This window comes from Panthera leo, chromosome D3 (genome assembly GCF_018350215.1).
Source record: "Panthera leo isolate Ple1 chromosome D3, P.leo_Ple1_pat1.1, whole genome shotgun sequence".
NCBI classification, from domain to species: domain Eukaryota; kingdom Metazoa; phylum Chordata; class Mammalia; order Carnivora; family Felidae; genus Panthera; species Panthera leo.
The window spans coordinates 80,754,035-80,990,876 of NC_056690.1; the positions used below are offsets into that span (position 1 = coordinate 80,754,035).

General features: G+C 46.5%; 1 protein-coding gene, 2 long non-coding RNA genes and 1 pseudogene across 4 annotated transcripts; 1 reads left to right on the plus strand and 3 right to left on the minus strand.

Moving 5' to 3' along the window:
* Window positions 1-9,327: 9,327 nt before the first annotated feature.
* On the minus strand, window positions 9,328-38,208 carry LOC122204068. The gene is made up of 3 exons (XR_006195465.1): window positions 38,093-38,208; window positions 37,821-37,991; window positions 9,328-10,374 (listed from the first exon to the last, which is right to left on the minus strand). It is a non-coding gene; the product is annotated as an uncharacterized LOC122204068 (long non-coding RNA).
* Window positions 38,209-55,756: 17,548 nt separating this feature from the next.
* BCL2 (BCL2 apoptosis regulator) lies at window positions 55,757-232,957 on the minus strand. 2 transcript variants are annotated; one of them, XM_042910670.1, is made up of 3 exons: window positions 232,133-232,957; window positions 231,049-231,906; window positions 55,757-58,816 (listed from the first exon to the last, which is right to left on the minus strand). In XM_042910670.1, the coding sequence occupies exons 2-3, from the start codon at window positions 231,622-231,624 to the stop codon at window positions 58,682-58,684; spliced, it is 711 nt and encodes a 236-aa protein (XP_042766604.1). In that variant the 5' UTR covers window positions 231,625-231,906; window positions 232,133-232,957; the 3' UTR covers window positions 55,757-58,681. The 2 variants fall into 2 exon arrangements, with proteins under 2 accessions (XP_042766604.1, XP_042766605.1); XM_042910671.1 differs by having other exon boundaries at window positions 231,049-232,957.
* LOC122203674 lies at window positions 82,072-85,314 on the plus strand. Its single transcript, XR_006195290.1, has 2 exons — window positions 82,072-82,571; window positions 82,825-85,314. It is a non-coding gene; the product is annotated as an uncharacterized LOC122203674 (long non-coding RNA).
* Window positions 149,653-151,179, minus strand: LOC122203673 (annotated as a pseudogene).
* Window positions 232,958-236,842: the final 3,885 nt, after the last annotated feature.

The window sequence follows — 236,842 nt, forward strand, 5'->3', positions numbered from 1 at the left end:
TTATTTATACAACTAGAGACTATTTATGTCACTATTATCGATTGAATGTTCAGCCCATTTTCTTATCAGCTGAGCATCTCCCCAAAATGAAAAGCAGCAATAAGAAGCTGTGGGGACTGAAATATCCATCAAGTTTGACAGAACTAGGTCTGCATTTAGGAAAAGATGCTAGAAGTCTGGGGATTTCTCCCCAAACAGGAACCATCTCCCCTGTATAGTTGATCATCAAAAGCTCTGATCAGATTCAAAATCATAAGACACACTCACTCAGACTGATGCAGACAAATTACGTCTCTTCCTGAAAATGGTTCTGTAAGTCCAAAATTTCAACAAGGATTCTAGCCATTTCAGAGTGCATTGAAAAAAATCTCCTTTTCCTCTCCCTCCCTCCAGTTCTTCTTAATACAAAGAGAACAGCTCGGTGCAAGCCCACAGACTATTCTGGATCTAGAAGTTACCTTGTTTCTCAGCAGGCAGGAGTGAAGTCTGTTGAACTGATTTTTTTCTTTCTTTCTTTCTCTTTCTTTCTTTCTTTCTTTCTTTCTTTCTTTCTTTCATGTTTATTTATTTTGGAGAGCGCACATGAGTGGGGAAGGGGCAGAAAGAGGGGGGGGGACAATATCTGAAGCAGGCTCTGCGCTGACAACAAGAGTGCCCGACGCGGTACTCAAGCCCACGAACTGTGAGATTGTGACCTGCACCGAAATCAAGAGTTGACGCTTAACCGACTGAACCACCCAGGTGCCCCTGAATTGATTTCCAAAACAGAAGCAGCATCCAGCTCTGGGTCTCCCGGTTGGGCTTGCCCCGGCAGCGCGTGCAGGATTCCCATCATGTGGATGATGGGAGCCTGGGCGAGGTGGCCAGTGACCCTCTAGACCAAGGACAGAGGCCACATTTGCAACCCCACTGCCTCCTATCCTGAGCAATCTGTCTCACTTTGGAACCTCGGCTTGAAAACTCATACCCTGTGAAGACTGGCTTTTTCGGTTTGCAAGGTGCTGCTTTTGCTTGATTTGGTTTTGGTCTTGGTAAGAGAAATTCCAGATTCTGTGAAAGATAACCAGTATGAGTTCACAGGCTTTTCAAACACCCACTTCACAGGAAAGGAGAAGCCTCGTGACTTAGGGCTGAATTTTTTAAAAGTTGTGCAGGAAGATTGCTTTGTAAGATACACTGGGCTTTCATCGCAGAGAGGCAATTAGAAAATATAGATTTGTTCATGTGTGGTTTAATTTTATGTTTTAAGAAGAAGTTGGCCACAGAGTGAACAAACTTAGCATTGGGACAGCCGAATGTTACCTGCCTTCTGCTACAATGCAGAAAGTACAGCCTCCATCACTCGGACAGACGTCTAGCCCAAAATGTCTCACCTGAATCTAGTCACCAGGGAAGAGCCAGACAAATCTAGGATGTGGGAGATTCTACAAGACAATTGGTGTGAATGAAAAAGAAATCAAGTAATGGGTGCCTGGGTGGCTGAGTCAGTTAAATGGCTGACTCTTGATTTCGGCTCAGGTCATGGTTTCACGGTCATGAGTTCGAAGCCCACGTTGGGCTCTGTGCTCACAGTGTGGAGCCTGCTTCGGATCCTCTGTCTCCCTCTCTCTGTCCCTCCCCTGCTCACTCTTGCTCTCTCTCAATAATTAATAAACGTTAAAATTTTTTTTTTAATCAAGTAATGTAAAACAGACAAACAAGACAAAACCAAAAGCCAGAGGGACTATTCTAAGTTAAAATTTCTTGAGGCTGCAAGAGACATAACAACCAAAGGCAGTGATGAACCACAGCTATAGGATGAAATTTTTTTAAGTGATAAAAAATAAATTTTATAAGACTCTTGTGGTATTTGAATACGGACTGTACGCCAGATGTTACTAAATTAATGTTAGCTTTCCTCCGTGTGATAATTCTGTTGTGGTATTGGCGGATGTCCCTTGTGGTAGATGGTTGCCGAAGTATTTAGGGGTGAGTGTCACGGTGTCTGAAACTTTCAGATGGTTCTGAAAAAGCATACATATATAAAAGAAAAATAATATGCTGTCTAGTGAAGAGGTAAGACAGGCTGTAGTTTTCTTGAAGCATAGAGTATATTGTGAGGCACTCACCTGAGCTGGTTTTCACCTTTGTTCCTGGCAGCAGATATAAAGAATATTTGATGGTTCGATTCATACCTGGGAGCAAATTCAATGTTGCAGCTCTGAGGAACCAGATAAGCAACTTCAGGTGCCAGAAGTGAATTTGTCTCCCTTGGAAATGGGACTCTAACAGTGGCATTATGGACAAATCTATGTGGGGGGTCTTTTAATTTCTCGTTCTGAACTCGGTCCTGTTTCAGAGGACTAGAGGAAGACAGGTTAAGGCTTGTCAAAGTCAAGACCATGGCCTCTGGCTGCTGTGACCATTTCCATTTGAAAACTCTGAAACATCCTCTTACTGTTTTGAGGAGGGATTGGGAGCAGGAGGAAACAACTTATTTTTAGAGTGGCTTTCCATTTCTCACAGGTACCAGACAAGCTTTGGATGTCAGAGCCCAGACAGCTACTGTTCCTGCCCCTTCAGCACAGGCCACCGCGGGGGTGCTGAGCAACGCAGAGGAGAAGGGGCCGGGAATGAGACCCAGTGAGATGTTGCATTGTCGGTGGACCAGACAGGAACAGATCCGGACCACCACCAGGTCTGGGAGAAAAGCACTGGGTTTTAGAAGGCAATCTTGCAAACGTTAATATAAACCCTCTTGCAGTTTATAACACTGGACGATCACGAACAACCTGATTGGCTACATAAGCATTGGTCCAGCGGAGGACATGCACGTGACTTTGTTTAAAACAACTTAGTGGAGCCATTCTCTAAAAATAATAATAATTTGGTTGAAAATGAATAATCTATGGGGCGCCTGGGGGGGCTCAGTTGGTTGAGCATCTGACTTCGGCTCAGGTCATGATCTCCCCGTTCTTGAGTTCGAGCCCCACATCAGGCTCTGTGCCGACAACTCAGAGCCTGGAGCTGCTTTGGATTCTGTGTCTCCCTCTCTCTCTGTCTCTCTCTCAAAAATAAATAAATATTAAAAAAAAAGAAAAAAGAAAATGAATAATCTCTAATCACTGTTGGTTTTGTGTTTTTTTTCTTTTGTCTTACAAATGTTGGCACATTTTGTGCACAAAAGGGCATTTTTACAAACTTTTATTTCTTTAAGCAATTTGGCCCATCTTTCCAGGATTTCTCCAGTCATTTTCCTCCTTTCTCCCCTCTCCTTTATTGTAATTTATTTTCAACCAGTTATTCTGGCTCTGTGTTGGTTTGTCAGGGCCAAGTTGGAAGCAACCAAAATGTCCAACAATAGGAGTTCAGTTGGAAACATCTCAAAATCTAACAAGAGTGGATTGCTTAAATAAATTACAAAAGGTGTTTCATCTTATGCACAAAAACTTTTCAAATGTGAACGGGTAACTTGTAATATTCAATTTTTCCCGATTCCAAAATTTCACGAACACATTCCTGGATAAGCGAAACAGGTTGGGGGGGAGGGGGAAGCATTTAAACACTGAAATGTTCCGGGTAATTTTGGTTTCTATTTTACCATATTTGGCTTAAAATTATTGTTATTTTTATAAAATCAGCTGGGGTTCGTTACATTAAAAGAGGTCCAGTCAAGCAAAGAGAAGGTAATAATGATGGCAGTATTTCTAGCCATCCAGTGGCTGCTGCTACTGGTGGGTTTCCACCAGGATGATTTTTCTGCTGAGCAGGGTCACTCTGATTTCTTCTCGTTCCTTCTCATGGAGGAGCTGCGGGCAGAGCATCCAGGCAGAAAGGTCCTGCACAAGATAGACGACAGGCTGTACTGACACATCTGGGTGTCTTTGGCTCAGAAACGAGAGGTGATGTCCTAAAGGCAGCAAAGGAGACTGTGGGGAAAAAAGCTGAGATCTGGGTTCTGAGTCTTGGGGTACAATGAGGGGTAGGGAACCAGAAGAGGGAATTTAGATCCACGTTTTGGGGAGGTGGGGGGGTGCGGGGCAGATGTGGCTCAAAAGAAGGAAGAAATTATATTAGTACTTGCATGGGAAGGACACTAATCCTTGGGTTTTCAAACTTATTTCGATTTTTGTTTTTAAAAATCTCAGGAGTAAGCAGAATTAATGAAACAGGTAAGAGCCCATTCTTCTGGTTGGCAGGCCCTGAAGGATCTTGGGGACATGCATGGCCCCTGCCTATTGTGGGAACTACGGGCTTCGTTCTTTCGTTTACTAAACTGTGAAACTGAGGTGTACAGTTGGATTTAATTTTACCTAAAAGAAATAAAAGGATTTACCTGTGTCAGATCATCTCTCAGGCATTATTTAACAAAAATGTTCTATAATGTAATGGACCCTCACGTCTCTTTCTTCAGAATCCTGAGCCTAGCGGTCTCTCATCTGACTTGACTCTCATCTCCCCATCATCCAAGCCAGCCCCTCCTCTTCCCTGAAGGGACTCATTCAATGGCATCATCACCTGCTTCAAATTCAAAGTGTTGACTTTTTCTGCCCTTTGTCCTCTGGCCCCAGGCTCCCTCACTGACGCTGTCCCGGCTCCAAATTCTCTTTCATTACACCTGAGCTTTCCAAGGGCTGAGGTGATGTTTTCTGATTCCAAACAGTATTGGGCACAAAGTAAGTGATTTATGTGTTAAATTGGCTTGGAAACAAGACTACCGGGGAGGAAGAGCAAATGGATAGGAAAGGAAGGCAAGAAAGCAGGACAGAGAAAGAGATCTGTGTGGGAGTTTGACACCTTGAGGAGCTAGTTCATGTTCATCCTCACTTTGACTTTTCTTTACCCTTATTCTCAGCAGGCAGTCAGCATGGCAGGTAAGAAAGTAGGAACTCCTTCAAGACAGCCACTTCCTGGCTACTGCTCTTCTTGAGGGCTTAGTCATAGTATCTGTGTGGAAAAGAAGAGAGAGAGCCTTGGACTGGGAAGGGCAGAGGTTGTTGGCTGCCCCAGTTGTGGTATATCAGGACTTTTTTCACTCCGATGATAGACTCCAATTTAAATAGGCTGACAGTTGAGGAGAACTTAATGGCTCATGAAATTGTGGATCTAGCTTTAGGCATGGCTGAACTCTGTTGCTCAGAAGGACTTGATGTCTTTGGGGCTCTCTCATGGCTCGGCTGCTTACTGGGCTGGCTTCATTCTCGGTCAGATTCTTTCTCTGTAGGATAACCCACTAAGTAGAGTCTACAGTGCACCAAGCTGAAGCTCAGCAGACAGAATTCCCATAGAGGAATCCCAGGGGCTGACTTTCATTGCTTAGGATTGGCTTAAATCTTGGGTCAGGAGCTAGTCAATCACTTATTAACTCCATCTATTCCAGGGGTGGGGTGGGATGGGGTGGGAGGAGTGGTTTCCCAAAGAGAAATTAAAGTGCAGTGGCTAGAAGAAAGGGAAACATATCAAGCAGGTGAAAACATCAGATAGCCACCGCCATATTCCACAGAAGCTAACAATACCCAGGGAGCTGATAAAGCATCAGAGGGGAACAGCATCAGGGGATAGACTATGGAAGTTCAGAGACCCCCAGCCTATTCATAGATCTCTGTGTTCCATCTGGCATAGGACCCAGACCAACTGGATACCCATATGGAAAAAAATGAACCCCAACCTCTATTATCACTCCAACTCACCTTTACGGGATTGTTCAGTCTTGATTCTTAAGGATATCATTTCCCTCTTTTTTTTTTTTTTTAATTTTTTTTTTACGTTTATTTATTTTTGAGACAGAGAGAGACAGAGCATGAACAGGGGAGGGGCAGAGAGAGAGGGAGACACAGAATCAGAAGCAGGCTCCAGGCTCTGAGCCGTCAGCCCAGAGCCCGACGTGGGGCTCGAACTCACAGACCGTGAGATCGTGACCTGAGCTGAAGTCAGACGCTTAACCGACTGAGCCACCCAGGCGCCCCTCATTTCCCTCTTAATGGACAAGAGAGTAAAGGTCCCTCTTCCCACCCTGCCCTCCCCTCCTCCCATCATTTTCAACCTCCTAAGAAAAGATTCTCTTGCAACCACAGGGAGGGGGGAAATCTCAGGAAAGACTTAGAATTATCTTTTTACCAGCATGGAGGTATAATGCCTTAAAGGCAAATTGAATTTTAGTTCAAGAAAATAAAACGGGGGCTCCTGGGTGGCTCAGTCGGTTAAGCATCCAACTTCGGCTCAGGTCATGATCTCACAGTTGGTGGGTTCCAGCCCCATGTCGGGCTCTGTGCTGACAGCTCAGAGCCTGGATCCTGCTTCGGACTCTGTGTCTCCTCCTCTCTCTGCCCCTCCCATGTTCATGCTCTATCTGTCTCTGTCTCTGTCCCTCAATAATAAATAAACGTTTTAAAAAAAGAAAAAAAGAAATGTGTCCTTCATTTTATTTGTGGAGGAAAATTCATGCCTGCCATGTTGCTTATTTATGGTGTCTGAAAATATTTTTCCCCAAAGAACTCTAATTCAATAAGCATGTGCTTTATTTTCTCAAAACCAAGCATTCTCTCTTAGTCTATTTTTTACAGTTTATTTATTTATTTTTTGAGAGAGAGAGAGAGAGAGAGACAGCATCAGCTGGGGAGGGCAGAGAGAGGAGACAGAGAATCCCAAATGGGCCCTGCACGATCAGCACAGAGCCCGACATGAGGCTCCATCTCACGAACCGTGAGATTATGACCTGAACAGAGATCGAGTCGGACGCTTAATCACTTAACCAACTGAGCCACCCAGGCGCCCATTTCTTAGTGCCTCTAAAGTAAAGCCCAAGGGTGAGGAAATCTTGAAAGGCCCACTCTCTAGGTGAGCGTGTTGCTCAAAAATCACAGGTCAACAACTCTAGAAACAGACCTACCCCGTATATGGTCGGTAGATCTTTAACCAAGGTGCCAAGTCAGTCCAATGGTGAAAGGTCTTTTTAACAAATGTTGCTGAAAAGCAGACATCATCTGGAAAAATGTGAACCCCAACCTCCACCTCGCTCCACAAATATAAATTAATCTGTGCTGAATTACAGACCTGAACATAAAATCCAGACTATGAGCTAATGGAAGAAAATATAGAACTCCATCTTTATGATCTTGTGGTGGGCAAAGATTTCTCAGATAGAACCCAGAAACCATTAATCATCAAAGAACAAAGGCAATAACTTAGACATTATCAAGAGTAGGAATTTCTGCTCATCAAAAGACATTGCTAAGAAACTGAACGTAGGAGCCTGCACAGGCTGGGGGAAATATATGCAGCACAAAAATCTGACAAAGGACTTGAACCCGGAATATATAAAGAACTCAAAGAATTTACAAATGAACAGTAAAGGGATGAACAACCCAGTTTTAAAATGTGCAAGACTCGGAGCGCCTGGGTGGCTCAGCTGGTTAAGCATCCGACCTCTGCTCAGGTCACAATCTCACAGTTTGTGAGTTTAAGCCCCACATCAGGCTCACTGCTGCTAGCATTGAGCGGGCTTCGGTTCTTCTGTCTCTCTCTCTCTCTGCCCCTCCCCTGCTCTTGTTCTCTCTCTCACTCTCTCTCTCTTTCTCTTGCTCTCAAAAATAAATAAACATTAAAAAATAAATACCGGCGCCTGGGTGGCTCAGTCAATTAAGCGTCCAACTTCGGCTCAGGTCATGATCTCGCAGTTCGTGGGTTCGAGCCCTGCATTGGGCTCTGCGCGGACAGCTCAGAGCCTGGAGCCTGCTTCGGATTCTGTGTGTGTGTGTCTCTCTCTCTGCCCCTCACCCACTCGTGCTCTTTCTCTCAAAAATAAACATTAAAAAAATTTTTTGAAAATAAACAAATAAAGTGTGCAAGACTTGAATAGACATGTCACAAATGAAGATACGCTAATGACCACGAAGGCAAAATTCAACAAGGGCAAGAAGGCACACTTCCTTCTGTCTTTTGAAAGCCTTCCCCATGTGGCTTGCTGGTTGGATTTGCTGGTGGGACACAGAAGTCAGAGGGGTTGGTCTTTGAATCCTCGTTACATCTGGGACAGAAGAAGGGTGAAATCGGTCATTCGTTGGGCACATATTCTTCTGTTCCATGGCTATCTTCAGATGGGCTGAACATCTTTAGATGTGGGTATCCCCCACACCTGTCCCTGTCCTCCAAGTCTGTCAGGGTATACAGAAAGGGAGACAATGCAGTCACTGGCTTCCCTCCTGGTCTGACGCAGGGTCCTCCCTGGTCCCACACCTCAACCACTCCACATGTTTGGTAGCTACCTAATACATATGTGTCCCCAAGTTCCTACAGACCAAAGACAGCTGTCTCCTCAGCAAGGAACGTTTGGGGATTAGCACAGGCTAAGCCCCGCAGGCACTTATCCGAGGGCTAAGAGCTCACCGCCATTTCCATTTCTGCCCTCCCTTCCTCTTCAGCCAAGGAGTCCGAACCTGTGTTAAGTGGACTCTCAGGGAATGTGGTATAAACAGCAATAAACACGATCCCTCCTGGGCCTTCCTCAAGGAGCTTGCTGTCTACCGTGGGACAGAGAGCAAGATGACAACACAACCATTTAGCAAAGGCAGCGTATATGGGGGCGGATGTCACTGGGTGGCCGATACTCTGGCCTGGTCTTCAAGGAGAGATGGACAATGAGAGGGAGAGAGGAAATCCATCTGGCTGGTAGCAGAACTCATGTGCGGGCTGAGACGCAAAGGAGGGGGGAGGGTGGGAGGGCGAGAGAGACAAAGAGAGAGAATGCACAAAGCAGGGTGGGGTGAGAAAGGCACCGAGTGAGTGACAGAGGCATCTGGACAGGCGGGGCGCTAGCAAAACTAATCAAACCCTGGCCTGAGACCCAGGAGAATGACTATGGCACGGTGAGTGCCAGGGCCTTGCCAAAAATGTCTACCTCACCCCGAACACCGGGTCCCTGCAGGTCAAGTGTGAGTGGTAACACAAGATGACTGTTTACAGTTGTTAGGGGTGTGGGTTTTGTTCAGATGATCTTACTCATCTCAATTGCTGGCACACAGATAGCTTTCATTAAGATATTATAGCTTTATTGATGCTCTTCCCCAACTAATTTTGTTTTTCCTCTTTTAGAGATAGCACCTCCTTCCTTCCTTCCTTCCGTCCTTCCTTCCTTCTTCTTCCTTCCTTCCTTTTCTTCCTTCCTTCCTTCCCTCCTCCCTCCCTCCTTCCCTTCTTTTTTCTTTTCTTTTCTCTCTCTCCCTTTTCTTCCTTCCTTCCTTCCTCCCTCCCTCCTTTTTCTTTCCTTCCTTCCTTCCTTCCTTCCTTCCTTCCTTCCTTCCTTCCTTCCTTCCTTCTTTCTTTCTTTTTCTTTCTTTCATATTCCCCTGTTTTTGGAGTGTTTTCATGAAGGTCAGTTCACTGGAGCCTCACAGCATCTCTTTCTTAAAGAGGGAGCCTGCGGTTCCGGGAGGCCGGGTGAGCCGCCCACAGGTCACGCGATTAGGAAAGGCAGAGATTAGGACCCGGACCTTCTGTTCTCTACACTGAGATTAAGACCTCAATCTGCTCAGGCCTTGGACCTGGGTCATGGTCTTCTGTTTTCCTTTGATGTGAACTTGCTGATAATTTCTCCATGCTGAATTGTGTTCCGCAGCCAACACCGAGGGTGCTAGTGCTCTGTCGTAAAGCCGTAACAGCTCTATTTGATAAGACCGCCCGTAATTTATTGCTGCTTTAACCTCTCGGTTGCTCGGGCAACCGGTATCCTGCATTCAGACTTGGACTATTTTAGTTAAGTCTAAAAATTTATGACCTTACAACTGCTCAGCCCATCGCTTTGCTCATGTCCTGCCCCTATGAGTCACGCTGACCCCCTAAGAATTGCCTAGAACTCTAAATCAACTAAGGGCTGTGGCGTGGGTGCATGTGAAGAGCTGGGACCAAGGCAGCCTGACTCATGCACCTGGAGCGGCCTGCCACCTCCTTGCCGAGCTCGTGGGCCAGGACAGAGGCTCATTCCGCACTGATCTTTCAAGGGCCTGCCCTTTACAGCAGGATCACAGTTTACTGCAGATTAGGCAAACTCATTTCACAATAGCTAGGCTGGCACACGGTTAATTCTGTAACAGAAAAAGGAGGCCAATGCCATGGGTGAAGAAACACGCACGCAAACAAACCCACTGCGTAAAGTCATCCTGGGAGTTGGTTTTGGCTTCGTCCTCTCCCTCACTGCGGGTGGGACACACCATGTCCTTTGGCTTTTTCGTCTTCTTTATTTAACTGTCCCTTCTCTCCCAACACCCCTTGGCTGGACAACTGTGCTAACTTCTGATCTTCCAGCCTCGGCCCCATCCTGGCACACCATTCACGGAACCGACCTTTATTCGCGATCTGCTCTGTCCTCCCCGCCGGGGACACTGCATAGGTCACAGGCCCCTAGAAGAGAGATACAAATGAGCAAATAATGGCAATGCATTTATTAGACCAGAAGCTCCAAGGACAGGGACCATGTGGGTCGTATTTTTTGTGCCTAGAATTTGTTGAATGCAGAAATGAACAATTTTTGAGAGTTACAAAGTAAACACATGTTCAAAGAGCTATGAAAATCTTCCGAAGACAAGAACTGACTGAGTTGGCAGAGGAAAGGCTGGGCCAAGTAGAGGACAGGGGACACTGCAAGGAAGTGACACTGAGCAGGCTGGTCACAACTTCTGCCTCCTCCAAAGGCCTTCCTGGCCATTCCAGTCCTTGGGGACTCTTCTCTTCAGAACTGGGCACTTTACAATATTTTGGCACTTCATATTCCTAATGGCATTGTTTTCTTTTTCACACGACATGTCATGTGTCCCTAATTAGACTACAGTCTCTTTGAGGGACTACAATTTATTTCCTATATGCATCGACCACATATTCCTAACTTCTTAATAGGATGTATTCTACATTGGGAATGACTTTCTGTACAATTTATTGACTCATAAGACAAAAGGAATGCTTCCCTTTAAATATCAGTTTCTCTGGGACCTGTAATTGTCAATTTATAAACCTTTAATTACCTGTTAGAGTCTGGGATGGGATCAGAAAGAAATTTAAAGGGTCAAGTATCATTACCAATTGTGGATCAATTAGAAATGCAAATAAACTATCTTTGGGTAAGTCAAAGGAACACCATTACTTGATTTACTCAACACTTTGATTTCAAAAATATGCTGCCCCCATTAAAAAACAATTTTAGATAGGTTTTAATATGCATGAATACATTATTTGTCAGTTTTTTAGCAAGCAATATATCACTGAGATCTCATGAATATAAATATAGCAACTGACCCCAGGTAGCTGGCATAGAAACCACTTTTGAGAATTTAACTCTCAGAGGACTTTGTTCTTAGCATTTGTGGGTGCCCACATTTTTTTTTAACAGTTCCAAAATAATTTACTTTTGTTTGATTCTCAATGTAATTATTAAAAGACTCGGGTGATTTCAATATGTGGTATTTAAAATCCAACTTAAAGGGAATTAAAAAATTAGAACTCATAAGATTTAAATCTTAAACCTTAGTTATCATGTGTCTGTTTATAAAAGAAGAGATTCCCCCCCCCCCCCCCCTTTCTTTAGTCATCTCAACTTAAGTAGACTATTGCACAAATGCAACAGTGGCATCCTGTGGCTTGGCCTGTGAATGACAAGTGCATATCACAGTTGTGGCCTTGGCGGGGGAGGGGGGGGGTGGTTTGTATTTATGGCTACACAGAAGTACAGAATCAGTACAAAGAACATGACAATGCCAGCAGAAAAAACAACCATTCATTATTTTTAAAGACCTAAAATCATTATAAATGAATCTTCATGGTCTTTTATCTTTATTTCATGAGGATGAAGTATATATATAATTTAAAACTGAACTGAAAATAAAGCTACAGAAATTTGCTTATTGGGTTTTTTTAAAGCTTATTTTGGAGGAGAGATTTCTCTCTGTAATTTATATATAGGGAGTATGCCATTATTTCTCTCATGATGCTATCACAACATCCTATAATGGACAGATGAAATGGTGAGTTTGTCTTTCTCAGATTTTAGAAAAGGAAAAGAAAAGAGGGAGCACACGTGACAAATTATAATTCCTACGTTAAGTGTGGGAAATGGAGTAGAAGAATCCAGACCAACCATTAACAACTGCCAACTTTTACCCCCCAGAAACAAAATGCAAGTAAATCTTTGGTGTTCTTTGATTGACACACTCAGTGGCTTTTCTCTCTAACCCCAAATGACATCACTGTCATAGCTTACTGTAGAAGCTTCTAGCTTCTCACCTTTTTTGTTTTTTTTTGCATTTTTAACGTCTTCATCAATAATAAATAATGTTGCTTTTATTTAAGATTTTATGTAAATAGGATTATGGTGTTCATATTCTACAAGTTTTGCTCTCAAGATGCAATCGAACTCTCATAAATGCTCTCGAGTGAAAAAATTTATAGAATATGAATACCATAATGCTATGTATGTAATTTTTTAAATAAGAAAAAATATGTAATTAAGGCATTTGGGTTTACACTTTGGAAAATTACCTGTTCTCATTTTTCTCCCACTTCCCTATTGGGGTGTTTCCATTCTCTTATTTATTTAGGTGTTTTCTCCATTAGATATAAATTCTATGGTAAAATAAACATATTTATTGATTCTTGTTATGGATCCTGCAAATGTCTTCTCCAAGTTTTTTTTTTAAGTATTATTATATCTAATTTTGATTATGGTATATTTCGTTCTAAAGATGTTTTCAGGTCCAAAGGGGGGGCTCTATGTCAGTTCTTGCTCTTAGCTGCAAGCAATAGAATCCGGTCCGACTGGTTTAAGCAGAAAAGAAATTTACGAGACAGTAAGAAGCTCACACAACGTTTGGGGGTGATGGGAAAAGATCCCTCAGCCTCAATGAAAGAACACCCCCAGAACAAACTAGCTCTTTCAGGAAACCGCCACCTTTCCAGCACCGCCTCTGCCCCTCCACGCCTCCAGGGAGCCAGCCTGCTTCCTCACTTCCGCCCGAGGCCTCCGGTGGCGTCTGATTGGCCGGCCTGAGTCACATGCTCCACTCTGGCCGGGAAGCAGTCTGGGGAAATACTGCTTACCTTGAGAAAGGAGGTCTGCGGGTGTAGGAACTAGCGTAGGGTGCCCCGGATAGCCAGAAGGTCCGGGCGGATTCACGGCTAGCATTTTCACTCTAGGTTGTAAAGATGTTCTCCTGCACATTCCAGTAGTTTCTGTGTTGCAGGTTTTCGTGTAGAGATCTTTAATTCCACCCCACCCCTCAATCTGTTTTTGCATAATTGGCATAGGAATCTAAAGCGCCAATGCTTCCATTCTTTTCTCACTCATCCCTACTTTAACCTCTATCCTGTTCCACTTTCCTGCGTGCACACGGATTTGCGGTGGGCTCTCTATTCTGTTCCGGCACCTGTCCTCCTGCCCAGACCACTGTATTTTAACTTCAGCAACTTGAATGCCTTGATATCTGCAGGGCGACTCCTCGGCTCTCATTGTTCTTTTTCAAAACGATTTTTTTTTTTCATAATTTCAATTTTCATATGAATTTTATAATCGATTTCGAAACTCAAATTCTGCAGGGTTTTGTTTGGAATGTAGTTAAATTTAGGGCTAATTAGGCATAACTGACATTTTAGTGCTTTTTACCCATTACTCAGATCTTCTTTTATATCCTTAATAAAATTTTGTAATTTTTTCCCCATTCTTCGACATTTTACATGATGTGTATTCCTTAGGTACTTTTTTTTTTTCTTTTCTTTAAATTTTTTTTTTTAACGTTTATTTATTATTGAGAGACAGACACAGGATGTGAGCAGGGGAGGGGTAGAGAGAGGGAGACACAGAATCCGAAGCAGGCTTTCAGGCTCCGAGCTGTCAGCACAGAGCCCGACGCGGGCTCGCACCCACGAACCGTGAGATCATGACCTGAGCCGAAGTGGGTCGCCCAACCGACGGAGCCACCCAGGCACCCCAGGTACTTTTTTTTAAAATTTTTTATTTATTTGAGAGAGAGAGAGAGCGAGAGAGAGAGAGAGAGCAGGGGAGGGGCAGAAAGGGAAGGAGACATAGAATTCCAAGCAGCTCCAGGCTCTGAGCTGTCAGCACAGAGCCCTACTCAGGGCTGCAACCCACTAACTGGGAGATCATGACCAGAGAGATCATGACCTGAGCCAAAGTCAGATGCTTCATCAACCAAGCCACCCAAGCGCCTCTGTATTCCTTAGGTTCTTTACAGTTTTTGCTGCTATTGTGAATTGACAGATTTCTTTCAATTTTATTTTTTTTTAATTTGTTGCTGAAATATAAGCAAAGAAACACCGAATTTTATATTGCTCTTGTAACCAGCAACCTTACTGAATTCTTTTCATCGCTTCCAATAGTTTATCTGTTGATGTCTATGCATTTTCTACGCCTAAAAGTAGCTTTTCATTTCCTTTCCACACTGCACACATTCTTTTCCTCCCTCTCTCCCTTCCATCCTTCCTTCCTTCTTAATGCATTAGCTAGTCTTCCTGTATAATGTTGAGTTGTGGCAGCGATAATTGCCCTTCTTGCCTTGTTCTTGCTTTTAATGGGAAGATTCCAGAAGTATGTGATGTAACTGCTCTAGGTTTTTGGTAAAAACCCTTTATCAGAGTAAGGAAGTTCCCTTCTATTTCTAGTTTTTCCTAAGAGTTTTTCTTTTAGATAAGAGTGTGTATTAAATTTATAGAACCAGATATGTTATATTATTTATTTTTAATCCGAAACACATGGTGAACTTTCACTGATGGATTTTTCTGATGTTCTCACAATCCTGGGATAAACCAAAACTAGTAATGATCATGTAAAAAATACACTGGTTGGATTTAATTTGCTAATATTTATTTAAGTCTTTTAGTCTACATTTATAAGTGATATTACTCTACATTTTTTTCCCCCTGTACAGGCATACCTCAGAGCTACTGCGGATGTGGTCCCAGACCACCACAATAAAGCATGTATCACAATAAAGTGAGTCAAGTGAATTTTTTAGTTTCCCAGCACATGTAAGTTATGTTTACACTATACTGTAGCCTGTTAAGTGTGAAATAGCATGTCTAAAAAAAAAAAAGTCATACCTTTATTAAAAAACACTTTATCGCTAAAATATGCTAACCACCACCTGAGCCTTCAGCGAGTTATAATCACTGATCACAGATCATTATTGTAACAAATACAATAAGGAGAATGTTTGAAATACCAAGAAAATTGCCAAAATGCGACACAGAGACAGGAAGTGAGCAAATGCTGTTGAAAAAAATATCGCCAATAGACTTGCTCAACCCAGGCTTGCCATAAACCTTCAATCTGTAAAACAAAACAAAACAAAAACAAACAAACAAAACAAATGCAATATCTATGAAGTGCAATAAAATGAGGTATGCCTGCACTTGTACTATCCTGGTTTCATTTTGGTGTCAAACCCATACTAGCTTTATAAATTAAGTAGCCTGCTACCCTTTTCTATTTTCTGTAATAGCTTCTGTAAGATGGAGATTACCTTCTCCTTGAAGGTGTGGTAAAATTCACTAATAAAGTCGTCTAAGACTAGTTAGTGTCTTTTCTGGGAGGTGGTTGGGAGGTATGAACATTTGACTGTCAAATCACTTTTTTTTAATGCTAAACTAGTTTCATTCGGTTTTCCTATTTCTTCAGTTTCAGAAAGATACTTTTTCTAGAAAATCAGCAATTTCATCTGTATTTCCAAATTTATTGACATAAAATTGTACAACAGATTCCCTTATGATTTTTTTTTTTCATTTCTGTTGATCTGGGATATGTTTTTTTTTTTTTCCTATTCCTAATGTAATCCATTCATTCTGATTGCTGCATAATATTCTATTGTATAGACATCCACAATTTATTTATTCAAGTATCAGTTGATGGATATTTGGGTTGTTTCCATTCTTCACCATTATGAATAATGCTACTATGAATGTAAGCGGACAAGTTTTTGTAGACATGTTTTCATTTTGGGTGGCATATACCGAGGGGTGTAAATTCCATTTAAAGTTGAAAATCAAGGAAAGTGTTACATACTAGCAGCATGCAGGGAAATACTGGTAAAGATGTCTGTCTGCTTTTCTGCCACTGATCATAAGAATAAAGTTGGTTGAGGGGCACCTGGGTGGCTCAGTAAGTTAAGCATCCGACTTTTGGTTTCCACTCAGGTCATAATCTCACAGTCGTGGGATTAAACCCCACGTTGGGTTCTGTGCTGGCAGCTCAGAGTCTGCTTGGGATTCTCTTTCTCGCTCACTCCCTAACCCTCCCCCTCTCAAAATAAACAAATAAACTTTAAAAAGAAAAAAGAATAAGGTTGGTTGAGTAACCAACTTCTGCTCCACACTTCCCCTGCCTTCTGCCAGCATTTCAGTCAGTTGAGATTCTTGTCTTGCCCAGGTGACCATGACCTACAGTCTTGAGGAATGTGAATCCTTGGTGATTCCGCCCATATGGAGTTGATGTAGTCCTTTGTTAACCTTGACCACAGGGCAGGCAGTACGAACAGACACCCTAAGGAGTATGCCCCCAGCTTCCATGAACACTGTTCTTTGTGCAGTAGCTCTCCTTGGCTGCCCTGGATAGGCAGCACCAGCCCTCCAGTGATCACCACGACCTCTCTTTTTCTCTCATGCTTTCATGGCTTCAGGACATTGAAATGCCAGGTAGCAGTCTTAGCTCCAATTCAGGGGAACTGGTGACAGATCCCCTGGTGGAAGATCAAGAGACTCTCCGGCTGTGTGGATTGTGACCTGTGTGTGCTATGGTGCTGGGGTAAAAACCAGACACGCGGAGCACAGCCGCAGCTCTTTCTAGCATCCGCTGGTCTTCTAACAGTTCCATTCCTATTTTTCTGAGGTATATACCCAAAAGGATCGGAAACAGATGTCACATACACACACGCGTATACACATGTTTGCAGCAGCCAAAAGGTGGGAACAACCCCAAGGTCCACCAGTGGGCGAAAGGATAAACAAATGTGGTACGTGCCTAGAGTGGCATACCGGTCAGCCTATGGAAAGGAAGGAAGCATCGATACGCGTTACAGTGTGGATGAACCTCAAAACTGCAATGCTAAGTGAAAGCAGCCACCACACAAATCATCACTTATTAGATGATTTCATTGATGTGACATATCCAGAAGAGGTTAAGTCCACAGAAGCAGGCAGCAGAGGGTGGTTGCCAGGGGCTGGGGAGAGGAAGGATTGAGGAACAACCACTTACTGGGAAAGAGGTTTCTTTGGGAGGTAACGAAAATGTTTTGCAGACGGAGATGGTGGCTGCACAACATTGTGAATATACTAAATGCCACTGAACTATTCGTTTTAAAAAGGTTAATTTTATGTTGTGTGAATTTCACGTCAGTAAAAACAAACAAACAAACAAAGCCCTCTATGGTCGTATAATCATTGCTCACTTAGATTATTCCCAAGCTATATTTCCTCTCACGGATGATCATTTCTTTGCCACCCCCAGCCCCCCAACTCTATCTTTTATGGATACTCCTTTGAATAAATGTAGGTTTGGAGCTGCTAAGAATTTCAGGATAAATGTTTCAGATCAGATACAAAGATATTTGGAAACAGAAACAAAAGGAAACAGATTGAGTTAGCATTCCTCTTTGATGTTACCTATGTCATAGATACACCTTTGAGACAGCTGTGTTTTTATCGATTTTACAGAAAATAAGTTTGGTTCGTCATAAAATCATTATTTCTCATATGCTTGGAGCCCTAAGAGACACGTGTCACTATGCAGAATCCCTTGATGTAATAATTGATTTAAAGGAAAAATAACAACCTAAATTTTAGATGGTTACACTTGGTCCATTTGGAGAGATTCAGCTCTGTTGGTGGGAGCCACGCCCCCCTCCCCAGGAAAGCTAGGCGCCCTCTTCATAGCGAGCCCCCCTTAAGGATCATAACACAGACCAATGAGATAGAGGCAAACCCAGATATACCTCAATTTGTCACAAGCTTTGTTCTGCTTCTCCATGTTTGGGGTCTGACACATGGTTTGGCCCAACACATTCTTCCCAGTATTTACATCCCAAGGGGAGTTTTAAGGGACACTTAATCCTCATGTTTCTGCTTCATTTTCCCTTAACTCATCAAAACAAGGTTATGAAAGATTGCTTTGATCTCTAACAGGACTTGTTCATGAGAGACATGGGGCCATTACTTTCCAAACAGAAAGCTGCACTCTGCCAAGGGTTCGGGGAGTTAACAGCATGACGTTTGAGCTTCATTTGGGGCACCTGACCTATGAGAGCCAACTGGGTCCTACACTTGGCTCAGGGAGGCCTTCTGCCCTCCAGCCTAAGAAAGCCCATTAATTAACTGTCAGACCAGCTGTGTAACAAGTGAACTTTGAGTGGCTGTGCCGTTTTCTTGGTTCCAGGCCAGAAACAATAGGTATAAAACTTACACCATTAGTGAGACATTTCACAGAGAAATGGGCATTTGCATAATGAAAGGCTGCCTTCCAAATAAAATGTGCATTGCAGGACGTGTGTTTTTTAAAAATTAAAATGTAAATAAATCTGCTCACAGCAGCCTTTTTTGGGTTTTTACAAATACCATCTATTCTTGATGAATTACTATGAGGCTCAAATCAGATTCACTGTCCTATTGCTCTAGGAGTTCAATGCCCAAAGTATAAGGATGGGAAGGAAGAATATTATAAAAATGTGACAAAAATTCCTGCTTAAATAAACTTGAGCTTAGGGGTGCCTGGGTGGCTCAGGCGGTTAGGTGTCTGGCTCTTGATATCAGCTCCAGTAGTAATCTCATGGTTCATGGGATTGAACCCTGTGTTGGGCTCTGTGCTGGCAGCATGGAACCTCCTTGGGATTCTCTCTCTTCCCCTCTCTCTCTCTCTCTCTCTGCCCTCCCTCCCCAATAAATAAATAAATAAATAAACATTAAAAAAATAAACTTGAACCTATCTTCTAAGTGAGATAATATTATAAAAGGCACTAGACTGGGGCATAATTAAAGTTCTTTAATTTGTCAGGAACAGAAACCAAGTCATGCCAGTATGAACAAAAAGGAAACCTGTGGGGCGCCTGGGTGGCTCAGTCGGTTAAGCCGCCAACTTTGGCCCAGGTCATGATCTCGCCGTCCGTGAGTTTGAGCCCCGCGTCGGGCTCTGTGCTAAGAGCCTGGAGCCTGTTTCAGATTCTGTGTCTCCCTCTCTCTGACCCTCCCCCGTTCATGCTTTGTCTCTCTCTGTCTCAAAAATAAATAAACGCTAAAAAAAAAAAAAAAAAAAAAAAAAAAAAAAAAAAAAAAAAAAAAAAAAAAAGAAACCTGTTGTAAAGATATGGGGGTGTCTTGCAGCAATGAAGAATGAGCTACACCTGATCCTTAGGAAGAACAAGAGTCAGCACGAGAGCAGGTCAGGGCCCCAGGGGCTACGGTTCCTAGCTTTTCTCATTTTCAGATTGAACATAGAATTAAAAACAGAAACCATGTAGAGGATTAGACACGAGACAAGATTCTGTGAAATGTCAAAAGGACAGGCTAGGAAATAGGAAATAAACATTAAAAAAAAAAAAAAAGAAAAGGACAGGCTAGGTAACCCCCGCTATCGTTCCCCCAAGTGAGGTAGTTAAAATATTTAATGCCCAGAAAAACTCTCAGTATCCAAGCCGAAAGTGGCCTCTGATGTCACCACCTCTTTAACTTCAACACTTGGGCATTTAGCATCTGTTTGAAAATTTCCCATGATGGGGCATTTACTCATTTACTACTTACGAGGACAACCTATTCCATCATTGGACCATATTAAACACAAAAGGTGTTATACTGAAGTGAAATTTGACCACTAGCCTTTGGTTCACTATCTAGACTTTGAGCACACAGAACAATTCTTAAACAACGTACACATGATAATCCTTTATATGTGAAGACAAATCCATATTCTTGTCCTCCTAGGGTTTTCTCCTATTCTAACTAAGCATGTTTAATGGCTTCAAACAGTTTTCATATAATGGATTTTTTTCATCTTGCCCAATCTCTTCTACACTTAATTTAGCCTCAAAAAAAAAAAGTCTTTAGTCTCAAGTGGCCCTCTTAAAATGTAGTATCTAGGATGGAATGTATACTCCGACATGGTCTGGAGAGTAAACTTCCAGACCAAAATTCTATTAATTCTAAAATTAATAGAAGTAAGCTTCTATCAATGTGGCTTTGGATTGCATTCGCATGATCTTGACTCAGATTGTGCTTGTGGGTCATGCATATACCGTTGCTAAATCAGCTCCCCCTCGTTATACTTTTGTGCAATTAATTCTTTAAACATAAGTGTAGATGGTCCAGGATTCAAGTAAAAAAGGAACACTGAGGAATCACCGTTCAGATTATTTTTAACTTTGACCTTGCCTTCCCTTATATTAACTGTCTTCCCAGCACCAACTGATAGGCATAGATTTTACCTCTTATTCCAAGTCATGGATTAAAAAAAAAAAATGTTGAACTGACTTGAACCAGGGACAAGTACAGAGCCTTTTGATCTGGACTAGAAATGTCTCCACCAATTAACACTGAACAGTATTCTTTGAGTACTGGCCAAACACAGGGTTTTTCTGTCTGATGAAGGAACCGTTTCTCTAAATACTAAGATCTACTTTGGGGCCCCTGGGTGGCTCAGTCAGTTAAGCGTCTGACTTCGGCTCAGGTCATGGTCTCACGGTTGGTGGGTTTGAGCCCCACATGGGGCTCTGTGCTGACAGCTCAGAGCCTGGAGCCTGCTTTGCATTCTGTGTCTCCCTCTCTCTCTCTCTTCCTCTCCCTCTGCCCCTCCCCCACTCATGCTCTGTCTCTCTCTCTCTCTCTCTCTCTCTCTCTCTCTCTCTCAACAATAAAAATTAAAAAGTGTTTAAGATCTACTTTAAAAAAACCCAAATTCTCAGAGTATTATTGTGCCCAGTGAATTGTTAAGAATGTGGAATACTCTGTTATGTGTGTTCTTGTATAAGGATATCATCTTGTGGAATCCCATAAAACACTCTTTGGGAAACACTGTTGACCTAATTCTATTATCCTGCACTGTGCAAGTTGCCAACAAGTTCCACTGAGATTTAAATGAGCAGCTTAATCAAGTGCTCTGCTATAATCAATGTATACTCTGGTCTACAGCAAGCTTTGGTTCTTCCAATCTATTAGCTCTATCAAAGGAGGCAATAAGGAGAGAGAGTTAAGAACTGAGCCAAAGGGTTGAAGAATACTAAAGGTATATGTTGGCTGGGAGATTTCACACACATGAGATCCTGGGTCTTAAAGTGGTCAAAACATTCCGTTAAAGAATGAGAAACAGGGGCGCCTGGGTGGCTCAGTCAGTTAAGTGTCCGACTTCAGCTCAGGTCACGATCTCGTGGTCCGTGAGTTCGAGCCCCGCGTCGGGGTCTGTGCTGACTGCTCAGAGCCTGGAGCCCGTTTCAGATTCTGTGTCTCCCTCTCTCTCTGACCCTCCCCCGTTCATGCTCTGTCTCTCTCTGTCTCAAAAATAAATAAATGTTTAAAAAAAAAAAAAAAAAGAATGAGAAACAAAGGCTGAATCAAAGGTTGAACCAATTTGCCAACTTAGATCCAGAAAAAGAACCCAAGCATAGAGGTCAGGACAGTGTGGTAAAGTCATGAGCAGGTGGCATGTCGCAGACTATGAGTCTGGAGTTCTCTCCTGTCCAACAAGAGAGTGGACACAGAATTGAATACAAGAGAGGCTAATGTCTAGGAGGGGACAAGAGGCCCAAACGGGTTTCATCTCCATATTTACTGAGCTCACAAGATATTACCCACGTGGTGAACGTGAAGAAAACAAGATCTTACACACGTGAACGTGGGGAAAACAATGAGATAGTAATCATTAACTTGTGTGTGCAAGAAGCAAAGGATCTGAGGGGCAAGTGGAGTTTGTGATAGTATATTGGTCAGATGGAAAGTAATTTGTAACTCGTGATCCCATTACAGCATCTCACTACCTAACTTCAGATGCATTTCCCCCATGGTGGCAGTTTTCCGCCCTAAGCGTGTTTCTAACCCGTTTATGTAAGTAGAACTTATTTCCCCACAGGGGCAGCTGGGTTTTAAGCCAAAGTCCTGTGGCATCTGGCTCTACCCTTGAGGGCCAAGATCCTACCTGAGTGGACACTGAACATGTGCCTGATAGAGAGTTAAGAAGCTTCTTTCTCTCTGCCACCTGCTACTATTATGCTGTCTGCCCCAGCAGGGTCTAGCTGTCCTCTTCTAAGTTAAGGATGACAACATAAACTCGTTTCGTTGTGTGTACCTTTATTCTTTTGGGGCTTTAGTCTTCCTGACATTCTTCCTCTTCCTCCCTTCCTTTTCTAGTCATTTTTCATTCTTTCTCCCATTTTGCATCTTTACTACATTTCTATATTTAGTCTTTTACAAGTTCTATACACTCATTAGCACTACATTTGTTCTTGGACCATTTCTACTTAAGCAGCAATATCCTATAGCTGGATTTCTTTGTATAGTGAATGTATTCCTGAAAAAAAAACAAAAACAAAAAGGAATTTCAGAAAGCTAAATGATATTTTTAACACTCTGGGGAGTTTGAAATTTACAGATACTTCCCATGGATACCTTTTCTATAAAACTGCAGAATGCTTTTGTAAGCCAGATGACCTCTAATTTGCCAATTTTGTTAAGTTTGTAAATTTAGTTTTCTTAAGTCATGGTTAATCTAAATCAACAAAAACTGCATTTTAAAGTTTATCAAGTAGCAGAGTATCTGGTCAGTTGACCAGAATTAATTGCTGTGATTTCATGACTGTGTTCAGTATGATTTAAGTTCCACACTTAGTAAATTAAATGAGATCATTTTATAACTACTCACAGTATTGACTCAGTATGTGATATGCCTGATGGATAATGAATCTATGTTAGCCCAAATGGTACCTTCTCTTGCCCTTCACATTGCTTCTTCATTCAGCAAACTTCATTGATTGTCTAGAATATTCAGGAAACTTGGGAACACAAATGCCTCTGGTTTAATTCACATCGGACAATGTGAATTAGAGTAATTCACTGCCAGGCATCCAATCTTAAATATCTGCAAATATGTTAATTACTAATTAGATGGGGGTTGACACAATCCAAGAAGAAAAAGAAAGCAGACCTATAAGCAGTCTAGAATCAAGCTGGAAAAAAGTACAAATAGGAACTTCACAGATGTTGGCCCTTCCACATGGAAGGGCCAAGAATCAGTGGTGAGTCCACGGGAAAGTGACAAACTTAATTCCAATTCTGGCCATGCCTCAGTAGCCAGAAGGAGAAGAAATAACAACCTATTACAACCTGCTCCCTATGTGCCAGCCACGATTTTAAGCACTTGGCAAGTATTGTTTCATTCAGTCCTTACAACACCCTCGGAGGTAGATTCTACCATAGTTTGTCTTATAAATGAGACACCGGAGGTACAGAGAGGTCAAGTATCTTGCCCAAAGTTGTAGAGCATGCAAACGGCAGGGCTGGGGGCCATCCAGGCAGTTGGACCCTGGAGCTCATGCCTTGGTCGTTACGGGGCTCAAGTGAGGTAGGCGTTGAAGTGCCTTGGCTCTGTGAGGGTACGTACACGAGCGAGGATATTATTATCGTGCCGTGTGTAGCCTACAGAGGGCTCTCACCCACACACAAGCTCTTGATTTACCCAGTCATAACTTAATCATATGATTTACACCATCCTCTACAGTTGGAACAAGGATACAGCAACCTAGTTCTGGTGTAGTACACAACAGGGAGATTTAAAAAATCCAAATAATATGTGGAGAAATTAGATTTTTCCCTGGGACATGAGGTGATACAACACCTCGGGTCGGAGAGACTTTAAAGGTTCCCCATCCAGAATTCTCCCCCCACTCAACTATCTCCCACACCCCCATAAATCTGAGTGCCCTGGCTGTCTGGATAATGAATTCGAGATGGATACTGATGGATTCGTGCACACGAGACAAGACCTGTAAAATGATTCATTCACCCAGACAACCCTTCACAGCTGATGATAGCAAAGCTTGGGGCATCTTTCCCAAGCACAGATCTAAGCACGGGTCTCTACTGCTGAAAACTCATTAATGGCTCTCCTTTACCACTGGCTAAATTCTCCATGCTGGGCTCAAGGCCCTCAGAGAATTGGCCCCTTCCCACGGCTACCCCGGCAGGGCCTGCATCCTGAGCATTCTAGCGGGCTCCGGGTACCCCTTGCCTCGTCCTCCTTAGCTGCCCCGGCTCCTCCTTGCCAGGCCCAGCTCAGATCTGCCACCCAGGAAGCTCCGCTCCCAGATGGAGCCCTGGCTGGGAGAGTGACAGGGCAGGCCTCTGCCCTGGGGGCAGCAGGTGGAGAAGCCCCCTCCCTCCCCCCCCCCTCCTCCTCCTCCGTCCTCTTCCCCCCTTGTTACCTTTGGGCTCTGTGGAGCTGTAGTCACACAGCAGAGCTGTCTCCAAACCTAACTGAGAAGGGAAGGACACCCCATATCCTGCTGGGTAGGGAGCTCACTGGTAATACAGCAAACCCAATTCCTTGCTGGAACGGAGCAGGGGAGGCCTCCGACCCAACATGCCTGACTCCTTCGTGTCATGGCCACATACACCGAGAGCCCATGGACCATTCTTGAGAACCCAGGGAGATGATGGCGAGGTCAAGAACACAGGAGATGGGCAGGTGGGGGTTCTCCTGGAGCTCATTCTTAGTTCGTGCTATTCCCCTTCACTCACCCTCATTCAACAAGTCATGTCCTGGGCCTTATGTCCCAGAGCTTCAGGCTGGGCGTGAAAGCAAAGACAGGCCCTCTCCTCCAGGACCATTGGGCCCTGGGGACCCAGAGCTACGGGGCTAATCGCTGGAGAGCAAGACACAGGGAGGCACAGAGGGCACTGTGGCCCCGCCACCCAGGAAGTGCTGGAACCAAGGCCTAGGGCAGGTGTGATGTCCTCACGCTGGCCTGGGGTCCATGGGAGACGCGTGGAGGGCAGAGGGCCACTCCCGGTCAGTCAGTGGTGAGGGTGGTTTCTCACTACAGCCTAGGGCTTTGCTGTCTTCCTTTTCCTGGGCCATTTCTTCTTCCCCTATCTCTTCTCCATCTCTTCTGTTCACTCCACTTGTCATTGGGGTCCACCACAGAATCCTTCTCCTCCAGGAAGCATTTCTTCCTCCAGTTTTCAGTGGCCTCCCCCTTTCCTGAATGCCAACAGCCACAAGTACGTGTGGCAGAAAATTAAGTGCTTGAAGAAACTGCTAGGTTTGACTTTTTTTTGTTTGTTTGTTTTAGATCGGAAGCTACTTGGGCGTAAGGGTTACATCTCATACTTCGTTTTATCCCCCACGGTGCATAGCACATTGCCACCCAGCATGTATTTATGGCTGCCAGAAATGCTGCAAAAGGGAGTCTCTCCCTTTCTGCCTCTGGACCTCTTCCTCCCTCCCTCCCTCCCAGATCTCAGTGGGAAAGAGCACAGAGACTGACATGACCCACACCGAGTCCCCTTTCTTGGCTCGCCCAGGAAAGCCTCTCGGGGGAAGCGTTCTGCAGATGGAAGGCAAAATCAGGCTGTGGACTTTTGGAGGAGGCAAAATTATAATTGGCATTTTTCTGCGGAGTGAGAACTCTGTAATTTAGGATTTTGCCTAATTGCTGTTTAGAGTTCCCAGGGACTGTTTCTCTTCAGGCAGTCATGTGTTTGTTGGAGAGGTGTGCTATTAATGGCTCCGGATCTCCATCCAACTGTGGCTCAAAGGTAAGATGACTCAGACGGGGAGCAGGTCAGTCCTGAGTTCTGCCTTTTCTCTAGAATCCTGATTTGTTGAGCCAGTGGAGGAGACGGAGCGGGGCTGGCGCCATCGAGGAGTTACAAGCACAGATTTGCAGGTGGCGTCTTTGGTCTGTGGCTGCTCCGATTCCAGCTCAGAGCAGCCGGTAGCCAGAGACGAGGGGACACCAGAGGCGGGCAGGGCACATCCACGTTCTCCCTGCAGCTGGGCTCTCCTGGTGTGTGTCCGTGTGTGTGCGTGTGCGCGGGTGAGGCTGCAGCCTGTCTGTTTCTAATCCCCACTGTGGACATTTTGGGAAGCTACCTACTTCCTTTGAACAATCCCTTTCGAGTGTTCCTCGGCGGGAGCAAGAATCAGCAGCAGCTTCCTCGGGTACCTGAGGAGGGATCAGGTGCTATACACCCCCTTTCTCCCTGTGACCCCCATATAGATTCAGACCCAACCGAACCAAGCCCACGCCGTCTCCGTCCGTCTGAGTTTGGGGTACCACCAGCAATCTTTTTTAAAAATAAGGCACACTGAAAGAACAGAAGTTATCTCCTATTTATCAATCATGGGCAAACACCTTGGCAAATGTAAGCTAGCTGCGCTTTCTATTCAACTTTTACAACTGGCAACTCCTTGTGGTTAGAGGTTAAGGCCACAGACGTTAAAGCCACAGGGAACAGGGCCTCCACGTGGGGCAGGGCCAAGCTGAGAACATCATGTTATCCAACTGTCCTATCTCCTGGGCCATCCTTTCACAGTTGGCCAAACCTTTCAACCAGGTGAAGCCTAGCTGAAGTGAACATTCCGGAAGTTTTGAAAGGGACAAAAGCACTGACGCCTCGCCATAGCATAGCAGAGGGTTACATATAGAACGGACACACCGTGGGTGTGGGTGTGGGTGTCGGGAGGCGGGCACTGTGGGCAGGAATGGAGCGCAGCCAGCAAGAGCCGGCTCAACATTGCAAAATAATGGTAACAGTTACTATGTCCTATTTGCCTTCTAGGAGCCAGATGCTGTGCACACATTGTCTTCGTTTAATCTTTAAAGGGGCGCCTGAGTGGCTCAGTTGGTTGAGTGTCCGACTCAGGCTCAGCACATGATCTCGTGGCTCGTGGGTTCGAGCCCCACATCAGGCTCTGCACTGACAGCTCAGAGCCGGGAGCCTACTTTGGATTCTGCGTCTCCCTCTCTCTCTGTCTCTCCTCCACTCCAGCACTATCTTGCTCTCTCAAATATAAATAAACATTAAAAAAAAATTTTTTAGCGGTGCCTGGGTGGCTCAGTTAAGCATCCGACTTTGGCTCAGGTCATGATCTCACAGTTTGTGGGTTCGAGCCCCAGGTCGGGCTCTGTGCTGACAGCTTAGAGCCTGCAGCCTGCTTCAGATTCTCTCTCTCTTTCTCTGCCCCTCCCCTGCTCGCTCGCTCTCTCTCAAAACTAATAAACATTAAAAAAAAATTTAAGAGGGTCCTGGGTGGCTCAGTCAGTTGAGCGTCCGACTTCAGCTCGGGTCATGATCTTGAGGTTCATGGGTTCAGGCCCTGCGTCGGGCTTTGTGCTGAATGCTTGCTTAGAGCCTGGAGCCTGCTTCGGATTCTGTGTCTCCCCGTCTCCTTCCCCCTTCCCGGCTCATGCTCTGTCTAGTTCTGTCTCTCAAAAATAAATAAATGTAAAAAAAATTAGAAAAAACAATTTTTTTAAAGGACTGTATAGGAGCGCCTGGGCAGCTCAGTCTGTTAAGCATACGACTCGTGGTTTCGGCTCAGGTTATGATCTCAGGGTCCTGAGATCAAGCCCTGCATCGGACTTTGTGTATGGAGCCTGCTTGAGATTTTTCTCTCTCCCTCTGCCCCTCCCCTGCTCTCTCTCTCTCTCAAAAATAAACATTTTTTTTTTTAAAGGACTGTATAAAAGTGTTACCATCCACTCTTATGGATAAGGAAACAGACTCAGGTAACATATTAGTTTGCTCAGGCTGCCTTAAAAAAGAACCACACACTGTGTGGCTCACCCAACGATTTCTTCTCTCACAGTCCTCGGGCCTGGAAGTATGAGTTCAAGGGGAAGTGGCACCATGCTCCGAGATTCTGGATAGAAGCCTGCCTTCCTCTTCCTAGCTGCTGGCGGTAGCTGTGGATCCGTGGGCTTCCTGGTTTTGCAGCCGCCGTTATTTTAGCCTCTACCTGTGTCCTCCTGTGGCCTTCTGCTGCGTGTCCTGTCTGTACCTTCTCCTCTACTTGTCAGAACGCCGGTCATATAACTGTCTCCCTCTCTCTCTGCCCCTCCCCCACTTGTTCTCTCTCTCTCTCTCTCTCTCTCTCTCTCTCTCTCTCTCTCTCAAAAAAGAAATAAACATTAAAAAAAAAATTAAAAAAAAAAAAAGAACCCCAGTCATATTGGATTAAGGACCGACCCTACTCCCGGAAGACCTTATCCCAACTAATTATACCTGAATGACTATTTCCAAATAAGAAACATTCTGAGGCACTGGGGGCGAGATTTTCGACACCTTTTTTGCAGAACACAATCCGATCTACGACACGAAGTATCTTTCCTGAGGGAACACTGCTAGCAAGTGCACAGAAAATCTGAACCTAGCACTGACTCCCACTTTTTCTTTCCCATACACTAATTTGGGCAATTGCATTAATTGACGCGTGTGAGATGCTCAAGTTTGTATTTTTTTTTTTTAATGTTTATTTGAGACAGAGAGAGACAGCACTGGTGGGGGAGGGGCAGGGAGGAGCAGAGAGAGAGAGGAAGACCTAGAATCCCAAGCAGGCTCCAGGCACAGAGCCCGACCCGGGGCCCCAACTCACAAACTACAAGATCATGACCTGAGCCGAAGTTGGACACTGGACCAACTGAGCCACCCGGGCTCCCCTAGCTTTGTATTTTCTTATCCACAACCTGCTGGTCCCTGCAATGGGAAGGCAAGAAGGAAGACGGGGGGGTAGGACCGAGGGGCTGAGTCAGACTCGGGGACTGTGTCTGGATCAGAGGCTCAGTCAGGAAAACAAAAACTGTAGCTAAGTATTTCAAACGGAGAAGAATACAGGAATGTGGTTTTCAAAGTGTCAGAAGGACTAAGGGAAGAGAGAGAGAGACACGATTAACAGGAACAAAAAAAGAGAGACTATGGTGGGAAGTCGCATGGGCAATATGGCAGCCTCGGTCTTTGAAGAAACGTCCCTTATCTAACTTTATAAATGTATGGCTAAGGGAAAGGGAAAGAAAGGGAAACTGTTAAAGCCTTGAAAGGATGCATCCTTCTGACCTTCCAGCTTGTGTGGTCCTCGGCTCTATCCACTGCCACCAGAGCTACATAATCTCTCAAAACCCAAGGTCTAGAACGCTGTGGAGAGCTCATGCCTGTGAGGTGAAAGACGGTCAGATTGGAGATACCTACCCGAAGCCAAGACCTCTGATGAGTGCCACTCTTGAACTAGAAAGAAACCGCCAGACAGAAGAACAACAAGAATACTGGCTTGTCTAAATCTTGGCTCCGGATGAAGCGAGAAACCAGAAGTCTCCCATGAAGTCTCCCCAAGAAAATCTCCCGAGAAAGCTCCTAACCACAAGCCTACACTCCCGTGTGGTCTGTGGCCACAGTTCATAGTTTTCAGGGGCCCCCAAAATACTAAGCCCCAACTTTTGTTTAAGAGGATTCCAGGCCAGTAGCAGCCTGGGTGGCAGGCAGAAGCAAACACGAAACCTCTCTTGAAGGAACACACTTCAAATCCAGATCTACCACAGGTACAGTTCCAAGGAACAGGAGCCCACCACACAGATCGGCAAACATTGAGGAAACTAGTCACCATACTTGAGAGGCAACAGAAACAGTGGCCACAGCAGGAGTCGCGAGATGGGGACCGGTGTTGGAATAATTAGAGACGAGTGATGAAATTGGTGTGCTTCATGTTCACATAAATAAATGGGCATTAAAATAGAATGATGAAACAGAAGGCCGTCAACAGTGACTCGGCCTTGTCTAGGAGGTTTCCATCGCAGTGGGAAAGTGGAAGTTGCCTGCAGACAAGGCCCTTGGTGTTCAGAGGAGCCCGAGTTTCTCCAGAGGGTTAAGGTGAGGACCAGCTGCTCAGTGCGGTGTGAGTGGGTGTGCTTTTGAGGGCTCAGGCAAGTACTTCCCCTTTAGACGTCTCCAATCGGACATGATTAGAGAGATGCTGAAAAAAGAGAATATTTTGGGGGGCCAGGGAGATGTTTTACGTAAAGAGAGAGAGGAAGGGAAGACATAATATATCAATATGCGGGCACCATAGGTGGGCAATATGGTGGACGCCCCTGAGAAAGGAGAGCCCAATCTTTACTCCCTTTCAGTGCCTGGTTTGTGGGGTACCCGATGAGGCTCGATCTTGGACCCTGGGGCTTCCAAACTCCCCCTACCAATCAAGAATAAGGTCAACTTTTCAGCCAGTCGGTTAAGCACCCAACTCTTGATTTAGGCTAGGTCACGATCTCACGGTTTGGGTTCAAGCCCCTTGTTGGGCTCTGCACTGACAGGGAGAAGCCTCCTTGGGATTTTCTCTCCCTCTTTCTCTGCCCCTCCCCTGCTCCTTCTCTGTCCCTCTCCCTCTCTCAAAATAAATAAACAGTAAAAAAAAAAAAAAAAAAAAAAAATTAAGAAATGTGTTATTTTTTCCTGAGTTTGTGGAATGAGATTCATATATATCACACAATCTCTGTACCTCCAGGGAATTTAAAGAAAGCTTTTCCCCATTTATGTGGGGGTCGGGGGCGGCCTGAGGGACGATCCAGGATGTCCTGGCCTGTCCAGGATGTCAATGCAGAAATAGAGTGTGCTAGCCTCGCAGGAGGGAAATTCTAGGTCTCCTATGAGTTGGCTACAAGAGGGGCAAGGCTTTCCTTTGTTGCTGGTATTTAGGGTATTGTAAAGCTGGTGGGAGGACAAGGAACGGGAAGGAAATTCATAAGATGATAAGATCAAAATACCAATTCATGTGCAAATCATGGGCTATCAGGTACTTCTAAGCACTCCCCCTAGGAGTAACTGTTCCACCAGAGGATCCAGGGACACTCTGAGTATTCCATTTCATGTTTACAAACAGAAGTACAAATCAAGTAGCCTGGTTTCATTTCTTCAATGTTCAATTAATTTAAGATGCTTGGGATATGTGATCCAATGTCAATGGCTTTGACTACCATTGTTAAGGAATCACTGACATAGGTAATTTCATCCCAGAGCAATCCTGTTTGGGCAGGATCTGTGGTTATAGCTATTGATTTTTGGTGCTGCCTCTTCCTGGTTGAGAGGGCTCTTTAGGTTATACTTGGTAGCAGGAAATCCTTACCCAGAAGAAAATAGGTTAGTTGCTTGGGAAAAGAAAGCTCCAGAAAATAAAAACTTTTGAGGTTTTTTTTGTTTGTTTCTTTGCATTTTTTAAAAGCATTCCTAAGCAAGATTTTCACTTCTTCTATGATAAGCTTGTTCTTCTTGATGGAAAGAATACTCAGAGTAAAACAAAAAAAAGAAAGAAGGAAAACAGAAAAAAAAATTTTTTGTAAACAGTAATTTACTTTTATTTTTATTTTTTCAAGTTTATTTATTTATTTTTGAGACAGAGGGGGAGAGAGAGAGGGAGCATGAGCATAGGAGGGGCAGAGAGAGAGGGACAGAGAGAATCCCAAGCAGGCTCTATGCTATCAGTGGGAAGCCCGACACAGGGCTCGATCTCACGAACCCAGGAGATCATGACCTGAGCCGAAATCAAGAGTCGAATGTTTAACCGACCCGGGTGCCCCAACAGTAAGTTAAAAGGGAGTCTTTGGGGGCACCTGGCTGGCTTAGTCCGTGGAGCATGCAACTCTTGATCTCGGGGTCATGAGTTTGAGCCCCACATTGGGCATCAAGCCTACTTTAAAAAAAATAAACAAATAGGAGTATTTTGTCCATATTCTCACTTCCAATGGTTGAAGAGTGGAAAAGTTGGCACATAGGCTTCAAATTTCATGCGGCTTCTTTAACCAGTTGTCCTCTTTTGAACAGACAACTGAGGCACACTAGCAGCTCTCTGCTTATCTTCGATGCCAGTGAGTTATACTAAGAACCTACTTGAGGCATTTCAGCGATGTCTCATGGAGCCTGAACTGACCCAACAGAAATAAATGTTTAACAGTATTTTCCCACAAGGGGCACTGATGTACTTAAAACAAGGCATCCTGGGCAGGCAGCATGAAGTCAGAAGGAGAGGCTGCCTCCAGCCCGCAGATGCCATTAATAAACCTCCAGGAGCCTCACAGCTACAGCGTGGGGACTCCCATCTCCCACCTGGACTAAGAAAATGATCTCTTGGAAATGAACGAGGAGCACAATTTTAAATTTAACTACTGGGTCGCCCACGTCCAATGCACTTTCTGTCACGATACTAGTTCAAGGGGACATCCTGAGTTGAAGATCTGGCTCTGTTGGCGGAGGCCTTTAGCCTAATCAAGAAATTTATGGGCAGACAGATCTGCTAGGGAGCCAGACATCTTCTCTAAATCGAGACATCACAAGTCATTTAGCAGCTGATCTACGGTGTCCCTGAGCTTCCTCGAGGTCAATTAGAGGAACTTATCCATTTAGTTCAGCTTTATGACTTTAACAAATGACTTGCTGGGTTTCTTTCTTCCTTTCCTTCCTTTCCTTCCTTCCTTCTTGCCTACCAGAACTAATAAAAACTTCATGGAAATTTAGAGACACCTCCTCGGGAGCATTTGATTCCCTGCCTACCTGTTCTAGTCCGTATTGGGAAATTCCAAATGCCCAGCTTTGAAAAACAGGATAGAAACCAGTGAAGGAACTAGGTATGCTGATATCCAGCCTACACGGAGGCAGGAGACCTTGGAAAGTAGGAAGAGGAACATCACAGAATGTTTGGTGCCTGCCACTCCACACGGAGCCAGCCATCATGGATGCGATAACTCTCTGGCTTCTGCCTCTGAAAACATTCAGTGAGAGCTGGTGACTTGGTTGGTATTTCAGACAAAGAAATGAGGGCATGGACTGAAAACAGACAGGGCTTTAAGGCTCTAAGAATGGCAGCTTTATGTCAAAATTCCAACAAAAACAGTGTTCGCCCCCCCCCCCCCAGCTTTTTAAGGCAACAGGAGAGTCTAGATCCAAAGTTCTGTATAACCCCTCTCAACTTAAACTCTAGCAACAACAAACAGTGCTTTGGCACAGTTTACGTTATTCTTGGCAAGGCTCAGATCTCAGGTGACATTAAAGGTGACTATATAGATATATATACAATGAAGTCAGCTTATAATTAATTTCTGTTAGATTTACTAATTTAACCGCATAGGAGTTAAAAGCTTCTACAAGACAGAGAATACCATAAGCAAGTAGATAATGACATATGACACAATGAGATGCAAAGCGCTGATTTCCTTAATATACAAAGAGCTCTTAAAATGGAATAAAAAGATAAGTTAACCCAATAACGGGCTTTTGCGTATGTCACAAATATTTTAATCTGGCATGACATTTACCCCTTGATTATATTATTTTGCAATTTTCACAGGCTTGTATTTTACGTGGTTCCATCTGTATGCCTTTCTACCGCTTTTATGCTTTGAAAGGCATGTCTCATTCTGAAAATCATCCATTTGATTTTGGACTTGGGAGGGCACCAATTTCTGATCCATCTGTAGAATTTTTGGTGATGGTTAACAATAAAAATAGACTCACATTTTCCAAAATAACTAGCCATTTTTTCCAGCTTTCATTTATTGAGTGGTCCTGTCTTTCCCCATTGATGTGTAACCTTTATCATATATTAAATGCTTCTGTGAGCTAAAAATAAAAAGTAATTTTGGTTGAGTGCCGTGAATTAATCGGAGGCGTTTACAGAGGTGGTGTTTGCACACGCGGCTGTCCTTCCTTTTCCCTCTGCCCTACCCCCTTCCTCCCCAGAGACTGAAAATAGAGGGAAGGAAGCCAGGGAAACATTAAACACGATCTGCTGCTCTGGATAATGTCTGTGAAGAAAACAAGCTGGCTGAGGTTTTATGATTTACGCTGCTTCGAGAACCCTGCGAAAGGGACAACAGCCGCCATGCGCTGGGGCGACGGTCCATTCCGGGGACTGTTCCGGCACTCCCCCGGAAGCCATCACTCCCTCCTCGTGACCACCCGCGAAGTGGGTGCTGTTATCATCACCCCAATTTTAGAGATGAGGAACCAAGCCCAGAGATGTCATGACACTTTCCCCAAAATCATTTGGCAGCACAACGGCCTGAAATATGGCCAAGCCAGCCAATCAACAATGGTGATGGAGCGTGCCCTTCTTCAGAACGCTTCCTCTCCGCAAAGACAAGTGTCAACAAATGCGCGGAGGAAGGTCCCTGAAGGTGGGAACTGGGGGAGCAAGTGCTCTCACGTGGGACACGAAGTGACAAAGCCAGGTGGACTCCAAATTCTGAGAAAAGTAGTCCGCCGCTCATTTCTAGGTACTCATTGAACTCCCGGTTGCTTCAGAGCAACGCTCTCCTTTCCAGGAAAGCGAAGAAGGCAGCTTTTCATGTATTTAACTGGCTTAGGAGGGCAGGGCAGAAACCTCTCCACCACAAGATCCCATCGTAGTGTGCAGAATTCTGGACCTGAGTCTTTGGAGATTAGCGGCCTCTGGGTGTTTTCACCACTGACGGCCCACTGTTGAGCCAGCAGACTTTGACTGAGCGACTTAATGGGCCAGTAGGTGACAGGCACAGGGGCACACCATAAAGTGGTGCTGTGGCCCCCAGGCCAAGGCAGTGCAATGTGGCATGGGAGGCTTCTGCCTTGGGTCTCCTCTGAAATGGGGCTCTGTTTGCATGAAGTCAGACACTAGACTCGAGTCAGACATCGGGAGCGGGGGATTCCTGGGCCTGCCTTGTATCTTGCCATCTTCATTACCATACCCTGGTCGGTGCTCCTATCTGGAAACGCCGACATGGTTCTACATTTCTCTGAAGGCTATCACCAGCCTGAAGTGTACAGGAATGTTTTCTACAGCGTGAACATTGCCAGACAGATACAATGTGTTTTTTTTTTTTAAATTTTTTAAATGTTTTATTTGTTTTTGAGACGGAGAGAGATGGAGCATGAGCAGGGGAGGGGCAGGGAGAGAGGGAGACACAGAATCCGAAGCAGGCTCCAGGCTCCGAGCTGTCGGCACAGAGCCCGACGCGGGGCTGGAACTCACGAACCGCGAGATCGTGACCTGAGCCGAAGTCGGACGCTTAACCCACTGAGCCACCCAGGCGCCCCTTCGATGTTTTACTATCAAACGCAAGAAATATTGCTGGTCGATTTGGTTTTGCTTTTTGGTGGTGGGTGTGTATGTGATTTTCGTTGTTATTGTTGTTTCCCGTCTTAGTAGCAAGGAACTGGCTTGGTTGATCCAGACTTGACTAGCCAGCTGGCCCCACATCAGAAAGACTCAGTCTCTCCTTCTCATGCCGTGCAATCACTTCCAACTCCCTGATGGGGAATGGGCCGCTTCATCTTTTTGTCAGTTCAAACCACATCCTGCCCATTTCCACCTTCCAGAAGACACTCGTGACATTGGTTTTAAGATGCGGCAGGCTTCTTGGTGAAGAGATAGCAGAGGCCTTTTCACAGAAGTGAAAATAATTCATCCGGCGGTTAACATGTCAAGTCTGGGCACTGAGTTCACCCACCCCCCACCTCCAGCTTGATCCGAATCCCCGATTTGGAGGGCGAAGTGCCATTCAGCCTCCTCTCACTATCTTGACTTTTAGAGCTTTCCAGATAAAACGGAGCGTGAGGCTGGCGACAGGTGCCACCGTGAGAGGCCGACACGCCGTCTGGACGCGGGCCTGAATCAAGCTGATGGCAAAGGTGTAGGCTGTAGTAGTTGGAAGGAACCTTACTGAGCTTTAAATCGCTTTGCAGAGGAGGGAACATCCTCGTTTTTATCACTGAGGAAACGGAGTCCCAGGACAGTCAGTGTTTTGACCGAGGAGACAGAGCCTGTTAGAGACGGAACTTGGACTGGTACCCTGGGTCTTGGAGCCCCCGGCTCGAGCTCATTCTAAACAGACCAGCTGTACCCATACCTGTAACTTAAGGATCACGGACATCAGTGGAATTGGTGAATTCGACCTGCTGAACGGGTTGGGTCCTGGTGGCAGAGGGACACAGCCACAGCTGGAAACTGTTCGTTAAGAGCGAGGACAGGGCCAGCACCAGGCTCCGGCCACGAGGCAAGCAGGGATACCAAATGCAATAAATGTTTTCAAAGAATGTGTCACTTGAAGAAAAGAAAAAGGAAGAGGGGGAGGAGCAGGGGCATTGTGGCTAAAGTAATCATTATTAGAGAATCAGAACTCTTTGGAATTTTTAAAGTGATGGTTGGAATCATTTTAATTTTTAAGCGCATGATGGCAGGCACCACAGTCTTTCCATTGGTCCCAGGGAGTGGGGGAAGTGACGGATGAGAGAGCCGCGGCCTCAAGCAGGGCTGCAGAAGGAGCCAGACCTGGGCCGCCGGCGTCCAGGATTCAGGACCAGCCTGAGGGACGCGTGATCCGAGGGTGCACTCCACGGCCCCACGACGTCCCGTGGGTGCATGGGACCTGTCTCGGTGCCTCTTCCGGGAGGGCTTGGACAAGCTAAGGCGGCCCCGACTGCACGAAACAGCACTTTTCAAAGACATCTCCCCCAGAGGCCTCTGACCTTGGACAATTTTATCGCCAGGTTCAGGGCACCCCTTATCTTTCAAGAGTACGAGGCAGCTTGTAAATGGTTGACTTATTAACTCAGCTTTGGTTCTTGGTGGGAAGCCGAGGCCTGAACGACACTCTAATGCTGGGGCGGGCGCCCGAGGGGCAGCTGTTGGCGCCTCTCAGCTCCACGCCGTGGCCTCCCTGGGGGCAGCGGGGCCCGTGGCCGGGATGGGGAAGGGGAAAGTGGAGGCGGCTGTGGCTGTAATGCGTGCCTTTTGAGCAAACAGCCAACACCTGGAAGGATCCGTCCCAGCCTGTCCCGGCTCAGAGCGTGAGGTGAACGCAGCCCCGAGGTGGGGCGCTTTCCCCTGGTGGCGGTTTAACTGACAGTCCAGGCGACGAGCGGGCTGGGCCGGCTCAGCTTGCATCACCAACCACTGTGCCAACTGAGGAAGGAGATGAGCCTTTTCCTACCCCTATGGTCAAAAACGAATTTCCTTTAGGGCTGTCCCCTCCACCATCTCCTGTACATGCCCTATTTTTAGTTCTCAAGTTGGTCTCGTGTGTGTGTGTGTGTGTGTGTGTGTGCATGCGCACGTGTGTGTGGGGTGGTGTGCGATTTTCCTTGTATGCATTCAAGCCTCAGCCTCGTGCCTGGCCCCTGGCCTCTGGCTTCCTCTCGTGGCTCAAGACGTGCCGTGGCTGCGGTTCACCGCTGGTCAGGGTCGGGCACCCATGGGTCCCCAGGACACAGGTCCCGTTTGGGAAGACTCCACCCACGTGGCTAACTATGAATTCAGTGCTGGGCATGCTCAGGGCATTCACGAAGCCTTTCTGCTCACTCAAGGAGTATTCTGACAGCTGTGTCCCCAGGCTTATACCCACCAGCTCGCCAATAAAGTCCTCACCCTGCCACCAAGCCGTCCCCACAGAAGGACGAGGAGCCTTCCCCTCGGAGGCACTGCACCTGCATCCTCGCCCCACACCACCTGCACACCCCCTCCTGTGCATTGGGTTCATCCCCACCTTGGTCCTCTGTCTGGCCAGGAAGTAGAGGACTTCACGGAAGCAGTGAAGATAGAAAAGGAGTGTTTGTGGGGCACCTGGGTGGCTCCGTCGGTTAAGCCCCCCGACTCTTGATTTCCGCTCAGGTCATGATCTGACCTTTCCTGAGTTCGAGCCCGCATTGGGCCCTGCGCTGAGATCGGGGAGCCTGCTTGGGATTCTCTCTCTCTCCCTCTCTCTCTCTCTGCCCCTTCCTTGCTTGTGCTCGTTCTTTCTCTTTCTCAAAACAAGTAAATGAACATTCTTTAAAAAAAATAAAAAGAAAACACGTGTTTGTACCTGATCACAAGCCGATTCGGGCCCGCAGTCCCGGCGCCATGGGCGCCTCTGGTTGCTTCAGACTCACGGAGACACTCTACGTCCCAAGGCTGCGGCAGGACCATCCAGGGCAGGTTCAATTCCACGGAAGGACCAGCCAAAGCTGGCTGCCCATTGTTAGGACCTAAGACTCTAGGAAGAAGGAAAAGAATAAGAGGGGAGAACGAACGCCAGAACGACGGAGGAAGGGAAAGCGGCTGAGGGCGGACGGAGCGAGCAGAGACGGGACGTACCCACGGTTCGCACCGGTGCCACCCCTGGTCCTGGGCTCGCTCTACCTAAGTCTGTGGCCCCGAGGGCAAAACGGCCCCAAGCCTGAGACCAGGAAAGCTAAGGCCAGGCCAGCCGGGTGCAGCCCTGGGGAGTGTGCACAGGGGAACTGCCCTCTTCCCGCAAGCCGGCGCCAGAGAACACGCGGCAGCGCCCCCTGCCGGCCTGGAGGGGAACGACCGGCTCCGAGGCCCCGCTTCCCCGGGGAAGGCTCGCTTGGCCTCCCCTCTGAGACCCTGACCCCAGCGCGCAACCGGGCGGTCCGGGGCCTGAGTCCGCGGTCAGGTCGCTTCTGCTCTCGCAGACATCAGGGGAGGAGGCTCGATGAAGCCCCAGGGCCCTAATGGAACGGGCTTTGAGGAGCCTGAGGCCACGTTCAAGGATGTTGAGGTTCCCACTGGAATAAAGGCTGCGAGGACCACACCGTGCTTTGCAGCCAGTCCCGGTGCGGTATATGCGTGTGCGAGCTCGAGATCGCCCTCCCACTGCTCGCAGATCCACCCAAATCCCCTCTGGTTCCTGTTCTGGGCTGGGCGTGGAGCCCCCTTGGCGCACAGGCTTGCCGTGCTGATGTTTTACCGTTGCTGAGCTTAAACAGATGTGGTCAAGGACGGCGGACCCCCAGTCTGACCTCCCTGGCTCTGTTTTGCATATGTAATCCCCAGCCCCCCGCAATCGATCATTCTCGTCTGGCCATCTCTCCCCCTCCTGTGTGACCACCAGTTGCTCACCAATAATTTGAAACTGTTGTCTGTGACAGAGACAGTGAGTGTCAGCAGTTTATCCGCTGTGCCTGATTCCAAGAATTAAAGGGGGGCGGGGGGAAGATCCAGAGAGAGAGTGTTGATGACGGTAGAGTTCACTGGTAACGTATAAAAGGATTCCTGGAAACTATTCTTCACCCTGGGACTGGTCAAGAACACACTCTTGTTTATTGTTCTCCGTTCCCTTTGTCTTCATGGTGCCTCTTTCTGTTTAGTGTGGGTCCTGGCTCCTCTTTGGCCATCATGCCTCCTCTGCTTTTTCACTTCTCATCACTGCTCCTGATGTTCTCAGGACGTGACAGGTGCTTTCTCACCTGTGCCCACCTGGGAAGCCACGGCTTCTTGTCCCCACACTGTGGGCAAAGGAGATGAACATCTGCTGTGTAAAAAGATCCTCCTAGGGTATGGCAGTGGGGGCAAGGAGTCACCTCATTTCAAATTAGCTCAGCTGTAATGAAGAGGCGCTGACAGATAGATAAGGAAACTCCTACTTTTTTTTTGTTTGGCCTTCCAGTTTATACTGCGCAGGGTTGTCTGCACCTAGGATAAAGGTTGGAAGATGGTGTCACAGACTGAAATGGGGACTTGGTGTGTGCATGTGTGTGCATGTGTGCATGTATGTGTGTATGTGTGTATGCAGGGGTGTGCATGCACGTACGTGCACGTGTAAGTATGTGGGTGTGTGCGCACGCATACGCATGTGTGTACGTAGGCATGTGCATGCATGTGTATATGGACGTGTATGTGTGTATGTAGGTGTGAGCGTGCATGCATGTATATATGCGTGTGTATGTGTGTGCGTGCATGTGTATATGCACGTGTAGGTGTGCATGTAGGTGTGTGCATGCATGGGTATATGCATGTGTATGTGTGTAGGTTTGTGCGTGTGTGCATGTGTATATGCATGTGTAGGTGTGTATGTAGGTGTGAGCGTGCATGCATGTATATATGCATGTGTATGTGTGTGCATGCATGTGTATATGCATGTGTAGGTGTGTGCATGCATGCATGTGTATATGCACGTGTATGTGTGTACGTAGGTGTGTGCATGGATGGGTATATGCATGTATATGTGTGTAGGTTTGTGCGTGTGTGCATGTGTATATGCACGTGTATGTGTGTATGTAGGTGTGAGCGTGCATGCATGTATATATGCGTGTGTATGTGCGTGCGTGCATGTGTATATGCATGTGTAGGTGTGTATGTAGGTGTGAGCGTGCATGCATGTATATATGCGTGTGTATGTGCGTGCGTGCATGTGTATATGCATGTGTAGGTGTGTATGTAGGTGTGAGCGTGCATGCATGTATATATGCGTGTGTATGTGCGTGCATGCATGTGTATATGCATGTGTAGGTGTGTATGTAGGTGTGAGCGTGCATGCATGTATATATGTGTGTGTATGTGTGTGCGTGCATGTGTATATGCACGTGTAGGTGTGTATGTAGGTGTGTGCATCCATGCGGGTATGCACATGCGTGTAGGTGTATGCATGCATGTGTATATGCATGTGTGTGTGTGTATGTAGATGTGTGCATGCGTGCATGTGTGCATGGGGGTACATGGGTGCAGGCGTGTGTGGATACTTTAGGAAGAAGGTGAAGGGAGCAGTTGAAAATTGCTGGAGAGGGCTGGAGCAAATCATTCCAAAAAGACCTTGGTTAGTGATCAGGAGGAGAGAGGAAGGAAGAAAGGACACGATTCTGTTGAGCAAGAGTGGAAACCTGAGGATAAGAAACCAGAAAACCTTTTTGCTTTGACTAAAACCTGGTTCAGGAAGGCTCCTTTGGATCCTTGGGATCCCAACCGTGTGGGTCAGAAGAATCAGCTACCTCTCTGAGTGGGGGTCGACCTAAGCCCACATCAGTAGGAACACGGCATCAGCTCAGGGAGACCCCTGGCCAGGGAAACACAGAGTCTTTCCACTTCCCTCAGGGCAGGGCTGGCGGTCAGGAGGCCTAGGGGAACCCAGAAATGAAAATCTTCCATTGGGATATTCCTCTTTGATATCAGCTGGGAAGCATTTTCTAAGTGGATCAACACAGTACACAGACAGAAGCCAAGGCCTTGGTCTGCTGCGCGAAGCACCAGTGCCCTGCAACAGACACCACAGGTCTCCAGTCAGATGGTCCCTCTGCTGCAGTGTGGGGCGAAGCAGGTCCTGGAGACCAGGGCTGGGCTTCAAGGGGCAAGGGCTCCCGGGAGTCACTGGAGCCTTTAGCTGGGAAGGAGCTGGCAAGATGAGGGAATCACACCCTGCTTTCGAGCACCCTGTTTGATGGTGAGACTCCATTTCTGCAAAGTGCCTCCTGGAACCACTGTTCCAAAGCACATCCTTTGGGAAACGCTGCAGTGGCCAGCCATGGGAAATGTGGATGATATGCTAACTTGGAACGTGGGTGCAGAGCTGAGGCTCTTGTTTCACTGACCTATTCAGTTTACTTGTTTGCTTTGCTTTCCTAATCTTGCTCTGTCCTCTTCTGGAAGCCACAGGGAGATCTCTTCCTCGGGGTCTGCTGCTAAAGGGAGCCTCGGGACAATGCATTTCCTCTCCCTGAGTTTGGCCTGCAGGCAGAAGTGGGCTCCTCTCGACAGTGACCCTTCTCTAGCCTTCCCAAGGACAGGGATGACCTTGCTTGGCAATCCTGTGCCCAGCCTGGGAGGCACTCTCCCCAGCCCTCAATGACACCGGGGGAAAGCCATGCTCTGTCAGAATAACATTCTTCCCCAGGGAAAGACAACCGACAGGACTTTGGAACAGCCTGGGGGTTATGGCCAGATCATAGGAAAACTAATAATATGACTTATTTGCTATAGAAGATCATTCAGAACAGGAGGGATCTTGGACTCCATCCAGGTGGTATTAGTTACAAAGGAGGCAAAAGAATCACCTGAGAAGTTCTCCCTGGTGAGGCAGTTGGGAGCCTTCAGGGACTCTGGATGGTGAAATGGGGAGTATTTAGGGAGGAGGACGTGTCTGTTGGCATAGTTACCGGTGGACAGCGCCCTGAGGCATGTCCTCAATGGGGATGGAAGGATAAGCTCCAGGGACGTTGCAGCAGCTTGGGAGTCTAGAGACCAGAGCCTCTAACCCCAGGCCAGCCATCGATGGGCTAGCTGACCCCGGGGCAAAACACTTTGTGTGGTTTCCTCCTTTGGAAAGGAAAAAAAAAGAGAGAGAGAGAGAGAGAGAGATAAAATCTGATCTACCTCTCAGAGGTTTAGGGTGGTTTCTGTTTTGCTTTTTGTGAAGAGTAACGAATAAAAATGATACCAAACCCCTCTGAAAATAAATACAGGCTCTATGCATTTCTAGCAATAACAGCAAGTATTCTCATTGGGACGTGGCTCAATTTACCACGATAAAATCACTGCTAAATTTCTAAGAAGTTACTCCTTTGTGCACATACTTTCTCCATAGAAAATGGTCTTCTGTTAGCGAAAGTTAAAGGACACTCTAAGTCATTCACGTGGGGGTTTATGTATTTCTCTCCCCAGGTGAATAGCGCTCTCTCTCTCTCTCTCTCTCTCTCCAGGTTTCCATTTTGGTCATATTTCAGAAATGGCTGAACTTCAGACTCTGAACTCTCACTCACTGAGAGCAGGTTTAGAAAAAAAATAATGAGATTAGCAGATAAGTAAACAAACATTTTAATTGAGACTCAAGCCGTAGAAGTACTTTGGGCAGTATCGAATTACATGTTTCCATATTCTTTGTTGGTCTGCGTGAAACCCAAACCCAGAAGGTTATATTAAACATAATCGCCTAGCTCCACGGGGCCCTGGAAAGAGTTTTTAATGTGGCAATTTAAAGGCCAGTGATGGTCCGAAACACAATGACGCGAACGGAGTATGTCCCTTGCCTTTCTTTCAGAGAGTAAATCAGGTCTGGGGGAGGGTAGGAAAGTACCACATTTCAGATTCCCTCCGCACCCCCCACACCAAAAAAGTGGCAATACCTTGATGGACCTCATGGATCCCTTAGGAAAGGTAGAATTGGAGTCCAACATAGAATGAGGTCTTAATGAAGGTTTTATGTTGTGAGAACCCAGACTCTGGCCCTCAGGAGTGCTTCTAAGTTGAAAACTTCACTGCATTTGATTTATTTTTGTGTGTGTGTATTTAATACATTTTTCATCGACTCCCATCTTAAAAGCCTTCTGATTGATTGGCGGCAGGAAGCCAGCCCTCCTATCTAACTAGACTAAGTTCTCGCTTTCTGTCCAAAAACCCAAGACATTCAGGAAGGCCAAATGGATCACAGAAGACGTTGCCCTGTTCTTTCTCGTCAGATGTCGTGCTTGTCTCGTGACTTTGCATCCGAAAGTGCTCAGCCCATCCTCTCCTCTCTCCTTTGGATTCTAAGTGGTCTTCCTGATCACAGAGCGGGTGTGCGGTTTACTAGGCCCTACAGCTTTCCCTTCCTCACCAAGCTGCAAGTGTCTGAGAGCAAACCTGTAGCAGAGGAGTGGCTCTCCCCAGTAGCAGCAGGCTAGTTGTAAACCCAAGGCCCCCTCAGGCCAAGAGCATCAGCCTCTGTCAATTTTCCTTATAGCTGCCCTGTCTGATACATAGCCACTTACCACATGTGACTATTTCAATTTAAATTAAATAGAATTAGCATACGGAACATTTCCCTCATCCTGGAAAGTTCTGTTGAACTGTGCTGTCTCAGAGATTACCCAGCCGAGGCGTTCATTTTTGTTGAATTTTAAGGAAATAAGACCCATGAAGGTCAATGGTTTTTCCAAGGATCTCCAGGGATTTATGAAAACATATTTCTTCACTGTTTGGGAATCCTGTGTGATGTCCTTTATTTTAAACTGTACGTTTGAAAGAACTTTTCTGTACTAAATGTATATTTGAGTTTTGCAAGTGAAATAATCTAATAGAACAATGGTCTCGAAGTAAGTATAAGAACAATGATTCTTGGAGCACCCGGGGGGCTCAGTCGGTTGAGCGTCTGACTCTTGATTTTGGCTCAGGTCACAGTCCCAGGGTTGTGGAATGGAGCCCTGCATTGGGCTTTGCTGAGCGTGGATCCTGCTTACTTCTCTCTCTCTCTCTCTCTCTCTCTCTTTCTCCCCATCCTCTGCCCTTCTCCCCCATTCGCATGCACACTCTCTCTGAAAAAAAAAAGAAAAATAAGAACACTGATTCTTTTGGGCGATGCTTGGCATTGTATAGTCAACTATGTTTAAATTATTTTCCTATTTTTAGTGACCTGTGAATTTCAGAAAAAAAAGGAAGACTGGAATAATTTTTGGAGAAACATTGCTCATTTATTCCTCGTCCTAGATTGTGCTAGTAATATTGTTATGCTCCTAAAGGCCCTTGAGAAACTGGAATCAGTTACACGAGAAGGCCAACAGGTTAGCTGTGCCCTGGAGACACAGGACCTATCACCTATCATTATAACACCCAGTCAGTCAATATCATTGGTCACACTCAGGCTGGGAGAACAGTCGTACAGGCTTACCGTACGTGTGTCCACGTAGACAATTAGCCACTGAGAGCCAACACAGATAATAAATGTCTCCCTCACTCAACCGTGTCCAAGATTTATGCAAGATCTCACTGGGGGCCAGAATTCGTGGTGGGTGGGAGGGCTTGGGCCTTGCTCAGTTGCAGAAAACAAATACAGAGGGCCATAGAGCATTAAAAATGGGGAGGGGAATTCAGGACTCAGGGACCCTTCTTTTGAAAAAGTTCATCCGAAAGAGAGGACCAGAAACTTCCTGTGAGAGCCACCTTTCCTACGAGGCTTCCCTGTATACAATTTGCCCAAGTGGAGATCAAAGGGAATTCTGTGTAATTGTTTCAAGTTATTAATTAAGTGAAATGGATCTGCAATTATTCTAACGGTTAAAGGAACCATGGTATAGAGAGAAGATAAAAGAAAGAATCTGGGCTCACCATGGTCTTTATTAATTTCCTCTTTATAATGAATACCTCTCCTTTCGTTCTTCCAAGTCCTTGTCCATCCACGTGCAATAAAGAAATACAAAAGAAAGCAGCAGAGCATCCCCTCTTGGCACAGTGGCAGGAAGACCACATGAGAAATGGAGTATCCATCAAATACTCCAGGTCTGGCAAATAAGGGCCAGAGCCCAGAAGGTCGGAGAATTAGCACGCCCAATAGTGGTATTCTGGTCTCTTTTGTAATTTTGCCCTGTTGGCTGAGCCAGGGCTTCCTGAGTTTTCTTATAGTCAAGAGGGAGGGTTAAGGTGGAGCAGGTCAGACCTTTGTGGCCGTACCAAGAGTATCTTCCTCCTCCCATTTGGATTCAACCGGGAGATGTGCTGTGACAGTTCCCAGAGTCCTCTGGTCCACAGCACCCTGACTATCCAGGGGCGGGTGTGTTTGCATTCCTTGGAAATAATTATCGGTTAAGCCAGACATTCGTCCTAACCCTTGACCTATCATAAAGAGGAAATGAAGAGAGGAACTGTAGGGAAGGCATCATCCTTGTGTTATCCCTATGGGCTTTGAAGACAGAGCGAGGGAAGAATTTTAAGGGGGTTAGAGTGGGAGTGAGGTGTGCATGGAAGGATGCACAGGAAGGAAGCAAGATGAACTAACACCAGAGGAAACTTCTGGACTGTGGCTGTGGAAGCCAAGGCTGAGCTTTAAAGAGGGGCACCTCTGGCCACCAGACCTTGTCCCCACAGATGGTGGTCTTCCTGAACACTGGAGCTTCTGGGCCAAGATGTGTGGATGGCCAGAGGCTGACTGTGCTGGCTGGCGGTGATGGGAACCAACATGCCTGGGGGTGTGCAGGGCTGAAGGTTATAGTTTGCACATGTGACAATGTACTGAGTTTGGCCTCAAGGGCATTGTTGGTGAACTCAGAAAGGGAAGTCTGATGGGAGTTGGAAAACTCAAACCTCAGCTCCACTACTATGAGCTATGAGGCCTTGCTTGGGAAGATAAATTAACCTATCTGAACCTCAGCTTTTTTATCAATTGTGACAAGATGAATAATGGGCTCCCCCCCAAAGATGTGCCTGTCCCAGTCTCTGGAACCTGTGACTTTGTCACCTTACACAGTACAGCAGACTTTGCAGATGTAATTCAGTTAATGATCTTGAGATGGAGAGACTATCCTGGATGTCTGGGTAGGCTCAGTGCCACATAAGCTTCTATGAGAGAGACACAGGAGGATCAGAATGAGAGAGAGAGAGAGAGAGAGAGATGCTGACAGAAGCTGGGGTTGGAGTGATGTGAGGGAAGGGCCATGAGCCCAGGGATGCTGGTGCCTCTAAAAGCTGGAAAAGGCAAGGATACAGAGTCTCCCCAGAACCTCCAGAAGGAGCATGGCTCTTGAGGACACCTTGATTTTGCTAAGTGGGACCTAGAAAATTCAACAATAATGGTACCCACCGTGTAGGGCAGCTGGGATAGATTAAATAAGGCAGCGTAGCTAAAGCACTTCACAAAGTATCAGCCCAGTAACCGCTGGGTAGCTTTTCCATGAGTTTTCAAAAACTGCATTATCACAGCCAGGAATGGATCCCGAGTGTGACTTAAGGCCATCTACTACACTGACCTAAAGATGAGTTGGGGCAGTTGGATGTGGGTACATCTCTCCCAAAGAAACTATGGCAGAGCACTTAAGCATTGCTGAACCCAAGATGATACTTCCAAGTCCTTTATCTCAGAAAGATCTGGGGCCCCAAGGGTAAGGTGTCGCACAGACATTGAACTGAACTCCCGCATGCCAGCCCGGCACAGCCATGTCCTCCGTGGTGTTGGCAGGACTGCGAGTGTAGTTGAGGCACTCTTGGATAATGTGGCATTGGGAACTGGAAAATGTCACCAATCTGTGTGGCTGTGAAGTGGGTGAAGACATTAGAGGCTGTCATTAACAAATGGCTGGGCAGCTGCCAGGGTGGTGTATAACTCTGGTGACCTCATCTGATAATTTCCTGATCACGCGTGTTGATCCCCTCATCGATTCCTGCATCTTCACTGGCTTCATTTTTCATCAAGAGACTGAATACGCAAATGGACAATGGCCAGACCATATACAAACATCAAACTTTGACCCATAATCTATAGCAACCAGGCCAGGAAACCAACCCATTATGTACAGGAACCAGGTCAGGAAGTTGGCCCGTTCTCTACAAATCACACTGTAGGAAGTCAGACTTCTGTCTCTAGTAACAATCCAGGAGGCCAAACAATGACCCCTGAAACAATTGGCCCCAGATGGCCAGGACCTGATTAATAATTGTCAGCTTCCTTGATCTTTGTCCCCACCTCCAACTTAGGACCAGCCAGAGAAAGTCATATATGGTCCCCAACTAATCACATAGGATTAGTTGGCCCTCCTATGGCTTCCCCATGCCAACCGCCTCCAATCGGGGCATACCCAAAGCCTTACATTTTTCCACTGTAAAGCCTTCCTTCCTTCTGCCTGCCTTTGAGTCTCTTCCAAATGCAAGTGATGGTGGCTGACTTCCTTGCTATAGATAACAGGCTCTGAATAAATAGCCTTTGCCTGTCCTCATTTGGTTGGTCTTTACTTCCACACATCACACAACTGGCAAGTATGGATGTTGGGGTGAGAACATGCTCCGTGCTCCTGGACAAGAGCAAACTAGTCACATGTGATTGGTTCAGAGTGACAACAACTGTGGCCTCATGAGGCCCAGGACCCTTCTTGGTTTCTGTCTTTGTGGAGCATACGTGGCTTCCCCAGAGGTAGGAGATGAGTGTGATGAAATAGTGACTAAGTTCTGTTTGAACTTGAATTAGTGATGGTACCATTGGGCGGAACACGAAGGAAGTAATTAGTGAAGGCAAGTGGGAAAAGTCTAAAATTAGAATTTTGTTTTTAAGTAACACTTGGGAGAGAACAGTTTAGGAATGAAGACAACGTGTTCCCCTAGTCCCTTGCACACAGATCTCATTTTAAGGAAACAATAAGAAGGTAAGTTTTAAGTGGTGTCATAGGGAATGTTAGAAGCTAATGTTACTCATCTAAAAGCTATCAGGGCAAGGAAATATCCAGGTGGTTACGGGATAGAGATATTGCAGGAACTCTCTCTAGACATCTCAAATTTTTGGTCTTTGAAAATAAGGTCCACGTGCAATGTTCTCTGCAGTGTCATTGTCACGATCGTTACTAAGTTTATCGCTAGGCATTATCAAGATGGATTCTCATGATGTGTACCTGGCTCCAAGGACCACAGTTGATTATTATCCTGGGCGTAATTTATCATCCTCTCTCTTTCTCTTTCTGTGTGTGTGTGTGTGTGTGTGTGTGTGTCTGTGTGTAAAGAAAAATGAAAAGTCAGGGTTTGGTAATGATTAAGAAAATTGTTGACATTGTGGTTAATTACAAGAATTTGCTTCTTGACTCAGGTTCTTTTTAAAAATTTTTTTAATGTTTATTTATTTTGAGAGAGAGAGAGAGAACGCACAGGGGAGGGGCAGAGAAAGAGACACAGAATCCCAAGCAGGCTCTGTGCTCAGCATGGGGCTCAGCATGGGGCTCAAACTCACTGACCATGAGATCATGACCTGAGCCAAAGTCGGATGCCCAACTGACTGAGCCACCCAGGCGCCCTGATTCGGTTTCTTAATGTAAATGGTTATTCTGTCTTGTAGATATTGTGGTGTATTGTTTTCTGTGGCGGCACAGCTTTTAATGGCTTGGAAAAATAAATAGTTATTTTCCATTTCACGTGCCATCACTACCCCTGCACACCTCCGCTATTTTGATCTCCTTCCTGCCACTGTCCCAGGAGGCTGGCAGGATGCAGTGGACCAAACGGTACATCCTGTTGAATGGAGGAGAGACCTCAGACTCAAAGAGGCAGAATACTTTACCCAAGCTTACGCTTTTAGTAAGCCAGAATTTGGGCGTAGATCTTCTGACACCAAGTATTTGATGCCTGCCAATAGGGCTCGCGATACTTCCATTGAACACAGTGCAATCTAGTTTCTCTTTCACTGGCAGCAAATGTTTCCAAAGCAAGAACGCTTCTAGTTAAGTCTAGAAAGAAAGAGGGGAGTTGAAGAGAAAGATGCTTTCCGGCCTTAGCAACTGAATTAGCAGCAACTGGGGGGAGGCCTTGGGGCCAGGCAGAGGAAGGCGTTTCATAGACAGTGTCGTGTGTGAGCTGTAAAAAGCTGTACGTAAGTCCAGAGACTGGCGGCCCAGCATGGTATCCTCCAGTCACATGTGGCTCTTGGCACCTGAAATGCGGCTGGTTCAAATGGAGAGGTGCTCCAACTGTCCGTTCCATGCCCATTTCAAAGACTTCACTTAAAAAAGAACGGAAGTGACCTCAATAGTTTTTGTATGGATTCCATGTTGACACGATTATTGGATTAAGTTGAATATATTATTAAAATTCATTTCATGTATTATTTTAATTTTCAATGTGTGACTACTAGAAATGAAAAATCACATCTGTGGCTCACATTGTATTCCTATTGGACAGCGCTGGTCCAGAAGTTTCCCCTTTGGGTAAGACAGTCACTTGGTAGGTGAGGGTAAGTGGGGTAAGGAGTACAGCTGTGAGTAAAATAGGACAGAGTCTCTTGCAGCAAAGGGCCAGAGGACAGCTGGTTCATCGTGCCCTTGGGAACAGGGCCCTTCTTATGCAAGACATTAAAGAAGTGGCAAGAGTTCCATGTGACAATTTCAAAGGAAACATTTTCATTTCGGCAACCTAGTTTTTTTCCTAAACTCCACCCAAGGCAAAATGGATTATTGCTTCCTGGAAATGGAACCAGGGGACTTGAAAGTGTTTCATATTGAAAACAGAAAAGCCCAAGAAGAAGAAAAATAATTACATTTCTAAAAGCTTTTAGAACAAATGCTGGCTTGTGAGAAATAATTTTCCTATAAATATTTTAGTCCTCCTTTTCTTTCTTTGGTTCCCCAGCTGAGGATTTCCACATGGATATAGGAGGTGATGTTCCCCTTGGGAGAGAAGATCAAAGCCAGTCTGGGTCTACTTTCCATGGAGTTTGACGTAGTCTTTGCAGCTAGCTTCTGCTCCTGCCTGCCTGCCTGAGATGAAATGGGCCCCAAACTTTGGAAAAACAGAGAAAGAATGCAGAGAAAAATCCATAGCTACATAAGCATCGAAGCCAGCTGTTTCAGAGAAAGATCCAAGGCTTGGATCTCCTAGAAAGAAAGACATGCTTATTGTCTGTCTATGGGAACCTGCCCCTAAACAGCCCGTTTTGAAAGACAACATTTAGTAATGTAAATAGCAAGTGACTCCTGACTGATGCTAAAGATGTGTCCAGAAAACAATGAGTCTATGAAATGGGACTTAATAGATATTTTTAAAAAGAAAAAGAACAAAAACAAATAGGCAGGACACTGGAATGAGAGTTCCTGAGGCTGACGACTGGGTCTTAATCATTCCTAAACTCCCGAGCCCAGTCCTGCACCTGTGCTTGGAGAGGAGTTTCCACAAGTGTTTGTTGGATGACTGGATCCATTCATCAACCCATCCAAAGAGCACTGAGTGGGAATGATGTGTCCAAGGTGCTTAACCTGGAAAACTGGGAAATGATAATACCACTGACAGAAAAGAGGAAGCTAGGGAAAGACCTAACCTTGGGAACAGATTATAAATTAGATTTGGTTGATGTGCCAGTGGATAACAGGTAGCGGAAAAGAGAGACTCAAGGTTACCTTTGATGACCAGCAGCATTGAGTTAGCTTTTAGCTAGGAACCATGATCATATTTGGTGTAATCCTATGAAAGAGCTATTGATACATGGGGTGTGTCCATCCAGGAAAATATAAATATATAAATTATATATACATACATACACACACACATATGTGTGTGTGTGTATATGTGTGTGTTTATATATATATGTATATATGTGTGTGTATATATATATATATATATATATATATATATATATTTGTTGTCTTTGCATTTAGGGGTCTGATCTGCAGCATGGGTAGACTTGTTCTGTGTTACTGCTGGGAGACAATTCACCATGGGTTTCTCATGTTTCTGCTCATGTTGCAAGCAAGGCCCTGACTGCTCTTTGTTCCAGACTTTCCAAGGCTGTTTGTATAGCAAAGACAGACATGGTGCCTTCTTCCAGAACAAAGGGCAGACATGCTTACTGCTCATTAGAAATGATTCGAGTTGCCTAAATTCCTAAACTCAGAGTTCCTCTCTTGTATCACAACCCACTGTGTGTGCAGATGTCTTCTGGTCCTTTTCACATACTCTCATGGGAATTGGTGCTTAGGGACCAGGCTCAAAAATGTTCATACTCTGGCTCCTGCAAGTGCTCTGAGTAATAATCTGTCCTTTGTCTCTGACCCAGGGATCTCATGTTTTCGACCAGCATCCATTAAATGGGGGCAAACGGACTTGTTAGCTTTCAAGTAGGGAAAATATCTCAGGCTCTTCAGAGCTTTGACCCTCCCTCTCAGAGATTCTTACTCTGGGTCCATGGAGGAACTATAGGAGACCCTGAAAGGAGGCTGTAATTAAAGTCAACACAGAGAGTTCTTCTCTAGGGAGTAAGAAAAGAGAGAAGAAAAGAACAGGGCCTGATTGCCCTGGGGCTTGCCTTTCATTAACGATGTGGGCTCAGATATTTCAGCAGCATAAATTAAGAATGGTACAGGAGCAGACAACCAAGACTACACAGACAGAGAATGAAGTAGAAGGTGGGCAGTGAGGCTGCAGGGTTTTCTTTAATGCAAAACAAACAAACAAACAATAATTTTTGCATAAATATGCAACGAAAAGAAAATATTTAAAATTGATTCGCCTCTCATACTTTTCTATAACAAAAGGAAGCCAGTGCATTTAAATGAGTTTTTGTGACCTTAAGGCTTTATTGTTATTATTTTTTGTTCCTGGAATGAGCAATTATTGCAATTATTATTACCCATTTACCTACTTGCTTGGTGCTGACAGAAAGATTTATTTCAGCACAAAAGCCCTGCTGGGTCCTGGAGGGAGGGAGTATATCTTCTGCTCTTCCCCACCACCCCCCCTTCTCTTCCGCTATGGAGCTCTCAACAGAGCCCAGAGGATGTGCTGAGAGGCGCTGGTGTGCCACTGAAAGAAGTTTGAAAGACAAATTCCACCCTGACACATGTTTGACATTTAATTTTTCCAATTTAAATGTAAACAGTTGCAGAGGATTTAATTTCCAATGCGTTCTTAATAGTATGGGAAAGAAAATTGTCCCCAAACTGTCGATGGCAGAACATTTTTGTATGATGTAATTTATAGCCCCTTGCATGAAGTAATTATGATTCCTGATAAAATGCTTGAGCAATTTCCAGATAGACTTTAATGGGATGAAGAAGTCTTGAGAAGTTAGGCTTCCTCACTCAGCTATCTTAAAATGCGTCAATCAGAATTTGGCCATTCTTTGGTGATGGCACCGTTTCTTTCTTGTTTACAGGTCTCTTCCAAGAGAGAATCCCTGATTTAAAGCCAGTTTGAAATAGAATTTTGACACATATTTTTAACAAGCCTGTCTGAAAAGTTAACAATTGACATTTAAAAAGAGAAGCACTTGGGTGGCTCAGTCGGTTAAGCATCCCTTCAGCTCAGGTCATGATCTCACAGTTCATGAGTTTGAGCCCCGCATCAGGCTCTGTGCTGACAGCTCAGAGTCTGGAGCCTGCTTTGGATTCTGTGTCTCCTTCTCTCTCTCTGCCCCTCCCCTGCTCACACTCTGTCTCTCTCTCTCTCTCTCTCTCTCAAAAAAAAAAAAAAAATTAGAAAAAATTTAAATAGATTTGTTATTTATAGACTTGGAATCTAAATACCATAATGATTTGATACCATAATGATTTGTAGCATCATCTACATGAAAAAAAAAAGACAAGTTATTTTTTTGACACGTGGAAATTTTACATTGTTCCTTTTCTCTCCAAAATTCATCTTTCTACCCTCCGTTTTATCCTGATGCGATACTTCGTAAAACTGAAAGTTTAAAATTAATTAAATTTCTACCGCCAAAGTAAGTCTATGAATTTTTGTGACACAAGGCTTTACATTTTTGTTCCTGGCTCGAGTAATTATTACAACTGTTATTATTATTACCCAATTGTTAAAGATGTACAAATAGGTAATAAATTTTTATAATTATTAAATATAAAAAATGAATTTTATTGGCAACGCACCTCTTACTGAGATGAATGGGGCTGGATTGTTCTCTTCCACTCTTCCCCTGCCAAGAAGGACATGTATTCAGAAACAGAAATTACCTATTACTAGAGAGAGCTAGATTCACCATCAAGTCTATTCTTGCTTTTTGTTTTTATGGACGTCAGCTCTGAGCAGTGTTGTTCGCCTAACAACACGATCTGTGTGGTGTCTAAGCGGGGTGTTTCTCGATCAGATGGAGGCCCCCCAAAGTGGGGCGACGATGGTTGGGTAGAAGCCGGTGGCATGGGAGGTGAAAGAATTCACCCGAGGCAGAACCGAGGAGATAGAAGTTTCGTGAATACGCTGCAAGGGAGCAGTGGGCAGGACAGCAGAGGAGAGGCGGTCTGCAAGGATGCAGCGGGTGGGGCTGTTTTTGAAGGGGGAAGATGAGGAGGTATGTCCACCTACGGACTCTTCCCTTTTTTGGTTAACCGTGTCCCGTTGTAAGCAGCCCATCGGTCAGTTAGGGCCGATGCATATTTTGAGGTGAGTCACCTGATGGAGGGGGCTGTCTGTATTCAGCCAGGTGGGTGCTGTGGGTCCTTCTGCCTTTCATTGCTCAAGCCCGTCTGCCTAAAATAGGCCTCTACAATTTGTATATTGAACAACCTTGTCGTCAGTAGGATACTGGCCTTATTTTTCTGGGGTTGTCCTTATGAATTGGTACAAAACCGTTCCCACTCCACTTGGTTTTCTCCGGTGGGATGCATATTTCACAGTTGTCCAAACTCTGTCCTGTGAGTACAGGCATGAAACAGAGGGATTCTTCGGGTAAGGATAAGGGACTTGTATTACCACTTAACCCAATTCAGCTTTACACTCCACTCTCCCCCACCCCCGCACTGTATTGTGCCTAATATTTAGAAATAGATGTCCCTACCAACCCGAAGTTCTCATGAAGAATCCTGGGGGTTAAAAGTGCAAGTTAGTTGTTTAGCCATTAGACATATCCAGGCTTGAAATATCTACCATTAATGATAAATGTCTAAAAGAGAGCTGGACTTTGAGGGGTTGTGATGTCTCTAGAAGCTACGCCCGCCGCAGAACTTAAAACTGTTTCTCTTTTATTGCAGAACGTCCTTCATGGAGGCATCACCTTGACCCACTAAAGGTTCCCACTTGTTTCCATCCCATCCCCCTACAGTCCTGGCCATTCTGAAAACCTCCTGAACCTGTCTCGGGAAGGTTTTGCTCCTCTGAAAATTCTTCCTCCCTCCCATCCTCGCAACAAATGTCCTTTGTCCTGTAATAATTAAAAAAAAAAAAAATCCCTGAAAGATCCAAATTGAATAACAATACAGATCTGATTGGAACCTTCATAAGCCTGACAATGTAGAATTGTATTTCTTAAAAAGTGTGTAACCACATTTGTCTGAGCTGCAAAAGACACCACAGAATAAGATCAGAATAGAATTTCAACTGACTCCCTAATTTCCTTAGAATGGCTTATATTTCAAGCCCTTCCTGTTTTTTTTTCTGATAGAGTAGGTGTACATTACTAACTATAAGTGATAAGAAAGTATAAAAACAGCCACTGCCCTAAAAGTACAATTGAAATTAGCATTGAAGTTCACATTTATAAATTAGTCATTTTAGCATACGTTTCATTATAACATAAACTACTTATTTACATTTTATCCTGATTATTTTAACTCCTCTTGATTTACAATCACTTCCTAATTTCCCATATTGGGCCAGGACTAGGTCCTTAGATGATAAACAATAAACGTTTACTAACGAAATAAAAGTCACATCTAAATGGAAGGTCAGATCTGAATATGCAGGGAGAAGTCAGCTGAGGCAGAGAATGTTGGGGTGTTTTTTTGTTTTTTGCAAGGCACTTCCTTAATTTGCAATGTGACTTTACTTCAAATCTTAAACTTACAAGACTTTTCAGCCACTGCAACACCTGAGACGAACCGTGTGCTGTGCAGCACGTCAGTTGTCATTTGAGCCTTCAGAGTGCTCGTGCAGCGAGAGCTCAGGAGGACCCAGGTGGTTCCTGGGTGCTTTTCACCTTGTGTGGGTTTTTTTAATGTTTTTATTTATTTTTGAGAGAGAGAGAGAGAGAGAGAGAGAGACAGAGTGCGAGCGAAGGAAGTGCAGAGAGAGAGGGGGACACAGAATCTGAAGGCTCCAGGCTCTGAGCTGTCAACACAGAGCCCGATGCTGGGCTCAAACTTGCGAACCATGAGATCATGACCTAAGCTGAAGTCGGATGCTCAATGAACTGAGCCACCCAGGTGCCCCCTGTGGTGTTTGTTGTTGTTGTTTTTTTTTAATTTTTAGAGAAAGAGAGAGCACAGTCGGGGAGAGGAGCAGAGGGGCAGAGGAAGGGGGAGAGAGAGAGAATCTTCAGCAGGCTCCATGCTCTGCATGGAGTGCAAGGTAGGGCTTGATCCCCGACCCTAGGATCATGACCTGAGCCGAAATCAAGAGTCGGATGCTCAACAAACTAAGCCACGCAGGCACGCCTGTCCTTGTGTTTTTTTTTTTTTTTTTTTTTTTTTTTTTTTTTTAGAGCCCTGGATCCCAATTCGGAAAATGTATGTGCTCTCTTTAACCCTGACCTTGGCCAACATATAAACCGGTAATTCAGGTGTGTATCCCTTCTCAACACAAGATAGGTGGGAACGGTTCTCTGTTGTCTGATCGCGAAATAATGGAGGCATTGAAGGAAAGAAGAAAAAATGACAAGTTGAGGCTTTTATATACGTCCATTGCTTCTAACATGTTTTTAAGAACAAGAAAAATGCAACAACTACTCTTAGAGCAAGTGAAGCCACGATACTATACGGTTTTGGGGGCAGGTGGCCAGGCACATTTACCATTAAAACCAGATACCAAAACCCCACAGCAAAAGAAAACCAGCCAGAAGTTAGCCCCCATGACCTTTTTTTTTTTATATATATATATATACATCTTTAGAATACTCTTCAAATCCTCTTTGAACAATAACAACAACAACAACAACAACAACAACAAAAGACAGTCTTATATTAAAAATGTCCATGTTCTTCACTGTTAACTTCGAAAGCAGCTTGAAGGATTTCGCTATTTGGAGCATACTGCAAATTGACTCCACGAAAATGATCTTGGTAGGATAGCAGCACAGGATTTGATATTCCATACTCATCGCTTTTGACAATGTAAACCTTTCCGAAAATAGTATTTCGCTTAAAAATTAGACTCATTCAAAGGTCTGATCATCCGGTTCCCTGAGGCCTGCCAGGGAGGTCTGGCTTCATACCATGGGTTTCCTGCTTTCTCAGGGTGGCACACAGGCATCACTGCATTTCAGGAAGAATCTGAAGGACAGCCATGGGACGGGCCCTGTGGAAGGAGGGCAGGAGCGCTCTGGATGGATCTGTGTCAAAACAGACCACGTAGAGCAACCCTCTAAAGATCAAACCATCGTGGCCAGAATGTAATCCCCTGGTCATTTCCCATCTGGATTTTCAACTGAATGAATCTCATGGGGTTAACCAAACATGGATGTCGTCCTAACTAATATGAGTTAGATTCTGATTTGCCCAGGGACTAAGAAACCTTCAAGGAACAAGGTCAAAGGGACAAGAGATACGTCCTTCACAATAAACAATTCTGTTGACGTGGAAACACACATAACTAGGTTGAAGCAATCTCCCTCAGTGGCCAGCACGCTCCAGGGGGTTTTCACGTCGCTGAGACCCAGGGATTCTCTCTCCTTATCAGAAATGCTTTTAAAGAATTGAGACAAAAACCCCAAATGGAAAGATGGTAATTTTTGCTAACAAATAGTGTAGAGGCCGTAACTAAATACAATTTTTAAAAAATGCTGAGATGCATGTATTTCTTTAAAGCAGCTTTCAAAACATCAACCACAGCATTAAACATTGAACATAGTACATTCCGAAGTTAATACAGATAAATGGTATATAATGCAATAATGCCACATTTACTCCATAAATGTCTCAAAGCCGATTCTAAACTGGAAAAAAATATTTTCTAGTTTATTAGCTGGAGATTTCACTTCTTTACTACGTCTCTAGAGTTTTCACCACTGACTTTTTTTTTTTTTTCCTTTTTTTCTTTTTTAATGCCCCAGGAGGTGCAGATAAATTCCCACATGCCACACCTGGAACTTTTTTTTTTTTTTCTCCCTCTGTCAGGTTTCCAAAAAAACTCCAAACTACAATGACAAGATAATGTTTTACATCGTAATCCCATAGACATAGGTCAGTTAATCCATGACACCTCGTTTCAACGCTTTCTTTAGGATTTACGACCTTCCCCAAAGTCATTTAAAGCCTGGCTTTCAACTGCGCAGCCAGCACGCATGCCCGGCGGCCACTCCGCACACGCGCTGCACCTGTCTCCTTCCCCCGGTTTCCTTTTGGTGGCGGCATGGCCACCTCCCTCTGCCGGGAAAGGCGCAGTGCCTCTGTTTCCTCCCCTCCACGGTGATCAACGTCTTAAGAGCCTCGGCTTCCAGGTTGCACGCTCCACGAGGGAAAGGGGCCCGACTGGAGGGCCCAGGGCCGCAGGCCCAGGCCGACGACTGTTCTTTCTTGACAGTGGGATTCTGAGCTCTGTCAGCTTCCAGACATTCGGAGACCACACTGCTCTGTTTAAAACCCTTGGAGCCGGCCAGCGAGTGCCCAGGCTCAGTTCCAGGACGGGGCCTCCGAGCTGGGGCAAGGCAGGGCTTCAGACTGTGGCCTCTTAGGGAAACGCAGGCACTTGTGGCGGCCTGATGCTTCTGGATAAGTCACCGAAACGTTCACTTCCTCGCATTCGGGAGGATTCGGTTTCATACACAGACAGAGCCAGTATTGGGGGGCGGGGGGGGGGGGGAGAGTGTATCCAAAAATGTATGAATACGCACATCAGGGCTTAAGGTACTGGATGCTATTGGATAAATTGCTAAAATGCTTCTCGGCACAATTGGTAGCTTAAAAAAATACTTTCCTATGGTTTAACGGCATTTTCCCCATCACTGTCCTTCGCTGTGGAAATCTTGGTGGGTACCAAGTCCATCTGAAGTTCCCCAGTGTTTTCTCCCCACTGGGTCTGTACCATGTGAACCATATGCAAAGTGTGTTGTTCTTCGGGCCAGGAAGAATGGACTTCGCCGAGCGCCTTCCCTCTCTTAATATCGCAGCCCCCAGGGCAAAGAAATGCAAGGAAAATGAACACCTTCTTCCTAACTTCCAACAGCCGGCTTCTGGAACAGTCAAGTCCTTTGTCAGTTTGTTTGCTCTTCAGATGGTGAGTCAGTCCAGCCAACAACATGGAAAACAAATCCGTGTTTATAGGCACAGGAGAGCCAGGTGGAGCTGCCCAGGTGGGGCTTGGCAATTGGCGGTAGGGCTTCCAAAGACAGGAGGTTCAATGGGACTGTCTTAAATAAATAAATCTTTTTTTTTTTTTCTTGAGAATGTAAAAAATAAATGGTATTTCCCTTTGGCAGTAAATAGCTGATTCGACGCTGAGCCCGAAAGCTGTTTTTGTTTTGTTTTAGGTTTTGTTTTTAAGAGACCACGGCTTCGTTTCATGGTACATCACTGGCGATGCATACACTTCTACTGCTTTAGTGAACCTTTTGCATATTCGTTTGTGGCAGGCCTTCTGACTTCACTTGTGGCCCAGATAGGCACCCAGGGTGATGCAAGCCCCCACCAGGGCCAGACTGAGCAGGGCCTTCAGGGACAGCCAGGAGAAATCAAACAGAGGCTGCATGCTGGGGCCGTACAGTTCCACGAAGGCATCCTGCGGGGAAGAGAAGGGGAGACAAAAGAAACAGAATTAGAGAGAGAGAGAGAGCACAGGGTGCCAGCCTACAGGGAGAGTGGCATCCAGCCAGAGGACCGGGGCACCTTCAGAAGGGCGTAGGGAAAAGTAAAACGCTCTTTCGGAGCGGTGATTCAGACCCGCTCTTTTTACTTTCATTCGAGATGTTGTCGTGGAGATCCTGTTGACGGGCCAGGTACCACAGAGACACAGCAGTGAGTGATGTAGACTGAAGGTTCCTACTTCACCGAGCTTTTATCTAGTCGCGGGCCACAGACAGTAAACAAAATAAATGCATCCTAGAGTGTATTCGAGATTCCTAAGTGCTAAGGAGAAAAATAAAATGGCAAAGGCTGTTAGCAAATATCGGAGGCTTTGCAATTTTAGCTAGCATGGCCAATCCTAAAAATAACGAGAAACACTGAGTATGAGTCTGTTCCTTTCTTGAATGCTTGCTGTATGCTAGGCACTTGTAATAAATGTCTCAAATGCATCATTTGATTTATCCTTCATACCAATATTATGGAGTCCTTTTACTTCTGTTCTGAAGAGGGGGGAAAAACTGGGGGAGGAGGGAGGAAACACAGAGGCTAAGGGGTTTGTCTAATCAATGGCAGCGACTGGATTCCAACCCAGAGGCGCACTGGTGCTCTTTGGTCTGCTGATGTCCTCTTACGGCTCACAGCCATCCGGACAGCATCTGTCCGGATGCTGGTGCGGTGGACACACACAGGGTGGCCTCCCTTGGTGGCATGCCTAGGCTCCAAAGTAACAGAGTTCTCCCTGGGTAAAAAAATTGTCACGGGGTTTCTTCCGGGAGAGGCCGGGCTGGATGACCACCACCCTGCGTTTAACTCGAGTTGTGCACGTTGCAAAGCGCGTGGTCACTTCTGGTCAGTTCGTTACGCGTCACCGCAGACCCAGGTCCCTGAGAAAAGAAGACGACTCGTATCTTCCCTTCCTATTGCTGCATCTAAGTCGGGTCTGCAGTACGTCATAACGACATTCTCTGGATTGTTTCACACTGGATCAACCGCTCGATGCTCATTTCTCAGGTTTGTCGGGGGACATTCGTTGGACCCAATAAGTATCTGGACAACTCTCTTAATATATCTGAATGTATAAAACGGTAAGAGAAATTCTTTTTGCTTGGTGTGATTTATTCAGACATGAAGAGAACAAGACATAGTTCCACATTACTCCCAATAACGTGGCATCACAGCACACGATCTCATCACGTGAGACGGTAACATGCGAACGCTTCTGGCTTTGCCGGGTGGAGGTGCCTGTGACAATGTTCAGTGTTTCTATCTGTGAAGGGCAAGTACTGCACGGAGGAACCAGGTACCAGCTTTGTCTCTCCAGTGCCGTTCATGGTTTTGATACACGTAGGTGTTTATGAGTATTTGTTCAACTAGCACTTAAAGTTTTCTGAATTCAATCACTGGTTCGAGTTTGGTCTCTGGCCCAATGCTTCACCAGATGCTTACCCTGCCTACTTGAAATTACTCCCTCTGTTCGTAACAACCTTTGGGAATCTTAGGAGTAGTCCTGAAGGTGAGAGTTTAAGGCATCATTGGGGGGAAATTCCCATGTTATTAAATATAGATTTCCATGGTTATTCTTCATGACTGTATAGTATTCCTTTGCATATATGCTGTACTTGATTTAACCGGTTATCTATTTGAAACTTTTGCGGTCGTAAACGATATTATGATACATTTTTGTACATAAATTCCTGTCTACTTGTTCAGTTGCTTTTGGGGGACAGATTCCTAGAAGTGAACCCAGTTGATCCGTCATCAAAATCGCCCCCACAGGCACAAAGGTTTTGTGATGAGGCACTCCCACTCCCTCCCTGGTTGCCCTGTGATCGGCAACACCATTCACGGAAGTCAGAGAAGGGTTTAGGGCAGTGGTTCTCAAGTGGGTAATCTTGCTCCCCAGGGGACATTAGGCAATGTATGGAGACATTTTTGGTAGGGGTGCTCCTGGCACCTAGTGGGGAGAAGCCAGGGACACTGCGCCATTTTATAACGCACAGGACAGTCCCCACCATAAAGAATCATCCGCCCATTCTTCACGTGGGTGAAGGGTTAGGAGAAACTCTGATCACGGACCACAGAAAACCTAATGGTCCATTTAGCGTGTCAACAGCTTGGGTCAGATTAACACAAGATGAGTTAGTTAGCCTTAGACAAGTGACTGGTCCCCAGCAAGTGGGTGCACTGTACTTTCAGGTGCACTAGATCAACTGCTACCAGGAGAGGGCGCAAGGGTTTTCTTCTTTTCTGCTCTATTGTTGGCATTTTCTAAATTGGAGCCTTAGAAAAGCAAGGCAAGAGACATAAATGAAATACGTGTTTAGTGTTCTTAGCACAAAGCTGAAGTAACGATCACGAATGCTTGTTAAGGAACATACCTTCCCTGTATATAATCAGGGATAAATGGGGCAGGAAGGGGTCAGGACAGATTTATGAGCAGGAGAAACTCTGCTTCTTGTAAAGTGCATCCCAGGATCCCACAGACACAGCTGCAAACACCTAACAGCCCACCCTTCCATGCTGCTCTCGCTGAGGGATGGGCAGGCTGGAACCTCCCAGATGATGCCTGGCAGCCTTCAGGGCCCGGCCCTGGGCTGTGTACAATGTGGCTTGACATCGAGAGGGTCCATGGTTGGGTCCAGCCTTCCTCTAGTTACCAATGGGGTTTTCCTTGGCAGAGTATGAAACGGACTAAGCCCCTTGCTCTCTGACCTTTCTGGCGGCAGAGCCATCCCGAGAATGTGGGGGAAGCGGAGACAAACTGGGGCTGGCATCTTCTCCCTGTTTGCCTGGTGCACGCTACTGATACCAGGGAGCAGAAGAAATGCCCCTCCAAATATCCCTACCTCTCTGGGGCTGAACGATTCCCTCTCCCGACCACCATCCCCTCGTGTAAATAACCGTGCTTCTAATGGACCTAAGGGGCCATTTCTGATGTGCATTATAAAGAAATGCATAATTTCTAGAGTGGGATGAGCCACAGTAGCATCTCTTGACCCAAAGAATAAACACTGAGTCGCTGACTCAGCCCCAGGTGACTGGGAATGGCTCTCAACTTAGGGGAGAAGGTCTGGGTGAAATCCCGGTTTTGACATTTTATTGCTTATGACCTTGAACAAATTATCCAGCCCCGGGCCTCATTTATTTCACCCATAAAGTTGGTTGTTGTGAAGATTAACACAGGCGACTCAAAGCCACTTGCAAACATGGCCTCGAATGTGAACAAGTGGCCGTATTAACTTGTTTGCTAGTCTGCCCTCTTGCAAACCTGCTCTGCCCTTCAGAGTGTCTACTGAGCCCACCATTTCACAGGAGCAATCTACTAGCTCCCTCCAAGGAGTCAGCTTTTGGTTCCGGAGATGCTTGGTCATCTCTATAGAAGTAAGGAGTTAAAATGTACAAATAGGCACATGACGTGTTCCGGTCAAAGATGGGAGGTGATAATACGCTGGCCCTCTATACTTCCTCAGAAATTATTAGGTCAGGGTGTGGGGCTGGGGGGCATCATTTGACCCCCACGACTGGATCCGGCCCCCAAGGTTTGCCCACCTCTGATTGCAAAGGGCAAAGCAGACCCATGCTTTCAGGACTGAAGGTCCCACAAGCTACTTTTATAGAAAGTCTTCTTGCTTTTTCAAACATCCTGATTAGGGCGATTTCCGAAGTCTGTTTGAACAGTCTGTCATTATTTGTTTAAGGTTGAAAGCTGTTTTAAATAAACACATGCTCATTTTATGTATTAAAAGCAACAAAGAGGGAAAAAGAAAACCTGAGGCATCGTCACGTGATGTGGACAAAGTCTCCGTCTGTGCACTTAGGGGTCACCACAACAACTGTTGCTCAGGTCTGGACTGGGGCGGGGGCACCGCCAGATTTCAGAGATGTGTGTGGCAGGTTCCGAGGTGAGTAGCCTTTCTCCTTCAGTTGACCCTCCCCTCAGAGAGGACACGAGCAGGGTCCCAGCTCTGGGTGCTCTTTTGTAGACCGCTTCTCCACCAGCTTCAAATTCAGAGGCCACAGATGGTCTGAGTCTGAGCTCCACCCAGAGCTGGCCCACCAGGGCGGAAGGCCAGACTTCCGACCCCAGACCCTTGCTGCACAGTTGGAAGTAAGCCAGGAGGGTGTGGGCAGGAGCAGATCATACTCAAGACTCCAAGCAAGGGGACCGCAAAAGTGTCCTCAGCCCTCCTGCATTTTGACTGGCCGTGGGGTCATGGGACCTCTCCCACCTGATTCTTTATCTCTCTCCATCTCTCTGTCTCTCCGTCTCTCTCACACCCACCCTTCCCTTGAGGCAACTCTCCAAATTTTCCTTGTCCCTCCAGTACCCTTCAAGAAGTTTCATTTAAATCTGATTCCAAATAAAATGATATTAAGATACAGAGGAGTCAGATTGGCAAAAACCGAAAAAAACACAGTTCTACTGAAGAGGGTGGGGTGGGGGCTGGGGGTGGGAGCCCCGGATAGTCTTACATGATTGATGGACCCCCCAGGTAAAGATAATTGTATTTGTGGTTGGCAATGAATATCAGAAGTTTTAAAAATACGATCCTTTTGTTATGAATCCCACCCCTAGCTATTCATCTTAAAAAAACAATAAAATGCACAGGTTGGTTATGACAGGTAAAACGTAAAAAGAACTGAAATGTCTGAAAATATGATTGGTTAGGTAAACTTATGGCACATCCATACAATGGAATAATGTTCAGCCATTAAAAATTGAACTCTGTATTTACTGGCAAGGAAAGATGTTCCCAACATAGTTTGGAGTGAAACAAGTAACAGCTAAACCAACGTCTGCAAGTTCGGGCCTGACTCGTGGTGGTTTGCAGATCTCCTTAAACACTGGAAAAATTTTTTTTTTTAAGATTTTATTTTTAAGTAATCTCCACATGCAGCGTGGGGCTCGAACTCATGACCCCGAGATCAAAAGTCACGTGCTCTGCTGACTGAGCCAGCCAGGTGCCTCAGGGAAAATTTAATATGGCCTGGTTGGATATGAACAAATTAGAAATTCAGCTACATCCCACAGTCTTTGAGCTGACTGTGGATATAGACATTCTATGGTCATGGGCGATCCTAAGGGGGAAAGTCGTCCTGCCCTCAACAAGCTTCCAATCCAGTGAGGGATGATGTCTCTATGTGCACATCTGAAGTCAATGAAACCAAAGCATGCTGCCATTTTGTATCCTGCACAGAGCAGACGGTCCTGTCAGCAGTAAGAGGAAAGTAAAAAGGAAATCAGATAGTGCCGACAGGAAATCGAACACTGCTATAGAATGTCTTTGATAGTTTCTATTTTTCATGGCTTTATAATGTTGTCTCCAGGGGACACCCTTCTTCATGACAGCCCGCAAGTTAGGGAAGGAAAAGGAAAAGAAAAAGGTGAACCCTAGTAATGGCAAAACCTTGAGTTGAAAGGAACCTCCAAGGAAGTTCAGATCTGCACTGGTATAACAATGCCAAGTAAAGACATCAGCCCTTTTGTTTGTAGATGAGGCAAATGAAACCTAGACAGATACAGTAGATTACTTACCGTATGCACTGGTAAGCAGATACGAGGCGGTGGAGGAGGGTAGAAGCTGGGTTTATTATCTCCTGCGCTTAACGGGTCAGAACATTGGCCAGCAGTGGGTTCATCTGCCTCCCGGAGCGCCTCTTCCCTGCCTCCTTCAACATGCTTCCTCCCATCCCCGACCTTCCTCTGTGTCCAACCCTGACTCCATTCCACAGCAGCCTCACCCCTTCCAAGTGTTCCTGAAGTAAGTTACCCAACAATGCAGACCACTGCTGCTCTAAATTCACGGTCTTCAGACTCGGTGAGTTTTTTTTTTTTTTTTTTAATTTTTAAAAATATTGATTTACTTTTGAGAGAAAGACAGAACGTGATATGGGGAGGGGCAGAGAGAGAGGGAGATACAGAATCCGAAGCAAGCTCCAGGCTCTGAGCTATCAGCACAGAGCCTGACTCAGGGCTCAAACTCACAAACCATGAGATCAAGAACTGAGCTGAAGTCGGCCTCTTAACCGACTGAGCCACTCAGGTGCTCCCAGACTCAGTGAGTTCTTGAAACCACTCAGCCCTCCTTTACCCTGGGTCAGATCTTTTCTCTGTTCCTTTCCATGACCATTCTGAATAGCTACCACTTTTCTTAAGTGTTCTTACCTCTTAGCAACTGATGTTCACCTCTTCTTCTCCTAGAAAATTGGGGCCGCTGGGCAAGAATTACCAAGGCTTCCTGTCCTGGCCCACCCACTGATTACAACCCTATCTGTCCTTCCCTGTGCTTTCCCACGCTGCACCCTGATTCCAATGTTTCCCATGGTTTTTGGAACCTTTCTCCATCTACTGTCCACGCTCTCAACTACAATTTCACCCCCATCATTACTTCTGTCTCTTTTTCCTTGGCATATAAACATTCAGATCTCCTCAAAATGCCCAGGCTGACGCTGTTCTACTTTAACCATAATCTTCTCTCTCCTGGCCTTCCTGGATAAGCAACTAAACCCACCCTCATTTGCTGCCTTCTTGCCCACATTTTTAATCCACTCAGCCTGGCTGCTTCCCTCATTGTGCCTCTGAAAACACCCTCCAGAGTCCATCAATACCCTCCCTGTGGCTAAATCCACTGGATGATTCTCAGGTTGCATCTACTGAGTACTTTCACACTCTGGACACAGAGACCACTGAAAATCTTTGCATCCTGGAGAATTTCCTCTCTGCCATGATTCTTCATGGGCACCTCCTCCTCTGCCTACCCTGATAGGTACTCAGTGCTCCCTGGGCTTCGGTCTGGACTATCTTCTCTCTTTGACTAATCTCCTTCACTCTCACGGTCTTTTTTTTTTTTTTTTTTTTTTCAAGTTTATTTATTTATTTTGAGAGAGAGAGAGAGCACGAGTCGGGGAGGGAGAGAGAGAGACAGACAGAGAGAGAGACAGACAGACAGACAGAATCCCAAGAAGACTCTGTGCCATCAGTGCAGAACCCACAAACGGTGAGATCATGACCTGAGCTGAGATCAGGAGTCTGACACTTAACCAACTGAGCCACACAGGCGTCCCCACTGTCATGCTCTTAAATACCATCCCTCTGATGCTGTCTCAGAAATCTTTATACCCAGACCCACCTACTCCTCGGCCTAGCAGATTCCTATTCCAGTGGCGTTCTGTGATGCCCCACTAGAAGTAACAATGCAACCTAGCCTGTCCCCAACTGGAATTATCACAGCCCCCTCAAGCAAGCCTGTCTCTTTTCCTGCCTTCTGCATGCCTGTGCTTCAAGTAAACCTACCCTCTCAGTGTCCCCTAGAGGTTTTCCTCCTTCTCACCCCCTCACCAATTCATTGGTGAAGCCCACAGTCTGAGGCTGGGTTCCCCAAGAAGCAGACTTCCCAAGAAGTCTTCCTCAAGAAGAAGATTTGAGTGTTGGCAGTTTATCTGGGAGATGATCCCAGAAAACTAGAAGGGGAGTGGGAAAGCAGCCATGAAATTACCTTATCAAGCAGGTAACTGCTATTGGCCCTGGAAGCTTAATCCTGCCGGGAAAACTGGGGGCAGAACATATCCCACTAATGGGCGAGGGAGCTGGGGTATTTGTACGCCGTCTCCTTCCATTCACTGGCTGAGGATTGCTCTAATGAAGAAGTCAATACCCCAGCACTTTAGGCCAGTTGTGTACACAGACAGGTGGGTTCTAGAAGCCAGAGAAAGCCCTCGCAGGAAGAGCTGTACATGCCGTATCTCATCGCTGGAGGCCAAGCTAGGAGCCCCAAACTAGTGGTAAGGTCCAGGGGATCAGACAGGGCCAGTATACGTACCACCAATTTGACCACCTACACACTTCTCTATCCTCATTACTTTCTCTCCCCAGGATTACCGTTATCATTTCCCATCTGGTCTCTCGGCCGCCAGCCTTGTGCTCTGCTCTTCTGTCTCCTCTCTGTTTTGCCCCCAGAATGATCTATTCAGAATCAAACCTGTCACATTCATGCTTAGGTCTAAAATCCTTACCATGCACCTGAGGCTCTCGATATTCTGACCCCAGCCTAGCTCTCCTGCTCCACTTCTGCCTTGTAAACTACCTTTGGTTCATTCAAGGATTCAGTGCAATCATTTCCTCTAATCCCCTAGGTTGAGCTAAATAATCCTCAACTATTCCTGGTTCACTGGATAACCTGAGGACAATCTATTTACATGTCTGTCTTCCCCCATTCAACCATTAGCACCTGGAGGTGCAGGGACCACATCTTCTTTATCTTTGGATCCCTGGAGCCTCTGTCTGTCATCTATTAAGCGCTCAGCAAATGTTTCTGGAACTGAAGTAATGGGTTTCTTTCACTGTAGAGCAGGTTTTCCAAACGTATCTTAATAGATGATATTTTTAAAAGGGCGGTGTTCAAAGAACTAACAAATGGCAGGCTGAAACAAAATCCAGTGCTTTCCCCCGCCCCCCCAGGCCCCACAACAGTATCTGGCATCATCCTGTGAGGGGTGATGTTCAACCAGACCCTAAGTCAGCATTGGATCTGACTGGTCCGCGTCTGTTCCATATCGGTCGTTAAATATTTCGAATAACATCTCTAGCTGTGTGCCTTGAGTCTCCAAGACAGGGATAAGGTGTGCAGCATTCTCCAAACTCATTTGACCATTGATTCCTCTGTCAGGGAGATTCCTGCTGTGTTACGAAGGCACGCTTTGGAAATGCTGCCTGGAGGTAAAGAAGCAATAATCCTGGACGCTGGCAAGAGAGGCAGGTTGGGGCCTGTTGTACAGGATTGAGGGGGGATGCTCAAAGGTCCCGAGCTGTTGGTGGACATCTAGGAGAACATGAAACCCCCCGTGGTAACAAGCTTGCATTCCACTAAGTGGTATGAGCTCATTCCCGATTCCCGATTCCCGATTCAGTCCGCAGAGCCATCGCGAGGCGAGAGTGAAGATGGTGGGACAAAGAGAAAGAAGGAAGCGAGGGGGGGCGGGGAGCACAGCAGACACGAGAGCTCTCCCTGAAGCCAAGGAGGCGGTCATTCTCTGGACTCCAACTTTGGCTGAGATCAAAAGGGGAAGCAAGCTGTCCCGGGGTTCTGTGAGTGGTGGCCCGCAGAGCACACGCGAGGAAGTGAGGACTTTTTCTACCTGAATAAAGCAGCTGGTGAGGAAGTGACTCCATTTCCCCCTTATCATGGGCTCGGCAGGATTTCCTCTGCAGCCACTTTGTGCTGAATGAGTCTTGAGGGTTCCGTCTCCAGATCAGAGCTGCTTTGGCAGTGGCCGGCTTCGGTCCCCTATAGCTCTTCCTCCCTCACCCGCCTTGACTCCCAAAATATTCATTCCGGGTTTGGGGGAAAAGGAAAGGGAACAAAACACCCAACCACCATGGAGCACAGAGCTGAAGGACACACAGCTGTCTGCTTGAGAAACTCAAGCACGACTCATGCAGTGACTCCGTCTCCCAGGCTTGCAGCCCCCCAAAGCCATCTGCAGTGAGTGGGGCTTGATCTTGGAGAGACCCTGTGTCAGGGAAGAGGGGCCGGCTGAATCCCAGGCCAACGACATAAAAATGAAACCTAATCTAAGTGTCATGTGGACGTAACTAGAAACCTGCTAGAGAAATGGCAGGAGATGAAAAACCCAAACAAAACAAAAAACAAAACTTGCCCGCCTCCCCAAGTTGGTCTAGGGCAGTTTTGGTGTATTTTGTGATGCAAATTGAGCTGAGGATGCAAATCAGGCAGGGGCCCTCAGGAACTAGGGAGGGCAGAAAATGAGAAGCCCAAAAGGTTCCTTGTTTCCTGAGCAGGGCACAGAATGAAAATAATTTGCAAAGGAGTCTGACGTGCTGGGGATCCTGTAGCCACGGAGCCAGGTTCCGGGATGCCTGGTATGTCCACCTGCTGGAGGAGACGGGAGCTCGCCGTTCGTCGGATCGCCCAGGTTCCGCTCGCCTACCTGCCATCCGGGCTGGGGTAGGAGATGCTATCAGGAGTGAGGCACACAGACAAACCCCGGGGTACCAGCTATGCAAATACTGCAGGGAGAGGGTACCCAGCCACCTGTGGGCTTAGGTCCCTCCTACCAGGAGGTGCAAACAGCTCAGGACTTCAGAAGACTGTAGGTGGAGACGGGCAAGGCAATGCCTCTAGAGCGAAATGCGCTAAATATATGTTAATAATCCTGCCGGTTGGTTCATTGTGTTTGCATAGTACACCAAAAGGGGGGAGATTAAAGGCCATGTCTACACTAGAACTGGAAATCTCATCTTCAGGCTGCTTATTCATTCACAAAGCAAACATTTTTGTAAGGTGCTGAGGGGTCTAGAAGCCAAATAAGACACAGGCCCTGCCCTGTAAGTCTCACTCGATCTTCTGTGTGTGTGTGTGTGTGTGTGTGTGTGTGTGTGTATACATACATATATTCTCCTGCATTAACAGTAGCCTTAATGGGCACGAGCGTTTTCTCGATACATCCAAAGCACTTTGTGTGTGTGTAGACGCATTTATCCTGAAGTGCTCCGGGGAAGAGAGAAGAGACACTTTGCTGTTGTCCTCACTGTTAGCCGAGCCCGCCTAGTCCCCAAGAAGGGTGCCTTCTGCAGGACCCTACCGGAGCAGAGGCCATAGTAATCTGCCTTGCAGCATTTTGGCTTTAAAAGAAAGTTCTTCATTTTTCTTCCTTACCTTCCTCATTCCACTGCCCTCTTTGGCTAGAAGTCTCTGAGCGCCCTGCATTTTCTGGCGCCCGGCCCCTTTTTTGCTTTGGGCCTATACTATTTTCACTGCGGGGGGAAAATATCACTTTACCATATTGTGTGGGGTATGAAAGTACGCCAAGCAAAAAAAAAGTATGATTATTACAACTCAACAGCAAAGAGACAAATAGCCCATTTAGAAAACCAGCAAAGACGTGAATAGACATTTCACTAAAGAAGATCTACAGATGGCCGACAGACTCCAGAAAAGGTGTTCAATATCCTGAATCATCAGGGAAATGCAAATCAAAACCACAAATGAGATATCACTTCACACCCATTAGCATGGCTATGATGTAAAAAATGGACAGTAACAAGTGTTGGTGAGGAGGAAGAGAAACTGGGGCCTCACCCATTGCTGAAACAGAAAGTGGTGTAGCCACTGGGAGAAACAGCGGTGGTTCCTCCCGAAGTTGAACAGTTACCGTGGGATCCGGCAATCCCACTCCTAGACGTATACCCAAGGTAATTAAAAGTACACGTTCACGCAAAAACTCGTACCTAAATACTTGCATCAGCATTAGGCAGGATAGCTCAAGTGAAAACAACCCAAGTGTCTACCAACTGATGAACACATAAACCAAAGGTGGAACATCGTCCAAAAGAATATTATTCAGCCACAAAGAGGAACGTATCATTGATTCAGCTACAACATGGATGAACCTTGAAAACATTACGCTCTGCGAAAGAAGCCAGGCATAAATCGGGGCGCCTGGGTGGGTCAGCTGGTTAAGCGTCTGACTTCAGCTCAGGTCATGATCTCGCAGTTTGTGAGTTTGAGCCCTGCGTCGGGCTCGGTGCTGACAGCTCGGAGCCTGGAGCCTGCTTTGAATTCTGTGTCTCCCTCTCTCTCTCTGCCTCTCCCCGGTTCGTGCCCTGTCTCTCTGTCTCTCTCTCAAAAATAAATAAACGTTAAAAGAAAGTTTGAAAGAAGCCAGGCATAAATGGTCAGGTGCCGTAGGGTGCCGTTTATATGAAATGTCCACAGTAGGCAAATCCATGGGGACAGAAGCAGATTCGTGGTTGCCAGGGGCTGGGGATAGAGGAGAATGAAGAACAGCTGTTGAGGGGTATAGGCCTTTTTGTTTTTTTTCCTGGAGCGATAAAAATCTCTGGAGTGGCATAACGGTGATAGTTGTACAACTTTGTGAATATACCAGGAACCAACAGGTGAATCACTTTAAGTTGAATTCTATGAAATGTCGATTATATATATAAAAAAACCTTAATTACATTTCCCACACTACACAAGGAAGGGGACTGGACTATTTTTATGCCACATGGAATCCAACAGAAACACTCACTGTTCGGTAACCCTGGCTTCACAGGTGTGTGGGAGGTGGGGCTCCTTTGGTTAAAAACTCTGCACAATTGTTATCCTCCTTTTTATGAATTTTTATACACGTGGGAGGTAGTGAGGCGGTGAAAACTGTTCTGGATGAGATGTCGGGATGGTTGGTGCTGATCTGGGTGAGCGACTCCGGGCCCTAGGTTTCCCTTATCTGGAAATTTCCTGGTAGGCCATCTGCAGTCTATCCCCCTGGGCTTCCACAGCTAATGATCTCCTCCGTCTTTCCTCCTGCATCTCCTCGGATGTGACTTGGGATGTCCTGACACATGTCAGAAGCTGTTACCCCAACTACCATAAGCCCCTGGCCTGGTTCCTTTCAGTGTGGACGGTCTGTGCCACACTCTGGCCTCCACAGCCCTCCTTTTTCCCAAATCCACCTGTGGCCTTGGAGCCTCCTGCTGTCGGCTCCCTCCTCTTTCCCTGCCTTCCTTTCTCCAGCACGGTAGGTAGCTGCTGTGGGTCTGATGGCCTGTGTGCTTCCTATCTCTGTTCCCCACAGCCAACATCCAGGTATTTGTCCCACAGAACTCTCTGCCTCTCACGCCATTTTTATTTTTATTTTTATTTGAGAGAGAGAGAGAGAGAGAGAGAGAGAGAGCAAGGGCAGGGAGAGGGGCAGAGGGAGAGAGAGAATCCCAAGCAGGGACTACGCTCAGCAAGGAGCCCGGCGCAGGGCTCGATCCCACGACCCCGGCATCATGACCTGAGCCGAAACCAAGAGTCGGACGCCTAATCAACCGAGCCACCCCGGCGCCACTCTCTCAGGCCAATTTTAATTAGAACTGGCCGTGTCAGAGTGGGGAGTGGTTGGGAAGCTTTGCTTCTCCTCCGTGTAAGACTCTCCGTTGCCTGACGTGGGCTGGGGATTCCTTGGGCAGACTAGCATTTGGAATATATCCACCAACTGTTCCCCCTTAGGTTCTGGAGCCACCGGGCAGGGGCTCCCTTCCCTGCTCCCTCACCAGAGTCTGGACCTGCCGTGGCGAACGAATGAAAAGAGCCCCGGGATGAGGGTCACCTTCATGACCTTCATCACCGCGCACTTGGTGGCAGGTGAGTGTGTGCTCCCTGTAGGTCACGTCTGGGCCAAGCATGTAGCCCCTGCCACGTGGCCCGTGGACGCGAGGCATGGCCAAGGTGCCGACCCTTCTCCCTGCCCCTGCAAGAGTTAATTCATGAAAATATGTCAAAAAGGGGAACCGAAAGCAGATGCTTGTTGAGTTCTGCAGCTCGGCCTAATTGCTCTCATCAAGACACTGCTGCTGGGGGGGCAGGGGGTCCATTTATGAAACGCGGAGGGCCGGAGTTGAGGGCCGAATGTCTGATGCTCACTTGTTTAAATCAGCAAGTGTTGACTGAGGTTGGTGGTGGTGGGGAGTACAAAGAACCCGCATTTCCTGATAGGAACTTGCTGAAAGTAGCCTTGGACCTGAGGGGCACGTCGGAGTGAAAAGAGCAAAGCAGAATGAGTTCGCGGGAGCTCCGCGGGGCACCGCCAGCCTCCAGTCGGGCCCGGTCTGGCTTCAGGACTGGCTAAGAAGTCAGCAGCGGGCATCTTTTCTGGAAGCCCCATGCTGCACGGGCTCCAGGGTCCTCGTCTCGCTGACAGGCTCAGACATGTGTCTAGGACCAGACCTGCCCCTGACGGTGCGGGTCCTATGTTCTCAGTCTGTAGCGAGTACAAGGACCGAAGTTGTGGCCCGGGGGAGCTTGGTCACTTCCCATCACATGCTTGGACACCGTTTTGGCTGGCAGCGAGGAGCCCGGGGGACCTGCTCGCAGAAGGCGCCCAAGTATTTGCTGGCTGGACCCAGGATGGGAGCTGAGCCAAACCCCTGGGCCTTACGCCCACCGACCGTTCCTCGGGCAAGGGGTCGGGCCGGGACTTCACCGGCCGAGCTGGCAGGTCAGCGGTCAGCGCCTGTGTCGCCGTGCACGGCCTTGCCGGCTCCTGTCATCGCCAACACCCTGGAGCAGGTCGGCTCGAGTGGGATTTCATGGTGCAAATATGCACCGAGCACCTGTTCTAATGCCCGGCACTGCTCTCAGTGCACAGGGGGAAGGCGAGCGGCCACGGTGAAGGTCTGTACGACCACGAGCTCCTTTAAACCCAATACAGCACCTTGCCCAAATCAAACACCCAACAAACACTCTTCCAGTGGGACGACTCAGAGAGACAGCACCGTCTCACTGGAAATACTGTTGCCCGCTAAGGACAGAAGGAGAAACTCAGATTCGGGCTGCTGGAGCCTTCAGGGGGGACTGTGGGTCTAGCAAAGTTTTATTTCCACTGAGGGAAGAAGCCCTTGGCCAAGTGCATGAATCTTGGATCCCCATGCAACATGCTTCTCATAACAAAATTAGTGCAAACTTTGGATGGCTCTCGCTAGCCCTGTCTGGGTCTGCTTTCACGAGTGTGGCCCTGGGTCCTCTGGCTTTGATCTCTCTTTTGGACATATCTGCATCAATCAATCCAACCTCAGTCACAGCCCTGATGGAGTGTTTATTTAGCGTCTACTTCTGGGATGAGGAGAGAGAACTAACCGTTGTGCCAAACCCCATGGGGTGGCTCTTACAAATGACATTATACAGAGCAGACTGGGGCCAGAGAGGTCACACCGCTTGCTCAAGGTCACACAGCGCACTGTGGCAAAGGTGCACTTCGAATCGAGGCCTCTGCAACTCCCAGGCATGTGCTTTCTCAACCACGCTCTGCCTCTCCCCCGAGAGACGGACAAGAAGGAGATCGAGGCCTGGGGGACACGAGGGGTAAGTAGGAGAGGTTAGAAAACAAGTCCTGAGGAGTCACGGGGAAGGCTCGATGAGTGCATCGGGGGGCCTTGAAGATGGGCCGGAGGGGACAGGAGCTGAACCCGGAATCCGCATAAAGGAAGAGAAGGAGGATGGCATCTTGGGACACGGAATCAAGGTGGGAGCTGGTGGCCCTACTGTGGCAGGTCCTAAGTGGGCCTGGCGGTGCGGCCAGGGGCAGGTCAGAGCGAGCAGGGCCGCAGCAACAGAAAAGAAGCCCCGGGATGAGGGAGAAAGCACACGCGTCTCCAGGACGGACCCCTGAACACCTGCCCCGGGCGCTCTGCGGAGCCAGATCCCGCGGGAACGCAGGTGACGCTCTGTGACTCCCCAGTCTGTGGTTTGGCCCTGGTGGCCTGCTGCTGCCCACGCCACCTCGAGAGCATTTAAAAATGCTGTGAAGACAGAGGCAGGCATCCCGAAGGAGAAATTCCTTCCACGGTATTCAGGAAAGGCCCTCCTATTCACGAGGCTGCTTCACAAGGGAATTCTGGAATGCGAAGGAGGCAAAATTTCCTGGAGACGCAAAAGCAAATCCAACTTGAAGCCTATTTAGGATATTAAAATAGGTGGCCCGAGAGCCTCCACAGTGGTGGCTGGATTTCAGTCCTTCCCAGGGTCCTGTTCAGCGGTTCCCACCAAAGCAACTGTGTCCCCGGCAGGCAGGCGAGCAGAGCGAGGGGTGAGGGAGGCGCGTGGGGGCCCCCGGGGCCACACCGACCTGACCCCGCTCAGCAGGCTGCCATCCGGCCAAGCCAACAGGCATCACCTACAAGTCTCATGACTGTAACAGTTTGCTCTGCTGACTTCCATTTGGAAGTTTTTCATAATTTAACAAAGCCAGAGGCCTTTAAATTCCTAGCAACCTGCCCACAGAGCATTTTGCAACAACGCATCTGCTTGATGGGTGTTTAATCCTTTAATGTTTGCTTCGGTTTGTATCTGGAAGGCTAGTTTGTGGGGCAAGTTTGGGATTATTGCTGCAGTCGGGCCAAGCAAGCCAGAAACATGTTCTTTAAATTTTTTTTTTCATGCTTATTCATTTTTGAGAGACAGGGAGAGACAGAGCATGAGCCAGGGAGGGGCAGAGAGCAAGGGAGACACAGAATCCGAAGCAGGCTCCAGGCTCCGAGCTGTCAGCACAGAGCCCAAGCGGGGCTCGAACTCACGAACTGCGAGATCATGACCCGAGGTGAAGTCGGATGCTTAACCGACTGCGCCATCCAGGCGCCCCCAAAAACACTTTCTTTAAAATGTCAGGAGTTGTAGGAGAGGACGTGTGTTCAATGCCTCCATTTCTCCAAATTAAGGACAGACCAGCAGAGGCCAAATCCCCGGGTCTGTCACTTTTGTACCCTGGGCTCTGAGCTCAGCTCCATCCCTGGCACAGGACCCTTTCCATCCTGCTGGGAGGTTTACTCGGCAGTGAGGTGCAGAGAAGACTGGCCCGAGCCAGTCCCCTGGCACCTCACAAGCCAGCTCCAGACTCAGACAGACTCCAACACTGACTGCTTCTCTCACACCCCAGACCCCTCTTCTTCTCCAATGTCTGTGTTCTGCTTCGCTTTCCCCACTCCCTCCTTGTCTTCCTAAAGTTCACTCCTAGGCTCTGACTTTTTTGTTGTTGTTGTTCTGGGTCTCCCCCTGTCTGTCCCCTTCCAGGACAGGCCTGCTCTGTGTTTTTTGGAAGGTGGTAATCCCCACCTGCTCGGATGGGAAGAAGACTTCACGCTGGCCTCTGCATTCACGGGAAGGGCTTGGCCTTGGCTGCGCGGGGCCCTTCCAGCCCACATCCTGGTGGCTGAAGGGACCCTGGTCATGGACGCTATGGGAGAATCTGGGCCGGACTGAACCCTGCAGATGGTACAAGGTCATGCAGGTGTCCTCGCTGCCCCCTGACCATGGCAGTCTGACTGGACACCACGCCCGTGGCCCCGGCTGGAGTCTGAGCCAGGTGCTTGAACCACAAGCTCAGTTAACCCTTGCGAGGTTAAATACTGGCTTGGTAGTGACGGGACGACCGGAGGGGGACATGCGGCGGATTAAAGAGCAGAACAAAAATGTCCAAATGTCATGTTTTTGTTTTTTTTTTTTCCCTGTGAGTTTCCACCTCTGCCAAATTCTTGAAATTCTTAAGTCTTACAACTTTGTATGCTTTTCATTTCCGTTTAAACTTGAAACATCATTTAAATGCCTTTTGAGGTAATCCTCACCTACTAAAACAACCTGAAAAACTGAAAAAAAAAATGAGGGTTATTTCACACACACTCACACCTGGAGGGTTTTGAGAGATGTCTGACTCTGGGCATAAGTTTATGGTGGATGGGTTATAGATTCAAACCGGTAAGTTTTACTAACTTAGTACATCACTTGGAGAAGATAGTTGTATTAAGGATGATTTTTTTCATGTTTTATTTATTTATTTTGAGAGAGACAGAGCACAAGCAGGGGAGGGGCAGACAGAGAGGAAGAGAGAGAATCCCAAGCAGGCTCTGCACGGTCAGCATAGAGCCGGACGCAGGGCTAGAATCCACGAACCGTGAGATCACGACCTGAGCTGAAATCAAGAGTCAGACGCTTAACCCACTGAGCCACCCAGACGCCCCACATCTATAAGACCTTTGATAAGAAAGTACGAATTCCTAGGTTTAATGTTTGACAATGAAAGACACTCTTTCAAAGGCAAAAAAGCCCAAGCAGAGCCATGTGCTGGCTCAGAAGCTCATCACGCTATCCTTGGTCACATCACAATCCATGCAGTGGGCAAGCTGTGGCCTCTGGGTGTCCCAGGCTCTCTCTTTTCTGTCAACGGAGTCATCCTTCCAGGTTTCAAGAGTCTCATTAGTGACAGGAAGAGGAAGCTCCCCCCACAAGTCCTCTGAAGGCTTTCTCGGGATCTAAGTTTACATAACTTGTAGATTCCGGGATTCTTTTGTGTTTGTGCGTCCAAAGCAGAGAGGATGGAAAGGGTGATGTAATGGGGAGACTGGGAGACACACAGGCTACTAGGGCTTTCTGATTCTCATTGAGAGTCTCAGAGTTGCCATTCTATCTGTTTCAGGTGCAAATGGCGGCATGAAGCCGAGAGCTAGCTGGCTTCACAAGAAGAACCCTGGAAGTAACTGTCCTAATAGAGAGAGAAGTTAGGAAGCTGCTTGATATTCTAGACAGCAGAAGAAACAACTGCCCAGGGGCGCCTGGGTGGCTCAGTCAGTTAAGCGTCGGACTTTGGCTCAGGTCATGATCTCGGGGCTCATGGGTTCGAGCCCTGCCTCGGGCTCTGTGCTGGCAGCTCAGAGCCTGGAGCCCGCCTCGGAGTCTGTCTTTGTCTCTCTCTGCCCCTCCCCGGCTTGCACACTGTCTCTCTCTCTCTCTCTCAAAGATAAATAAACATTAGAAGAAGGAGAAGGAGGAGGAAGAGAAGAAACAACTTCCCAAACCATCAAGGCCCCAGAAAACGAGAATCCCAGGTATGGTTCCTGAAGTCTCAACTACCTATTCCTGCTTAGGAATCCACACAACAGCTACGTAGGACTACGTTCCAAATGGAATGAAAGCCGTATTTCAGTAACGCAGAGATGGTTTTATGAAAAATTAACGGACACCTTCCCTGGATGTGTCCCACTTATCACTCATAAATAATATTCATTAGTGGTAAGTTAACACATCAGCCAAAGGAACTTTATGGTTTTAAGTCCTATTCCTCAGATAAAAGACCCATGTTACTCCAGATAACCATGTAATTCCTTTTCAGCCCCTCCAGCGTTTCTTGGCTCTCCCAGAGCACCCCCTTTGAACTGGAACTTTCCATTTTTAAATCTTTTCCCCAATGCCCCTCCAGGCCCCCACCGCTTTGTTAATTACACAGAAAATCCATTCAGTCATTTTTGGGTTATCAGACTGTGGAAAATTTGTTTTTCAAGCTTCAGAAGACCGTTGAAGTGCCTTTTTTTTTTTTTTTCATTTCAGATAACCCCAAACTGGTTTGGATCCATGACATCAACCTTGGCATGTACAAAGAATGAGGAATGAGGACTTTGCCTTGTTTGGAACCAAAAGAGAGGGATATCCACTCTCGCTCTTTCTCTCTTATCCTTTTTTATTAAGACAGTATTTTCTCCTTTTAGTTGGATGATGTATACTTTGAACATTCCAGGAAAAAAGTGTCAGTGATATGCAAGTCATAATAAACGAAAATCAAAAGAAATGCAATTACAAGGGACAAGGAACTCCATCATTTTTAGTATGAAATGCCCTCAAGAAAATCTCATTTTAAAAATTACCAGCACCATACAAATGAGAAGAGAATATATGAAAAGACTTGTTATTTTAAAAATTAATTTAATCCTTAATCTCTCTGGCTCTTGGACTTCTATCCTTCTTTGCAAAGGCCAAAAATTATCCAGTGCTGGCTAAGGAGTAAACCTCACACTAATTCAATATAAGAGTAGGAAGTGACAGAGGGTCCTCCTGGTCTCTGGTTTGCCGGCTGGAACATAGCAGAACACCAAAAGGGTTATTAAATAAAAAGTGAACGTATAGTGAAAATGAAACAAAAGCATTCTCTTTCCCATCACAACAAAGGTACTTATTGTGAATGAAAACAAATATTCACCCGGAGTACTCTAGTTGAGAAAGTGCTTCCATACCTACCAACTAGTGAGCCTCTCAACAAACCACTGGTAAGTCGTGACTGTTGTCACCCCCATCTTACAGACGATCAAAAATATGTAACTTTCCCAAGGATACATGGTGGTTAAGCGAGAGTGGAACCAGGACTCCAACCCATAATTCTACCCTCAAATACCTGGCTCTTCTACTCTATCACACGGTCTCCCTAAAAAGAGTCACGGGCTTGCACAGAGTCATGATGTTGTGAGCTTGGATACAACAGGGGCTCCCTTCCTTATAACATCTCTGTCACTTTGAAGAATTTTAAATTATGGGGGAAAAAAACCAAGGTAATTTCTATCGAAAGTGTCGGTTGATAATAGAGGGCTTTGACTTCTTTCTGCCGAATTTGCTATTCTAGCCCGGTGAGATTTAATTCTGCCACTCTCAACCCATATGAACAAAAACTGGAACCAGTCCTGTATTCAGAGAGACAGTCGATGTAATAATGCAAGAACACAGCCTTCCCTTAAAAGCCTTTTCTTGATGGAATCTCCAATATTCCTTTCCACTGTCCCTACAGTGGCCTGGCAGAGGCATTAGCAGTGAGGAAAAGAGATGCCAGGAATAACCCTTTCTCTAGTTTCTGTGTGGAATCAAGCACAACGCTTAACTAGATGGCTCTCTCCAGAAAGGGTTCTCTCGACACAAGGTTTTTAGATTCAGGGAGGGAAGTTGCCTTTGTCCACCTAGGATTTTTCCCCACTTTGCTGGAGTCAGCCCCAAAATGAAACAAAACAAAAGCAGAGATCTGGTAGAAAGATTGCTATGGTGTCTCCCCTCTTGCTTCAGAGACACCACTTCAAGAGTGGGTTCCACAGAACGCACCTGCTCTCACCTTCTAGCAACAGTGGTGGGTGCAGTAGGGCCTGAAGAAAAACAGAAAACTCACTTTTTTTGTCCATGGGGCATTGTAATGATTTTTCTCCTCTTATTGCTATGTATATCTACTCTTTCTTCCCCCTTCCCTTATCCCTCTTACTTTGCCATCACCCTTTCTCTTTGCATTTGTCTTTGCTCCTATCTTCCCTCGAGTTACGTCCTCCCCAGGCTGTGACACTGTCGTTATAAAGGCTGCTCTGTACCCAAAAGCCTGGAGCCGAATCTACAACCAGATTCTGCTCGGCCTTTGGTGAGCTGTTTCAGTGATAAACCAACAGTCTCCGTGTCGGGATCAAGAAGTAAATTTACATAGGGATTCCTAACGAAATGCCAAAGCTTAGCTAAGTCATTGTGCGGAGCTCTGGCAGTAACAGTTCTAGGAATGTCGGACTGCAACGCCAAGTCTGATGCTTACGAAGGAGTTATCCCAGTTGGGAGAGTGGGGATTGACTCTCCACCCTCCCCTGGGGGACTCCTGTCATATTCTCCTAGTTTGACGGGCAACATTCTTCAAAGAGTACCAAGCCGTGTCTCTACCGAGAAGGCCAATGCGCCTCTTTTTGTCCTGACTATGCTGAGCTTTCATTTTAGCGTCAAAAAAATTACTCGGTAAGTCATCTTGGTTTCCCCTTCTGTAATGCAGTAAGGGGCATTCCCTACGTCTCTTTCATCTCTCCAACGGCTCACAGGGAATTTTCCCCTTCTTGTGCCTTTTCTATAAATTGGCCTGATAGAGTGATCAAGTCAATCTATCTAGATTTCCCCCCGAAATTCCCTTCCCCACGCCGACTGTGTGCTGTGACCCCCAGCTGCTTTTCCCCACGGCCTATCTAACTCCTACCGGTGCACCGGTGGGTCCACCCCCTGACGGACTGACCATCTATCCCACATTACTTACCGGGCACAGTTACGAGGCTAGCCTGACCTAAACTCTGGGGTGAACTCAAGAGAAAGTCACAAACGTTCTTCTCCCTCTAGCAGGAGACAAGTCTGTGAGAAGCCAGGAGGGAGAAAGACAACAAAGAACGAGTAAGTGTCACAGATACGCGGGCCGGGGGGTGGGGGGGAGTGCAGAGCAGGAGGGGATAAAGCAGGCCAGTTCATCCCAGCAAGGTGGCCACGGCGGTGAGGGGCCCGGGGTGCAGGTGACGGCACGAGCTGGGGGCGGAGGGGGAAATGTGTACCCAGGCCTGACTGCGCAGGCTGAAAAAGACAATCTCATGGAAAAGATCATTGAAATGAAAGTCGGAGCTTATTAAATTTCTGTAGGCCCAACCCCATTTCTCATCATTCCCAGTCATGTGGATACATGCTAATTTCCTTGGCAGCCTTAGATAAAGCTCTTAATGTGATTTGAGTCCCTTAGAGATTAGCACTATTATAAATATAAATGTTCAAACATAAGCAAGTTGAAACCAAATGCCCCCCAAACACTGGCTTTCTGTTAGGTGAAGGTTTTCAGTGGTGCACTGAGCCCTTGGAGAAATGAGCTGGGAAACAGAGTTAAATGGGCCCGTTGGCTAATGCTCAAGGCCAGGCTCCTTCACGGGACAGAGGAAACCTGGTAGCTGTTCTCTCCGTATATAATCTACGGCAGCTGGCAGAACAGCTTTGGACGCCATTCGGAAAAATACGAATTCAGAGCCGCAAGCAGGGGCTTGGGTAGGAGATACCGAGACCCTGGTCGAAACAGACAGTCTGGACTCAACGGCCAACCTGCAAAACATCTCTCGTGTGTTCCAACTGCCGTGTAGAGCTGACAAGAGACTCGCTAACGAATGGTTATAAATAGACATCAAGGAGTTTGTTTATCTCACTAAGAGAAAACAACGTTCGAGTTCTTTAGAAACACGCATCTGACACCAAACTGATGTGACTGTTGGGGGACCAGAAACGGAGCACACCATACTGAGCCTGGCGTTTTGATGTGGTCATTATTCGCTAAACAGAGCCACCACTTGGAAACAACACTCTGTGTGCCTGACTCGGGGTACTTGAAATTTTAAAAACAATCTCTTTCAAGAGATTCTAAAATTAAAGATTTTTTTTCATTAGTTGGTAGAAACCTTCCCCCCTCCCCCCCCCAATTCATCCACACGCCTGAGATTTTGCTGTGAAGTGCGGTCAGAGAGGGATGATGACAATGAAATCTAGTCCTTAATTTTCTAGCGCACGTGCACAGCCAACCAATCTATGTACAGAGCGCTACTCCTAAATATTCTTACTGCCAAATCATAAAAGGAGAAGTATTCCCGGGAGGCAAAAATGTAATAAATCATGTGCCTGTTCTCAGCACCTTCCTTCCTTTTTTTTTTTTTTTCTTTTTTGGTAAATATTTATTTATTTTTGACGGAGAGAGAAAGAGAGAGAGAGGAGGATCCAGAGAGCTCAATGTGGGGCTCAAACCCACAAACCTTGAGATCATGACCTGAGCCGAAGTCAGACGCTTAACCGACTGAGCCACTCGTGCGTCCCAGCACCTTCCTTTCTTACTGGAAGACGTAATTACTTGGTTTGGGTGAAATTACAGAGTACCCATTATGGCTGTATGGTGGATTGGTCGGGTGATGATGCCTCACTGTGTCTTCAATTTGGGTACTTTCCATCTGTTTCACAACGGCTCTTTCAGCAGACAATGTAAGAGGCTCGTGGACCCATACAGCTTCAGCCCTCTCACCTAAGAAACTACCTCGCTTGGCCTCTGATCCTGGGCCTCCTCCTTCCACCCCTCCAGGATGAAGGTCGATGCAAAGGAGGGCACACAAGTGTTAGAATAAGGCAGATCTGGCCTTGAACCGGGACTCTGCACATGACTCGCTGTGTCAATGCGTTGGATGTGTTAACTGTCCTTTCTTTCCCAGGAATGCTTAAATCTAACTCGGGTGACATGAGTTCTTCAACCTCTCTGAGCCTCAATTTCTTAATTCATAAGATGTGGAAAATAAGACTCTGGTGCTGGAGTCATCACCAGGAGAAGTGACTTCTGTGAAGAGCTCAGCACAGGGACTGGCACTCAGTAATTGTGAGTCCCTTCTGGCCCTCTCTTGTCTTTCCATTGAACTGTCGGAGCTCTCAGTGTCCCTTTCCTGGGGACTTTTGTTTATAAGGAAGTGGTAGGAAATACACATATGAAAACAGCAGTGTGCAATGTCGGAAGCCGGTAAAGTTCTGTTTGCAGGGCTTGTGGTTTTGATTTTAGGACCTTATTTCCTAATATCATTAGGCAAGGTCATTCTTTTTTTTTTTAATTTTTTTTTTTTTCAACGTTTTTTTTTTTTATTTATTTTTGGGACAGAGAGAGACAGAGCATGAACGGGGGAGGGGCAGAGAGAGAGGGAGACACAGAATCGGAAACAGGCTCCAGGCTCTGAGCCATCAGCCCAGAGCCTGACGCGGGGCTCGAACTCACAGACCGCGAGATCGTGACCTGGCTGAAGTCGGACGCTTAACCGACTGCGCCACCCAGGCGCCCCTAGGCAAGGTCATTCTTAAACAACAACCACGAAGATTCAAACTAGACTTGATACCTTTGGGCTGTCAGCTACAAGCCCAGGAGAAGAGATCTGGAGTCAGGGAAGCTAGTTTCTCCAGATCTCAGTGCACAAAGGCCAGCCTGGTCCTCATCAGGCAACAGAAAGGACATGTAACTGTACCAAGCCATGAGGTCCCCACCTGGGATGCTCCATACAGACCTGGATAGTTCAAAAAGCCAATGGCAGGTCCAGAGGAAGACAGACAGCATAGTCAAGAGGTGAGGAACCTTCCATAAGACGATGATGTTTACAAATCAGCTGTGGCCCTGGAAAGGGGAAGCCTGAATGTGGAATCTGGGGATGTTCGTGAACTCTCAGTGGTACAGAAAAGAAGAAACTCATTTATTTATCACATCCCTGAACCTTCCAACTGTGGGCCATTCCTGTTGACCTGGAGTAGGTAGCTTAGCAACGAAGAAAATGCAGTGCTATTCCACACAGAGGGATGGACTAATGGAACTGGCTGCCCCCAAGCAGTAGAGACTTCATACTCTTCTTCGATTTTAGCTACAACTTTGCTAAGGGGCCTTTACGCTGATGGCTTCCCAATGAGCCGTGGAACCCTAACCCGGAACCAAACGTATCCACGTATATTTCGGGTACCTCCAACCCAATGCACTCGTTAAGGGAACTCATCAAGCCTTCCTAAAATCGGCCTCTAACCCTCTGGTCAGCCCTCGGTAGCCTGCAACTTAGTGGGAGACCCTGAAGTCATTCCCAACGTCTCCATCCTCCCTCCCCACCCACACATGTCACTGTCTTCTCTGTTGACGCCTCCTCTCTCCAGCCCTCCGATGCCAGATCCCCTTACCCCACTGCACGGCTCCCAACCTGCCTACACCCCCCTGCTCCCTGCGGCACCCGCCTCAGCACTGCTGCTGGGGGCTCCTTCTAAACCACAAAGGATCATGTCCCTCTTTCTCATCCAAAGGCCCTGAGCGACCCTCCATTATCTGCAGGGTCAACCGGCCCTGACGCATGCCTCCAGCCACACCCAGCCCATGCCTCGTACTCCACGGGACTCCAGCTGAGCCTGGCCCACACCACATCCTCGTGCCTCTCCACACTCTGCTCTACTGCACCTCCTCTGTGAAACTCTTCTTGACCAAGCCCGTCCCCTCCCCACCACCCCCGTCTCTGCTCCCCACCAAGCTCACTGCCATGTGTCCATGTCCCTCCCCTCTCGGGCAGCAATGACCTTCTTCATCTCTGTCCTCTTGAGGTCTAACGATGCCTGACAGCTGGCAGAAGCTGTGTGTATGGGGAGCGAATAAATGAATGAACAGCACAATCCATAAAGACTCAAGGAAGTGCTCAAGGGAAGATGCGGTACGAGGTTCTTAGGCCTGGATGGCACTGGGATGGCAACACGGTGCGTGGCAGAGTCTAAAACGTCGAGTTGGGTTTCCAAGTCTACTGCTTCGTAGCGTTAAGCCCTGGACCAAGATGTCTAACGCCTCTGGGTCTCAGTTATTCACCTATAAAGATGAGGGGGTGATAGCATTGGCTGCGAGGGCCTGGGCAAAGGCGGGTCTGCCGGGAGACAGCAGGCAGGCGGCAGATGGTAGGGTCCTCCCCATCAATCCACGGAATGGAGCACAGACTCTGGGAACAGCGCTGGACCGGGGCCTGGGGGAAACATCGGGGGCAGAGCACGGCTCCTGCCTCAGGGGACGGACAGTCAGCTTGACGAGGCAAAATAGCCTCGTCTGAAAGGCTGAGAAACCACACAGCAAGTCAGTAACACTAGATGAGTCACCAGCCTGAACATGATCCGTGGCCAGGTTGGCGTGGGATGTGCTGTGCGCTGGGTGGGGAGCGCTCTCCAGGGGTTGAGGGTGCAGAGACAGGCTGACGGAAGAGGAGGGTCGCAGGGCATCAAGGTGTCGGCACGGAAGCCAAGGGGTGCTCTGGAGTCTAGGTGAGGCCATGGTTCCCACCTTGGGTTCCTCGCCTTAGGCTCTGTTGGCTGCTCTCTGCTGCCCCCTGTTGGTGCGTAGAGGGAAGAGCTGGACGGTGGCTGCGAGGAGAGGGATGGACCAGCAAGTAAGGTGGTGGGAGGAAGAAATACAGCCAGTGGGGCAGGGAGTGGAGGTGGGCAAGAGAGGGGGCCTGTCAGGGTCACCTTCAGCCCTCGCCCCCTTTCTTTCCCTGGAGCGCCGGTCACACCCTCTCTCTTCCGCACCCTCCCCTCATTTTCTCCTTGCCGGTCAGAGGCTCACCCTCTGTCTCCCGGTGTAGACCACAGGTGTGACCAAGGGAAGGAGCACTTAGCATTCTTGGGACTTCTGTTCTCACTGTGTGTCTTGCCTGAGGGCATTTCTCGAGGCCAGAAATTGTTTCATCCCTGAACACCCAGTTAATATGCATGAAGTTTGTGGAGAAGCAAAACGAAAGGAAAGAAAGAAAGAAAGAAAGAAAGAAAGAAAGAAAGAAAGGGAGGGAGGGAGGGAAGGAGGGAGGGAGGGAGGAAGGAAGGAAGGAAGGAAGGAAGGAAGGAAGGAAGGAAGGAAGGAAGAAAAAGGAAATAAAGGGCTGAGGGGCTGGAAGACAGAGACAGGGAGTGAAGTGAAGGAAGCTATAGTTAACACGAAGCCTCACCCAACAGCCATGAGGCAGATTGTCCCTTGAGCGGGGAAAATTGCAAATAACTTTTCCCATTCGCCCCAGCCCAGTGTTTTCAACTTAGAAAACACAACTAGCTTTAGGACTTAGATCAGTTGACACTTGGGGCCAGGTACTTCTCTCTTGGGGGAGGGCATCGTAGGATATGTAGTAACCTCTGTGGCCTCTACCCACTAAATTCAAATAAAAACCCCGGCCTGGCAGAAACAACCCATAACGTCTCCAGACCTTGCCAACAGTCCCCTGTTGACGACCCCAGCCTTAGAGAATCGGCAGGACCCTCCTCCCCCAATGCCCAGAGCTGTACTTCCTTCCCCTCCTCCTCCCCTGAGCACCACAAGAATGCCACATATGTCCACCTGCCCGTCCACTTGACATTCACAGAAACAGAAACAGAGGCTTCCTTCGGAGGCCCACGTCCTGACCCGAGGGCCCCTCTCTTGCTCTGCTCAGCGACTGCAAACCAGTGGATTTCATAACCTCAAAGCAGCTCTGCGCCCAGAGTCCTGACTTCCCGGACAACCAGAGACTCAGGTAAAAGTGTCTGCCCAGAGGCAGCTCTGGGGTGGTGGTGTTAACCTTGGAGACTTCGCTCTCCAGCTTCTCCTCCGTCTCCTCTCCTCTGAGCTGGCTGCTCAGTAAGAAAAAGCCGCAGCGGCTACTTCTGCGAACATGAACCTGGGGCCACCCTCCTTCAAATTCAGACAGCAAGTCCCGGAGTTAAGAAAGAAAGCCTTGGCACAAATAAGCAATTAAGTTAATTGTGGGTCTGATATATGTATGCATATGTATATGCACATATACATATTTTTTTTTCCCCTCAGAATTAAGTACCCAAATGGTATTAGGCTTCCAGGCTGAGCCTCCGTCCAGAAAAGCCAGAATGCAAGAAGCGTAAGGAACAGGTTCCAAGTCCCTCTATTTTTGTACGTGAGGAACCGGAGTCCCAAAGAAGCGAAATGCCAGCCAGCACAGAAGCCAGGACCAGACACAAAACAAAGTTCCCAACACTCCCCTCCATGCAGCCGGGCAGGAGGCACAGGGCACCTCAGAGGAGGGTGTCCTCAGAGTGGGTGTCACCAGGCATGTCTGCACCTCAAGAGATGGCTTATTTCGTGGAAACCTTTCGCCCGGGGCTCGTTTAGAAGGGACTGAAGAGCGTCCCTTAGAGGGCACCCGTGCCTGGCTCTGTGACGTTGTTTTCAATGAAAATTCGAATTAGCTGTTTTCAGCTCTAACCTTAAACTCCAGCTGGTTTTATCTTCTCTCGCCCATTATATTGTAACCCCGTGCACGGTGTAAAGGTCACACCTGTGTTTATACACCATATGGCATCAAAATACCGTGAAGAGAACACGATGTGGTCTCTATCAGAAGATCAGAAAAGAAGAGGAGAGGCAGGCTTTGCTCCTAACTCAGAGCCACCGAGTCCTTCTAGAACACTGAAACGGGGCCGTGTCCACCCCGGTTACCAGCACTTGACCTGCTGAGTGCGCACAGTTGATTGACAGAGAAACAAACAGGCACCTGTCCGGTTTCAGGGGGACTGGGGAGTTTCCAACGTGGATACGAGAAAACTTTTACACTGTACCCAAACATTCTTTTCTTTTATTTCTAACGCCAAAATTAGAAAGAAAACAAATACATAGAGGGCTCAGCGTAGCAGGAAAAAGAAACCCAAAAGTCAAGACATTTCATAAGAACAGCCCCGACTGGGTCTCCACTCACCTGGCCTAGAATGATCTAGAGTTCCTTAGAGGAGGGAACAGGCTGTGTGTTCCAGGGGCCTGGGAGGCTGGCTGTGCTCAGAGTTCCCAGGTAGGAGGTGCCCTCAGTTTCCCACGCTGGAGGAGTAGAGCGTGAGGATGTTGGGGGAGAGAGGAAGTCAGAGAGAGAGCTGCTGGAGGAGTATTCTTCTTGTCGAACCTAGCGGTGCCTTGAGGTACAATTAATAAGTAACTGCCAAGAACCACTCTACGCGGGGAAGGGCTCTAGCCCACCGCCTCCGTCTGCCGGTGCAGAAATAACCTGATACTGTTTACCTGGCCACCCAGTGACCTGACCCTAGCAGGGGCTTTGCTAATTAGCATAGTCCCTCAAAGCCCAGCTTTGGGACTGGCTGGCACATGCTTCCCACATTCCAAGCATGAGTCTGTGGTGGGCCCTCCGCCCCCAGGCAGCCTGCCAGCCAGTCCCAGGAGCAGCAAGATGGCCTTTCCTCCAGGGGCTCCTTCCACCCGCTGGCCCCACGCTGGCCCTGTCCACCTGCGGGCACATCGGACACAAGCCTGTCCCAGCACCAGAATCCAAGGCCTACATCTGTCTTTAACCACGCATCTTCTGAAGCTGGGTGGGGAAAAAAAGCATTTTGCTCTAAAATAAGCCGGCACTGCACTGACTCGAAAACAGGTCAGTGAGCTTCCATTGAAGCCGGGCTGTAACTGGAACTGATCACAGTTCGTTAATACAAAATGCCAATAGATATTTAGACAGCTGCCTGCCTGCCCACCACGCGGGCAGGGGTGAGTCACTAGTTCATGTGAGATTCATCGGTTTCTAAGCGATACTGGATAAGTTAATGATTTTAAATCATGTGAATGTGGATTTATGCTCAGTTTATCTACTTTAAAAACAAAGTCTCTACATGGGTCTCTTTCCTCCCAAGCAGTACACATCAACTTTTCATCCCCTGGCCATGTCCGGAGCCAGCCCCTTGCTCTCCGGAGAGCTGGGATCATGCTTAAGTGAACCAGAGGTCGGGCCGAGCAGAGTGGTTTTCACCCAAATCACAAAAACACAACCGAAAGAGAACTGTTCTTAAGAAAGACTTGTGTACCATAAAAGGGGAATTTCCAGAAGCCTCTGATATTAGCAATTTGCTTTTCCATTCCCTTCCTCTCTAGTTTCAAGATGAGATGATGACAAGAGAATAACTTTCAGAAAAATAAAAAAACACACATGAAACTCTGTATACAAACGTGTCAACTGACACAGTATAACCTGGGGGAATTTCCACACCTGTTCTAATTCCCCAGGAACAGGAGGAAAAGCCAGGGTACCCCCCCCCCTCCGCCCCCCGCCCACATGCAGACATAATCATTAAGTGTTTCCTTGCTTTAAAATAAATATCACTACTCACGGAGTACCAAGTTTTCTTTTTCTGGTTAGGCAAAAGTAGTTTTTCCAAAGTAAGTGCTGAAGTGGGTTTTTTTTTTTAGGAGCAGAGAGACCTGGGAATTTTCTCAAAACTAGCACAAGTATGGATGTTTCTCCTTTCACTTTCCGTTTTGACATTATGCATCTAAGGCCAACATGCCCTGGCTAATTTCAGTAGAGTGTTCTGGAGGGAGGGACGTTCATTGGGCATTCACTTCTTACAGGCCTGAGATATCAGGTACTGGGGAGGAGTCATATTCAGGAAATCGAAGACAAAATCCAACTGAATAGGGAAATGAGCCAAACAAGAATGGACATAAAGACGAAAAGAAAACCCCCCCACATGTGAAAACACAGACGTGTGCACATAACCAGCTGTCGTGTCTATAAACTGGGCTCAATCTGCTCACCTTGCAAAGATTTCCCGTACAGTGGGGACTGCCCACATATGTTCCCTGCTTCATTTCTGCTGGCCAACCCTTATGTTTCTACATCTCTTTAAATGGGGCTATTTACATCACGCCCACTTTTCAGCTTTTCTACCCTCAAGCCCCTTTAGTATTTAAAAAATTCCCATCAAGGCTGTAATTTACGTATAGCAAAATGAATACGTTTTCTGTGTACATTTTCACGAATTTTGACAAACGCATACACGCCTGGAACCCCCGCCCCCTCTCCGTCAAGATAGGGAGCTTTTCCACCCTCCCAGAAAGACCCCTGGAAGCCACTTTGTTTTTAAACGATTTGCATCTGCATGTTCTTGTGCATGGAGATTATCAAAGCCAAATGTGTGGGAAGAGAGGCTAATCATCAATCATCTCCTACAAACACAGGTAGCGAAGGTTCTGAAGATGGTGCGTGAACCTGCACAGACACGTTCGCAGGGACGGTGCTTTTATTAAATGCCAAGGGGCTTTTCAGGGACGGGCGCACAGGCCCCGCTCTGCAACCCCGCTGGCACTTGATCATGTAACAGATTGCATGGGTTTTTCTGGTTTTGATCTTCAGGCGCTGGGGTTTACATGTTTAGAAAGAGGGAAGTTGAGGCTGGATAGTCAAATGTACCAGAGTCTCAAAGGAGCAAACGCTCTCCAATTAGGAGGGTGCGAGCAGGGCTCAGAGCGCTGAGCTCGTTTCCAAAATTCTGTTGCAACATCGGAAGAGGAGTTCGCAAGACCAGGCAAATTAGACATTTTCTTAACATTTCCTGTTTCCCAAATTTCAGAGACCAACAGGGAAAGTCTGGCCCAGAGCAAGGGACAGTGCTTTGATGGGAGGTGGCCCTCCTGGCCTGTCGAAGGGGGGAGGGGCTGGGCCGAGAGGAAAATCAAGGCTGAATGTACTTCCTCTGGGGTGGGAATAGGAGGTACCCTTGTTCCAGTGAACCGCAATTCTGGCAGAGGGACCGGGAGTGGACGGACGGAGGGGAAGCCAGGCACCTCCACTCTTCTGGGTGGTAGTGTCTCAGGAAAGGCCGACCCACTTCACGGATATTTGGACTGTCGGTCTTCAAAGCAAAAACAGAATGAAAAAAACAAAACAAAACAAAACCATCCTAAAATATTATGCAGGAAGTAGGTTTTTTTTTTTTTTAAATCACTTTTCCAAAATGGTACCCTGAGGTAATCCTTTCTTAAATCCCCCGGCAATCAAAACAATGTGGTTGCAAAAGTTTACAACTTTAAAACCTTTCAAAGGTCACCTCCCTGCCTCACACCCTCTCGCCTAAGAGCATAACGGATATTTTGAGTCACATGTATTGTTCTTTGTTCATTTGCATTTGGTGAAATCCCTCTTTTGGACCAATTTAGTAAGCATTGCCCTGGGCTCCCTTGGTGATTGTTCTCGTCCTGTATATGTATATTTTTTACTTCAAAAAAATTTAGGCTCCCAACAGAAAAAAACCAGCATGCCATTTTTGTCATTTGTGCGTTTTTTTTTTTTTTTTTGTGGCTCAGATGGTTTTTCCACGTCGCTTGGGATGTCATTCCTTCTCTTTCACAGCAAACTAAGCCCTTCAAGGCTCAGCTGAAGTCCCCGTACTCCACGACACGATCCCTGTTGGATCTGTCTCTCCTCAGCCTCCCCCTCCCCGACCTCTTGTCGAATGGACATACTATTCCACACTTCCGGCCCACAGGCTTTGGTCTCCACCACTAGACCGAGTAATTGAAGGCCTTCATCAAGAGTTCTAGCACCCATTACAAAGTGAGGCCGTAAAACAAAGATGGGCTAACTCGCAAATTTATCCTAAGCACCAGCTGCCTCGGTACAGGGGTCTCCACTGATGGAGGGTCTCACCTCCAAATCTAACATACGGCAAAGAGCCCTCGGGCCCGGGACCCCTCGAAGCTTCCCGCCAGATGCCCTGTGCAGGCCAGCTGTCACGGGAGGCCCGGGTGCTTTATGAGGCCTCCTGCTCACCACCCCCCCCCCCCCCCCCCGCTCCGTGTGGAAGCCAACGGCGCTGGCTTTTAAAGAAACATATTTCTTGCTCTATGAGTAATTTAAAAGTGACTCATGCTCAGTTTCACCAGCCGGTACATGTGACCCGCAGTACTGGTTGAGTGTATCTATAGATGTGTAAACCAAAGCAGTTCTTAGAACACAGATTTCCCCCCTCCCACGTGCTGTTTATTTCCCTTCACGGGGGCTGAGCGACCGTGATACAGATGAGCTGCTGGGTACTGCGTGCTCCCGGCTCCGGCCTGGGACGGGCCCCACGGAGGAAGCAGAGCACATCATCCAGCGAGAGAAAAATAAAAGGTCCCGAGGAGGAAAGAGACAGGCAAACGACCTCATAAACTTATTTTGTATTAGCAGACTATCAAGAAGCTCTGAGAAAAACCCATAAAAATCTCACACGATGAAGATCCACATAAACAAAAGACTGATCCGAATTCTGTTTCTTTTCGTCCCAGTCGATTTTAGACCTAAGAAGAGGAGCGCTCCCTCTCTCCCCCCTCCTCATACACACACACACACACACACACACACACACACACACACACAGGCATGCATGCACTCACACAGCCCACCACTGCTTCATTTCCAAAACAGAAAAACGTTCCCGGGATCTGCTGTGGTCTGACTTGATAACTCACATACGTGAAAACGTTTTTATTTCTCCAGTTTGTCTTTATTCTTCTCTCACTTGCAGAAGGTGCAGGGCCCAGCTCAGGGACGGGGGACTGTTGGAGGAAGGACGTCGGGTGATACAGCTGCCGAACGCTCTAGATAGTGTTTCCTACCTCCTTCTCACTTCCTTTTTTCTATTAAACCAACTCTAAAAACTCTTTTGCCTGCTCTCTGACCATGTACGTCTCCTCCACTTTGATACTTCATCATGTCAGCTCTCTGGTCTCAGTTTGCTACTGGACGGATGATAGTCGTGCTTTCCACATCGACTGCAGGTTCTCTGAGGAGGGCGGTGAGGAATTTCGCTCTGCACATCCCCGCAGTCCCCGGCCCCACAGCAATGGGCAGATGGGACTTCCAGATGAAAAGAACTAATAATTTATTTTTGCCGAAAAGGTGTGACCGGCAAGGCGTGCCTAGTCTCTAGCCCCCTGTTAAATCTGACTGCGTGCCGGCTGAAAGACTTTACCGCTCATCCCAGTCGGCGGCTGGGTGGAGAGGAATAAATGCATTGGTTCTTCAACACAAGGACAAATAAATACAGGCAACGCCGGGCACTTACATCTCACCACGCACAAGCATCGACGTAAGCATCTAACAAATATCAATTCACCGGGATCTCGTCTGGACGCAGTGAGGTAGGTAGTGTTATCCCCACATCACGTATGAGGAGACTGAGGCAGAGTAGGTAACTAATAGCCAGAGAGTGTCCGAGCTGGATTTAGACACAGGCCATGTGGGTCCCGTGTGTGCTCCTAAGGGCTAAGCGACTTTCCTGTTGCAGTGAAGCGGTGTGTTTTCAGCGGCCTCGGAATACCTCGGATACCTCGTCCGCTTATGTATGCTAAAGACCATCATCACTCAAGTCCAACGTAAAGAGAACTAATGATGTGATGTCATCTTCCGGGGAGACTTCAAAAGGAAGTAGGGCGATACGGGCACTAAGTAAACAGCGTCCCCTTGAAATGCAGGAAGGCAACTGTGCCATCCTGGGAGACCTCAAAACGGCACTACCCACGCTCCGTGGAGATACCGGCTCAAACGTCTCAACAAGCTTGAGGGAGGATCCCCTTCAGACCAATGTTACTATACGCCCGACAGAATCTTCCCAAATCCCTAATTTCTCAGCACAGAGAACCTCAGTGCAGCCCAAATCATAGCTACAGTTGGATTTGTTTACTGTGTTTTATAAATATGATCTTGCAAGCCCACACATGGCATGCTCGAGAACTCCAGATTAGGTACAAGAAGAAAAACCTCATCCTGGTGGTCAAATCATGGCAGGAAATGATGCCACCAGCAATTATTCATGTATTAGCAGTTGCTTAAGTACCATAAGGCTTTTAGGGGAAAAGACTGGGAGGCAGTGGTTGGAAATGAAGCCCCATTATTAATGTAGTCAAGCTATTCAGCTGGATTCAATAAAGTAAAAAGCCCTGCCCAGACCAGTGTCTGTAGTAGAAGATGCTAAGAGCTGTTTTTTAAAAATCTGGCTTTATTGAATCCAGGCTTTAGACACAGCATTCCTTCTTCCTGAATGGCGGAAAAATCATCCCGTGCATTTTAAGCCACTGGAGAGGAAATGGACTTAAGCTGTGTCAGGAAAGCGCAGTTAGATTTAAGGGAGAGAACTTCATAACATTCAAGGTGATTGAAACCTTGGTAGCCCTCTGGATATAGCGTCAAGACAGGCTGCGAAATCCTTTTTTATCAATTTGGCTCAGGTTAAAAACCACGACCGGGAGCCTACAGTGTGCCAGGCCCTGTGTGGGTCCTGTGGGGCCCTGGGCGTAGCGAGGTGAACAAAATACAAGATCCCCTGCTTCTGAGGCTCTTACCACCCGGGGCTGGGGGTAAGCAGGAGCTCACGCTGGCTAGCACGGGCAGACGTGTTCCCGTTTGGATGAACATCATTTGGTATTTCTGTCTGTGTGTCTATCCCTCTCCACGGGCTTGCCCCTGTCCGCTTTTCGTGTCTCTGGCTCTGTCTTCATTGTCTTAGGACTGTTTTGTCCCCACATCCCAGACTCCAAGCCTCAGACCTCTCTGGCCTGGGCGGCCCGCAGGCATCTTGTGTGTTTATCCCTCCAACCACATCCTTGGCCAGCTGCTGCTGTTGCCTCCACTGCCCTCTCCAGTGGCCCAATTCACACTGCTCAGGGATGCTGAGACCTTTCTGATCCCTTCTCTCTTGTATCGTTGGCTGCAGAACCTGAGAAGAAGCCAGAAGAGTAGGCCAGTCCTTGGGTGAAGGCATCAGGCCAACGTGTTTCATATTCACCTGCTCAATTATTTCCTGAATGCCAAGAACCCAGGGACAGAGGGCGAGGAAAGAAGGATTAGGTAAGACTGTCCTCCAGGACCTGATGATCTAGAGAGGGAATAAAAAAGACCTGGGGCCCCTGGGTGGCTCAGTGGGTTAAGCGTCTGACTTCGGCTCAGGTCATGATCTCATGGTTCGTGGGTTCCAGCCCCACGTCGGGCTCTGTGCCGACAGCTCAGAGCCTGGAGCCTGCTTCAGAGTCTGTGTCTCCCTCTCTCTCTGCCCCTCTCCCGCTTGCACTCAGTCTCTCAAAAATAAATAAAACATTAAATAAAAAGACCCCAGCCCAAGGGAAAGCACAAATGAGCTCTATGATGACGTGAAATACAGTGACGACTCCCAGGAAGGGTCTAATTGATCCAGACAGTTATCATCGAAAACCAATGCCCCAAATGGGCCGAGTCCTTGTGCCACATCAGCTCACCGGCTGTACCGTCTACCCGTGAGCAAGTCCGTTGCCCCTTTGTTAAACTGGGCGCTTTAATCCAACATGGGATATGGTTGCGGTCGGAGGCCCACAAGACACAACGCCTGGCCCTCGGTGTGAGGGGCTGGTCACCCTCTGCAGAAAGAATCTGCAGTATGGCAGGCACTCAGGCCTTTATCCACAGCCTGGCACGGGGCCCCGGAGAGAGACAGCTCACAGGACAAGAGGGATGCCAGCAGGTGCTAAGGTAGAGAGAGAGAGAGAGAGAGAGAGAGCGAGAGCTCCAAGGGGAGGAGAATATCCTGAGGAGGAGGAGAAACTTGGCCAAACCTTGGATTGGGCTTTGAAAGATGAGAGGATATGGATCTGGGAAGGGAGGGGGTTTACCCCAGACAGATTAGCTTCCCGGAGCTCTCATGGACAGCAGGGCTAATACACGCATATCCTGCCTGGCTCTGGGACGCAACCTCGGACGCTGAGGGTCCCCGTGGAGTGACGTTCCTAGCATCGCACTCTGTCACCTCCCATGGTCCTAAGATCCCCACAAAATCACGCCATGCCTGCAGGTCCCACTGCTCCCCATTCCTTACACAGTGACCCTCCAGGCTAGAACACCGGTGACACCGGTTTCCAGGTCCCAGGAATTCCTGGCAAGCCTGAATTGCCAGCTGGCTTTGCCCTTTTCCCGAAACTTCCCCCGATGGCACTAGGAGCTGGGCTTTTACTCCCACGCCTCTTCCCCAGCCACTGTGTGTCAACAGTAGCAAGAGAGTCAGAGGAGACAGAACATACTCCATGATGGCACACACGGGGAGGATGCTATGGCTGGGAATAAGTGCACAAGGACACGAGTAGTCACAGAACCAGAGGCTACCCTCCGGTGTGCCACACCAGCTCTCACTGGCCAAGACCACACAATAGTACTCGGACCGTGGAAAATGCATATCTATGTAAACAATGAACTCACATGAAATATACTTGGGGGGAAATCATTTCAGAGACAAATAACATTACAATGAATGGGTGTTCCTTAGAAAGGTGTTAAACAGAGATAAGTGTTAACAAATCCTTCCAATACCGGGCAGATTATATAATCGTATTGACTTTGAGTGTGACAGTTCACCGAGGCGAAGTGGGACGTCAGATAGGTCTAGTTTGGGTGGGAAAACGTTAAACATCGAAGATTTAGGAATGATGCACTCCTTAAGGGAACTGGATTTATTTCTCATATTGGGTGACCTACGTACCTCCCTCCCTCCCCTCTCCATTCCTTCCTTCCTCCCTCCCTCCTTCCCTTCCATGGAGCTAGACACTGGGCTAGATGCTGAGGCTACACATGAGAATAAGATACAATCCCTGCCTTATGAAGCTCACACTGTAGCTAGGGAGATGAAGAGCTAGCAAATTCTCATGTTGCAACACAAGAAGGTGCTATAATAGAGGTATGTGGAGAATGCTCTAGGAGCGTGAGAGAAGGTGGCATCTGTTTCCAATGGGGTTTAGGGGACTCCCCTGGCATATAATTCTGTAATAAATATTTCTCAAATGTCCCATTGCTTGGGGTTTAGCTATCTTTCACAACTAGCTTTCCTCTCTGTCTCCCTCTCTCTCTCCCTTGTTCCCTTCCTCCCCCCCTTCTATTCATCTATTACCTCCCTCTCTCCATCATCTATCTATCTATCTATCTATCTATCTATCTATCTATCTATCATCTATCTCTGGAACATTTTAGATTATATAACTTGCTTTTTAAAAAAAAGTGTATGTATGTATGTATGTATTTTTGAGAGAGGGGGTGGGGAGGGGCATAGAGAGAGGAAGAGAGAGAATCCCAAGCAGGCTCCACACTCAGCACAGAGCCTGACATGAGGCCTGATCCCACAGCCATGACATCACGACCGGAGCCAAAATCAAGGGTCAGACGCCCAACCGACCCAGCCACCCAGGTGCCCCGATCCTACCACTTTCTAAGACAGGTTCCTCTTACTGCTGATGGGACAGCCTAGCTACCAAAGACCATTTTGCCAGCATTTGGCAAAGCTGACAAAGGGAGTTTGGAGTTCCTTCTCCAGAGGTCTTAAAATAGGACTGGTTTCAACTGGCTGGGACAGTTGGGTGGTCCTGCCTAAAGGCAGCAGGGACGACCAGAGGGCTTTTCAAGGGCTCCCGTACATCCTTGTTTCCTTCACTGCCAAGAACCTGTAAGTCCCTTTGGACCCTGAGCAGCTGCTACCCTGTCAGTACTGGGACTGGCTGCCCAGGCCAAAAGCTGAGGAGAGAAACAGCAGCCCTGGAGGGTACATTTCCACAGTCTTAGAGGTCATTGTCGCAGCCGGCTGCCGTTCTAAGACAGACTGCCAGTGCTGCGCTGAGAATCTCACCAGGGTTATAATCCCCCATAACTGACATCAAGAGCCAAAAACCCATGACATGCTTGGACTCGGAATTTTGTTATGTAGCTCGCATTTTCTGATGCCCTGAAGCTTTTGATATGCTTCCAATCGGAGGGAAATGTAAACAGCTCCGTTCACTGGTAAATTGGGCCTCTGTCGCACGAATTTCCAGAGGCTCCCTCGTGCTCTGCTAAGTAAAATGTCCTCCTGGAACGTCAGGGTTTGCTAGGTGGTCTGTGTATCCGTAAGAAGAGGAAGGGTCATCCGAGGACGGTGTCTAGAACACTGCGGACGGACGGTTACTGCACTTTCTCTACCGGAATCCAAAGTAAACAGGTGAACACAAACACCGCTTCACACACACGGAGGAGGCTCGGCGGCCGTGAGTCTTTATTTTGGGGTCTTCGGTTTCTGATAAGACCTGCTTATTGGCCTAAGAGTGCTGAATCGATAGGCCTGATTCTGAGGTCCTGGTTTATCGTCCCAGATTCTTAAAGTCTGACAAGGGCTTCGCACATCTACAAGCATAGGCAGGCGGCAGGTGCCCAATAACGTCTAGCGACCTTCACTCCCTAAGTGATTCCATGGAGGGCTTCTTGGGGGCTGTCTGGAGCAACAGGACCTCGTTTTCTAAATTAAATGCAGACAAAAGAGTTGCGTTTTCTTTCAGAGATGGACACCAGGGGACATCATCAAGGTAATTTTAATCCTCTTTTTAAATTTTATCTTTGGGGAGAACAGAGATGGTCTGTTTTATATTCTTTTTTTTTTTAACTTTTATATGTTTATTTATTTTTAAATTTTTGTAAGTTTATTTAGAGAGAGAGAGAGAGCATGCACACAAGCGGGGGAGGGGCAGAGAACAGGAGAGGCAGAATCCCAGGCAGGCTCCGCATCATCCACGCAGAGCCTGATGCAGGGCTCGAACACATGAACTGTGAGATCTTGACCTGAGCCAAGATCAAGAATTGGACGTTTAACCAACTGAGTCACCCAAGTGGCCCAATGTTTATTTTTGAGAGAGACAGAGACAGAGTGTGAATGGGGGAGGGGCAGAAAGACGGAGACACAGAATGTGAAGAAGGCTCCAGGCTCTGAACTGTCAGCACAGAGCCTGATGTGGGGCTCGAACTCATGAACAGTGGGATCATAACCTGAGCCGAGGTCGGATGCCTAACTGACTGAGCCACCCAGGTGCCCCTGTTTTATATTTTTTTACGTTTTTCCATGTAAACTTATATAACTAATAGCCATATTACGATTGTAATCAGTGATCAGCACCTGAGAGGAAGCCCAACGCAGTAGCTAAGAACACAAACACGGGTCTAATCCTGGCTCAGCCACAAACTACTGTGTGAACTTGGGCAAGGTGCTAAATCTATCTCTGTGCCCTGGTTTGTTCATCTATCAAGTGGGGAGAATGACAGGACCTATCTCATTCAGTTCTTGTTAGGATTAAATGAGTTATTACACATAATCTGCTTAAAGTAGTACCTGGAGCATGGTAAGTACTCTATGTTAGTTATTAGTATTATTAAGAATGAATAAATGACAGAGCTAATCAAAACCAAGCAGATGAGGCAGCATCTAGCAACATGGGTTTTATTTTATTTGTTTTAATCTTCCTTCCTTCCTTCCTTCCTTCCTTCCTTCCTTCCTTCCTTCCTTTTCTTTCTCCCTCCCTCCTTCCCTTCCTTCTTTCCTTCCTTCCTTCCTTCCTTTTCTTTCTCCCTCCCTCCTTCCCTTCCTTCTTTCCTTCCTTCCTTCCTTCCTTTTCTTTCTCCCTCCCTCCTTCCCTTCCTTCTTTCCTTCCTTCCTTCCTTCCTTCCTTCCTTCCTTCTTTCCTTTTGAGAGAGGGCGAACATGAGTGGGGAGAGGCAAAGGGAAAGAGGGAGAGGGAGAGAGAGAGAGAGAGAGAGAGAGAGAGAGAGAGAGAGAATCCCAAGCAGGTTCCACATCCAACACAGAACCTGATGCAGGGCTCAAGTCTCATGACCATGAGATCATGACCTGAGCTGAGATCAAGAGTTGGACACTTAACCAACAAGCCACCCAGGTGCCCTCGACCCTGGATTCTAAATGGCTGCAAGAATACAGCAAAGAGCTCAACTGTGCCTGTGCACAGTAAGCACTTGATGGTAGCAATTAGTACCTTGGGCACCTGGGTGCTACTCTTATTTTGAATTATTGTTTATGACCTTCACTTACCCTTGCAGAGCTCTGTGGACCACATTACATTTTGCTTCCTCTCTGCCACCTTTGGCGTTCAGGGAGAAAAGGCTCTGACCCCAGCCCCACATCAGAGAGAATCTTCCACTAACATGGCAAAAATGCTTACATGACCCATAAGGCAGGCCCCTTTCCGGAGATTTTTCCCCGGCTTCATTATCTATCCTTCTACAAGGTTTCCCTCCCGTCCTCTTCAAATCTTGAAGCCACCTGCACCCCTGGAAACCTTCATTCACTTGTATTTCTATTCTGCACGTAAGGAAACAGGTACAAATGAAAACGTGAAAAGGGGGATGAAATCAATCAGACTAGTCACAGAAGGTCATTGTGCCGTTATTGGCAGTTGGCTGGGCATTGGCACAAAGAGAATTAAACCAATCAGGCACCTTCTCCTAAAAACTTAGAATCAGAAAGAAGACAACCTTTTCATTAGACATTTTTGGTGAAGGGACTTTTTGGGAGAACATTGGAAAACAATTGATCCTTCAGATGTTCATAAAATATTTTAAGCTAAGTTTCTGTGGGGTTTTCTCACTGTTACAACTAATGTTTTCTTCCTTTCTGAATGCGGAGTGAACTTTTTGTGCAGAAGTCTAAAAACCCTGTTTTGCCGATGTATTCACAGGCATGTGTGATATAGATGACCACCCTGCCAATGGTGAGAGTTTATACACTTTTCAAGATTCAGTCCCCAGCCTAATGAGGTCTTAAGAAAAGGACAAACCCCTTAATTTCAAAGATCTGACCTTTGAAACTTTTAGGAAATAAAAGGATTTAAATAGCCTGCTGATACATTTCACAGTGCCTGCCTGCGATTGTTCTTGTGTGGTGTGAATAAGCCTGATTCACTGCCGAGGTGAGGGAGGTTAGGAGATCCTGATAAATTCAGATAAAGGGCAATGAAAATGCTTAGCAACTGAGGTCCCAACAGGGTTCAGGAGGCTTGCAAGAGAAAAGCACTTATAGTCACGAGATGAGAAGGGCTACTACCCTCAACTGACAGATAGATAACGTCATTTATTTTGGCACAAGTCTAGTTAAGATCACTCACAAAAGATCTATCCGACGCCACGGGCTAAGTGAAACTAGAAAACTGCTAGGCAGAAATATATATGGTTACCATGCTTCGAGTTATAGGAGATAGAGGTAATAAATGTAATTAATAAAATCGAAAATCTGACTGACCTATAGTTGGGGGGGACATGTAAAGACACAGAGTATTCCAACCGACCCCTTAATGCAGAGCGCTGGGCTTAGCCACAGGCTTGCCATTCAGAACCCCACGAGGGAATGCAATCTCTATGAACAATTTCTAAAATGAAGGAAGCACATCACCAGGTAATCACTCGGTGAATAGTATTGACTCATTCGTGAGTATTAACTCCACATTCACCTGCTCACGGAGCGAGAGCAATTACAGACGTTAAAGATGCTCTGGCTGTTCGACCCTGAAGCACTGGTAAGAAGGATCTTGCTTTTTAATCAAAATATAATTATTTTCCCTCCTCGGATCTTCAGGGGATCGAGGATCCTGTCCTCAGAGTGAGGATCAAAACAGGAAGTGAAGAATTTTCAACCACTAATTCTATCCGAAAATGTAAAAAGTCTCCTGTGAGACCCCGAAGGCAGAAAAGGCGATCTTTATGGAGCCCAGATGGGGCTGAACTCAGCATTTAGGCCTTTTCTAGCTCTTCTTTTTCTCCATTTTCTCCACTGGCTCTGCACAGTGATTAAAAACGGAGGGGAAAAGGCAGCTGATTGTCTAGCTCGCAAACACCTTTCAACACAACAGGTTTAGTTCCGCTGCAGAAGTTACGATCGAGTCTTCTCTTTGTTTTAATTCCTGAAAGAAACTGGCATATCCAAGACGAAGAGAAATTCTGTTGCAGCGTATGTATCTTATGGGCTCACTGTTAAAACAGGCAAACTCTGAGAACACCAATTCCACCTGGACGTTTTGGGTGTTATTTGTTTAAACATGTTTGTTTGTTTTTTTAGTGAGTCTAAAAATATTTTCCCTTGGTGTTTCTGAAGGGACATTTAGACTAAAATAAAAATAAATGGCATGTTTAAAACGTTATATTCATCAGACCTGGGACCGATTGCAAAAAACGGATGGAGGAAGTGAATGTTAGGACCTGTGTAGTAGTTTTCTTATTTTGACTGCTCTAAATAGATGTGGAAAAACAAATTGAAAGAAAAAAGTATATCTCCACCCTGTACAAGCGAGGAAAGAAAAAACATTACTCCTATTTGAGTTAAGCTTCAAAATAAATACATGTCCATAGAATAATTTTTCCTGTTATTGGATATCAAGTCCTGTTACTATGAACTATTATAATTATATGAAACTGCTTTTTTCGTACCAGACTTTTTGTCATTGGGTAAAGTCTTGACAGGACTGAGCTGAGAAATTTTAGGAAGTGGTTATTAAGAAATATTTATGGTAGAATAATATTGACTCTAATAACATTTGACTTGCAGTTTCTCTTTTTTTTTATTTGAGAGAGAGAGAGCGTGTGAGTGAAGGAGAGGGGTCAAGGGGTCGAGAGAGAGAGAGAGAGAGACAGAGAGAGAGAGAGAATCTTAAGCAGGCTCCACGCTCAGCATGGAGTCCGACATGGGGGTCAACCCATGTCCCTGGGATCATGACCAAAGTCGAAACCAGGAGTTGGGCGTTCAACTGACTAAACCACCCAGATGCCCCTTCTTGAAGTTTCCTTTTAAGTGAGAAAAACAATGAGAATCTTAGCAAAGAAAGGGACATTAGACACAGGGTTTCCTCCTTTGGATAACAGAACCCTTTGTTAGGATGCTTACAGCCTTGAGTCATCCATAAATTCCCTGAAAATATAAGGCTAAATGCCCTGTGTGAATTTTTCTGAAAAGAAGGTACGTAGCTTTAATTTAATTCTCAAAGATATATAGACATATTTATTACACACACACATTTAATTTCGTGGAATCCCATTAAGAACCACAGAGCACACTCCCCTTTCAAAAACATTTATTGTCTGGCATTTCACCTACGATGTCACACGGAACCCCAAATCAAAATTAAGGGAGACCTTGACATTCTATAGGAGTCTGTCATATTATGCCCTGAGTCACCTTCCTCGAATATAATCATCATTCAAAAGGCCGACATGAGTGACCCTCTGGTCACTTTCCAAGGCTCAGGTATGTTTCATGCCCTGGAACTTCGGGAAGCTAAGTCATCAGCACTCATGGAAAACACTGGGCAAGAATGTTTAAGCTTCGACGTTGCAGTAATTCTCCTCTGCTGAGCCTCAAAGGATATACGCTAATTTGAAGAATATTAATTTGTCAGCTGAGGAAAAAATGTATATAGGGAATGCATTTTAAGTTAGACTTGGAAAAGGCAGCTACCCAAAAGCCACAGTGAAACTAGCTAACAGTGCGCTGTTCTGTCTGCAAACTCTCTCACACAAATTATTTCCAGGAGTCACAGCCAGAGTATTTACCAACCAGCACGGCGTGCACCCAGGCCAATCAGGGTGGATTTCAGCTGGCTGTAAACAGCTGGCATAGCTGTGCTGGGCCATCCCAGGTGAATTCCAGCCCCGGTTAGTTTATTTGAGGTCCCTAATGGTGCCAAACCTGTTTCACCAATGGGTTGAAGAAGAAACTCAAAGGGGAAGAAACCGAGCTCAGAGAAGTTGAGAGGTGGCCTGAACTAACTACCTACTAAAACACTGGAGATGAGATTCAAAGCCGCTTCTCTGACCCCCTCTCTCCCCTCCTTCCACTTTGCACATGCCCAGAAATGTTCTCGGGGAGCCCACCTTGCCTGGACCCTATGCCACAGGGGACAACAAAGCTGACTGGGACCGGTCAGCAGTCTACCTACCTAGGCACGTCTTTAGAGCCGGCGGGACAGGTGACCCCTGCTCTCGACTTTTCTGTGGGGCTTGCACCTCTTAGAACAGAGTGACCTGGGGTTGGCTGGCCGGTGGCACCAGCCTCGCCAGGATCCTTGAAGCCTGAGACACGCGAAGCGCTCACACCAGAGATGTGGCTTAGGAGGATGGGAAGGGAGGTGAAAACTGTGGATGGCACTTTGAAGCAAAGGTAAAGCTAAAAACCGGTGTCGGCTCAAAGTCCCGCCACGGTCGTTTGGTTGTGTACCTTCCCGGATGAGTTTGCTTTGTTCCTGTCAGCATTCTGCATGGTCCGCCCACAGGATATTACTTTATTAGGACGGGGAGCAGTGGCGGGAACAGAATTGAGTGTTTAGAGAACCCTTTTGATAAAATCGCTTGCCAGCTAATCAGTGTTTTCCATGACGACGAGACCCAGCCAGAGAAAAATGGGTCTGTCTTTCACCCTTTCTCCACACCCTTCTGACGGTAGAGACCCACTGGGGGTGCGAGGGAGACCTAGGGGACTGATGTGGGTGGTCAGGCACCCGGGGACCACGGTGCAAGAGCCTTCCTGCTCTCGGCTGCCTCGCCACGTCCATGCGAGTCAGTGCTTGCTCAGGAAATGTTGGCTGATTGAACGAGTGAGCGAATAAGTGAAACAAAAAATGAACGAATGAGTTCGTGGTGGGTATGTCCAAGGGCCGGAATCCTCAGACTTCGGTGGATTGCTGGGACCCCTCGGATAGAATGTACCGAACATGCCTTTGCTAAGGGCAGGGGAAGTGTTAACTATCCAGCCACACCTCTGCGTTTCCCACCTCATTCACCTGCACCACCCTGCCTCTCCGCACAACGAGCACAATGAACACCTGACAAAAAAACCCCACAACCAAGGCTCCTGGGTGGCTCGGGCAGTTAAGACTTCATCTCAGCTCAGGTCACGATCTGAGTTTGCGGGTTCAAGCCCTGCATCGGGCTCTGTGCTGACAACGTGGAGCCTGCTCGGGATTCTCTTTCTCTCTCTCTGCCCCTCCCCTGCTCGCACTCCCTCCCTCTTTCTCTCTCTTTCGAAATAAATAAATAAACATTAAAAAATAACCACAGAAAACCTAATGTCCCCTCGTCCTTCTCTGAATATCTACCCTGAGCCCTTCACCAGCAGGCTGTCCACTCAGCCCGGAAAGGCCTGTCTTCTCCCTTCCCGCTCTCCTAAAACAGCCCGCCTTAGGAGACCATGGACAAGAGCCACGTGGCCCGACAGGCCCTCCTCACCTCACCTCTCACCATCCACCGCACGCCCCTCCCACCCCCAGGCGTTTGCTGAAGACTGCCTTGGACTGGCAACTCTGCTCGTGTTTCAAACCGGATTTGGACCCCTCCAGTGTCAGAGAACCTAGCACCAGGCTTGGCAGGTGGATGTCTGCTGAAGAATAACAAAGACATCATGGCAAGTTAGGCTTTTCAAGTGTTTTGGCCTTTATGTTTTGGATGACCCCCAGGGAGACAGGGCCTCGAACTCTGGATTCAGAAGTGGCACTGGCTCTCAGAGACCTGGAGAGAAGGGGCACAGGACGTGCCTGAGAAGTCGGGCTTCCAGGCCGACCTGTGTGCAGACTGACAATTCACCAGGGAAGGGCTGTAAGGTGCTCCCTGGAGCACGCTCTCCCTACCTCCACGAAGAGACGACGGTAGAAAATGAACTCGCCCGTCCCTCTCCAGAGCCCGGCACCAAGCCAGCCTCACAGGTATGTGCACACCTCTCAACAGTGCTATCTGGTCACCAGCCACTTCTCTGAGCTGTCCCACAGTCCCAGTGAGCTGGAGGGATGGGAATAGAACCGGGGCCCTAGTCCTGAGGAGCCTAGGGATAAATCAGTAGGAGACTGGGGGCCACGAAAGCGCCTGGCTGTGGCATAAACCACCAGATAGTTAGAGCTTACGCTGCTTTGCTTAAAAACTGCACCGATAACACAGTCTGCCAATTCTCAATCTTAGGAGATCATCCGCCACCTGGACGTGACCGGCCGCTTACGAGGAAGAGGAAAGCGCTCCAAGATTCCAAGAGACTAAAAGGCTCCTAACTGTTGTTTAGAAATGTAAATGGCCCTAAATTATAACCAGAGAGGGAAACGCATCTAGGGGCAGGGAGGGCCATTCTGTAATCGAGTCTCGGGGCTGTCAGGCTTCTCCAACGCACAGGGCAAATACAGACGGTTTATAGATGTGGGCGAAGGTTCTCAGAGTGAAGAATGTCCATTTCCATCAGAGATTAAAATGCAGTTTGGGAAAACAATTACCTGCCTGGGATCCTGGGAAAGTAAAGCTTCCTGGTTTCTCTGCCAAGGAGAACGATTGTAAAACAAGGCCTGAGAATCTCACAAACAAGATTTTAGAATTTTATCCAAACAGCTGCAGTTCACCTTCAAGGAGCCCAGACGCACTTGGGTCTGATGGATGTTGCAACACCAAGTTCGAGGTCTCCCCGGTCTTGTGCCAAGAGCTGCCCCACGGGACAAAGACAGAACAGTTGCTCTCTTAATGGGAGCAGAAAACAACCCCCCCACCCCCCACCCCCACCACCCAACCTCTCTGCTTTGTTGTGAAATTGTCACTGTGCCTTTGAGAAGAGATTAAAATCCTAGCCATGTCAAATTTAAAGGGCAGGTTCCCAGGCAGGGACTGGAGAGGGGTTTGGGCAGCGGTGGGGGGTGGGGGGTGGGGAAACCAATTGCAGTGAATTTACAGAGGATTTGGGGATCACAAAAGTCATGGGCCTTGACTCAACTGAAATTAATGGAAAAGTACAAGTCTGCCATTTAAAGATAATAGTAAAATAAAGCGGCAAGGATATTCTGGCTTGTTCTCTGCCTCCATTCTTGAGCCTGCTTAGGAATCTCGGAGTAGGCTTCCTGAGGCACAGCATGGGTGCCGCACAAGCGGCTGTTTTTACCTCCTTTCCTGCCCTGGACACACAAAGATTCGGCAGCCGAGAGGGAGGATAAATGGTCCACCCACAGCTGAACATTTCCTGAGGGCCAGGGAGGTGCTCGGCAAAGCTGCTGGAGTTGGTGGGGGGAAGAAAAAGAATATGAGTTCTCAAGGCATTGGCAGAAAAGACTAGAGAGAAAGAGGCCGTAGGAAAGTTCCCTGGCTTGGCGGCCTTGCCAGATTCTCAGACACGGGACACTCCGCCTTTAAGAAGGAGGCCCTGGATCCTTCCAGAGCCCCTGAATCTCTCATCTGGCTCCAAATCTTCGGAAGTGCTATATAGGAACCCCTCCACATATTCTCTCCTGACTCCATTTGTAAAGCGAGGAGACGGGTGACCGCAAAGACATTCTCATCCTGTGGGTTTGGTTCCCAGAGAGCGACCCGTTGGGGTGTGGGGAAGAGGGCCCCCAGCTCCACCTTAGGGAGGGAGCACATCTCAGCCCGGGGCCTGATCGTTTCCAGGCCTGAATATGACCACTGGTCTTTGGACAGACACTGACATTGAAGAAATATTCTTTGATTAAAGAAATCTTTTGATTAACGTCATTGTTGGCTCATCCTCCTTTCTAAGATGAGGGACAGGAGTTGTGCCCACCTCACGGGTTAGGGTTCTTACGAAAACGGAACGGGTGGGCATACATGGTGTGGCCCATCGTGGGTGCTGGGCAGACAGTAAATTTCATCACTGTTGCAGGTGCCATTATTCTCTGTTCATTCACTCAGCCTTCCGTTTTCTCGCTCGATGAACTTTCTATACTTTGACACCCATTACAAAGGTATTCTGATGAACGTTTAACGTCCCCCTTCATTCACGAAAGAACTCCAGGGGGTCCAGTCAAATAAGCATACGGCAGGCAATCTATGCCGTCAAGGAAGCACAAGTTTTGACATGATTAAAAAAGCCTTCCTTTCCCACAAGTTCCCTTCCTTCATTTCCCCTTTCTCCTTTCTTCTCCCTTCCAAATCCTCTAAAGATTCCTCGCAGACGTTTTATTAAGCCCTGACAGGTTATGGAAGGTGAGGTTCAGTAGTACGAAGATAAATGTCACTTACAAAGTCGTTCGCCAAATCATGAAGAGCAGGGGCGAGAGAGACCGAACTCCCCCCATAAAGCAGAAGCCCTCTGCGTTGCTAGGAATGCCCGTCCTTGAGCAAAGACTGCGGCAGGAGTCCCCTCTCTCCCTTTGTGAAATGGAAACGGAATCATCTGCCAGCTCCCTGTCCTACAGGGCTCCTCGTGCAGCGTTCAGTCCCTGGAGAGAGGAGGTGGAGGCAGGCTGTCTGCCCACCCCATCCGGGCTCAGTCTCCAGGGTGTTTTCCACCCTCCCAGCCCAAGCAGAGCTATGTGAATGATCGCTACCAGCCAGCTCGGTGGCGGGGAGGCTGCTCTGCTGAGACTCTGTTTCTGGGGGCTGACGCTGCAGGGGGGAGTACAGGGATCTCCATCAATACAGGAGACCCGCTTCCTGCAGTGGGGACCCATCACCAGTGCTTTGCTGGTGGTGCTTTGGAGCAGGGCTCCTGCGGGAGCTGCCCCCATGGGCAGACACGTCCTTTTTCCTATTATAGTTACAACAAAGACAATAAGCAGCAAATCCACCGAGGGTCCTCGTGGGCTCCCACTAATCAACATCCTCACAATGCCCGTGGAAACTTGTCAATGCACAGACCCTCTGGTTCACTGCGGTCCAAGGGGCTTCTCGTGCCTTTAAAAATAAACATTAACGCTGCGAGGGCGCTCTGTTTCATTTTGCACTCTTCCTAGCTGGTGATGGAAGGCTCCAAATGAGACACTTTCAGGGCAATCAAGTGCAAAAAAGGGACAGAGGACACTCATTGTTGCCTGTCTAGTCAGAAATGAAGAGATTTTGCCTTGTTTGGCCAGGGGTTACTAATTTCGAGGATGCCAGTTTTAGAGTTCATCTCAGTTTGACTTGTAAATGAAAGGTGGAAACTAGCCAAAATTACCCTGCTGTGTGGCTGCTGGCCCCAACATGCCTCACAACCCGTTTTCCATGCTGGGGTGGGGCAGAAGTTCGCTGACATCACTAGAAAGTTCAGGAAACTAGGAGGTGGGACACAAGCAGTGGAAGACGGTGAGGCTCAGGTTCGGCGTATGTCCCGTGTTTCCACTTGACCCTTCCGTGTCCTCACCTACAGAGAGGGTGAGGGTTTGGCTTTCTCTTACAGAGGCGCTCTTGGCATTGGCTGTATCAGAATTGCCCAGGAGCTTGGCAAAAATACAGTTGTGTGGGCTCTTCTGTGAGGCCAGGCCTCTGGAGTCTTTGGTAGCTGTCCTAAACCAAGACTTCAGAACCACTGCCTTTCAGGACAGTGGAGAGAAATAAGGATGAGAAGAGTTGGTAAAGGTTTATTGAAATAGAAATGTAAATTCCTTCTAATACTTTTTTTTTCAAAGCTTATTTATTTATTTTGAGAGATAGAGAGAGTGACCAAGTGCGGGAGGGACAGAGAGAGAGAGGGAAAAAGAACCCCGAGCAGGCTTTGCATTGTCAGCACAGAGCCTGATTTGGGGCTCGAACCCACGAACCGTGAGATCATGACCTGAGCCGAAGTTGGATGCTTAGCCAACTGAGCCACCCAGGCGCCCCCGTCCTTCTCCCTTATCTGGCTTTGCCTTCACCTTTTCTCCTGCCCTTTACACAAGTCACTCTCGTCTTCCTAACAGCGAAATCACTCCGGGAGCTCCAAGTGCCACATGCAGAGGGTCTGGAGGACTGGGTTCGGGATGTGGCCTGGGCGTCAGGATCGTTAAACACTCCGCAATGACTCTAACGTGCAGCGAAGATGTGTGGAGACCTGCTTTATTTAGGTCGTTCAGACGCAGCCTGCAGGATCAGGAAGGTCACCTGGACACGGCCAGGCTGACAAGGTGGCTGCCTACGGTCCCGCTGTTTTCAATAAAGCACCACGAAGAAGCACGCAAGTGGCCCCGATGACGCTCTAGCCGTGTCAGCCGAGAACACCTGGCCGTCCCGGCTGCCCTCCCGGAGCGAGAAGCCCAAACACCTCCATGGGCGAAGTGTGGCTTGGCGGGTCTGTGCAGAGGGACTCTGAGAAAACAGAGTCTCCCTTGGGACCAGCGGCTGTCCGCAAGCTGTGTGACAGCAAGGAACGTGGCTAGCACAGCCTCCCTGCATTTTACTTTTTTATTAAAAAAGTTTTTGTTTTGGTTGTTTATCTATTTTGAGAGAGAGAGAGAGAGAGCATGAGAGCAGGGGAAGGGCAGAGAGAAAGGGAGAGACAGAATCCCAAGCAGCTTCTGCATGAGCACAGAGCCCGACATGGGGCTCCAACTCACGAACCGCCAGATCATGACCTGAGCCGAAACGAAGAGTCGGACACTTAACCCACTGAGCCAGCCAGGCGCCCTTCCCTGCATTTTAAAGAGCCCGAAACGAGGGGCGCCGGGGCCAACTCGGCTCTCCTGGTGAGACCCACACCACAAAGCAGACCTTAAAGCTAGCTGGCCCTTCTGCAAAGCAGCTCTCCGGTGTCATTGCACACACAGACACACAGGCCTGGCACAGGACGGACAGTTTTACGTGGAGCTCTGCTCTGCACCAATCTCCTTACGGAAGTCGTTCAGACTGTTACAAAACCTCGTGTTCCCGCCCTGGGCATTTGTCTGAGGACGAGGGCAACTCCCTGCAATGGATTCTGGGGATGACCCGGCCTGCAGCCCCTCAGGGACGGGCAGGCTGGGAACAGAGCATTACCCAAACAGCCGAGGCTTGTGCACACCGTGGAAGTCAGGGTAGTGCGGCGGGAAGCGCGCGCTCTGTCTCCCGCACTTGGCACAGAGCCTGGTGCACGCAGGTCGCCAATGAGCGAGCAAACGCATGTCATGTTGAAGGTGGAGTTGAAACCCACTACTTGCCACGGACAAGGAACTGCTGAGGAAGGCTAGCGAGCACGGGGCTTCCCACACGGAGCGTGCCCAGCTGGCGGATGGGAGCACAGAAGGGGCCAGGGCACGTCCTGAGCGCCAGCCACCAGGGAGGGCTGGAAAAGGCCCCCTGGGATGCCCCTCCCCTTGGCTGCGGGCCAGGAACGAGGAGGAGAAGAAGAGTAGAGGCGGTGTGTCTGCTCCTCCAGCTCCCCAGGTGAGGAAAGCGGGCCCTCCGTGGGAGCCTGTGTCCTGGGCCATGTCCCCGATCCCCCGAGGCCCCGTGCTCGGCTGCGCCCGCCGGCACCTCGGGGAGAGCTGAAGCAGCTGCGAATTGAGAGGCTTTGCAAAGGCGGCAAGAATGAAACCAACTCCACAAAGGGCACCGAAGACAAAGGGCGCATCGGAATGGCTACGTGTGCAGCAGGAGTTCAGAGGGAGGGGACACCAGGCCATCATCCTCTGTGTGGGTGTGGGGAGCTCAGAAAAACGTGTCTGAGAACTCCACACAGATATCTGGAATCACACAGTTGGAACAGTCACCATTCGCTGGAGAGATTCCTCGGCTCTCTCTTTCCTCTCTCCTGTGTACTTTACACAGTGCGATTTATTTTAGCAGGAATAACTGTACTCCCCTCTTACGGCCTGACTAGGAGCTTATTTGGAAGGCAGCTTGCCACGGAGCGCTGACCCTCCACTCCACGGCGTAGGAGGCCTGCCCTTCAAACACGCACTGCCCCGGGGACCACACAGGCACAAATATGTGGCAGCCAGAGCAGAAAAGAAAAAGGCACCCTGAAGAAATGGAACGGACCGGATCCTGGAGAGTTTGACTACGTCCCAATGGATGTATTCAGGGGATGGTGACACCAATCAGAACACACTTGTCGGTCGTTGGTAAGATGGAAAGGCCAACATTGGCAGCGCCCATGCCAACCTTTCTCCTTTCCTTAGGATTAAGCATGTGACACCATCGTGGTGCCATTACCTTGACCACCAACACAGTCTCCTAACTTCTCGTGTTCAGACTCTGTGCTCACTAAGCTACCTCTTAAGCTCATCTGGCTTCCCAAGAAAATCTACCCACAGAGGGACCATGGGCTGGGGCAGGTAAGCGTCTGTATCTCCTTACAAATGAATATGCTGGCACTGTGGGCTGAACACCTGTCCAGTGGGCTGTTAGTGGGAGTCAGCCCCTAAGAGATGGATTTGTCCTTGAGGAATGGACACATCAGGTCTTTGTGCAGCCGCCATGAGGTTCACACCCTGTGCCGCGGTGAATCCAACAGGTAATGTCACCCTCAGAAGCCTCTTAGAGTCACCCTCTTCAGCTTCCCGTGCCGGTAGCCCAACAAATTGTTGAAAGCCTTCCATGGCTGCTTCTTGAACTTATGCACTTTCCTCAAGTGAAGAGTAGATTCAGAAATGACCAGAGTTTTGCAGGGTGTGGACGCCTTGTGTGATTTCCACGGTGCAAGGAGCAGCGGGCATCGGTTTCACTCCCTAGCTACGTGGAAAATTTCACAGCGGATATAAATTCTGATCTGTTTATTCCTTCAGCCACCCCTGATTCTAATATAGTCAGACTGAATTCCAGTCAGAAAGGTTGCCCAGTGTGAGAGATGTCTGCTCTTAAAGAACAAAGGATTTAGTTGGGGAGATATATACATGAAACGATCAAGCATAGTCAATGACACAAATAAAAACACAGCCCAAGCCGATAAAGGAATCAGCCAGAATTGAGTGGAGTCAGCTTAGTGTCATGATAAAAAGGACGGGTCTGGAAGTCAAATGGACCCGGATTCTAACGCTCGCCTGTTTGTGACTTCGTAAGGTACAGGCGAGGCTCAGCAGGGTGGGAACAAAGTGCCTGACGCATGGGAGGTGCTGGAGAAACGGTGGCTAAGAAATCTCCATGCAGCAGGGGAAAGGGGAGGACACTTTATGCTCACTCTGTATCAGGCACTGTTCTCAGTGCCTTATCGCATTAGCTCATTTCACGTGGCAGCGACCTTACGAGGTAGGTACCATTATTAACTCCGTTTACTGATGAGCAAAGCAAGGCCCGGAGGAGTTAAGTAATTTGCCCAAGGTCAACACAGCTCGTACGTGAGAGCTGGGATTTGAATCCAGGCAATGTGGGCCCCGAGTCTGGGACGTTAACCACTTTCCAGTCTTTTCTCGTTACATACGCCACACACACCTCTTTGAGTCCTACTCATTACTGGACAGAATTGTCAAAATGCCTTAGATATTTGGGATGAATATTGAAAATATTATAAATCCCTTGCTTGTAGGGAGTGGCTGTTTGGTGCGATCTCTGTGGATCACTCCGTGACCTCTCCAAGACAGTGATGTGTACGGACTATTTCTGTCTCAGTTAATATACGGCACCGTATAAACACTGACTCAACCAGAGAGCCTGGACAATAAATTATCACCATCCCAAGTGCTAAAATAGCACTTGATTTTCTCTCTGCCCGAGCATGCTATCTATTTATATTTTGCTTACTTCTGTGGCATTCACAGTGCTTTATACACATTTCATCACCGCTACACTTCTGTCAATTTATTGTCTCTATTACACACATGTGACTAATGTACCCAACAACACTTAATATCACTACAGGGCTCTCAGTTTTCAACTAGCTTTTTTATCTAAGGGATTTACCGACTGCATTTAATTTATAATTGGTGGAAATTTGCTGACAATTAGAAGAATAGCATTTTACCGTTTCTTTTGTAACTAAATTCATTTTGTATATGATACGATCATTCTTGTCCCTGGATAGTAACCATGTATTATTTTTTATCCTTTACAATTCCATTTATGGCTGACCTTGAATCGGAATAGATCTGTTATTTTTTTTTTCAAGTTAATTTTTTTTTATTTTGAGGGGGAGAGAGGCGAAGGAGGGGCAGAGAAAGAGGGAGAGAGAGAGAGAGAGAGAGAGAGAGAGAGAGAGAGAGAATCTCAAGCAGGCTCCACCCTGTCAGCCCAGAGCCCGATGTGCAGCTCGAGCTCATGAACTGTGAGATCATGACCTGAGCTGAAATCAAGAGTCAGACACTTAACCGACTGAGCCACACGGGTGCCCCTAGATGTGTTATTTTAAAACTACAAATACAATTGCCTTTCTTCCTCAGTTGACTTTCTGAAGTCCAATATATACATACGTCTTATTTTTTCAGGTGGATGAGGGCAGGGACACAGATGCATTTTCAAATTTGGTCTTCACCTTTTCGGTTTTCGTATTCATGGGCAAAAAATAAATTCAGATGATGAGACGGAGTAAGGAAAAGAACCCCAGAGAAAGATTTCCTTGACCAGCTGGAGGACAGATGAGAGCCCCAAATTCTGGCGTGCATAAACTGGAAAACCAGGTTTGTGTGTTGTCAGCAGTTAACAGAACTTAAGATTTAGAAGCAGGCCTTAGTGCCGAATGTATAAAGAGAAATGGAGCGAGGGTTGTCATCTGATGTTTCTGTCAGTGACACATAAAAATAGCCCAAATGCGTATTAGCCTAAGGCTGGGGGCATTCTGTTTCCTTTTGTCTCCCCTCGTGTGAATATCCGTCCTTGTTATTGAAAACAGAAACTCCAGCCTTAAGCATTTCCCGGCTTCAAAATAAGGATATTATGCCACAGTCCCTGTCCAAGAACCAGCAGTTACTTCCTTCCACAGGAGCCCCTGAAGTTTTCCACCTTGCCCAGGCGTGTCACCTGCCAGGGTGAATTTACGAAGAAGGGAAGGTATGACCAGACACGAAGATGACTCCTAAATGCCCTCAGGATCAATGATGGTGTTGGAGGAATGTTTAGAAACAAAGTCATTTATTCTGGGCGGTTTTGTGCCATGATGTCGAGAGCCCTTAACAAGGTCCAGGAACCAATCCGTAGTCAAGATCCTCATTCACAAGAGAAGGCCAGGCACTTCACACATGCACCGAGTTCTCTTTTACCTCTGGACATCAGCACATTCTGTTCTCTCGCCGCAGATAACTGGGCACTTCAATTCCTTTTCTTTCAGGACTTTGTTCCCATTTCCTCTAAAAAGCTTTTCCCAAAATTGGGTCAGATTCCCTATTCCGGGGGCATGGTCCCACGGCTATGCCAATCCCACTTACCTTACAAGGTTGCAAAATGCCAGCAGCCCCTGAAGACCAGGTCCCAGGAAAGAGTTGAGTGGGAGAATGGGTGGAGGGTGGCAGGAAAGCAAGAATGGGGATGGGGGCTTGGAAGGGCCTGTCTAGGACTGTTACCGTGACTTCTACACAGCCACCCTGGGTGGACCCTATGGAACTGTGGAAATCTTGTAAATCAAAACCAGGCCAAGCCTAAAATTAGTTCAACTAATAGAAATTACATTACTTGAATGTTTCCAAAGCAGGTCTTGCTTTTTTATTTTTCTTTGTTCTTCATCTCAAGAAAATAAACAACGGTATGGCGTTCAAATCTGAATCAGGCCCGGCCCTGAAGGCTGGAGCGGTTTTCAGATGGCAGGTGGCATGTCCCACTTGGCCCTGCTCATGGAGGGCTGGCGTTTACCCGATGGAAATATCAGCAGAACCAAATGAGCTTGGGAAGTTTCCATTAGCTTCATAGCTATAGGGTCAGAGCTCAGACAAATGTGAAGCAAGGAATAAATAATCACAATGGTGAGTGAAATGTGCTCGAAAGCAAGATGATAACGAACGATTAAAGCATGTTTGCTGTTATATCTTTTTCCAAAGTTATCTGTTTCAACAGCAAAACAGACGCTCAGAAATTAATTCACCAGTGCCATGTCTCAGGCAGAACGACATATGGAAATAGCACGGTCTTTGGCGTTAGGCCGGGCTTGAGGGCTAGCTCCCAAACTTCCTTGGCTACACAACTTTGGCAAGTTACTTAAGTTGGTCCAGCCTCCACTTCTTCATCGTCTGTCGGGGTTTTGTGAGGTTTACAGAACATATAATACAAGTGTTCAGCTCCTGGTTCAATAATAACGACTACTGCAATCGCCATTATCTTTAACACCATTGGAGAAACAGTAAAAACATCAGTTTGGAAATTATGAACGACCCTAGGCTGGACTGAAGTTTAGTTGCTTATGTGATATGCATAATGGTCTGAATAAGCAAATCAGAATGCAAACTAGAAAGTAGCTGACAAACAGAAGACAGCAAACTTTCAAGCATTTTAATAACACCCGTTTTACTATAAACAATATGGGTATGTAAGCTAATCTTTAAAAAAAATTTTTTTTTGATGTTTATTTACTTATTTTTGAGAGAGAGCGCAAGCTGGGGAGGGGCAGACAGAGAGAGGGAGACACAGAATCCGAAGCAGGTTCCAGGCTCTGAGCTGTCAGCATAGAGCCCGACGTGGGGCTTGAACCCGCGAACCGTGAGATCATGACCTGAGCCAAAGTCAGACGCTTAACCAACTGAGCCACCCAGGTGCCCCTAACTAATTTCAGTTTGTATTACTTTGTCATAATTATTAATTTTATTTTACTAATTTTAATTACTTTTAATTTTAATTTACTTTATAATACTCCATAATTAGTAAATTATATTATATTAACAGGACAGTATATTTTATATCCTTCCAAAAAATGCTATGCTTATACAGCACACTCTCCATACAGACTTCAACTTTTCCACTCTACACTAATCTCACGCATCTTTCTATGTCAGTTCATAAACATCCACCGCGGTTTTTAACAGCTATATTTAATTTCATAATACCAATTTACCATCATTTAGCCAGGCCCCCGCACAGATATTTCTTTTTCTTCCTCAGTTTGTTTGTTTGTTTTATGCTTTTGCTGCAAAAACAAAATAAATAACGCTATGATGGATGTCCTTCCATATACATGGGAAAACCCCTAGAAGTGAGATTGCTGAGTCAAAGCACACACAAACTCAGTATTTTCAAAACTGAGGTCAAACTGCCCTCCAAAAAAATTCACCAAAATATACCTTCCTTTAATGGCGTGTGAAAAAACAAAAACAGAAAAACCCCTGACTGTTTTACACTTGCTTCCCCTAACTCTCGCTCTTTCTAGACATGACCCCGAGAAGGTACAACCTGAAGTCATCATAGTAACTGATTTAAATATTTACCCTTTGATATTTACCCTTAATTCGTGACAGTTTCTTGCAGGTCTCATCTGGAAATGCTTCCTTTAGAAATGTAAACAACACTGGAGGTCTAAAAGTTTCTGTTCCTCCTAGCTTAGGTGTATCAAGTCCCTCCCGTCAAGGAGGGGGCCAGGAAGAGCTCTCCAGCCCCCAAAAATAAAAAGCAACAATCAAGTTAAAACAACAATCAACCAAGACAATTCACAGATAAATGCATCCAGGGTTGCATTTACTCAAGGTTTCTCCGCGTGAGGCTCAGCGCTTAGGTATTTCACAGACACGATCTCGCTTTAGGGTCTATGTATTTGCGGGCACTTATGAGCCCAATAAAAGCCTCCCAGGTTGCCCGATGAGACCTGGGAAAACGGCTGTCCTTCACCTCTGGTGACAGCCGTGAAGATATCAAAGCCCCGCACCCCCACCATTTCCCACTCGCCCAGCCCCCTCCCCCAACTCTCCCCCAGGGAAACGCGGTACCCCTTTGAGCCAGCATAGGCCGGCCATCTGTTGGCCCCAAATCCCCATAACTGCTGTTCCTCTTGCTGACCCGAAGCTTGGGGAGATGCTGAAGTGTCTTCTGATCATTGAAAGAGATGGACAGGAGTTTGACGCAGTTTGGGTGTTATGTGTAGTCTGTCCTATCTGAATCCTATGAACCCTGGTCACGGAGAAGTGGCCTTTTCGATAACCTCCGGGTAAAACAGAACGGCGAACGAACCAGAACGCCTCACTCTTCTAGCTAACCGGGGACTCCACCGTACTCAAGTATTTCACTCCTGCTGTCAAACTGAGCAAAAGAATAGATGCCCCCTCCCAAGGTAAAAAAATGTGAGCAAGACCATTTCCCTAGTCAGAATCCAGCATGGCTCTGTCACACACACACACACTGACAAATGATCTCCCAGGGAGCAGCCACATCACTGAGGTTAGACCCAAAAAGTAATTGGTTTGGAATGCAGAGCTTGACTAAAGGACTTACGGCCCCAGTATATTCTCTAATACATTTAAAACTTTTTTTCTGAAAGTTTTCCAAAAATCAGTTTTGTTTTGTTTTGCGTTTTTACATTTATTCATTTTTTGAGAGACACAGCACGAGCGGGGGAGGGGCAGAGAGAAAGGGAGACACAGGACCCGAAGCAGGCTCCAGGCTCTGAGATCTCAGCACAGAGCCCGACGCGGGGCTTGAACCCACAAACCGCGAGATCATGACCCGAGCCGAGGTCGGACGCTCAACTGACTGAGCCACCCAAGCGCCCCTCAAAAATCAGGCTTTTGAAAATGAATCTACATTTTCTCCTCAAATTAACAAGACTCCCCCCTTCCCCCAAGCTCGGAGACATGCTCCATGAAGTATCAGAAGCTGGGCACCAACAGCATTGTGGGACTTAGCAGAGCTCACCTTTCAGACAGCAGGCCCACCACCATCACACCCCCACTCTGCTGCCTGTGAGGGAAGGAGGGATTCTCCAGACTCCCTTTCTGAAGGTCAAGTCCCCGGTAATGGTTTCTGGGCCCCAGAAGCCAGGGGGCTGCCCCAGAAAATGAAACCACTTTGAGAATCTTTATTTTAGTAACTATAAATCCCCTTGGTCTGTCTATTGACAGGCCTACCTTCCACCGAATTCCACTTTCTAGCCAGAAAAATTTTAGTGACATTCCAGTATATTCAGAAACAGGTCATTTGTATTCAATAGCGTCACTAACCTACTCAAATGAAAAAGTGCTTTTTGTGTGTGTGAAATACGTCAAACTCTATTTAGGTATCTGAGGCAGGTTTCTGTGAAATCACTTGCTGTGGGTATCCGTGCGCAGCAGCTGCTTACTGAAGAAAGGAAGCCAGCCTTGGAGTTCAGGATAAGCCCTAAAGGTTTCTGGAGATTCTGAAATCGGTGCCAGAGAGTAATAAGCCTGTAAGACAGTTAGCTTGCAAAGGTTGTAAGGGCGGTGCACTGGGATCCCCTTAGGACAGGCTGTTGTATGTGATTAATCACTGACCAATCGGAAATTGCTAAATATTGAAGTGAAATGGGAAATTAAAAAAGAAAAAATTAAAAAAAAAAAAAGCAAGCCCTGGGGCGCCTGGGTGGCTCAGTAGGTTAAGTGTCTGACTTTGGCTCAGGTCATAATCTCACGGTTCGTGAGTTCTAGCCCCTCATCAGGCTCTCTGCTCTCAGCATAGAGCCTGCTTCGGGTCCTCTGTCCCCCTCTCTCTTTGCTCCTCCCCCACTCTCTCTTGCTCCCTCTCGCTCAAAAATAAATAAACATTAAAAGAAAAAAAAAAAAGACCTGGCTTTTCTTTCTTTCGAATTATTAAAAAATAACCTAAAAGTATAACGTGTGGCACATAAATCACCCACAATTTGGGCGCCTCCTTCCTTTGCGTGACAGCATGTGTATTCAACTACTCTGCACTCAGTGTTCCAGGGGCTGGGGCTGTTGTGGCAAATAAGCCAGGCATGGTCCCCGCTTTCATGGAGCTCGAAGAATACACACACAAAGCACAGTTATCTAGAAGAGTGAGGTGTTCTGGTTAATATGAATATGCATAGGATGAAAATATCTGGCAAACTAAAGTGGGGTGACGGGAGAGGCAAAGACTGGGGGAGCTTCTGTGAGGGAGTGACCTTTAAATATTTGAAAGGCAGGAAGGAGGGGCCCTGGGACAATCAGGAGGAGTGCGATCCGGGTAGAGGTCACAGGCAGCAGAAGGACCCGAGAGCGGGGGAGCTTGCTGTGTATGAAGATCAGGAATCCAGCCCGCATGGCCGGCGAGCAATGGGTAGGCGGTAACAGATGAGCTGGAGAGCTGTGAAGGGATCAGGCCGGGAAGGACTTTGGAAAGGAGTGTGGATCGTGGCTGAAGCGTGATGGGAAGTAATTCGGGTGATAAGGTAGACGGAACCACGGTCTTCTGCAAAGACCCCAAACTAGAGAGATGACCGAAGACGGTGGGGGGGAAGAGGTAGCTGAAGTTCCCGACAGCCCTCAGTGAGGCTCGGAGAAGCTCTGATGGCAGCTGGGTTCTTGGAATGACATCAGCATGTGACACCACAACCACAGCACACGCCATTACATCAGCACTTGTTTGGTCAAGACAGAAGTCAGCAGAAGGCCTTCTCCCTTGACCGTGCCCCAGCTTCCACACTTAATCCAGCCTCTTACTCCTCCCCAGAAACACCATCCTGGTCTACTCTCTGTGTTTAGAGACATCAAAGGCTTTGGGTCCCCAAGCACCGGCAGATTCCATACTTCTCTGTTAACTAATTTTGGGGACAAAAAATACAGGGAACTATCTTTGACATGCTTAATGTGTTTCATCAAAGAAACAAGGTTAATCAATTCTGCAGCCATACATGGGTACGTTTCATGATACCAAGAGCAAAACTCCCAAATATCAGCACCCCGTGATGAATGTCACACTCAACCATTAAAGACTTATTTTTAGCAAAGTCAACCACTAAGTTCTGAGCCAAATGAAAGGTCATGTGTTATCTGAGAAGCACATGGTACTGTGGTCATCAAATAGCTAATCTGGGGTGAGGTGTCCATGGAAGATGCTTGTTATGAAAGCAGAGAGTACTAGAGTGAGTTCTGTTATTCAGAAACAGAAATAAATTGATACAAATGGTAAAGAGAGCACGGGCTTAACAACTAAATTTCAAATGACATTTCCAATGAGTCCAATGAAATGACATTTCTTGATATTTATTATTAACATTGACCAAAAAAAACGTGCCCTAAGATTTCTCAACCTATTTTTCTTTGAGGGCATCGTGGCCATACATCAAAGACATGGTTCTAAAAGCATATGATCACATCTAGAATGGTGCTGAAGACACCAGAGGAGATTTATTTCCTTACTAGCATGACCTTGAACAAGACAGATTACATTCCTAAGCCTTGGCTCCTCATCTGTAAAAAATAATGATAATCATATTCATCTTCCATAGGGTTGTTGTGATGAAGGTAGGAGATAAAGCATCCAACACAGCACATGACAAAGCCAGAGACGTCCAATAAATGTCAGTTCGCTTTTCCTGTAGCTTTCTGCTCCCACGGCAATCCAAACTTACAGCAAGCTAAGAGTTTTCCTTTTTGTATACATTTTTAGCACCATCCAATGGCTTTATATGCCACAAAAGGATTGGAATTTTTGCCTGTTCACAGCTGACGCTTCAGAACCCTGACAAGTCCCTGTTCCAGAGTCCATGCTCAATAAGTAATTATCGAATAGATGACTCGGAGGTTATAGTGACATGAGGCTGAATGTGAAGGTCAATCTTCATAGCTGAATTGCCCACATTTTGGGGGGAACAGATATATTCAGAATGCGTTCAGATAATCAACTTAGACATGCAGCCATCACACAAAATAAAGGATCAAAATCATCTATTAAAGACAGCAGTGGCTTCAACTATACATTTTGGTACTTTAGCTTCAAATAAAGCATTAGTGGGAAAAGCCTGGCCCCAAGGGCTTATGGCTCAGCAGGAGGTCAATGGTCCCCAGGAAAGCGGGAACTTAAGACTTGGCCTTGAACTCAACTTCGGCTCGCTGAGGGTCAGCCCGAGGAGGTCCTGATGCCTGCAAGGCCACCTCTCAGTCATCACCCCTCCGGGGCTGGGGCTGCCCCAACATCAGAGTTGTTGGGAATTGGCCAGAGTTACGCCAGAACAGAAGAAAACATCATGCTGGGGAACAGGAACCCACCTTGGTCCGAAAGCTAGGGAATCAGGAGTCGGCTGTGCCACTGACAAGCCGTATGGCTTTGGGGAAAGACGTCTCCTATCTGCCTACGCACACTTGGCTTTCACCACGTTTAAATGATCGCCATTGACCTCATTTATCTCTCAGAGTTCAAAAGCCCCATGCCTGGGCTACGGCAGCCCCGGCCACTATCCATCCACACGGCCTTGCTGTTGTGAAAAATTACACGTATGGAAACCGCACATGATAATCGCGGGAGAAAACAAGGAAGAGAAATTCACTCCTTTACCCTCTTTTCAAGAAGTACGGTTCACAATTGCTCACATCTGGCATGCCTCAATGGTAATCATTTGCAAGTTTCAAAAATGTGGAACCTTGAAAGTGAAATAAGGGGCTTTATCTTCAAAAGGGAAATTAAAGACCTGGAACAGACCACTTGGGACCTTTTTATTACACCTGGATAATGGCAGGTATGATTACTCTATGCAGCAGCGTGTTCTTATGAATAGGCTAACACATACCCTTAGGCTGTAAAGTAGTGCTTTAGGATATAACATGGTGATTCAGATACAAAATAAAATAACTGTTTGTATGGTCCTTTTTAATGAAAAGTCTAAAAACACGCCCATTTAACAAACTTCTATTTTTATAGAGCCTGCCGTGAGAAAGCCTGCTTAAAAAAAAAAAAAAAATCTAACTATGGGTGGTCTCACAGCTAGAAGTGGCACAAGAATCCTTTGTCAGACCGTGGTCTTAATTTTGGGTATGGAAAATGTGGTCACCATAATTATAAGCCAGAGAAAGCAAAGAGTTTTAAAAATTCTGTGCAGGAGAGAAGTAATAATTCGTTAGCATTCAATAAAACTGTAATTTTACCAGCTTTTAGGTATGTAGTAATCAACATTAAAATTATAGCACTTGACAATTTTCTATTTTACCTCGTGGCTATTTGTTGAAGTGTCTCATTTCCTTGACGAGACTTCACGTTCCTTGAGTACAAATGCTGTGTTACCCTTATCCCTGTAGCCTCACCCCACCTGATACGTGGTTTGTTTTTTGTGTTCAATGAACCACAAAGAATGTTTCAAGAACAACCTCAGGAAAATCAGGCAAGAAATAATTCAGGGGAAGAGGAAATCAATGTGTAACTTGTTTAAAAAGCTATTCTCTTAGGCTTAAAGATATTTCAGGTATCTAACTTTAAAAGGTTCGGCTATGGAAAAAGGTCATTTACACAGGTTTTGCAATGGGATTTAACCAAGAAAAGCATCAATAGTAATTAAGTTTTGATAAAGGAGGCGGGGGAAGTTTAGTGGTATAATTTAGTCACTTGGTTACTAAAACCTTTTCCCTGATTGAAAGGCATCATTAGGGATTGAATGACACACTTTGGAGGAGACATAACGTGATCACTTCTCCCTCTAGATGGTCTTTTTTGGGTCTTGAAATGAAAAGATCAAAGCCAAGTGAGCCCATGGAAAATTAATGAGAGATGAGCATTGCACGCAGTTAATATGCTTAGTTAACTCAGGCAGCAAGAAAGAACTATGCAGGCCTTTACGCACAGGATAAAACACAAATGCCCTTCCAGAAAGCTGGCCAGACATGAACCTGATGCTTCCTACCCTGGATGCATTATAGGTACGGGCTCCTTGGGGCTTGGCTTTCTTACATTTCTCAGATTTAATTCCACCTTGCAACCTCCTTTTCCTCTTCATTAATATATGTGTTTCATCATTAATATAAATCCCCAAATTTTAGCACCTAAATCAGCCTCCACCTCACAACGAAAAGCAATTCTTTTTCAAATCTTGTCTATTTAGAAAAACTTTTTTAATGTTTGTTTTATTTTTGAGACAGAGAGACAGAGTGTGAGCGGGGGAGGAGCAGGGAGAGAGAGGGAGACACCGAATCTGAAGCAGGCTCCAGGCTTGAGCTGTCAAACAGAGCCCAGCGTGGGGCTAGAACCCACAGAACTGTGAGATCACAACCTGAGCCGAAAGTGGATGCTTAACTGACTGAGGCACCCGGGCGTCCCTCAAATCTATCTTCTTTAGGCGTTGCTATTTCTTACTATAGAAAATAGGATGACTCTTGGGGAGCCTGGGTGGCTCAGTCCGCTAAGCATCTGACTCTTGATTTCGACTCAGGTCATGATCTCATGGTTTGTGAGTTCGAGCCCTGTGTCAGGCTCTGTGATGACAGCTCGGAGCCTGGAGCCTGCTTTAGATTGTGTGTGTCCCCCTCTTTCTCTGCCCCTCCCCCGGTCCCCCCCCCCTGTCTTTCTCTCTCAAAAATAAATAAACATTACAAAAATGAAAATACATAAACTTTAAAAAAAGAAAATAGGATGATTATAAATGCAGGTGAGGAAAAGTAATTTTTTTTCCAAAATAGCCACGAATACGATGGCTTGGTGACATGTGGCTGCCAAGTTCATATGTGAAGTAGATTTTAAGGTGTATTTAAGGGCTCAGCTTCTCCTGGGGATGCTGCAGCGACGAACGGCCTGGCTCAAGGCTCACCCCGCGCCTTCAGAGCTGGGTCACTGTTGACAGGTAGCTCACGTTTCTGAGCTTTGGTTTTCTTGTCCGAAAATGAGGAACAAGTCTCATACCTGCTAGTGGTTTTCAGGACTCAGACGGTGCAAGGTAAGCGTTTAACACAGTGTCTGTCACATGGTGAGAACCCACTCTCTAGGGGCTATTTCTGTCATCGTCTGCTGCTGCAATCTGTCCCGTTCCAAGCGTGCAGGATGCAACCGAATGCCAAAGCGTTCCCGCATTTTCCACGAAGTTCCGCAGGGGCGCTGCCTCAGAGGACTAGTGCCTGCCAGGTGGAGCTCACCCCCAGAGTGGGCCTTTTGCTGGCTCACATCTGGTAAAGCAGGGCAAACGGGGGTGAGGGGGGGCGGAGGGGGGGTTGGAGGGGAAGATGGGGGGAGCAGGAGGGGGAAGGGGAGAGGCAAGCTTTCATAAGGTAATGCAATATTCAACCTTGCTTCTTCAGCCTTCTCCAAGGAGCACCAAACATTTCACGTTCAAATGAAAACCATTAGGAGGCAGACGTGGAGAAACGCCATGCGTAGCCTGTGAGATAGCCTTCTTCGTAGGGGGCAAAAAAGGAATACAAACAAGCAAGAGACTCAGGTTAACTTGTTCAGCCTTCCTCGGCCTGGTGTGGGATTTTCTCCATGGGAAATGTCTCTGTTTTTTAATATTGGGGCACCAGGAGGATTTTATTTGAGCTCTTCAGGGTATTTGGTCTTTATTTTGTAAGAAAGTAGTTGTATTTGCTTTAACAACAAAGCAAAATAGTTTCAGGACGAGGAAAAGAGAACCAGGATCCTGAAGGAAGGAGGTTTTGCCTGACAATGCTATGTACCCCCACACACACACTTACACACACACACACACAGACACACATACATAGAGACTCAACACAAGCACACTAGACACACAAAGACACACACCCATGCACACGCACTTCCCAGCTAGGCTCATCCGACCTCTTCCGCGGTGGGAGTGGCAGAATCTTCCCTCCCCTCCACTTTTTGTCAAGAAAATCCTGACATTTCCAACCGTGCATGGGTGAAATATGAGAGTAAGAACCAAAACCAAAACAATAACAAAACAACTCTACTGAGAGAGAGAGAGAGAGAGAGAGAGAGAGAGAGAGAAAGAGAGAGGAATCATCTTCTCAAGCAAGGTGGGCTCCAGTGAAATTTTCAAGAACCATTTCAAAATCTTTACTGTTCGAGAAGCATGTATCTCACTGTTTGCAGACATGTTCCTGTTTTGTTTGGGTTTATTCTTGCCTGCGTTTTGCAGGAAGCCTCACAGATACGACAGGGTGATTTAATTCTGTACAAACCTCACCTCCCTAAATTCTTAGAACGTAGATACCACTGCCGGTATTCTTAGAGTTACACAGCCTCCCACACCAGCTAGAGCAAAGTAGAACCCACATTTCGCTGGAATCCCTACTTTTAGTTACTTGCAGGTTTTTCTTCACTCCACACAGGAAACCAAAGAGGAGGCACTGTTGCAGACACTGATAAATGGGCTTCTCGAACGTTCTCAGTGGCTGGCAGGACAAGAACTGACTTCTACCCAAAAAGGCAGCGATGACTTATCCCTTACACCTTGTAGAGGAGAGTGAGAGTCTAGACGCTCTTCTGTCACGTGTCAGAATCTAGTTATGACAACAGACGCCATCAGACGCATTTGTGGAAGGGCTGGCAAAAGTCTCTTCCCTCCGTCCCGGGTGGCGAGACGGTCATAAGCCAAAGATGAGATAGAAGTGACAGCGGACCATGTGACAGGAGACAAACGGAGCCATGAAGGAAAGGGTGGCATTCCCACAGAGCAACGGAACCTGCCGAGCCCTAAGCCCGTCAGGCGGGGTGTCGAGAGCAAGTCAGGTGCCTCTGCGTGGTGTGGGCAGGGAGCAGGTGACCCTCAAGAGGAATCAGGTGTAAGATCGGGCCCCGTCTCCCTAGTGACTTCTGCTCCTGCCGCCGCACTGACATCCAGGTCACCCAAGTGCACTGAAAGACCACTCTCAGCCTCGGGCTGAAGCTTCCCTACCAGGCCATCCGCGCCTTGAGCGTTTAACGCATCACAGTAAGAAAGTCCAATTTCTTCATCCGAGGCTGACACTTAAGACCTTCTGTGCGATGGCTCAAATGTCTTAAAACCCAGATTCCTGAAAGTCTTTCAGAAGACACTAACCATTTGTCTTCATAGACCCCCCTTTTCCTGTCACCCCCAACAGAATGTCCCTGGGGTGATCGCCTAAGGTTAATAAGAAGTAAATTAAGGGGATGATTCCATGCAACTTTACTGAATGACTGGTTTTTAAATAAGTTTCTTTAAAAAGGAAATCAGTGCATTCATTCACTCAACATTCGTTAGAATATCGGCAGCGCGGTTCTGTGACAGGTAACATCACTAATATTTAGAACACCTGGCTCACCAGGAGAACCACCTGAGACCACTGACCTAACCTTCCTGTGCCTCAGTTTACAAATCTCTAAAATGGTGAGGCCTAGACAAGATGGCTTCTTTCTTTTTTTTTCAATTTTTTTTAATGTTTGTTTATTTTTGAGAAAGAGACGGAGACAGAGCGTGAGTGGGGGAGGGGCAGAAAGAGAGGGAGACAGAGAATCCGAAGCAGGCTCCAGGCTCCGAGCTGTCAGCGCAGAGCCCGGTGTGGGGCTCGAACTCACAAGCTGTGAGATCATGACCTATGGTGAAGTCGGGCGCTTAACCCACTGAGCCACCCAGGTGCCCCTGGACAAGATGGCTTCCTACGTCTACCTTAAGCCTTAGCACTTTGGGAGCACACAGTGGTGTGGCTTCTGCTCTGTGAAAGACACCCCGCTGGATGCTACAAAGGAGACAGACGTGCAAAGGCACGGGGGCCCGACCTCCTCCTGTTTACGGGGTCACTGCTTGGCTATCTTTCCAAACGTCCAGCGTAAGTTATGTTGACTAGGCATCACATTTCCAACCTTTTTGAAAAGGGATGCCTCCCTTTGACGCTTACCAATTCTCAGTCAAAGGGGGTCCGCTCCTGTCCCCCCCCCAGGCTCGGCCTGAGCATCCCTCCCTTGACCTGTACCTCACATTTCTTCTGCAGCCTGCTTTTCAGGGCACCTGCACCATCGGGAGCTGTAACCTAGTACTGACCTTGGCCTGAGCTGCCATGTTTCAGGAATTCTAGAATGTGAGGTGGTTCCTGGTCCATGCAGCCTGCCCCGCTACCCAAAGTGTATCCTTCCTCTTCTCTCCTCCCTCAAGAACAAGCGTCCTGGCCCACAGCCCGCAGCCTGGGGACGAGAGACCTGTTTTAAAATCTGTGCATGTCGAACCTGTCAACATCCAGGCTCAGGCAAACAGGCTGCCCTTGGGCAGAACAGCTTTGCTTATCAATCATGCTTCAGGGAAGTGGGTGGTTTGTACGTGGGGCCCACTTTGCCGTGACCGAGCCCCTATGAAAATGTCTGAGTGTGAATGAAGAGAAGAAAACAGTCTACTTTCCATGTCCGCGGCAGGAGGGCCAAGACAAGGTTTTATTTAAAAATAACTCCTCTTTCCTGAAGGCTGAAAGCTAGCATATGGGCTTAAATCTTTCAAGATTTACTAGGGACTAAGATCAGGAACGGAGCTCTCAACGTGGACAGAGATCTCACCTGCAAAAGAGGACAGCACTTCAGGGATGCTCTCCAAGGACTCAGACATGAGAAACAAACTATTTCTAAGTCTTAAAAAAGAGGCTCTCGAGAAGGTACCATTTGTGAGTGTGATGTACTACCATGGCAATTAGCAACCAGAGCAACTTAGTGTCAAGTGAGGCTAAGCTATGACACACAAGTCCCTACGGAATGAGAGGCACTTGATGGGAAAAAGTCAAGTCTGTTGTCACAGGGCTGGGTATATATCCTGGCTATAACCCACTGGTTGGGATAAGTCATGTAACTTCGCTAAGTCTTAAGAAATACACACACAGGGGCACCCGGGTGGCTTAGTCGGTTGAGTGTCTGACTTCGGCTCAGGTCACGATCTTGCTATTTGCGAGTTCAAGCCCTACATGGGGCTCCGTGCTGTCAGCACAGAGTCTGCTTCAGATCTTCTGTCCCCTTCGCTCTCTGCCCCTCCTCTGTTTGCTCTCTCTCTCTCTCTCAAAAATAAACAAACATTAAAAAATACTCATATAATACACCTATTTTATATATACATAATGGGGTCAATTATACCCTTAACTCATAGAATTATCGTGAGATACTAAAAACAAACCGTCTCTGTATCGTAAACACAATAGCAATGTAAAGCATTGTCAAAACAGACCTATTAATTCAAATACATGTTACTTTATTCAAAACTATCTGATTTCTAGTGTAGCTTTCATCTTTTTTTGCTATTTTAGGAATGAGTTTCTAATTAATTCAGTTTATATGCATTTCCTATCCAAAGTCTGTTCACATTTTCAAAGCTCTTGCACAAGTGAAGGAAGGAAGGGCACAAGCTTAAAATAACCAGAGAAATAGCACCACAGAAATAGAGTAGGTAGATCACTGAAAAAGCATTTACCCTTTGCCCCAGCAACACACTTCTGGAAATTTATCCTACTCGTGTATGAATTGAAAAATGGACACGGTAGTCAATTGGGGCATTTGTGATAACACAAGAATGGAGATAACCATGTGCCCATCAATAGGGTGGTTATGAGACGTGCGTAGGTGACAGAAACACGGTGACCTCCAACGAATCCCTCCTCGAGGTGTTCCCTCCCTTGTGTAGGTCCTTCCCATGTTGGCTCTGGGGTCGGCCCTATGAGCTGCTTTGCTAATGGAACATTAGCGTATGAGATACAGGCAGAGGCTTAACAAGCCCCTGTTGCAGGGGGCATAAAGCCTCTCTGCTTTTCGAATCCAGTCCCCACGTTTAGAAACCTGGGCTAGTCCAGCTCGTCCAGCTGGCGGTCAAAATCTACCAGCAACACGTGAGCGAAGCCATCTTGGGCCACCTAGCCCCTGTCGAGTTGCCAGATGATCTCATCCGTTTGAGTAAACCCATGCAAAACCAGAAGAAAAACCGCCCAGCTGACTCCAAACAGCCTCCCCTGTTTGTTGTGAATAATAAAACCACTGTTGTTTTAAGCCACTAAGCTATGGAGCAGTCTGTTATGCAGCGACACATAACCGATACGCTGTGGTATCTCCAAAACGATGGAAAACTATGAAGGTAGTATCCTACCAAAGAAGAAAGAAAAAAGGATACACTCTATGTACTGATATATGAAGGTCTCTAAGATACACTGTTAAATTCACAGGTCAAGTGAAGAACAAGGCAAAAAGTATGCTGCCTTTTGTGTAAGAAAGAGGGAAAATTTAAATATATATATAATTATCTGGCATGAAGGGACACATACTCAGGGAATTAACATACATAGATACCTGTTTCAATCGAGTCAGAGGGTAGTGAGTTGGTAGATGGGGACAGAGGTGGCAGTGAAACTTGTCAATAAATCCCTTGCTAAATTATTTCAGTATATAAACCATGTGAATTATTACCTAGTCAGAGATCATTTTTTAAGTGAAAAACCAGGCTAACAGACGATTGAAAGGACAAAGCTTGCAAAAGTAGTATTTCAAATTGATTATTATAATTTTACCATGATTCTCTATAATGGCCTTCCTTTGAACCAGAGTAATCCTTTCTTTGTCCTACATACGGCTATCTGCACACACATTTTTTCTTCCCTACCAGACTGCAGGTGCCTTGAAAGCAGGGACCATGTCTTACACATTTTATTTCTTCTGCAACTTGCAAGCAGGGCGTAGGGCACAGAGTAAGTGCTCAGTAAATGGTTGTTGAGCCAAAGAAATACGTAAACACATTCTGACAATACTAAAAATGTCCACTGTTAATGCCGGTGAGTTCCAGTCAGATCTTCAACGGCCTAACTTCTTCTGTCTGTGCACATGCTCCACACACCATCTTTAAGGAACGTGGTGAGCATTCATTATGATTTGAGGCTTCGCTTCTCTTGTAAATATCCTCTGCACTACTGGGCAGAGTATATACAAGAGGTAATTTGAATGCCACGAAAGGAAAAAAAAAAAGCAAAACACGCTCCCCCATTTAGAAAGAAAAAACAGACCCGTTTGACTAGAGGAAGTCTAGAAAAAGAAAGATCTTTTATTATTTCTCACAAGTAACAAATTTCACTTCTGTGGTTGAGTAAGCAGCAGCCTGCAGCCAACTCCCTGCAAAGCAAACGGAACAATCCAGATAAGTGGGCTGTGGGAATGGAGCGCCAGAGGCCTCCTTTCCTACCCTCCAACCTCCGGAGAAGTACGGGTTCAGGCCACTGCAGCCGCTTTGTCTGTTACGACTTCGGCATTTCTAGGAAAGAGGGTGCCACAAGCTTTCTCCGTAACCCACTGGGGTTTGCCAATTCTCGCTAGAGATCTTCCTTTACTTTGAATCTGTACATTTCCTACTGTGCCTTACGCTCTCCGTCTTCTATTATAGCTTGCTGTCTCCACATCTGACTCCTAGGAAAGCTTGACCTCTTTGAGGAGGAATCTGGGTCGCCTCCATGGCCGTGTCCACATCTCTGCTTCCAGGATGTGCTCGGTCAGTCGGCAGGCAGAGCCATCCCAACCCTTGTGCGTCCTGGGCTGTGCCACCCACCAGCACCGCGTGGCCTTGGCACTATGTCTGTGCTCCATGAACGCAACACAAAATAAGAGCCATGGGCAGGGGCGCCTAGGTGGCTCAGTCGGTTAAGCGTCTGACTTCGGCTCAGGGCATGATCTCAGTTCGTGGGGTTCGAGCCCCGTGTCGGGCTCTGTGCTGACAGCTCAGAGCCTGGAGCCTGTTTCGGGTTCTTTGTCTCTCTCTCTCTCTCTCTCTCTCTCTCTCTGCCCCTCCCTTGCTCACTCTCTGTCTCTCTCCCAAAAATAAATAAACATTAAAAAAAAAAAAAGAGCCATGGGCAATAATGACGCAGACCAGCAGGCACTAAGTATTAAAGGGCATGCATAAGTAAGAGCAAAAACTAAGGCTGTGGATACAACTGTCTCAAGAGAGGCAGAGCACCTACCCAGTGTCCTACCATAAGCTCTCACCATCTGGGTTCCTCGCATGTCAAATAATTCCAAACCCCTAACTTCCCTCTTGGATTTCATTGCTCAATTCTTTGGTCTGTTTCACTGCTCTCTGCCACGCTGCGCTCGCCCCAGGGCTACAACAGTAGGGCCGGTCACTGCGGGGATTACAGCGCCTCTCTCTGCCACGCTGCGCTCGCCCCAGGGCTACAACAGTAGGGCCGGTCACTGCGGGGATTACAGCGCCTCTCTCTGCCACGCTGCGCTCGCCCCAGGGCTACAACAGAAGGGCCGGTCACTGCGGGGATTACAGCGCCTCTCTCTGCCACGCTGCGCTCGCCCCAGGGCTACAACAGAAGGGCCGGTCACTGCGGGGATTACAGCGCCTCTCTCTGCCACGCTGCGCTCGCCCCAGGGCTACAACAGAAGGGCCGGTCACTGCGGGGATTACCGCCGGGAGGCGCTGCAAGGTAAAGATAGTAGGAAAGCGGAGGTGGACAACATCCAGGTAGGCGTGGGCCGCAACAGATCAATAAACGCTGGTTATGCGCCTACCGTGTGCAAGGAGCCGGGTCAGAGGCTGTCAGACAGAGAGCTACACGAGTAAGGCGTCATCTCTGCCCCTTCAGGAGAGGGGCGTCCATGAGACGGGATTGAGAGAAGAGGACGCTGGCTTGGAGACACAGAGGTCACTCGAAGGGCTGGGGCAAACGTGTGGCCATCAGGACCAGACGGGAATGGATGCAGTGTGGGTGGTGAACAGGGATCAACGAGCCGGTGGGACGAAGCCTGAACGCCGATCCCTGGACCCAGAGAAAAAAAGGGGAGGATGGCCTACGATGGTTTCCAGGTTTGGGGGGGGGGCTGGGGAAAAAAAGGAACCCTGTGCCAATCCTGATAGAGACAGAGAGCACTTGTGGGGAGCTGGTTGGCCCGGGACATACCGATTTGGGGGGGAAACAAGAAAAAATGTAGTATTACAGATGAGAAAAGAAAAGTGGGAATATAGTTTTATGGTTGAAGCTATGAGAGAGAGAGAGAGAGAGAGAGAAAGCCTTTTGGAAGGGGTGGGTGCACAGGGGAGAGCAGAAGAAGGGAAGGGTTTTGGGGAGCACTCTGAGTGCTCAGAGTTCCAGATAGAGGAGGAGGAAGAAGAGTGGGGAGGCGGTGGAGTGAGCCCCGAGCCCCCTAACGAGCAGGGGCACGTCCTGTCCCTCTTTGTATATAGATCCACGCAGCTGCACGTGGCTGTTACCAGCAGGCGCCACATAAATGCTTCACAAATGTTTGCAGAGGCAAACGGAAGTGCAGCAGTCAGCCAAGTGGGCCGAAAACCAGCAACAGAGCCCTGTCGCATACGTCACAGGCAGAGAAGAATCCAAAGCTGTTTAAGGGCTAACGCTGCATTGAGAATGACAAGATTTCCCGAAGACCAGGAGGGACACCGAGGGGTCTAGCACGTAGGGTTCCAGGCTGCCTGGGTCTACAGTGCTCGGGTGGGTGAGCCAGTCATGAGGAAGCTCTCCCTCAGCAGCAGAGCCTGCACAGACCCCCATGGTGACCTTGCCTTATTTGGTATGAAAGAAAAAATCCCAAGATTTATCCCATTTTCAATTTAACTTTTGTGCCGTTTTGGGGGGCCGGGGTGGCTCCGTCGGTTAAGCATCCACTCTTGGTTTCAGCGCAGGTCGTGATCTCACGGTTCGGGGAGTTCAAGCCCCACACTGGGCTCTGTGCTGACACCGCAGAGCCTGCTGGGGATTCTCTCGCTCCCGTTTTCTCTCTGACCCTCCCCTGCTCACGCGGTCAGTGTCTCTCTCAGAAATAAAAAAATAAAACTTTGTAAGACTTTCGGGCTGCTTTAATTTTGACTGAGAGACCCGGAAACTTTTTAAATGAAACGTGGAGTATTCAAGCGTGTAGGGACTCCACTGCTCACTGTCTGATCATCGTAACTCTGACTTTGGAAAAAGGAGAAGGCGGCACAGACATTACCCTTTCAAACAAAAGACTGCTCAAAGTTACTGGACGTGTATTTCACATCTGAGGGAAGGTGCTTGATTACAGGGACTCTTAACAAGACGAATTGAAGATCTAAGTAAATATTTCCCATCTGCCCCTGGTCCCGCCACCTGGCCACTACCCCTTCTGCTCCGCTGGTAGGTTTCAGCCAACCAATTCTGCTTTATTTGCGCAAGTCGAGAGGCCACCTGTCGTGGAATATACTCACGCATTACACAAAATGAACATTTCTTATTTCTGTGCTTCCCATATGATTTTTTTTTTCAAACACAAACAACTCACTTTCACCTGAAGCAGATTTCAGAAATGCTGACTATGCAGAAGAGGTATAAACAAGGCGATCTTTTGTTTATGAAGTTTGGTAACGACCCACACCTAGAAGGACCCCTCTATTCCCCTGAGACTGGTGAATTAATCCATCCACGCTTTCTTGCTCATTTCCCTGGCTGTTACAGACTGAAATGGAGAAAACAGTTTTACAAGGGAACATGGTATATTTGTGCTAAAAACAGGCACCACACAAATCCGGAGAAGCGAGCCAGAAAGAAATGCCAGACGCAGGGAACAGAGTGAGTGAAGGCAAAAGCGAGAGGAAGCAACGTGTGCCCCGTTTGGGAGACTGTATATGGGGGTGGGGCGGGTGCAGGGCAGAGGTTTGGGTTGAGGACTTGCAGCCATGGAGGCTGCAGCGAAGGAAGAATTCTTTGTGGAGGGTTTTAACAACCAGGCTAAAGACTGCCTCTTTCCCAGATTTGGGCACCGAGGCGCTTTGGCAGAGCCCAGGACAGGGAGGACGGCGAACCCACAGGAAGCCCCTCCAGCACATGCAGCCAGCCCCCTCCATCCGCACAAAGTGCTGTAGGGACCCATCCGACAGAGCTAAAACCGCAGGGATCACCTGACCTCTGACGGGTGGCCCACACATGCTTTGGGTCTCTTGGAATTATCAGTTCAGAGCCAGTGTCCAGAAATCCTAGGAAGGTCTGATTGTTTTCTTTTCCCCAGTGCACAGTTACCCTGGGAAAAGGCTGCCGAACCCTTTGAGGAAGACTGGGGAAAGATCAGCGATGTAAATTTTTGGCAGTGTAGCAGGGGACCTAGCCTTCCTTCCCCCCAGCCGAGGGTTCTGGGTCTGTAAACTGACTCAAGTCTGGGAGTTGACGGAGAGGCCATGACTCTCTGTTTTCACGATTCGAGTTAGACTTACATTCCCTTGATCTAGAACTCTTCTGGTTACACAGATCGAGTCAGGATGGAGTAGACTGCCATCCGTTTCACCTCTAGGAACACCATAAGGACAGAGTTTGAGATAGAGGAAATGAGCATCAGTGAGACTACGGATAGAAAGGAAAGTCAAATGGAACCAAACTTGAGGGATGGGGACCAGGGCGAGATGTCCCCATAACAGAGACCAGCAATGCCACAGGGCGGGCTTGGTTTGGGGGAGGGAGAGGCAGAGCTGGGTTCTCAACGACGGTGGGTTGTCCAAGTTGCTGTGACCAGCAGAGAGCTGGCAATTTGGGATGGAAACGGGCGACCTGTCAGGTCCGGAGGTGGGGGTTTTGGAACACAGTGCATCCAAGTTGAAAGGTTTCGCGGGAGTCCACGAGATCTCGAAGAGAAAGAACCCAGAGGGGAGAAACCCAGTTTACACTGGGGCAACGTCTGCACCTGCCAGGTGGGAGAAGAAAGAGAACCTGGTGTCCTGGACAGAGATGCGCTGGCAGCGAGATCCAAGGAAGAACCAGGCTGGTGGAATAGACGCAAGAAGGTCGAGTGTTCAAAGAGAGGCATTTCCCCCGCTTCCCAGTTGCTGCAGCAAAGGAAACCATCACGGCTCTGGATGTCGTCAGAAATTGCTACGTAACCCACTTAGGAGACGGCTGTTTTGTTAGAGCGACAGAAACACGGCCCTGCTGGAGGGGGTGGGAGGGGAAGGGCAGTGGGGCAGAGCACTCAGAGACGATGCAGCTTTGAAGCAGCTTAAGACCCTGGGAGGAAGATGGCAACGGTCCAAAGGAGCAGCTGGATTCAAGGCAACTGTTTGCAGGACTGGGGGCCCTGAGCACACGCGGAGGTGATGAGGGGGAGGTTTTGGAAGGTGAGGGACGGCCGGGGACCCCTGGGAGGGCCTGGACTAGTCCCTCGAAGGGAGGACAGGGGTGGAGGGTTCAGAAAGAATGCCCAGGAGGCAATCCCCAGCGGGCTGAATCTTTGATTTTTACAAAATAGTGAATGTAAGGTAACACTGTTTATTTGTTTGCTTGTTTTAGTTTATTTACTTATTTTGAGAGTGAGAGTGTGTATGTGTGTGTGAGCAGGAGAGAGGGTGTGCAGACAGAGAGGGAGAGAGAGAATCCCAGGCAGGCTCAGTGCTGTCAGTGTGGAGCCCCAGGGGGGGCTCGATCCCACAAACTGGGAGATCGTGACCCGAGCTGAATTCAAGAGCTGGGCGCTCAACCCACTGAGCCACCCAGGCGCCCCTGCACCGAGGGTTTAATTCCCTCATCGACAGCTCCCAACGGCGTTCCCACGTTATACTGTTCCCATGTTATCCGGTTCGACTCCCCTAATTCTTACCATTCCCATCAGCAGCGAGTTTCTAAGCGCTATTCTACGAGCAAGTACAGACATTTACGCACATTTGGCACTTTTGTGAATGAAATACAAAGAAGCTGAACTTGTAAGTAATGAAAGACGCCGGACTAGGCGACTCTCCTCTCTGATTTCAGTTCGGTCGTGTCTCAGAAGGAGCCTATCTTGTCCACGAGCTTCCTGCTTTCCTGTCAGTTCAGCACCCGCCTGCTGTTCCTACAGGGCTGTAGGTTTTCTTTCATTTTGTTTTGTTTTGAATGTTCTTTTCTTACCATTCCCTCCTGCAGGACTCCGTTAAATAAATCCGATGGCTTCTCGCTCAGCCCGACCGTGAACATCTGGCCCCTCCTGCCGGTCCGTGTGACCCACAAGCCGGAGCCTCACTCGTGATCTAATTGTCCTCTGACTCAGTTCCAAATCTCCTGCCCTTCTCTCTACTGCAATCCACGTCCCCCTGAACATCGAATCTTCCCTCCCAGGCTGCTCTGTTCTCTCCACTCGGCATCCACGGCCTCTGTTTCTTCACCCTTCTCCAAAGCCTTCAGAAAACTTGCCGTTTCAGGGTGGCTACGTTTGTTTCCCCTGGACTCAAGCCTCCATCCTCTGATTTTCTGAGTCCACAGGAATTTCTGTGTGGCGCCCTTTATTTCCAGTTTGAAGCCATCTCTACTCTTAAAGTGGCCACCGCTAATCCTTAGCTAATTCCCTTTGGCAGAGCTCTGTCGTTTTGGAAGCCCCTGACTTTCTACATTTTATTTTAGGGAGTCTGGCCTCATTTTAGTCTTTCAGACATGTGTAGGGAAACAGGTGCTCGACCGTAATACGTTGCTGACATGCAGTTCGTTTTCTTCTGCATGTAACATATTACAGCGTTTGGTATTTGTCGAACTTGGCTGCGATCTCTGTCTATACACGGCTAGCAACACGTTCGCCAACACAGCAGAGCCACACTACGCAAAGGCCCTTCTCCGGAGGCACCAAGGCCAAGGTCTTAAATCAGGGAAGGACAGGGACCTACCATCTATGACTGTCCTGCTCCGTGAACAGGCTTTATTAGGATGCAATCAGGTTTTATCAGAAATGTCACTGGCTTGCTCCATGGAGGTCAGATTATGCGATATCATTGTGACAAATACAATAATAGAATATGGCATTTCCTGTTGTTCTCTATTGTTAGGAGCAACTTCTAAATGACCCTAAAAATACTGCATTTAATATTTTGAAAATTCTGAGTTTCTCCAAAAGAAAGAAGGAAAGGAAGGAAGTTATGGTGCTTTTCAACAGCCACCTGAGGTAGGATGTCCCATTTTAGAGATTAGAGAACCAAGATCAGAGGGGCGCCTGGGTGGCTCCGTAGGTTAAGCGTCCGACTTCGGCTCAGGTCATGATCTCGCGGTCGGTGGGGTTCAAGCCCCACTTCGGGCTCTGGCTGACAGCTCAGAGCCCAGAACTTGCTTCAGATTCTGTGTCTCCCTCTCTCTCTGCCCCTCCCCCGCTCACACTCTGTCTCTCTCTCTCTCCTTCAAAAATAAACATTGAAAAAAATTATATATACAAAAAAACAAAACCAAGGCTAGAGTGACTCTCACAGTAGTAAGTGGCCATAAGGCACAAGTGGGACCCAGGTATCTTAGGTGTGAATCCCAAGCCACTTCACAGTATCCTTGCCACCTGTACACCTAGGATGAAAAAGTATGGAAAGAAATTGTAGGCAGGAGGCGTGAGAGAGAAAGAACATCTAGAAATTTCAAATTTGTTAAGGTGCATGTCCCCTAACTCGTACATTGCTCTGGATGAGGACTAAGTGATCCAGGTTCTTATAAGCCTTTCAGGGAAAAGGCAAACAGATTCATGCTGACTGTACACGTCACTTTCCCTCCACAAATTATAAAGGCTCGTTTCAGATTCTCAAACAAAAACGTATGCAAAAACAGTAAACGAGGAAAATCTCTCACTCTTGCAGCCAGTCGTAGTGACCTGAGTGCTTTTCTTGGCAAATATTCAAACGTCACATGCCAGCATCACATGCTTAATACTATTTTAGTCAATATGATTCGTGTTGAAGTCACCTGAATCGGGCAATTGTTTGATCTTATTATCACCAACACGTCCTCACACAACATCCCTCACCGCTGATGAACTCACAAGAAAGACTTTAGTTTAGAAAACTTGCATTTTCTTAGAAAAGGAAGAAAAAAAAAGCAGTTCTCGGTAAAAGATAAACCACAAAGCGACTGTGTTCAGACAAGTTGTACATATTAAACCACACACACACTATATCAAAATAATGTTTAGGCTTTGTCTAATCTACAATTGTAAGCAGATTTTGCATTAAGGAGTTAAGACCAGAATCCCACTCATGACTTGCCCTGACACTGAAAACACATGGGAGAGTAATAGAACGACATTCTAGATTACCTTTCCTCTTCCATCAGCTTTAACCATCCATCATAATCCAAAGGTTCTTTACTTGGTAGGGTACCAACAGCCAACATTCTTCCACAGAACAGGCTGGTCAGAGGTTTCCTGGAGATAAAATCTATTTCTACCTCAAACTAAAGGGAAGCCTCCAGCCCACAGAGATTCAAGGTCCCCAAATGATGTCATATAAAAAAAATTAAAGGGGGCTGGGAGAAGCATTTATGTCAGGTGGAGAGCCCATCAAGAGGAAAATTAGGGACGAAAACAGCTAAGAGGGGCCAGCGACCTTGAGGCTGCATCCAAAATGATACGGGAGGGCAGGCTTGCTGGTCAAAAAAGGCAATCTCAATGGCTGGCAACGACTCTGCAAAGGCCAAGCCTCTCTGTGGGAAAGCGGAGAAATACGGGAGAAATGGAAGGGAGAGGGGCAGAAGGGACAAAGGAGAAGAACAAGAGAAGTGGTGGCAGGTCTTGCAGCCAGGATGAGAGCAGAAAGCACCACACAGTCCATGACTTAGAGGCAGACAGACCATGGGAGTGGGAGAATGGGGCCATGCTGCCATCTTGGAGGAAAGGAGGGAGACAAACATCCCTGCACAGCTCAGGAGATGGCTGTGAAATCCAGCCCTCCCACTGGCTTCTAATGCCACGTCAACAGTTATTTTAAAAGCATTTAAAATATAAACCATGTTCATGGAAACTTTTGTCAGCTCTCCCCTTGACATACATCCATCTGCATGGTTTCAAGGTTGACTCAAAGTTCATAAGTTGAGTGTGATGTGTTTTACCGTTTGAGTTCTGACAAAAACTGCAAAGAAGCAAATTAAAGCCAAGAGGGAAATTTCGAGCTGCCATGCTAAGTTAAAAAAAAAAAATCATTCTAAAAATAAAATAACACTTCAGGACATAGGGTTCATTTCTATAAATATTAGTTCCCTAGAACCAAACTCTAGTAAACTATGATCTATGATCTCCTCTTAATGAATTCTTATATATGTGTATATGTATATATGTGCATACACACACATACATGTATATACACATATACATACAAAAATACACATACACATAAGAATATACATATATATATGAGAATATACACACATATATGTTACTGTGATGGTTTTATTATGGGCCCATATTTGTATTGCAGTTTGAGACTTCAAAGGGATGCCGCCCCCCGCCCCCCATCCTCTCCTGAAACATAGAGGCACTGCCCCTTGGTGGTGATGATGTCATAGCCACACGAAGGATGTAGAAAGAAGTACTTTGATACACTGCTGGTGGAAATAGATATTGCTGTGCCATTCAGAAAGCCATCTGTGAATGCCTATCCAAATTTACAAATACTGCCACTGATCAAGCCATCTCATGCCTATATGAGCAGAGGGATGTTTGCTACCTTGTTGTTCATAAAAGAATCATTCACTAAGTCCCGCTACAGACAACCAAAGAGTAGTATGCACTCATGAAAAAGAAAGAATGGAAGAATTTCAACAAGGTATCATTGTGAAGCGAGTGAAAAAGCAAGATGCAGAGAGGACATTGGATATGATCTGATTTTTATAAAGCAAGGGCAAGAATCACAACATGTATGTGGGAATATACCTATCTATCTACTGTTTGGTCTAATTACGTAGGTGTGGAGTAAATCGTGGCTGGATATACACAAGGTTGATGACTCTGACAACCCGGGGGAGAGGGATGAGGGGTGGAGGGAAGAAAGGCAGTGGGAGGAAAAGAAGTAAGTGAAAATGAAAGATGTCAACCATAAAAACCACATGGATGCTATGATCTCATTTATAGGAAATCATGTGTGTGTGCTGAGGTACACATAGGTGAACTGATGATCATGAGATGGTCTGCAGAACGTCAATATTTTTTTATTTCAGGGTGTTGAGATGTTTTGAAAGATAAGTCTTACTTTATTCCTTTTATGTATTTAAAAAAAATATTTACAACCAACATGTATTATTTACATAATCAGAAAAAAAAATCATTGACGGGGACAAAGGAAAAGTCCTATGCAAGGCAGTATGGGCCCCCAGAGCAAAAGCAAGCAGAGAGGTAAGGCTGTAAAGTCCAGCTGGGACCATGCTGGGAAGGTCCTCAGTGCCAGGCAGGGACAGGGGAACACTTCTAGGATGTGCATCAACCTATTAACAATGGGCTAGGGTTCTTTTGGTGGTGGTGGATTATGAGTGATTTTTTCCCCTTCTTTTTGCTTTTCCCTATTTTCCCACTTTTCTGCAAATAAACCATATCTTGCATTTGTGGTCAGGACAATATATTATTTTTAAAATGTTGCCATCAAGGTTGTTAAGTGAGACGGGGTAATCATCAAAGTGAGGTTTTAGGACACTATGCAGTGGCCCCCAGAGGCAGAGATTAAAACCCATTTACAAAGCAGCCGTGTCAGCGTGGGTTGATAATGGCCTCAAATAAAGAGGAAAGAGTGGAAACAGGGACGAAGAAATGCTAAGTTGCAGTGGCACTTTGTAAAGATTTATGTGAATGTCTACAACAGCGCAGCCAAATGTCGAAGTCCGTTGACGTGATCCAACATTTACGGAGAACTGTCGTTGTTTTTGAGACCGGCCCATTTTTATTATCAAACCTCTGAGTGCAGCCACTTCTTGGAACCCATAGCAAGGGAAGGCATGGTACCCCCGGGGAAAAGACAAAATAAGTCTATGGTGATGAAGATGAAGAGAAATTACAGGAGAAGATGATGTAAGAAGATTTTCTCCATACAGAAAAGAGATGCATCATTGACCAACACTGGGATTCTGTAGATTGAATAAAAATATAACCAGGTAACCTCTGGGTGGCATTCATTTTATACTGTGGCCAACACAATGAGTTTGCAACCAGCGTTAGGAGAGGTTAACTTGAAAGTTTTCATTCAACTGTGGTTTTGCCTTTTTGTACAAGTTGGCACATTCTGAGAACTCCCCTTCCATAGAAGCATTCAGGAGGGGTATGAGTGGCACCAGCTGCATAAAGTGGCCGTGGAAGGCTTCCACAGAACTTCCCCAGCTTCAAGATTCTCTGATTTAAGAGGAGACATCACGCCCACGGCCAGATTTTACACCTTCTCTCTCTCTGATGCTCTAATTGAGGCTGTTTACCAAATAAGCTGTGTTTCTGCTTTCTGGTTTTCCTGAAGCAGATGTGATCTCGCTGCAGGCGAACAGTTTTAGCAATGCACTTGACGCACTGCCCTCTAAACACCACGTAATCACGAGACTACAATGTTTACGCAGTAATTGAAGACTGAGGCAAAGAAACCCAAAGTCATTTCATGAGGCAAAGTATTGGCCAGGACTTCCAATAAAAGGATTTATCGAGTTATCCTGAAATGGCTCTCCAGAAAAAGTCAATGTGACTTGGCGTCTTGGTTGCTTGTTATTATTCCAAACAGGACAAATTTAAGAGGAATAGGGCTGGTTATCATGGAGGACAGGGTTCACCTGACAGAATTTGAGGCTAGGCTCATCAGAAAGTAAGCAACATCCTCCTTGGGAGGACTGCCCCACAGCTCACCCAATGACATCTCTCCACGCGTGGAGACTCCCTGCAAGGTCAACCAGCATCCTTCTCGCTCCCTATATGGCTGGTGCGTTCACGTCTGCCTTCTTGCCTCCCTCTGTCTCCGGAGGGCCTGTTCATCACTCCAATTCTCTGTCTTCCTGCCAAGTTTGGCTTGAAGCTCACCTCTCCTCTGTCTGACCCCAGCAAATTCTGGTCTTGGTTTTTTTCTGAGCTCCCTCATGTCCTGTACGTGCAACTAACGCGAAATAATTAGCAAGTGTATTGACAGGAACAGCCCCAATGAATGATTCCCAATGGATCTCCTAACACCCTAAATAAATGTGTTCCTTGTTGTGGTACCATGCGGAGAGACAGGAGAAGTTCCCTCCTTCCTTTCTTTCCTTCCTCCCCTCCTTCTTTTAATTTAGTGTTTATTAGACCCCTACTTTATGGAAAGCACTGTTCAAGGTTTTTTCATGCACTACCTCACTTAGTCTCCTCACAGACCTCTCTAGAAATATCTACCAGTCCAACTCTGCTCCTCTCTGCCTTTCCAGCGTCTTTTCACAGTGTCATCACCTACTCAGTCCCTTGGTGCTGCGTTTGGCTCTTGCCTTCTCCTCAGCCCAACATCCAACAAACTGTCAGTTCTGTATCTCATATCTGGCTCCTTCTTTTTATCCCCCCTTGCCCTGCTATCTCTGCTAGACACAAGAGCCTCTTCACAACTGGTCTCCCTGCAGCCAGGTTATCATTCTTCCCGTGAGTTGGTTGATATCCCTGCACTCATTCAAAACTGTGATTCCCATTGTCTACATAATATAAGCTGAGTTCCCAAGGTTGACGTTAAAAGATTGTTGTCTTTCACATCCCACCGCCTATGAAAGCTTATCTTCCAAACATGTAGAGTGTCTTCTGATTCCCCAAACGTACCAAGCAGTTGTACTCCAGTGGGTTTTTGTTCATGCTGTTCCCATTGTGTGAAACGACCTTCTCCCACCTCTGTCCTAGAATAAAATCTTAGTTCTTAAACTTAGCTCAAATGCCACTTAACTCCCCCAGGTCAAAATTGATTGTTCTTTCTCCTGAACTTTCCCAGCCTTAGTTGTTTATGCTCTGAAGCTGCCTCTAGATCATAAAATACTGCAGGGTAGAGATAGTATCTGTTTTTCTTAGCATTCCAACACCATGCCCCAACCACGCCGGTACTCCCCAAGCATAAGCAGAAATGAAGTTACTAGCACTGGTAAGGGAGGTTATGAGCTACCACGGTCTTCCAAGTGCTCCTCAGAATTTCAAGCTAACAAACGTTTATCAAGTACCTACTATGTACACAGCACTATGGCAGGAGCTGTAGAAGCAAGCCGATTAGTGAGCCACAGTGCTTTTACAGTGCATCTTTTAAGGACCTACTCACCTTACTAGGCTAAGCCACCAAATACACCATTATTTGAAGATGTATCCCCTCTTGCGGATCGGCAATCACTCACAGAACTTCCCTCCATCACTGCATGTAGCAGAGGTAAGATGCCTATGTTTCAAGAAGCACCAAGAAAAGAAGGCTCACAACTCTAGAAATCGGGAGTGTTCTTTCCTTTCAGGGCAGAGAGTGGGTTGATATGGAAAATAAAGGCATTCATCTCTTAGCAGTCCTGACTCTCAGACCCCATAATTTATGTTAACTTCAGTTACGACGAGCATTTAAAGCCATGAAAGTAGCTGAGAAAACTAAAAATTTTATTACCTAGGAAGTTCTGCTAGTAGATGAGAACTTTTTTAAGAGATGGTAATTTTTTGTTTGAAGACCGGTATCTTGGTGGCAGCTGTGCAAATTTTTCTAAAGAGCCCAAGGTGATCTATGACATAAGGTGACCATATGTGCCAGCTTGTCAGGGAGCGTCCTGGTTTACACCTGTTTTCCCTGCAAAATTATTAATAGGGCCCCCTTTACTCTCATAAGTGTCCCAGTTTGATAAATTACATGACCACTCTATTACGAGTGAGCTGAGGCTGAGAAAAGGGGCAAAATCCAGGCTTCCTGACACGAAGCGAAGGCTCTATCTCAGAGACCATATTTCCTCTAAGTTGTTTCCTCAAGAATTAATCAAGAAAACCACTCCGAGAAATGGTAAAGATGCGTAAGTATGATTTCTACGAACTAGCCATTACAATTTAGTTGAGGAAATAAAGTACATGTATGTTCAATCATTAAACAGGGTCAGAAATATTCATAAGTATGGTGCCAACTGTGATGTTCAAACGATAATTTTAAAAGGAGTCGGAGAAGAGAAAAAACCCTCCCTGGGCTTCAGACTTCAGGGGAGGGTTCTGGAAGACAAAACCTTAACTGGGCTACAAAAGAAGGAAAGAAGAAGAAAGGAGAGAAACAGGCATTTTTCTTCGAGAAAAATAAAAGCAGAAAACAATCAAAATCGGGACGGGAATAAGCCACGTAAGTGATCCGACAAGCATTACTACTTTTTATTCCAGAAGGTAAAAACAAGATAAAAGAAACACAATGGTCTAAGTGGCTTTCCCAAAATCTTGCAGTGATTTAAATCACAGTCATCAGATCGAGGTGTCCTGGAACCAGACAAGTGCTAGCTGCTAGATGACAGTGCTCTTCCCTGTGATGTGGTGAGAAAGAAAGTGGCCAACCTTTGAGTTCTATCCCCAGCCTTTTCACTAACTGGCCAAGTGTCTGTGGGCAAGCGGTTTCATCAGTTTTGAGCCTTCGTTTCCTCAAATAAAATGCTAGGGCTAGATGAAATGGTCTCTAAGAACCCTTCCATCTCCGGCAATCCATGGGCCTCTACGTTCAACTTGAGCTTTTGTTTAGTATGTTCTAGGTTTAGCTCAATAGTGGATGTGAGTGTTAATTTCCAGAAAACAGCAAACATGGGGCTGATGCTATGGGTCCCTTCCCACTACTAAGATGTGCAATTCTCAAGAAAACATCCGAGAGCTAAGCTAGGGACAAAGGAAGGAGGGGAAAAAAGCACAGCCTATAGGAATGAAGACAAAAACCGAAACCAGAGCTTTAACCAAAACTGGACTCCACAGTGCCCAAAGTGGGTTTCAGACTTACACAAATGTCCCTAGAGATCTGGGAATAGTGATAAGATTCTAAGGCCCATGAAGGGGTATGGCCTTGGTCCTGTATGAGGCAGGGGGCCAGAATTGAGCCCCCTTCATAAATGTGAAAGCCTTAAAAAGCCACCTTACCCGTGAAAAAGAAATGAAAAGCACTCTGCCCGCAGAGCCAAAAATGAAGGGCAGAAAATTGCCCTATATCCACGGTTCAGGACACCTTGCAAAACAAAAACCCTAAACATGGCCCGCATTCAATGGAAGGATCAGAATTTACACTATCTATACATCTAGGCGTAGGAGTCCCATGACAAGAAATGAATGTAAACAAAATTCCAGGACCGTTGAAATTCCTTAATCTCCAGAAAAAACAAATATGTGGCCACCATGCAGGACACTGTCACACCTCAGGACTCACAAGGTTCCCATAGAAAAGAAATCTGTGAGATGAGCCTGCAAGAACACGCACACACAAACGCACGCACGGGGAAATAAACTGCCATGAGGAACTGTCATAAAGGGAAATTCTGAACAACTCAAATCCTAAGAACTGGAAAAATACTAAAATCTGAAATGGCTACAAAATAAGATTGCTTAAAATTATTGAAGTAATATAAGAAAGACTAAAAACCATAAGGAACCAATAGGAGTAAATAAAGGCAATAGGCAGATGTGAAAAGAAAAACAAAACAGAACCCTTAAAAATAACTCAATGGAAAAGTTAGGCAGTGGAACAACACAAACATAGATCTAGTGACACGGAAGAAGAGATTTGAGGAAATCAACCAAAATGTAACCAAGGACTTCCAAGTAAAAATGGAGAATCGAACACACCATGGTTTCACTTGCTAGGGATACTAACATTTCCTTGCTAGGGAAACTAGAGAAAACGACCATTTAACCCACAAGGACAAGGAGAACAGGTGAAGAGATAATAGTAACAAGATTCTGGAAGATGGAAAAGAGATGGACGAGCAGGAACAGAACTAGAAGATCAAAGGAAGCTGAGTTCTAAACTAGGAAGAAAGAATGTTAGGAGCCAACCAGCAGTTGCTCCAAAGGCCCAGGAACAGATACTGTTAGTTACGTCCGGAATGGAGGAGGAAAAAGAGAGAAAGGGTGATAAAATAAGGAGAATGAAGAGAAAGATTTGTAAGAATGAATTATATTTCCAGATCCCAGGTCCTCTCGTCAACTCCATCCTGCTGGGCAGCAGCCTCTATCCCAGTGGGTACAACTCGATGTTTAGTCTTTGGAGAGAAGATTCCTGGATCAGGAGACATCATCCATCAAACAAAAGAGAAAGTTGCATTCTGAATGCTGACCCCTCCAGTCTTATTCCTCCCCACAGCTCTCAGCTCTCACAGGCAGATCCTTCCCTTCCACGTGAGAGTCTGGAGGAGTGTTCTCTCCCCAAGACTCCTCATGTGTAGGGGCTGACTATAGGAGTTCCCCCAACAAATGGCATAAACACATTATTCCATGGTGATGTTCAGAGTTAGCGAGCCCCTCACATAACCTCAGAGCTTCTAAGCTTATGAGTTCTTCAGTCTTGAAAAAAGGCAGACAACCAAGGATTACCAGACACGCAAGGAGAGCCTCGACATGAAAAACAGAGTTCAAATCAGAAAAGAGGAAAAGGTAATGGGGGGAAATAGAGATCATGAAAGAAGAAGAAAATTTCAAAAGAGATAAAAAAATGTCTCTCAGAAAGCTATGAGAATGTTACTTACACACATGAAAACAGAACACAATGCTTTAAAAAAAAACACCCAACTATTTATAGATGAAAAGAGGAAATTTAAAATAATAACAGAAATGAAAACCCAATAGACAGGTTGGAAATTGAAGTTTAAGAAACGGCCCCCAAGAAGAGCAAAACAATAGAGAGACAGAAAACAGGAGATAAAATGTGAGAAAACTGGAGGACTGGTCTAGAAAGTACAACACCCAAATAATAGGAGCTCTGGAAAGGAAAGCTGGAGCTCGTAGAAGAAAATCCCAGCACACTGAAAGAACACATTGAGTGCTAAGTACAATAGATGAAAACAGATTCACACAGAGGACAAGTATTGTGAAATTTAGAATCCTGGGGCAAAGGCAAGAGTCTACAAGTTGTAGGGAGGAAGAAGAGAAAGATCAGGTACAAAGCATCAAGAGTCAGAACGGGTTTAGCCTTCCGACCACAGCACTGGGAGTTAGCATACCTAAGAAGCAATGTCTTCAAACTTCAGAAGAAGATGTATTTTTGACTTAGAGTTCCTTGTGTAAGACAGAAAAACCATCAAGTGAGATGAGACAATAAAGACCTTCTGAGACATTCAAAGTGCGGCTGTATCTCTTGTGGGTCCATTTTTGATAGGCGATGCAGGCTGGGAACCACAAAAATGAGTGAGTGGAAAAGAGAGGGAATTTTATGCAATCCCACATAAGACTAAGGCAGAGGGATGATGTGGTGAAGGGAGCAGACAACTGGGCCCCGGGCATAGAGAGCAGTCCATCCAGACTGGGCCAGTGGATCAAGAGAAAGACGTCCTGGGGGCTACCACTACTCTACTGGGTTTTAATTCTCATAATTTGCTGGGCGGGGGAGGGAGGCTATGTTACCTCAAACAATGGAGTAAATCACGAGAGTGGATTCAACTCAGAAGAAGGACAATGGCAAGTACTAGAATAAGACGACATATCCCAGCATGACAGGTGTAGAGCAGGCCTAGAGAAAAGTCCAGATAAAAGGAAAATGGAAGTCGGCAGAAAGGATGTCACCAAGAAAATAAGTGGAACCAACAGGTTACTGATGTGATCAGCCTTGTGGAAAAAATGTACTCGTGGGGTATGCAAGAGCTAGGGGAAATGTGCAATAGGTATGAAGCACTTGCTAAGGAAATGAAAAAAAAACAACACAGATTTTAACTTGATGAAAATAAACAGCTCAGCTGATAATGTGATTTACACAGGCGACGTAGCGAAAACCCTCACAACCGATTTAACCCACAACTGCAAACACAATTCTACTGGGAGAAAGTGCAGGGTGAGCAGCGGATACAGTTACATAAGAGAGTGCGAATCAAGTTACGGCATCGCGAAGAAAGTTGATAACACCAAACGGTATAGACACGATTTAGATGTGGACGTGTACACACGCCAGAAGAAAAGGCCAAACGATAGAAAGTGATGTCCTTCAGGAGGGGCCCGGGGGTAGCAGGGTAGGGTCGAATTTGTTCCCGTAGAAACTAAGGAAATAGCACATAGGTAAATATGTACCGGGATGTTGTTGTCTACGATGCTTGTGGAGACACAACACCGAAAATAACTTCCGGGTTCACCAATAGTGGAACAGCTGAATGAACTGTACACTGGCCACAGCACAGGATTTACTTAACTTTTATTTATTTATTTATTTATTTACTTATTTATTTACTTATTTATTTAAAGTGCATTTATTTATTTTGAGAGAGAGAGAGCACGCAAGCAGGGGAGGGGCAGAAAGAGAGGGAGAGAGAGAGAGGGACAGAGAATCCCAAGCAGGCCCCACGCTGTCAGCGTGGAGCCCGACCGAACTCACAAACCACGAGGTCATGACCTGAGCCGAAAGCAGAAGTCAGACACTTAACCGACTGAGCCGCCCAGGCGCCCCTACTTAGCTACTTTTAAAAAATAGTTAAATTTAGGGGCACCAGGGCGGCTCAGTCGGTTAGGCATCTGACCTCGGCTCAGGTCATGGTCTCGCGGTCTGTGAGTTCAAGCCCCGCGTGGGGCTCTGTGCTGACAGCTCACAGCCTGGAACCTTCTTGGGATTCTGCGTCTCCCTCTCTCTCTGCCCCTCCCCCACTCACGCTCTGTCTCTCTAGCTCTCCTTCAAAATAAGTAAACAATAAAAAATGTTTTTTAAATGGTTAAATGTGTGTGTACTTATCTGGAGGGATATTCTTAATTTACTAAGAAAGACAGGCTGTAAAGTGATGCATACGTATGACTGGAGTTTTTGTAAACAGAAACAAAACACTGTTGTTTAATTTATATGGATGTATACGTGCCGTGTGGTTATATGAGCTTCAATAAATGTGTGGAAGGATGCATGCCAGATGTTAACGCTCTTTACCTTAGGACAGGAATGGAAAGGGTAAGGGAAGATTGAGAAGAAAATCAACCACAGTTAAATAGCAATGCGGGAAATAGAAAACACCGGTAAGAGACATGAAGAAGAGAATACCAAGGTCTAACGTAAATGTAACCGAGAGATAAGGAAGACATAACAAAGACAACTGGAGAGAGACAACATTCAGAGATTATGATTGAGAATTTCTCCAAATTGCTGAGTATTAGGAACCCTTAGATTCAAGAAGCATATTGAATCCCAGACAGGACTGTGTTGAAACTGCAGATAATCAGACAAGAACAAAAGGAAAAATAACGACAATAACAAAAACACCCCCTGTAAAGCCATTAGAGAGGAAAAAATAGACACCTGTAAACGAATGACAGATTAGCGTAACTACACCTTATCAATGGTAGGTGTTGGAAGGCAGTGAAACAATAATTTCAAATGCTGAGGGAAAAGAGCTACATAGAATTCTATCCCTAGAAAGTTATTATTCAAGACTGAGGGTAAAAATTAAAGATACTGGCAGACAGACTGAGAGAGATTGTTTAATCTTCCTAAACCTTTCATGAAATAACTACCCAAGGATGTACTTCAGTAAAAAGGAATCTGAACTGAGAAAGGATGAACAGAATCCAAAAAGCAACATGAGGAACATTTCCTGAGGGTTAACTCTGTACTTTACTGCATACCAGGCACCAATTCTAAGCGATTTACCATAAAATTGAAATTCAAATTAGAGCAGTTTGCTTCTGGTTTTCATACTCTTAACCACAGTGTAAATAAAATGGTACATGAGTTGACATATTTTAAATTTTTTTAAATGTTTATTTATTTTTGAGAGAGAGACAGAGCATGAGTGGGGGAGGAGCAGAGAGAGAGGGAGACACAGAATCAGAAGCAGGCCAGGCTCTGAGCTGTCAGCACAGAGCCCGATGCGGGACTCAAACTCACGAACTGTGAGATCGTGGCCTGAGCCGAAGTCGGACACTCAACCGACTGAGCCACCCAGGTGCCCCTGTGTTGACATATTTTAAAAAGTAGATTTGTAAAAAAACAAAACAAAACAAAACAAAAAAACTAGTTGGGAACAAAAAACCAAAATGATAGATGATAAAATATTCAACAGTGTCATATCAGAATTCGAGAGATAAAAGCGTCATTAAAGTGTTCTAAGGGGTCTGTTATGTTATTTGAGAAGAAAACAGAGATACAGATAAACTTTTTTTAAATGTTCTTTTGATTTATTTTGGAGAGACAGAGCAACAGAGCACAAGCAGGAGAGGGAGACACAGAATCCGAAGCGGACTCCAGGCTCTGAGCTGTCAGCACAGAGCCCGGTGCGGGGCTCGAACTCATGAACTGCGAGATCATGACCTGAGCCAAAGTCAGATGCTCAACCGACTGAGCCACCCAGGCGCCCCCATATAAACTTTAGCTTTAGACTTTGTTGACTCAAATACAATTTTTAAGGTTCAAGAGTAACAGCTAAAATAACAGAACAAAACACATACGTTACAAGAGGAAAACAGCATTTTTTAAAAATGGTAGATGTGTATTTCTTGTACCTGGGATCCAAAGTGAGGAAGAAACCCCAAAAGGAGGAAGGTAGGGAAAGTCTGGAGCCCCAGTTAGAGGTGGGGATGTATCTGCTGGGCTCAGCACATAACAAGAGGGAGGGCTCTCGATACACCATTGCCTTTGTTTCTCCCCTGGGTTTCTTGAGCTCCTTGAAGTCCTTCGGGATGATGTCATACAGCACCACACAAGCACTGCGGATCTCCATGACCACCAGCCAAAGTCCTAGCACTCTACCTCATTCAGCTCTTGCACCAGCTGTGGATAATCCCACCCGTGGGGCTACTCGGCCACCCTGCCCCCTTCCAAGGAATCCTTGGAGACTGGAGGGAGCGTGGGAGGCTTCCAACTAGGCGTGAAGGGTGGTCTCTTCAGCTCACACACCTCCTGCCGGACAGCCACTTCAAAACTGACGCTGTCCTCAATCCGAGGTATCTCCAGCTGCAGCCAGGTGGGGGCCAGGCTGACTGCCCAGTGACATCCTCGGTCTCAGGCGGCAGGTGCTGCAAGAGGATCACGATTTTCTTGCCATTTACTGGACTCCTGGGAGAACCTCGGCTCTCAGCTTGCCCTCTCATCTTTTAATCCTCATCTTCCTTCTCTTGCAGTTTCTTCTGCTCTTCCTTCTCTTTCCCCTTGACAGGATTAGGCACCAGGACATCCAATGGGGCCCTCAGATTGCTCAGGTTAGCTTCATGGAGAGCTGGATCCTTTAAAAATGCTTCCAGCTCAGAAGTCTTCTTGGGGAAATAGTTCCTGAGTAGGTCCTCTGTCCTCATGGAACATAGCCTCCTGCACTTGGGGTCCAGGCTGGACCTTGAGCGTGGCCATGGCCGGGAGGCCTAATGCCACATGGGGAGCAAGGAGTGAGCACAGGAAAGGGAAAGCAAAACCAACAAGGAAGACTCAAGTCATCTAACAGAAGACAGAATAGGAAGAAAAAACAAGTGAAGAAGAAGCATGGCGTATAGAAGACATTTGGATTCCTAGTGAACTCCAAATATATGACTTATCAAATAAATGTAAATGGCTTAAAACAAATCCCTTAAAAGGCAGAAATCGTCAGACTGAATTTTGTAAAACTCCAGCTGTTTACAAGACAGAAACCTAAAACATAATGTCACAGCAGGGATACACATAAAATAATGTGTTCAAATATAAGTGTCCCTACAAATAATAAATATGCAATAAATATTTCTTTTAATTGAATGAATAAACGAATCTACTAAAAGAGACTTCAAAGCCAAAAGCATTTGGGGTGATAAAGAGGGTCACTGCCTAATGATAAAAGGATGCATTCACCAGGAATCCTTCTGTGTACCTAACAGTACTCTGTCAAGCATATATAGCAAGAACTGAGTTAATCATATGAATGTAACAATTCAAAATTATAGTGAGAGATTTTAGCACACATCTCATGAAATAAATAGATCAAACTAAAGAAGAGAAAAAAAATACAGATTTATAAAATGCATCTCATAAACTTCATCTAATGTATACAGAAAGAGAATACTCCACCCAATAAAGAATACACATGAAATGTTTACAAAAATTGACCAAGTTCTAAGCCACAGAGCAAGTCCCAACAAATTTCAAAGAACTGCTAACATTCAGACCACAATCATCAACCAAAATACAATAAAACTTGAAATCAATAACAAAACCACAGCCACCAAGCCCCAGTACATTTGAAATTTCAAAAACACACTACTGAGTTATTAATATGAAATAGAAATGAAAGTAACAAAACATTTAGAATTGCACAACAATAGTTGAAACCTTAGATTTTAGTAGAAAGAATGTTTAGCATTAAGTGCAATATCAAAAAACAAGAAAAATTCAAAATTAAGAAGGTAGGGAGCAATAAAATAAAGACAATAGAAGAAACTTCTTTTTTCCACAAATGGATAAGGCAGTAGGAAGGCAATAATAACGACAACAAATCAATAAAGTAAAAACCAAGAAACAATATAGAGCAGGAAGAAAACAAAGGTTGATTCTTTAAAAAGACTAATAAAATTGGTAGAAACACAACAAGCATGACTAAGAGAAATAAAAGAAGGCACAAATAAATGCTATTAGGCATAAAAACCCCATAACTATAATACAGCAATTATTTTTTTAAGTATGAGAATTCTATTCTCTGCTTTAAAGCAATAAATCTAAAAACAGATGAAATAAAAAAATCTCCTAGAAAAATATGTTACCAAAATTGACAGAAAAAAACAGACAAACAACAAAAGCTCCTGGATGTATTTTTATAAAAGTTCAGTCTGGACTTTAGAAATAGACTGACAGTACAAAACAGGAAAGCAATCAGTCAATCTCAGTTCAAAATATCAAAGCAAAAATCCAAAGTAAAATATCAACAAACATATTCATGAGTGTAGTGTGTGCATAAATATATAATATTTCTCTAAAAATATGTTTTCAATCTGATATATATCATGTATCACATATATTTATCACATGCTTAATATGTGCTGTGAGTCTATGTGTGTATTTGTGATGATCCGGTAGGGTTTATCCTAGAAGCTCAATGAAGATTTAACATTAGCTAATGTAATTCGGCACATTGACAGATTACAAAAGGAAAAACTATATAATCATACCAATAGATGCAGAAAAAGTATTTAATGAAATTGACCACCCATTCACAATTTTAAAATGCAATAAAATACCTAGCCAACCAAGAACAGAAGGAAGTTTTAACTAAGAAGTAGTTTCTATGAAGAACCTACAATAAACTTTAGGAACACATCTCCTTTAAAGTCAGGAACTAGACAAATATGCTTTTTCCATCACCCTCTCCCCCCATTCATCATTGTGTGAGATACAGAGCTGATGCAATAAAACAAGGGAAAGGAGTAACAGAAATAAGGATTAGAAATGGAGAAACAAAAGAAGCATTATTTGCAGATGATAAGACTGTCTACATAGAGAATCCAAAAGAAACTACAAACAATTACAAGTAATAAGAGAGTCTGGCACGAACACCCGGAGACAAGGTTAACATACAAACACTCATGACATTCTTATCAGCAACAATCAACTAGAAAATGTAGTTTTTAAAAGATCCCATTAGCAACAGCAATAAACTATGACAAACCTAGGAATAAATCTAAAGCAAATTATTAAACTTCACTAGAAGTCATAAGAACTAAATAAACAGTGATTTGTATCATGCTCAGAGATTTGGAAATTTAACATCAATACCTTCCTTTTAAGTTAATATATAAATCTAATGTAATTCATAATAAAATCCCAGAAATCTTTTTCATAAACATTTTTACCTGGTTTAAAAATTCACACAGAAGAATTAAGGTCAATGAACAGCCAAGATAATATTGAAAACATATAAAGTGGGCACTTGTCCTGATATTAAGACATTAATTAAAGCCTTATAATTCAGGCACATTAGGATTGGGGCAGATATAGATAACTTAACCAATTCAATAGAGAGAGCCCCTCCATGTATCAGAATTTGGGATGAGACAGAGGTAGCATTAGAAAACCGTGGTTAAGGACTGAACTATTTCATAGATGGTTCCGGGACAATTGGTTATTCACAGGGGAAAAAAATTGATCTCAAACTCTCACTTCATCCACAAAATGGGTTCCAAGAGAATTATAGTTAACTTTAAAATATTTAGAACAAAATACAGTCACTATTTTTATAATCTTAGGTTGGGGAATGACACAATAGTAAAAAAAGAGAGAAAAAGTGGTAATAAATTTGATTTTAAAACTCTTGTGACAAAAGACACTAGAAGACAAAGCTTAAAGGCAAGAAATATACTGAAAGATAAAAGTTTTTTTTTTTTAAATCCAGTTGGGACTACATCAAAATAAAAGGCTTCTACACAGCAAAGAAAACAATCAACAAAACTAAAAGGCAACCTACAGAATGGGATAAAATATTCACAAATGATATACCTAATAAAGGCTTAGCATCCAAAATATGTAAAGAACTTATACAACTCAACACCAAAAAAAAAAAAAAAAAAAAAAAACAACAACAAACAATCCGACTTAAAAATGGGCAGAAGACATGAACAGACATTTTTTCAAGGAAGACATAAAGACGGCCAAACAGACACCTGATGCTCAACATCACTCACCAAGGAAATGCAAGTCAAAACCACAATGAGATATCCCCTCATACCTGTCAGAATGACCAACATCAAAAACACAAGAAACAAGTGTTGGCAAGGATGTGGAGAGAAAGGAACCCTTCTGCACTACTGGTGGGAATGCAAACTGGTGCAGCCACTGTGGAAAACATATGGAGGTTCCTCAAAAACTTAAAAAAGAGAATTACCATATGATCCCATGATTCCACCAATGGGTAGTTATTTGCCCACAGAATATGAAAACACTAATTTGAGAAGATATATGCACCCTTATGTTCGGTGCAGAGTTATTTACAATAGCCAAATTAGGAAAACAGCCCGAGTGTCCATAGATGGATGAATGGATAAAGCAGATGTGGTGTGTGTGTAAAAAATTTCACACAATGGACTATTACTCAGCCATAAAAAAAGAATGAAATCTTGCCATTTGCAACAACATGGATGGATCTAGAGAGCATAATGTTAAATGAAATAAGTCCATCAGAGGAAAACAAATACCATATGACGTCACTCTTATGTGGAATTTAAGAAACAAAACAAATGAACAAAGGAGAAAAAAAGAGACAAACTGAAAAAGAGACTCTTAACTACAGAGAACAAACTGATGGTTTACTGGAGGTGAGCTGGGTGGAGGGATGGGTGAAATGGGTGACAGAGATTAAAGAGTACACTTATCATGATGAGCACTGACTAATGTATAGAATTGTTGAATCGCTATACTACATAGCTGAAAACTAATATAACACTAGAGGTTAACTGTATTGGAATTTTTTTAAATTCAGGATTTTTTTAATCTATAAGGAAGAAAACAACCCGCTACCAAAAAAATGATCAAATTCCATAAACTGGCAATAGGTAGACAAAGAAACCCCAATCACCAACGTTCATGAGAAAGAAAAGTATAAGCTCACTGGAAATCAGAAATATAAACCAATACCACAGTGAGATACTTTTACAATCTATCAGAGAAGCAACATATAAAAGCCTGATGATGCCAAGTTGGAGAAGACACAGGGTGAGGAAAACCCACTCACATTGTTGGGAGAGCAGTCTGGCGACATCTACCAAGGTTGAGGTTTCTGCCCCCAGACCCAGAAATTGCACATTTGCATCTATACGTTTGATAAGGGAAGACATCAGGGTGTAGCGGAAAACAGACTAACTGTAACATTTTCTGTAAATAATCTTCTTTTAAAATAAAGATTTTATTTTGGGGGTGCCTGGGTGGCTCAGTCCGTTAAGTGTCCGACTTCGGCTCAGGTCATGATCTTGTAGTTCATGAGTGTGAGCCCTGCACGGGGCTCTGTGCTGACGGCTCAGAGCCTGCAGCCTGCTTCGGATTCTGTGTCTCCCTCTCTCTGCCCCTCCCCTGTTCTCTCTCTCTCTCTCTCTCAAAAATGAATAAACATTTTTTTTTAATTTTTAAAGATTTTACTTTTAAGTAATCTCTATGCCCAACATGAGGCTCTAACTCACAACCCAGAGATTAAGAGTTGTGGGCTCTGCAACGCAGCCAGCCAGGCACACCTGCAAAAAATCTTTTTAAAAATGTGGTACACATGCACACGCGCGCGCGCACACACACACACACACACACACACACACACACACACATCCCTAAGAGAAACTGTTCCACATGTGTGCAAAGAACATGTGCATGTTGTAGCATCATCTGTAAGGTCACGAAGTTAGAAACAACTGTAATATCCTTCAAAGGGGCATTTAAAAAGTTAGAAACAACTTTAATGTCCCTCCTTTGAATACTATACGTCATGGAACATGGATGAGGTAGAGGTCTATCTTTCTCAACAGATTAATCTTATAGATAGGATGCAGAACACAAACCCAATGACATCTCTTTCGATAAAGTTTACAAACATTGAAAAATATACCCACTGTCCATGGATACATATGTGTAAAAGATGCACTCACACATGGTAATAATAAGCATCAAATTTAAATCCAAGCTGGGAGGCTCTCAGAAGGGAGGAGAGGCACGGGAGCGAAAAGTGCTTTATCTTTCTCTCTCTCTCTCTCCAGGTGGGTGGGAAGATCTAAAGCACATATGGCATCAAGATATGACAAAACTAATAACACACAGGCATTTGCTATCTTATTTTCCATATTTCCTGTTGGCCTGGAGTTGTTCATAATTAAAAAAAAAAAAAGTACTGTGTTTTGCACATTTTCAAGATATCAGTAGAGATCATCACTTGTTCCTAGGAGGCCTGGAGGCGGGCGCGACAAGTGTCACTATTATCCCTTGACAGATGATGCAGGTGAGGGAGGAGTGGGCAGGAAGGCACATGATTTAGCATCACAGGCTCAGAGCCCTCAGCATCACAGCGCAAGGACCACTCACTCCGAGGACGAGTCACTCCGCTCATTCAATAATTTACATAACACAGGGAACCAGAAACTGGCACAACTTAGGGTAGGGTAGGCGGGTGAAGGAGAAGACAACCTCTTCCCTTCTGGAACAAACCGCAGCCTGAGGAAGGGCAATGACATAACTTGATAAAAAAGGGGAAGAAGACAGGCTGCCCGGGTCATCTGACAGCTTTTTCAGGGAATCCGTAATTCATTCGCGGAGAGGCCGACCATTCCCTGTGCACCTGCCGAGGAGGAGGAAGTGAGAAAAGTGACCTCGGTTCTGGTCACTTCGCCTTCAGAGCCCAGCGCCCCGTGCAAATGGGACGCTACACCGGGGACGCGAGCCTTGAGATCCCGTCCTGGATTGGTCCCTTACGGGCTCTGGCTTCCAGCCCCTCTTATTTCCAGCTGAAAAGGTGGACTGCCATCTCGAGGCCAGTGAAATTCTAGAATCCACCTCCCCTGTCTTTCAGGATTTGTTTTCCCTTTTCTTCTAAAATCCGAAAGAGAGCTTCTGCGTTTAATATCTGCACATGATTTTGAGGCTGAGTCCTGGACGTGTCCCAGCTATGTTCTTTCCCCTCGGTGACAGCCACGAAATGCCCAGTAATAGTACTTGGTGTCTGGAAGTCAATAAGGCCCCTCCTCCGGCCGGCTCCCCAGCACCGTCTCTATCCTGCTTGTCTGTGAGCTGCTAGGCATGGAGGCCTCATGACTGTAGCTTTAACCGCGCATTCCGCCCCTGCAGTAAATACACGCCACGGGAAGGGGGGGAGGAGGGTCCCCACCAACAGCTTAGCCCCTAAAGCAGCACTACATGCACATTTTAGGCTGGAAATAAGAAAGAATTTCCTGGCTGTAGGAACTGCCAAATAGTAGGGTGGGTAACCAAGGGAGGTTCCAGAATCTCCTCTAGAGATCTTTAGAAACTCGATACAACCTCACATATCTGAGACGACTTTTTGCAATCCTGCCTGGAGACAGAAGGACCTGGTGCCCAATCGGCCCTCCTCTCAGGCACGCGGTCCTGCCTCTTGTGTTCCCCTGTGCTTCTCATTAGTGTATATGCCTCCTGTGTGATTTCCTTCCCCCTCATGCACACTTAGTGTCAGCCCTCGGGCTTGTTTTCATTCGGTTCCTCGCCTCCTCGCACCTTTCCTTGTTATTTTATGGAAAGCTGGTCAAAGGTCAGAGTTGCCCAACTACCCACACATAGTTTGGCGGTCGCATCAGATGCCCAGGCAAAACAGGGGGACGATTCCAATCCCAGCCTCGACTCCAAAGCTGGACGGAAACAGAGAAAATTAGCTGTTGCTCACAATCCGTCATAAATGAAAATATGATCCTAGTAATTGATTTTAAATAGATTTTTAAAAGAATCGCTGGCTGTATTTCACGAAGAATACAGAGTTTCCAAAGCGTTCATTCCAGGGTTGGATTTTTTTTTCCCCTTCTTCTGGCTTAAACCCCAAATGGCCAAGATCCGAGTCTGAATAAACAGTGTGGGTGGTGACGGTTCTGTGAGGCCCGGTGGAGGATGCAATCACTTTCTTGCTCGGTTCAGCATTAAATCATGAGAAACTAGCCCGATCGCTCCCCAGAACTCGTATTCGCTAAATGGAGGGCCACAGAGCGTGTACTTTCTCTGCTTCTCAGGGAGGGGAAAAAAAAGTTAATTCTCCTAACTGCGAATGTTTAATTATGTATAAAGTTCATTGACCCCACAGGCGGCTGTCAGATGATCTTGCGAAGGCCTGTGAAGGCATCCCAGGAATGCAGTGATGTGGGCAGAAACCCAGGGGATTCATGCCACCGAATGCTTGAATCAGGACGGAATCAGCAGCCATCCAGAGAGGCTCCAGTGAAAACAGGACTTGGGGATCATCAGTAATTTAATCTCACCTACGCATCTCTAGGCCTTCAAAAGTGAGCGTTGTAAATCAGAAACTCAGGAAAAATCCCACAGGGAGGGGGCCCATGACGACGGGGTGAAGTAATTCTGTTTGCTGGTTACGGCCGCAGCTGGCTGGAAATGCATGCATTCGCAATGTTTTCTCCCCATTTTAGAGGTAATGCTTTCTGACTTCCCGGCTACCAACATGAAAAGAAAGTGATGAGGCAATCCCATTCATAAATACACGGTGGGGCTCGAAGGAGATGGCCGAGTCTGTTTATTTAGACAGTTTTGACAGAATACGGCCCTCGAGTGCACATGCAGTCACTCTGTTTCTTTTGCCAGTAAGTGCCCCAAAGTGCGTTCCCCATCCACAAAAGCTGGATGTCCTCCTTCAGGCTGACGGAGGGGAAGGAGGGAGGCCGGGTGACCTTCCCAACCGTGTCTCCCTCTCGTCATCTCCATCTGGGGCATACGCCTGGCTGCTGGCACCCGGGCTGTTGTAAAAGATGGCAGTGGAGAGGGAGACAGGGTGGTTTGGGCTTCTTGGTAAGGGGAGGCCAGAGTCCCAGGGGACAATGTGGTCGGGCGGCTGGCTCAGGGGGCTCTCCTACTTAGAGGAAATAGAAAATATTCCGTCTTGGTGCCTCCTAAGATTGAAACTACCTGTTACGGGTCCGATGTTTTCTTTCAGTAGCTTTCTCACTAAACAGACTTTATCAAAATCCTACGCTTTCAGGGGGTAAAACTTGACAGGGTCCTATCCTCAAACACAACTGGGCTGCATTTTCTCGGATATCTCTATCGTCACGAATACAGACAATGGGTGGCCAGAATTTAGCCAACGATTTTGATCCTCTGGTGGATGCGGAACGGAAAGAGTCTCACCTGTTTCGTATTTAGACTAACCTGCAGTTCTTGGTCCTTTACCAAAATCAGCCACTTAGACTGTGAATGCACAGCATAGGTCTGAGTTCAATTCATGTTAACCCACTAAATATTTGGAAAACACAAATCACGGAGTAGGCACAACTGGTGATACACAAATCAAAAAGGCACAAAACCTGGGGCACCTGGGTGGCTCAGTCAGTCAAGCGTCTGACTCTTGATTTCGCCTTAGGTCACGATCGCAAGGTTGTGAGATCAGGCCTCGTGTTGGGCTCTGAGCTGAGTGTGGAGCCTTTCTGGGACCCTCTCTCTCTCTCTCTTTCTCTCTCTGCACCCCCAAAATAAATAAATAAACATTTAAAAAACTTAAAAAAAATTTTTTTTAACGTTTATTTATTTTTGAGACAGAGAGAGACAGAGCATGAACGGGGGAGGGGCAGAGAGAGAGGGAGACACAGAATCGGAAGCAAGCTCCAGGCTCTGAGCCATCAGCCCAGAGCCCGACGCGGGGCTCGAACTCACGGACCGTGAGATCGTGACCTGAGCTGAAGTCGGACGCTTAACCGACTGAGCCACCCAGGCACCCCTAAAAAACTTTTAAAAAAAAAGGCACAAACCCGGCCCTAGCAAGTCAGAAATGAGGAGGCAGACATTAATCCCAACTGGGAGGGTTCAGGAAGCTCCCTGCATGCAGTGTTTCCAGGGTGTGGTGGCATTTGACCTGAACCTTTACCAAAAGCCCCATGCCCACTTGTACACTGTGGCATTCTGGAGAGGAAAGAAATGTAACTGTCACTGAGTCATGCTTATTCATGGCTGGGCTCTGTAATTTCACCTTGTTTTTAATTCATCTGACATTTGAGAGATTTGCTGTCAAGATCCCTTCTTCAAGACCCATACCATTTAATATTACTCTGTTCAGTGAACAGTTAGGAAACAAAAAAGAAAAAAGAAAGAAAGAAAAAGAAAAAGAGTTTCTTCTGTCCTTGAATAAGGAAGCCTTTCTTCAAATCTTTAAACATTTTTTAGAAATATGATTTCCCATAGTTACAGGGGAAACAGGCTTCCAGATAAAGAAATTTGGACGCTAAGTAATATCCTAAATCACTTCCACCTTTTGGATACCACAATTTATAAAATTCCATGAAGGAAATGACTCTTACTTCTCATGAAGTTCCCACTGGGAAATCGCTGCGAGCCACAGTTATGAAAGCGATATCCTCTCACTGGTCCCAATTCTTTCCCTTTGTCAGACGACCTTCACCAGCTCTGAACCACAGACCAACTCAATTATTTCTTGTCTGTACTACATGTTGCCATCCACCTGGTCAGGTGGCTCTTAGAGAACATGTCTCCGTTACATTAGAAGTTCTTGCGTATCAGGGACTGTTTTATTCATCTTTATATTCCCCCAGAGTATCTATAACATACTTGGTGTTCACAAAATGAATGAGTAAATAAATGTCACGGAGATGTCTATGGCAAGGGTTGGAAAACTTTTTCAGTAAAGGGCCCTTGTAAATATTTTAAGATATATGGTCTCTATCATAACTATTCAACTCTGCTGTTATTATAGGAGAACAGGTACAGGCAATCCATATACAAATGGGCATGGCTGTGTTCCAATAAAACTTTATTTATAAAAATAAATGGCAAGCTAGATTTGGCCCACAGGCCATAGACGTTTGACCCTTGATCGATGGTGTCTATCGCTGCCATAAACCTTAGTATATTCTTTGAATTTTCATATATTCCCTGTGAATATCAATAATTACATAAAGTGCCAAAAATATAAATATGTAAGAGCTGTTTTGAAACTCCACATTAATGAATCCACTTAAAAAAAAAAAATCCAGAGACACCTAGGTGGCTCAGTCTGTTAAGCAACTGACTTTTGATTTTGGCTCAGGTTGCGATCTCACGGTTCGTGAGTTCGAGCCCCAAATCAGGCTCTGCACTGACAGCATGGAGTCTGCTTGGGATTCTCTCTCCCCCAATCTCTGCCTCTCTCTCTCTCTCTCTCTCTCTCTCTCTCACAAAATAAATAAATATTAAAAAAAAAAAAAAACAACCAGGAAAGCACATACAGAAATTAGCCATTACTCCAAGTGTATTTCATGGTCACTTACTTTGTTTACCGTATGCCTTTAAAAGGAACAATTCTTATCCCTCAAAAATGGGATAGCAGTTTTGCCATTGACATCACCATTATTGAGTAAACTTGATATAAGATCTCAGAGTTACTGGGTGAGGAGTCTGGTGCTGGGGCACAGTGAACTTGACACTTTCCTGGAAAGGGGGAGTAAATGCACCCCCCCACTTCGTTCCTGCTCTCTACCAGATCATTTGGTCTGATTTTACTGCCAAAGGTTATTAATGCAGAAGATACATCCTCCTTTTTCTTGATGACCTTCTGGAAAACATCCAGCTCCAAAGAGCACAACAGAATCTCGAAAGCCCAGCAAACACACAGAGAAGTAAAGGGTAACTACGAGGACTTGATGAAAACAAGATGTCCCAGCCTGTCGCCCTGACCTGGTTTGCGAATGCCCCACCCACCCTTACTCTATCCCTCACCGCCCAGCTATCTTGGTGTGAAATGAAATTTTTAAAAAAGGAGCTGGATCTGAACTGTGGTGGGAACTCAAAGGATACAAAGTCGTAAGGTCAATTGCTCGGTTTGGAAAAATTCAACCAGGTGTTCCCGAGGTATGAGGAAATAAATGCGCAGCAAACGACGCACAGACACGCACCCACAGACATTTTTTGAGATGCGCTTCTCCAAGGTGTGGCTCTTGAAACTGTGCCCGTCATCCCTAGGGTACCAGGAAACAGTTCTAGAGGTTTCTTGTAAGAAAGAAAAAATGCAGTTTGAGCCTTTCCAAGCTTCTCAGCACCTGGACCACGTTCAGATAGATACTCAGAAGGACTCTGTGCCTTAAGGAAACAAGAAACCACTGGCTTGCAGATAGAAGGTACCACCGGGGGCTCAAAAGACCCGACTGCAAATCTACCACATTCGACCTATGTGACTTGAGGCAAGTTATCCGACGTTAACGAAACTTGCCCTTTTGTACCATAGGGCTAAGGTACGCACGTTACTGAGGGGCAATACGGTGTATGGCCCAATTTATTTCAACAAATGCTGAGAATCTATCGCATGCCTGTGTTGGAGAGGAGACAATGAGGATGCCATAGATTCCGGGCACAAAGCGCAAGTGACTGTCACTGCTCCTTTTGCAACACTTGTGCGTCACCATCCCCCATTCCTCTCCTCTGTTTATCCCATCTCCTACCCTTCTAGTGTCACCACAGGGCCTTATTATCAGTCACTTCTCATTGCTCTCCCCTGCTACCGGATGTGGAGCCGTTCTCACCGTGTTCCGAACAGAGCTCTGGCCAAGAGCATCATGCACCTGAAGTGATTATTTACACGGACTGAATTCACATTGCGAGGAATTCTGAAGTGCTCATATCCCATGTGGCAATGGCACATGGGAGGCCCCTGGCCATCTTGGTCGGGGGTTAGATGTATAAAAATAAAGAGGGATCGTGTGAAGTAGATAATGGAAGGCAAGGAGGACGCTACGGAGGACTGTGAAATGTCCAATAAGGCTGTTTACAATATTTAGGACAACTTCCTCCGTCTCCATTACAACAGTCCAGGTGACATGCCCCACGGCAAAAATCACTGAACGTGCAGAGTAAAGGAATCGGCAACCCGCCGTGAGGGTGCTGTGCGCAGCAGGGACGCGATCCGCGAGCCAAGAGTAGATCTCATTACTCAGGATCCCCTTTTTCTTCCATCTCAAGACACCGAATGCTGCCGTATGGAGGCAGAACACCCGATCTTCATTTCCTTTGACTCAGCCTCCCGGGCTGTGCCCACAGGACGCAAACTAACGGCTGAAGAGAAAACATAACACGTAAGTCAAGGGACTTATTTGACAAATGTTAAGTTCAATCTATCATTGAGAGAGATGCTCTTAATCTCTGCTGAGGCCCCATGAGAACATTATCTGCTTCTCTCTTCTGGTTTCCAGCTTCATGAATACCAAACCTTCTCCTTGAAATGCGAGATCTTTGAAGAGTCCATCTCGAGATTTCCAGAGGCTTCACTTACGCCAAATAAGTGGGCTCTCTGATTGGTGTGCCTAGAACGATACAGGTAAAAACGTCTTTCAAATCAATGATGCAAGAGTTCGCTTCTAAGGAATGCCGCTTTGGCCTCAGGAAGCGGGACCAGATGTGATCCTTCCATCACTCCCTGGCAGCATTCTGGGCAAAGCAAACAGAAAAATCTCGAGGAAAAAAAAAGAAACTTTCAGAACCCGAGTCGGGCCCCTTCACATTCCTTTTTTTAAGCATTACGAGACTGATCCTGGGCCACAGATGAGGCTTTTGGATGTCAGATGCAGCTGGCAGATGTTTTCCCTTAAGTCCGTTGTCTCTCCTTCAATCTGTTTATAGCTGCCTCCCTGTCAGCCCGCACCTCCAGTCCTCACTCACTGCACGTCCTAAAGGCAGCTTCCCGCCACACACAAAGGGGCATTTTGCAGTAATTTGTTCTCTCTTCTATAAGGAATGCGTCCACTCATCAGGTATCCGGTTAACCCATTACTGGGGAGTTCCTCAGCCATCTCCAAGAAATGCCGTAGTAAAAGCCCCACGTAGACATGACGTCCCCAAAGCTGTGTGGCATCAGAAAGGGTTTTGCTTTTCTTAGAAGTCGACTACTGAGGTCACGTGACTGGTACCGGCCTCTTAAACCAACTGGGTATCAAGTGACGGGCACCCGTTTATTCAACCCTGTGGGTTTTGTTGTTGTTGTTGTTCCGGCCTTGAAGATGCTCTTGATACAAGTCAGACCGAGGATCTCCATTTGTAAGTCGATTACACAGATCCCACGGCAGCCAAAGCAAGCGATAGATTTCAGAGACTTATCCAACCTCACTACAGACTCACGCGGAATACGACCCACTGGAGATAAAGGATAACGTCTGCGACGGCTTCTCGTACACAAAAGTGCCATGAAACACGGGAGCTTCTTCGTGGTGATGGAACAGTTCTGTAACCTGATGGAAATGGTGGTCACAGGAATCTGGATGTGGGGTGAAGTACGCACACAGGCATGACCACAGACGGGGGCGGGGAAAAACTAGTGAAATCTGAATACGGTCCGGAGGTTATACTAACGTCAATCTCCTGGCGTTGATAACGGGTATGCTATATACACCATACTCTGAGCTAGCTGTGCAGGATGTTACCATCGGGGGCAGCCAGATGAAGAGTACATAGGACCCCTCTCTGCTATTTTTGCAACTTCCTGTGGATCTATAGTTACTGCAAGATAAAAAGTTTAAAGAGTGGCATGAGAAAGTTAGCGCTTGTCTGGCATCGTAGCCTTGCCCATCGTAGCCTCGTTGTATCCGAAGATCTCGGCTGCTTCTTTGTCTACTCACAGTATTTTGAAGTATTTCCTACGACCTTTCTCTATGAAATGAAGTCGACTTATCTTCTCGTCTGCACCACGTGGCCTCTCTGAATAGGAGGGCCGTGGAGAGGGGATGAGCAGGGATGATGGATTCTGAGTGGCTCACGCCGGGCCGGCCGGCATCCGGCATCCCAACCAGCCTTCTGATAAGACGGCATCTTTCAGTTGTTTCACGGGTTTTCCCAATGACACAGAGGTTTAAAGAACAATCCGGTCCTAGTCCCCAACTGGCAAACACAGAGATGAGGCCATTAGCTAAGGAACAGGGAGGAGAGAGGGGTGTAACTCAGGCCAAGACTTGGCTCTTTTTTCTGTCTCCACAAGCTTCTCCCAGGACTTCTCATGGTTCTGCCTCACATTACAGGTCTGTGGCAAACGCAAGATCCCCTGTGACACTCCATCTAAACCAGCCCGCCCCTCCCCAGCTACCCAACATTGTTCTTTTTGTTGTCTATCAGCACCTGACCTTTCACTTTACTTATTTATCACCTGTATCTCTGCATTCACATATGACCTCCAGAACACCTGTCTCTTCTGCTCACCAGCAGGTCCCCGACCCTGAGGACAGGGCAGTAACTATTTATTGACTGCATGCCCGAAGAAATGAATAACATCTCTAAAACGAGGGCCATTCGACCGTGGCAATTCGCAAACACACAGATCATCATTAAATGACACAGAGCCTTCGTTAGCAATCATTCAGGCTGGTTCACGTATGCCAAGGTCATTTTATGTTTGGCTAAGGGAATAAACATGACAAAAATTTGACTGGGGGTTTTTAAGGCTAGCAGCTGAGTTCAAGAGCTCAATGGGAATCCCAATGAAAAGACAGGATTCCTGTTGAATTTTCTGTCTCAGGTAGAAAGAGATCAGGAGCGGGGGAGTAGATTGATGGGGAGACAGGAACAAGTGGACATCTGAATACACACACACACACACACACACACACACACACACACACACTTTCGCATCTCCAAAGATGTCATGGGATCTTGATGCTTCCCTTACCCTTGTAAGCCAGCCTGCAATGAATGGGGAGTCCCCTGACAGAGGACAGAAGAGCACCAGGGAGATACGTATGGCGGGCACGGGCAGGTAAAAGGAATGCAGAAGGAGCCCCCGTGAGACACTGAGAGTGTCCTGAATAATGTCATCACCTCCACTGCGTGGACTCATAAGGATCGTGAGAGCTCAGGAGTTAAAGGTTCCCCTGTCACCAAATCATCAGTCTGGAGCTGTCTTCTCCTGGAATACGTCACATCAAAGCAGGAAAGGCTCTGGACAACCCACCAGGCTCAAGACGTCAGAAGAAAACTCTTCGAGGGCTGTGTTCTTAGATGTGGTGAAATGTTTTAAATAAATGGTCTGCCTTGGTGCAGAAGAAAAAAAACTCCTCCAGAAGACCCCTTAACATCATGGGAATAAGAAGCAAGGAGGCCAATGACCCCTCAACTTTAAAAGTGTCCTTGGAGCCGAACAGCCTGAAGTTAGTCTTCTGATACCAAGTCAGCCTATGCTGACGGACTCCCCTTCATTTCACGCTCCTCTTAAGAGAAAACAGGCCGGACTGTTTCAGTAAATAACAAAAGGTCAGAGAAATGCTACTCACAACATGAGCAAAATAACGGTGCAACCTGCCAAAATGTTTCCTAAGGCCTAACAGGCAGAAAAATCCAGTGGTGAACGAGTCCACAGACGCGCCTGGAGAGAAGGGAAGGTTCGTCTCTGTAAAATTTGCCATCGGGCCTCTAGCTCATGTCTCGTCAGTGAGAAATAAAAAATAGATGAGCCATCAGGGTCCAACCAACACTTAAATTCCACGTCCCTCATAAAGAAGTAGGTTGCCTACGTGTGTAGTAGGTTTGTTTTTGCAGGTTCCTCTCCTGAGATTATGTTTCGACTCTGGAGCCAGGTGTCGAAGTGGTGGTCGAACCACTACGCTTTGACTCAAAAGCAAAGCCCCCCCTAAATTTGGCTAAATCCCCTCCTGAATGAAACCGGTTTCACTCCAACCACCTGAATTTGGGCACATACGTTCATGTTATCTTCAGAACTTCTCTGAGGTGAACAGAGTGCAAATACCCTTATGAGAGCTTGAGAGAGAAAGACGCCCAAGGCAGAAGTCAAGACCCTTCGCCCTCAGGATACTGCCTCCATTGATTCTGGTCAGTAACTTGCTGGGGTACTGTCTCGCCAGGGCATCCCTGCTCTTAGCCTTGTGGACAACACTGCACTTAAAGCCTTATCGCCAAACCTGTTGCAAAGAGCGGATCTCATTCACCTCTGGCTTCCGTGCGGCCTTGTAAGTGGTCAACGTTGAGCATAGTCAGTGCCTTAAGTCAATGGTATCCATAGTCTACACCATTCCTGGTTTAAACCCATAAAGCAGCGTTTTACAAAATACGTCCCACAAAATACTAGTCTGGCAAGATTTCACTTGGGTGCAAAACAATTCTGATTCCATGATGAGATGCATTTTGGAAATGTTTCCACAACCACTACGTTCCCCCATTTCAGAATCATAATGCACACGTGCATATTAAAGATTCTGAGAAGTCCGTCAGCAAAGAAACCTGTTTAAGTCAGCATTTCCCAAATGATGTTCAGAAACTTATTCTCAATGAACACCCATAACCATCCTGAGGAACTAGTGTTTCACAGGGGACACACTGGGGAACGCTACCTTAACTTCTGATTCATTGGCTAATCTCTAACCTGTCATTAAGTCTGATGGATCCTTTCTTCACGATATGTTATTGTGGTCGATACCGCCCGTTGAACGCCCTATTGTTAAGTTTCCTATTCTTTAACCTATTGCTTCGTAACAGCAAGAGACTCACAGAAGGTCAGGTCTGGAAGGGCTCTTAGAAATAATCGTAAAGTAAAGGTCAACCCCTGAATTTAACAGAGTTGTTAACGAACGCCTCCGTGGTGAAGGGTACTGGCTTAGGATGTCACCATACAATACGTTTGGCTCCCTAAAAGGCAAGGGTGATGTCAGGCAGTTTAGCCTCTGCTTTGCCATCCACGCTGTGGACAGGAATACAACAGTGGGCCCCCAGTGGGAAGGAGAAGGGAAGAGATGCCCAGGGAAGCCACTAGAGCACCCACCACAAGCCACCCACGTGCACCTCCATCCCCTCTCGTAACTCTCAAGCAGCTCCGCGGGTCAGGTATTTGCGTGACGAGGAAGCTCAAAGCCGCCCAGAGCGCAGGTCGCTGTGTCAGGATTTGAGCCAAGAACAGTCTGACCCCAAAACACATACTCCTGCTAGTGCATTCTATTCCCTTAACAAAGAGGCCCACAATAGGAGCATGTTGAATTATATATTAAGCCAGGAATTTGCATATCTGACATCGAGGGCGGAGACTATGGCCACTCCTGCAAGGAAGAAGACAAAGTTAGCCTTTGCTTCCCATCAAAATAGTCCATCATTTGTGAATGTGAAGAAGAGAGCAAATTTTTGAATTCACTATTAATGAAATAAAAAAACCTCTTAACTGGCAAAAACGGAATCAAGTTAATCAAATAACAAGGGCTAAATTCTAGTACCATGGAACGCCAAAAATAATATATTTGCAAAGTTTCGCACGACCGTTGAATATTAGCATTGATTGGCTTCTCCTGTCAAATGCTGACTCATTTTGGTTACAACTCGTGAAATCTGGGGTGGGTGCAAGTCCAGTTAATATGGTGGTGGTGGTGGTATATCTTCATTTTATATACCCAAACATATACTACTCAAAACCACGGGGGGCGCCTGGGTGGCTCAGTCGGTTAAGTGTTCGACTCTTGGTTTCAGTTCAGGTCACGATCTCACAGTTTGTGAGATCGAGCCCCACATTGGGCTCTGTGCTGTCAGCTTGGGATTCTCTGTCTTCCTCTCTCTCTGCCCCTCCCCCACCACGTTTGCGTGAGTGTGTGTGTGTCTGTGTGTGTGTGTGCTCACACGCGTGCTCTCTCTCTCTCTCCCCTTCTGAAAGAAACAAACAAAAAAACTGCTGTAGTGCTCGTGGGGAAAGGAAACTTTCTCCAGATAAAATCAACTGGTAAACCATAAGAGTGTTCTTTTTCATATTCATCTGTCACTAATCCAAACTCAAAAATTTAAACTTCTTTATGTGCATTTTTGAGGTATTTTGAATACCGGTAAGTCATTTTTTTCCTACTTATTAGTGGAATTACTGCCTTTTGGAGAATTTCCGAAGCAACTCATAGTTCCTAAGTCCAGGTAAAATATTAAAGATGACACCAATAAACTAACAACAAATAATAATCGTCACAAACCCATGAGTAATCAAGTTTAAAAAAATACTGGTCTGGGAGAATTTATATCGTTCTTTATAATACTTAATGTGCAACTCAGCTTATGGATAACATGAAGTTTCAATATTGGTAGAAGGAGAAAAATTTTAATTTTAGTATTTAAGTCAATCATGACCGTGTAGACTTAGGAAAAAAATTACTAAGAAAAATATTTCATATTTGACTGCCAAGACAAACTTTTCTGTCAGTATGAGGTAGTGAACTTTAGCATTAGGTTTGTCATCTGGAAATTAAAATAAGGCCAAGTTAAAAATAAACAATTTATGTCTCTACCACTCTTCTATTCCTCAAATATGAGGAATGCTAATTTTCCTGATACCTCAAAAAAGACATCGGTGAGATTGTCATTCACTGAGGTTATGAGACGTAACAAAGAAGCGAAAATTTCCAAGCAAACAGAATTGTAAATTCTTGACTGTTCCTGTCACAGCTTATGGACAGAAAAATTACTTTCAAGTGAACTGGCAAAACCTACTTGACTCTATCATTCGCTTCATTAACATTCCAAACTCCCTTTATGGATTCAGGTTTCCACACATGTCCTCATGTCCTGGTGGGACAGCTCTTATCAGAGTCACTATTGTCCCTCCTCCCGTATCCAAGTAAATAGGACAGAGTCAGTTCTGCAGAGGCTCTGCATGGAGAAATTCTGCACAGAGAAATCTATCAGACCTTGACCTACAATAGAAGAGGGAGCCGGCAGAAATTAAGAAGAAAACAATAGGCAAAATAAATAGCTTCCTAGCATCTGCTATTTCAGATCTGATTTTTGTTAATGAATGCATAGACAGCAGATACCAATTCTGTAAACAAAATCATATTTTAATGGTAAACAGAATTATTCCTGGGCTGAGCACAGTTTGGATTTGTTCCTCGTTTCCCTCACTGTGAAAAAAGAAAACAGAAAACAGAACCGCCACTTACAAAGTGTTCAGCATATGCCGTGCATTGTCGTAAGCATTTGACTCATATTAACACACAACAGCACTTAGAAAGGAAGGAGCTGTTATAATTGGCACTTTGCAGATAAGGAAAAGGGAGCATCAAAAACCAGGTAGCAAAGGGCAGAGCTGAGGTTAGAATCTGGGCAGGCCTCTCAGGCCCACGTGGCTAAGACCTGACACTTTATGACCAATTATGAAGTCAGCGGGGTTGATTATCTCGACAAGCTTGGATAAGATGCAAATTCAAAGTAGCCAATAATCACGTCCCATATAAGAATATATTCCAATATTCAAAAAAGGGTTAAGACATTCTGTGGTCCTACCACTCCGTCACGTAACTGGGGCAACCTGGTCACTAGACGGACCTCGGGAAGGTGGTTTCTGAGTGCTAGTTCAAGACAGCAGTGACCGGGGCAAAGCCCTCCTGAAGACTGTCAGCTGTTCACGGTATAAATTTGGGGAGAAAAGTATTTGAGGCGGCCATTAGAGACTTCTACGACAACTCGATCACTTCCTTTACGTTCTCGATATGAATAATCTCACTGCTGGAGTTAAAGGCTTGTCTGTTTTTAGGAAAATGAGATTTTTATTTGGGATTCCCCAGTATATTAGAAAATGATTCTTAGTATAATTGTGGGCAAGAAGGAAATAATACACATATTTGTGGCTATGAGCAGCTAACCAGAAAAAAAAAAAAAAAAAAAAAAGGGAAAGAAAGAAACTGTCCGGACTTGCACAGTTCCAAAAACTGCTGAATGTTTTTTTTTTTTTTTCCACCCAACTAAGCATTTCTTTCTTATCGAGGAGGCTTCATTTCCCACCTGTGTCTTCTACGTTCTTGAAATACATATCAAGTTAGTGTTTATTTTCCACCCACTGAAAACTTGTTTAAGCTTTACTTTGGGGATCACAATTCGTCTGGCAAGCTTTGGCATAAGAGAAAGCTTCCTTTTATGTACAGAAAACTCCTTGACTGTTTAGAATGTTTGTTTGGGAGATAAAGGGATGCCTGGTGGTTTTTCTGCTTTATAACAATTACCACGTACAACATGACCAGGCAAAAACTAAAATGTCCTCAAACAGAATTCCACCTTCCTCTGGCTAGGACTCCTCATTGTTGGGATCGCGATAAGAGATGCCAGTTTGTTTGTTTTTTTTAATATATATAGTCCAGTGTCATTTAAAACTTCCACGTGCTTGTATCATAAGCTGAGATACATTCCAAATGCGGGTTACAGAAGAGATGCCGTATGTAGTGATCCAAACCTTTGAGGTGCGCTGTCCTCCCTCTTCACACTGAGTGTGAGGTTTCAGCGCGAAGGAAGAACACCTCTTCAAGCCGGGGACCACAGGGCGCCACCCTGACAGGGCCCGTGGGGCACATTCCCTGGACCTCAGCAAAAGCCATCGGACGGGAACAAACACACAGGGAGGCATGAGGGCTTCCGAAGGTCACGGGGAATGCGGAGGTGAGAGGTGGAGGGCAGAACGCAAAGCCATAAACACGGGCCTGGCCTGTACCTGGATCTGGCTGGGGACCCCACTGTTGGGCGTGTGGACCTGAAGAGCATGTGGTTCCAAGTCCGATTCCCCTCGTGGGCATTTAGAAGAATCGAGTTACATACAACGGAAGGTCTCCTCCGATCCCTGCCTTCAGGCAGTTAACAGCATCCCCCCCACTTTCCCGGTGACACAGCGAAGGTCCAAGGAAGCTGAGTGGCAGGGAGCAGTGCGGGCCAGCACCGTCACCTTTTCCAGCTCCCTAAGTCGTGGGTGACTCTTTTCTGCAGTGTGCATCGCTGTCACAGATGAGACAGAATGGCAGTGTGGCCAGCGGTATCCAGAGCAACACTTCTCACAAACAGACCACACTCCGCCATGCTGAGGGGGCAGAGTCCCCTTCCTGCTCTACCAGAACGGGACCGGGCCCCAGGACGACGACAGCACCAAACCCTCGAGGGACAGGACCCTCTGCACTTGGAACTGGACAGCCACGTGGGATCCCTTGGACTGTCGAGTTCTTCAAAAGCCCAAGTGGCTTGGTGTGAATCCCGACAGTCGAGAATAAGGACACACGGAGATGCCACTTACTAGCCAGGACAGGCGATGAGGCTCTACGAGACCGGACTTCTGTTTCTCACTCGGCGACTGAGTTGGTGAGTAAACTTGGGCTACTTGCTTAACTTTGGATTTCCCTTGTGTAAAAACCACGGGAAGACCATGTCTAACTACCTCTCAGGAATGTTGTGAAAATTACCTAACTAATGTTTGAAAAACCACACAGTGTTAGGACAGCACCGTAGGCTATACATTGTCATCGCTAAAATCATCCATACCAGGTTAAAGGCACACATACACTTCTTTTTAATTAAAAAAAAAAAATTTAAAGTTTATTTATTACCAAGAGACAGAGAGACAGAGCGTGAGGATGGGAGGGGCAGAGAGAGGGGGAGACACAGAATCTGAAGCAGGCTCCAGGCTCCGAGCTGTCAGCACAGAGCCTGATGTGGGGCTTGAACTCATGAATCACGAGATTATGACCTGAGCCGAAGTCAGACGCTTAACCGACTGAGCCACCCTGGTGCCTGGGCATACACACATTTCTTAATGAAGAAGGAGGAGGAAAGGAAGAGGAGGAGGAGGGGAGGAAGGGGAGGAAGAGGAGAAAGGGGAACAAGAGAGAGGAAGGAAGGAAGGAAGGAAGGAAGGAAGGAAGGAAGGAAGGAAAGAATTCTCTTCTTATTTGGGAGATCTCACAAAACATCATATGAAAAACATTCTGAAAAGTGAATTCGATGGCAAGGGAATGCACTAAAACTGAGGAATGGTGATATTCTAATCTACAAGTCCTTTAGGCAGAGAAGAGCTTGAGCAGATGGCTAATTAATCAAATATATTTGATGGGACCAATATAATCAGTAACCTCATTCTGTTTGAGATTTAGTTTAGTTTGGGAATACTATAAAAACGTTGCTATACTATACTACCCTATACTATAAAATACTATAAAAACCTGTGGAATGCTTAGGTTTGCAGAGTAAGTGGAGGAATTAACAGTTATACTCAACACCCACTGAAACCAAAAAACGTGTCCACTAAACAAGATTGCCCGAGAAAACTCTACCCAGACTGTGTTTGCCAGTCTATACAAAATAGGGAAAATTAGGGGAGGTACTTTTTTTTTTAAGTTAAATTCATTCCATTTAAAAATAGTATAATTTAATCTGAGATTATGGTTTTTTTCTGCTTTTTTGGGTGTTAAATGATTTTAGTTGTCTGTGAGAGTAAGTGGTAGCTAATTTTTTAATATCCCAACTTGGCAAAGTAAGACATTAGCATCTCTCTATTGGTCCTTAAATTTTATTTTTTTAATGTATTTTTTAGAGAGAGAGAGCAAGCTGGGGAGAGGGGCAGAGGGAGAGAATCTTTAGATCCCACAACGCTGAGATCATGACCTGAGCCAAAAGCAAGAGTGGGACACTCAACCAACTGAGTCACCCAGGCACCTCGGTCCTTAAATTTTAAAAGAGAGAGGGCCACCCGGGTGGCTCAGTCAGTTAAGCATCCGACTTCAGCCCAGGTCATGATCTCACGGCTCGTGAGTTCCAGCCCCACGTCGGGCTCTGTGCTGACAGCTCAGAGCCTGGAGCCTGCTTCGGATTCTGTGTCTCCCTCTCTCTCTGCCCCTCTTCCACTCATGCTGTCACTCTCTCTCAAAAATAAATACTTAAAAAAAATTAACAGAAAGAGAAAGAGAGGGAGAGAGCAAACAAATTTTTGAAATCCAGAAGTTTGACTAGCACTGCCTCAGAAGAAATTACCTGCTGTTAAAACCTCATAAAGAGGGGGCACCTGAGTTGTTCAGTCAGTTAAGCGTCCAACTTTTGACCTTGGTTCATTCAGGTCATGATTTCACAGTTCATGAGATAAGAGTCCTGAGTTGGGCTCTGAGCTGACAGCGTAGAGCCTGCTTGGGTTCCTCCCCCCGCCCCTCTCTCTCCCCCTCCCTTGCTTGTGCGTGTTCTCTCTCAAAGTAAATAAACTTAAAAAACATACTCATAAAGAGTAGAGACCCGCATGGGTATTATTTCATGTGATGGAACATTTCCTAATAAGACACAAAGTTTCATTTCAATATGGAATAGAAACGGATTTGAAGTTGTACGAATAAACCAAGTTTCCAAACTGTGCTACAAAAGTATGCTGCCATCTAAAGTTAAATGCAATGTAGATTCTAAAGTACTCTACAAACATACATTACATTGTCATTCTTCAAATGGTAGAAAGCATTTTAATTAAAACCCAGAGGGCATACAAGGCAATATAACCCAACCGACATCAGCATAGTAATAAAGAATGAAAACACTGTTTACTGGTTTGCTACTCCTAGATCCTGTCTATAGAAGTTATACACAAATACCGATTCTGCAACTGAGGACAGACAACAGAGGCTTTAGCCATTCAGTTAACCAAGAAGAACCCAGGTGTTCTCAGCCCTGGAAGCAGGTGACAGAGGCTGGGAGACGGAAGAGAGGAGAGGGGCCGGAAGAGCTAATGTTCTTGTTTTTAATAGATAATTAAGCGATGCTCTCTAAGGTTAACAAAATAAGAAATGATGTTGCAAGAATTTGTCTGACATGCAGATGGCCGACCGACACGTGAAAAAATGCTCAACTTCACTCATCATCAGGGAAATACAAATCAAAACCACCATGATACCACCTCCCACCTGTCAGAATGGCTAACATTAACAACTCAGGCAACAACAGATGTTGGCGGGGATGCGGAGAAAGAGGATCTCTTTGGCATTGTTGGTGGGGATGCAAGCTGGTGCAGCCACTCTGGAAAACAGTATGGAGGCTCCTCAAAAAACTAAAAATAGAACTACCCTATGACCCAGCAATTGCACTACTAGGTATTTATCCACGAGATACAGGTGTGCTGTTTTGAAGGGACACATGCACCCCCATGTTTATAGCAGCCCTATCAACAACAGCCAAAGTATGGAAAGAGCCCAAATGTCCATCAATGGATGAATGGATAAAGAAGATGTGGTGTATATATATACAATGGAGTATTACTCGGCAATCAAAAAGAATGAATGCCATTTGCAACTACGTGGATGGAACTGGAGGGTATTATGCTAAGTGAAATTAGTCAGAGAAAGAGAAAAATCATATGTCTTCACTCATATGAGGACTTTAAGAGACAAAACAGATGACCATAAGGGAAGGGAAGCAAAAAGAATATAAAAACAGGGAGGGGGACAAAACACAAGAGACTCATAAAAATGGAGAACAAACTGAGGGTTGCTGGAGGGGTTGTGGGAGGCGGGATGGGCTAAATGGGGAAGGGGCACTAAGGAATCTACTGCTGAAATCATTGTTGCACTAGATGCTAACTAATGTGGATGTAAATTTAAAAAAATAAAAAATAAAATTAAATAAATAAAACAAAAAAATTATTTGTCTGAAATTCATGTGGGGTCCTTTACGGGGAGAGGCTGGGACGCCAACATCACCACAGGGAAGAAGTTGGGGTTGAATGAGGGACAGAAACCTCATCTGCCCTAGAACAAAGTCAGCAGAGCCAAGGGTTTATGAACCGAGAAACAGTGGTGTGATGGGTGGGGCTGTCCCCCCGAAAGATACGCTCCAGCCCTAACCCTGGTCCCTGCGAACGTGACCTTTGTGGGAAACAGGGTCTCCGTAGAGCCATCAAGTGGAGGTGAGGTCCCTGGGATGGGCTGTGATCCAGTATGCCTGGAGTCCTCAAAAGAGAAGGGAAACGCTACGCGAAGGCGGAAACACGCTGGGAGAGTGGCAGGCGACAAGGTGACGAGGTAGGGACCGGGCTGATGACCTACAGGCCAAGGAACGCCAGGGATCAGAGCCACAGCCACGAGCCAGGGAGGGGAGAGGTGAGTTCTCCCCCAGAGCCTTCAGAGGGAGCCTTCTCTGTGAGAGAAGACATTTCTATTGCTTCACTCTTAGCGGTACTTTGTCACAGCAACCCCAAGAGACATGTATTATTTAAAGCTGTGAAGCCAATCACCAGAAGAACTTTTAACAAGGGTGGGGGGGGGCGGCACCTGGGTGGCTCATTCCATCAAGCATCCGGCTTCGGCTCAGGTGGTGATCTCACGGTTTGTGGGTTCGAGCCCCGCGTCGGGCTCTGTGCTGACGGCTCGGAGCCTGGAACCTGCCTTGGATTCTGCTTCTCCCTCTCTCTCTGCCCCTGCCCCACTTGTGCTTGCTCTCTCTCTCTCTCTCCCTCAAAAAGAAATAAACATTAAAAAAAAAAATCTTTTCTTAAAGGTGGGAGGGTTAGATGTTGCCTCTGCGAAGTGGGCCTGAGGGAAAAAAGGAGTAACACGAGGGCTGTTATATTTTATTAAACGCCTTCCGGACTATTTGGCTTCTAGCCATACACATGTGTTACTCTGATCTTTAAAAAGCATAAATAAAATATCCACGTGATGTCATCAGAGCAACCTAGTCAGCCTTCTCCAGAGCCGATGCTCTACCCTGAGGACTGATGACCACCTTCTCCACCCATACCCCCGGTCCCACCTCCTCCCCTCCAGGGGACGCTCCCCGGGCACTGGCCCCATCTCGGGGACAGCTGAAGCCAAGCGGGGAGGGAGCGAGCTGCCCACGCACGGAGGCCGAATGTCTGCTCACACACCCGCTGTCTGCATCCCGAAGTCAAACACAAAGTATTTTCGGACTTTGGTGGGTTTGTGTCATCGATGATGGTAATTTTCCCTATGGATTCAGATGATGAAGAATCATCCACAGTGAAAACAGAGGATGTCACAGAGCTTGTCACTGGCGTCTTTTATAGATCAAAATGCAAAACAATTGCCCGACAAAGATTTCAGTGATTAGGTTATGCATTGTCAGAAAACCTCACAATAGAGCTTAATCACAAACGTTTGCTCATCACATTTTATTTAACCCACAGAAAGGAAAGCTATGTGTTCCCTCCGGGGCCCGGATCGAGTATCTCCGATCTGTGCTGTGGGCTGTGACTTTCCCGGCCACGAGAAGTCCCATGCCCTCTGTTCAGCCTAAAGAACAATGCTCACGCTGAGCCCAGAGGCCCGTAATGTTGCGGCAAAATGTGTTGTCACCTCCCCCATGAACAGGCCTATTGATGACTGTGGGGGATCTGGTACGAGGGCACCAGCCCCCACCACGGAGGGAGCAGGACCGCGTGTTGGTGTTCCCAGCATGCCCCAGGACGGAGACACGGGACGCCGCAGACAAACACGGGGCGTGTGCACGGAGGGCCTCGGCTCAGCTCTGTGTGCACCCGGTTCCCCGCGCCGCTGGGAAGCACCTGGAGCTCGTCGGCGCTGACGCCGGGTGGACGGAGAGTGAATGAACTAACCGCGAGCACATGGGGGAACACGCAGGGAACAGGACAAAGGCGCAGCATTTCATCAGGAGGAGAATCCCGACCGCAGTCGATGCAACGGCCCGAGGGGAGACGGTTTGCTTTTAGTTCCGAACCAGACTTCGGTTTCCGGGGGTGACACCTCACCAGCCGCCCGGGGGCGGGGGGGGGTCGCCCGCCCTACCTGCTGGGATATCCGACATCCAGACTCAGCAAGGGCTTGCCCTTCTGTGCTCCAGGGGGCCAGATCACCCAGAATGGACTCCCAAAGACAGGTGTGAACTGTGCCCACGAGAAAGCAAGTCACAACTCGCGAAGCCGTCGAACATAGGGCTCTATATCGAACACATAGCATAGCGTGGGGCTCCCTTTTTATGTGACCTTTCCCGGAACTCTCCCTCCGGCCCCACGGACCGGAGAGAGCGTGGATTCTGTGAACGTCGCTGACGGCGTTCAAGGGCACACATCTGCCTTCTAATTGTCTCCGTTCCCATTCTCTGCGGCTGCCCTTTTCTCCTTTCTCGCTTTAAAAGCATCACCTCTCAACATATCGTGATGAAAACCAAACGCTCAGACTCAGATGTTCCAGAAACCTGATATATTAGATTGTGCTTTGATCACGCCTGGCTACTTCTCTTCTGCTTTGTTCTTGGCCACATTACCAGTGCCGTAAACAAATTCTGTCCTTTTAGGCGTGGCGTAAAGTCTAGCGCGTCTCTCCCTATGGCACCTGACGATGGATTATCTCATTTTTTCCCCTTCCGTACGTACACACACATGTACGCACGTGCACGCACACACAGAGCAACGGATCACGGGAGGACACAGGCAGGGTTCCCTAGCAACATAACCCAAGACAGGCCAATACCCTTTGGATCTCCAAGTTCTGGATTTATTATGTAAATTGTTTCGCAGGCACATGGCGGAGGCTTTACAACCTCATTTTACCAAAAGAGATTTTGGTCGCCACTGATCTAGAGAACACGACAGGGTGCCTCCGGAAGGGGCGGCCTTCTTCGTGAGCCAGGCTCACCTGGGTCACCAGGCGTGGATGACGGCATGGACCCCGGAGGGACAGCCAGGCTGGGACGGCCTTAATCCTTGGGGATGAGCATCACACAACTTCTCAGGGGTCACATTTATGACTAATGAGACTCCGCATCATCTCACGGACTCACTAGGGAAAAAGAGGACTATCTCTGAAGATGTCCAGCCGATGGGTTTCGACAATTAAAAAAAGAATAAACCAGGGGTGCCTGGGGGGCTCAGTTAGTTAAGCATCGATTTCGGCTCAGGTCACGATCTCACGTTTGTGAGTTCAAGTCCCACGTCGGGCTCTGTGTAGACAGCTCAGAGCCTGGAGCCTGCTTCCGAGTCTGTCTCCCTCTCTCTCTGCTCCTCCCTCGCTCATGCTCTGTCTCTCTCTATCTCTCAAAAATAAATAAACGTTTAAAAAAAAAAGAATAAACCAAATGCCCCCATCTCTTCCCATTTCTCTGGCAGATGATGGGAGAAATAAGAGGAACATTAACTGTATAAACAAGAAGAAATAAAGTGAAACAAGAAAAATCAGCATGGGCTGAATCAGAAATTAAAAAAAAAAAGTCAAAACAAGCAGAAATGATCTTTTGATAAGAACGGTATTACATAATCTAGCACCTACAACACGGAAAGCCACTTTGCTCTGCAAATCACTTTTCCGCGAAGAATCACAAGAGGCAGAATGAACACAAAAATCAATTAAGGCCCGGAGAAGGGTCCCCTTCCTCCTCGAGGGGTTTGGTCTTATCCAAACACTGGCTAACGCAGGTACCATCAGGAGGCCTCGTGGAGGGTATTTTCTTATCCTCCCTTGAGCTTGTCTGTTTGGAGAGTGATTTCCCCACTTGAGTTTGTAAGGAAAGGTTCCACAGAAGAAGCAGAATATTCTTCTACTTAGAAAATAATCCAATCCATCCCCGTGGCCCAGGCTCGTGGGGCCTCTCGTGGGACACCTGCTTCCGAGGAGGCCTCCTGGCCGTACCGAGGACCAGCTGCTGGGTTGTGAGGGAGGCCGAACCTCCCGAGGACAGTACCCGCTATGTCCAACCGCCCCCACCAGGAACAAGGCGTGGAGAACACCGGCACGATGCTTGCCCCACAGGATGCATAAAATAAATACTCCCTGCAGAAATGAGGAGGAAGAAACGCATCTCCGACCCAGAGGGATAACACACGAGGAGCCCACAGGCTCTGAACCTTACCCAGAAATAGAAACATTTTGGGGGGAATAGATCATATTTTTATTATCCTGCCTATGTCATTTAAGGAACGCGGTGATCCATTTTCTGGGGGGAAAAATGTCCTACTTTGGCTCACACAACTGAATTTTTATAATATTGGGTTTGCCTAAAGAAGAAAGCACATCTATTTGTTTTCTTTGGAGTAAAAGTACGGGCACGCTGTACAAGTACCAAAAGGAAAATAATCAGAAGTTCTTTAATGTCAGGGTATTTGTTACCAATTAGTTGTTGCTGACCTGGCTGGCCAACCTGAGGAGGTACACGTGGGTTTGGGGAAAATCAAACATTGGAAGTAGGGAACTCACATCAGGGTCACCACTCAACCTCCGGTTCAGAGTAAGTGAGGGTTTTTTTGACCAAATTAGGCCTCCGTGGACCTCCGGGACAGGCCTTCTGTATTTCCAGGAAGGAGGTGGGTAAGTGACTATTTTGGTCTGTCTGCCCATCTGGTCTCTTTGTAGCTGCCTGGCTCAGCCACTCGGCTCATGGTCGGGCCAGCACTCGGTTAGTGGCCTGGGCTCTGACCAGTTGGCCATCCCATCATGACACGGGCCACTCACTGGAGACAAGAGAGACCCGACAAGAAAGTCCCAGAAAGAAGCTAACCGCTCGTCACCCCTACACCAGCGTCATTCCAGGCTGTGGGACGGCGGCATCCTCGTCGTTCGAGAAAGGGAAAGGACATCAGAATTTGACAAAGAAACAAGCACCAAACTGCTGCCCCCAAATAAAGAACCCGTATCGACAGGGAATATAAAAATGTTATTTAGGACTTCTGTCCTCAGATGTGTAATACAAAGGAGAGATTGTTGTGCCAGGGAACAAAGTGATCCAATATTCACAAAGCAGGAATTCTCCTACTGCACATTTTGTTTCCAAAACACTCAGGAAGACAGCAAGATTTCAAGTTGGGGTAGAGAAGCTACTTCTGGAAGGAACAGAGATAACCGGAGTCTTTCACACAGGGGCTGAAATCCTGCCAAGGAAACTCTACGCTCTGGGTGCACGGCAACATTTAGGGGCGTCTGACGTGGATGGTGGAACGACTTGTCCCCAAACATGCAGAATAGGTGTGGGTGGCGGGAAGTGAGCGCTGAGAGTGAAAGCTATAGAACGTTCTAGTAACATCCCATGGGAACTCAGGAACCTCAAGCTTTTTTTTTTTTTTTTTTTTTTTTTTTTAAATTAACCCCCTGGGTCCGGGGTTCTAGGCAGCACCAGTATAGTCTAACTTCCTCCGGGATCGCGGCCAGGGAGGAACAAGCAGTGAGCGCTCCTTTATTACAGATTTTAAAAACCTGTTTTGTTACCTGCAGGTGAGTCAGGTGGCAAGCAGACTCCTTTGACCAAGGTGGGAGCTGGGGGAGCGGGACGGCTGAGGAGTGACCTTTCTCTCCAGAACGCTCGCCGTCCTGAAGTGCGCTACAGAACTCAGAGCTGAGAGCTCCAACCACAAAGCAGATGCGAGGGCGTCAGAACCTTCCTCTTATTTTTAGGTCATGATTTTGACTTTTCCAGTGAAAACAGTCACATCACGGTGTATGACCCGCTGCCTTCTCCCGGACCCTAAGGTCCTGGAAGGCAAGACCGCAGAACACCCCGGGCTTCACCCATTATAATGCCGGCTCTGTGATCGCCATGGGATCCCAAGTTACACAACGGCTCGTCAGCACAAATCCCTTACCTGTAAAACTTGGGATAATGCTTCCCATCATTAAGGATTCTTGCCAATCTCCAGGGTAAAACTGTAAGGAAAGTGCCTGGCACCCAGTAGGTCCTGCCTTTGGTTCGGGGGCTGTGACGTCCTCAGTTTCGCATCCCGCGGGGCACTTCGGGCTCCCATTAAATTAAACCAAAGAGTCAGATGCCTTACTTCCTCTGTTGCTTCTTTTCCTCATCGTTTGTCCTTTGCCTTTGCCCTGAAGCTCGCTCTCTGGCGCTGTACTGGCACGCTTCAGATCAGTCCTGACCAACCTCTGTCCCACCCCGCTGTGAGACTCGCCACTTGGGCTCCGAGCACGATCGCACTGACGGCGAAGATCGTGGCAAAATTAACTATGAGGCGACCTGCTCTGTGGCTCCACTGCACTTCCTACCGCTGGAATGGCGAGGGGCCACTGTGGAAATTAAGCAAAGGAAATACCGAAAGAGGCCAAGGAGAATTAAGGGGACCAACAGAGATAAAAGCCAAGAAGTTAAGGCCTAGCTTTCAGCTCTGCCTCCAAGTTCCGGGTGTCTTTGGACGGCCTGCACAACAGAAGATATTTTTAAGGAGTCGAACCCTACGAGAACGACAACCTTAGTAGACATTAACAGAAGCTGACAGGATACAAATGTTGAGGGCGATCGTCCACTAACAAACCTACTACTTTGGATTATCCCTTCCCGTATGGTCGACGGGCACAGAAGACGTAGCCCACGGGTGCGTGGTTCTTCCAGTCAGTGCCAACGCCCAACCTCCTCCTTCTTGGCCATCTGGTCACAGGGCTTCTTGGGCACCTACCCTGTGGAGCACACTGTACCAAGTCCCCTCGGAATGTGAGTGGGACAAGGAAGGCACCGGCCCACCCACAAAGATGCAGGGATGGGAGGTGACGTGCCTGCTGCGTGTCTACAGATGGACGTCACAGGTGCAAGGGGACGACAGAGCAGGGGCTGCGGGAACAGGCACTCACCGGTGACCCATGAAAAGAAACACAACTTCAAGATCCGGCAAGGCGCCAGGGTCCTCGAGGTGCCTGGGAGGACAGACGCAAGCGAGGACTCTGGAGGAGCAGGGAGGTGGCTCCAGCAAGGGCTCCAGGCCTCTCCCTCTCAAATCAAAATAAACAGCGAAGCAATCCAAACGAGCACTCGTGTCCTTCCAACAGAGCACCCGGCTGAGGCTGGGAGCGGGGGCCGGATGGCAGGAGGAACGCAAAGGAAGAGAAGAAAGGCCTTCTGTCCTCCGGCCACTGTCGTTGCATTCGGAGAGAAATAACAACACCGCAAGGGCGGCTCTCAGTAATTGAACACAAGGCACTTTCCTATTGTCCCATTCGATCTTCTCAGTAACCCTATGGCACAGGTACTTATGACCCGTTGAAACATTTTGTCCAAGATGGTGGAACGAGTTAGAGGTGAAGCCAGGGCTAAGAGTGAGGTCAGTTGGACTCCAGGATCTGTTTGCCAAGCTTTTCTACTCTACTGAGCACATGGAAGAGAACTTTATCGGGGCGCCTGGGTGACTCGGTCGGTTGAGCGTCTGGCTTCAGCTCAGGTCATGATCTCGCGGTTCATGAGTTCGAGCCCCACATGGGGCTCTGTGCTAACAGCTCAGAGCTGGGAGCCTGCTTCGGATTCTCTCTCCCTTTCTCTCTGCCCCTCCCCTGCTCATGCTCTGTCTCTGTCTCTCTCTCTCTCTCTCAAAAATAAATAAACATTAAAAATTTTCTTTAAAACAGGAAGAGAACTTTATAATCTAGGCATGGGCAGGTCAGTCTCACTGTGACTCAAACTCCTGTCGCTAAAAAAAAAAAAAAAAACCCTGATAAATCTGATTACATGAAAACAAAAATTTTCTGCCTGGGGAAAAAAGAAACCATAAACAAAGACAAATGACAAACCAGGGAACTATTTGGAACATAAATCATAGAGAAAAGGCTAATTTCATCAATATATAAGGAATGCCTATAAATCAATAAGAAAAGACCCAACAAAGCCAAATAAACAGTCAGCTAATAGAAAAAGAAAATCAAATAGCTCACGACCACATTAAAAGATATTAAACTTTACTCATAATAAGAGAATGCACACTGAATGTGTTAGGCTTGCTGAACAACAGGACATTTTATTACACACCCTTTGGTGAGGGTTACTAACGAAAGAATAAAGTAGGCACATCGCTATAAACACAATCTGGTTTATAAACCAAAATTTATAAATGCGCTTACCCTCTGACCCCAAATTCCAATTCCAGGATCTTATCCTGCAGATAAAACCCACGTGTGTGCAAAATGATGCCTGTAGAAAGCCAACCTTTGCAGCAAGGTTCGTACTGGCGAAAGTCTGAGAACAATCTAAATAGCCAACAAAAGCAGACCGATTAAATAAATTATGGCATAGCCCTATAATGACCTATTATTTAGCCATAAAAGAGAAGAGGAAGCTCTTAATGTATTGTTATGGAACAAGCCCCAAGGAATATTGCTAAGTAAACATAGCAAATTAAAAATGGCAAGCAGAATATGCTATCACACATGGAGGAACAAAATTATATACTGCATGCACATATATTTAAATGCACTCCCTAGAAAGACACACAGGCAATAGTTCTTTCCAGAGAGAAATGGGTGGGATAAGGTTAGGATGGAGACATCCTTGTCACTGTATGTTTTGCATGCTTTAAATTTAATACTATGTGTTTATATTACCTATTCAAAGTATTACATACATACACATACACACATACGTATGGATACACACATACATATCTAGATATAGATACACAACCCCCACAAATCAATATCAAGCACTAAACGTTTGGCCAAAGCTAGCTCCTGGCCCAGTCTTGCAACAAGTGGGCTAGCGAGAGAAGGTACTTGATCGCTCAAAGCCTCAGCTTCCTCACCCGTAAAATGGGGATAATAATCCTTTGTCTCTCCTGAGGTTTTGAGGAGTAAATGAATAAATATACATAAAACCCTTAGACCACCTCCTAGCGCCAACCGTAAATGTGTGTAGGAGTTTGTTAAATGAGTCCCACCTAAGCTGAGATCGGAAATATCAGTAAGAATTAGAGGGGCGGGGGGGGGGCAAGGGGGAAGCAGAAGGTATTGCTCAGAAGGAGCGGCATGTGCAAAGGTCAGGGGGTAGGAAAACGTACCAGTGCACTCGAGGTGGATGAGGAGGGGCAGTGCCCAGAGTGTAGCCTGGGCAAGAGGCACGGGTAAAGGAGTGAGTGTGGGCCCATCAGGCCATGATTCCCCGTGTGGGATGGGAAGCAAACGGAGCATTTCAGGCAGGGGAATCCCACAGTTGGACGGGCTTTCCTAGAAAGCATTCTCTGGCAACAATCTAGAAGACAAGTCAGACAGAGGCAGAACCTGGGGGGTGGCAAAGGGTTCCTGGAGACTGTCGCAGCAACTCAAGAAGAAACGAGGCTGTTGTGAGCTAAGACGGTGGCGGAGGGGAGGACCAGAGGAAGGGTCGATAGGGCCGGGACCATCCCCGAGTTCTGACCTGGCTTATTTGGAGGACTGCGATGGGACCCGCTGAGAAGGAGTGCAGGCAAGGAACTGGCTCAGGATGGATGGAAGACGGCCAGTTAGGCCCCAGGTGCGTCGACATTCAAGTGTCTCCCAGGTAATCCGTGTTTGGCTACCGGTGTCTAAACCCCTGTTGAGGGGCTCGGGAAGGAAATACAGCTCTGGGAGGTAGAGGAAAATTTCTGAATTCTTAAAAGCTCTGGCTTATGGTTAGGGCAGCTGCCAGCAAATAGCAATGGTCCCTTTGGTCCAAGGAAGAGACTTTTGAGAAGGTATATGACCTGTGATACAGGCAAGGCCCGTGCCCCCTCTCTGCTCCCCTCTCTCCCTCCTTCCTTTTCTCTTTCTGTCTTTTCTGTCTTCCTTCTTTCCTAAAAACAGAATAAAAGTCCTCACACGAGGTTTCTGTAAAGTTTTGCACAAAGCAGCCCATCTCTAACCAATCCCAGCTAATCAGTGGTGATGACTTTACTTTTCCCAACATTCCTATTCTCCTTTTAATTCTCTCTTCACACATAGCTAAGTCACTAGAAAGTTGTCACTGTGCCACAGGTGTATCTCCGTGGGGAGCATCTTTGAAGACCTTATTCTCCCGTGTGCCTGTCTCAACAGGTGCACTGTCCAGCTGTTTCTTAGGAAGAGCATTCTGTGGTCTTCTCCTGATGAGGGTTCTCGGCAAAAACCAACCCCTCTTAAAGTCCACCCCCCAAAGGGATTCACTAAGAGGCTTAGAACTGATTTTGAAAAAAAGCACACGTTTTTCTAGTTTAAAAAAAATCATGCTTAAGCAAGATTTCTGGAACAATTCAGCCAGGTGAGGTCTGGGGCCAGGATTCGAGAGTGCCAGCTCTGACGTTCACCAAAATGATGCTGACCTTCTCTCGTGTTCACTATTCTCACCTACAAAACTGAGATTAACTGCTGGACCGTCTCCAAATCTCCTCCGGCTCTAAAAGCATGTGAGTCTAGATGCGAGGGAGGATTAACAATTGGTTTCGTGACGGGGTGGAATATTTCAACAATTCAACACTGCCATTAAGCATTCAACCAACTCCATTTTTGGAGATTGGTTGATTTCCTGACTGGGCAATAGAAATATTCCTACTTTATCATTCACAGAGTTTGCTGCAATATTTGCAAGTCTGTGTTGAGTATATTGGTCCCAAAGGGAAAGTCCTACTATTTATAACACATCAGGCGCCCAGTTTTCAAATTTCTTACTTGCCAAAGAAGCTATCTCTTTTCGTGGCCTGAAGCATCCACAGGTGGGGACTCCCGGGGGGAAGAATAGAGCACCCATGCCATGGAAAGTATTCATCTCTAACTATGTAAATAATTAGCTTACCTCTTAAAAATATGATAGAAAGTTTGGTCTTATCAGGAAACGGACAATGTATTTTCCCATTTGTAGAGACTGCTGCAACTTTTGAGAGTTACAAAACTTTTCTAGAGACTTGTGTAACTTGTAAGGAATATGGGCCAGGACAACTAACCCAAATAAAAGACTTTCTGGCTTCTCTCTCCAGTAAGGGTCATGGGACCATCTAGATGGCTTCAGCTAGTATAGCAAGGCAACAGTCACTACAAATATCCACAAGGGCACCTGTTGGGATGAGCACTGGGTGTTGTATGTAAGCGATGAACCATGGGAATCTACCCCCAAACCCAAGAGCACACTTTACACGCTGGACGTTAGCCAATTTGACAATGAATTATATTTTAAAAAATATATCCACGACGGATTTTCATCTGAAGCTCAATACAAAGAAAAATATCAAGGAGGAGGTGGCCATTTTTCCATCTAAAACATTTTTTTCCATTGTATCTGTCCAAATGTGATTTCTCTAGAATCCATGTACTTTTCGTAAAAAGCAACATACGCCAGAGTTTAATTGACCTAAAATACTGCATCTTAAAAGAGATCAGGTAAGGCACCCTTACAAATCAAAGTCTGATTAGATTAGCTAGAAATGCATTATTTAGAAGAATAATTTCCGTTGAAATCGGATTTCAGCAATATGCTTTTGGTAATCATATAAAGGGCAATATGAGGTATCTTCCAATATTTATGGCATATATGCTCTCAGTAACACAAAAGCGCTTGCTTCTAGGAGGGGACATTTGACAGAATCAATCAAAATGACAAACGAGCTTGACTTTGCGTTGCAGCAATTCCATTTCTCGGATTTCCTTCCTATAGATACAGCAAATAATGTAATACAAGGCTATTAACCACATCATTGTCTGTCTCAGAAAAAAAAAACTGGAAGCAGCCTAAATGTCTGTCAGGAAGGGACGAGTTAACGAGTGAGAGTACGTCAATATGATGTAGCTTTAACAAAGAAAGAGGACGCGTGCTCCTAACTCACACTCTGAATTCCAAAAAAATTTAAGTGAAAACCCCATGCAGAAAAGCATGGATGTCTGCCACACTCTGTATAAAAAAGGGGAAAATAAGTATATACATATACATTCTCATACATGTACATCTGCATATACCCATATATAGATCTATACATATGTGAATTACAGAAGTCTAAACACACACACACACACACACACACACACACACACACACACACACGACCCTGATAACACAGATTCTGGGAAAGGAAACCTGTTATCTGGGGATAATAATAGGAAGAAGATTCTCCCCTGAATACTTCTTGGGGATCTTCTGAACTTTGAATCATGTGACCATGTTACCTATTTAAGAATAAATTAATGGGGCGCCTAGCTGGCTCATTCGGTTAAGCGTCTGTCTCTTGATTTCGGCTCAGGTCCTGATCTCATGGTTCATGGGATCGAGCCTTCCATTGGGCTTGGTGCTGACAACATGGAGCCTGTTTGGGATTCTCTCTCTCCCTCTCTCTCTGCCCCTCCCCTGCTCGTGCTCTCTCTCTCTCTCTCTCAAATAAATAAATTACAAAGAAAACATTAAAAAAGAATAATATCAATTAGCAAATATGAATAACAGTAAATTATCCACTGATAAGCAGTAAATTCACACTTATATGTATCAGTACTTACTAAGAACTTGGAGGACCTCATTTCTTTGTTTCTTTTTAAGTTTATTTATTTATTGAGTGAGAGAAAGAACAAGGCAAGGAGGGGTAGAGAGATTGGGGGAGAGAGAGAATCCCAAGCAGGCTCCACACTCTGAGTGCCCCATGAGTCCCACCCCTGACTCTGGGCTCAAACCCACGAACCACGAGATCATGACCTGAGCTGAAATCAAGACTTGGACACTTAACTGACTGAGCCACCCAGGCGCCCCTGGACGACCACATTTCTTAAACAAAGAATATGGGGAATAAAAATTAGGTGCTCATTCTCCTTCCATTCTCTTGGGGTTCTTATGAAATAGTAAGTGACATATAACAGTTTGGAGGAAAACCAATTAGAGGGACATAAGTCATCATTAACCCCTTCCCCAGATGAGTGACAAAGAGACACGTGTTCTAATTAGCACCCAGTGACACTGTGTAAAGAGCAGTTTGCAATGGAAATGAACAGATGGCAGACAAGCATATGAGGTGCTGGTGGCACGCGACAGAAAACTTGAGCTGACACTGAAAACTTCGAGCGGCTGCAAGAATCTGTACCTGAACAAAAACTGCTCTGGAAATACGGGTGATCCCCCCTAGCCAACCTCCTCTAGTTTTTAGGTGCACCGAGCCTTGCCGTTTTCCGTGTTCAGTCCCCACAAGGCAAACAGTAAGGCAAACGGTATTGCAAAACCCATCCCACTTTCTAGAGGCGCAAACACACCCACGCGCCAACCAAGCAGCCACCTTTCCGCAACAGAAAGATTTCCTATCCCCAGGCAATGAATGGCTCAGTCACCTAACCTAGCATTTCAGCTCAACAAAAGCTTTTGGACAGCATCTTGGAGGTCGATGCTACAGCAGCCGACCTGGAGGTTTATGCCTTAACACCATCTCCTTTCTCCTCCTTTGAAACAGAGATTTATTAGGACAGGAGGCGGAGAGGCAGAGAGAGAGAGCTCATAGGGTTGGCGAAGGCTTCCATGATCCAGAGGGCAGGGTCCCAGGGGTACATGCCTCTGACTTGTCTTTGCTCAGAGGCAGATCAGAGAACACCAGTGAGGAGGAAGACAGGTTTCTTCCGGTTTCCAAGTTCATCCCGTGATCAGACCTCTCTCCACGGACACAGAGGTGCCACAAGCAAGGGCGGTTTCACTGGCTGAACCCTCAGCAAAGAAGCAGAGACTGACCCCACGCGTGGGCTACTCCAGCACAGTAGCAGATGCGATTTCTCTCTGTCCCCGCTGACCCAGCCCGGGGAGACAGCACACGGCAGACAGGATGCCCTAAGTCATGATGCAACCCTTGAAAAAAAAAATCTGTTCGAGATCCAAAACCAGGATCTGGTTTCTGCCGTAAGACACCGTCATTACAGGAGGTCTGTTGAACTGACACACATTTAACACCAGGAGACACTGCATATTCCTGTGTCTTTCATCATTTACCTACATACGCTGTTTTGAATGTATATTCTGTAGTGATCGACCGTTGGATGCGAAACAGCAAACACAAAACTTTGAGCAAACATCAGATACAGTTCTTGCTCTCCTGGCAAAAAGCAGAAAAGGTTTTTGTTTGTCTGATTTGGGAACTCCAGATAACTACTCAAAGGGGTAAAAAAAAAAAAAAGAAGGCAGACAGTGGGCTAATCGGATTATCTTTAGCTATTATCAACATTTAAGGCTAAGAATTATAAGTGCAATTTGTGCCATCTGAATTTTTAAACGGACACTTTAATTCATGTGTTTGAGAGGAATATACGCATCATCTATATATATACACATATACATATATACACATATACACAGCAGACTTATTTTACACAAAGCAGACAGTTTCCACTAAATTATTATTGAGGTACTGGGAATTCAAACTCAATTCCATTTCCTATCTGAGACAACAGACTCTTCTGGTTTGAGGATATTTTTAAATATAAAAACTAATTATCCTATCTCACTGCCTATAAATTCAATTTCTATTTCTGAGCCTGCTTCTGCTGTACATCTTATGGTAGTCCCTTTGCATTACGGCTTTTTTACAACCTAGTCTCAAATCACAGGAAAAGACGGGATCAAATCAAAATAAGCCTCCCAACCTCTGGGGAGGGTTTGGTAATGCAGCAACATTTCCATAATGCTATACGTATTTTAAAAACCAAGTCCATTGTCTATGAAAGGATAGTTCTTTCTAAGTGGCAAATGTTATAGACAAAACCCAGAGAGTATAAATCGGACACACGAAGAACAAAGCCCGTGCCGGTGAATTCTTTCTCTTGGTTAGATTTTCCCACAAGACCCATCGACCGACGCATGCGAACACTGCACCGTGCAAACTTTTGCAGAGCAGCGCCCAGATTTCCACTGTGCCCGCCTACTAAGACCTTTCAAGGCCATTCTGGATTGGCTTACAACAAACACTCTCCCTTCTAAGCCCCACTAACTCCTTAAAAAGAGAGTCCTTCACAGACATGTCAAAGAAAGCAAATTAACAACCACAATTTACGCTTTCAGCGGGGGCGGTGAAGGTCAAAGGCAAACCAAAGTAAATTGACACTGATAAAGAATTAAAACAGCCTACGGTTGAAAAAAAAGAAAAAGAACAAAAAAAAAGACTCTTCCAAGTCCCTCCTACTCTCCGTGTCAGTCAGGTGAGCTTATCTGAAGAACTTTCAGAAAGTTCCTCATCAAAAATCTACCCCTAGATTGATAGCAGAGCCACCAATTAGCTGTTCAGGCTCTGACAGTCTCTTTAACTCTTTAGACCTTATTTTTCTTACCTATGAAATGAGGGAGTTAACAAGGTGATTCTGAGGTTCCTTCCAGCTCTAAGCGTCCACGGTTTATGATCAAAGGCCGTGGCTACTCCCTGACTCTGGTCCCGGCAAGCGACGGTAGCAGACAAAGCCGAGATCTTTCTCAGACTTTCCTGATCAAGATGCTCTCTGCTTCCTGTGTCATAAGCATCTCAGATCAAATGAATAGTAAGGAGAGAATAAAAAGGATGAACTAAGATCATGGAGATGATATTTCTCCGTAAGGAAGAAAAACACCTCTGTGAAGAGGAAAAGGTCATTTTTGGAAATGCTGGACTTTTTTTTTCCCCCCCAACAAAGGCTCTAGGAAACCATGTTCATATTCTCCTTCCTCAGTCCCCTTCTTGCGGCCCTGATTCTTCTTATTTCCGACCGCCCTCAAAATCAAAAAGGTGAGAAAGGTCTTTTTTTCCTCACTCTCTTCTGATGTGGCCAAATTTGGATCATTCCTATAATTTCATACACTGATTTCTGAACTTCCTGCTAAACTTTGATTAGGCCCAACTACCACGGGAGTTGACCTTTTGTGAAGGTATTTTAAATAACACTTTTCCCACCCTGGATACCCACAAAGGTCAATATTTGAATTCTTCCCACTTTTATTTTTGAAGCAGTAAAATTTTCTTCAACCTGCCACATATGAGTGAAGGCACCGGGTGGGGGGCAGTGATTTCTGCCTAGAGCCCCACTTCACCCAAAGGAAGAAACTTCCAGGCGCTTGGCTGAAGCCAGGTGTTTGTCAGTCTAACCGGTAAATCTAAATAAAAGTGTAATTTTTTTAAATAGAAAGTTTGAAGTCCAGCTATGCTCAAGCTGTGAAGAGTGTAGTGCTGCTACCATTACATTCTAGAACCCAAACATTGGTTCACCAACACACTTAAGAACAGAAATAGATTCTGCCTTCATAAGTCTGTGTGTGGTCCCTGAGGAAGTATTTAGTCAGCTACTATGGCATACACGTTCACTCTTCTGCTCCAATGTCCTTTACTATCAAAAATATCTGCAGGTGCCTGGGTGGCTCAGTCGGTTAAGCGTCTGATTCCGGCTCGGGTCATGATCCCGTGGGTCGTGAGTTCAAGCCCCACGCCGGGCTCTGTGCTGACAGCTGGGAGCCTGGAGCCCGCTTCAGATTCTGTGTCTCCCTCTCTCTCTCTGCTCCTCCCCTGCTTGTGCTCTGTCTCTCTTTCTCAAAAATAAAGAAAAACATTAAAAAATATATATTTTAAAAAAACAAACCTGGAAGTCATTTTCGAGAGCCAAAGTCTGGGTGACCTAAAGACCACGTTGTTACGGAGGCCACGTTAAACAATGTGAGATTTCACGGAAACACACCCAGAACGCTCCTGCTGCACCTGCACCCAAGCAGGGCAAGTCACAAGCAGCCCCACCCTCACTGTCCTCCTCAACAAACCCCACACACCCCCAGGGACACAGGAGGGAAGAGACCTTGGGATGTGCCCTGCCACTCTGGTGCTAAACATGATACAGCCCTGACTCTTTTCTTAAACACACTTTGAGAGGGCCCCTGAGCTTCATGACTAAATGAGTTTCATTGTTGTTGAAAAATAAAGGACTTGCTTAAGTAGTTTCGTATGTAAACAGCTGGGCTGGTGGGGTGGGGGGTGGGGGGTGGTGTGCACACTACTTTACGTGGGGTGTTCTTTTTTATTGTTTGCAGTTTCTAGTTTAGGATTTATCCAATTATCTGTCTATTGTCTGGCAGGCCTGGCACGGGGGGTTCCAGTTACAGGAAATGCTTCTGTGACTGCAGGCCCAGAGCAAGCCCTGCATATCCAACAGGGGTGTGTACGCGCTGGAGGGGGGGAGGCGTGGAGGGGGAGGCCGCCCAGCAAAATAACCCAAGTGTGAAGTTCAACTACAAAGCTACTTCCAACCGCTTTGCATGGATCTGTTATTTGCTGTAGGAAGGGGAGTAAAAACCGATTAGGGGAGAGTATGGAGACGGGTGGGGGTGGGGGGAGTGACGTCCTTGAGTCCTGCTTGAGGTGAAGGCCAGCACGCGCGCTCAGAGGGGGTCTGGGACACAGAAGCATGGGGGCGGCATGCCGAAATGGACAGCAAGTTCTGCTGAGCTGCTTACAGAGGCCCTCCTCCAATGGGGGATTGGGGAAGCTCTGGGGACAGACAGACAGACTTCCAGGTGGGAAAGACTGAGGTCTGAGCTCAGTGCCTCTGCAGCTATCTCTCAGGGAACAAGTTCTCACTGAGCGACACTCGAACCTCGGTCTCCATTTCATTGATGAGCAGGAGATGGCTCTAAAACCTAAATCAGATCGCTTCACTTCTCTGCTCAAAACCGTCCCCTGGCTGCCCAGCTCACACAAAACAAAATCCGAAATCCTCGTGAGAGTCCTTCAGGCCCTGCGGTAATTCTTGATGGCAACAGACTGCCCCAGGGGCATTCAGGAAATCTGGATTGTCCTGATAGCCACGGGCTACGTGGGGGTCGCTGGTGGTGTTTAGACGGCAGACAACCTGAAATGTGTCGATGATCCAGCCCGATCAAGAAACGGACGCCCCTTCCAGTGAAAAACCCTGACTCCGTTTTACACGTCAAGCCAAAGCGTTTTCTCCGAGATCGGCATAAACACAGAATCTCCGAGAATGCGACAGGGAATGATGTATTTTGTGTCAGTTAGAACTTCACCCAGAACTTGTCAGAAATCTCACGTCATTAAAGGCGACACCGATTGTCACCGAGCTGCCAACATAACACCTCTGCCCCACCTACCTTTATTGCTGCCACGTTCCCGGTGACCCTACAAGGGGATGGCGAGCGCGTGACCACACTGCTCTGACTTCCAGCATGGTCACGCCTACCCTGACATGCTGAAATACTCATTTCATTGCAAATGGCTCTTTTTTTTGTATTTCCTTTACAGTACGGTTATGGCATTATATTGACGATCTGCAATCACGTGGGTAGGTAGGTTGTCTTTGCACATTTGTCTCCTGCAAATTTCATTGCAGGAAAGTAAAAGGAGTGTCACTTAATATCTGCTGTAAAAAGCAAGATCTGGGTCTGGCCAAGGGCCACCTCCCTCCACCTTACTTCCCACCCCCTCCCCCTCTCACTCTGAGCTGCCCCCTTGAACATGGCCAGCCCGTATATGTGTCTCTCAGACACCTACAAGGCTACCTGCCTCCACCCCCTCACTGTCCCCTTACCCTCCTTTTTCTTTCTATAGAATTTATCAATGCCCAACACTAAATTTTGAACTGAATTGTATATTGACTTTCTCTGCTGCTAGAATGAAGTTCTATGACACCAAGGGCTGGCTATCTTATTCTCAAGCACCAGGAACAGGTACCTGTTAACATTTGCGGACAAACAGGACAAACAAACCAGCAGATAAACTGAAGTTCGGTCCTGCAAACAGGCTCCAGTTCCCTGCGAACCAGCAAACCCTCCCAGAGCCGCTGCAAAACGTGCTCTTCCTTCCACTGGCCGTGTTGTCCAGGCTGCACCCTTTGCCCCATTAAAGAGCATAAAAGGGAAAGAAGCCAGAAAAAAGGAGCAGGGCAAATTTTTTAAAAATAATCATCTTTTGGGGGCGCCTGGGTGGCTCAGTCGGTTAAGCGTCTGACTTCGGCTCAGGTCACGATCTCGCAGTTCGTGGGTTCGAGCCCCATGTCGGGCCCTGTGCTGACAGCTCAGAGCCTGGAGGAGCCTGCCTGTTTCAGATTCTGTGTCTCCTTCTCTCTCTCTCTCTCCCCCTGCCCTTCCCCCACTCATGCTCTGTCTCTCTCTCTCAGGAATAAACACTAAAAAAAAATTTTAAATAATCATCTTTTCAGGACAACCGTGTGGCACAGACTCCAACACGGCACTGAGCCTAATCCTCGATGTGTCCTGTCCACCCTCTCTACTCACCACAGAGAAACACACGTTGGAGTCCCCCCCGCCCCCCACCCAATAAATGGGGTTGAGTTGACTGGATATCCATGCGGGGCAAACAAAACAAAACAAAACAAAAAAACCAAAACAAAACAAAAAAACCCTTTGCCCTCCCAGCTGAAAACCTTCACATAACTTAGTTCCAGGGGCATCATATAAATGTCAACGTGGACAGCAAAACAATACCACTTTTAGAAGTTAACATTAGAGAAATCTTCATGACCTTGGGATGGGAGAGATTTCCAAGCCAGACATAATAAACGCTAACCGTGAAGGAAAAGAGCAATAAATCAGGCTACATTCAAATTAAAACTTCTTTCCGTCAAAAGATTCTGCTAAGAGAGTACAAAGGTGGGAGAAGATAGTTAGCAACACAAACGACTGACGAAGGGCTCAATCCAAAAAATGTGAAGAACTCCTATAAATACATAACAAAAAAGACAGGCAGGGATCCCGGGTGGCTCAGTCGGTTAAGCATCTGACTCTTGGTTTCCACTCAGGTCACCATCTCATGGTTGGTGAGTTCGAGCCCCGAGTAGGGCTCTGCGCTGACTGTGGAGCCTGCTTGGGATTCTCTCTCTCTGCCCCTCCTCCTCTCTCTAAATAAATAAACCTAACAAAACAAAAGACAGGCAACACAGGTGAAAAATGGGCAAGAGACTTGAACAAGCACCTCACAAAAAGGATGACCAATATACATGAAAAACAATTAGTGCTCAATACCTAGCTCTCAATACCTAGTACTGAAATCCCACAATGTGATAGCACTACAAATACACTAGAATAGCCAAAATAAAAAGACTGGACAATTTTTTTAAAAAAATTTAACGTTTATTTTTGAGAGAGAGAGAGAGAGAGAGAGAGAGGCAAAGAGGGAGACACAGAATACAAAGAGGGATCCAGGTTCTGAGATGTCAGCACAGAGCCCAACTCGGGGTTCGAACTCATGAACCCCGATCACGGGGCCTGGGCCGAAATCAAGAGTTGGACGCTTAACCGAGTGAGCCACCCAGGCACCGCTATTTTACCACAATTTTTATTTTATATTATATTCTTTTCTTCTATTATTAAAAAAAATTTTTTTAAATGTTTATTTTTGAGAGAGACGGAGAGAGATAGCATGAGTGGGGGAGGGGCAGAGGTGGGGGGACAGAGGATCCAAAGCAGGCTCTGTGCTGACAGTAAAGAGCCCGACGCGAGTCTGAACTCCCCAACCGTGAGATCACGCTGACCTCAGCCGAAGTCAGACGCTCAACTGACTGAGCCACCCAGGTGCCTCTACCACAGTTTTTAAAACTCCTTTTAAAATTAAAAAAAAAAAGAGGCAGTAGCAACAGTTATTGTAAGGTACCTCCACAAACAAGGGAAGTTAACATGTTCACAACAGAAAGAAGACATCCATAGAGGCTCACGGTTTATGTGTCGGTTGGTAGTTGCTGTTGTTTATTACCCCATCCAACACTCAATTAACGATTTCCATAAGCTATTTCATTTTTCAACATAAATACCAACAGGAATTTCTAATGGTAGGGAGTGAACTAAAAGAAGTCCATAGCAGTAACTAATATTACCAAGTTACTCTATTTGCAGCGTGACTGTAGCCCATAGCGATCATCAGGTAAGGTGAACTTAATGCTGCTCGCTAAATTAAAGATCAGAGTTGATTCAAAGGGCACTAATATTACTCGACTTAATAACTCAATTCAGTTAGTGCTGTTATCCCAAGTTCTCAGCTTACGTAATTAAGGAAGTTAAGCTACGGGTTACCCTTTGATGATATTTACCTGCCATTCTGATTATCTTGAAACTGCACTTCCAATCCATGAGCTGTAACTACTTGTTATTTCTCTCACGTGCCCAAGGGTCAGAATTTACCCTGGAAGTTTATCAGAACTGCTTCCCATCTTCAAAAACCCAGATCTGCGTGCAACAGCCTATAGTTTGCCTTGAACAAGATCTGCCCAAATACCCAGGTTAACCCAGGGTTCTAGCAAGAAATCGAGCAAGTTGATTTCACTTATTTTTCTTTTCTCCTCCTGAGCAGAGGTCCAATTTATAAAGCATGTCAGTGAAATGCAAATCTCATTTTCAAGGTCAGCTTCAACGCACAGCTAAATCACATTTCAAACGCCACCACAGATTTCACTTACTTGACACACCAGAAGAGTTGGCATTAGGACCCCTGTATAATCTACTGATGACTTCTACGAAAATCACTGAATCTTTGTAATCATCAAAAGTAAAATCACGAATGCCAAAACACTGGCCCTGACTCCCAGAAAAAAAATGCTTAATAAATGGCAGCAAATAATATAATAATAGCAAGAATTGAACGTGCCTGTAAGGTGAATGTATTATCCCATTTTCGCCGAACGGATGTGAGAACAATCAGTGATTCCATTGCAGTTTGTAAATTACCAAGCTGCACCAATTCAAAATTTCTTCTGAAACTCAATTCCTAGGCATTTGGCTTTTGTTCCTGGGATTTCCACTGCTTTAGAGGATCCAGCTTTAATGGGCTCTTTCTGAGAAATCCTCCATCGGTTCTGAGAAGTACTTTTATCGAACGCACCATTTAACTTCATTTTGCAATTAATGAAACTTTCAAGATATATTTCCCCTTCCCCCTCCTTTCATTCTAGTTATTTTTTTTCCTGGCCTTTTGGGTAATTAAGAGCAGAAAACTACTCCCACTAGGAAGTAAAGACAATAAATATGGCAACAAAAACACCAAATGCCAAACAAATGTCATTTGCAGAGTTCTGAAAAGCCCATCTCTCAGAATTAAAAACATTCTGTGTCTCCACCAAAGGTCTTGGGCTGCTAGCTCTCAAATGGATCACTTTCTGATTTCGGTGAGATCCAACCAAATGGTAACGCTTTTCAAGTTTTTAGTCTTCCTTGACAAGATGCTTAACCTTTTCCAATCGGGGAGGTAGACTCTTGCCCGCCTTGGGCAACCTGACTAGTTTGGTAATAAAACAAACCGCCAATTCAGTTGTTTATTTTGTTAGCCTAAAAATGTTTGCGTGGTTAACGGAATGCAAATGTACCGTGTCTGCTCTTCTTTTAAAAGTTTTAGACAAATCATCCCCTGACATATTCAGCCGGGAATGACCCTCTGCTTGTAAGATACACGTCCCAACCCAGAAACAGGACAGAAAAGTGGGCAGTTTATAGAGACGCGTATCCTCTCCACGTTCCTTTGCACTGTGTAGGGAAAAACCGTTTCAATCCTTTTCCCAGTCGCCCAGTGCACAACCCCAGAATTTTCAGTTCAATTATATTCCTAGTAAGCCACAGGGCCCCTCTGGTAACGGATAAAACCATAAGGCTTCGTGCAGAGGAAGCAAAAACGCATTCAAATGTGAGAATAAATGGCTCCCCCAGGATTCTTTATACTTCCTAGTTTTAGGTAGATCAAGAGCACTTTTAAAATAAACTTGGAGTTCCTGTCTTATTCCCATGGAAAATCTGACTTCAGATTCTTTAGCGACACAAAAGCAGCTTGCCTTTCCCGCGCGCAACCAGAATCAAGCTTTTGTCACCTTAACCGTAAGCAGGTCAACAAAAGAGGTGCCCGTGGGCCGCTGAATGTTAGTAAGTCTGGTGGCAGTCTTCGCCTGGGGGACCATCTGGGGAGCTTTAAAACCTAGTGATTCCTGGGTCCCACCCTCTACACCGACATGTCACGATTCAATTGGTCCGCCGTGTGGCCTGGGAGTTTTCAGTGTTCCCTGGGTGATTTGAATGCGCGGCCAAGGGTGAGACCCCGGTATCTTCTTAGTCCGTCCGGGCTGCGATGAAATAAGAGCACAGACTGGGTGGCCTATAAACAACAGAAACCTATTTTTCTCCTAGTTCTAAATACTGGGAAGTCCACGATCGAGAAGCTGGCAGATTCGATGTCTCAGGAGAGCCCACCCCCCCCCCCCCCCCCCCCCCCCGGTTCAGAGACAGGCATCTTCCGTGTCCTCCCAAGCCAGAAGAGGGGAGGAAGCTCTCTGGGGTCTCTTCCACAAGGGCACTGATCGGATTCACCTCCACCCGCCTTACGACCTAATCACCTCCCAAACGTTAGAAGTTTGGGAAAGGGACACAAGTATTGAGTATACAGCAAAAATTTGGTCAAGAGGCCCCCATGCCAAGGGAGGTGCAGGTGGGGCTCCCTGTGGGCACAGAGCTCAGAGAAGCCCTGTAAGGTAAGTGAAGCCAGGGGTGGGCTGAGGGTACAGGTGCCGGTAGGGGCCCCACGATCCGACAGCCACAGCTGCTTCCTCGCTAAGAAGCAGAAGGATTCCCCACACCGGGGCGGGGTGCAGAGGGGGAGGGTCACACATAATTCTGCAGGGCTCTCATGCAAGGACCCAGATGCGGGCCTGAGCACAGCCTCCCCTACTTGGGGGCCCCAGAAAGAGACACTTCCACGATCTGAGTTGTGCCAAAGGCACTCCGAGTCGTCACAAGGGTCATTCACCACAAGGCGGTCACGCAGGGCTGGGCCCTGAGCCCACGGCCTCGACACGAGGCCCCACATGTCCGTACCACGCGGCCTCTGCAATACGTGGTGGCAGGACTGCCCCTCACGCTCCACGGGGAATTGAAAACGAGCTGGTTGCTTTGACATTTGATTTTATCTTACTTTCTCCAGTTTGTCTGGGGGGGAGGGGGGAGAGACAGAGGCAGAGAGGGAGAATCCCAGGCAGGCTCCGCACTGTCACCGCGGAGTCTGACCTGGGGCTCGAACTCCCTAACCGTGAGATGGTGACCGGAGCCGAAGACGGATGCTTAACTGCCTGAGCCACCCAGGCGCCCCTTGAAATTTCAGATCCAAAAAAGGAACCCTCAAATCCAGGCCTCAAGAGCAGAAAGTCTCAAAGCAGAGAACTGTGCCGCCCTAACAGCTGGAGCATCTTACTTTAAAACAGCATCGGGGCATCCTAAGTTTTTGGTTGCGGTGCATTCGGGGTCGAGCGGGTGAGAAGTGTGGGGTTTTCCTCCCCCAGGCCCGAGACAGGCACACACAGCTCTGGATCCAGACTCTGAGAATCCTGGAAGTTCACGGGGGCTGGATCCTCTCAGGCTCCACTCCAGAGTGTAGACGCCGGGGAAAAAGGGAAAGGAGTTCCTGGCAGCGGGTTGCAGAGCACCCCCGAGGCACCGAGGTCTCGCAAGCCCAGGCTCCCCGCCTCGCTCTGTCTTTCAGGGTCCATGACGGCTGCTTACCTACGGCCACACCATCCAAGGGCCCAAGAAGTGCGTCTATGCAGCAGCTGGGGGAAAGGGGGCTGGAACAAGAGTTCTAATTTCTTAATGGAAAAACAAAGGTCATTGGGGGAACTTCTCACTCGCCCAAGAGTCTGTTGTACTCAGCTCCCCTGGCAAGGAATGAGGGATTGTTGTTCCCCGCTGAAGACCATTGCCCTGGAGATGGGCTGGGTGGGAAGAAAAATGTCAGTGGGGGCTCTGTCCTTGCTGCGTTCCCTCGCTGGCTGACCTCTGGAACTGAGCCCCAGGAGGTGGAAGGGGCCCTGGCCATCCTCCTGCCATCCCCCCTGAGGATGCCTGGCCTTACCTGGAGCTGTACCTGGGCAGGGAGGCAGCTACACGGTGCCCCCTCCCCACGGCCTCGTGAAAGGACAGCGGATGCAAATACAAGACGGGTGATGGCTGGTGAGGTGCTGGATGGCAGAAATGTTCTAGAGGCTTGCACGGGCCACACATTGAACATATGTCAGCCATGTGCCACGGCTCTTCCCCGGGAGCGGAACGCTGTGCTTGGATTTCACAAACAGGCTCACCGTGCAAGGGGGAGACAGTGATATCAGGGTGGTGGCAGCTATGCAGGGGGAGGGGGGGCGCCCGCACCACATCAGCCCGGCCTGGAAGGGACCGGAAGTGCCCTCACTCACTTTCATTTAGCAAACAGGTCTTTGTATTCCCTGCCTTCCGCGGGTGACTCAAACTTGGCAACATACAAACTATCCGATGGGGATGTGGGAGATGGGAGGTGGTGTAGGTCCCCTGCTGCTGTAAGGGGGCATTCTGTCCCCCACTCTCTGGGGTCGGGAGGCCCATCCTGCTCTGGGTATATCTGGACTTTGTCCTAGAAGGGTCTCCTGAGGGGCTCTGCCCCTATGACAGCTGTTTGAAAACAGACCACAGACACCATGATGTACTCACAGCTTCGGGACATCGGTGGGATAAAATCTGCCCCCTGACAGGCAAGATGCCCGACGGTTCCCTGTACTATTCTTAAAGTTGCAGTAATTATTTGGGAATTGATTTTGTGCCGTCAAATATGATTAGAGAAGCTTTTACACAGTTGGGGGAGGGGCGGGGACACACATGAATGATTATGATACGAACCTACTGCACTTAAAAATCTTCTTTGTAATGTTTTTATTTATTTTTGAGACAGAGAGAGACATATAGCCTGAGCGGGGGAGGAACAGAGAGAGAGGGAGACACAGAATCCAAAGCAGGCTCCAGGCTCTGAGCGGTCAGCACAGAGCCTGACACGGGGCTCGAACCCATGAACCGCGAGATCATGACCTGAGCCGAAGTCAGACGCTTAACTGACTGAGCCACCCAGGCGCCCCAAAGAACCTACTGCACTTTATAGAAATACAAAGAGAACACAGACAAAGGGAAGGTTAACTCTGATTGAAGGAGAAATTCAACAAAGAGACTGGGGCTGCGGGCAGGGGCAGGGGGCGGAGAGCAGGAAGTGGAGAGGAGACCGAGGGTTCATAAGAGGTAAGTGGGAATGAGGAGGACGGGTACCAGCCCAGAAGGTGCCTGAATAACGAGCTAAATCGTGAGAATTGGGGGCAGTTTCGGGGTGAGGGGTAGATGTGACAAGAGAGGTTGGATATGGCGCAGAATCATGGGAGGAAGGTCAACATTTCCTTAGTATCCCAACTCGGCCGGGCACAGCGCCAGCTTGCTGCCTCATGATACCGCCATAAGAACGCCATGGGGTAGATGTGATTGCCCCCGTTGTAGATCTGGGTCTCCCGACTCCCTTGCCAATATGAAGACCCATCCAAAAGGTGCCCCAGACAGCCCTGAGGGCCTTGAAGGAATGCAGGTCTCTCATGCAGGACACTGTGGAGAAAACTGGCACATTTCACACAATGCTCGCCCTGAAACTTCTCTGCACACCACCCTTCGCTCCCTCCCTCTCCTTTCTCTCCCGTCCCAATTGCTCCAGGGGCCGTTTCATACTCAGACCAACTTACTGCTTTCCTGGTCCTTCCCACCAGTCCCCTGAATTAGCAAGACAAAAGGAGCCAACCTTCTTAGAAAGTATTAGAATTCTCTAGGCTAATAATTTTATAGTCTTGGCCAGTCACAAACTAACAAGGAAACAGAAGCTCCGAGGAATTAGGAATTTCTCAAGGGCTAGGACAGGTGTTTTAGGAAGATATTATGGAAAAGAGAATGAACAGACTGGGAGCAGGTGCTCAGAGAGCGCGAGGCCAATTCCGATCACATTTTGAAGAAGGCGGAACTCAAGGGACAGGGAAGAGTCGGCGGTTGCCCGGGGGCTAAAGGTAGAGAAGAGTTCGACCACCAAGGGGGCAACACGAGGAAATTATCTTAGGAATGAAAGAGCTGACTCTGTGTCCTGATTCTGGTGGTGGTTATGTCTCTATACACCCGCCAAAACTCAAAACCGTATGCAATAACAGCGAATTTTACCGTATGTCAATTTAAAACCAAGAATTTAAAACAACTGGCAGACCAGCAGAGAGATGACCGAGTTGTCAAGAAGTGACAGGGATGCTGAGCTACATCAGGAGTAGCATAAAAAGCAGGGGTGGGGCTCTAGGTGAGAGAATTCAAAGGCGGGACTGAGATATGCCTGGAATCCATGTGAAGAAGGAACCAGAGAACCGTGGGCCATAGATTTCTAGACATTTTGCAAGAGATCTTAAGAGATCATTCAGGGAGGAAAAAAGTTCTACCTCACATACCAGAAAACTGAGCTGAAAACGATCTAAGGGTTTGGGCTTTGTCTGGGTGGCTGGTGATATCATTACCCAGACAGAACAGACACGGAACGGCCAGGCTCAAGGAGGAAGTGGATGAGTTCACTTTTGGATATTTTGAATTTGGAACATTTATGTCACCAGGACTTCTTTTTTTAGTTTTCAGGAATTTGAAAACAAAATTGTTGGGTTTTGGCATTGAGAGCAGTATCTTGCCACAAGTACTGTTTCACTGCAGCTACAATAAGAAAGAACTCGTGGCGATAGAGTCCTACTCGAAGACGGTATGTTGACTTTGTGTGTTGTGGCCAACAGTCGTTCAAAATCACAAGGAGAGAAGGACATTGACCCAGTAAAGATTTTAGGGACATTCTCCATCAAGGTGTTTGCCATTAACACTACCATATTGTCAAGGGTCTATACAACGACATATAAATTTCCTCCAGATCAAACTTTGAAACAGTTGTTTTCCATTCTTATTGATGCCGATGCCAGGAGGTAATTCGCTGCTGTTTTGTTTTTGCTTTTGTTATACAATGTGTAGCAAATAACCAAGGAACGTGAGCGTGGAGTTGTTCTACACCATCAGCGGTAACCTCGCAAAAGTCGCAACGCTGCAGATAAAAACCTCAAACCAAGGAGACTTTCGTCACGATTTCAGAGCAGTTTGCAAAATGCCTTGGCTTAATAGCCAGGCAGCGAAAAGAAGCAGCGTTTCCAACACCCTCACAGCCCCTGGGATACGGAACCCATTTTAAGACCAAGAGCCCCACAGTTGCAAACCACCAAGAAGGCCTAACTTCTTTGCAGCAAGGTTGGATGGCAGAATAACAAAATACAAAGTTCATAATATAGAAAACAACAGCTCTCTGTTTCTTCCAGAGCTGAGCAGGGGGACTGCAAAGATGGGGAGTCTGAAGAAGAAGGTAGAATGTTGGCACCTTCCGGTAGAGACCTTGGTTTTGCTTGCTGATATATCCATGTGCCTGGCACCACAGCAGGCTCCTAGTGTATAAGGGCCAAATGAATGAGTGAATGAATGAATGAAGCTAGGAGAGAAGTGAACAGATCTTAGAAGTAAGAGAAGGCAAAGGCCACTTATACTTCCTTGGCTGATTCATCCATTCAGCAAATGTCATTGGGCACCAGACCATTTGTAGGCATGGTGGTGGATATTCAAATGCAGAAGATACAGCACTGGGCCCCAACACATTTATAACCCAGAAGAGGAAGAAAGAAAAGGATGGCAAACATCTGTGTATCAGAGCATGTGACAGAGCTTAGAAGGGAGGCACAAGAAAGGCTGGAAGCCTGGTAGAGACGTAGAGGTGGGAGGAGTCACTGTTAATGGGGACCCCTTCATCCGGGGCATCCGAACCTTAAAGGGATGCAGAATCGTGGAAAAGTTGGATGGATGCAGAGCACCATGGGATTTAAAAATAACAGGAAAGAGGGGCGCCTGGGTGGCTCAGTCAGTTAAGCCTCCGACTTCAGCTCAGGTCACCATCTCATGGCTGGTGAGTTCGAGCCCCACGTCGGGCTCTGTGCTGATGGCTCAGAGCCTGGAGCCTGCTTCGGATTCTGTGTCTCCCTCTCTCTCTGCCCCTCCCCTGCTCGTGCTCTGTCTGTCTCTGTCTCTCAAGAAATAAATAAATGTTAAAAAAAATTGTTTAAAAAAAAATAACAGGAAAGAAATATGCCCCGAGCAGAGGAGGCTGGAGGGGTTTGAGGAAAAGCATATCTTGCTGAAGAGCAGCAGGGACGAGGGGGGAGGATTCACAGTAAGGGAGGAGCTTGGCAGGAGGCAACTTTTTCTTGTAGAAGAGGAGGAGCCTTGTTTTAAGCAGGGGAGAGTTCTCAGCAAGTCTGTGACAAGGCAGATCAACTGGGGTGAGGAGAAACTTGAGCAGGTTCATAGGATCTCCTAGACAAGAGTTAGGAAGGGCAGTGGCAGCAAGACTGGGAAGTGGCTGGGGATGACAGGGCCTGTGGCTCCCTGCGTGGGTGCTGAGCAGAAGCGCGAATGAGGCATCCTGAGTTCTGCGCCTGGGTGATCAGGATGAAGGTGCTGATGTGGAGAGAAATCGTGGAGTCCAAGAAAGGTTTTGGAAGCAGGATCATGAGTTTAGTCCTGAATTAAGCATTCTGATGATATGGTAGGTTGGAGCCATCAACAGGACATCTGGGTGGACAGGCTCACGAGGCAGGAGTATACAGGCAGAACTGGACTGTGCAGAGAAACCCATTTGAGAATCAGCCACATACAGGCGATCCTGAGGCTGTGGGGCTGGAGAAGTCACTGGAAAGAGAGTCAGGAAGAGAGAGGGAGAGAAAGAAACAGTATAATTTTTTTTTTTTTTTTTTTTAATGAGAGAGAGAGAGACAGAGAGACAGAGTGTGAGCGGGGGACGGGCAGCGAGAGAGGGAGACACAGAATCCAAAGCAGGCTCCAGGCTCCCAGCTATCAGTATAGAGTCCGACACAGGGCTGGAACCCACGAACCACGAGATCATGACCTGAGCCAGAGGCTCAACTGACCGAGCCACCTGGGGGGCCCCAAGAAACAGTATCCAAGGATTTTCCAAAACATTTACTCAGCACGCCCCCTCAGAACATGTTTTTCAAAGCAAAAGAGAACTCCAGAGCCTGGTTTTTAACTTGAAGCCACCGCACCTCACTCACAATAAGGGCCATGGCAGCAATCCTGTTCAACAAAACCCAAGCTAAACCCCATTGCTGGCCTTCCGCTTGAGCGAGGGAGCCTGCTGGGAGGAGGGGAATGTCGCCCACTGCTCGGGCCGGCTCTCCTTCCAGAGACTTCCTTCATGTGCATGCAGCAGGCAACAATCACCACGGGCTTACAGAAGCACTTCTATCTGGTGGAAGGCAAGGGAAATGAATAACCCAATTCACTTAATCTGCAGTCAACACAGATAGAAAAACAAGAGAAGATGTGCTCACTGTGTAGGAGGAATGTTCTTTCCTACTCCCACCCTCGTCCCGCCCGTCTCTCTTTCCCAGGTCATTATCAACACATTTCAAACGCCTCGAAGATGTTGATAAAGCAGCTTCACATCTGCGCACTCCTCCACAGAAGGGGCGATGCGTCTCAAGAGCGAACCTTCCCACCTTTGCAGGGAACAAGAGCCTGACTTCTATGCTCGGCACCCACAGCTGTTTTCCACGAATAGAAAGAACCCAGCCAACCCAACTGGCTCTTTGAAGGTACGATATCCTTTTCCTGTGGCCTAATTTAGCTGCAGATTGAAAAGTGCAAAAGAAACCCAAAAAACAAAAAAAGTGGATGAGGTTTTCACAAGAGTTACATAGTACAATGAAGCAGAATTGCTTCCCATGTCGCATTCTTGAGGCACATAGTCCTGGTGTACATTCTTTGTTTGTTGAAAGCCCCTCTAAATTGTTCCCCCGCAACGTGTTATTATTGTGACCGAGGAGATGGAAGTTCACGGTCATCAGAAAAATAGTCTACAGTTTTCAAAAAGTCATCACCCTTCTTATCAAGGACTCGGAAGACCGTGTCGAGGGGAACATCACCTAGCTGGACAGCTCCTGTCACACGCACCTGATGCTCAACAGGTCCTCGTCGGCTCTGGAAACCAATACTCATCGAGTGTCAAGGATCCACAAGCCTGCGTCGGGGCATCAGTCACAGAAAGTGACACAAACAGAGCAAACACTCTCTTGGGGTTTGCAGTTTAAACCAAGGTATCCTCTCCCGACCTGTAAAAGTGCACACAAGAGCACGTTCGACAGCACAAAGGCGAGCCAGTGGCCATAGAGGGAAACCCGCTAAAAGGATGTTTTAGATGCGTTCCTTTCTCACGAAGGGTGGAGGACAGCCTTTCTGAAACAGACACCGAGCCTTGCTTATGACTCTTCTTCCTATTCTTAGGCCCCTAAACAAAGAAATGTGTTTGTAAAAGAGAAGAACGTCGTAGGAAGAAAGTTCGGCCAGAGTCCACAAAGGCTGGAAGCCACTTTCAAACAGGGTTGAGGCTCACGGGACCGTGAGGCAATAGGAAAACCTAATGCAGCCGCATCCTCTGCGTGGAAATGCGGAGTCCAGACAAGACCCAGTGAAAGATTTAACAGGTCAGCTAGAGCGGTTCTCATGAATACATCTGGATGGTGGTTTATTATGACATGGAAACCTGTAAAACGGTCCATTTGGTTTTCAGAAAAATGTTCAAAGGATTCAGCATAATTTTTTTTTTAAAAAATCATGCCCCACCAGGGCGCCTGGGTGGCTCAGTTGGTTGAGGGTCCGACTTCGGCTCAGATCTTGATCTCATGGCTTGTGGGTTCGAGCCCCGCGTCAGGTCTGTGCTGACAGCTCAGAGCCTGGAGCCTGCTTCAGATTCTGTGTCTCCCTCTCTCTGCCCCTCCCTCGCTCATTCTCTCTCTCTCTCTCTCTCAAAAATAAACATTAAGAAAAATTTTTAATAAAAATATAAAAACTAAAAGAATCATGCCTAATCCTTAAAAAGATGGATACACTGAGGTTTATTACTATAGATGCCAGCACCTGGGACCATCCTAGTTTATTCTGATGTCCCAGTGTAGTAATTAATAACACCTCCTTTCACCCTTGTAAGGGTCCCAGCGTGGACAACAAACTTTATGGTCATACTAGATCTGAATGGTTGGCAATCTAATAGATTAAGGAGAACATTAAAATTAAATACAAAATTTCAGAAGGGCTTTCCTTCTGAACTAAGGAACATATTTAAGTAATAATCCAGGCTTTACATACTGCACTTACATTCACAATTCTGGGTGGGCAGTGACATTCTGATCACCGAGTGGGGCTCGCACACAGAAGAAGGGTTCGTGCATGGCACCGAGCAGGTGCGGGCACATTCAGAAGAGGCGAGCTGGGCTCTAAGCCTCCCGTGAACAGGCGACATGTGTACCTACCCGGCCCCAGCCCCTGGTCTCCTCCCACCAGGGCCCAGCCAGGCTCTCGTGGTTGCTCCCCCTGCACTCCGCCCTCCCCTCCCCTCCCCCCCACCCACAGAGACCAGAAGCAGCAGGGTTGGTGAGACAGGTCTAATCACATGAAACCAAAACACTTCTCCAGACTGCGCTACCCAGAATGAAATGCTCTCTGATCCACTGAACATTTTAAGCCAAAACACACTCAGACCTTGAGCATCAGCAGCGCACGTACTTCTCTTTTTCAGGGTTGTGGAGGGAGGGTGGGGTGCTGCACAGAATAACAATTTTCAGCATAGGAAAATCCCCAGTACGCAGGCTGACACCTGCTTTATCTATTCTCCCCAACCAAGTTAAATCATCACAAACAGGTCTCGACGAAACACCCTCCGTGGGCTCAGAGACGACAGGGACCCAGCAGGGGCCGGGCATGCGTCGGGCTGGTGTCCGCGTCAGCGTGGGCTGGGAAAGGGGTATGTTCACGACGGAGGCTCAGGGGATGTGAGCACGGATAATCAGAATCTTCGCCAACGCGCTCGCACAGGGTCGGGGGGCAGGTAAGTACATATAAAGCTCGTCCGGGACCACGTCTCCGCTAATCCACACACAAAAATAAAGACGAACTACAGCAGGCATCTTCAAAAGTCACATTTCAAGATTTATTCTATTTGTGTATTTTCCCATTTCAAAAGTTAAAGCAAGATCTCCGCACGGGAACCTAGAAGAGATCGTGTGAATGCGCGGAAACACTCCCTCGCCCCGCTCCCCATCTTCTACAGGTACTGATCATGAAACGATTCATCTTCAGATCTTTTTTAAGAACTAGCTGCCTACCAGAGACCTTCACTTCTACGCTTTTTTTTCCTCCAAATCTAGCATCTCCTTGCCATGTGATCTCACTACACTTAGAGCTGGCAGAGCAAAAGCCTGTCATTCTTAAAACATGAAGAGAATAATTCAGCGCCTTTTTTTTTTTTTTTTTTTAACGTGATCACAGAGAATGCAATTAATACTCTGGCTGCCTTGGTATGTAGACCAAACCTTCTGCCACAGTGTTTTGTGGCGCTTCTGTCTAGGGCCGCTCTGCCAATCTTTTCATTCCACCAGAAACGATGCCAGACTTCTCAGCGCTCAGCAAAGTATAATGAAGCAGAAAAGGTGGCTGTGCCCTCAGTGGGGGAATGTGCTCCTGGAGTGAGTCTCTACCAAATACAAAGCTACCTCCAGATCCAAGGCCTTTTGTCTCCCCATCCCTCCCGAAAGCAATTAAAATCTAGTCTTTAAAAAGAAAAGAGGGTGAAATTCTTACGTCTTCACGGAGAGCCCGGGAGCTTTTTAATTCATACGAGGTACGAGGCAGCAAGATTAGCTGGAGACAGAGAACAAGCAGTGATTTACTAAAGCCTGTGATCGATGTGGGGAGAGTTCCTACCCACACAGCAGCAGACTTACAAGATATCAGAAGAAATAATGATAATTCACAGAAAAGATAGGGATAAAGAGAGCCAAGGAAGACAAATGAGTACAAATGCTTTTAGATATTCTAGTGCAACACCTGTTTATTGGCTACAGCTACAAGGTGGTCCTTGACCCAACCCCTGTCTCATTCAGGGCCATATGAAGAGTGCAAGCCAGTGATGGTATTTACCATGGATCGCAGGGCTCCCAAGTATATTAGACAAAAGAACAGCCATAAAACCAACCCCCTAAGCTATCACTGAATGCATGTGAATACTATTTTAGTTGATTCTCTGGCCCTCAAAACTCATAGAATCACAAAATTTTAGTGTGAGATCCTTTCATCCAACCCTCTCGTTGGATTAAAGAAGCTCAGAGAAGTATGTGACATTCCCCAACAGCAGGTTTCTGGGAGGGCCAGGATTTAACCCAAGGCCCTTGCCCTCCACCCCACCTCCCGGCCCTCAGTACCGTGATAATCTCACCCGCCATATCGGCCACCTATTCCTGCCCTTGATGGCTTCTTTCCTAGAAGTGTACCTCCCCTCAGTCTTTGTCTGTACTGAGTGTCCGATATTGTGATATAACAAGAAGTATGTATTTGGTCTTCACCTCCTGTTCCTAGCACAGAGCTCCTAAAATTCTTGGAATTTCCTGAATGACCGGGGTGACAGCAATATCTTTTGTTATGATGCTGGGCCTTAGTCCCCAGTTCTGGACACAAGAGCGTCTAAGACCCTTGGAATCTCCAGTGATGAGTGTCTTTTGTAAGCTAATTAGATGTCTAGTGGCTGGGGGGCCTTGGATCTACTCAGGATGGCGGGAAGCCTGCCACCAGAAAGTCCAAGGCTTGATTACAGGGGGATGGAACTTTCAGCCCCACCCCCAACCTTCTGTGGAGACTGAGTCAATCACCAAGGGCCAATGATCTGATCACTCGTGCCTGCGTAATGGAACCTTCATTAAAACCCCTTGACAGGGGCGCCTGGGTGGCGCAGTCGGTTAAGCGTCCGACTTCAGCCAGGTCACGATCTCACAGTCCGTGGGTTCGAGCCCCGCGTCAGGCTCTGGGCTGATGGCTCGGAGCCTGGAGCCTGTTTCCGATTCTGTGTCTCCCTCTCTCTCTGCCCCTCCCCCGTTCATGCTCTGTCTCTCTCTGTCCCAAAAATAAATTAAAAAAAAAAAAAAAAAAAAAAAAAAAAAAAAAAACCCCTTGACTATGGGGTTCTGAGAGCTTCTAGGTTGATGAACAGCCAGAGAGGGCATGAAGCCCCACAGCCCTTCCCCATCCCTTGCCCTATGCGTGTCTTCCCCGTGGTTGTTCCTGAGGTGTATCCTTTATAACAAACCAGTCAGAGGAAGTGTGTCCCTGAGTCATAGGAACCGTTCTAATAAATTATCAAACGTGAGGAAGGGATAGTGAAAACCTCTGATTGGTAACCAGTCGGTCAGAAGTGCGGGTGCCCCAGACATTCATGTGGTGTCTAAAGTGGGGGCGCTCCGTGGAATCTGACGCTAACTCTAGGTAGTCAGTGTCAAAATTGAATTAAGTTGTAGGACACCTAGCTGATGTCCAGAGATGCAGAGAATTGGTTGTTGGTGTGAGAGAAACCCCCAGCCATCTGGCGTTAGACATGCTGGGGGTCAAATAACTCAGACGTGCCTCCTGGCATCTGATCCCTTGCCTCTTTGGAGCGGGGTACCCGCTTGGTCCTCCCATCCCATGGGTGACCCAACTCGGTCTCGGACCTTTCGGACAGGTGAGAGCCACAGGCCTTGCTACGTGCTGCCAGGAATTTGATATGACCATGCGGACTTCCAACGGAAAAAAAAAACCAAAACATCCCCTTGTCGTGACAACATGTACGATCCCTCCCCTAACCTCGACCTCATGGCTCCAAAAATTCAACATGAGTCAAACCTTTCCATTGAACATTGGCTACGACCTTTGATTAATGTGTCCTATTCGTCACGGGACATGCTCGTGTATACTCACATACACAAACACAGGCATATTTACTTCTAAATAGGACCCTGTTCCATTATCTTTGGTACAGAAACACAAGTAAATATTTCCACAGGTAATTTCTAGTTTATCTCTCACAGGCATTGGACTAGAAGCTGAAAGTCTGATGTTGTACTCTTAATTCTAACGCAAGGCGGGTAGGCCAGCCCCCTCTCATACTGTCACATACTCACCGATAAAAGCATAGCCAGACCCTCCCTGAGTGGACCAGGAGTGGGCTCAGCAAGACCACGGATGTGGATGCACTTGGTAAAAGTCGCACAGAGTGCCACAGAACTGTCTAAACTACACCCCATCTGTGCAAAACAGAAAGCTCCCTTTACCCTCCTGTGTAATAGTAACCAAAGATGGGAGTCAAAAGGTGACCACACTGTGTAATAAATGGTTAGCAGTCTGGACCAGTGCTGTCCGATAGAAATATAATATGAGCCACATATGTAATTTTAAATTTTCTAGTGGTCACATTTAATGTATTTTTATTGAAACCAATGTATCCAAAATATTATTTCAACATGCAATTAACATGAAAATGACTAATAAAGTCTTTTTGTGCTCATCTTTTTACGTCTTTAAAATCTGGTGTGTATTTTATTTTATTTATTTATTTTTATGTTATTATTATTTTTTTAAATGAAATTTACTGTCGAATTGGTTTCCATCTGGTGTGTATTTTATTTATTTATTTATTTATTTATATTATTATTATTTTTTTAATGAAATTTACTGTCGAATTGGTTTCCATCTGGTGTGTATTTTAACGCTCCATCACACTAGCCACATGTCACACGCCCAGTGGCTGCCACACTGGACAGCGAAGGAGATTTTAGACACAACCTTACGGTTTCACGCTTTCACGGTTGCACACGAGTCTTTTTTCGATGCCTAACACACTGCCTCGTAGCAAGTAAACACCCAGTCAATATCTGTGAGATACAGAAGCGTCTAGATGTCTACTGTGACCACGGAACATCTTTGGGATAAAAGGAGGAATAAAGGACTCCCAAAAGCATTAGTCTGTGTTGATCTTCTCCTGTTCTTGAAACCCAGAAGTCCTGGCTTGCAGGACGCTCAAGGGAAAGAGACCGCTCCTGGTGGAATCCCAGGCGAGGTCTCTGCTGACGGTGGGGGCCGTTCCTTCCCAGCCACCTTTTTACCTGCGTCATTGCAGACCTGTCCATTCGTCCACAGTGGCTGCTGCCAGAAGCTCAGGGAGACAGCTGAAAACAGAGGAGCACTTACCCCTGGGTCCCGTATTACTGTGAAATCATTTGCATTCTGTTCCACAAATCTGCGTAAAACTGGAGTCAAGAGAGCTTGGCTGGGCTTCCAGGCCACGCTCTTTCTCCACGCTGCTGTGGCCATCACTGTTGATCACCATTTACAAGGGTGGTAAAGGGAGACAGACCCCCATTAGGATCAGCATTAAAATAGAATCCCTTCCCCACACTGCCATGAAAGTCGGTGTCCTCGGGGGGTAAACGAGTGAAGGAACTCTGAGATGTAATCTGGCCGCTGCATCCTTTGTTATGACAAGAGTTTATTTTATGGGACTCTGACCTACGGCACGAAAAACTCAGCTTCAGTTGGGGTTGTAACGATCCATGACGGCGCGCACACCTGAGCGCCCTTGAGCTCAGATTCCTGCCCGTGGGCCCCCTGGGAAACCAAACTCACCACCCTTCATTCCAGAAAGCCACAGACTTGCATCCCCAAAGCAGAGTTTACCCTAGAGGACCCCTTCCCCTTTCCACCAGGCACGTTGAGGGTAAACTCAAGGTGGGGAGCGACTGCCTTTGGGTGCACGGTCTCCTTTCTCTTCCTTTGGGTCAGGGAGGGAGGGGAGGGGTGGGGCACGGGGGGGGGGGGACAGGCGCGAGGGGCAGGGGGCCACAGATCTTCAGGCAGCAAGTGAGCGAAGTAAAGGACACAACAGAGAGGGCGAACGTGCCAGGGGGAATCGCACAGCAAGCAATTTGATACGCGTTTACATTTTGTTATTTTTTCTCAGCCGCCTATCTCTTTCTAGGACTATTTCCCAGAGAAATTCCATTTTCATTACAAAGCTGGTTTCTTATGCCAGGGAAGACTGTGGTGCTGTTATTATTGCATTGTTATTTCTACTAAGGTCATCTCAGATGGTATGTCTACGTGAGATAAATGGTTTCCTAAACAGGCTTCTCTACATCCTGCCGCTGCTTACGTTTGCCCACTCATCACTCCTGGGGCCTTGACACAAGCAGCTTCCAGGAAACTCCAGAAGAGGAGAGGCCACAGTGCTGTGATTAAGGGCACAGAGTGCTCTGCGGCTGCCTGAGTTCAAATCCCAGCTCAACCCCAGAAGTGGCCGAGTTAGTCGCCTCTCCAAGCCCCTGTGTCCTCATCTCCAGGGATAAAACTGCACCGACCTCTCTGGACTGTCCTAAGAAAGAAACGCATTCGTGCAGATAGGATTTAGAAAGTATCTGGCACGGAGTAGACACCCCACAAACGGGCGCTTCATCGTGATATGGCTGGGCTGTCCCCCTAACGCGGCCAGCGCTGCCTGCGACATCACACGGCCAGCTGTCCATTCGTTGAGTTCGGCCAATGTTTACTGGGCACCTACTATGTGCTTTCCCTGCGCTAAGCCCGGAGTATTCCGTGGTGGTCAAATTGTATCCATATTCTCAGATGCTACCTTTGAAATGTCTTTCACGGTTGTCCTATCCCAGGGGGAAGAAGGGGCAGGCGCTCGGCCGCATCGCAAGATGGACACCTGCCCCATCTTCCCACCTGGCCTCCCTCCTTCTCCCTCCACCACCATCACAACTCATGATCCTGCTAGAAACCTTCACTGGCTCTCCACTGCATGAAAGATGAAGTCTAAACTGCTCACGGGGTGCAGGGGACACTCAGGCCCTAGTGAATTGGCCTCAGCTATACCTCCAGCCTCCTCTCCTTGCCTTCTACCCCCACAACCCGTCTATTCCGGTCATGCTCACTTCTGTACCATCCCCGAGCTCGTTAGACCCTTCTCATCACTCTGTTTATTTGCACGCAGTGCCCTTTCCCATTCCCCACAAGGTAGGCTCTCAATTATCCTTCCAGATTCAGGCCAAATGGCACCTCCTCTGGGAAGCCCTCCCTGACTCTCTCAGGAAAAACGCAAGGGGAAGAGATCTTTCTGTTCGCGCGTCAGATGCCCCAGGGGAGACTGCCCTCCACGAGGTCAGAGACGGCATGGAGAAACCTCGAAGGCACTGAGAATGGTGAATGAACAGATGACCACATGTCACGGGCCAGAGCCTCCAAACTGAAGTCACCAGGCAGATGCTCAGGGTTCAGGCGTTGCGAGAAGGCTCCGCTCACGAGCCCCTCCGTGTCTCGCAGCGGGGTGGCCAGCGACGCTTAATATGCGGACAATGTCACTCAGGCAGAGCGAGGATCATTTAGACACAGCCGGACGGCAGAAACTCCCCCAGAACTACCAATCCCCGTATCGACTTAGGTCAAGCTCCTCTCGATTCTCCGCTCTAAAAAGCGAGGTGGGAGACAAGGGACACGCAGAGAAGCACATGCCCTTTGAGGGCGCTCAGCCTGTGTAATCTTTGTCACACCGCCCCTGCCGTGCCCCCTCTCTTTCGCCACGTTCTGGAATAAGTCATTTCACAGAGGTGGATTTTTCAGCTGACTGAAGCCTACACTTTTCAAAAATTTTAACCATTTGGAATGGAGTCATTTCAGATAGGGACCACCCGCTTCCCCTGAACTCTTCGCCTCTCCCTATGGAAAGGGACCCTGTCTTGATGACCCAGCAGCATCATTAGGAATAAGTCAGCCTGTGCCACAGCCCAGAGATAACTTCAAGGGCTGCTGAGATCTTCACGACCGCCTGCCCCGCACCGAGGCTGTGTCTGTGGTTCCTGAGCCGGGTTTCACAGCACGGTTATCTTCTCCCTGACCGTCAGACTCTTGGAATAACTGCTCTAATAACTTGCAGGCTCTGATGACCACTCAGTACTAACCGGCCGCAGGTGCCATTTCTATTGGCTGGAAACAAAATGAGAACCCATCTTGTGAGGACGTGTATTTAAAGGAAAATGGGAGAGGGAAATTATTTAGCCTTAAAAATTAGGAATGAGATTGTGACACCCGCTCCAGCACGGATGGACCTTGAAAACATGACGTTAAGCGAGAGGTGCCAGGGGCAGAAGGACAAATACAGCATGATTCCCTCGTACATGGTACCTAGAGTAGTCACATTCTAGAGACAGCAGGCTAGTAGTTAGCAGGGGCTGCGGTGAGGGAGTGCGGGGAGGGAACGGGGGCTTTGTGCTTAATGGATACAGAGTTTCAGTTTGGGAGATAGATGGTTCTGGAGATAGACTGTGGGGAGGGTTGTACCACCCTGTGAATGTACTGGATGCCACTAACTACGCTTAAAGGAATGGTTACAATGGTACCCTTTAGGTTATGTACATTTGTCTCTCTCTTTTTCTACACACACACACACACACACACACACACACACACAAATCTGTTAAGAATGATGGCCAAGCTCTTATGAATAATGGGTGTGACCTTTGGCGTGTAACCTTGTGTTACCCTTCTGCATAGCAGGGGCTGAAATTCCTTCCTAGTTCTTAGTTGTGTTTAGAATCATCCTAATTGCTAAACAGGGTGTTAATGGACTTTGCAGTCATAAAGGCCTTTCATTCACCAATCACGATCCTGGGGACAAACGAATGCTCTACATTTCCACGTAGACATCACAAATAATCCCGGGTAGAAAACGGAGGCAGAGAAAGGGCAGAGTTTTCTTCTCTTCACCCCGGAAACTAGGGAGCCCGTCCTGGGCACGGAATCCAAATTTACTCCTCCCTTGTCCTGAGATCAGGCCCTACCGCTAGGAGGTCACATAGAAAGCCATTAAAGAACAAAGAATCTAATTATCTCAAGTCATTGGGATTTTAAGGATTTGTAAAGATACATTAAGCAGGCTTTTAAATATTATAGTGTTGGGTTGTAGCTTATAAATTAAACATTTTAGATTCTGTTGGAAGCACATTTTTATTTCTTACTTAAAACATTTTTTTTAATATTTATGTATTTTTGAGAGAGACACACACAGAGTGAGTGGGGAAGGGACAGAGAGAGAGGGAGGCACAGAATCGGAAGCAGGCTCCAGGCTCTGAGCTGTCAGCACAGAATCCGACACAGGGCTCGAACTCACAAACCACGAGATCGTGACCTGAGCTGAAGTCCAACATCTAACCGACTGAGCCACCAAGGAGCCCCTGGACCCACATTTTTAAAGCAGTCTAGTCCACAGAAGACAGAGGAAAGAGCCCGTGGCTTGTTCAGTTCTACTGACACAGACCCCAGGGTTTCGGAAGCCTGGTTTTGAACTCTGTCTCAATTAATGACAGGTTACTATTGTCCCTCTGCCTGAATGATAATTTCCCTTCCTTTCTGTGCTTCCTTATGAAATACCAAGAAATTCTACTCTAAAAATTGTAACATGTTGTGCCTGGGAAAAATGTTTAATTTAGTTTTTTAATTTTTATTTATTTATTCTTGAGAGAACGCGACAGAGAATGAGCAGGGGAGGGGCAGAGAGAGGGGGAGACACAGAATCTGAAACAGGCTCCAGGCTCTGAGCTGTCAGCACAGAGCCCGACGCGGGGCTCAAACTCACAAACCGTGAGATCATGACCTGAGCCGAAGCCGGACGCTCAACCGACTGAGGCACCCAGGCGCCCCTAGTTTTTTATTTACATATGCTTTCGTAAACAAACCCCTTAAGACAGTTTTTTTTTTCCTTCTGAATCAGACTTACTTATTCGGCACATGAACTTACGTTAAATATTCAATCTTACTGTTTAATAACACCAAGAGATATGTAAATTAATGAAAAGGCAAGAAAAAAAAGAGAGATAGGTTTACTAAGGAGACTAGTAAGAGTTTCCTATCTTGTCAGAACTTAGTGTTTAAGTTTCTTTTAAGAAAGTAGTTTCCTGGCCCGTGCTGACACTCCCTGAGCCCTGCAAACCAGCACAGCGGCATCCTGTTCAAATGTTATTGTGGAAACACTGTGCTGTTCTAGGTCAAATGTATCCAAATTAAACCAAGGGATGGAAATAACTCTCCCCTGATACACCGTGGTTGCTGAAAGTGGGTTTGTTTATGAGTAGAATAAAATTTACAGCTAAATATATACATAAAAAAAGATACATCATCGTCTTGTAAGCTTGAGTAACATGTCATTTCACCTCTGGACTCTGGAAAAAAACACTAAGGTCATGCCTAAAATAAGACAGCGAAGGGCTGAGGATCACACTGGAGGTAAAACCGCAGACTTTCCCCACCTTTTGATTACGGCATCAGGCAGGTTACAATTGGACAGTGAGGTCATTTCTCTAGAACCAGGAAAGCACTATGGATCTGTCATTCCAACAAACACATGCAGACCCCTGGGACGGCTTCTGAATCAGGTGTCTGGTCTTCCTAGGAAACAGCGATTACTACTTGTTTTTCAAAGGCTATTTACACAGACTGTTGGAGCCAAAGAGAAGAGAGGCAGAAACAAAATGTTTCTCTCTCTCTCTCTCTCTCTCTTTTTTTTTCCAGCTATGAAAGAAGTTTTAAAAGTCCCCTTTATGGAAGATTTCACCTCCTAGTTACTAAAATAAAGATGACTAATTGGCTTCCCAAGGAAACACAAAAGAAATGAAAAAGTCACATGCATCAAATTGTTACTTTTTAATAGGGCTCTGTTTTACATTTAAAAAAAATTCTTTAAGTTTTAGAGGACATCCATTACCACTTGGAGTGCCTAAAAAAGAATCTGGTTTTGTCTCTTAAGAGGCAAAATTCCCTGATTAAACAGAACCTTTGATTCCTCAATCTGTAATTCTACTTCCTACCCTGAGAAGAGGTTGTGAGGGTTAGATCATCTCCTATTCATAGAAGCAGTAAGTCTGGCACATGTTGGGGTTCACTAAATTCCATGCTTCCTCCTGACTTTCAGTGACTGGGGTCATTGGCCAAGGTGATACTAAAAAGGAATGGGGAAAATGAAAAGATCAGAAGGGGTAAGGGGGAAAAATGGTCTAAACATTTTAGCCAAAAATGGAAGTCATCTTTAGTTCTATATTGTGTATGGTAACCCGTCTTAAACTGACATACAGGCTGTATTATACTAATATACACATTAATTTTAAGGTAGGGCATTATGTTTTCAGCTGTTAAGCTTTAAAAACAAAAGCCATTTGCTCTCCTCTGTGTAATGTGCAATATGACTCGACGACCCTCAGAAGAGCATGCAAGAGTCAGTAAGCCCCATAGACACCGCTGTATCATTTTGTCCCATTTCTGTTACATTGTAGTCCTTATATTGTTAATCATTTGCTGATTTACTATTCTAACTTCCCCACCATGTTGGGTCCATGAGAGGTATAAGAGACGGTTCTGGACCGCCACGCTTTCTGTGACAGCCTCCGTGCTCTTCGACATGGGTGTTGAATAAATGAGGTTGAACGAACACAGCCACATGCCCTTTAGACACTATGGGAATCCTACGGATGAAGCCTCCACCATTTTTTAAATTCAAGAAGCACCCGGGTCCTCAAGTTTCTGTTGCTTACCCGAAGAGAAACTTTTAAAAGTAAATAAAAACGTGGATTGCTACTGAGACGCCAGTCAAAATGAGCACCTATAATCCCACCTGCCCTGCTGCCTTCCAGAACCCTCGCGGAGTTTAGAGAACTCTCCCGTCCCTCATGCTACCGTCTCCCTAGAGGAGTTACACGCTCAAGCCCGCCCAGCTCACAAGCACAGCCGTGGGGTCTTGAGCAAACGTGCGGGCATCACATGGCAAGAGGTTCGATGCCCACCCCCCCCTCCCCGCCATCAACATGAAACACCCTTCAAAAGCTAAATCGAAGGAGAGAAAATACCCTAAAAGACCACATGTGAGTTATCCTGATGGTTTTTGAGATGAAAAGCAGTAGAGGATACAATTTACCAAAACTGGATATACTTGGTTACGTTTCTGTGGAGGAGTCTGGTGTCGGTGCGAAAACGGACCCTGAGAAGCAGCCCGGGGTCCAGGAAGCTTCGCTGGGCTCCGAGTCTGGGGATAAATACCAGTTCCCCTGCGCTTGCTGGCTGTCGAGCAGCTCTGCCCGGCAGTTCTCTCTTTGCACGGGAATAAACACGGGACAAACAGGGTGTGGGAAGAGCCAGGCAGAAGACAAGAGGGAGTATGGTATCTGCCATGCCTGGGGTTGTCAAAAAGACCACGTGGGCCACCAGACACGGAGCTCCTTTGAAACTTTCAAACATCCTCTGTCCGGGTGAGGTCCCACTGTTGCGATGTTTTCACGTGGAGGAAATTTCTATGAGAACTGCCTTGTGTGACTGAATTCCTTCCTCAAGCACACGCCTGTTGGTTGTTAATGATTACCGCGTGAATTCTAACAAAATGACATTTTCAACCAGGCAGTGTTAATTTAAAAGAATGGGAAATAAGAAAAAAAAATACGTATATATGTATGGTCCTTTTTATAGACCATATATAGATGTATTTTTATGTATATATGTATACATATATTTATATGTGTGTGTGTATATATATATATATATATATATATATATATGATGACTATAAAAAGGACCGTACTCTTTTCGAAATGATTATGGAAAAAGAGCACTGTCCCTGAAGAAGAAATGAGCCAGGTTCTGAAGCATTCAGTCCATCACTACATCTTCCCAAAAATCTCTCCATTCAAGTCCTGACCATTGCTCAGCGCTCTCAATTTCTTGCTGTCACCACTACACTCCTCTAGGTCAGGCACACAGTCTCTTGCCCAGTTACTGAGCTAGCCTCCTCCCTGTCCCTAATCTCTCCCCAGTCTCATTAACGGCAGGCTCTTTCTAGAATAAACCCCTCCACGGTGGCACATCTCCCGTGTCACCTTTCTGATCTGTCCACTTGCTCTCCTCTCTCCAGCCAGGCTGGACTCCTCGGTTCCCGCAGCTCACCAGCTCTCAGGCCTCTGGCCTTTGTTCTACACCTTCTGTCTGCTGGCCACACGTGGCTCCTCCTGCCCACGTCTCTAGGTTACGTCTCACTCATCCTTCAGGCTTCAGCCCCCTTTCCTGGGAAGACTCCCCTGACTCCAGTACATGCCCCTCCTGTGGTTGCCTTTCTTCTCTCCTCGCTCTACCCAGGCTCCACTGCAGTTGCTGTGTAATGATCTCCACCCCGCAGACTGTGAGCCGGGTCTATCTGGTGCCCACCTCCCACATCCCCAGGGCCTAGCCTACAGCATGTGCTCAATTAAAAAAAAAACAAAAATGCGTGGGACTAATGAATAACCGATCTCCTATTCTGTCTGCTTTCATCATATGATCCAGCACAAAACAAAACAAAACGGCACAGTTATTCCCTAGAAAACACAGAGGCGCAGCTGGGTCCTTCATAACAAAACGGAGTACATCCTTCAGTATCAGGCCGAGCCCAACAGGTAGAGAGGCCTGAAGGAAGAGTCTAGCGTCTCAACTCATATTAAATTTCCCCAAAGTCTCCACATTTTTTCAAAACAATGTTCATCTACCCGTTTCTGAGAGAAAAGAGAGAGAGAACAAAAAGGGGAAGGGACAGAGAGAGAGGGAGACACAGAATCCGAAGCAGGCCGCAGGCCCTGAGCGGTCAGCACAGAGCCCGACGCGGGGCTCGACCCCACGAACCACGAGATCACGACCTGAGCTGAAGTCAGATGCTTAACCGACTGAGCCACCCAGGCGCCCGTTGAGTCTCCACATTTTAAAACCACGAATTTCCCCATTGGTCATGCCCTTTCAATATTCCTTACAAAGGTATTTTCAATTTCCATTTGACATGCGCTTTCATCAGTTAATTTTTAATTGAGCCAAATATTAAATGCTCACATTAACCAGACAAAGCGTGTTTAGCTACTGATTTGCAGCGACAGCTTGTGTTATTCTCACACACAGGCCAAGCATGAAATAGAAAACTAATAACCCCTTAAGTGTATTCTCAAAGTATCATTTATGGGAAAGAAAACTACATTCAAAGGAAACTTTGTGCAATGGCTGCCATTTTTTTTTCCCCCTGGAGCCACAAGCTGTTACAAAGCAGGGAAGCTCATTTTCTCACGGATACGGACCGGCTCGAGAATCCCACTGTCACTGGATGTATTCATTAAGAAGGAATCTGGCAGCAACACAGGGGACGGATACTTTGGAGAACAGGCCAATTATCTGGGTGTCCTTTATAATTTGAAGTTTCTGAATTCACTCACAGATAAGCCACTTGAAGAGGGTCTGGCAATGGCAACATAACGCACAGATGGTCACTGAAGAAATGAGAGGGAGGGTGGGAGAGAGAAGAGAATTTGCTTGTGGTTTCATTCATGGGGACAAATCTGCAAGCTGACACATCCCTCTTTTTAAAAAGCCCCTGGAGAAGTATGGTCAAGCTTCATTACAAGTAAACAAATCACACGATCGTTCTCAAACAGATGACAAATGATGGGCAATAACATTTTGAGTTTGCTTCATGCCAAGGGATGAGGCGTCTTAAAATACAAATTCCACCAGTTCTTAAGACCACAGACGGGCTGTGATTCTTGCTTCAGGCAGTACCGAGGATTCAGCCCAAAGCTCCGGGCGGTTCTCTCCAGGACACCACCACCCCCCCCCCCCCCCCCCCCCCCCCCCGGTGGTCTCCTCGCAGGTCAGCGTCCGGAGAAATAAAATCTTAGGTGGTCCCACCTCTGGGATCACTGAACCCTACTGACTTCCACCCTCGATCGGCTGCTTGTGTTTGCGGGAGAACTAGGGGACCATTTACCCCGATGACTTTTAAGCTGTAATTCTTTTATATTTGAGCTACACCACTAATCGGAAGGGAAAAACCACCTTGTTCCCACTGTGAGAACCCTGGACAAGCCCTGATTTCTTTAATGATAAGGTCATGAATCATCAGGCATCAAGACTTCCACTGGGCTTGAGATTTGAGCCATGGGACGGAGAGCAGCTAAGCACATCTATACAGACTGTGTGCATTCTTTGTACAAACAGACACAATGGGACAACCAATGGCCTAGTGTCTAGAATGAGCATTAGGGACTTTTATGAAAGTTGAACATCTAATATAAAGCAAAATCTAAACCTCTCTTCAGGTATGAATGACATCCTTTTTCAATTCCATGATGAGGCATGGATGAAATCAAAACACTTAATGGGTGTTTTTCTTTTTTCATTTCTATTAGGTATTAACAGGTCTGTGAAATGGGACATTTGGAACACACACACACACACACACACACACACACACTCTCTACAGCAAGGGGAGTAGGAGAACATTAGTTGGTTAGGATGAGTTAGATGATCAAAGTCCCTCTCACATAATCTTTTATTCATTCATTCATTCATTCATTCATTCGATACACAATTACTGTGTGTGCCTGGTACCTACTCTGCTGGGTAGAGGATAAATATAATAAGAGAAATATTTCATTAAGTGAGGAAGTGGAGGAGAACACTTTGATTTTAGAAGACCTCCACAAATGGTGGTCATTATTAAGATACTGGAACAACACGAATTTGACTCCAGTTGAATTGCTTTTTCAGGAGGCAAACTGGGAGTGGGAAGCCAAGCTTTGAACAGCAGAACTCCCAAGTTAACCACCTTCATCCACTCCACAGAGGTCTATGGAGGACTTCTGGAGAAAAGCGGTATGCATTCAGCATGGGCAGTTAGGACCACTTTTGGAAATGAAGGAAGGAAATGGGAAATCTACATGGTGTGGGGGGAAAGGCATATTGTATTCTTGCCCCAGATTCTTTCTTGAGCTCCAGATCGTTAAGGCCAACTGCTGTTGGGCATTTCCACGTGGGTTGGACGCCCATGTTGGAAACTCAAAATGTCCAAAATTAACTTCATCCCCTTTATCCCACCAAACAGCGACTGTCCTCTCTCTCTTGAGGACAATATCATTTTTTGAACCAGCTGGGTTTCAGACCAGAGTCCTTGGCTTCTCCAATCTGTTGTCAGGCCTTTCCCCCATATCTGCCCCCCATCTTTTCCATTCCCCACTCTGCCACCATGGTTCAAACCTCCTATCTGGTCTCCCAATGTCCAGCAATCTCCCACAAGCCCACACATCCCGCCTTGCCTCAGAACCGTTTCGATATCCTTTCCATAACCGTTTCGATATAACTTTCTACCAAGTTAAATACAACCCTCTCAGCTTGGGGCCCAGTCATATCGCATGAACGATCTCTACGCCCCAACCAAGCCAGATTCTTTACTATTCCCACTATTCCCCAATTACGCCTCACGCATTCCTGTCTGCTTTGACGTCTCGAGTCCAGTTATCTAACATGCCCTCTCTCCAGATCTCCTACCTACTACCTCCTTCATGAACGTCTTCCATTTCCCCTTCCAGCTGGACCAGAGCTCTCTGCCCACTAAACAGTGGCAAAGATCATAGCAATTTACATCTCTTTAGTCCCACTACTGGTTGGTAAGTTCCTTGAAGACAAAGTTGATCTGACACATTTTTTTACTCAGCTAAAACACCTGGCATAGAACCTCGCACCTAGGAGGCGAGTATTAAGGTGCCTGATACACAAAATCACGAGATCTTCATAACGCTTTCCATTTCTCTCTCTGCCCTTTGTGAGTTCAGCTTTGTAAACAATTGCTCATTTTCCTTGAGAAGACTTCCTCACGCCATTTTCTTCTCGCACTGTCACTTTAATATTTAGTAAGTGGCCCTGCCTCACTTTCCTTATAATTTTGTTATGAAAAAAACTCAAAGCCACCTCCAAAAGTTTTCAGTCCTAAAACGAAAGAAAGAGAGAGGGAGGGAGGGAGGGAGGGAGGGAGAGAAAGAGATACTGGCAGGAATTCACAACGGAAATGACTAGGAGGGAGTCCTGAAACTTTAGACTCAGAAGTGCCAACTGGCATCATTTATGGACTGACCTTTCTTCTTTCCTTAAAGGATAAAAAATCAATCTCCAAAGCTGAGGCTATAATTTGCAGTTAATTTTATTCCTATTCTAATCGTAAGAAGGTAATATATAGAGCAACTAGGCAGTGAATTAAGAGTACTAAGTATTTGCCCCACATTCGCCTGGAAAATTCGAATGCACCTGAATGGAACATTTGGCCGCAATTCTAGAGTGACTCCACAGATATAACCTTCGTGGTGTCGTACAGGCAGAGAAATCTTCATTCTCAGCTACGAGGTGATGGGAAAAGTCAAAAAGAAACGGCCTATGACACTGATCCCTTGTTTGGTCCTCTGAGCATTAAAAGTCGCAGGCTCTCGATGTTTCCACAGCTTAAGAAGAGACAGTTAAAAACAGAGATAGTAATTGGAAGTGTCACAAGAAAGCTGTATTAGTCTCAATGGAAAATCTCCTTTGAAATATTAAAGCTTCACTTGACACAGTGGGTCCTCGGGTTGTTTTCAGGAGGCAGAGTAAAGAGGAGAGTGGGGTCAGTCATAAGCTTCTGACTCATTATGCCAAAGCCCCAGAGAGCCAATGAGCTGATTATTAACTAAAAATGGAATATGGCTTTATCCCTGAAATTCGGAAGGCAAAACAGGGAACAGAACGAGAACACAAATTTTCCCAACGGTTTCCCAGCGAAGTGCATGTTCGATGTGTCATGTGTAAGAGAGGTCCACATTCCGCAGAGAAATGGCTCAGCGAATCCGGTCAATCGCCCAAGAAAATCACCCAAGCGGCGCTTCGTACGTTGCTACAAAGGGTCACCCCAGCATGGCAGGGAGATTCCCTTTCTAACAGGTTCGAGAAGGTGGTTGGGGAAGAAGTCTCGAATACATTACTTGAGCTGTTTTCGTTAGTCAAAACTTATCTATGGCTGGAGGATAAGCCTTCTAATCTCACACTGCAGAGATCAGAGCAAGTAAGAGTTCCGCCAGCAGATGCTATCTTTTCCCTCCGCACGTGGTTGGAATTCATGATCTCTGGAGGGAAAGCATCGGATCTGCTGACAGAATTCTGCCTCGTCCTGCTACAGCAAGACTGGAGGAGAGGTGATTTTCTAGCCCTGAAGGGCCCTTTTCCGCTCCCTCTTGCTGGTACTTGAGGCATGATGCTCTTTTCTTCAGGTGAATTCGACGCCGACCGTTAGGGAGGGAAGAGAGAGCTACACCCGGGCCTCCTGGTGGTGGAATGATGGGCAGGTGGGGGTAGGGTCCCCATGAGAAAGCCCAAATGGTTTTGGAGAGATAGAAACAATCATTCAATCATCATTCTCACTGAAGGACAGCTGGGTTAAAGTAAAAAGCAGAGAAATGTCAGCACCATAGAGTTGAGCGTATATCAGACCAAGCTGTAGCCTACAGAAATACTTTCTAAAATGAAAAAAGGCTTTGTCGTAATTTCCAAAGTTTGACCGTCTCCTGTAAAGAAGGAGGACCGCGAGTGCCAGCAGGTAGACAGTACGACGCCTGCCCTTCAGGAACACAAATGCTACCGTGGACTAGAAATTTCTATAAACAGTTTTGGAAGAGATGCCACTCAGTAAATGAAACAGTACCATAACCTAAAACAAAAGAAAACAAAAGCTTTTAAAAAAAAAAAAAAAAAAATCTCTCCCCAAGTTAACAGAAGACCATGGGGGAAGAGAAGGGGAAAAAATAGTTTCAAACAGAGAGGGAGGCAAACCATAAGAGACTCTTAAATACAGAGAACAAACTGAGGGTTGATGGCAGGGTGGGGGACAGGGGAAATGGGGGATGGGTACTGAGGAGGGCACTTGTTGGGATGAGCACTGAGTGTTGTACGTAAGTGATGAATCATGGGAATCTACTCCCAAAGCCAAGAGCACACTGTATACACGGTATGTTAGCTAACTTAACAATAAATCCTATTAAAAAAAAAATCTCTCCCCAAGGAAGAGCCCCTGTTCTGTTCAAAATCAACCTGTATTTTTCTGCATACAAGGATGATTTAAGAAAAAGACAGTTCTTCAAGTTAAATTATTCTAATCATCCTAATCAAAGACTTGATTGTCTTTTACATACAAAGAATTAAGGAAATACTTTAAAAACTGAAGACAGGTGTTTATTAAGTCTTCTTAATGTGTACTAAGAGTGCTTAATGGGTAAACATTTAACAAGGGAACCCCCCGCCTTTCAGTATTCTTAAGTGTTTGTGTTGTATTTTTTAAATTATCTACATTTCTCCTCCTATTTAAATCCTAATGTACACATGAACAGCCATATGGTTAGAAGTAACTTTTTTAGACAATGACTGAAGTGTATGCAGAATAATATATGTTGGTTTGTTTTTTCCTTTTTCTAAGTCCTAGAATCCGGGATCATGTTTATAAGGCTGCGAGTATCTATGAGTTTACTTAGACACCTGCAACACGAGCCTGTGAGGTCATCCAGGGCAGAGGTAAAGCTCTCTTTCCTGTGTCCTCAACCCAACCCAGGGCCAGGCACATAAAGCCTTGCAATCATGTCTGTCCAACAATTGTCTTAGTCCTTGGATGATTTTCAGTGTTAATCCTGTTTATATGTCAAACGCTAATATTGTTTGAATCAAACCAAGGAGAATGAAAGGAAAGCTTCGGAGTGAAGTAAATTCACTGAGTGGTCTCCTGTATGTAGCTGGGGGAAAGGGTGACCAGCTTTCGAGGTTATGGCTATACCTGAATAAGGTGATATTAGATTACCTTAAAAAGGTTTAACGGAACCTTTGAACTTCAAATACAATATATCTCTGGGGGGAAAACCTTTCTACTTGTACACTACAAAGACAGTGTTGTTTTTCCAGCACAAATGCACTTGTGCTAAGATACTGCCTTGATCAGCTATTGCTAAAACCTGATGAGTGACCTCAGCAATGGGTGTGGGGTGAACTGATTGGGAGCGACTGCTAGTTAATACACACAGCACCCACACACCTGCCTTACGAGTGACTTTATCCTTCCTCCAAAAAGCTGACTAGGACTGGAAGTAGAGGTAAGGCAAGACTTTAAGAGTTTGCTTTAAAAAAAAAAAAAAAATTGTGGCTTTCTGTTACCTGATGTGCTGTGTGGCTCAATGACATTTAAGCAATCTGAAATGTATCAGCTCCATCAAGGATTGCCAAAAGATCAATCAGTTCTCACTAGAAAGCACAGCGAAAAGTAACAAGATTCACAAAAGAAAGCCACGTTTTTTTAACAGACATTAAATAGCAACAAAAGCCCTAAAACAGAAAAGGGAACTAAGTGAACCATAAAATTTTACAAAGGTCCCGAAACATAATCACTCAACAGCACGTGACTTGCAAACTCGAGGGGCGATAATGTAGTTTTTTCTACAAAGTAAATTATTGCCGGGAAGCATGTGATTCTTCGCAGGCAGAAACACACTTTCCCAAGGAAAGTTCATCATTAAAAATATTATTTAAGGCTGGATCATCTTCAGACTATTTTTAATCCCTATCATTCTGCTGCCAACTTGGCCATAAGCAGCTGATACTCAGCCGCTAGATAAATGATGCTTTTTCACGTATTTTGCACACTGGCATGAGCATGGTATTGCTTTCCAATTAATCAAATGTTTTGGTAGATTTGGACTGCACACAGAAGGCAGAAACTGTCTGCTGACCAACTAATAAAAAGGAAGCTAACCTCTACTGGATGTGGAGAAGTAAGTTCCTGTCGTCCTAAACCACATAGACCAAAAGACAAAAAAAAAGAAAAAAGAAAAAGTCACACCACCACCATCTCATCAACAGAATGAAGCTAATCTCCTGTGAAGCCCCCTCTTTCTTTTAGGAGACCACACCTCACTCTCTTCTGGGACATGAAGCTAAATGTTGTCTCATTTCTCAGCCTGGAGGGAGATATCAGTTTCACTCACCATCCATCAACTTTCCTGTATCTCAACGCTTTGACTGTAAGAGCCCCCTCCCCTTGAAGCAATCTGAGGGCCACTCAATGCACCTGTAGAACTCAAACTATGTTATACGAGGGGGTGAAATAATAGCTAATGAGCTATTAAAATAATATCAAAAGAGCTAAATCGCCTGCCTTTGATTGGAATAGAAAAGCGATGTCACTTCATTGAGACCAATAATGCCAATACAAACTGCACAGCTACCATGAAAAACATTCTTGAGAAGACTGAGCTTACGGTAAATTATCTCCTCTCTTTCGTTCCAACTTATTTCTTCCAAGGATCAGATCACACTAGTGGACATCTGGGAAATACTCAGCATTCTAGGCAATACTAGAAACCTGTGAGGCCACTGGAATCGGACGCTGTAGGATCCACCCCAGATTTTCATTTTTCCCAAAAGATGTCCCCAGGAACCAATGGTAGGTAATGGTCAACGTCTGTCATTTTCACGTGCACCCGAAAGCCTCTATCTATCTCACGTGAACCCACCAATTCAGACTCATTAGCTGTGGGGTGAGAATGGAGATTCTGCACGTCTGACGGTCTCCCAGGTGATGCTCCTGCTGTCGGTCTGTGAACCACACCCGGAGTAGCAGAGCCTCAGACATTTCCCAGAACCGATACTGTCTTGTGCTCCCTCTGTCCTGCTGCCACACGGTGCCTTATTCGGACTTAGGAATAAAACCACACTCCACTCTAACTCAATTTCTTCTTTAGTCTTTATTTGATTTGTAGGCTTCTGGGACTATCTCTCAGACGCCTATCATTCCAAGACGATGCTTTCTCCAAGTTATGGAACATGAAACACACACAGTTTTCCTTAATCTCAGAAGACTGATTTGGCGTCAAGAGCAGCAAAGAGAAAAAGGGACTTCAAATCTCAAGCCCCCATGATTACATGTGCAATAGAGGATCTGATCCACTGAGGCCTAGAAACCACACGAGTCATTGTCAAAGGTCAGAAGAATGTACTAGCTCTCTTCTGAAACTTGACCATTGGTATTCAGAGTATTTTAATATGAAAGGATACGTAAATCATTTATAACTCTCAAATGCTAGCACTTTTATTCCAAAGTGTCCATTTATGATTACATTGCCTGACATATACCCTTTTTTTGCCAAATTCCCTTGTTTTCCTAAAGAGCCATCCATCTACATGTTGTCCTGAAGACGACGCATTTTATCAACAGCTATTTGTGCCTCTATATGATTTATTTGTACTAGAAGAGGTTTTGTCAAAGTATTTTTTATCACTTTCTACGGTATGTCATTGTGGTTTGGCATCATAAAATATAGTCTCTACGTTTATCAATCTCAGATACCTGTTGACCACAAAGATAGGCTCTCCCAGGAAAACTCTATTTTGAAAGGAGTTAAAAGTGAGCCTTCACTTAAAATGAAAACTCAGTTGTATGAGATGTTAATATACTACAATGCAACAAAACAAAGACCAGGTCATGTCTTAATCTCTATCATAAACATATGTCTATGGCTCTGTTTTCTCTCTGTTTATTAAATTACTTAATAGATGACAGTTGCCACCTTGGGTTCCTTTCAGCCAGAAAGAAATTTTTGAAATATTTTTTCTTAAAAATACAGAAGAGTAGAATTGTCAAATCAGTTTTACTTTGGTCTTAAAACCATCCTTTTGGAGTCTGGAACTCTGTACCTTTTTGGTGATGGTGGTTAAAAATAAAACCACCTACTCAACCAAACATTTAAGAAAATATTCTTTGGCCCTTTAGTGAATTCTTCCACAATTACTAAAGATCTGACAACATGGGATCTCAACAAAACAACTCATGAGGAGCATTTTACATTTTAGAGATTTAAATGGGGATATTTTACTTTTAAACACTCAACAGTGGCACCAATACCTGGTCAACTTTGACCAAGTAGGATCAGATTTTCATGCCAGCCATCGACTTTTCTTGGCTTTTTCTCTTTTTTCTTGGCCTTAATGTTAGCACACTTGTAAACTGTAGTAAAATATGTAATGTGCTCCTTGAAACTGCATCCACTTGCAGTCATTTCTAGGTTTCGTGCTCCTGTTAGGTCCTATAAAATAATATCACTAATTCTCCCTAGAGACTACATACAAGGAAGCACTGAGTGGCATCCTTTCTCATAAATCGTTCTTCAAGTTAAAACAAAAAGCCCGAAACAATTTTTAGACAAGAATCACTCCTTTTGCTTTTTTCCTAAATTCGTAATTTTAGATAGAAGATGTAGATCTCAACGACAATTCTTCAGTCTTAGGATCTGGACCCCTCCGCCAGAGAATCACACACACAAACCTTCTACACTTTATATGGATATCGTAGACACAAGTTTTTTCAGGAGAGGAGACCACCAAAGGATGCGGACTCTAGCCGGGGAAAAGTAAAAGATACTACAATTACAGTAAACTTTAAAATCGTACACCGGTTATGGAAACAGAACACAAAGCATGTGGCCAGGACAAATCGTGTCACCGACGAGGTAAGGTTTCCTTAGCCCAGTGTTCTTGAAGACACTCAGCCGTGCCCACTGGGAATGACCGCACACACGCCGCGGGATGAAGTTCCCGGACTTTTGGAAAGCCAGCTTACCTCCTTACAAACACAGCTAAGTTTTCCAGGGAAGGGGGCTACGTCAGATTTCCTCTTTGGGCAGATTTTACCAAGTGAGTCAGAAAAGGCATGCCCTTAGTCCTCTGGTGAGGTCTGTTCTTCTAATTGGGTGGTTCTCCAATTTTAGTACAAATCACAAACCCCCAGGGGAACTTGGCCAGGATGCGGACTGCCAACCCAACCTGACGTCTAGTTCATGAGTAGTCTCCGGGGGGGGGGGGGATACTTGGGCCCCCGGTTTGAGAAACCCTGAAGGCATACCATTTACCCCGAGCTCCCACCGGATAGCAAATGCTGGGTCTTTAAACCTCAACGGATGGCAAGCGAGGAAAAACCACTTTTGGCCAGAAGGAATCATCAAGAGTAGGGTTGGCAGGGAGAGAGCTCTTTACCGGGCAGGGCAGGGGCGGCAATCTGACTTTATTTCACTGGCCCATCAGCCTGCCTGCCCTTGGCCCAAAAGCCCACCCACACTCAACCATGGATTCTCAGCCTCAGATCGGTAACATCCAGCCCACATTCAAGCGGACATGCACCTACCCAGCCTCCGTTGTCTTGGATCCAGGTGTGCAGGTGCCGGTTCAGGTACTCAGTCATCCACAGGGCGATGTTGTCCACCAGGGGCGACATCTCTCGGTTGACGCTCTCCACACACATGACCCCACCGAACTCAAAGAAGGCCACAATCCTCCCCCAGTTCACTCCATCCCTGAAGAGCTCCTCCACCACCGTGGCAAAGCGTCCCCTTGCGGTAAAGGGTGTCAGGTGCAGCTGGCTGGACATCTCCGCGAAGTCGCGGCGGTAGCGACGGGAGAAGTCATCGCCGGCCTGGCGCAGGGTCAGGTGGACCACAGGTGGCACGGGGCTGAGCGCAGGGCCCGCGGCGGCGGCGGCGGCGGCGGCGGGGGCGACCGGGGGCGGCGGCGGGGAGGTCCTGGCGGGCGCAGGGGTGCGCCCGGGCTGGGAGGAGAAGATGCCCGGCGCGGGGGCGGCCCCCGGGGGCGCGGCGCCCGCGTCCCCGGCATCCCACTCGTAGCCCCTCTGCGACAGCTTATAGTGGATGTACTTCATGACTATCTCCCGGTTATCATACCCTGTTCTCCCAGCGTGCGCCATCCTGCCCCCGAGGAGAAGCAGCCGGGGACCAACAGCACCTCTCGCCCCTGCTCCCGCCCCACGGCCCCGAAAGAAAGAATAGTTATAATCCAGCTATTTTATTGGATGTGCTTCGCATTCTTGGATGAGGGGGTGTCTTCAGTCACGCGGAACACTTGATTCTGGTGTTTCCCTCTTGGCATGAGATGCAGGAAATTTTTACTTAAATTCCTTTCGGATCTTTATTGCATGAGGCACATTATTATTAATTATTGTTAATATCAGTCTACTTCCTCTGTGATGCTGAAAGGTTAAAACAAAACAAAACAAAACAAAACTAAGTCAAAATCAGGTGCACTTTCCTTTTAAACACTGGGTGGAAGCCGGGCATGTACTGCAAGTTACACGGCTGAAAAGAATGTATTAAACTGCCTGGAAATTCAACTCACTCGAACGCACTTAAAGTTAAAATCTCAAAGGTTTTCCATTGAAAGTTACATTAAACCCATTTCCTGTGCAAAGAACTTACTTGTATTTTTTAAGGACAGCATGATCCTCTGTCAAGTTTCCTTTTTTGTGAAAACAAAACAAATGCATAAGGCAAAGATTCCATCGATCTCCAGAACTCTCCAGTTATAGCTGCTCTGAAACTTCCAAATGAATCAGGAGTCGGGGGTGGGGTGCGGTGGGTACAAATGAGGAGAATTTCCAGTTTGATTCCCAGACTTCTCCTTCACAGAAATGTCAATCCGCAGGAATCCCGACCGGAGAGCTCAAGAGCACGAGAAAAAAAAGGCAGCGGCGGCGGCAGATGAATTACAATTTTCAGTCCGGTACTGGCAGAAGTCCTGTGATTTTCCCCCTCTCGGCAATTTACACACGCACACACACGCGCGGGCACAGACATGGATCTCTATCCGCGGGACCACTTCACGCCTCCACGGGAGACGGACAGGGACGGGGGGCCGGTGGACGAGCCGGGCACGGGGGCAGGAATCCTCTTCGGATTAAACTCCGACCAGCAAATGCATTTTCCGAAAAGCTGCTTGATAAATGAAGGCAGGACGCGCCCGGCCCGCCGGTGCCGAGCGCGAGAAGCCCGCGCTGTGTGTGGTGCGGCGGCGGGGTGGGGAGAAGGCGGCGGTGGGGGAGGGTTTTATTTTTTCCCTCTTTTCCTAAAAAGGATGACTGCTACGAAGTTCTCCCCCCTGGACCCCCTCTTCCGCTGCACCCCACCGGCGCACCCCGCCTCCGGGCTGCGCACCCTTTCTCCTCCTCCTGCTCCTGCGCGGCGGCGGCGCTGGCGGCGGCCGCCCCCTCCGCGCTCCCGCCGCGCACCCGCTCTGGGCGATGACGGCCGCGCCGGCGGGGAGGGCCCGGCGCCCGGCACCTTCGCTGGCGGCGGCGGCGGCGGCTCGGCGGGGAAACCGAGAGCGGCGGGCGGGAGCGCGGCGGGCGGGGGAGGGGGCGGGGAGGAAGGGGGCGGGCGCGGGGCGGGGGGGGGGGCGGGCTGGCCTCTTACTTCATTCTCTCTAACCGACCGGTTTCCTGTACGTACGTCACACGGTTCATTCAAAAAAAGAAGAAAGAAAGCGCCCTCCGCGGAGCCGCCCCGCCGCCCCTCCGCCCCGCTCCCCTTCCCGGGTTAAAGGAGCCGCGGCCGGGCCGGGAGCGGCGCGCCCCGCCGAGGACACATGGCGCGCAGGGCCGCGGCCGGGGAGGGCGCGCCCGCGATGCCCCCGCCCGCCCCGCCCGCTGCGCTCCGCCCGCCCGGCCCGGCCGGTGGGTGGCGCGGGCGGCGCAGGCCTCCCGCGCGGCGGCGGCGCGGTGGGTGTGCGCGGGGCCTCCTCGGGCCTGCGGCGGGCCCGGCAAGCGCCCGGGGGCCCGCGAGGGGCCGGGGGCGCCCGGGGGACCGCACGCGGGCGGCCGGGCGGCTGCGCCGAGGACGCCAGCGCCGGGGATCGCTTCGACCCTTTTAATCGTGTGTGTGTGTGTGTGTGTGTGTGTGTGTGCGCGCGCGCGCGCGCGTGCTGTGTGTAAGCGCCGGGAATCGTTTCAACCCTTTTAACCTAGTGTGTGCGTGTGTGGTGTGTGTAAGTGCCGGGAACTGCTTTGACCCTTTCAACCGAGTGTGTGTGGTGGTGTGTGTGTGTGTGTGTACGTACGTACGTATGTTCACATCGTGGTACCAGCTCTTGGCAGCTGCCAGGGAGAAGACCCAGGCCCCTGTTGCCCCCGAGCAATGGGCCCTCAGCCGTGAAGAGAGGCAAGGGAAGCCCCAGGAGGAGTGTTTACTTTCAAGTCCGCTTCCTAGGTGTGCAGGTAGGACGCACACCCTGGAGACCCCGTCCGTGACCAAGGCCAGACATGGCTCCCAGCGGGCCAGCGAGGGGCCAGTCAAGGATATCAAGGGCTTTAAAATGGCTAAGCAAATGTTTTTCCTCTGCCCCCGACGGTTGGGGCTGGACGCTGCAGAGGTCTCCAGGGTGACTTTCGGGCCCACGGTCTAACACCAGCGTGGGTCGGTTTCCCAAGGCTTCTGGGGTCGCCCCGCAGCCAATGCTAGATGGCTGCACCTCCTCGAGTTATCTACACACACACACACACACACACTACCTACAGATACATTGTACACACAAGCACACACACTCGTTCATTCATCAGCATGAATAGCCCCTAGGAGAAAAGGCACAAGAGGACAAACGAGTTGTGCATGTTTAACTATTTTCTGTCTCTCAAAGTCTTTGACAAATAAAGTGCCAAGAAAAAAAGTGTTTATTGAAAGCACAGCGGCTTACCTAACAGGGCTCAAACATAAGCATATAGGGACGCTGGATTATGGTGCTCATAGAAACGTGACAAATGAGCACTGCAATGTGTACAAACATGTTCTGGCATCATCTTTATTTTGTCTCATTCCTAGTCTAAAATCAAAGCGTGTATTCTTAAGCAAAATAAGCACAAATTACTTTCATTTCATTTATCATACCCAGTCAACCAATGTGCCAAGCTCTTGCATGTAGGAATGGGTGCCTTGTACAAACTTATCCAGGCAAGGAATGAAGGAAGGTCCTCCTTCCTACTTCCTAATGGCTGTGACATGGCAATGGGGTGGGGTGGGGTGGGGGTGGCGGACAGGTTCTGGCCTGGAGATAGACACTGGGCATAGACTGACCCGGGATACATGTTCTCAGGGAAATAGTAGAAACCTGTACCAATGCCACAACATTATAGTTTAAGGATCAGCTCAGAACCTTGCTTTAACCCCCCCAAAATTACTTAAGAGGAATTGAAAGCCTTAGTGCTTCTGAGACCCAGCATGTGAGTGAGGAAATGTGACGACAGAGCTGGAGAAGAGATTGTACTTCTGCAAAGAAGCCCCCCCCTCCCAGAAGGAAATGGATCTCCCATTCCCAGAGGAAGAAAAGTCTCCTTATTTTTTCCCCTCCTTTGCTCCCATAGAGCCTCACTTTACAGGTTTCTCTAAGACTTACTCCTTCTGTGGCATCTCGACCATCAGCAGACATTCTCAGGACAGGTCTGCATTACAGTCCTTGCCTAAGATTATATATTCCACAGGACTGTCCTGAATTTTCTTTGTACAGAAAGAGCGAAACCATTCCTGCATTCAGATTTGGTTATTAGATTCCATCTTAAAGCCTGAGGGCAAGTATTGTAGGAAGTGTGTGGATTAACTGTGTCTCTGGGTACTGGCGAGGGAGTGGCGAGAGCCCTGGCCTGAGTCAGGAGTCCTGGGTTTGAATCCTAGATCTGTGCCTGACACCTTCCAACAACCTTTCACCTGTATGCGCTACAAGCTTTTGACTTTGCAGGATGTCTTCCACTTTTAAGAGCCAATGGGCTACCCTTCGGCCAGCTTCGCCTGGCTGGATTCTGGTCGGGTAGCACCAGGAAGGGAAAAGAACAAGATGCAGGGAATAGAGATTGTATCAAGAGTCTGAGAGGCCTGTGTTTTCCTTCTTTATTCACCAGTCTGCCAAACAAAAAGCTTTTTATTGCCAGGTTTCGCCACCTACTGGTTGATGTTTAACAGTATCAGTATCATTCAGAAAGTTCTCTTCCTCCATCGCCAGTATAAACACTTCCAAAGTTTATGAAATTCAAGAAGGACATTATTCCGATCTGGACATACAAATTTTCAATGCAGGCGTGTTGTAAATATTACTACTAAATTTTTAAAAAATTAGAAAAAAACCAAACATCTTCCAGGCCCAGACAAGCAATCCAAAATGCTAAATTCCAACTTCAGGTGTCTTCTCTGTTGTTGTTTCCCGCTTTATCGAGATACAATGGACATATATATTATGAACTCTGATGCTAAGTAGTGTCATGTGCCTTCAGATGGTTTGCCTAAGTTGTTGGTAATTTATTATATATTATTATTATTATTATTATTATTATTATACTAATTCCCAATTAGCATTAGTTGCTAACAGTAATACTGCTCCCGAGTCATTGCTGCTCCAGAGCCTTGTCTTCTGGAACCCAGTTCATCAGCTATGTGCTCTCAAACCACCCTTGTCATCACGAGAAAACTCTTTTGCCAAATCTAAACCAACAAGCCTTGCTTTAACTGAGACACCTACCTAATTTATGGTGGGCCCTAAACCTCAAAAAAATGTTTAGAATAATTGAGCAACCACCTTTGAAACTAGGCAACGAACTGCAGACAGATAAATCCTTCTGTTGTGTGAGGGTAATAGTGGGCAAATAGTGTTTCCTTCCGGTTTGCAAAGGCAAGTGCAGGAAATTTACTCATGGCAAATTTTTTCCCTTTGAAATTCACGACTTGGCATTTAGAGTGAAGTAAAATAAGAGAGGGAAATTCTATTTTTCAAATGGCTACTACTCTCATTGGACTGAAACTGCAGGAGTGGAACCAGACAAGGTAAAACACCACAGCATAGAGGGGAAATTGGCAAAGAATTTACTCTTCTGTGCCATGACTTTTATTCCCTTATGCACTTTAGCACAGAGCACAGTATCTCCCAGATATTACTTACTGATGAACACATTTAGAGAAAGTAAGGTTAATATTTTTGTTTCCTAGGGATGCCGTAACAAAGTACCACACAGACTAGGCGACTTGAACCAGAAATTTATTCTCCCACAAGTCAGGAGGCTTGAAGTCCAAGATCAAGGTGTCAGCTGGACCATGCTCTCTCTGAAGGCTCTAGGGAAAAACCTTTCCTTGCCCCTCCCTAGCTTCTGGTGATGG

Bases quoted from the DNA above. Each gene is read 5' to 3' on its own strand.
- BCL2 (XM_042910670.1), bottom strand. From the start codon at position 231,624: ATGGCGCACGCTGGGAGAACAGGGTATGATAACCGGGAGATAGTCATG. The intron at 58,817-231,048 runs GTAGGTGCATGT...TCTTCCCCGCAG, and splicing joins TCCAAGACAACGGAGGCTGG to GATGCCTTCGTGGAACTGTA.